Source organism: Pan paniscus, chromosome 2 (genome assembly GCF_029289425.2).
Source record: "Pan paniscus chromosome 2, NHGRI_mPanPan1-v2.0_pri, whole genome shotgun sequence".
In the NCBI taxonomy this organism is placed as follows: domain Eukaryota; kingdom Metazoa; phylum Chordata; class Mammalia; order Primates; family Hominidae; genus Pan; species Pan paniscus.
Genome location: NC_085926.1, coordinates 34,537,794 through 34,826,151, shown reverse-complemented (window position 1 = coordinate 34,826,151; position 288,358 = coordinate 34,537,794). Strand labels below are relative to the sequence as shown.

The window sequence follows — 288,358 nt, the reverse complement described above, 5'->3', positions numbered from 1 at the left end:
TGCTAGGATTACAGGCATGAACCACCATGCCTGGACTGCACTGATTCTTGAGTTGGGCAGGGCTGCCTCTGAAAATCTTGACTTTCACATTTGTGGGAAGGCAGACAGGGTAGGGAGGAAGGAAGAGGTGGAAAAGAGGAGTTAAAATGATATCATGGAAGGATCTAAAATATAAAAGAGAGGATTACTGAAGCAAATTAGTAAACTCTAGATTTCCATTATTATAAAAACAGGCAAAGTATCATCCATGGCACAACAATAGTATGGCAATTGCAAGCATGTTTAGGCAGATCACTAAAAGGATTAACATTCATGATTCTGTGATCTTATTTGCCATTGTATCCCCCTAGCCCAGTGCCTAGGACATGTTAGGCGGTCATTAAATCTGAATTGTAATTAGTCCCATGACATTTACGGAGCTTAATGGAAGCAACAAGGTGTGTTAGCTGTCAGAGTGTTTCTTAACCTAAGCATTGCATCACACTGTGATTTCACGTTAGGGATGTGGACAGGTCTCAGCTCCTGTAAGCTTTTTGAGCTTCCTTTTCAGTAAAATGGAGATCATATTATATGTCAGTATACACAGTTTGGTTTTTGGTTTGGGATTTTTTTTTTAAGCAATGCAACCAACAAATATCTAAGATGCTACACTAAGAAATCACTAAAACAACATGAAGGTATTTGTGAAATATTGCATCTCTAAAACGTCAGCCTTGATAAGTAGGAGACAGTTAAAGGCAATGAGGTAATTCAATTGAAGGAGAAAAGTCAGCACTGATAGACCAAATGATTTTCAGCAGCCTCAGTTATGTCACAGATTTTTTTTTTATATCATCCTGCACTTGTCCTCACTCGTAGCCATTTTCCACCTGCTTTGCCAGGCTCTATGCCCTTCGTTCTGACCCCTTACATCATCAGGGTCTCTTGGCCCTCTGGGTCCTGATCGGGTTCACTAATTTGCATCTATAACAGGAGTTTCTGACAGAGACAGGTCAATGCGCTTGTCTCCTAGCTGTCTCCATGTCTCAGTATCTCAGTTCTAGTAGAAACCATGCACCTCTACAATGACATTTATGTGTAGTGGTCTCAATTTTTCAGCTCCTGCACTTCCCAGGCTTCATTCCCTCTGCTTGTTCCTTCAGGCCCATGGGTGGTAACGGTTTTCCACTTTTGCCAGTACCTCAGAGTTTCAGCATTATTTGTGTTCCCCTACCTCATCTCTATAAAGAGTCACTTAATTATATTCCTTTACAAATTCAAGATTTCTCTTTCATTTAAAGATCCTGTCAGATATATGCAGATCTCAGATCACAAATAGTCCCACAGCTCACTTTTCAGTTTTGTCTCAGTACTAGGAATGAATGGTGCCAAATATTCTCTACCAGAAATGAGGATGGATGGAGAGGAAGTCACATGTATGCATATCTGTTTCTATCCAATGAGTGTGTAATAGGGCTGGAGGTCAGGGCAGTTTGACTCAGCACCAAAACAAGCGAAATGGATATGAAGACTATTAATCTAATTGTAGCCTTATATCCTGGGCTTAGTGAATACATTTTGGCTTGATTTATGAGCGAGATCCTAACCTTGATCCCTGGTATAAGCCCACCCCTTTACCACATATTTCTATGAACTGGCATATATCCCACTCCTATTTCCCATTACAAAGTTCTATCCACCCAATATTTGAGTAATATAGATACCCCTACTGAATTTCCCTAAGGTACTGAATGGGCATCTGCATGGCTTTGTGAGCCACGTTCTGCTGTCTGTTACTGGCCTTCTTCCATCACATTCGAAATCAACCTCAAACTGAAAAGTACATATGAGCCTATTCACACACCTAAACTTAAAAACAAACAAACAAAGAACCAAAAAAAACCTCCTTCAAATCCATCTAGGTCACAAGATGCCCTAGCTAGATGTCAAAATACACAATCAGCTACTTATTCTTTCCGACTTAATTTTTTGTACATCACCTAAGACAGCTGTCATTAATGGATTCCAGGAGGGTTTTCACTAATGTTTAAGACACAGAAACCGTATACAATGCTGTCCCCGAAAAGCAAGGAGGAAATCTGATCTGAGACTGAAGATAAAGGCAATCTTATACCTAAATAAAGCCTTCTTCCTCAAGTTGCAAATTCAGGCATTCAAAAAAAAAATGGGAACACACAGCAGCCCTCCGAAAGCAGCTATAACCTAACATTTTCTGACCAAAACTGAATTCTTCCTTCTGTTGAAATACTGCAGTTTAAAGGTACATTAAATGAACATTTGTATTCAGAACTTTCCAGAGAGTTTAAAACATTTTAATACTGAGTAGAATTTAATGAGTCTTTAGATATTAATAATGTCATTTGCTGATCTTTATTGTTCTGTGCATGAAGTGTTTCCTGGGAAATGGACCTTAAAAGTAGGAACAATAAGAATTTGGGTTCTCAAATGAAACAAACAACATCTGTGCCTACTGGAAAATAATTGCTTGTATAGTCTATTGTCATATGGTAGCATGTGGGGGCCTAAAATGAAGCTAAAACAGAGAATATAGAATTTTGTAATTGAGTTTCCCAACCTCACGAGGAGGTCCCCTTGAATATCAAAAAAAGAGAACATCTCTGAAATGGGAACACAAGAGAAATAGGAAAGGCAGAGCGAAAGAAGGATGAAGCTTGTTGTAGCCCTGGACAAGCTACATTTCCATCTTCTTGTCTGTGACTTTCACACACTTTTCTTCATTCAATTATCACAAAGACTCCATGTGGTAGGAATAACACAGTTTAACAAAAGAGGAAATTAAGGTTCAGATTATAAATAGATTGCCTAACTTGACACCATTAGTGTCAGACATAGAATTTCAAATGTGTCACATTGTCTCTGGTAGATTGCATGATTAACCGCGATTCTTTATCTGCACTGTACCTACACCTTTTGCCACTTAAATTTGTGGCACTTTCTCACTGTGGGGAGCAAGATATTTATCTTTTGGGTGCTATTGCATGACTTCACTTTTCGAATAGAGTTCAGTGGAAATAATAGTGTTTCACTAGACCTTGTGTGTTTCCACTTGTGCTCCGAACTCTCTTCTATCACCATGAAGGAGAAAATGGCTAGGTTAGTCCACTGAACCCAGGAAGAAGATGAGAGACACATGAATATAGTCTCCCTAATTCTAGATGGAGTCTAGAGCTCTAGACAGCTGCAGATATGTGAGTCTGCCCCAAACCTGACCCTAGTTCAGTTGAATTCCATAGTCATGTTTATTGTTGCATGTCACTGAATTTTTATGGTGGTTTGTTATGCATTAAAGACTGATATGCATGGTCTTGGAACTAGACAACTGATTTTCAAGAAGAGTCTTATAAATGGAGCCTATTCAACATATCAGTGTTACTAAGAATCTTAAGGTTGGAAGCAGATAAAAGTGATCATTCATACAGGTTGTTGCTATGGTTCTACCCAAAGGTGATTTCACTGCTAGTCATCCAGTGAAAGGTGTCCCACCACAATTCCTTCTCTCCATATGGATACAACAGACAGCATTAGGAACATTCAGCATAGGAGATGGCTGGAAAACAGGTCATCTCTACTTCCATATCCTAGGAATGAAGATGATTTCTGGAGATTGCATGACGCTATATTGGAAAGTCTTTTCCAGACAACTCTGCTCCAAGTAACTTTACTGCAAAAGTGTAGGTCCTGACTATATCGATCATGCTTTTGTTAAGAATCACATTGGTGAGACCCACCTAGGCTTGAGATATATTTATAGTTGTTTGAATGAAATAGTGGCTTGGTGGCTCAGCCACAGGCATTTTACAAAGCCTCTGCAATCTCTCATCCTAAAGAAAACCAATTAATTTACCTGTGAGAGAAAGAATGTAGAAGCGACAGAGATCATGGATATCAGAGCTGAGAACAAGTCCTAAAACTGTCCTGAGCTGTATGAGTTTAGGCAAAACGTTTACCAATGCTAGATTTCAGTTTTCTTATCTGTAAAATGATGGTAATGATACTATACCTCATATCACATAAAGATAACATAAGGAAAGCAATTAGTATGGTTTCTGGCATACAGCAAAGATTCAACGAGTATAGCAAAAAGGGAGGTAAAAACAGTATGACTGTTTCAGAGCACAGATCAGCCAAGAGAGTACCCACTGTCAGCAGTTTGGGCCTTCCACTATTGTGGGTTTCTGCTACCATCTGAGCAAAACGTCATTGATTTTTTTGCTCTGAAAATCCTTTATTCATATTAAATCTCAGCAGACTTCCCTCTATCACCCATGCCTTTGCCCATGTTACCATAGAAACAACTAAGCTTAGAATGTGCCAGCTCCATTAACTGTGGACTCAGCATATTTAGGAGATGTGAACATGCTGCTTTAATTTCTTAAAAATATGTTGTATAGCTGCACTTCACCAACAAATTAAAATTATATTTCGATTAGCTTCAGTGTCTAGTTGTGTGTGTGTGTGTGTGTGTGTGTGTGTGTGTGTGTGTGTGTGTGTGGCATTGCTTATATTGACTCCGATAAGAATTAAAACACCTGTTCAAATTCTCTTAGTTTCATTGTTCCTCTCTTATTTCCCACCCCACTCTTTTCTTTTGTCTCTCCCTCCCTTTCTTCTCTTTTTCTGTCATTACCATAATGTGTGACTGGGAATCTGAAATTAAATGAAATTGCTATCAAATTCCACTACTGGGTACAAGGAAAAAATGTCTCTGTGCATGTAGTGTTTTCCATTTAAAGCTAGAAGCTGAAATATAGCTTAATAACCAAGAAATTGACAGAACTCAGTGCTCAATACTTGCTCACATCACACAGCTAGCTCCTTCCTTATTTCTAGCCCTTCACATCAGGGAAGCAGTTAGACTTATAAGGAAAGAACACAAGAGTTAAGTGAAGAACAAGGTGAAAAGAGCTAATAAATTCATTTCATTTAGTGGATTTCCAGCTGGTGGGTCCTTTTTAATGGGCAGAGAGAAGTGTGAGAAAAGTCAGGCTGAGTGAGTCATCAGATCCCGCAACGTGGGAGAATTAGATTTAAGTGAAAAAGGATGTTTCCTAGGAAACTACATGATCTGCTTGTGGAACATCAAACAAGAGCAATTTCCTAACAACAACCATGACTAAATTGATCTACCTCAGACAGCTTTATCAACAGGGGGGAGATTAGACGCCTTTTGTGTTTTCTTAGTTACTATCATCAAATTGTCTATTATGTGATGGCTTCAGCTGCTGCATTTCTGACCTTCTGTAAGGACAGGAATGGTACCTGCTATTATGTAATTGGAAAGCAGTTTTCCCTATTTTCCATCTCTCCCCCATCTTCCCCCAAACCTTTGCAATATCTCTTCATCACCCTTTTCTAACTTGAATAGCAGCTTCTAATACTGTCTTTGAAGCAAGCCACAAGATCCAGTCATTAGAGTCACTAAAAATATCCTTCCAGCTTTAGTCATCCAGGAATCTAAATTAACTTACTCTCTTTTAACCATGACAGTGACAGTGAAGAATCTGTAATTCACACTAATAGGACAAGAGAGGTTGTCCTGAATTAGAAAATGATTTGAAAATGAATAAAAAACATCTTTTTCAAATATAGTTTATTACCACAAGCATATAGAATATTTAACTCAGATACTTTAACAATAGATGTTAGAAAGCTTTAGTTTAAAAAAGGTTTATAATTAGCCTACAAACTGGTGAGAAAGTTGACTTTTGTCATTCAGATAAGTTAGTTATTCATAAAATCCCAAAGGCTTTCTGGAGTCACAGATTCTGAGAGTCCTGTGGTTTGGAGAGTGAAGCCACTGTCTTTATCACCTCACTGCTGCTAGAAGCTACACCCACATACAGCTTTGCCAGTCGGCCTCTGGCTGACAACAGTTGTTACCGTGATAAAAACAGCAGCTGCAATTTAATCAATATATTCATTCAACTGAAATTTATTTAGCATCTAGTATATGTTGGACATTGTTCTAGTTAATGAATAAGAGGAATGATACCCCTCTTTGAGAAGATTACCCTCTAGTAAAAGGAGAAGGAAAAGATAAAAATTCAACAAATGTGTTAATTTTAATTAGTTATAATTTCTATAAGGAAAATAAAGTAGGATGATCTGATAGAGTGATTGAAGTAGGGACTCACTTTGGATCCACACTTTCCAAACTATTCATAGTCTAAGTGAGATGTGAACTGTTATTTTCTCCCAATCCATTACTGGACAAAACTTCTATAAAATATTATATGAATATATTACCAGAAAAATAATACAAAAATGCAAGTTTAGTTTTTACAGTTAGTAGATAAAAAAATGAAATTACTCCATGAAATAGTTGTAAAAATATCTAAATGTTTACTCTCAATTACTGTTCTAATTTCAACATAGATCAGTAACAAGAGAGACTGCAGAGGCCTCTGTGTTCAGACCATGCTTGGACAGTAACTTATACATAGGCTGGTCAAGGAAACATTCTCTGAAATCTGAAGCCTTTTTTTGCACTCCACACACATTGTCTTCTCTTGGACATTAGTTACTAGGTAAGTAGCAGGCTCTTAATAAATGTTAATTAATTAACAATGATGTCATTAGGGATTCGAATTTTATACTTCCAGTCATTTAAGGGTTAAATTTGTCCTTTGGCCCTCACCTAGATATCTAGCCATCTCTTTTAATATTATTTCTTAGAATTCCAGTTAAACCATCTTCGAAACACATTTTTGCAATGAACTCATTCAATGTATCTACTATTTATTGCATGCATTACCCTGGGCCAGGTATTATGGTGAGCATTTTACATACATAATTTCATTTCAATTTTCAAATAACCCTAAAAGCAGAAGCTTTTATTATCATTTTATATGTTAGGAAACAAATATTTTATGTATGTGCCTAGAGGTGTCATTTTCTATTTATATTTTTAAGCTATTGGATTATGCAATTCCATTACAAAGATGAAACTTTTACATTCTCAATTCTGTCAGTGATAAAGTTCATTAAAATTCCTTTAGTTATCTGGGAAATAGTGTCATAGAGTTTCTAGAGAATGGGAAGAAGAGATTTTGCTGTCTTCTCTTCATGGGTATAGTGGAGGATCCAGGATGAAGCTCAAGGCCAGGCACTGGGTAGGTCTCACAGGGCTTTTACCTAGAGTTGAAGGAAGTGAGAATAAGACAGAGTGCACTAGTCCTGTAAGAAGATCCTTCTCTGGTTTTATTTGCTCATTTGTTTTTTCCTTTTATTTCCACAGTTCTTTTCTACACCACTTACTGATGTGTTCTAACATGTTTAAAGTATATCTTTCTATTTATACATGTTCTTAACTTACATAAATAGTATAGGCTTTTAAATCTCATTGTTTCTCACTTTTTTCTACTCAGCACCTTCCTTATAAAATCTATGTTGCTATGTGTGCAGTTAGCAATGTACTGCTAACTGCTGCAGATCTACTTTGTTTTACTCAAGATGTAGCACAGACATGGACACCTTCATAAACTTCTACCTTCATAAACACTGCATAGATCAGCCTCATCTACATCTCCCTTCTAGTCTTTTGTGAAAACACCACAGAGATATATACCCAGGAGCAAAAGGGCTGGGTTACAGTTTGTACATCTGAATAAGTCCAGGCAGATTACTCCCCAGAATGATGCACACTGCCCTTACGCCCTCATCCAGATCCCAAAAGTCCCATAGCTCCACATCTCTCCATCTCTCTAGACCTGCTGCACAGCTCTCTATTTTGCAACTCCCTTATTAACATCACCCAACAATGTCTTTCTCTTTGGTCCTATGTTGCGGCCCTTTTCTCGGACTCCACATTTTCCTGTAGCTTGACTTATTCCATAATTTTGATGATACAAAATTATGACACATAATCCAGTATCTTCCTAATAAAAATGAGGTGATACATGTTTTGAGAACTTGCTTGTATAAAAATATCAATTGTTCTCTTATTTGATTCATAGTTTGAATAATTATAGATGTCTGGTGGATTTTTTTTTATCACTCAAAATTCTGAAGTAATTGCTTCCTGTGCTGCCGTTAATAAGTTCCAGGTCAACTGATTCCCAATTCTGTATATATTACTAATTTACTCCCTCTGTGGGAATTTGAGATCCTTTATTTCTCTAAAGTGTTCGGGAGAACAAATATACATTATGACAATGTTACTTAACATATGTGGCTTTTCATTCATTTGCCACAATTTAGGCACTTAAATTCTAAACAGTCTTATCCTTTCATTTGAGAATATTTTCTTGAATTAGTTCTTAGTTGTATCTTTTCTAAAACTCCTGTTTTTCAGATATTAAAGTCCATGAATTGCTCTCTACTTTTAAAAACTATTTTTTAGTTTTTAATTGGAGTGTTTTTTTCTCTTCTAGTCCTAATTTCTGCTATCATATTTTCAAGTTCATTGATCTGTTTTTATAAATCTGAATGCTCCTGTTTCTTTGCTTTTACTTTTGTTTCAGAGTAAAATAGCCTTTATATTTTCTGAGGATATTTATTGTTTTTATTTTTTAGGTTGCTGTCTGCTTTCCACATTATCTCCATTTCCTCTTTTTGATTATTTTTATTGGTTTTTGTTTGTTTCTGTTTTGGCCTCTGTCTGTGATGCTAGGGCTTTTCCTCAACTGTTTTGTGGTCCTTGCCTTAGTATTCATATGGTAAGAAGGAAGCTGTGGCCTTTCTAGGAGCGGCTTCCTGGATGATCCTTTGACTCCTTCATTTTGGGGGAGACTCCTCAACTTTCTGTAACTCTAAGTCTTTTTTCTTGTTTCTCCAGAGAAGAATCCTCTCTTGACTGAGGGTGTAAGTTGACTTGTCACCATTTTCTGACTTTCTCTTCATCTCTATGATTTCATGCTATGCTTTTACATTCACGGTTGTGTTGGATTCCTCATGCTCAGAGTCCCTCTGTTTCAAACTTGCCGGCAAATTAGCACGTTGCTCTGAGCTGAAATAAGGGAAGGGCATTTGCCCAGTTGAAAAGGATCAATGAAGCAATCTGGGACACCTATTTCTAATATACACTTTCACTCATTTCCCAAATTGTTAACTTCACCTGCTTCCCCATTTCAGCGCTCTTGCAGCCCCCAATCACTAAGATTTGTTTATGCATGTGGTGAGGGAGTCTCTGTTATAACTCTCCTGGCCTCTAGATTTCCCATACTGTTAATTAGGGGCCAGCTTTCCCAGGTGTGTTAAATCAGTTTTTAATTTGCCTGTCTGCTCTCCAGTTTTCTGAGTTTTGCAATTCTCATTGCCTTCCTTATATTCTTTACTCTGAACCGTTTCTATTTTGTGTCTTTGCTTCATTTTTGTGAGATTTCAGAAAAGTATAGAAATAAATGCCCAGGTTAATCCACTTATATCATTTAACAAGAAAGGGAATTACTATTGTTGTTGTTGCTGTCTTTTTTAACAGATTTTAGAACACATTCTTAGATACATAGTTAAAGGTACTATATACTTCCTTACACAGTTCAAGATACTGTACTTCCTTCTCCATAGATTTATAAACAGAAAAAAAAGTGATTTAAAAAATGTATTCTCTTCTCCAAAACTATTGAATTGTGTACCACCAAAAGATATGTTGAAATCTTAACTCCTAATAGTTTACAGTGTGACCTTATTTAGAACTAGGGTCGATGCAGATGTAACAAGTTAAGATGAAATTATACTGGGGTAGGGTGAGCCCCTAATCCAATTTGACAAAGAGCCTATAAGACCACCATGTGAGGACACAGAGACACAGGAGCAACTCTGGGAAGATGGAGGCAGAAATTGGAGTGATGCATCTATAAGTGATGCATCTATAAGCACTGATATGGTTTGGCTGTGTCTCCACCCAAATCTCTCTTGAATTGTAGCTCCCATAATTCCCCTGTATCATAGGAGGGACCTGGTGGGAAGTAATTGAATCATGGGGGGTGGGTCTTTCCCATATGCTTCTTGTGATAGTGAATAAGTCTCACGAGATCTGATGGTTTCATAAAGAAAAGTTCCCCTCCACTAGTTCCCTCTTGCCTGCCGCAGTATAACACTATGCCTTTCCCCTCCTGTGACTTCTGCCGTGATTGTGAGGCCTCCTCAGCCACATGAACTGTGAGTCTATTAAACCCTTTTTTTCTTTATAAATTACCCAGTAGAAGCATGAGAACTGACTGATACAAATACCAAGGATTGGCAGATAAGCAATGTAAACCTAAGCTAGGAGAGAAGCATGGAAAAATCCTCCCTCAGATCCTCCAGGAGGAACCAACCCTGACAACACTTTGATTTCAGGCTTCTAGCTTCCAGAACTGTGAGACAATACATTTCCGTTGTTTTAAGTGACAGTTTGTGGTACTTCATTACAGCAGTCCTAGGAAACTAATAGATTCTGGTACAAGGAAGTGGGGTGTTGTAAAACAACGGAACATGTAGAAGTAGCTGAGTCACAAACAGGAATATTAAACATATTTCCAAGCAAAGAGTGGAAGGTGTGGCCTGATTTCTCCTTTCTGCTAATAGTAAACTGTGAAAGGAAAGAGAAAAATCAAAGAAGAAACTACTAACAGAAAGGAACCAGCACTTTGATGAGTGAAAAAAAAAATTCTGCCAAAATATATTTAAAGAGATTTATTCTGAGCCAATATGAGCAACTGTGGCCCAGGTTTACACAATCTCAAGAGGTCCTGAGAAAGTGCACCTGACGCAACTAGGTTACAGTTTCATAGTCTACATATCAGGGAGACAGAAGTTGCCAGTAAAATTATAAATTGATACATGGAAGCTATACATTGGTTTGGCCAGAAAAGGTGGGGCATTTGGGGATAGGGGTGGGGCTTACAAGTCACAGGTGGATTTTAGGGATTTTTTTAGTTGATAATTGGTTGAGAGAGGTCAGCTATTGTCTAAAGACTTGAAGTCAGTAGAAAAGAATGTTTGAGTTAAGATAAGGGAGTGGGGACCAAACCCTTGTCCTGTAGTTGAAGACTTATTGGTGGCAGCCCTCAGAGAAAATAGATGCCAGATGTCTCTTTTCAAACTCTAAAGGTGTCAGGTTCTCAGTTAATCTGTCCTAGATCTGAGAAATGCCTAGAAGGGGAAGGCCTGTTTGCATTCATAAAGATTCTCTACAGGTGTACCTTTCTTCAACAAAAAGCTTTGCAGGGCCATTTCAATCTCGTGGCCCTATGGAACCCATTTCAAAATATGTCAAATAAATATATTTGGGGGTAAAATATTTTTATTTTCCTCAGGGTTTGCTATCGGTCATGAGATGCTATACCAGAGACAGGTTGGAAAGTAAGTCATATTATATAGCATTAATAAAAACCAGTCTAAATAGATTTTATGGTTTGTAGGGTCTGGCTCCTCAGATCCTTTAGGAATTGGGGCAGGAGAAATTCAAGGTCAGAATTTAGTCCTCAACTTGATAATTTGCAATATTCTCAACTATCCAGATAGCATGCTCTGGAAAAAGGGCCAAAACTATGGCTAGACAGACATTTATTAAAGAGATTGCTAAAGGCATGTGATTCATGGATTCAGTCAATCATCTCAGGAACAGCCAGGAATAGAGATGTGGTTATCCAGGAAGGATTTGTTGAGAACCCTGGTGTCTAGCTTTGTGAATACCTTCAACATCCACAGATGACCCACAAGGTTTTTGAGAATTTTATACCAGCAAAAACAGAACAACAATAACAAAAACGAAAAACACTGCATGCCTGTACTGAAAGAATAGATATGGGATGAAATGAAGGAAGAACAACTCCTAGAACAGTCATGGATACAGAGGCCTGGGCCAATGGGACTTCCTAGGTTCCAGAGCATGGGGCTGCCACCCAGGTCCAAGAGGGTGGAGCCACTGCCTGGGGCCAAATGAGTGCAGCCATCTCAGAAATCCCAGAGGAAAGAGCATTAAGGCACAGATAATTATCCTCATGTCTTGGAACCTAACAGAACTTGCCTCACTAAGTTCCAAACTTACTTTAGACCAGTGATGCTTTTTCCCTCTAACGTTTTCTATTTGGAATGGACATGTCTGTCCTATACCTGTCACATCATTTTATCTTAGAAGCAGATATTTTGTCTAGGTTTCTCAGGTTGAAAGATGGAAGGAATTTTGTTCCACGATGAACAGTATCAAGAGTGTCACCCAGACCAGATGTAGTTGTGTTTTAAAAATGGCATTTAGGGCTGGGCATGGTGGCTTACAACTGTAATGCCAGCAATTTGGGAGGTCGAGGTGGGTGGATCACTTAAGGTCAGGAGTTCAAGACCAGCCTGGCCAACGTGGTGAAACCCCATCTCTACCAAAAATACAAAAATTAGCCAGGCATAGTGGCAGGCACCTGTAATCCTAGTTACTCAGGAGGCTGAGGCAGGAGAATTGCTTGAACCTGGGAGGCGCAGGTTGCAGTGAGTCGAGATCATGCCACTGCACTCCAGCCAGGGAGACAGAGTGAGACTCCGTCTCAAAAAAAAAAAAAGACATTTTTTAGTTGCATTAAGACTTTGGGGGTTGTTTGGATGAGGTGAATGTATTTTCCATGTGAGAAGGACATGAATTCTTTGTGAGCCAGAGGAAAAGTCATTATGGGTTGAATTATGTTCCCTAGAAAAGGTATATTGAAGTCCTAACCGCCAGTACCTAAGAATATGACCTTATTTTGGAGTAGGGGCATTATGCATTATGGATGCATTAATTAAGATGATAGGTCATACTGGAGTGCAGTATGACTGGAGTCCTTATAAGAAAATAGTCATGTGAAGACACAGGGAGAATATCATCTTAAGAAAGAGGTGAGACCAGAGTGATGAATCTACAAGCCAAGGAATACCAAGAATTGCCAGACATCAAGAGCAGTTCTCTCTCAGAGCCCTCAGAAAGAACCAACTCTACAGACACTTTGATTCTAAAGATCTATCCTGAAAAAGTATGAAACAATATAGTTCTGTTGTTTTAAGACACATGGTTTGTATTTTTTGTTATGGCAGCCCCAGCCCATGTTTAATCATCTTGTGCCATTTGGCAAGAAAAGAAATTGCAGCATATTATTTATTTTAACTGTATTTAGAATACATTATTAGATATAGTTCAAGGTCAATGCACCTGAACTTTCTTCTCCATAGTTTTTACAAATTGAAAATAAAATGTGATAATAAAAACACATTCTCGTCTTATCCAAAACAGTACCCATGGAGAAGAGTATATTTTTTCCTATTATAATTCATAATATGATTAAAACAGGTACAAACATCAGATATGAAGGTGATAGAATTTGTTTTTTCAAAAGAAAATAAAACAAAGTAAGACATAGCAATGCAATAGAAGTGAGAAATTGTAATACAGCTCTCATCGTTTAATAGATCTTTTATATACAGTGCTTATAATAGAATTAGTAAATTAATAGGTATATCAAACTGTATGCATCAGTATTACTATTAGATTTGGGAAAGCAGGGCTTTGATTCAGATGACACACTCTGGAGACCTCTTCTTCTCTCCAGCCATACCAGCCTACAGAGATCACAGTCCGCAAAGTCAAGGAAACATACCCTCCTTCTAAACCATCCAGGTACCTAGGACCAATAAATTCCAAGCTCAAATAGCCCAAAGCCCACTTCAAGGGTCTGCATGGACCTCTTCCCTAGGACCATCACTCAGAGAGCAGACTATACATCAGTCTACACAAACTTAGTCCTAAAGTTTGGCTACAGTTGTGGCTGTTTACAGAGGATGTGGATAAAACAGGCTTCTCCATGATACTGATACTTTAATGTAGATTTCCTATAGACATCATTTTATTTTACAAAAGAACAGCTTTTCAGAGCTACTCCTGTGTATGCAATTTCTCAAAAATAACCAGCTCAAAATATTTCAAAAAAGTATGGTCTTGGGTTGGCATATTCTGGTTTCCTACAGTCATATTTTGGGGTAATGTGTCCTGAGCTCCAATCACTTCTATCTCCACTGGCAAAACAAGTTGTATGACTATACCCAAAATCAAGAGATAGGGAAACATATGATACTCCTTCACTAAAAGATACTGCAAAGTCACATGGCAAAGCATATGGCTGTGAAGAGGAGTAAGGAATGTAGGCTACTTGATAACAGTCTGCCATAGTTCACGATGGGATAAAAGACGTGACAAACAGCAATGTAATTTTACCAAACTCAGCAATATGATATGTTGTACCAGTACATCTATTTATTCATATACTTATATCAAATGATAGACACTTATCTAAATTCAATTAAAATTTAGCAAGAAGCAATACTTTTTACAAACTAGTAAAAGTTACTCTCATATTCTGACAAAAAATAACTGCTCAATAGCTTGCCTGATACAAGTCAAACCCTAGAAACATCTGATTATAATACATATACATTTTTATATTTTCAAAATTTCCCAAATGATCAAATAGCAATTTATTATTATTATTTATTTATTTATTTATCTTCTTTTGAGACAGAGTCTTACTCTGTTGCCCAGGCTGGAGTACAGTGGCATGATCTCGGCTCACTGCAAACTCTGCCTCCCAGGCTTAAGCGATTCTCCTCCCTCATCCTCCCAAGTAGCTGGATTACAGGCACACACCACCAGGCCCAGCTAATTTTTGTATTTTTATTAGAGATGGAGTTTTGCCATATTGGCCAGGCTGGTCTGGAACTCCTGACCTCAAGTGATCTGTCCGCCTTGGCCTCCCAAAGTGCAGGGATTACAGGCCAGAGCCACTGTGCCCAGCCCTGAAATAGTAATTTTAAAATCAGGAAACATGATAAATCAGAAGATATTTAAAATGTCTAAGAAATTTTTTTAAATGTGCTATTATTTTCAATAAAATAGAAAAAAAGCATAGCATAAAGATTTTTTCTTGTTTTGTACTATGTTTTCATTTTTGTAATGTTTTCTCTGATTTAAATTGATGATAAAATAACAGGAGGCGTTCCAGTGTATGGGCAATATAATCAAAGTGCTGTGAAGTAAGATTTTTTCAAACATGCTCTCATAATGTTTTCTATTAAGTATAAAAATAATTTTCCAATTGTTATAATACTCTGTATGTTCTTCCTGATAGTTTCTTTCCCCTGCTCTCTTTTAACATGTAGAAATAATTTTCACAAAGCTACCCATTCTAAGTGTGCCAATAAATGTGATTATATTTATTTTAGAACACATAGTTAAATTTATGGAAGCAAAACAACACTATTTTTATTTATAACCATGATAAATTTTAATAGTGAGTTTACTCTAGCAGTGCATAATGGAATGACTGATATATTTAACATGATTATGATTTAATGTAAACCCTCGGGAATTCCTCAAGAACTCTTTCCCCTCCAGTGGTTCTGTCTGTAGCTTAGTAAAGGAGAACTGAATTAGAAATCAAGAAAGGCAGGCAAATTCTCAGCCTGGAAGCAAAGCCTCCCCTGTGAATCCATTGTTCCTCAGTTGACCTTTAATGTAGCACTTCCCAGACTGTTCTGCATTCACTGATCTACTTCTCAATTCCCCACTGTGCAGTTAGCTCCTTAAGTTTAGGTCTTGGCTTATTTCTCCTTATAACAACAGTGCCTAGCAAGGTGCTTAGTAGCTCTTTGTTAAAATGAATGAGAAAACAATATGTGAGATGTTGAACAAATTATTTCAATGTTGTGAATATGTTTCCTCAAATGGGAAGGGAGCACCGCAGAACTGCTGGGTCAGCTGTATTGTTTTATATGCCATGGACAAAGTGATTATTCCATTTACCTGGCATGGCCCATTTACAATAACAATTTGTTATTTCAATCACTTTCTTGACATACAGAAGACACAGATAGATTCTCATTTATCTTGGTATCTCCAGCCCCTGAAAGAGTGTTCACCTTGCTACATGAATGACAGAATAAATGAATGGTTAGGAGTAATAGGTACTGTTGGTGTGTCACTCACATCCCCTTTATTTGGCAAGTGCACCCACTCCCCACCTGTTGTCAATGTTGGTTGCTAATTGGTCACAGCTGGCCTTTCCTGCAGGTAATTGCCCTTGGTATCTACACACCACCTTGCCAAAGAGGCAGTCATCCCCCAGATACAACCTGAATTTAATGAGTGACTGACCTGTCTCAAGATGGAGCCAATCTGTAGTGAAAAATTGTGTTCCATAATTCTTATGGGATCAGCCTGAAGCTGGGTTCCAGCTGAGACCACATCCTTGCTTAGTGGGTTTCCCTGCCCCTTCTCCTTTCCTCACTCCCCTTTTCCTAAAAGCCTCTCCCGAAAAATCACTTGCACAAAAATATCCTGTCTTGGAGATAATCTAAGACACTATTTCAGTTTTTTAAGTTATTTTCTTCTGAGATCAGGTAGATTGTAGTTGGAAGGAATAATAGAGAGGAGTTCCACTTCTGGCATGACACAGTGAGGATCTCTGCTGAGCCACTTGCCAGTGAAATTGATGAAAACTATCAAAACTAAATTAATGCTTTTTGAAATGATCCTAAGGGTATACAGCAAAAACAAAAAAAAATCAAGAAAATCTACAAAACTCTGTAAGAATTATGAGAGTTTGTGGTATTTGAACCAAAATCTATTCTTTTACTTCCCCTTCCCAACTCAGCAAGACAGGAATTCCACGCCAGAATGGCACAGCCAAGAATGTAGGAATCCCAATTTCCTCAGCTCCCAATATGAGGGCTATCTTCTGAGAACGGCAGAATGTCAGCAAATTCTTATCATGCCCCCACTGTCTGCCATTGAAAGTAAGTTTCAGATGAGTACAGTCAAGAGGTCAGGAATCCCTTCTCCTGCCCCTTACTCATCAGAACAGAACTCTACCTTGGATGAGGCACCACTAGGAATACTGGGGCCCTAATTGCCCTTAAAGGCTGGAGGTTCCACACAGGCAAACCAAGGAGACTTGGGGCTGCTGACTCCCTCATCCACCATGTCCTCAGTTCCTGAACTGAGGTTGTCACTCAGACACAAGCGTGCCATTTTCCCTACCCCCAGCACCAGAGTCTAGTTCAGAGATATTTTCTAAGTGAAATTACAGGCCATAGAACAGAGTTTCAAATACTTCCCCAAAGCAACTGACCTCATTTACAAAAGTGTAGAGAAGATCAAGCCTATGAGTACTCTCAAAAACAGTGGAATTCATGTTGAAAGGCAGTTGGGAGGAGATTTATAGATTCACTGGAGATACAGGCTAAACTGTAGAGTAGCCAGTTTGTCAGAAACAGAGAAAGAGACAGCTGCAGGAAGTCTTCCCGATGTTGGAAAAATCTCAAACACTGGTCTGCACTAGGGCAGGAGTTTCAGATTTCCTCATGGTCTCCCCTGACACTGGTATGTTTGGCCTCATTACCAAATGATATAAGTTCTGACTCTCTATTGAGCCTCCATTGACACAACCCCAGAGGAGAAGGAAGGAGCACCTCATTACAGTTGCATGGGTATGGAATACAGGACCCAGGGATGAGGGGAAAAGGGGAGCTTATTACCACTCTAAGAAGATGAACATCCATGGTCTCCACTTGGCATTCATTGATGTCAACACATCAGGGTTGTTGGGCACATCATTATAGCTTTATAAGGATACAAGTCCAAGATCCCTACCCAACTAATGGCATGGATGGAGGTCAGATCCATGAGTTTTCCTGTGGTATTTATATAGAGTATAACAGTTACTGTCTAAAAGTTTTCTGTCTTCCTAGACTGTTCCTTTCCTGGTCTATTGCCTAGAGACAATAGGCTTCCATTGGAGCTTTTTTCTTTTTCCTGTGCCTATTGGCATTTCTAGTTTGCTTGCTTCTTCAGCTCCAAGTCTGGGGTATATGAGGAAAAAAATGCAAAAAAAAAAAATTATCATTATGTTTTTCCTCACGCCCCAATTTCCCTGGTTGGTTTGTCATCTTCTCTCTACCTTTCAGTCTTCTGATATTTGCTTTGTTTACAATATCAAAGGTTTGTTGTTGTACTTAGAAGGAGGACTAGAGAAAAGTATATCTATTCCACCTTCCTGGAAGCAGAATGCCCTTGCTCAATGATTTTTACTAGCTGGACTTAAAACTGGACTAAGTTGAAGTCAACCTAACAATAGAAAAATGTTAAGATGATTTGTCTTCTCTAGTCCATGAAGGACAGTGCCACTTACTAAAATTTGCCTTTTTTGTCTTTGCTTTTCTAAGGTTATGAAATCCTCTTTAGAATGTTTGGCTATGACAATACAGTCCTTGCTGGGGATTTTGGCATTTCCTTTTTTGCTTCTCTAGTCCTACAAATTAGACGATATGAAAAGATTCCACAGGTTGAACAAATGAAAAATATGTATTGCATAGATACCAAGTGGCAGGCACTGTATTGAGTAGAATACTTGTCTAAAGAGGAATTTATTTCACAGGCAAAAGAAAAAATTCAGCTCACTGAATTTAGTTTTCTGCATTGTAGAGGGCAGAGTCTAGATTTGAACACAAGTCTAACTTATTGAAAAAACCAATTATGCTTCTTCCCTGAATAGTCTTGAAAAACTCACTTAGCCTCTCAGCTTTCTATTACTGTTTAATGGAAATATGAATAATACTTATTTTGCAAGATTATTAGAAAGATTTAACAAATTGTCATGTGGAAGAATTTTAGATTCCATGGAGATGCAACCATGAAAGATGGCTACCATTAGAAAGTCATTTCCCATCACCCATCAGCAGAACTTGCATCCGAAAATACTTGTTCAGTCGTGATGCCCAATATGTAGTAGAGCCCTGGAGTTTAAAAGTTTGGGAAGTGGAGCAGATGCCTAGATTCTAATTTGGGATTCTACTTACTAAATGTTTGCTCTTAGAGGAATTGCATAAATTTTTAGATTCTCAAATCCTGCATGTTGCCACTTATAAGTAGGAGCTAAACAATGGGTACACAGGTACATAAAGATGGAAATAATAAACACTGGGAACTCCAAAAGAGGGGTAGATGGAAGGGGGACAAGGATTGAAAATTGCCTGTCAGGTATAGTGTTTACTATTTGGGTAATGGATATACTAGAAGCCCTCTCTACCAGCACACAATATATCCATGTAGCAACATGCAAATGTACCCCTTGAATCTAAAAAAAAACAAATTTTAAAAAATCTTTGACTTTCAGTTTCCTCATCTGTAAATAAAGGCAATATATTACCTATACCATTTGTTTGTTGTGAAGATTAAATGAGCTAATAATGTAAAGGATCTAATATAGTACCTTCTTCGTGGTTAGCACTTATTATCATATACCTTTTTTGTCCATTGTCTTATCCAGAAATAACGACTCAGATTTATAAGTCGTTCTAGCAGGGTCAAGGTCCAACCATGGTCATAGAACAGATTAAAATGAATGAATTCCTGAAGACATCTCAGGTTTGCAAGAATGGAAAAAAATAACAAGAGAATTGGAGTCTAAGTTGAAATACTATATGGTGCAAAAGAGAGCATTAAGCCTTTGCATAATCCTTTAGCACTGCTTGCCTACATGGAGGTGCTGATTTAAATAGTGTGGGAAAAAAAATCTTTGGAACTATTTCACACAGACTTTCATTTGATTCATTGCTTCTGTCACATTAAGGTACAATGCAATTGGCTTCAAAATCAGCATATCTACCTTGTATGTCTATCTCCATGTTCTTTTATTAAGATGCTCTTGCAGGGTTAATAAGTGTTTATATTTAAATTGTTATATCTGTCAGTCAAATATAGTCTCCAGTCAATCATGTATCTAGGTTAAGATGGAGAAGAGGGAAAAGCAGTAAAAATGACTCGGCTGACACAATGTGTATGAAACCTATTCAGGGAACAGGTTAAAAATGTATTTGTAATACTCAGTTAAGTTTGGAACAGAAAGTTTGTCCTCTTAAAATAGCCACTAAATAACTCAGGTGATGCACGATTTTTTCCTCTTCCCTTTAAAACTTACATATAAATATATAGAGAGAGACATATTTCACACTCAGGTTAGTATAATTTTGACTGCAAATATCAACTTCATTATGAAATCATCATTTTAATATCATCAGAAACAATTATGTGGGTACACGATAGATAATTTTTAAAACTTCCAGGTAAAGGTAACCATATTAAAAATGTACTAGGGATCACGATTGTCTACGTCATGCCCCAATTTTAATAGTTTATGGCTTGGATATATCACAGCAGTTTTTTGACTCCCATTTTCTTTAAATTACAAATGGAGTGTGACTTCTCTTCCCCCAGGCTTCTCTCTGTCCACTTAAATACCCTTCACACAACCACCAGTGTGATTTTTGTAAATATGTATCAAATCCTGTTGCCTAAATGATTTAAAATCATTTAGAAACTCCTTATTGCCACTAAAATGAGGTTCAAATTCCCTAAGTGGAGCATAGAGTACCTTTTAATCTAGAATCCACTCACTTTTATGCCCAATCTTCTCCACATAGTCACATATGTAGATTGTATTTCAATCCTGTTGTAGCAATCAAAGTTGGCTAACATAACCATTCTTTTAATACACATGAATATTTGCAAACAAACTACCTTTCTTCTCAATGTCTCAATTGAAAATGTATTTTTCATCCTTTTTCTCCAAATCCTACCTACCCGGTTTCAGTGCTTTATTGAACATGCTTGCATGTGTTTTCATTTTGACATATGTCATTTGTATATAACCTAGGTATTACACTTCCTCACTAAATTCCAAGTCCCCCTCAGGGCAAAAACAATGCTCCATACACATAGATTTTACATGATGTCAGCAATAGTAGATTATTCATTATGTTATCAGTAATTAACGATTAAGAGATAGCTATCCAAAGCAGAGATAGTTGTCATAAGTTGAGTTCCAGTCACTGAGCTAAATGTTTCAAACAAAAAACCTTATTTGGCCTAAAAAGCCAGGAAAGGAGATATAAAATACTCAGTTAACCCAAAGGAGGACAGGAGTAGAACAGGAAAACAAAACAAAAAAGAGGCTAGTAAAACACAAAGAATGTAATAGTAGACATCTCTAACCATGCAATAATTACATTAAATATAAATAGTCTAAACACTCAAAATGTGAAGATTTTCAGAGTAGACAAAAAGCAACACCCAATTACATGCTATTTACAACAGACACTTTTTAAATACAAAGACATAAACAGATTGAAAATAAAAGGATAGGACATATATATACCATTCCAACTCTAAGCATAAGGAAGCAGGTGCTGCTATATTAACATCGAATATTGTAGTGCTCAAGACAAAAAATATGGATTAAGTATAATATATCTAAAATGTTTGGGACAAAAAGTATTTCAGATTTTGGATTTTTTAAAGATTTTGGAATGTTTGCATATACATAGTGAGATATCTTGGAAATGGGACCCAAGTCTAAACACAAAATTTTTTTATGTTTCATGTACACCTTATACACATGGCTTAAAGGTAATTTTATAAAATATTTTAAAATAATTTTCAACATGAAAGAGTTTTTACTGCATTTTTACTGCACCTTATTACATGAGGTGTGAAACTTTCTACTTGTGGAGCCATATCAGCACTCAAAAAGTTTTGGATTGTGGAACATTTTGAATTGGGGATTTTCAAAGGATGCTGAATGTGTATCACCATAAATAGGGTCATTTCATAACAAAATAATTTAATAAAATCTATTGTATAGATGGAAAACCTGAAGCTTATAGAGAATGAACAATATATCAGGAAGTAGAAGAGTTGGGTATAAAACATAGTCTGCATGAATCAAAAATTCACTCCATTCACTGTGCATGCTGCTCAATGATGACTGCACATTCTGATAAATGAAGCAATGGATGAATAAACATAATTTCTAGGGTCTTTTCATTTCCTAACTCTTGGTAGTTTATTTTCTCCTCTTCCTCTTCCAAAGTATGATGTACTATAGGATCTTCATTGTCAATGGGTCTTTGGGAGAAAAGACAGTTCTATATTTCACATATATGCAGATGATTCCTAGTGGTGTCAATCAGTCTAAGATAATTTGCGCTTTGTTGTTTGAATGATTTTCTTTCTCACAATTTTGATGTTCTCATAACTATAGCGGAACAGAGTTGTAAGGAATGTCTATTTTCATAGAGGTAGAGCTACGTTTCAGACATCCTACTGAGTTATTAATTTCAAACATGTTAGTATTTATTGGTTTAATAAAATATGTGATACTTAAGATGTCACAGGTTAAATGTATTTGCTCTAGTACTAGCTAAGCAGGATAAATTGATGAAAGGAAACAAGATTAAAGATTTTTATTTGTAAAGTATCTCTGAATCTAGTATCTCAAGACAGTATATTAGTGTTGGTTAATTTAAGCTCAGAATAAGAAAGCATTGCAGTATTTGTAAGAATCTAACACTACCTGCTAAACATGTTAATACAATTTTTCTCTCAAACTCTTCTTAAAACTTTATTATTAAAGTGGCTTGTTTGAGCATCCTTGGAGAAGTGTGAAGTCTTTCCATGTTCAACTTCAGCATCACAAATTTTGCTTTAACGCCAAAATTTCCAACAGTGGTGGCATCAATTCCCTCATTCCCAGGATTCTGGCCTCACTGTTATTGCCATTTGAGGTTTATTTGGGGAGACAATGTGACTTTATGGTCATGTGGCCATACCTTTGAACTAGAAAAAACTAAGTTTAATTTCTAATTTTGTTACTATCCGGGTGCCCTTCTGCTTGTCATTAACTCTTCTACATCTCAATTTTCTCTGTATAATGGTGATGATAATATTTACATCAAAGTAGGCAAATAAGATAATTTATGTAGAATATATAGCATAGTATCTAATACAAGGAAAGCTCTTAACACCTAATATGAAATAAGAAACAGAATGAAGTTGACTTCGCACTTTACAATCACATGTTGGTGTGTTATGGGTGCAGAGATGTTCTTTCATATGACTGTCTAGGCTACATTGTGGTAAGGTTGGTTACTTTTCACTTGGAGTGACTTTCCTCAGTTTCTGCAGAACTGCTTCTCTTGCACACTGAACTTAGAGCCAGTTTTTGAGAAATGAATGAATCAATAGAAAAGGAGTTTGAGGTTTTGGGGTTTAACAGCAATAATTTATTTTTATTATTTGTATGTTATGATTATTGTGTTCACTTATTGTAGGTTTTGCAATCAGTTGACATGAAGGTTAGATGACAGTAATAGTGAAAAATAGTCTGAATATGGAAGCTGCTTATGTTCATCCTATTTTTTGGATTTTTTAAAAAGAGATAACACATTTGCATGATTCCAAAGTCAAAGTTTTGTAATAAGTTATATTCAAAGAAGTCTTGCCTTCATTCTTATCCCTTCCCCTCCATCTCCCTCCTTCCCTGACCCAATATGTAACTATTTTTGTTTTTGGTTTCACTTTCCAATATTTATTTTTGCATATATAAGCAGATATCTATATCTGCTTTTGGAGAACAGGTGGTGATTAGTTACATGGATAAGTTCTTTAGTGGTGATTTCTGAGATTTTGGTGTACCCATCACCCAAGATGTGTACACTGTATCCAATGTTTAGTCTTTTATCCCTCGCCCCCCTTCCACCCTTCTCCCTGAGTCCCCAAAGTGCATTGTATCATTCTTATGCCTTTATGTCCTCATAGCTTAGCTCCCACTTATAAGTGAGAACATATCCTGAGTTACTTCACTTAGAATTATGGTCCCCAACTCCATCCAGGTGGCTGAGTAGTATTTCATTTTACATATATATCTCCTCTGTTTTCTTATCCATGTACTGATTGAGCATTGTGGTTTGTTTTTAGTGAGAAAGTTGCAAGAAATCTCAAACTTTAATTAAAACGAGAAAAGTTCCCTTGTCCCCCTCACAGGGTGTATGATGGGGTATGGCTCACTTCTTCAGTGCCCCGCTGCTCAAACCTCTAGGGGAGCATACAGATGGGCAGGCTGTGGAGTTCTGATGCCATGGCAGTGTCTAGGGGTGAATGTTTACAGCTCCTGAAGTCCCAGTGGATGTGTGTTACAGGGTTCTCTTAGTTTGCTGTCTATAGATGGCTTGTGTTAACCAGCTCAATTAGACCCTCTATCTTGTTGCAAGGACAGAGGGCTTTCTGAATCCCAGGTTCTTGCCTTGGTATACCGGAAGAATCAGATCACAGGTGAGCTTGAAGAATGAATGCAAAGTTTTATTGAGTGCAAGTAGCTCTTAGCCAGTGGGGGAGCCAGAAGGGAGATGGTCTTCCCCTGGAGTTGGGCCGCTCATAGGTTCTAGCTCTCCTCCAATGGCCCGGGCCAAACTCCATTTTCTCTCGCTGGTGGATGGCCTACTGGGGTGCCAGTGCCTGTCGGTGTGCTCTTCTGTGGGGATGCTCCTCTTGATGTTCTGTCGACAACCAGCTGCTTGTGTCTTCCTCCTCTGCCGGTGTGCTCCTCTTAATCTCCAGCTGTCTTTGTCTGCCCGCTAGGGTCTCTGGTTTTTAGAGGCCCAGGATGGGGGTGTGGCAGGCCAGGATGGTCTTGGAAAATGCAACATTTTGGCAGAAAACCAGGATGACCTGTCCTCACCTAGGTCGGTGAGGGTGGAGCCCTACCCAGGGACCACGTTCTCTTCTACCCAGCACTTCCCTTCCGCCCTTCCCCCCTTCCATATCATTTAAAAGGGACCATGTTCTTCCCTTCCCAGCACTCCCATATCATAATTACTCCCAGTCACTGATAGACATAACATGGGAGAACATGGATGTTCCATAAGTGGGGAAAAAAGTAGATCTCAGAAATATTAAAAAGTCAGAATTTATTCTAAAGTATGTAAAATTGATCCTTATTGCATTTCTTCTGCAACATTGGAAACAGGAAAACATTTTCATCACACCAGAGAATAAGAAACTAAAAGACCATAAGAGTGCCTTGGCCATACTATCTCTGCGTGCCAATGTTCTTTTTACCATCCATGTGAAATGATGTGTTTGTTCAATTTGACACTTTTACATTTTCAATTGCTTCTTCCACTTTCTTATTATTCACTTGTGTAATACTGCAGTTTTTACTGATTTTTTTTTCTCAACAATGGTGTTATTAATGGTTTCCCTTTTGATCTTTTCAACAGCTTTGTTGATCTCCACCCCCCCCCCATGCTTTCTCTATTTCTTTCTTTTTCTATTGATCTCTTTTGGTCCACATTTCTCTTCCTGCCTCCTCATCCTTCATTCATAAGACAGGTTTCAATAGGTTATAAAAATGGCTGGCAATTCTTCCCCTTCCTGTGTCTATACATTTGCAATGTGACTTCAAAGATTCTCCCATCAAGCATGTTGTCTGTTTCTCCACCACTTAGGATTGGTCTTGTAACTAGGTATGACTAGTGAGACAATAGCTACCTGACACAAGCAGAGAGTTTAAACGTACATATGGGACTATTGCTTACAGGAAGATGGAATGAATGTGCTTTTCCCTATCCCTCCCACCATGTACCAGTAAAAACCCTCAACATTATTTATTTAAAGAATTATAAGAAGACTCTGAAAGGTGGAAAGAAGTAGCAGTATTGGCTAAGAACTGCTGGGCATGGTGGCACATGCCTGTAATCCCAGCTACTTTGGAGGCTGAGGCAGGAGAATCGCTTGAACCTGGGAGGCAGAGATAGCGGTGTGCTGAGATCGTGCCATTGCACTCCAGCCTGGGCAACAAGAGTGAAACTCCATCTCAAAAAATAAAAATTAAAGAAGGAATTACACAGTGGTGAATTCCTTGGGTTATCTTTTTGCCTCAGATATCCTTAGACTTGAGGCTGAATAAACTAGAAACCGAGACATGCCAACAAGCCCAGACAAAAATTCTAACAACAAGTTGCCTTCTGTAGCCAAAGGACAAGGAAAGGGAACCCTAGCAAGGCAGAAAACTTGTAATCAACAACCACTCTTTTCCATCCAAGCACCACAGTAATAACTGTGATGCCAGCCCCACCCATGCCATCAAAGGACAAGTGGGCAGTCTAGACTCACAACTTTGACAGGCTGTAGACAAGTTGCCTGAGTGCCTCTGTTGGTATAGTGTTATAGAAGATGAGCAATGAGCTGGAAATTTTTATCGTCAACAGTAGCAATCACACCTTTACTGACACATCCACTCCTACACTGTCAGTGAAGACCATGTGGGGAGTCTGGACTTCTACCTTCTCACCTTCACCTGGCAGTAATAAGGTATTCTTCCCTCTCCCTGACTGGGAGGTTTCAAAGGAGGCCTTGTGATGAATCAGAAATTTTACCATTTCCTAGTGTTAATAAAATTAATGTCATGCCCAGTGGTATCAATGGAGGTCATGTGACGGGCAATAATAAAGCACTTCCCAGCCAGGGAGTTATAAATGGAGGACTCTTGGGGAGCCACAACTCCCATCCCTGCTAAGCAGTGACAAGAACTCTCGGCATTTGGATGCCAATGGAGGCTGAATAGAAAATACCATTCTATTCCACCTGGCAGTAACAAGAGGGTACCTTTCTTCCTGTGAGAGATGTATAAGAAGAAAAGAGATGAAACAGAAGTTTTAAATAAGATTGAGAGTTTCACAAATTTATATCTCAAATATCTGTGTTTTAATCACTCATTATATCAAGAAAAAGGAAGATCTCAAACTGAATACAAAAATACATCATGGCTGTCAACACTGACATGGCAGAGAAGATAGAACTATTTGACAGATTTTTAAACAGCTTCAACAAGCAATTGCACATATACATGAAACAATGGGAAAAAAACAAAGTTTTAGCAAAAAAATGGAAGATAGAAAGAAATCCCAATGCATATATTAGAACTAAAAAATAACAAATGCAATGGAGAAGCTTAATATCAGAATGGAAGATACAAAGCAGAGACTAAGTGTACTTGAAAATAGAACAACAGATATAACTCAATCTTAACAGAAGCAAAATAGACGAAAATATAAATGGGAAATTCAGGACCTATGAGAATTTTTTTAAAAATGAACATTTGCCAACATATTTCTGGAAGAAGAATGAGTACAGGGCTGAAAAAGTACTCAAATAACCACTAAAAAAAATCCTGTATTTGGCAAAAGGCATAAACCTACAGAATTTAAGGGGGTGATTAAACTTCAAATAGGATAAAAAAAAGAAGTTTATTCCAAAGCACATCATAGGCAAATGGCTGCAAACAAAAGACAAAACATTTTGAAAACAATGAGAGAACAATAACATCTTAAATATAATAAAAAGTAATTCAAAAGATAGCGAATATCTAATCAGAAAACACAGAGGCCAGATGGAAATGGTGTAACATTTTTCTAATTGCTTAAAAAAAAAAAGAATTGCTAACTCAGAATCCTATGTACAACAAAAATATACTTCAGGAAGAAAGGAGAAATAAAGACAGGATCTGATGAAGGAAAACTTAAAAACAGTTTCACCAACATACTACCCTAAAAAATGACTAGACATTTTTTAAAATAGAAATGAAACAAATAAGGAATTTTGGAACATCAGAAAGAGCATGGTAAGCAAAAATCAATAGACTTTTCTTCTCTCTTTGAGTTTTCTAAATTATGTTTGATGCTTAAAACAAAACTGAATGTTTGATATGGTCCTAAATGTATATAAAGGAATTATTTTTAGAAATATAAATAGGTAGGAGGTAGGATATAAAGATGTAAAGGGAAGAAAGCTTTCTACATTTCATGTGAATTGGTAAAATGATGACACCAGTAGGATGTCATAAGTTATATAAATATATAATTCCTAGAACAAACACACAATATTATTCAAAAAGCTATACTCTAAAACACTATAGGTAAATTAAAATGATATTCTAAAAATGTTCATTTTACGCACAGGAAGTTTAGAGAGAGAAAAGAAAAATAGAGAAATAAAAGCATGTAGTGGCCAAGGGGAAAGTTTCCCTTCATCCTCTGAAGGTCTGCTGAAAAATCAACTCACATAAGTCAGATTAATTGGAGAAAAGGCATACAAATTTATTTAATGTGTACACACAGCAACCTTCAGAATGAAGATTCAAAGATCTAGGGGAAATTGTTCATTTTTATGCTTAAGTTCAACAAACTGTGGATAACCATGTAGAAATATGATTGGAGAAAAAAGGTTATACTCTAATGCTAATAGACTAATTGGGGAAACTCAGCAAGGCCTGTCTATCTAGATTCTTCTTGGCCACTCTGAGTACAAATTTCTTCTTTCTAGTTATGGAACAGGACCCTCTGGAATGGCAGTCATAAGACCTATATTCAAACAAGGTATAGGTCAGATAATTTCTCAGTGGCCACTTTTTTACACAGAAAGTCAAAGGGAAAATTGGAGTAATATTTTTAGGTTTTATGGGTGGCTTTTGGGAAAAAAAGGTTCTAGTTTCTATGGCCCACCTTGGGGAAGAGGAATTTTAGTTTCTATCTCAGGGAGAGAATGGAACTGAGAGACAGGAAGGCAGGAGAAGGTCCAAGAAAAACTTTTGTTACTGAGGCTGCTTCTGAGGCCTTCATTTTGAGGTATTGTTTTCTGAGCCCCAACAACAGAAAAAGATGTCAGACTTAAGCCCTAACATATCAATAATTACACAAATGCAAAAGGTTTCAAAAACCAATAAAGAGACAAAAATTGGCAGAGTGGAATAGACATAAACCAGCTGTATACTGTCAAGAAAAAACTCAATTCAACTACAATAATACATTATGATTAAAATTATGTCTGAAGAAAGTCTGTCATGTGAATATTAACCAGAATAAAGCAAGAGTATTTCTATTAATAACAGATAAAGTAGCATTCAGAGAAGAAACATTACCAGGTACAAAGAGGGCCATTACATAATGATAAAAGGGTCAGTTCATTAAGAACAATCCTAAGTGTGTATGCACTGACAAACAGAGCTGCATAATATAAAGTAAAAACTGATATAAATTAAAGAATAAACAGACAAATCTACATTATACAGAGATTTCAATCTTTCAACAATTTATAGACAGAAAACTAGCAAGCATAATCAAACAATATAATCTAATACACGTGAATAAATAGTCCATCCAGTAACAGCAGAATGCACATTTTTTAACTGCCCATAGAACATGGAGTGGTATACTAGCTCATCAAACAATTTTCAACAAATTTAAAAGAAATGGAATGATGAAGAGTGACTTGTCTAACTACAATAGAATAAGAGCACTAGAAATAAATCACAGAAAAATAGCAGAACAATTTTTGTACACTTAGAAACTAAACAGCACAGAATAAGTCAGGAGATAAATTTTAAAAACATGAAGCTAAATGAACTAAAATACAATATATCAAAATCTGTGGGACACAGATACATTTTGGAGAGCAAAATTACAGTGATAAAAACATAAATTAGAAAAGAGCACACATGGATATAAATGGGGACAGTAGACACTGTGAACTACTAGAGGGGGAAGGGAGGGAAGTGGAAATGGGCTGAAAATTACCTTTGTGTACTATGCCCACTACCTGGGTAGCATGACCTGCACCCTCACCTCAGCATCATGCAGTTTACCCATGTAAAAAACTTGTACATGCACCCACTGTATCTAAAAAGTTAAAATTTTAAAAAAGAAACTAAAAAAATAAAGTCTCAGTCAAAAATCTAAACTTCGATGTTAAGAGCTTAGAAAAAGAAGAGAAAAATGAAGCAGAAGGAAGGATATTACAAAGGTAAGAACCAAAATAACACTGGAAAGATGTCAGTAGGATGACAGAATAATAGGTCCCCAGATTATAGCTTCCAACACACACAAAAATCTAGCAGCCATCTATGAACAGAAGTATTTTTGTGGAAGCTTTTGGGTGCCTGTAGGAGATTATGAAATTCTGCTGAAGCCCAAGATTGGAGAGAGCTTCCTTGAGAAGGCAGGCACACACTGGTGCCAGGGTTAGCAATGTCTCAGCTGCAAGGCCAAAGCAACAGTCACTCTGTGGAACTGGCCTCAGCTCCAGTTGGCCATGATCCTCCAACAAGCCCCATTCATCAAGGAACCCAGGAGGAACTATGCCCATCTGTGCCCCTGGTTATGGCATCACCCATAGTATACCTGACTGTGGATCTTGAAACCACCCTATGCCATGGCTCCAGCCCTAGTATACCACTGTTCCAGAGTCAGTCCTGCCTGCAGAGGGATCCAGTGAAAGACACAACTATCTGTGCTCCCAGTAACATGCCTGCCAATGTCAGTCCCAACTGTAGATCCTGAAGTAGCACTGTGACCTAGCAGTCTTGACTTGTTTCTTATCTTAGAGGAAAAGTTTTCAGCTTGTCATTGCTGCATACGATGTTATCTGTGGGCTTGTAACGTATGTTAAGGTACATTACTTCTATGCTTAATTTGTTGAGAATTTTTATCATGAAAGGGTGGTAAATTTTGTGAAATGCTTTTTCTGCCTCTATTGAGCTGATCGTATGATTTTTATCCTATATTTTGCTAATGTGGTATATAATATTGATTTGTATATGATGAAAAATCATTGCATCTTCAGGATAAATTTCACTTCATCCTGATGCATGATTCTTATAATGTGCTGTAAATTTGATTTGCTAGTATCTCACTGATAAGTTTTATATCTATGTTTATCATTAATGTTGGCCTGTAGTTTTCTTTTCTTGTAGTATCCTTGTCTGCCTTTTGTACCAAGGTAATGCTGAACTCTTACATGAGTTTAGAAATATTCCCTCCTCTTCAATTTATTTAGAGGAGTTTGAGAAGGATTGGTATTAATTCTTCTTTAAATGCTTGGTAGAATTCACCAGTGAAAATGTCTGACCCTGAACTCTTTTTAATTGGGTGACTTTTGATTACCGATTAAATCTCCTTAATCATCACTATGCTGTTCAAATTATTTTGTAGTTTTTTATGATTCAATCTTTGTAGATTGCATGTTACTAAGTATTATCCATTTCTTCTAGATTCTCCAACTTGCTGGCATATTATTGTTCATAGTAGTCTCTTATGATTCTTTATGTTTGTGTGATATCAGTTGTATTTTAATCTTTCATTTGTAATTCTATTTACTTTAGTCTTCTGTATTTCCTAAAGGTTCATCAAAGAAAACGCTAAAGGCTTCATTAAAAGATTGTTAAAACTAATGAAGAAATTCAGTAAAGTTGCAGGATATACAACCTACAAAAATAGTTGCATTCTTATACACTAACAATGAACTACCCAAAAATGAAATTAGGGAAACAATTCTACCAATATAAAAAAAATAATAAATAATTTAAAATATTTTATTAAAATTGTTATAAATATATAAAATATTATAAGTAATATAAGAAAGAAAAATAAGTTTAACCAAGGAAATAAAAGAGCTGTACACTAGAAATAATAAAATACTGGTGAAAGATATTGAAGAGAACAAAAATAAATGGAAATATACCCCATGTTCATGTATTGAAAGAATTAATATTATTAAAATATCCATTCTACCCAAAGTGATATATAGAGTCAACTTAATCCCTATCAAAATTCCAATGTCATTTTTCACAGAAATAAAAATTTCTAAAATTTGTATAGAATCTCAAAAGACCCTGACTAGCTTAAGCAATGTCAAGCAAGAAGAGCAAAGCTGAAGGCATCATGCGTTCTGATTTCAAATTATATTACAAAGCCATATTAATTAAAACAGTGTGGTACTGGAATTATAACAGACACATAGACCAATGGAACAGAATAGAGAGCCCAAAAATAAACTAAGGCATGGGTCAATACATTTTTGACAAAAGTTCCAAGAATACATAATGGAGAAAAGGTAGTCTTGTCAATAAGTGGTGTGGGAACTGGCTATTCACATACAAAATAGAGGAAATTGAACCCTTATCTTACACCATGCACAAAAATCCTCTCAAAAGGATTAAAGACCTACACCTAAGACCTGAATTTATAAAACCCCTGGAAGAAAACTTAGATGTCATGTTCCTTGATGCTGGTCTTGGCACTGATATTTTGGATATGACCCCAAAAATACAGGCAGGAAAAGCAAAAATAAAGTTTCTGTGCAGCAAATGAAACAACTGAGAAAATAAAAAGGCAATTTACAGAATGAGAGAAAACATTTGTAAGTCGTATACCTGGACAAGGGCATGATCACCAAAATATACAAGAAAGCCATACAATTTAATAGTTGAAAAAATTTTTTTAATGGGGAAAGGAACTGAATAGACATTTTTTCCCAAGAAGACATAAAAATGGCCAAAAGTTATATGAAAAGATACATTCACCATCACTATTAGGGAAGTGGAAATTAAAAAAATGAGATATCACTTCATATCTGCTAGGATAACTTATCAAAAAGTCAAAAGATAACAAGTGTTAATAAGAATGTGAAGAAAAGGAAGTTTGTATCCTGTTGTTGGAAATGTAAATTGGTACAACCACTATGGATCAGTATGGAAGTTGCTTAAAAAATTAAAAATAAAACCATGTGATTCATTAATCCCACTTGTGGGTATATATCCAAAGAAATAAAATCACTATGTCAAAGAGATATCTGTATTTCCATGTTTACTACAGCATTATTCACAATAGCCAATATATGAAAAAACCTAAGCTTCTATTGACAGATGAATTAAGATGATATCTATCTATGTATTATTCAGCCTTAAAAAAGCCCGTCACTTGTGATAACATGGAGGACATTAGGTTAATTGAAATAAGCCAGATATAGAAAGAAAATTAATGTGTGATATTGCCTATATGTTGTATTAGTCTCTTCTTGTGCTGCTATGAAGAAATACCTGAGACTGGGTAATTTTTAAAGGAAAGGGTTTTAGTTGACTCACAGTTCAGTGTCACTTGGGAGGCCTCAGGAAACTTACAATCACTGCAGAAGTTGGAAACAAGACACCTTCTTCACAAGGCAGCGGGAAGGAGAAGTGCAAGCAGGGGAAATACCAGATGCCTATAAAACCATCACACCTCCTGAGATTCATTATCACAAGAACAGTGTGGGGGAAACTGCCCCCGTGATTCTATTACCTCCACCTGGTCCTGTCCTTGACACATGGGGATTATGGGGATAATAATTCATGGTGAGATTTGGTTGGGGCCACAGAGCCAAACCACATCATATATGAAATCTAAAAGTTTCTAATACATAGAAACAGATAGCAGTAGAATAGAAGAGTGGTTCCCAGGGGCTAGGCATTGTAGAAATGGGGAAATGTTGGTCAAGGGTACAAATGTGCAGTTATAAGATGAATAAGTTCTAGAGACCAAATACAAAGTTCAATAAGTTTAGTTGGTAATTGTGTGTTACATACTTGAAATTTGCTCAAAAAAATTATCTTTTGTATTTCTTACCACACATATATAAAAAGGTAATGGTATGAAGTAATGGCTATGTTAATTAGCTCAATTGTGGTAATCATTTTACAAATGTGTATATATTAAAATATGTACACCCTATATACAATTTTTATTAATCATATCATAAAAGTTTAAAAAGGCATAAATGATATTGAAAACAAAAACAATAGACAACATCAATAAAGAGCTTGTTTTTTGAATGGTCAATAAAATTGACAAACCTCCAGCAAGACAAAGAAAAAATGAGGCACAAATTCCCAAAAGAAGGAATGAAACAGGAAATATAAAAACGGATCCTATAGACATCAAAGGATTAAAAAAAAGAATAGTGTGAACTACTGTACACCATAAAAATAACAACTTAGATAACATGAACCAATTCTTTGAAAACACAAAATACCATAGCTGAAGGAACATGAAATTGACAAATAGTGCTATACATATTAAAAAGCTTGAATTTGTAATTTTAAAACTCCCACAAAAGAAAACTACAGATCCAAGTGTGGGTGTGTCTGTGTGTGTGTTACCAATAAACTGTTTCATTTAAAAGTTAATACACCTTATTTTTTAGAGCAGTTTTAGATTTGTGGAAAAATTGAGCAGAAAATAGAGTTCTCATATGCCCCGTCTTGCCCCCTCCTCCAAACACTCCCTACACACAGCTTCCCTAATTAAAACCTTGCTTTATTTGATAGATATATAACAATTGACAAGCCAGTATTTTTATAATAAAATCCATGGTTTACATTAGAGTTTACTCTTAATGTTGTATGTTCATTGGGATTTGACAAACGTTTAATGACAAGCTACCACTATTACAGTATCATTCATAATAGTTCACTGCCCTAAAAATTCCACGTTTTACCTATTCATTCCTGTTGACCCCACCTCCACCCCCCAAAACACTGGTAACCATTAACATATTTTACTCTTTATAGTTCTGCTTTTTCTAGATTGTCATGCAGTTGAATCATATAGCATGTAGCCTTTTCAGATGACTCCTTTTAGTTAGAAATATGCTTTTAAAAGATCCTCCATGTCTTTCTGTGGCTTTATAATTCCATTATATAGATATGCCTTCATTTGTTTATCCATTCACCTATTGAAAGAAATCTTGGTTGTTTCTAAGATTTGACAACTATAAAGCTGCCATGAACATTGATGTGTAGGGCTTTGTGTAATATTTTCTTGTTTTAACTTGCAATTTCTTAATAACATGATATGAAGCAACTTTTTATAGGCATACTTTCAGTCTGTATACCTTCTTTGATGAGATGTCTGTTCAATATTTTTCCATTTATAAATTAAACCATTTTCAAATTCAGATGTTTTTACTGAAGAATTCTGCCAAATGTTAAACAAAAAAATTAACACCAATTCTACACAAACATTTTCAAAAATTCAAAGAGGAGAAAAGGATTTTCAGTATTTTATGAAACTAGTATTACTTTGTTACTAAAACCAAACAAAACTGTATAAAAAAAAGATCAACTTTTAAAATTAAAATAGACACAATTTTTAACCAAACATAAGAAATAGAAGGCAGAAATACACTCAAAATAATTGTAACCTATATGACAAAGTGAGGTAAATTCTGGTGATGAAATTTTGTTTCAATGGTCAAAAATTATTCTAAGTAATTCATTATGTTAATAGGCTAAAAAAAATCGTGTAATTTGATACAGAAAAGGCATTTGACAAAAATTCCACACAAATCTGTGATTTAAAAAACTATCAGGAAACTGAAATGGAGGGGCATATCCTCAACTTAATCAAAACATGTACAACCTAACATGACGCTTGATGGTAAAAGACTGTTTTTCCCCAAAGATGGAGCGCAGGGCAAGGATATGTGCTCTTACCACACTTATTCAACATAGTTTTAGATGGTTTTAGCCAGTGCAACAAGGCAAAAAAGGTAATGAAAGATAAATAAAAAAGGAAGAAATCAAACTCCATATTTTTAGATGACATCATTATCTGCATAGGAAGATTTAAAAAAAATCTACCAAAAAATATTTCTAGAACTAATTACTGAGTTCAGCAAGGTCACAAGATACATGAAAAATAATCAAATCAATTGTGTGTGTATATATAATACACACACATATGTATATATATATATATATATACACACACACTAGTAATTAACATTTGGACATTGAAATTAAAAGCACAATACCAATTACTCATAAAATACTTCTGTAAAACTCTAACAAAACGTGGTGTAGGTTTTGGTATGTTTAAAAGTATCAAATATTGACAAAATATTTAAATAAGCAGAAAAACATGCAGTGTTCATAGACCTGAAGACTCAAAGATGTCAATTGTCCCCAAATTGTTTTAAAGTTTTAACACAATTTCAATCAAAATCCCACAAAGATTTTTACATAGTTGTAGACATTATTCTAAAATGTATATGGAAATGCAAAGAAAATAGGATAATTAAAATAATTCTGAAAAAGAAAAAAGCTAGAAGAATCAGCCTACTCAATTTTAAGATAGTTACAATAATCAAGACAGTGTTGTAAAGTACCAGGTTTTGTGATTTTTTTTTTGAGGGAGGTGCAGCAAAAAGTATCTAATACAGAGCCTGAAACAGTTCCCTGATTTCCCAAGTTTTTGAGACCACCCTCTGGGCTGAATTCTCAGAATTACAGGGAATGGCTTGTGTGTCCAGAAAGCTGTAAGCTCTTTTGCTGTTCAGGGAAACTCAAGATTCTGATAACATCCTCCTCCTTGGATTATAGTTATAGATGTCTTCTGACCTGTGTTATGCTAAGCTCTGTGTCAAAGAGACAGCCAAATATCTCCTTTAATTAGAGCTAGTTCTTTAGACATTCGTGTCTGCTTCTGAATGCCTCCTGGAACTGAGAAAGACAAAAAACACTCCATTCTTTCTCATTTAATAAGTCCTCTGACACCTTGTCTCAGCCTCTCTTCACTTTATAAAAAGTAGAAAAAAAAATTCTAGGTTATTTCTTCTCTTCACCCTCTACTTTTTGGCAAGATAATGTTATAAAAGCCTGGCTTTGAAGTCAGAGATTTTTGTTCAGATATTGGCTCCATCATTAAATAACATGTTGCTTCGGGTAAGTCACTTAACCTCTCTGAGCCCTGTTTTTTTTTTTATCAGTAAATTATAAAGGCTGATTGTGTAAGATAAGGTATGTGAAAGAGCCTAAAGCTGTGCGTGATAGATGGTAGGTGCTTAAGAAAACTAAATTCCCTTCCTCATCAATTTATTTCTTCAATCATGTGCCTGTGTAACTCCAGTCATCAGAGATGAACCAACTGTCCCTAAATTCGCTTCAAATAAATCATGTTTGAAGATCTGCTCTTCTTCTCTCAGTAAGAATTTTTATCTTATAATATTTGGTATTGATATTATTGTCCATTGATGAACACTAAGATTTCCAGTGTTGATCATGGAGGGTCATCATACAGAGAAGAGGAGAGTACAGAACATCAGGGACTCTTCTTGCATAGCCCACCATTGCTAACTCCAAGAGGTTGGTTGCAAGAACTTGGTCAAAGATACAAATGCTTTTTGATTTAAATGAAAACTGGAGAGTTACCTTTGCAATTCTAGTGTGCTTTCTCCCTGGGAAAAAAAAAAAAAAGAAAGTGAAATTGCTTTGTTGCCCCTTGCTAACAATAGCTGTGCCCCCATCAGGCCCAGTGACCTGAGCCCTTACCACTGAAATGAGATGACAAAGAAACACAAATTAGTGACTTTTCCTGAATGTATGAAAAAAGGCAAGACCTGCATTCATCTTCTGGGTGACAGGAAATGCAAATTAAAAATTAGAGCTGGCATATTCACCACCACCTTACAGGTCAACACTGCAATAATCAGCAAAAAAACAGAACAGAACTTCTATTTATATAAAAGGGCACCAGAAATGATCTAATCTCCATTATAAGTTATATCTACTGTCATAGTTTTTTTTCTAGAAGCAAATGCTGAGACCACCATTGTCCAAAAAGTTTACTGAGAAAGTAAAAGTCACATTATGTATTAGTTTACTAGGGCTGCCACAACAAAATACTACAGACTGAGTCATTTAAACAATATAAATTTATTTTGTCACAATTATGGAGACTGGAAGTCCAAAATCAAGGCCCATCAGTTTTGGTGTCTTCTGAGGTCTCTCTTTGACTTGTAGATGACTACCTTCTCACTGTGTCCTTATGTGGTCTTTCCTGTGTGTGAATGTGCCCTTGGTGTCTCTTTGGATGTCCAAATTTTCTCTTCTTATAATGATACTAGTCAGATTAAATTAGGTTGAACCCTAATGGCCTCGTGTTAGCATAATCAACTCTTTAAAGACCTTATCTCCAAATATAGTCACATTCTGAGGTGTAAGGGTTAATGCTTCAACATACAAATTTTGAGGAAAAGAATTCAGCTCATAACACACTGGTAGGGAGATGAAAAAATGATAAAGGAAAGGCAGCCCATAAAGAGTGCATTATGAATCACATAGGGATATTAATTGTCATAGCTGGGGTGAGGGAGCTGCAATATCTATATTACACATCCAGAAGTCACTGCTTAAGGGCTGCCTCTGGAAAATATTATCTCCCTGGACTCTCTAACCTACCAAGTGCATGAGGGAAATAGGTTCTGAAAATCTAAAGGCAACACTCCAAAAATAAATACAGGAATGACCATTAGATAATGGATTGGTGTGCATGGATCAGAAAGGACGTGGATAGAGCACTGATTATGCCTGCTATCCCTACTAAACATTTTATAGGTGATTGTCCTTGGATTGCTTACGTTCTCAAAAGGTTTAGACCTAAAGCTTTAAATTGAAACTAGGATGTCTATTGTTTTAAGAATTTTATGTTGAAATACTTCACAATAAAATAACTGTAAAATTAAATGAAATAAAAGAACAAGACCTCTGTTGCTATAATCTTGCCAGTTTTAAGTTAGCTATTGCATAAGCATCAAGGTCTATTGGTAAAAGTATAGGGGTAAGTTGCAAACGAATTGGGTCTGGTCCTGCTCAGTGCTCTGAAAATAACTGTTGGAAATAAGCTTGGAGAATTGAAGTTAATGTCCTCTCTCAGTTTCCATCCTTTTAAAATTTCTAAGACTGTTTCAAACTCATGACTAACAGTCTGTCATTGTAAAATTGTCATATATCTTTTACAAAATGGGAAAATATTAACTGAAAACCTTACCAATTACAAACATGAATGACTCTCCACTGACCATAAAGTCCGAACTCATTAAGATTTGTCCACCCTAATATGATATAGCCCTAACCTTGCTTTTGAACTCACTCACTTTTGTAAAAAAAAAAAAAAAAAAAAGACAATCTTCCACCCCAGTCAAAGGAGCCTATTTATGGCTTAACAATCTAGCTACATCTTCTCTTGACTTCATGTCTTTACCCATGAACAATGTAGCAGAATAAAGACATCAAGAAAATGCAACCTTGAGCCATACTACCAAAGACAGGAATCACTTAACAACATGGATATGGACGAAGATATGCATCATTAGGCAATTTCATTTTTGTGTGAACATCACAGAATGTGCTTACACAAACCTAGATGGTATAGTCTACTACACACCTAGGTTATAGGTTGTAGCCTATTGCTGCTAAGGTACAAACCACATGCCATTGTACTGAATACTGCAGGCAACTGTAACACAATGGTAAGTATTTGTGTATTTAAACATATCCAAACATAAACATATAGTAAAAATATGGTATAAAAGATGAAAAATGGTATACCTGTATAGGACAGTTACTACAAATGGAGTTTGCAGGACTAGAAGTTGCTCTGGGTGAGTCAGTGAGTGAATAGTGAGTGAATGTGAAGGCCTGAGATATTATTCACTACTGTAGACTTTATAAACCCTCTCACTTAGGAAACATATGTATTTTAAAATCTTTTTTGTTGTTGTTTAAGAGACGAGGTTTTAAGGGTTTTATTCTGTTGCTTAGGCTGGAGTGCAGTGGTAATCATAGCTCACTGCAGCCTCCAACTTCTGGGTTTAGGGATCCTCCCTCCTCAGCCTTCTGGATAGGTAGGACTACAGGACTATGCACTACCATGCCTGGCAAATTTTTGAAAAAATATTTTTGTAGGAACAAGAATCTCACTATGTTGCCAAGACTGGTCTTGAATTCCTGGCCTCAAGTGATCCTCCTGCTTTGGCCTCACAAAGTGCTGAAATTACAGGTGTGAGCCATCATGCCTAGCCAAAAAATATTTTTCTTTCTTCAGTAATAAATTAGTGTAACTTTTGTACTCTATAAGCTTTTTAACATCTTTAAAATTTTTCTGACTGTTGTAATAACACTAGCTTAAAACACAAATACAGTGAACATTGTACAGCTGTGTAAAAATATTTTTTCTTTATATGCTCATTCTACAAGCTCTTTTTTCTATTTTAAAAATTTGAGGGGTTTTGGAGTTTTTTTTTTAAGCTTTTTGTTTGTTAAAAACTAAGACACATTAGCCTAGGTCTACATGGGGTCAGGATAATCAAGACAACACTAGGCAAATTTTCAGCTCCATTAAAATCTTATGGGACTACTATTGTATATGTGGTCTCTGGTTGGTTGAAATGGTGTTATGTGGGAAATGACTATACACAAAACTGTAATCTCAAACAAGGATTCCCTCCCACTGCCTCAAGTCTGTTTTCTCATCTGTAACAGGGGACAGTAACAGTACAGTTGACCCTTGAACAACATGGGGTTTAGGGGTACATTTGCATGCAGTTGAAACTTGGCTTATAACTTTTGACTTCCCCAGAACTTAAACTAACTTAAATTACTGTTGACCTGAAGCCTTGCAGATAACATATACATTCAATTAACACACATTTTTATGTTATATGTATTATATACTGCATTCTTACAATAAAGTAAGCTAGAGAAAATAAAATGTTACTAAGAAAATTATAGGATGAGAAAACACATTTACAATTGATTCAGTGGAAATGGATCACCATAAATGTCTTCATCCTCCTTGTCTTCACATTGAGGAGGAGGAGGAGGAAGCTCAGCGGTTGGTCTTGCTGTATCAGGGGTTGCAAAAGCACAAGAAAATCTGCATATAAATGGACCTGAGCAGCCCAAACCCCTGTTGTTCAAGGGGTATATAGCATAGGTTTATAAAAAGATTCAATTTTTTTGTTTGTTTTTATTTTATTTTATTTTTGAGACAGAGTCTTACTGTGTCTCCCAGGCTGGAGTTGAGTGGTGTGATCTCAGCTCACTGTAACATCTGGCTCCCGGGTTCAAGCAATTCTTGTGCCTCACCCTTTTGGAGTAGCTGGAATTACAGGCATGCATCACCACACCCAGCTAATTTTTGTACTTTTAGTAGAGATGAGGTTTCACCATGTTGGCCAGGCTGGTCTCAAACTACGGGCCTCAAGTGATCTGCCCACCTTGGCCCCCCAAAATGCTGGGATTAAGGATTCAATATTTAAATTAGTTAATAAACATACATATTTTTAGAATAGTATCTGGCACGTGGTAAGCACTTTTTTAAACATTTGTAATATACACTATCTCTTATATAAAATGTCTACCTCTCTCGCAATTACAGCTGTATTCTAAATAAGATCTTCATGAAGCTTCCTCCACTATATTCCAGCCTTAAAAAGAACTATTTCCTCTGAACTCCTGGGGTACGTGTGATCCATTCCAGGTATTTGGGTCACATGATGCACACACACACACACACACACACAATTCTTTGCCATTCTTTCCCTGGACTAAACACTTTGCTTGCATTCCTTGACATTGCTCTCTTTGTTGGCTTTGCCCTGCCTCCTAACCTCTTCTTTTTCATCTCCTTTGCTAATTTGTTTTTCTGTTTCCAATCTACATTGCCAGGCCTCAGTAATCATCATTGACTCATTCTTGACTCTACTAACCCAAACTTTGGACAATCTCATTCAACAGTTTTAAAAGAAAACGTCAGACAAATAAAATTTGACGGAATTTAATTGAGCAAAAACCGAAAAAAAAAAACGATTTGTGGATCAGGCAGCTTCCAGAATCACAGCAGATTTAGAGACACTCCAGGAGTGCCTTGTGGTCACAACAAATGTATAGACAAAAAAAAAGTAAAGTGACGTACAGGAATCAGAAGTGAGGTACAGAAACAGCTAGATGGGTTACATGTTGGCCTTTGCCTTATTTGAACACAATTTGAACACTCAGCAGTCTATGAGTGATTGAAGTATGACTGCTGGGATTGCCCATCACTCAGCTATTGTTACAGGCACATACTCCTAAGGAAGGTTTTCAATCCCATCTGCCTATTAGGTTAGGTTTCATCCATAAGACTCACATATGGAAGTATGGAGTCATTCTCAGACCATATTTAGTTTGCTTTAATAATTCCCCCCTTTTGGTCAGCCTCTCAATTTAGAGAGATTAACCAAAACTTTAGGAATTGATGCCACTCTCTGTCACCATCATAAAGACTTATTCAATCTCAGTGTGGAAGTCGCAAGTCTTCTTTAGTTTCAGTATGGAGTTTCACAAGTTTTTGGTGTCAATATGGAATTCACAAGTCACAGCTTTGTACCAGCTGAATGATTTTTATGTTCTTGCTGACCCAGTTGGAGTGAGACCATTCAACTCTCAATGGATGTCTGCCTACACAACATTTAAGACTTGAGAGGATATAGCGTGCCAAGGGGACTATTATTATGACTATCAAGAGAATAATATTATCCAAATGCCAACACGTGCTCCTTAACAGGAGTTCTTATGAAATGAACCAAACCCAATTGGCCAAGTTTAGGTTCAGACAATATAGGCAGTTCAACAGTATTAGGTTCTAATTGGTCATAGTCCTCCTTTGGAGTGTGATAGCGATTAAAGACCATAGTTCACTGTAAAGTAGCCTGACTCAAAGAGGTACTCATTTTCATTGTTACCCTGGTAATACAAGTCATAATAACCTGGAAATATATTAGAAGAAATATAAAGATTAGAAATGCTTGGAAAACCCAAGCTTGTCATCCACCACTTAGGATGCCTGCAAACCAACTGTTAGTTGATCCTGTAAACACATCATAGGTTCCTCTCTCTTGAGAAAGTTCTTTAATGTATTTGGTGGCAGTGTCTAAGGAAACAGCAGTATCAGCCACCTTTTTAATTAAGTTTTCTTTGGTAACAAAATCAGGGTAGAGATAAGTACATCGTTCAGTTCTGTTTAACACCAAACATAGGCTTCTAGCTTGAGCAAAAAGAAGATCTAAGGCTGCATGATGTTCCACCACGTGTTTTTGTTGAATATGTGTGTTGTCATCTACCTGAGAGAAGCTTCTACCTGTCTGAAACCCTGGGAGTTCTGATTGGCTACAAAATCCAAGATTTTTCCCAATTTATGAATTAGCTTTAAATTCCATATAACTGATACCCCATTACAACCAAAGGTGAGTCCCCAGGAACCCCACTCGAATCTGTCCTCAGTAGAAACCAGCTTATCCTCATCTATTTCAAGGCTAATGCTAATTTTAGTTATTGATCATTTTGGCCTCTGATGATAAGGGCTATCATAAGAATTTTTGTGGCCAGGCTTGGTGGCTCATGCCTGTATTCTCAGCACATTGGGAGGCTGAGGCAGGTGGATCACTTGAGGTCAGGAGTTCGAGACCAGTCAGTTAACGTGGTGAAATCCCGTCTCTACTAAAAACACAAAAATTACCTGGGTGTGGTAGTGCACACCTGTAATCCCAGCAACTAGGGTGGCTGAGGCAAGAGAATTGTTTGAACCCAGGGGGCAAAGGTTGCAGTGAGCTGAGATCATGCCACTACACTCCAGCCTGGGTGACAGAGCAAGACTCCATCTAAAAAAACAAGAATTTTTAGGTGAAAGCATTAGAAAGGCAGGAGAAAGCCAGGCCAAATAACAAGAACTGAGCCAACAAGGAGGCAGAACAATCGAATACACAGCTTCTCCACAGACCAAGTGTAGACCCTCAGAGGTTGGAAAGGACGGCCACCTAGTTGCATTTGAGCAGGGATCAGTCAGATTTGACTGCAAATCTGCATCACTCCTGAACAAAATCCAGTGAGAAATTTACCTTTTTGTGGCCCCTTTATGGCATGTTGTAAGGATATATAACCATATCTAGTAAAAAGAGACTCTACTGGATTTAATCTGGTTACATTATACCAGCAATTACTTGTATCAACATAAGTAATTCCCAAATCTTGAGTGCGTGATGCCTGGAAGCATACTATGCCTTTTTCAGGCATCACTTGGATTGGTTTTTTATGTTTGCTAATGACTGAGTTATCAGTTGAAAAAGTTAGAGAGTTGTTTTCAGTGAGTATAGAAAAGCAAGTAGCAGTGATGTTTAGAATATCAGGAACAGCTTTCCATTCTTCTCTTGGAGCTTCAAGGTGACTGTCACTGGGAACATGGAGAGGCATTGGCATCAGTGGAATCATTTCCTGATTTTTTGGCATTAGTCCAAAAACCCAACAATTACTCTGGTTTTGTGCTAGACCATAAGCTCAAGCTAACACCATCCACTGATTATGGTCCCATGGATTTTCCTGTGGGGAAAAGGAAAGAAATAGTACAAAAAATTAGCAAAACAGAAAAACACATGATACTTTCATGATGGTAAAGAAGTCTTGATCTGTGATCTTGGGAAAGCTATCCACAACTAGGACATCATCTGCTTCAGGGTCGAGAGATTTCCCTGGTCAGCTTTACCCTCAAGCCTCCAACAGTTGTACAGTTCCAGGAATCTGAAGGGGCTCATTTGAGTTGTGAGATGTCAATCCAAGGTTCAAGGCCCTGAAGCTTCTCTACAGTGTGGGTGGTGAGAAGAACTTAGTATGGTCTCTTCCATCAAGGTTCACGAGCAGTCTTCTTCTTATGTCATTTCCAGAAGGCCCAGTCTCCAGGTTCCAGACCATGAGGGTTTGATTATTCTCAGTTGGTGGATCTCCAAAAGCTTCCTTTACCTAGCAGAAGTACACTTTGGCATAATGTATTAAAGCCTTGAAGTATTTAGTCATGTCAGAGTTTAAGACAGCAGGAGAAGCATGAGGTGGTATTATTAGGGAGAGAGGCCTACCAGTGACTATTTCATGAGGGGTCAATTTACGCTTTCCAATGGGAGTGGATCTGATTGCCGTTAAAGCCAAAGGTAGTACCTTTGGCCAAGGCAACCCAATTGATGCAGTTAACTTTTTCAATTTCAATTTTAATGTGCCATTTGTTCTTTAAACCTTTCCTGAAGATTGAGGGTGATAGGGACAACGGTAGTGCCACTGTGTCATTAGCACCTTATTTAACTGCTTTATAATTTGCCCAACAAAATGAATTCCTCTATCACTGAAGATTTTTAGAGGGATCCCCATAAAGGAAAAATATTTTCTAATAATTTCTATGCTACCATCACAGCATCAGCTTTCCTACCTGGGAAGGCCTCTATCCAACCAGAAAACATGCAAACTATTACAAGAACATACTGATAACCCCATCATGGGTAGCAATTGAATGAAGTCCATTGTAAATGCTCAAATGGTCCATCAGGTGGTGGAAATACACCACCTGAAGTTTTGATTATCTTCCCAGGATTATGAGTTTGACAAGTCAAACATTGATTATAAATCATTTTAGCAATTTTGAAACAGTCACCCCACGAGTATTTTTTCATAATTTGAATCATTTTGTCTGTTCCATGATGAGTTGTGGAGTGCAGAACTTTCAACAATGGAAGCTTCAAAGACTCAGGAAGGACTAGGCGGCCATCCTGGCCCTCTGTAACGCTGCACTTCACATTAAATTTACATCCTTTTAGATACCAATTTTGTTTTTCCAAATCAGGTGCATTGCACTAGTTATTAAATAGGTCATCATAAGGAATTGGCTTGGATTAATCTTATGGGGTTCATTCAAATTGCATATCTTAAGAGTTTCATCACTAGCTAATTTAGCATAAAAATCTGACAAAGCATTTCCCTGTTATTTGGGTTCAGTTCTACAAGTATAAGCTTCAATTTTAATCACAGCAATCTGCAATGGTAACAAGATAGCAGAAAGGAGCCCATTCATTTAGAGTCTATTTTTGGTGGGTGTCCCACTAGAGGTGAGAAACCCTCTTAGTTTCCATATTATGCCAAAATTATGTACTACTCCAAAAGTATATTTACTATCTGTATAAATATTTAATGACTTGTCCTTAGCTATATGGCAAGCTCTGGTGAGGACAGAAAGCTCCACAGGTTGGGCTGACTTAAATTGAGGAAGAGTTCCCTTCTCTATTAACTCATTTTGAGTGGTAACAGCATATCCTACCTGATATTTTCCTTCTAAGATTTTTGCAGAGAACCCATTTAAAAAAGTATTAATTCAGGATTATCCAGTGGAGTATCTTATAAGTCAACATGAGGGGCCACCATTTCTGACACTACACCTACACAGTTGTGGTCTTCACCATCATCAGACAGAGGTAACAAGAGTAGCAGCATTCTGCTGATTACAGTATTTTAGATGAAGATTAGAAGGAGATAGGTGAAGTAATTAATAAGATGTTAATCTACTTCCTGAAAAGTGCTGGATTCGGTTGGAGTGTAATAGACTTTCCACAGTGTGTGGGAGTTGCAAATTAAGTTCATTTCCTAAAACCAAATCTTATGAAGCTTCTACCAGCTTGGCTGCCACTGCTACTGCTTTTAAACAAATTAGGATATGCCTTAGCGACTGGGTCTAATTGCAGGCTATAGTATACAATGGGCCTGTGTTCACCACCATGTTCTTGAGTAAGGACTCCTAATGCCTGATTTTTACACTCATGAACAGACAAAGTGAAAAGTTTAGTGTAATTTGGAAGTCCTAAACCTGGGTGCTGTTGTAAGGTCAACTTCATTAGGCTAAAAGCCTGCTCATGACTATCTCCCCAACGTAAAGGCTCTGGTATGGCATTTTTAGTGAGCTCATAAAATGGTGAAACTATTAAGAAAAAATTTGGAACCCAGGATCTGCAATATCCTGCAAGTCTAAGAAAGTCTCTTAACTGATTTTTGGTTGCTGCTTGAGGAAAACTTTGAATAGTTTTTTTCCTCTCAGGTGACTGGAAAATCCTGTCAGCAGTCAAACCATGTTCCAAATAGTGGACTTTTTCTCTTAAAAACTGAAGTTTTTCCATTGAAGCCTTGTGATTTTTATATGCAAGTTGCTATAAAAGGTAAATTGAATCAATTTTAGCACACTCCTTAGTGGGAGAGAGTAACAATAAGTCATCCATGTACTGAATGACAGTAAAATTTTGAGGAAACTGTAGTGTCATTAAGCCCTGATGCAATGCCTGAGAAAAATATAAAGGGACTTCAGTAAGCCTTCGTGGTATTACAGTCAAGGTGTACTGCTGATTTTTCCAAGAAAAGACAAACAAGTATTAACTTACTTTATGAATTGGAATGCTAAAGAAGGCTGAGCAGAGATCTGTCACTGTGAACCACTTGGAATTAGTTGGTATGTTAGATAATAAAGTATTAGGATTTGGGACTGCAGGAAATCTTGGTATTACAATTTTACTAATTGCCCATAAATCTTGAACAAATCTCCAGCCTCATCCATCTGGTTTTTAACTGGTAGGACTGGAGCATTACAAGGGCTGGTGTGTGGGATGATGAGTTCTTGTTTAATTAAATCTTCTACAATTGGTGAGAGCCCTTGAATTGCCTCAGTTTCTAGTGGATATTGGGGTAATTCAGGCCAAGATTTAGGATGATCTATTTGGACTTTTATAGGTTCCACACTTTTAATTCTTCCTATATCAGTTAGGGAAGTGGCCCATAAACATTTAGGTATTTTTGAAAGATCAGGGGTACTACAGGCCTGAGTTTCAATCTTATCAATTTCTACCTGTAGATAGTATAACAATTCTGGTTGAGGAGAATCAGGAAATTATAAGATTATTTTTCCTACTGAGGAAAATTTTATGTGCCCTTTTAGCTTTGAAAGTAGATCTCACCCTAAGAAGTTTACTGGAGTGATATCACATAGTAAAAGTGTTTTTCTGAAAACAGCCCCAAAGTTAATTGGATGGGTTCAGATATGAGAACCTCTTGAACTTGATTTGACAACTCTACCACAGAAATGACCTTTTTACTCCGAGGAGTTTGTTGGCTTATTAAAGTGAGGTTTATGGTAGATAGAGTAGCTCCAGTATCCACCAGGACCCTACATGACTCCCCATTACCTTAACCTCTGTTTCTCCATGTTCATTTAAAGTTATTTCGGGGAGCAATTTACTGGAGAATACTTGCTGGTCTCTTAGAATCCCTCTTGTGGTGAAACAGTTTGGCCTAAAGGGAGGCCTATTGGCAGATGGATATAAAAATGGGCAATCCCTTTTCCAGTGCCCTAGTTGTTTGCAACACAGCCAAACATATTGGGGTAAAGAACTTCTTGTTCTAGGACCTCTTGATTGTGATTTAAAATGAGAACAAGAAGGTTCCTTTGGTCCCTTTGGTCCTGGTCCCTGTAACTGTTCTAATTGAAGGGGCATAAGCTTGTTAGCCTTTTGAGTTTTTTCTTGCTGTAGAGTCCTGTCAAAATGTTCAGTTAAGGCCACCAATTCAGTCATATCTGTAACTTCCTATCCAAACTTGTGTTTTTAATTAAACTGCTAGGAGTTCATTTATAAATCGAGCAGTTAATGTCATTTCAGTTCCTATCAGGAAGTACTCCTTGCTGTACTTTAAGCCGACGAATGTTTCACAAACAAAATTTGAAGCAAGTTCTGTAATCTGAAACTGGTTCATCCTTTTTTGGTTTACACGATTGTATGAAGGACCAATCAATTTTTGGCAGAAAAAATTTAGGAATTGAATTTAAAATTTTCAGCAATTTTTCTAGCTACTTTTGGTCCTTCTCATAAGGAGCTTTTGGAGGGATCTTTAATATCTACCTCAGGTTTGTCCCAGTCTACTGCTGCCATCCATCTCTGAGCTTCACCAGGCTCCAATATCATGTGAATAAACTGGTAAAGGTCAGGAAGTCCTCAATCATAAGCTCCTATGAGGATTCTAAATCCTCAGTAAATTTTTGAGGGTCTTCCCTTGGATCAGAGAAGTCCTTCACAATGACTGTAAGCTTAGTTTTAGAACATGGAGTGAAAGTAGTTACAGCAGGCAGGTCTGCCTGATCAGGTCTCACTTTGTAAGGCATCTGTCTAACTTCCTTTATTTTATCATCTTCAGTGTGAAAGGGTAACTTGGCAAAAAGGTTAGTGGACTCAGAGCACGTAGGTAGAGACATATAAAGAGAAGGAATAGTCGAGGTTAATTCAGAGTACAGTCCTCTTTCATCATGTCTTTAGTCTCTTGCTTAAGCTTTTCATTTGCTTTTTGCAAAAATCTTTTAAGGAGGCAATTTTTGATTCATTTAGTCTTTTAGAGCCCTCTGCATACTAATGAAAGAACGCATCCTACTGTTTTTGTGGGCTTTTTGATCCCCCTTTTTCTAATATGCCTCGCAAATAAATAATTTTATCTAAATTAAAACTTCCCTATTTTGGCCATCTTCATTCTAAGTTTTCTTTAGTTAGGTTAACCCATTTTTCTAAAAATGCACACATTCTGGGCCCATAATTATTATACATAAAATTAGCTGGAGTCCCATATTGTGGAGTTCCAGACTCCTTGGATGGAGACGATCCCATTATTAAAATAAGTTACTTACTGGAGGTTCAAGGCCTCTAACTGAATCCAGTCCAGTTAATTATTGAATCCAATTCAACCTGAGACTCAGATCAGTCTAAGTATTTCTCAAGTAAACTGAGAGAGCTCCAAACACAAGTTAGTGGAGCTTGGAATCTGAGATAAAACTCACCCATGACCTCCAGTTATAATCAAGAGACCAGGGAGCATAACAGGCTTGGCAGGCACCTCTCCTGGTCACCTAGTGTTCCTGGGGTCACTGGAGTTTTACTTCAAATCCCACTACTGATGCCAGATCTGTTAAAACTTCAGACAAATTAAATTTGATGGAGTTTAATTGAGCAAAAAAAGAAGAAATGATTCACGAGTCAGGCAGCCTCTAAGATCACAGCAGATTCAGAGACTCCATGGGTGCCTCATGGTCAGAAAAAAATCTAGAAACAAAGAGAGTAAAGTAACGTACAGGAATCAGAAGTGAGATACAGAAACAGCTGGATTGGTTACTGGTTGGCCTTTGCCTTATTTGAACACAGTTTGAACACTCAGCAGTCTATGAGTGGTTGAAGTATGCCCACTGGGACTGGCTAACACTCAGCTATTGTTATAGGCTCATACTCCTAAGTTAGGTTTTCAATCTTGTCTGCCTATTAAGCTAGGTTACCATTTGTCCACAAGGACTCAAATATAGAAGTACTGAGTCCTTCTCAGGCCATATTTAGTTCTCTTAAATGATAGTAAGAATAAAAACAAAACAAAACACCTTTATGTCAATGTCTTCCAAATTTACGTCGGGAACACAGATCTTTCTCTTGAGCCCCAGACTAACATAGGATATCTGAAACTTATGTTAATAACTAAATTCATAATTTCACTCCTCATCTACACTCCTCACGTTTTCACTGGTTCCTAGATGGCAAATCCATACTTCTATTTATTCAGGCTTCCAAACCTTCGAGAGTCATTCTCAGTTTGTTTCTCTCAACCCCTATAGCAAATTCATAAACAATATTGTTTCTATCTTTAAAAATACATTCAAAATCCAACCTCTTCCCTTTTTATCACCCTGATCCTACCCACCTTCATCTCCTGTTTGGGTTATTGCAATAGTTACTTATCTAGTTTCCTTGCTTATCTGTCACTGTCCATTTATTCTTCAAGAGGACCCAGGATAATCTTTTTCAAACTTACCCAGATCACATCCCTCCTCTGCTGATTCCCTCCAATATGTCCCAAATTATTCAGAGCAACAGATATGGCCTTAGCAATACTACATGGTCCCTTTTGATGTGACTGCTCTCCTTCCTCTCTTTCATTGTATATAGCCCTCTGACCCATACTGACCTCCTTGCTGGTCCTTGACCCCTAGGACAAAGCACACTGTCCTCTCATTTCCTGTTCACCTGTTTTCTCTGCTTAAAACACCTCTTCCCTCATGTACACATTGCTTTCTCCATACTTTTTCCCCTAATTTCTCCAATGTCTTTTAATGAAGACTTTTCTAACCACTCTAATATAAAATGGCACTCCCAGCCCCAACCTCAATACTCTATATCCCTCTTTTACTCCTTTATTCTCCTTCATAGCATTTATCAGCTTCTTTTACAGTACGAATTTTATTTATCTGTTTACAGTCCAAAGTTCTTTCCTAAGAAATTGTGTAGCAATTGTCTATTTTAAGTTCAGTCTCGATCCCCACCTTCTAGAATACTAGTTGCTTAATAAATATTTGTTGAGTGACTGAAAAAATAAAAAATGCTTGCAATGTGTACATCATAAAAATTTCCAGTTAGGTTGCAAGACACCCAAGAAATGGAGAGTTTTCTCTTTCCTCATATTCATAGTTTTTGGCCCAAGTAGAAGCTTAACAAATGTTAGCATTGGGGGTTAGAATCAGAAATTGATACAGTTGCCCTGAGCTGAGCTAAATGATTTCTTCAAAAGGCTTGGCTCAGTAGCATGAACTTGTAGCAAGGCAAATGGATTATGCTTCCTACTGTGTATTTGCTTTGACATTATGCTTCAACATGGAGCGGTGTTTATTTTTCTTAATTAACACAAGCAAAAGCCACCATGTGAATGATAATAGAAAGTGTCAAAAGTGCTCAGCAGCCTTTCATTTGGCTGAACTGTTCTTATCAGTTTTAAATATTATTCTTAATCTTGCTTTAATTATAAAGCCACCTCATTTCTATTCCTGAACAACTTTCTAGGGTAATGGAAGGAGACATGAAGAACATAACAGATAATTTATGGTTTTGGATAAACAACACTGATCAGTCAGACAACCTGGGCAAGGGAAATCAGCCACGACTGTGGTTTTCTTTGAATTCAAAGCCTTTCTGCCTCCAGGAGCAATTTGTGGCAGAAAATGACATATTATAGCACATTTCCATTGGGGCAGCACCCAACCTTCCAAAGGAGGAACTAGGACATTTACTCTGCTACTCAGCTTATTCTACTGCCTGATAGGAGAAATCACCTTTTGCCAAACCAGAAAGCTGGATTTTTAGATTCAGTGCTCTTGTTTTCTCTGGAGAGAAGGAACTACATTTTGAACCTAACTAGGCATCAGAAAACTTGTTCCTAGATCATGAAGAAAGAAATCTGTTAGGAATCTGTGCTTTGCCATTAGGCCACAATAAAATAACTCTAATTAGGCTTGTGAAAAATATCCAGTGATGCTTTGGAAAACAAGGACTTGGTCGAATACTAGGTTCCCAAGGGGTCAACCCCAATGCTTTCATTTAGATTCTGAAACCAAAATTACTTGCTTTAGTGTTGATGGAAAAACAAAAACATGCAATGTAGCGAAAACACCTCTGTGCTTGGATTTTAAAAACCCGAATCTAGTTCCAGCTGTAGCACTAAATAAGTCACGTGCCTGAAGGAGGGGGAGGGCCAGCTCTGAACTCCTATGAACCTGAGTTTAATCCTAAATTTTAGGCAACTAATTCGATAAACTTCAGTAATTTCTTGACCTCTCCAGGCGTCAGTTTCCCCATTTGTTAAATAATTGCCTAAATTTGAACCTGATAGAAGTGTAAAGACTAAGCAATATGAAATTTTAAAGCACAAATTTCAGTAAAAGTGACTACTCAACTAATCTTGTTTCATGTACTTGATGAAAACCTTACCATCTTTTACACCTCTGTTCACATGTTACTTTTGATTAAGTGGATTTTATATGATGCATATCTTTTCACATTAAACAGCTTATTTTTCTACCCTTATTTATCCTTCCAGTCTAAATTAAGGGTTGGCTTTGCAGTCTTGGCAAAGCATTTTATACATAGCTTCATTCAACAACAACAGAACTCAACCAATATTTTTGTCTTCAATTTGATGTGGGTATTGATGAATAAGATGTAGTCCCCACATTCTGTGGGCTTGTAATATAGTAAAGAAAACAAACATATAACTAAGTAAGTAGAGTAAAATCTTTCCTGCATTCATTTATTATTTCTTTCAACAAGGGAGCAACCTAACTTGGTGTTAATGCCACTGATGTGGACATAAACAGAGTAGGACCTCTGTGCTCAAGGCATATTTGGGATTGCTGTTACAGGGTTTTAAATATCATGTAATATGTCCCATTCTGCCTGTGATCTGATCCATGCAGCTTGTCTTAGCCATTTCTCCTAAACAGGATTGTGAGCTACCTAAAGGAAGAGATTTTGTTATCTCCATTTTAGTATGTCCATTACTTTGCTTAATGAAATATTTAGCAGATAATAGATGTTTATTAAACAGCTGCAATTTTTAACTTTGTAGTTGGCAGAATAGTGAGTACATTTCTACAAGCAATCTCATTTCTTTTTCGCAATAACCCTGAAACATGGGCCTCATTGTATACTTTCTATCAATCAGAAAACAGGCTAAATTTACTTGCTTAAAACCTGACAACTAGTACTTGGGCTTAATAGCAGGATTCATACTCAGTCTTTTGTCTCTAAATCCAATATTCTCCTCATGGTATCAGAAGCCTGTGGACATTGGCATGGAGACTCAGGCTTGGAAAGGGGTTGAATCTGCCAGGTCCTGACACAGCATCTAACACCACGCCCACCACCCCCTCCCCCACCTCTGCAGCAACCTAGATGACTTGTAAGTCCTGAATGTTCCCTGTCCCATCCCCCAAGTTACTGGTTCTAGCTGCAGATCTGCACTGCATGGGTCTCAGACTAAGAACTATAGGTCTGGGAGAAAGACAGCATTATGCTCAGGAAATAATCTCTTTTTTATAATTGAGTAGAAGAGCAAGATCTCACTTCTCACAGATGCTGTGTGGACAAAAGCAGACTTTTTTTCATTTTGCATTGTTTCCCACATGAGAGATATGTTCTCTGAGTGTTTTTCCATACACTTACCAAACCTCTTCTTCTCTTGGTTTTTGGACCAGTTGCAGAAAGACTGTGTCTGAATCATAAGCTAGCTGAGGCTGAGTATGGCCTTTCCACGATGCTAGGGCTAATCCCTGTGCGTGTTGGATTCTTACAGGTTTATTTGCTTCTATCCATCATCGAGCCCTATCCTCTGCCTGAGAAGATGTTCCTGGGGTATCTTGGGCCTACCCATCACTTTTGATCCACCCATCAGACTCTTGATATGTGCCTAAAACTCTTTAGCTACTTTGGATCAAGGGCTTTTAGTTGGAGGCTCCTGGCCTAGATGTGAGAAGGAAGAGTAGCTACAAGTTCAGGACCTCCACTTTTGAGTCGAGGGAAGCTCCTTTGAGCCAGGTTTATTGTGTTTCCTCCTAGGTGCTTTCTCCACTACTCAGTACAGCAGACTTAGGTGTCCAGGTCTCAGCACAGATCTGCAGGCAGGCTTCCTGTGCTCCTCAGTGTGTACATACGCCTGCAAATGCTTTTGTATACAGGTGTCTCCCAGTCTGTGGAGGCTCCTCAGGGCACAATGATGCTCAAGGGGATGTGCCAGCTGTTGTTCAATGAGGCTTCAAAGCTCTTTGCTTTGGAATATATAGGGTCTAGCTCCCCCTCTGCAGTCTGTTCAACTAGTCCAGCTACAACATTTCTGCCCATGGCTCAGGCTTTCTCAGGCCTGGAAGCTTCTCCACGGGTGGTAACAAGGCAGCCTGGCACCTTGGCAATTTTATAACCGGCTCCATGATGGTATACCATCCTTGCTTTTTTAAATGGTTTGTTTATATGACTCAGCACAGAATTTAGCAACAATGCTTAAGTCATGAGGATGGCCTGGAGCCATCCCACTTCTCCAGTCTTGTCTGGGGAGACATTGTGTTCCCTTGATGGTCCCAGTGCCCTTCTATCATTACATCCACCTGTAAGACAGACTTCTAGAGACTTGAATTCCAGACAGACCTGATATTATGCCTGTTGATTCTGGACATTCTTGCCACCCTCAAACAGTGTGAAATAGGTGGTAAATGGAGAACTTGGTACCCTCAGTTGGCAGAAGGAGGTGGGGAGAAACTGCTACTCTTAGAAACAAAACCTCAAGTATGGAACTCTACCCTGCCGCATCCTCTCTAGGTAAAACAAGCTAGAAATTTTATGGGGCTCTCGATAAAAGTTAGAGCCAACTTTATGATACATTGTAATTTGTCTATAACATAAAGCAATGCAAATCACCATGTAAGCCTCAGTGAAGGAGAAACTGGATCAGCCCAGAGCTGAGGAGAAGAGTCAGGACAAGCAGGAAGTGTTCACTCAGAGAGTGACATAGAAGTGAGATCTAAAGCACGAGGCCAGGGTTCAGGAGGAGAAAGAAAGTTTAAGCACGGAGAATGGTTCAGTTCACTGAGCTCCTGCTGTGTTCTGGGTGGCCCATCACTAATGTTTGATGAGCAAAGTATCCCCCCATCCTTCTGGCTTAGTTGGGTTCCCTAGAAAAACAGCCTGAGATGGGGATCCTCATCCAAATGATTTCTTGAGGGAATGCTCTTTGGTGAAACGTGGAATGCAATAAAGGTAGCAGGATGAAGCAGGCGAAGAAGCTAAGTAAGGATGTGCTCTCAACATCCCGATCCCATGGGAAGCTCTGGAGCATGAATTGCCTCACAGAGTAAGTCCCACATTGAGGGAAAAGGGGTGGCGTTTTGTACCCTGTGTCAATCAATCATTGATCAAATCCTGACTCGAGCAGTGGGCAGCTTATCAAGCAAGATAGCTCCTTTTAGGCCAAGGGCAATTTTTTTGAGAAAGCAAGGATTCTAGGATGCTAACAGCCAATACTCTCAGTAGGTGGAGAGTGGACATATCTGCTGGTAAAGTGGATCTGAATGGGGCACTGACAGCATCTATGATGCTTTTTACCTCAGTAAGACACACAAGAGACTGGGAGGTACCCCGTGGTCCCTTTAAATCTGCCAGACTTACCTACATGCGTACATCTGCCCTCTGGAAGTGGAATAAAAATATGAGCCCTGTTTGAAACAATAGTCCAAGACTTACTTCTCAGCAGTTTGATTCCTTTCTGCTCTTTTACTCCTGCTCCTGCCATTGCTTTCATGTTTGTGGTTCTCATTTCTGAATAGATTCTAAGTTTGCTCCTCCAGGCTATGACTAGGTTCATTCCTTAAGCTTCCAGTGCCCCATGAGTTGAGACTAGAAGTCTTAAACTCAGGCTCTTAAAACCACCTCCCCAGTCCTGACTACTCATCAAGAGTGGCCTCTGTTGTCTTTCTCTCAGGCAAAAGTGACAGACCTGATTACTCATCTGAGTTTATAAGAAGAAAGTCTTATAAAAATCTTTACCATCATGCCTGTAAATTAGTATTTTACAGTCTTTTATTTCATGAAAAACAAACTGAAAGTGTTGTTTTTACATTAAAAAGAGAGACTATTTTTAGCTTGCAAAGGGAACAAGATGATATATGCTGCAGTTGTCAACTGTCTTTTAAAATGTATGTAGCACACGGAACTCATAAATATTTAAAAGGACTAAATAATTATCTGAAGCTCCCCAGTCTACTTTTAAAAATTATCATTTCCACAGGGATCCAGGGAGCATTTGTTCTTTGTCAACTGTCCAGGCTGAATTATCATATTTGAAAACTTATCCCTCCTGTTTGTTACTGTTTTTGTCATTTTTGAATCACTACTCAGGCCCTTTCTTTATCTCCTCACTAGTTTCAATGCCACAAATTTGGCAAGTGTGACAAAATAGCTCCATTACAGATGGAGGATCTGACCATCCTGGAACCTGCTACAGAGGGGTCATAAATGGGGGCCAAAGGATAGACATAGGGGACATGCTGCCTTTTTCTGGATTGTCAGGAAATCTCCTAGGCAAGGAAGTATGATAATGCCTTCACTGCCTGGGACATTCTGAGAATGTGTATACAGAGTAAGAGATTTTCCTGGATGGAAAGAATGGCAGTGCAGGAAAATAGAGCAGAGAAATTGTAATTCTGTCTAGGCCACTTACTAATTATGTATCATTAATGCACTTATTATAAAGCAAAGCTCATAATAGTTATCTTGCAGATTTATTGTATTAAGGCTAATGCTGTTCAAGCTAGTTAAAAGGTAGAGCACAGTACCTGACACCTATTAGAAGCTCAATAATTGGTTATCTTCTTATTATTCAGTCTTTTAAATAACAGCATTTACAATTATTTTTAAAAGTAGAATTAAATATACTTATGTAGTGTTCCTATCTTCAACATGGTGAATCTTTTTTAAATGTTGCATTTCCTTGATGACTCCATGTCAACATTATCAACAATAATAATAATTTAAGCCTACGACATGGATGACCCTCTGGTATACAGAAATACATAGTGCTGATTGTCCCTGCACTAACTCTTCTCAGACTGCAATGCATCCTACTTTTCCTCTACCTACTTTTTCTGTATTCTCTTTTTCCGTATTATTTATCAGGAAAGACATGTGCTTACTTGTAGAAAATTCCCCTCTTGATTATTGCTTAGAAGTTGATGTGCATTTATAGACCAGATCACCAAGCCTGGCAGAATTGCAAATACTTAGGGTTTCTGTTTCTGAGAATACAGAAGACAATATATCGTGAACATCCTACCAATAAAACACTTAGAAAAAATTGTATGAAGAAATGATAAACATGATTTTAAACGCACAGCAGGGCTCTAAAGAATGTAAGGGAAATATCAAGGAATGAAAAGTGAAGAATCTGAAATCAGACATGAGTAGACACTGAGGTTTCTGCTGCTTTAGAGGTGGCTGAAATATTTGAGAGTTAGAGTTTTACAAGCCACATATGTTTAGAAGGAAAAATGTTGGACCAATGCTAACATCCCCATGTAAACCTGTGATGCTGATAATGCTTCATCTTCAGTTATGAGATGGACCAGGCTTTTACAAAATGGCACCTCAGAGACAAAGAAAAAATAACTTGTTTATTTTGCCATAAATTCTACATAAGAAAAAGAAAAAAAAATCCCCTGAGAATGTATAACCGTAATACTCTGCTCGTAAGAGTTTAAGTTTAAATTGAAATTTGCAATGCCTGCATGGCCCAGGAAACCCTAAGCTGATAAATTTAGACAAAAGGTGGTCCTAGGCTGGTAATATCTCAAGAGGACTCTGCAGAGGCAGTTGTCTTAGCCTAGATTCCTTAGAAACCAAGTCTGTGGCAAAGGACTTGGGGCTACTATTTTACTAGGGTAAGTGAGAGACTAAGTGAGTTAAACTGGAAAGGAAGAAAAGCTGCCAGTATAAGGATGTGTTTTGGGGTAGTGCGACTTCTTATTGATCCCACAGGACTTTCTTCCAAGTAACCATATGACTTATCTTGGCAGTCTTCCCAGAAGAAGCAAGAGGACAGCTCTATCTTTTAATTTGTCAAAGGTTTTCCTCATAAGGTATTAACTACCCTACTGTGTCAGTGTTTACTGAGCCAGGTCTGTGATGTTCTCAACCCTGGCATCAAAAGGGAAGTTTCAGGCAACAGGCAAGAGACAAGTGGTATGAGTGTGATGGTGGGTGATATTGGGTGTGCCTACATGAAGTCGGTAGGACTCATAGGAGATCTGGTCACCACAATGGCAATAGAAACAAAAAGCAATTTAGGCTGAAAGGCTCTGAAATGGAACAGAAGTGATGTCTTCTATACCATAGTGCACATGATTACCACAGATAAGATTCCACTGACAGTACACTTGCACCGAAAATTTACACAACACACAAAAATGCAAAACACCATGAGGAAGAGCAAACAAACCAACATAAAACCCAAGAAAATGTATGTGACAAAAAAAAAATCAGGCATCATTTAAAAGGCATGTGTAAAATCACCACACATGATGAAAGGAGAAACAACCCTAACAGCAGATTTCCATCTAATTTATGGACATGCTTCTCCCTCCAGCTTAATGCACTCCTTCTGTCTTTAGCTACAGGTTCTGCTTAGTGACTTGCTTCAAAAGAGTACAGAGTGGAAAGGAGTGAAAAGTAATGTTATAGGACCAACAGGTTTGTATGCCCACTGTGCAGTAACAGACCCATTACACTGAGGCAACAGGGTCTGCAGCAAAGAATTTAATGATCACAGCGTGCTGAGTGACAGGAGACCCTCAAATCCATCTCCCCAGGGGACTCTGGGCTGGGGTTTTTAAAGGGCCCATGGATGGTGACGGGGTAGAAAACTGGGGATGCTGAATTATTGGGGAAAGGGGGATGCAGACATCAGGGTGTGGAAACTGCCTTTTTTGGTGAGTCAGCTTCCTGTGGGCTCCTTTGGACCAGTTGATGTCAGCAAGATCCATCAGACCAGCTGGTGTCAGTAGTTTTATCAGTAGGCAAGACCTGAAGGGATATCTCCAAGGGAAAGCTTAATGTTATGTAACGTTCACATTGTTATCTAAAGAGCAGCTAAAAAGAACTACAATCTTGTAACAGAGTCTGCATGATTCTGGGACAATAGGGGCACCAAATAACTATGAGGAAGGCGGTCAGAGAATAAGCTGACTTAATGATTAATGCTGATGTGCTGCAAGCTTGGTTTATTTTTGTTTCTCCTCCTCCCTTCTTCCTTGATTAATTGTATAAAGTTTGTAGGGGTGGTTTCAGTAACTTTACAATAGAGAAAATGGGCAAACACCACCCTGTTCAGTTGACCAAAGCTAACGTCATCTGTAATAAGTCATGTCAATAGAATGTACCCTTTATGTAACGTGATGAGAATGGCACTTTACCTATGTGATCCTCCTCCCCCAAACCAATAATTCCAGTCCAATCTTGAGAAAATCATCAGAGAAATTCAAAATGAAGGACATTCTAAAAAGTACCTGATCAGTACTCTTTAGAACTGTCAGTCATCAAAAACTGTCACAGTATAGAGAAGCCCAAGGAAATAAAATGAATAAATGTAATGTGATATGCTAAATGGAATTCTGGAACAGCAGAGGGACAGTGGGTGAAAAACTTGTGAAACGTAAATGAACCACAAGTTTAGTTAACAGTAATATACTAGCATTAGTTCCTTAGCTGTGATAAATATACTATGAATTGTAAGATAATAAAATGCAAGATGATAAGGTTAGGGAAAATAGGGTAAAGGAATGAGGTATGGTATACAGAAACTCTCCATATCAACATATAGCTTTTCTGTAAATATAAAATAACTACTCTAAAATAAAAACTTTATTTAAAAAAATGACTGGCACGTTGACTAATAAAATTCACAAAATCAAAATCTAAACTCATCATCATCAGATAGGTTGCCTTTCTTCTTTCCTGGCTGTACCGAGGAGGGAAATGGAGCAGGGCAGTAAGGCAGCCCACCAGGAGCTGAGGCATGTCCAAGAAAGTTGCCAGAGCTGGCTTGTGGTCCTGAAAGAGTCAGAACTTATGTGATGAAGTCCTCTAAGAGGGGAAGCAGTCCTGGAGGTTAGAAGATTTATTATATGTAGGGAAAATGAGCAGATAAATAAATACACTAAGGAAAATGAAAGCCAAGATTCTAATGCCAGAGAAGAAAATACAAATATGAAAATGTGGAAAGCTAGAATGAACACTGTGGTGTTGCATTAGTTAGAGGTATCAGTGTAAGCACACGGTCTTCAATAAATACATGTAGATATAGAAATATATATATATATACACATGTAAACACAAAAATGTATCATTGCACCATGCATAATACATATGCATCATATATGTATAGGTAATGTATGTGATATATATGTGCATATGCACATAATTACATATGTATAAGATACATGTAAAATGACTCCATACTGAAAGGTCTACAGGCTTTTGGTGAAATGGCTGATTTCAGGGCTGGGGCAAAGAAAGTTAAAAATGAATTTGGAATATGTTATGCTGGGAAGTAGGCACAAAGTATGATGGGGACACCTAAAAAGAACAGGAGTCAGCACAAAAATTACTGGCCAAATCTGAAGGAATGTATCAAAATAATTAATGGGAGTAATGAATTCTAACCCACTGAAGAAATTAAGAGTCTATCAATCCACATGGCTATAAATAGATAAATAGAAAATATTCTTTTTTACAGTAGAATTTCCAGCAATAGGCCGGGCGCGATGGCTCACGCCTGTAATCTCAACACTTTGGGAGGGCGAGGCAGACCGATCACGAGGTCAGGAGATCGAGATCATCCTGGCTAACACGGTGAAACCCCGTCTCTACTAAAAATACAAAAAATTAGCCAGGTGTGGTGTCAGGCGCCTGTAGTCCCAGCTACTCGGGAGGCTGAGGCAAGAGAATGACGTGAACCCGGGAGGCGGAGCTTGCAGTGAGCGGAGATCGCGCCACTGCACTTCAGCCTGGGTGACAGAGCGTCTCAAAAAAATAAATAAATAAAAGGAAAAAAAATTTCCAGCAATAAATATAGAAAGAATGATGGAATTATAAGATCAGCATTTAGTAACCACATAGTTATAATAAATGAAGACAAGAAATGTCAATAGTGAGTGATACTGACATAAGAAAGAAAAGTTTTACATAGTCTCAAGGTATCTCCTCTTACAATGTATACTAATTACAATGGGAAAAGAAGTAACTCTACAATGTTGAAATCTAGCAGGCACAACCTTAAGTAAGGCAGCAAGTTCACACCACCAGTTAGGGACAAATCAATATTGTGTACCACAGAAGAGAATGCAAGGAGAATATAGTATCAATTCTGTAATATTCTGTCCAAAAATGCATAACTAAAGGAACATTATAAATAAACATTAGACAAACCCAAGTTGAGAAACATTTTACAAAATGACTGGCATTAATCTTCAAAAACATCAAGGTTGTAAAGCTAAGAAAAAACACTGAGAAATCGTTCCAGATTAAAGGAGACTACATGGCAACTGGGTGCAAAATGTGATCCTTAATTGAATCAATTTGCCAAAAAAAGGTTATTGTGACTTCCACTCCGAGCCATGCTGGAGTAAGAAGGGCCAGATCTATATACTCCTACAATAAACAACTAGAAAACGAAACACATTATGTGAGTCAATCATTTTTAGTCATTGGGCAATAGCATCTCAGGACTGTAATCTCTGAAAGTCTTTCTCTGTGCAGATTGTTCTTCTTTGTTTTCTTCTTTGGAAAATCTAACAGTTTGGGCCCTTAATTCTGATCTCTCTAATCAACTCAGCAAGATGACCAGGCTTTGATTGTTCTTCCTTCCCTGTGCTGTAGCCTGGAAACTGCTTCATTTTCTTCTTTTTTCTATCTAGGATCAGAGGTGGGAGATAATTTGCACCCTCATAGCTAAATCAGTAGAACATCATGAAATGTGACATTAGGTAGTGTCTTCAGATGATGATTGGTTTAGTAGTGAGATTAAATTGGCCTTATGTGATAAAGATTAGATTCACAATAACAAAGCATGAAAACATGCATGGAAAAGAATACAGTGATCTTTAGTAACTGTAAGTCAGAAAAAATGTCCAGCCATATTTAAAGGAATACACCAAAATTTAGCACCAAACAATATAAAATTCGAAGTATCCAAAAGTCAGAAATTCCTGGGCATAACAAAACAGTAGTATGTGCCCATAACTAGGAAAAAAAAAATTAATAGAAACAGACCTAAAAATGACAGAGATTAGAGAATTAGAATATGAGTATAATCACACAGCTTTTGTAAATTGGAATCATATGTTCAAGAAGATAAAAGCATTAAAATAATGAGGAATGATTAGTTGAAATTGACTAATTCCTGAAAAAGTAAAACTTATCAAAATTAATATAAAATTATTGAAAAATACAATAGCTCTATGACTAGTGAGAAAAAATCAATCTATGACATTCAAAAAAAAAAAAACTTCTCACAAACTATACCAGGCACAGGTAGTTTTAATAGTAAATCTTCCTAATCTATGAGGGAGAATAAAACAACTGACTTAACAATATCTCTTCCAGTACAGCTACAAATAAATATTTCCTGGATATTTACATGAGGCCTCCATGACCTTCTTACCAAAGCCTTATAAGGGCATTATGAGAAAGGAAAATTGTTTTTTATAAATGTAAATACAAAGAATACTAATAACAGAAGCTATTGATAGCGAAAAATTTATAAATCTAAATCTATCCATATCCGTATCCATATCTGTATCTTTATATACCTTATAACTAAATTGAAAATATTCTAGTAATGAAAGTTTGGTTTAACATTCAAAAATATATTGTTTCCATATTTACAAAATAAAAGAAAAATATATGAATACTCAAGAGATGCAGATAAAGTATGACAAAGTCAACATCTATGATAGAAAGCTCTTAGCAAACTAGAAAAAGAAGAAAACTTGTAAAGCATATTTATAAACTAATAGGTGTGAAAATAAATTTTAGATGCAATGTAAAACATTTAATATCAGGGTTAAAGCCATTTGTGCCTACCCACAACACCTCCATTCAACATTCTATTGTATCAAAAAGAAGCAAGATATTACTGAAAAAGGACAAGGGGAACAATGAAGAAAATGAAAAAACATACCCTACTAATTTTCATAATTTATTTTATAGCTACAGTGATTAAGATATTGTGTTATTAGCATCAGGGTAGTAAAATAAACGCTGTAAACAGAATGACAGAACAGAAACAGACTTATGCATATATAACCACTTGATTATGATAACGGTAGTACTCAAGAACAATGAAGAAAATAACTGTTTTCAATAACTCTTCTTGGGAAATTGAATGTCCATGTGAATAAAAGTCTTACTCTCTATTTCACAACTCAGAAATAATAAATTTCAGATGAATCTTTAAATGGTAAAAAGTAAAATTGGGGAATTCAAAAGAATATAACATTGCAAAATAACAAAGGTTTAAATAAAACTAAGAATACCAGTCATAGGGGAAAGCTTTAAAATTGGACTACATTTAAATTGTCGACTTCTGTTTATCATGAGAATTCAGTAAAACAAAGTAGAAAAAGATTGTTTTCAATATATAGAAACAAAGGAGGGCTTCCATTAAGACATATAAAGAACACTTTCAAATTAATAAAAATTTTAACTTAAAAATTAATTACAAAGCAGTAAGATGATCTAACAAAAATTGTAAGAAATTAGGAATACTTCACAAAAGAATACAAAAGTGGAAAATAATGATATGAAGTTATTGTCAGTAAGATAAAAAATAAAACAATCATGAGATATCACTTCACATTCACCAAAATGTCTAAAAATAAGAATTTTGATAATTTGTAAGAACGTGGAACAGTAGGATACTTTTATTTTATTTTATTTTTATTTATTTTTAAGACAAGATCTTGCTCTGTTGTTCAGGCTGAAGTGCAGTGGCGCCATCATGGCTCACTGTAGCCTCAACCTCTTAGGTTCAAGCAATCCTTCCACCTCAGCCTCCCTAGGAGATGGGACATGCACCACCACACCCAGCTAATTTTTGTATTTTTTGCACAAACGGGTTTTTGCAATTTTGCCCAGGCTGGTCTTGAACTCCGGGGCTCAAGTGATCCACCCACCTCAGCCAAGGATACTGCTTAATACTGACTACTTCAAATATTTCAGAAAACATATTGTCATTAATCAATTTGAACATACAATGTATTCTGGCAATATCTTTCAGAAATGCATTCTTGTGTGTAAGAATATACAAGAATATTTATGGAATTATTAATCACCACAAACTAGTAACCACACAAATATCTATTCATTTCAAATGATAAAGTACTGTAAGAAAATGTTAAATTGCAACTACACATTGAAAGATAAATTTATCTAACAACATAATTTTTAGCCAAATAGTTCAAATGTAACATACTACTAACTAGATCATTCAATTTATGTAAAGTTTAAACATAGAAAAGCTAATAGACAATGTTGGAAGCCATGACACTTGTAAAGTTGAAGAGGAAAGAGAGAAGACTGTTTTGGAGGGGGTGTGAGGAAGGCTTCTGGGACTCTCAATGCTCTGTTATTTAAAATGTGTCTACCTAGTAAGAATGTATTGAGCTCCCTATGTGTACTTTTTTGTATGTGTGTTCTATACTGATGCAATAGAATTTTCAAAAGGGTGTTTCAAGCAGTTTAGAATAAGGAAAAATTGGAACAAATGTAAATGCCCTTCAATATGTTAGTGATGAATAGATTTATAGTGCATAATTAACATGGAATAATATCCAGTCTTTTAAGCACTGTGATACTAAGGTAAGACACTGAAGTGAAGTGGAGAATATAAAATGTTATAAAATATTCAAAACATGATTCTTTACCATCCCCCCAAAAATTTAAACTCATGACTCCTTTTCAGTTTACTTATAGATAAAGGCAACTTCTTTTTCTAGCTCAAGTGAACTCCTCAGAAATTACTCAGCTCCCTGAGACAGCTCAGAAATATTTTGTTTCTGTGTTTTCAGTAAATTGCTCAACTGAGATTACCTAATGACATTTGTAACCAGAAAAGTTCCCTTTTCTATATTTAAACTGGGAAAATGATCTGTGTTGAATAATAACTAAAATATTATCTAACATTCTTATGATTTGAAATACTTTAACACCTTATTTTCTTTATGTGAATTTATATTACTGGATAAAACACGAACCTAATAAAAGGCCTCATCTCAGCCTTACCCTAATTGTTGACTTTCTTGTACTATTACAGAAATTTTTCACAGACTAATTATCAGTATTTGCTGGTCAAGTCCCATTCCATTACAATGGAGATCACAGAGATTTCTCTCATATATTTTAAGATGAAAAAGAACATTTCAAAAAACAAAATATAATGACAATATTTAGGTAAAATAAAATTATATAGCTATGTGCATGTACTTTCATGCACATAAGTACAGATATGCAATGAAACCCCTCCAGATTCCTGTTTAGGCCAAGGGGAGGCACCACTTAGAGATTAGATGGAGGAGGAGGGGGAGCCTGGGGTATTTACTCCCCTGGCTCCCTTCCTGTTGCTCTGTGGTTTTTGGTAGCAGTGTTCCTCTACCACCAAAGGCTACAGATACAACTCTCCTTCTGGTAACCACTATTTCTTCTATTATTTCAGCCTAATGGCATGCTGAAGTAAAGCCCAGCCTGAGACCCAGTGAAAATTAGAAAGGCATTCTGTTTATAGAGAAGCAGGCAAAAAACTTCCCACATCAACTTCTCATCCTTGTGTGATCACAGCCACTTCACACCTCTTATGACCATGTTGAAAGAGAAATAGAAGTGGGCCAGCCACTTCATGTTCTCTATAAAATGTAAAGTATACAGAGTTTAAATAGAGACTGAAGATGATGTCCGTGTCAACCTAAGTGAGAATCATCCAATGCAGATGAATAAAGCTTTTAAAACACTCTGTGAGTCACTTTTGAGAGTACATGGAAGAAAGAGAGGAAAGGAGAGGATTAGCAGCTGCATGTGTGTGGGTAGGAAGGGGCTCCCAAGAGGCAGGCTCTTGGCTTTAGTCCTTCCAGAGAAAAGGAAGGTGGAGGACACGGATCAGTAAGGGAAGGCATTCCACATAACTTTGAACACCTGTGTTTCCATTTCTAAAGTCACAAAGCCACAGAATCAGAACCAACTGATCCATGGAAAGAAAGGACAGGGATCAATGTGAGGTGGGAGCAAAATCTGCCTCTTTGTTTTTCTTTTCCCACTAATGGCTTGTCTCATATAAAGAATGGGTCTTAAAATCAGACTTACCTATTTTACTTTTTGGCAAGGATCAAGGCAGGAAATTATCTTGTTAATTTCTTATTTAAATTTTCTGCTTTTATTATTGGCATCGATCAGTGTTGATTTGAGCCTTTTGTTTCCCCATTACTGTGAGTCCTAGTAAGATGAAGTGAGCCCAGAGCTCCCAAAGAAAATTTGCCAGAGCACCTCCATCTGTCCTGGTTTCTCAGGGACAGCAGATGTTGTGAGTTGTGGCTGCTCTGCATTACTAACAATTTTTCTTTGTATTTCAAGTAGTTTTAACAGTAAGTGTTACTCTAAATATTACCTCTTAGCCCCAGGCTTCCCAATGAGAATGGATCAGATTGCCTGTGAGGCTGCAACTCTCAGAGGGCCCTAGCCTGCCAATCATTCAGCAAAGAAAGCTCTAGACTGTTCTTTGTGGGGCTGCCTAGATCTGTCTTTGGATGCACAGAGAGCAGAACCAGGAAACCAAATGCTAATCTGTTCTCTGAAGGATTTCATAATGGTTTTTTTCTTCTATTTTTCAAAAACAAGTTTTTATAAAACATTTCAGTAACTTTTTCAAGTCTTAAAAGTATAACATGTTGATCATACATAATTGAGGAAATAAAGGTTTATATAAGAAAATAAACATAAGCCGTAAACCTAACACCCAGATATATTCACTGCTTAGACATTAAGATATTTCTTTCCATCCCTTCATCTAGTTTATCTATTTATGATTTTTAAGCTGCTACTATTTAAGAAGATTATTTAAAGAACCCCACCTTCCTTTTTTCCTCTCCATTTCTATCTTATGAGTACATGTGTGTATGCTTCTGACCTGTTCATGGCTCTGTTATTTTATCTTTCTGAATTTTTAGCTGCTGCTGCCACAGTTAGCTGTTTATCACTCTTTTATAAATGCCCCAAACCTTGCTATTATTTATTTACATATGTTCCAGAGTATTTCTCAAAATCCATACAGTAAACTATATAATTTGAAAATAAAACCAATTCCATTTTTGAACAACTTTCTTCTCCCTGATCCTCAGATTTAGTATCAGTTCTGGCAGAATTATTCATACCTTAAGGTCACACTAGGTAGGCCTCTGGATACTATTCCTATGTGTTCCCATAGTTTTCTGGTCTTTGTGTAGGTACATGAGGCTGCCCATGATGCTACCCTCTTCCAGTACTCATACCCATCTTGACTAGCCTTCTTAGAAGATCCTTACCTTGTTTCACAATCCTAATGTTACCATCATTCTCATTATTGTCTGAACCAGAAATCTGTGAGGCATCAATGACTCCTCCCTAGCCTTTATCCCCAGCATACAATCAAGATCCTCTGATTCAAACTCCTGAATTGTTCTGAATTAATATCTTTCTATCCTTTCCCTTCAATGTCACCCTAGTTTGAACTCTGCTCATGTCTCCCCTGAATTACAAATCCATACAGCCTCTTTGAAAACACAAGTTGGTTACACACTCACTGCCTCTAAAGCCTATCACACTGACATTTAGAAATTCTCAATAGTTTGTTCTTTCCCAGGCTTTGTTTTTCAACCTGCATTCCTTAAGTTCCTGAGAAGCACGCTAAAGCAGTAGTTCTCCAAGTGTGGTTCCAAGACCAGCAGCATCAGCATCACCCAGGAAGTGGTGATGCAAATTTAAGAGATGCAAATTTCCATGCCCCAGCTAACACCTCTCATAGTGGGACCTCGAAATTTGTTGTTGTTGTTGTTTGTTTTTGAAATGGAGTTTTGCTGTTGTTGCCCAGGCTGGAGTGCAATGGCATGATCTCGGCTCACTGCAATCTCTGCCTTCAGGGTTCAAGTGATTCTACTACCTCAGCCTCCTGCGTAGCTGGGATTACAGGCATACACCACCACGCCCAGCTAATTTTGTGTATGTTTAGTAGAGAAGGGGTTTCTCCATGTTGGTCAGGATGGCCTCGAACTCCTGACCTCAGGTGATCCACCTGCCTCAGCCTCCCAAAGTGCTGGGATGAAATTTGTTTTAAAAAACTTTCCTGGTGACTCATATGCATACTAAAATTTATACTGAAAGAATATGCTATTTAAATACCTATTTTATTGGCTTTGGGGATAGTGTAACTTTACATGTATAAAGATTTTTGGAGAACTCTCACTTTCTTCAATGAGGATACTAAGGTTCAAAAGTATATATGGCATGGCCAGGATAACCAACTAATTAACTGAAATGCTGGAACCAGCAGCTGCATCAGTGACAAGTGGTGTTTCCACCATTCCATGCTGTTGACAGGACAGTCATCATGCCTACAGCCGAGAGGAATACCTTTGAATTCACGGCAGAGGTTTTTAGTCATGTAGATCCCTGATGATGCAACTTACTTCGGCAGACTTTATCACCAAAGAATGAAAGCTTCAATCAATGTCAAAAAGTTGTGAAAAATGACCATTACCTTCCTTTTCTTTTTCTGGAAATTTCATTATTGTCATTATTTTTTTTTTTTCCTTTTGAGACAAGGTCTCCCTCTGTCACCCAGGCTGGAGTACAGTGGCATGATCAGAGCTAACTGCAGCCTCAACCTCCCAGGTTCATGTGATCCTCCTACCTCAGCTTCCCAAGTAACTGAGACCACAGGCATGTGCCACCACACTTGGCTAATTTTTTGTTGTTGTTTCTTGTAGAGACAGATTCTTGCTATGTTGCCCAGACAGGTTGGTCTTGAGCTCCTGGGTTCAAGTGATACTTCCACCTCAGCCTCCCAAAGTGCTCCAAGGTGGATCACAGGCATGAGCCACCACACCTGACCAGTCTTCTTTAACTTTCAATCACCTCCCTTGTTTTTCGGTCAGCCTCTGAGATGTTGACTGTAAGGTCTTGCAGGACAAAAAGTATGTCTTCTATGTGTTACTAAGCTAATAGTAATGTTTCTATTATTAGGGAAAACACAGACTCATGGGAAAATTATAAAAATAGGATATTTGTGAAATGTGCCAGGCACTTTTATGTGCTGCCTTGATATCTGCCAATGTCAAGCTTGGTTCAGCCATGTTTGAGGGAAATATTATATAAGAGATATATTACAATTGTAAATATAGTTTAGTAAATTCATTTCTTAGAATTGTTCCAAGAAAAATACATGTATGCATTCAGATGCATAGCACAAGGATATTCTGTGCAGATGTTTGTATAGTAACAAATAGGATAACTATTATAAAAACTAGAGACACATTGATGTTAAGAATGCTACTTAGCTATTACAATTGAATAGGTTTCATTTATATACAGTATTTTGATAGAAGAAACTCTCCAGGACCTATGCTGTTGCATGAAAAAAAAAAAAAAAGCTATGATACACTTAAAATTTGTAGTTAAAATAGCCATCAAAAATAATTGTATGTCTGTAATATCTATCATATGTAACATAACAAACAGCATCTGATGTATAGAATATTCTCACTCCAATCTTTTCTATTGTGTTTGATTTATTAAAGTTTAATGCACACACAGCAAAATGTACAATCTGAAGTGTAAAGCTCAATTACATTATATAAATGCATGTACTTATATGATTACCACCCAGATCAAGATATAGAACAGTTCCATCATCCCAGTGTGTTCCTTTATACTCATTTCCAATTAAGTCCCTGTATACCCAAAGAGTGAATCACTTTTCTGACTTCTATCCCCATAGGTTAATTTTGCCTAATTTTGAACTACATAGGAATGAAATCATACAGTATGTATGTTTTTGTGCCTAGCTTCTTTTACTCAACATAATGCATTTGAGATTCATTAGTGTTGTTGTATGTGTCAGTAATTTATATCTTTTTTCAGAAAATGGTATCACATTGGGTGAATATACTACCATTTGTTTAGTCAATGTCTTGTTGATGAACATTTGAGTACTTCCCAGTTTTTTGCTAAAGCTTCATTAATTTTTGCATATAAGCCATTCCACTTGTTTTACCCTCTTTCTTTTTCCCACCAGTTTCTTGCATATTTATCACCCTCAAGACTTTAGCCAAGCCAAGATGTATTTTCCAACCATGAAAACCCCATTGTGACCTTTCTCCATTTATTTCCCCACTGCCAATAACAACAGTGATTTCTGTTATCTGAAAATGTTATATCCCTAAGTCACGTGCTACTTTATTTTTTTCTTGGGACAGTGCTCCACAAACTAGGTGGAAAGTAAGAACAAAGCAAAGGGATCATCCCCTATTTCCTTGTATATACCATAGCTTCTAGCATTGTGCCATGTGCCATATTTGTTAAATATACAAAATGTTAACTTTAACCTTCGTAAGAGCTCAATAGGGTAAAAATATTTGCAAATTTCATCAACGCCGTTAATTGAGTGCTTGCTATGAGTCAGATGCTCACACTTGAATTCCTTTGTCAGCTTCACTTCTAACTAGCTACATTTACTTGACAAACTACACAGCTACTCAAAACCTCAGTTGCAGTATCTGTAAAATGACAGTATTAGCTCATGTTGATATGTTGATATGAGGTTTACTTAAGGCATAGTGATTTGCCTATTGTACCAGGAACCCAGAAACTTTTCATACATATTATTCATTATTACCTAATTTAACTTTCGTTAGAAATTTCTAAATTTCATTTAATTCTGCAGCATTTCCATTTCCATCATCATTCTGTACCCACTAATAGCACTGTTACATGACAAACAGTTATTAATTTGCTTGTTTCTGGTCTTTCCTCATTAAAATGCAAACTCCATGAGGGTAGACATTTTGTCTCTTTTAGGAAGCATTGCATTCTTATCCCTAGAAGAGTGCCTGGCATTCAGTAGAGTTTCAATTAACATTTATTAAATAAATGAATTAATTAATATTTTTAGTATCTGCTTTGTTATGGGTGAGACTGAGGCTTAATGTTGCAAGTTCTATTGCTGAGGCTAACCCTCCTTTCCTATTCCTAGCAAGCCACCCCTCTGCTTGAATCTGGCCGGTAGTGGAGACCCCACTACTCAGCAAAAGTCTACTTGGTATTGGTAGTTCTGATTTTTAGGAGTTCTTCCTTATTCTTAGCTGACAGCTTTCCCCCTGTGCAAAATTACAGTGTCTCTGAGTTGAAAAGAAACTTGGGTAAAAATCCCAATGCCTGAGTACCCAGCAGTTCCTGTTTGCCTGATATGTCATGCTGGAGGCAGCATTTAATTCAGATGAGAAGTGACACCCACGTCCTGATGCCTCAGCTGCCAGCAAAAGGCCAGTGACAACTTCCATTACACAGAAGGGTGAGCCAGGTGTCCTAGAAAAACTCCAGCTTCTCAAATCCCGTCTACCTAATTAGATTCTCTCTGCAGTTAGCTGGATCCCTTCCACTGTGTCAAGCCCCAAATTCTGCCTTTAAAAGTGTGCGACTTTAGTGCTGCAGTTTAGTAAAGAAAGAGCTGAAGTTGGGGATGTTAGGGACAGCAGAAGCTAGGTGACAGGAAGGACGAAGGGAAGAGGATGGGGAAAAGAGAGAAATGAATATCAAAATGCACCCACTTCTATATTTAGCAGAAGATGTTTTGTTTTAAGACATTGATTTGTGAGAAGTGTTTAACCTCATTAAGTTTACAGTTTTGGGATTTGGGAGAAAAAATTCTTTCCCTTCCTGGCTTCTGTAGGATGCTAAAATGGTTGGCTTTAGAAAACCTTTAAATGAAATGGTTATTATTAACTCTAATCATCTTGGTTTCTCTTTTTGGTTATGAGCTTTTAATGCCAAGAGTTGGAGACCTATGTCCCCTAGGTATGCACCTTAAATTACATACATAAATGCATTAAGGAAGGAACTACAGAAATGGTGATGGGAAGCAATGGCAGCAAAGGTAATTTGAGATAGTAAAATGAAACGGGTTTATTTCAAAGTCATTTTCAGCGACTACACCACTGACATCAAAATTGTGTTTGCGTGTGTGTGCATGTATGTGAGCTGGAGCAACCACAAGTCCAGTAAAATTTAGAAAAGGTAAAAACTGTTTCATGAATTCAGAGCAGAAATGATTCTCTCATATTAAGCAGTATGTTTCACATGAGAGAGATGAAATCCACTAATGTCACCATATTTTTAATCCAAAATCAAGACATATTATATGACACTAAAATATAATTTTTGAAATTGAGAAAAATCACAGAAAATTGGGTCTTTCTAAGAATGTCCTCTGTATGCAGAAGGCCACAATGTGGCCCTCACTAAGCACAAAGAGGAACTTTATTTCCTATTAATCATTTCCAATGTACAAATATTTCTTTAGCCATTTGCAAGGCCCTGGTAAAGAGGGGATGCCATTCAACATAAACCAAATAATGACATGCCTTCAAGAAACTTGCAGTACACTAGAGGAGAACCAATGTTTATGCCGGTTACCACAGCACATGGTCTACAGTGATAAATGCATTGCTGATCACCGCAGAGAAATTGAACTAGAGCATCCCAAGGGGAGATTATATATTACTGCTAAGTGGTGGCTGATGGCTCATGATGTAAATCTATAGAATCAATTTAATGTAATTACTTTTTTAAAAAAATGAAAGATGTCCTGAGGGTCCTTTGATTTACATGAGCGGAGGAGGCATGTCTATCCAGTTAGGTCTTGGGAGATTCTGCATAATGTTTGAGGGCAGAGGGTGGGGTTAGGATATCAGAAGAACAAGACACTAAAAGAACAGGACGCCTATCAGGAGAACACCCGAGTCAGATGCTGCAGGAGGCACTGGGGGCTTTTAACCAAGACATCGAAGAAAAAACCTTATGCTAGGAAGGTCGCTAAAAGCGTGCTTACAGAGAGCAGTTCCTGATGCCTTTTTCTTCTCCTGCCAGCTGAGGTGAGGGCCTATTGGAAGAGGTGGCATTTGAAATGGTACTGTGGTCGAGAGAAGAGCATATGAACGTGAGACTGAAGGGAACATAAGGGTAAGTAATGCCCAGACTCCATCCCATCCATGGTCTGTGAGCCAAGCCCAGTTTTACCCTCCAACCTCCATGCCTAGGCTATAGGAAGGTTGAAGCAGAAGCAGTTACTCATTAGACAAAAGCTGCCTCTAGCGTTTTAGGCCCTTGGCCCATGCAGATGCCTTTGCTACAGCTCCAAACAAACCTCTTTCCCTTGCTCTTGCCCTAAAGCCCTTTTGATGAGGGATGAAAGAGTGCCTTAAAATTCAAACAACTGCTACCACAGAATGTTAATGTAGGTTCAAATTAAAGCATCACTTTAATCCCGTGTATAGGTGCTCCTAATTTTACTATGATCCTGTGTAGGGCCACTGCCCCTTTCAAGACCCTGAGGTTGTAAAAGATTGATGGGAAAGGAGGCACACAGCATTAGAAATGTAGATGGTAGGATCATTTGACAGGGAAAAAAAAGGGGGGGGGTAGGCAGAACATAAAGATCAGAGGGCTATTGACCTCTCTACTCTGACTGAGATTAACCCTGTATTTCCATTTCTGGAATACAAAATTCTTCAAACCTTAAGGAAGCTACAATAGGCCATAATACAAGGTCTTCTCCTTACAGTTGTATCAGTATCAAGTGTCAAATTCATCTCCTGGCACTCATTCATAGCAAGTCATTACAAAGGAGGTATAACACACCTACACATGCTATAATAATAGATTATCATTTTTTATTGATACAGTGTCATCTCAGCATATTATATTCCATTTGTATTCATAGAGGAAGATTGAGCACTCACCCATATTTGAAATTAAAATATATTTTAACTTTGGAAATGTATTGTTTAAAGAAAATATACACATCTTGTCATAGTTGATAGGAAGAGAAAGATGTTGGAAGAAATACAATATGAGAATAAAATGTGCATTTTGAAATCCTTACTCCTCTTGCTACCTTGTGTGTGGCATTAGCAAGTCCTATTGACATCTCTGAGTCTCTGTAGCTTCACACGTAGAGTGGCTGTCTTGTGTGATTCGCATCATTGTGTCATAGATTTAAAAGAGAATGTATGAAAAACTGGCTCATGGTCACAGTAAGTTTTCAAGAAAGGTTAGAGCCTTCCAACCCTCTGTACACACTTAAAAGGCTCTTTAAACTTTACATAAAATAAAAAAGGCAAAAATGCCTGTGATCTCACAAAAAATATATCACACTCTGTGTGGATATATTTTATAAGAAAAACATTTTGGGGACAATTTTGGAAAACTCAAATAATATTAAAAAATATGGTGAAGCAGAGTGTCCTTCCCCACATTACAATTCCCCTGGTACAAAGTAACCAAGATAATAGGTTCGTATAATTCTTTCAAGATAAAGTTCATGTGGCTGAAGAGGCCTCATACACATGGTGGAAGGCAAAAGGCATGTCTTACATGGTGGTAGGCAAAGAGGAAATGAGAGACAAGTGAAAGGGGTTTCCTTTTATAAAACCATTAGATCTTGTGAGACTTACTCACTACCATGAGAACAGTATGGCGGAAACCACCCCCAGATTCAGTTATCTCCCACTGGGTCCCTCCCACAACATGTGGAAATTATGGGAGCTATAATTCAAGATGAGATTTGAGTGGGGACATGGTCAAACCATATCATTCTGCCCCTGGTCCCTCCCAAATCTCACATTATCACATTTCAAAACCAATCATGCCTTCCCAACAGTCCCCCAAAATCTTAACTCATTTCAGCATTAACTCAAAAGTCCAGTCCAAAGTCTCATCTGAGACAAGGCAAGTCCCTTCTGTCTATGAGCCTGTAAAATCGAAAGCAATTTAGTTACTTCCTAGATACAACGAGGGTACAGGAATTGGGTTAATACAGCCAGTCTAAATGGAAGAAATCAGTCAAAACAAAGAGGTTTACAGGCCCCATGTAAGCCTAAAATCCATCAGGGCAGTCAAATCTTAAGGCTGCAAAATGACCTCCTTTGACTCCATGTTTCACATCCAAGTCATGCTGATACAAGAGGTGGGTTCCCATAGTCTTGGGAAACTCCACCCCTGTGGCTTTGCATGGTACAGCCTCCCTCCTGGCTGCTTTCACAGGCTGGTATTAAGTGCCTGCAGCTTTTCGAGGTATACGGATCAAGCTGTCAGTGAATCTACCATTCTGGAATCTGGAGGATGGTAGCACTCTTCTCACAGCTTCACTAGGCAGTGCCCAGTGGGAACTCTGTGTGGGGACATCAACCCCACATTTTCCTTCTACACTGCCCTAGTGGAGGTTTACCATGAGGGTCCTGCCCCTGCCGTACACTTCTGCTTGAAAATCCAGGTATTTCTGTACACCCTCTGAAATCCAGTTGGATGTTCACAAACCTGAATTCTTGACTTCTGTGAACTCATAGGCTCAACATCATTTGGAAGCTGCCAAGGCTTGGGACTGGCACTCTCTGAGTCCCTGGCCTGAGCTGTACCTTGTACCTTGGCTCGTTTTAGCCATGGCTAGAGTGGCTGAGACTCAGAGCACCAAGTTCCTAGGCTGCACACAGCAGGAGGGCTCTGGCCCCAGCCCAAGAAACAATTTTTTTCTCATAGGCCTCTGTGCCTGTGATAGGAAGGGCTGCCACCAAGGTCTATGACATGCCCTGGAGACATTTTCCCCATTGTCTTGGTGATTAACATTTGGTTCTTCATTACTTATGCAAATTTATGCAGCTGGCTTGAATTTCTCTTCAGAAAAATTTTTTTTTCTATTGCATCATCAGGCTGCAAATTTTTCAAACTTTTATGCTCCGTATCTCTTTTAAAACTGAATGCTTTTAACAGCACCCAAGGCACATCTTGCATGCTTTGCTGCTTAGAAATTTTTTCTGCCAAGTGCCCTAAGTTATCTCCCCCAAGTTCAAAGTTTCACAAATCTCTAGAACAGGGATAAAATGCCGCCAGTCTCTTTGCTAAAACATGGTAAGAGTCACGTTTACTCCAGTTCCCAACAAGTTCCTCATCTCCACCTGAGACCGTCTCATCCTGAATTTTATTGTCCATATCATTATCAGCATTTTGGTCAAAGCCATTCAACAAGTCTCTAGGAAGTTCTAAACTTTCCCACATTTTCCTTTCTTTTTCTGAGCCCTCCTAACTGTTCCAACCTCTGCCTGTTACCCAGTTCCACAGTAGCTTCCACATTTTTGGGTATCTTTACAGTAGTGCCCCACTCTACCAGTACAATTTGCTGCTGATAAAGACATACCCAAGACTAGGTAATTTATAAAGAAAAAGAGATTTAATGGACTGACAGTTCCACATGGCTAGGGAGGCCTCATAATTGTGGTGGAAGGCAAAAGGCATGTCTTACATGGTGGCAGGCAAAGAGGAATAAAAGCAAAGTGAAAAGGGTTTCCCCTTATAAAACCATCACATCTGGTGAGACTTAATCACGATCACAAGAACAGTATGAGGGAAACCACCCTCATGATTCAATTGTCTCCCACTGGGTCCCTCCCACAACATGTGGGAAATATGGGAGCTACAATTCAAGATGAGATTTAGGTGGGGACACAGCCAAACCATAACACCATTATTATATGTTAATTTTTATAAAATAGTTTCCTGTAATATTTATTTTCATTTTTAAAAATATTTTATTTGACAAGTATCTAGTAAAGAATGCACTGCTTGGTTTTTGTTTGTTTGTTGTAACAATCAAAGCTCTGCTGTGCATTCAAGTTGAAATAACTTGGCCAATGTTTTTAGGTGCAAATCAAAAGATTGGTGTTGTTAAATCTAAGGACACTAACTTTTATTTTCCTCAGATAAGAAACAAAACTCTACAAATTTTTCCAGTACTAATATTATCAAATTTAAAATTTTGCCAATTAAATTGATAAATACAGTATCTGATTTTTTCTTTCACTTAAATGTCTTTAGGAGTATGCTTTAGCATATTTTATTTATTTTTTCATTATTTGTATTTGTTTAGCTGTGACACATTTAAGATGCTTTCTCATTTATTGTATTTTACTAGTTTTTTGGATTTTTATAGAATCCTGGTAAAATATATGTTAAGATATTTATTGTCCAGTTTCTCATTTGTGTTTTGATTGTGATGTTATTAATATAAGTTCAAAGTTTTTATGTGACTATAATTATTATTATTTTAATTTAGAGTTTGTAAATTCTGAGTCTTACATACAATGCTTTGTCTGCTTCAAGATGATATGTAAATTCAGTCATGCTTAATTTTAGTATTTTTGTGGCTTATTTTTTAGGTTAGAATTTGATCTAACTGAAAATTTTGAGGGCATAAGAAACAAGGTAAAACTCCAATCTAAAAAATGCTACTACAAACAATCAGAAAATTCAGGAGAACTTTTAGGTAATTAAATTAATAAACAATGATAAGTCTTCTGCAAGTATAATGGCTTTCTATTTATTTAAATCTTGTGTCTGTAAGTGTATCTGAGTGTGGATATATGTTTACTCCACTGGAATTTTAGAGGTGACTTTATAAAAATTCTGCCTATTGCTTAAGTGTACACAAAGATATAATATACTTGTTTGCTAAAGGTATGATTTTAAGAATTTTTATGGACAATAATTTTTTTATTAATATCTAGTCAGAATACCACTGCATATAGTCAAAACCGATATGATGATTTTAAGCAGAAAGGTCTTTAAAACCAGGAGTTCAGCTTCAGATTAGCTCTCCAGACTCTCCTAGAACAACTGTGCAGAACTGGCTCATCAAGGCAGCTGCTACCTTTAGCCATACCAGGAAGCCAGAGAATCAGGAAGCCTCTGTGACTGCTGCCAGTTTCAATATCACACCACCTTAGTGGAAATCTTGGAATCAGAGAGAGCTGTTTCCACACCTGATAGCTGAAGGAAATCACCATTTATGCTGAGGTCTGGATAAGAGAGAACCACCTCCATAATTGTTGGTCTTGTCAACCAAATCCACAATATCATATCTGCCTCTCTCTCCATGAGGAGTGTGAAAAATGTAGATTTTTAGCAGTTCATCCTCTTCAATATCAACAGGTTCATCCTAAGGAAGCTGGCATACATTTTGAATGAACCAAATAGTCTAACAATAAAACTCACTTGCACACTTACCACTTAGATCATGGTATATTTTATTTTAAACATACACTGAACTACATTTTCTTATATGTGATTTTTAAAGTTTTTTTTTTTTTCTTTTTAAAGTAGACTTTATTTTTTAGAGCAGCTTTAGGTTCACAACAAAATTTAGAGGAAGGTTTACACATTTCTGATACACAATTCTCCTCACACATGCATAGATATAGATTTCCCAATTACCAACACCCCCTACCAAAGCAGTACATTTGTTAATTTTGTTTGTTTGTTAATTTTTATTTTTATTTCAAGTTCCAGGGTACATATGCAGGATGTGCAGGTTTGTTACACAGGTAAAAGTGTGCCATCGGGGATTGCTGCACCTATTAACTCATTACCTAAGCATTAAGCCCAGCATGCATTAACTATTTTTTGTAATGCTCTCCCTAACCCCACCCCACCTCCGGCAGGCCCCAGTGTGTGTTTTTCCCCTCCCTGTGTCCATGTGTTCTCATTATTCAGTTCCCACTTATAAGTGAAAATATGTGTTGTTTGGTTTTCTATTCTTGCATTAGTTTGCTGAGAATAATGGCTTCCAGTTCCATCCATGTCCCTGCAAAGACATGATCTCATTCTTTTTTATGTCTGCATAGTATTCCATGGTGTATATGTACCAGTTTATTTATCCAGTCTATCACTGATGGACATTTGTGTTAATTCCATGTCTTTGCTATTGTGAATAGTGCTGCAATGAACGTACATGTGTATGTATCTTTGTAAAAGAATAATTTCTATTCCTTTAGGTATATTCTCAGTAACGGGATTGCTGGGTCAAATAGTATTTCTCGTGCTAGATCTTTGAGGAATCACCACACCGTCTTCCACATGGTTGAATACATTTACATTCCCACCAACAGTGTAAAAGCATTCCTGTTTCTCCACAACCTTGCCTGCATCTGTTGTTTCTTGACTTTTCAATAATTGCCATTCTGACTGTCATGAGATGGTATCTCACCGTGGTTTTGATTTGCATTTCTCTAATGATCAGTCATGTTGAGGTTTTCCTCATAGGTTATTTGGCCACACAAATATCTTTTGTTGAGAAGTGTCTGTTCTTGTCTTTTGCCCACTTATTAATGGGGTTGTTTGTTTTTTTCTTTTAAATTTAAGTTTCTTGTAGATTCCAGATATTAGACCTTTGTCAGATAAATAGATTGCAAAAATGTTCTCCCATTCTGTAGTTTGCCTGTTCACTCTGATAGTTTCTTTTGCTGTGCAAAGCTCAGCAGTTTAGTTGGATCCCATTTATCGATTTTTACTTTTGTTGCAATTGCTTTTGATTTTTTTTATTATACTTTAAGTTTTAGGGTACATGTGCACAACGTGCAGGCTAGTTACATATGTATACATGTGCCATGTTGGTGTGCTGCACCCATTAATTCGTCATTTAACATTAGGTATATCTCCAAATGCTATCCCTCCCCCCACCCCACAACAGTCCCTGGTGTGTGTGTTCCCCTTCCTGTGTCCATGTGTTCTCATTGTTCCATTCCCACCTATGAGTGAGAACATGTGGTGTTTGGTTTTTTGTCCTTGTGATAGTTTGCTGAGAATGATGGTTTCCAGCTTCACCCATGTCCCTACAAAGGACATGAACTCATCATTTTTTATGGCTGCATAGTATTCCATGGTGTATATGTGCCACATTCTATTAATCCAGTCTATCATTGTTGGACATTTGGCTTGGTTCCAAGTCTTTGCTATTGGGAATAGTGCCACAGTAAACATACGTATGCATGTGTCTTTATAGCAGCATGATTTATAATCCCTTGGGTATATACCCAGTAATGGGATGGCTGGGTCAAATGGTATTTCTAGTTCTAGATCCCTGAGGAATCGCCACACTGACTTCCACAATGGTCGAACTAGTTTACAGTCCCACCAACAACAGTGTAAAAATGTTCCTATTTCTCCACATCCTCTCCAGCACCTGTTGTTTCCTGACTTTTTAATGATTGCCATTCTAACTGGTGTGAGATGGTATCTTATTGTGGTTTTGATTTGCATTTCTCTGATGGCCAGTGATGATGAGCATTTTTTCACGTGTCTTTTGGCTGCATGAATGTCTTCTTTTGAGAAGTGTCTGTTCATATCCTTCGCCCACTTGTTGATGGGGTTGTTTGTTTTTTTCTTGTACATTTGTTTGAGTTCATTGTAGATTCTGGATATTAGCCCTTTGTCAGATGAGTAGATTGCAAAAATTTTCTCCTGTTCTGTAGGTTGCCTGTTCACTCTGATGGTAGTTTCTTTTGCTGTGCAGAAGCTTTTTAGTTTAATTAGATCCCATTTGTCAATTTTGGCTTTTGTTGCCATTGCTTTTGGTGTTTTAGTCATGAAGTCCTTGCCCATGCCTATGTCCTGAATGGTATTGCCTAGGTTTTCTTTTAGGGTTTTTATGGTTTTAGGTCTAACATGTAAGTCTTTAATCCATCTTGAATTAATTTTTGTATAAGGTGTAAGGAAGGGATCCAGTTTCAGCTTTCTACATATGGCTAGCCAGTTTTTCCAGCACCATTTATTAAATAGGGAATCCTTTCCCCATTTCTTGTTTTTGTCAGGTTTGTCAACGAGCAGATGGTTGTAGATGTGTGGTGTTATTTCTGAGGGCTCTGTTCTGTTCCATTGATCTATATCTCTGTTTTGGTACCAGTACCATGCTGTTTTGGTTACTGTAGCCTTGTAGTATAGTTTGAAGTCAGGTAGCATGATGCCTCCAGCTTTGTTCTTTTGGCTTAGGATTGCCTTGGCGATGCGGGCTCTTTTTTGGTTCCATAAGAACTTGTAGCTTGATGGGGATGGCATTGAATCTATAAATTACCTTGGGCAGTATGGCCATTTTCACGATATTGATTCTTCCTACCCATGAGCATGGAATGTTCTTCCATTTGTTTGTGTCCTCTTTTATTACATTGAGCAGTGTTTTGTAGTTCTCCTTGAAGAGGTCCTTCACATCCCTTGTAAGTTGGATTCCTAGGTATTTTATTCTCTTTGAAGCAATTGTGAATGGGAGTTCACTCATGATTTGGCTCTCTGTTTGTCTGTTATTGGTGTATAGGAATGCTTGTGATTTTTGTACATTGATTTTGTATCCTGAGACTTTGCTGAAGTTGCCTATCAGCTTAAGGAGATTTTGGGCTGAGAGGATGGGGTTTTCTAGATATACAATCATGTCATCTGCAAACAGGGACAATTTGACTTCCTCTTTTCCTACTTGAATACCCTTTATTTCCTTCTCCTGCCTAATTGCCCTGGCCAGAACTTCCAACACTATGTTGAATAGGAGTGGTGAGAGAGGGCATCCCTGTCTTGTGCCAGTTTTCAAAGGGAATGCTTCCAGTTTTTGCCCATTCAATATGATATTGGCTGTGGGTTTGTCATAGATAGCTCTTATTATTTTGAGATATGTCCCATCAATACCTAATTTATTGAGAGTTTTTAGCATGAAGGTTGTTGAATTTTGTCAAAGGCCTTTTCTGCATCCATTGAGATAATCATATGGTTTTTGTCGTTGGTTCTGTTTATATGCTGGATTACGTTTATTGATTTGTGTATGTTGAACCAGCCTTGCATACCAGGGATGAAGCCCACTTGATCATGGTGGTTAATCTTTTTGATGTGCTGCTGGATTCGGTTTGCCAGTATTTTATTGAGGATTTTTGCATCGATGTTCATCAGGAATATTGGTCTAAAATTCTCTTTTTTTGTTTTGTCTCTGCCAGGCTTTGGTATCAGGATGATGCTGGCCTCATAAAATGAGTTAGGGAGGATTCCCTCTTTTTCTATTGATTGGAATAGTTTCAGAAGGAATGGTACCAGCTCCTCCTTGTACCTCTGGTGGAATTTGGCTGTGAATCCACCTGGTCCTGGACTTTTTTTTGTTGGTAAGCTGTTAATTATTGCCTCAATTTCAGAGCCTGTTATTGGTCTATTCAGAGATTCAACTTCTTCCTGGTTTAGTCTTGGGAGAGTGTAGGCATCCAGGAATTTATCCATTTCTTCTAGATTTTCTAGTTTATTTGCATAGAGGTGTTTATAGTTTTCTCTGATGGTCGTTTATATTTCTGTGAGATCAGTGGTGATATCCCCTTTATCATTTTTTATTGCGTCTATTTGATTCTTCTCTCTTTTCTTCTTTATTAGTCTGGTTAGCGGTCTATCAATGTTGTTGATCTTTTAAAAAAACCAGCTCCTGGAGTCATTGATTTTTTGAAGGGTTTTTTGTGTCTCTATTTCCTTCAGTTCTGCTCTGATCTTAGTTATTTCTTGCCTTCTGCTAGCTTTTGAATGTATTTGCTCTTGCTTCTCTAGTTCTTTTAATTGTGATGTTAGGGTGTCAATTTTAGATCTTTCCTGCTTTCTCTTGTGGGCATTTAGTGCTATAAATTTCCCTCTACACACTGCTTTGAATGTGTCCCAGAGATTCTGGTATGTTGTGTCTTTGTTCTCATTGGTTTCAAACAACATCTTTATTTCTGCCTTCATTTCGTTATGTAACCAGTAGTCATTCAGGAGCAGGTTGTTCAGTTTCCATGTAGTAGAGTGGTTTTGAGTGAGTTTCTTAATCCTGAGTTCTAGTTTGATTGCACTGCAGTCTGAGAGACAGTTTGTTATAATTTCTGTTCTTTCACATTTGCTGAGGAGTGCTTTACTTCCAACACTGTGGTCAATTTTGGAATAAGTGTGGTGTGGTGCTGAGAAGAATGTATATTCTGTTGATTTGGGGTGGAGAGTTCTGTAGATGTCTATTAGGTCTGCTTGGTGCAGAGCTGAGTTCAATTCCTGGATATCCTTGTTAACTTTCTGTGTCGTTGATCTGTCTAATGTTGACAGTGGGGTGTTAAAGTCTCCCATTATTATTGTGTGGGAGTCTAAGTCTCTTTTTAGGTCTCTAAGGACTTGCTTTATGAATCTGGGTGCTCCTGTATTGGGTGCATATATATTTAGGATAGTTAGCTCTTCTTGTTGAATTGATCCCTTTACCACTATGTAATGGCCTTCTTTGTCTCTTTTGACCTTTGTTCATTTAAAGTCTGTTTTATCAGAGACTAGGATTGCAACCCCTGCCTTTTTTTGTTTTCCATTTGCTTGGTAGATCTTCCTCCATCTCTTTATTTTGAGCCTGTGTGTGTATCTGCATGTGAGATGGGTTTCCTGAATACAGCACACTGATGGGTCTTGACTTTTTATCCAATTTGCCAGTCTGTGTCTTTTAATTGGAGCATTTAGCCCATTTACATTTAAGGTTAATATCGTTATGTGTGAATTTGATTCTGTCATGATGTTAGCTGGTTATTTTGCTCGTTAGTTGATGCAGTTTCTTCCTAGCCTCAATGGTCTTTACAATTTGGCATGTTTTTGCAGTGGCTGGTACCAGTTGTTCCTTTCCATGTTTAGTGCTTCCTTCAGGAGCTCTTTTAGGGCAGGCCTGGTGGTGACATAATCTCTCAGCATTTGCTTATCTGTAAAGGATTTTATTTCTCCTTCAATTATGAAGCTTAGTTTGGCTGGATATGAATTTCTGGGTTGAAAATTCTTTTCTTTAAGAATGTTGAATATTGGCCCTCACTCTTTTCTGGCTTGTAGAGTTTCTGCTGAGAGATCCGCTGTTAGTCTGATGGGCTTTCCTTTGTGGGTAACCTGACCTTTCTCTCTGGCTGCCTTTAACATTTTTTCCTTCATTTCAACTTTGGTGAATCTGACAATTATGTGTCTTGGAGTTGCTCTTCTCGAGGAGTATCTTTGTGACGTTCTCTGTATTTCCTGAATTTGAATGTTGGCCTACCTTGCTAGATTGGGGAAGTTCTCCTGGATAATATCCTGCAGAGTGTTTTCCAACTTGGTTCCATTCTCCCCGTCACTTTCAGGTACACCAATCAGATGTAGATTTCATCTTTTCACATAGTTCCATATTTCTTGGAGGCTTTGTTCATTTCTTTTTATTCTTTTTTCTCTAAACTTCTCTTCTCACTTCATTTCATTCATTTGATCTTCCATCACTGATACCCTTTCTTCCAGTTGATCGCATCGGCTACTGAGGCTTGTACATTCGTCGCGTAGTTCTTGTGCCATAGTTTTCAGCTCCATCAGGCCCTTTAAGGACTTCTCTGCATTGGTTATTCTAGTTAGCCATTCATCTAATTTTTTTCAAGGTTTTTAACTTCTTTGCCATGGGTTTGAACTTCCTCCTGTAGCTCAGAGTAGTTTGATCATCTGAAGCCTTCTTCTCTCAACTTGTCAAAGTCATTCTCCATCCAGCTTTGTTCCATTGCTGGTGAGGAGCTGTGTTCCTTTGGAGGAGGAGAGGCTCTCTGATTTTTAGAGTTTCCAGTTTTTCTGCTCTGGTTTTTCCCGATCTTTGTGGTTTTATCTACCTTTGGTCTTTGATGATGGTGACGTACAGATGGGGTTTTGGTGTGGATATCCTTTCTGTTTGTTAGTTTTGCTTCTAACAATCAGGACCCTCAGCTGCAGGTCTGTTGGAGTTTGCTGGAGGTCCACTCCAGACCCTGTTTGCCTGGGTATCAGCAGCGGAGGCTGCATAACAGCAGATACTGGTGAGCAGCAAATTTTGTTGCCTGATCGTTCCTCTGGAAGTTTTATCTCAGAGGAGTACCTGGCCGTGTGAGGTGTCAGTCTGCCCCAACTGGGGGGTGCCTCCCAGTTAGGCTATTCGGGGGTCAGGGACCCACTTGAGGAGGCAGTCTGTCCATTCTCACATCTCCAGCTGCATGCTGGGAGAACCACTACTCTCTTCAAAACTCAGTTGGAAATGCAGAAATCAGCCATCTTCTGCATCACTCACACTGGGAGCTGTAGACTGGAGCTGTTCCTATTTGGCTATCTTGCAGGAAGCGCTTTTGATGTTTTTGTCAAAAAATCTTTGTACATGCCTATGTCCTGAATAGTATTGCTAGATTTTCTTCTAGTGTTTTTGTAATTTTAGGTTTTACCTTTAAGTCTTTAATCCATCTTGAGTTAATGTTGATATAAGGTATAAGGAAGGGGTCCAGTTTCAATTTTCTGCATATGGCTAGCCAGTTTTCCAAGCATCATTTATTAAATAGGGAATCCTTTCCCCATTGCTTGTTTTTGTCAAGTTTGTCAAAGATCAGATGGTTGCAAATGTGCAGTCTTATTTTTGAGATGTTCTGTTCTGTTCCATTGGTCTATATATATGTTTTAGTACCAATATCATGCTGTTTTTGTTATTGTAGCCTTATACTATAGTTTGAAGTCAGGTAGCGTGATGCCTCTAGCTTTGTTCCTTTTGCTTAGGATTGTCTTGGCAATATAGGCTTTTTAAAATTTTTGTTCTGTATGAATTTTCAAGCAGTTTTTTGTAATTCTCTGAAGAATGTCAATGGTAGTTTAATGGGAATAACATTGAAGTAATCTATAAATTACCTTGGGCACTATGACCATTTTCACGATATTGATTCTTCCTATCTGTGAGTATAGAATGTTTTTCCATTTGTTTGTGTCCCCTCTGACTTACTTGAGCAGTGGTTTGTAGTTCTCCTTGAAGAGGTCCTTCATTTCCCTTGTCAACTCTATTGCTAGGTATTTTACTCTCTTTGTAGAAATTGGGAATGGGAGTTCATTCATGATTTGGATCTCTGCTTGCCTGTTGTTGGTGTGTAGGAATGCTTGTGAGTTTTGCACATTGGTTTTGTATCCTTAGATTTTGCTGAAGTTGTGTATCAGCTTAAGAAGCTTTTGGCTGAAAAAGTGAGGTTTTCTAGATACAGGATCTTGTCATCTGCAAACAAAGATACTTTGATATTTTCTTTTCCTATTTGAATACCATGTATTTCTTTCTCTTGCCTGATTGTTCTGGCCAGAACTTCCAATACTGTGTTGAATAGGAGTGGTGAGAGAGGGCATTCTTGGCTTGTGCCAGTTTTCAAGGGAAATGCTTCCAGCTTTTGCCCATTCAGCATATTAGTTGTGGGTTTTTCACAAATGGCTCTTATTATTTTGTGGTATGTTCCTTCAATACTTAGTTTACTGAGAGTGTTTAAGGTTAAAGGATGTTGAATTTTATTGAAGACCTTTTCTGTGTCAATTGAGATAATCATATGGTTTTTGTCTTTGAATCTGTTTATGTGATAAGTTACGTTTATTGATTTGCATATGTTGAACCAGCCTTGCATCCCAGGGATGAAGCCAACTTGATTGTGGTTGATAAGCTCTTTGATGTGCTGCAGTATTTGGTTCACCAGTATTGTATTGAGGATTTTTGCGTCGATATTCATCAGAGATATTGGCCTGAAGTGTTCCATTTTTGTTATATCTCTGCCAGGTTTTGGTATCAGGATGATGCTGGCTTCATAGAGTGAGTTAGGGAGGAGTCCCTCCTTTTTAATTGTTTGGAATAGTTTCAGAAGAAAGGGTATCAACTCCTCTTTGTATTTCTGATAAAATTCAGGTTTAAATCTATCTTGTGCTCGGCTCTTGCGATTGGTAGGCTATTTATTACTGCCTCAGTTTCAGAACTTGTTATTGTTCTATTCAAAGATTCATCTTCTTCCTGGTTCAGTATTGAGAGGATATTAAGTGTACTGGAATTTAGTTTTGATGTTATTTTGTTGATCTGAGATCTTGCTAGCTTTTTGCTGTGGGCAGTTACTGCTATAAATGTCCCTCTTTAACACTCCTTTAGCTGTGTCTGAGAGATTTTGGTACATTGCATCTTTGTTCTTATTGGTTTCAAAGAACTTCTTGATTTCTGCCTTAATTTCATTATTTACCCAGGAGTCATTCAAGAGCAGGTTGTTCAGTTTCGATGTAGTTGTGTGGTTTTGAGTGAGTTTGTTAATCTTGAGTTCTAATTTGATTATGCTGTGGTCTGAGAGACTGTTGGTTATGATTTCAGTTATTTTGCATTTGCTGAGGAGAAATTTACTTCCAATTATGTGACTGATTTTAGAGCAAGTGCCAATTGCACTGAGAGAAATATATATATTCTGTTGTTTGGTAGTGGAGGGTTCTGTAGGTATCTCTCAGGTCCACTTGATCAAGAGCTGAGTTCAAGTCTTGAATATCCTTTTAAATTTTCTGTCCCAGTGATTTGTCTCATATTGACAATGGGGTGTTATAGTCTCCTGCTATTATCGTATGGGAGTCTAAGTCTCTTTATAGGTCTCTAAGAACTTGTTTTATAAACCTGGGTGCTTCTGTATTGGGTGCCTATGTATTTAGGATAGTTAGTTCTTCTTGTTGAATTGATCCCTTTAGCATTATGTACTGTCTTTCTTTGTCTTTTTTATCTTCGTTGGTTTAAAGTCTGTTTTGTCAGAAACTAGGATTGCAGCACCTACTTTTTTCTGTTTTTCATTTGCTTGGTAATTTTCCTCCACCCTTTTATTTTGAGTCTATATGTGTCTGTGTATGTGAGATAGGTCTCTTGAATACAGTACACCAATGGATCTTGACTCTTTATCCAGCTTGCTATTCTGTGTGTTTTAATTGGGGCATTTAGCCCACTTACATTTAAGGTTATTATTGTTATGTGTGAATTTGATCCTGTCATCATGATGCTGCTTGTTTTGCAGACTTGTTTATGTAGTGGCTTCATAGTGTCACTAGTCTGTGTACTTCAGGGTGCTTTTTTAGTGGCTGGTATGGGTTTTTCCTTTACATATTTAGTGCTCCCTTCAGGAGGTCTTGCAAGGCAGGCCCAGTGGTGATGAATTCCCTCAGCATTTGCTTGTCTGAAAAAGATTGTAATCTATGAAGCTTAGTCTGCTGGGATATAAAATTCTACATTGGAAATTCTTTTCTTCAAGAATGTTGAATATTGTCCCACAATCTCTCTGGCTTGTGCTGGTTTCTGCTGAGAGATCTGCTGTTAGTCTAATGGGCTTCCCTTTGTAAGTGACCTGTCCTTTCTCTCTCACTGCCTTTAACATTTTTTTTTTTCTTTTCAACCTTGATGAATTATGTGTCTTGGGGTTGATCTTCTTGTAGAGTATCTTATTGGGGTTCTCTTAACTTCCTGAATTTGAATGTTGGCCTATCTTGCTAGGTTGAGGAAGTTCTCCTGGATGATATTTTCAAGTGTGTTTTCCAACTTGGTTCTGTTTTTCCTGTCTTTTTCAGGGACCCCATCAGTCACAGGTTCAGTCTTTTAACATAATCCTATAGTTCTCAGAGGTTTTGTTCATTCCTTCATTCTTTTTTCTCTAATGTTGTTTGCCTGCCTTATTTCAGAAAGATAGTCTTCAAGCTCTGATATCTCTTCTGCTTGGTCTGTTCGGCTATTGCTACTTGTGTTTGCATTTTGAAGTTTTCATGTTGTGTTTTTCAGCTCCATCATGTTATTTATGTTCCTCTCTAAATTTGTTATTCTGTTTAACAACTCCTGTAATGTTTTATCATGGTTCTTAGCTTCTTTGCGATGAGTTAGAATATATTCCTTTAGCTTAGCAAAGTTCGTTATTACCCTTCTTCTGAAGTTCATCCATCTCAACCTCTGCTCAGTTCTGTTCCCTTGCTAGGGATGTGTTGTGATCATTTAAAGGAAAAGAGGTACTCTGGCTTTTTGAGTTTTCAGTGTTTTTGCATTAATTCTTTCTCATCTTCATGGGTTTATCTACCTTTGATCTTTGAGGCTGCTGAACTTTGGATGGGGTTTTTGGGGATCTTTGTTGTTGATGTTGTTGCTTTCTGTTTGTTTTTTTGTTACCAGTCAGGCCCCTCTTCTGTAGGGCTGCTGTGGTTTGTTTGGGGTCCACTCCAGACCCTATTTGCCTGGTTCCCTCCTGCCCCTGAAGCACTTTGCTTGTCTGCACCAGTGGAGGCTGCAGACAAGCAAAGATGGCAGCCTGCTCCTTCCTCTGGGAGCTCTGTCCTGGAGGGGCACTGACCTGATGCTGGCCTGAATGCTTATGTATGAGGTGTCTGGAGACTTCTGTTGGGAAGTCTTACCCAGTCAGGAGGAGCAGGAGCAGGAGCAGGGACACACTTAAATAAGAGTCTGGCTGCCCCTTGGCAGAGTGGGTGTGCTGCACTGGGGGGAATCCCACTTGTCTGGGCTTCCCTGACTCTCCAGAGCCAGCAGGCAGAAAAGACTGAAACCATTCGTTGATCCATGATACCACAGCCGCCCCTTCTCCTAGGGGATCCTCTCAGGGATATCATAGTTCTTTTCATAAACCCATGGCTAGGGATGCTGAAATTTTCACAGGGAGGCCCTGGTGCATGAGGAAGAGTGGATTGGGGTTCCGCTTAAAGAAGCAGTCTGGCCACAAACTGACCCAGCCACTGTGCTGCACTGTGGGTCACTGCTCCCAGTCCAAACTGCCCAGTCTTACTGGCACTGGTGGCAGGGGAAAAAGGCCTACTGGAGCTGCAGTAATGGCAGCCACCCCTCCCCGCCGCCAAACTCGCTCTTGTTAGGCAGTCTCCAGCCTGCTGTGCTGGCCAGCAGGGATTCCAAGCCAGTGGGTTTTAGCTTGTGGGGTTCCATGAGAGTGAGGCCGCTTGGCTCCCTGGCTTTAGCCCCCTTCCCACAGAAGTGGATGGATTTCATGCCTCACCAGAGTTCCCAGAGCTGGAGTATGCAAATACTCCTGTGTCTCAGTGCCTGCTCAAGTGGCCACCCACCCAAGCAGCTGCTGTGAGTCTGCACAGCTGTGTGCTTGGGACCCAAGGCCCTGGTGGCATGAGGTCATGAGGAGACCTCTTGATCTGTGGATTGAAGGCATCTGTGGGAAAAGTGTGGTTTTCAGAGAGGGGTAACACAATCTCTCACTGCCTTCCTTGGCTGGAGGAGGGAGCTCCCTTTGCTCCATGCAGCTCTTGTTTGAGCCCTCGCTCCACCCTGCTTTTCCTCACTCTCCATGGGTCACGCCAACCATCTAGTCAGTCCCAGTGAGAGAACCTTGGTATCTCAATTGAACCTTGGTATCTTCACTTGCCATTTTCATCCTTCTTGGTAGGAGCTGAAGAGCAGAGCTGTTTCTATTTGGCCATCTTGGCTGCTGTGGTCGATTTTTGAAGTTTCACCTTAATATTCACAAGCAAAGTTGGCTCATACTTTTCCATATTGTTGCACTCTTTATAACGTTTTGAGTGTCAGTTAAAATAATTTTGAAAGTATCATCTAACAGGGATGCATCATAAAGTCTCCCCCTTATACTTAGGTTTATATTAATGTCTCTTTATCTTTCACTTATTTTTGCTGCGAAGATATTGCAGATACTTGTCTGTCATTTTACATTTAAAATTTTTGGTTCACATTATTTTAAATATGTTTCTTGTATATGATGCATACTGGAATTTTTTGTGAAATCTGAGCCTTTAATCTTTTCAATAGATTAAAATTTATATCATTTTTCTAAATTAACAGAATTGGCCTCTCCAGTGTCTTCTTATTTAGCTTTTGTTTTTAATGTTTTCTGTCTTTTGCTATGTGTGTATGTATTATTTTAGGCTATATGAGGTATGTTTGTGTATAATTTCCTTCTTATATTTTAGAATATCTACTGTCTCTATTTTTTTTAAGTGCATAAGATTACTTTTTGTAGTATATTTAACTCTCTGTGTCATCTTTGAACAACATATCTATAAAGTTCCTGTTATTGCAGGAGAAAAAATAACATCTATCACCTTCCCTACTCCTTTTAGATCATTATGTTTATTAATATATTTGTATTATTGCTTCTTCTATTGATTTACTCTATAATTTTGTTTTTCCTATTGTAGACTTATCTAAATTCAGCAGAAGAAATTGGCTGACTTTTTGAGAAGCTGTAAGAAAATATGCAAATCTTTCCTTACAACTTCCTTTATCATCCACCTCCAGGTTTTGTTTTTGTCATTTTCACTTTTATATTGTCAGAGTTCCTAATATTTACTTCCTGGAACTATATTCCTGACAGAAATTTAGTCTTTGTTCTATATTTAAATGAATTCAATACTCACAATCAATTTAGTTTTCATGCTTTCACCGTTCATATCCAGTTTAAGTATCTTTTGTTGTCAAGGTCTTTTCACGAGAATATCTCATATTCCTTCCCAATGAATAAATGGCCAAAAATATGCATGAGCAATATGCAGAATAACTTCAAAAGTCCACCAAATACAAAAATAAACTTCTATCACTGATAATCAAAAGCCTACTAACTAATACACTGTGATAACATTATATTTTTCTCTTGTAGTGAAGTCTGTTAGTTGTCTACCCCAATATCTGTTCTCTTCTTCCTCTCTACCAATAAAATTTTGCTTTTTACTTGACAATATTGCCATCAAGAAAAAATCAGTATTTCATAATCTCACTCGTATCTGAGTATAGTCATGTGGTATTCCGGTCAATAAAATGTAACTGGAGGCTTAGTATGAAATTTCTGGGAGCAGTCCTAAAAGAAATTTAAGTCACTTGAAAGGGCCTCTTTTCTGTCCCCTCGTTTTTCCTCCTTCCACTTTGTGATGCAGAAGTGATGGCGGGAGCTCTAGCAGATGTTTGTACCAAGGTTTACCTTGAAGTATTAGAGTCATGCTCTAGAATTGTGAAGATGATGACAGAAATCAGAGACCCTTAACATGTAGTGGATTGTATAGTTCCAAATTTCTGATACTTTAGAGAGAAATACAGTTTTACAGTGTTTTAACCAATAAATTTGGGCATTTTTGCTGTGTGCAACTGAACCTCATTTTATTGACAAGACTTTTTAAAGGTGTTGATAAGAGTGTGGGAAAATAGGCCACCAGCTCTATATATGGTTAGTAAAAGTTAAAACTCAGTGAGAAATTTTGTGTTGTATATTAAAAATCCGTTGATGCACTAATTTTACTTTTAGCAAAATTGTATTTGTTATGATATATCCATACAATTCAATATTCTGAGTGCAAGTTATTATTTTAAATGCCCTGGAGTGCATATTTCAAACTATTTTGTATAGTAAAAAATAACCCTGTGTTTTTAAAAGAAAAAAAACATAATAATGAGATAAGAATGAGAGAGATAGAGAGATAGAGAGAAAGAGAGGACACATAGGGTAGAATATAAGAAAAAAATAAATGAAAGCCTAAAGGAGAAATCACCAAAGCCATGATTGGCTAAATATAGAAAATAGTGATGAATACTGAGGACAAATTGAATACATTCACAATAGAGGTACTAAGAGAGAAGAGCCGGAAAATATTTGATCTAATTCAGCTCCAGAACAATACTTTAAAATGGAGGAGTGGTTTTGCGAGCAAGCCTTAGAAGCTGGGGTCCTCCTTCACAGTACTCTTCAGTGTGACAGTTGTATGAGGAGAAGAAACATCTGTCCAGGACTTCAAGATCCAAAATGTAGGCCACAGAAGAGGCTTTCATTTTTGAAGAATGAACATTAGGAGAATGGCCACCTGAAATCATAGAAAAAATCCAATTCTGTGACTTACAGCCTCAATTATCTCCATGAAGAAAAAGAGCTATTCACAACTAAAGAGTTAAATTCCAAACACAGGACAGGAACCAAAATATTTTGTTGAGACCTGTGAGGCACAGATTACACAGAAAAACAGAGAGTTAAGTTTTTCTATCATGGGAAAGGGCAAAAAGAACCAGGAAGGGAATTGATCACTCTTCTTTGGTAGTTAACAGTGAGGAAGAATCTATTACATCCTTATTGACTTCATTTATGCATTAATTTATTTTTTATTTACATATATATCATATTTTACCATGAACAAAACAAAGTCAAATTGAATACTATCCCATGCATAAAACCACAGGCGAGTTTTTACATTGCACATTCTAGCAGTCATTCAACGATCAATTTCCTTCTTTCCCTGCTACTCTGTACTCACTCTTACTCTCCCTTTCATAGATGTGTGATTTCAACTTGTTTGATTCCCTTCTTGTCTGCTAACACCTAGTTATCTATTTGAGGCCATTTTCTGGATGCTTCATTGAAACAAAAACAGATGAATGTCATCTTCCTCACAGTAAGCACTAATCCACAAAGATATACTTTCAGTGCCTTCCTATTAATATGAAGTAAATGAATAAAAAGACACTTGATGTATTTCCTCAAATTACTATCTAGAAATACTGTGCAGATTTACATTCCCACTGGCTCTATATAAATATGTAAATTTTCTTTCATCAATAGAGGTCGTGATTTTTAACCTCTGTTAAAATTAAGATTTATAAAGTCTTTTCTAGTGTGACAGGATAAGAGCACTATGATCTGCATTTATTTGATTAAACGTAGGAATTATAATTTTGTTATTGACCATTTATAGTTTTTCTCTTGTGATTTTTCTCTTCTTGTCTTCAAACATTTTTTTTTCATTTTTGTATTTATCTCCATCCCCTCCCTCTTTTTTTTTTTTCTTTTTTTGAGACAGAGTCTCACCCTGTCACCCAGGCTAGAGTACAGTGACACAATCATGGTTCACTGTAACCTCAAACTCCTGGTTTCAAGCAATTCTTCTGCCAAAGCCTCATGAGTAGCTGGGATTACAGGCATGCACCACTATGCCCAGTTAATTTTTAAATTTTATTTTGTAGAGATGAGATCTCACTATGTTGCCCAGGCTGGGGTCAAACTCCTAGCTTCAAGTAATCCTCCCTCCTTAGCCTCCCAAAGCATTAGGATTAGAGGTGTGACCCACCATGTCCAGCCCTATCTCCCTCTTTAATTAATTTGCAATTACACTTAGTATATGAAGAATATTGACTCAAGGTCATAGTTGATAATAAAAGGTAATTTCTCAGGTTTTTAAAAGAAGTTCTTTCTATGTTGTTTGCAATTAAACTTCAGAATGTCCCCAATGTCATCCAGTTTAAGCAATCTGGTGGACTGTCTCTTGGTAAATAATTCCCTATTCTAGGCATCTTATAGCAAACCATGGTTTGGGAGGAGGCAGCTGGAGACAATCTTTGTAGTTAAAGTCAGTTAGCAATTCTGACCCTTCCACAAATGAAAATTTGAGATAAAATTGTTTGTATTTGTGTGTTTGCTTGCAACTTATGTGTTTATTGTGAAAGACAAGAATCAAGTCCTTGTTATCTCTTGCATTCAAAATTTTCACTCATTCTTTGACATTGCTTTGTGGTAAAATATGATGAAATATGAAATGTGAAAATATTTTCAGGTAAGACTTAGAGGATAGAAATCAAGTGGAAGCCATTTTTGTTTTTGACACTCAGAAACTCAGAAGACCCAGACTGGTACATGAAGTGAGAGAAGTGTGTGAGGTAACCTATTTCATTATCACTTGCTTTATCACTATTCCTGAAGTCATCCAGGGGTGGCTAAGTTTTAGGAATTTCCAGCCTTGGTTTTATATTCTAGAATTGCAAAATTTTAAGCCTAGTGTTGAACTTGGGACACAAATCCAGGGTCTGTCTTCCTTCTGGTGAATCTCCTTTTCTATTTTTATTTTTTTGTAAATTTCAACTTTTATTTTAGATTCAGGGGGTCTGTGTGCACATTTGTTATATGGATATATTGTACCCAATAATGAGCATAGTACCCAATAAGTAGTTTTTCAACATACACTTCCCTCCCTACTTTCCCCCTCTAGTAGTCCACAGTGGCAGTTGTTCCCATGTTTATGCCCATGTGTTCTCAATGTTTAGCTTCCACTTATAAATGAGAATATGTGGCTTTCTTTTTCTATTCCTGCATTAATTCACTTAGGATACATTATTTGTTATGGCTGTGTAGTATTCCATGGTGTATATGTACCATGTTTTCTTTATCCAGTTCACCAATGATGGTCACCTAGATTAATTTCATGTCTTTGCTATTGGGAATAGCATGGCGATGAATATACAAGTGTGTGTCTCTTTTTGGTATAATGATCCATTGTCCTTTGGGTATATAACCAATAATGGGATTGCTGTGTCAAATGAGAGCTGTTTTAAATTCTTTGAGAAATCTCCAAACTACTTTCCACAATGACTAATTTCCCACCAATAGTGTATGTGCTCCATTTTATCCCCTGTATCACCAGCATCTGGTTTTTTTGTTTGTTTGTTTGTTTGACTTTTTATAATATAGCCATTCTGACTTGTGTGAGATAGTATCTCATGTGGTTATAATTTGCATTTCTCTGATGATTTGCAATGATGAGCATTTTTCCATGTCTGTCAGATGCTCATATGTCTTTTTTTGAAAAGTATCTGTTCATATTCTTTGCCCATTTTTAATGGAGCTATTTGTTTTTTGCTTCTTGATTTCTTTAAGTTCCTTGTAGATTCTTGATATTAGACATTTGTCAGATACATAGTTTGCAAATATTTTCTCCCATTCTATAGTTGTCTGTTTACTCTGTTGATAGTTTCTTTTGTTGTGCAGAAGCTCTTTAGTTTAACTAGATTCCACTTCTCAGTTTTTGTTTTTGTTGTAATTGCTTTTGGGTACTTAGTAAAAAAAAAAAAAAAAAAGAAAAGAAAAGAAAAACCTTACCAATGTCAAGAAGGGTATTTCCTAGATTTTTCTCCTAGGATTTTTATAGTTTGAGGGCTTACATTTAAATATTTAATCCAATTTAAGTTGATTTTTGTAAATGGTGAAATGTGAGGGTCCCATTTCATTCTTCTGCATATGGCTAGCCAGTTGTTACAGCACCATTTATTGAATGGGGAGTCCTTTCCCCATTGCTTGTTTTTGTTGGTCTGTCAAAGATCAGATAGTTGTAGGTATGCAGTTTTATTTCTGAGTGTTTTATTCTGATCCATTAGCCTATGTGTCTGTTTTGAACCAATACCATGCTATTTTGCTTACTGTAGGCTTATAGTATAGTTTGAAGTTGGGTAGTATGATGCCTCAAGCTTTGTTCTTTTTGCTTAGGATTGCTTGTCTATTTGGGCTCTTTTTTGGTTACATATTAACGTTAGAATAGTTTTTTTTTTTTCTAATTCTGTGAAGAAAAAAAATTGGCAGTTTAATAGGAATAGTGTTAAGTCTGTAAATTGCTTTGAGAAGTATGACCATTTCAATGATATTCATTATTCCAATCCATAAGCATGGAATATTTTTTCCATTTATTTATGTAGTATCTGATCTTTTCCAGCAGTGTTTTGTAGTTCTCCTTGTAGAGATCTTTCACCTCCTCAGTTAGCTATATTCCTCAGTGCTTCATTTACTTTGTGGCTATTGTAAATGGAATTGTGCTCTTGATTTGATCCTCAGCCTAGAAGTTATTGGAGCATAGAATACTACTGATTTTGTATCCTGAAACCTTGCTAAAGTTATTTATCAGTTCTAGTGGCCTTGTGCAGAGCCTTTAAGATTTTCTATGTATAGAATCATATCACCAGCAAAGAAATATAATTTGACTTTTTCTTTTCCTATTTGGACGCACTTTATTTCTTTCTCTTGTCTGATTGCTCTGGCTAGGATTTCCCATACTATTATGAATAGGAGTGCTGAGAGTGGGCATCCTTGTCATGTTTCCATCCTCAACGGTAATGCTTCCAGGTTTTACCCAGATGTTGGCTGTGGGTTTTTCATAGATGGCTCTTCAGGGAATGTTCCTTTAATGCCTAGTTTGTTAAGAGTTTTTATGATGAAGGTATGTTGGAATTTATCTAGAGATTTTTCTGCATCTATTGAGATGATCATATGATGTTTGTTTTAATTCTGTTTATGTGCTGCTGGATTTGATTTGCTAGTATTCTGTTGAAGATTTTTGCATCTATGTTCACCAGAGATATTGGCCTGAAATTTTGTTCTTGTTGTGTTTTTCCCAGATTTTGGTATCAGGATGATGCTGGCTTCAGAAAATGAGTTGGGGAAGAGCCCCACCTTAATTTTCTGGAACAGTTTCAGCAAGGTTGGTACCAGTTCTTCTTTGTACATCTAGTAGAATTCAGCTGTGAATCTAACTCGTTCAGGGATTTTTGTTGATTGGTAGGTTTTGTATTACTGATTCAATTTTGGAGCTTATAATTGCCCTATTCAGGTTTTCACTGTCTTCATGGTTCAGTCTTAGGAGGTTGTGTGTTTCCAGGAATTTATCTATTTCCTCTAGATTTTCTAATTTGTGTGCATAGTGGTGTTCATATTAGTCTCTGAAGGCCTTTTTGTTTCTGTAGAATTGGCTGTAAGGTCATCTTTGTCATTTTTGCTTGTGTTTTTTGGATCTTCTATTTTTTTTCCTTTCTTAATCTAGCTAGTAGTGGTCTATGAATCTTGTTTATTCTTTCAAATAACCAATTCTTGATTTCATTCATCTTTTGTTTGGACTTTTAAATTTCATTTGTTCAGTTCTTTTCTGATTTTGGTTATTTCTTTTCTTGTGCTAGCTTGGGTGTTGCTTTGTTCCTTTTTCTCTAGTTACTCTAGGTGCACTTTTAGACAGCTAATTCAAGATCTTTCTAACTTCTTGATGAAGACATTTAGTATAAACTTCAGTTTATACTAAAGGAAAGTTTAATATATACTAAACATTAGTTTATACTGGAGGGAAAGTTTAGTATAAACTTTCCTCTTAATACTGCTTTAGCAGCATCCTAAGGATTTTGGTTTTATCTCTATTTTCAATAATTTCAAAGAATTTTTCAAGAAACAATTTCATTGTTCACTCAAGAGTTATTTAGAAGCAAGTTGTTCAATTTATATGTTTTTATGTGGTTTTGAGAGATCTTCTTGGTAGTGATTTCTGTTTTTATCACATTATTGTTCAAGAGTGTGCTTGGTATGATTTTAATTTTTTTAAATTTATTGAAACTGACTTTATGACTGAGAATGTGATCAACCTTAGAATATGCTCCATGTGTGGATAAGAAGAATGTATCTTCTGTGGTTCTCAGGTGGAGTATTCTGTAGATGTCTATTAGGTCAGTTTGATCAAGTGTTGAGTTTAAGTCCAGAACTTCTTCATTAGTTTTCTGCCTTGATGACCTGTCTAACGCTGTCAGTGGAGTGTTGAAGTCCCCCACTATTACTGTGTAGCTGCCCTAGTCTTTTAGTAGGTCAAAAAGAACTTGTTTTATAAATCTGGATGTCTCAATGTTGGGTGCATATATATTTAATATAGTTAAGTCTTCTTGTTGAATGGAATCCTTTATCATTAGGTAATGCCCTTCTTTGTCCTTCCTGACTGTTGTTGGTTTACAGTCTGTTTTATCTGATATAAGAATAGCTATTCTTGCTCTTTTTTTTGTTTGTTTTCTGTTTGCATGGTGGATCTTTCTCCATCCCTTTACTTTGAGCCTATAGGTGTCATTATATGTGAAATGGGTCTCCTGAAAACAGCAGAGAGTTGGGTCTTGTCTTTTTATCCAGGTTGCCACTCTATGTCTTTTAAGTGGGGTGTTTAGACTATTTGCATTCAGGGTTAATATTGACATGTGAGATTTTGATCATGCCAGAAGGTTGTTAGCTGCTTGTTTTGTAGACTTGATGGTGTAATTGCTTTATATTGTCTCTGGGCTATGTGCTTGAGTGTGTTTTTGTGGTAGTCTAACTGGTAACTTCTAAGGAAATGTGATAAATTCCTGTCCTGGCTCTCTTTGCCTTCTTCTATGACAGAAAATTTTAATTCTGCATTTTTCTGTTTAATCTGTGCCTCAGAAGTCTCAATAAAATTTTTGGATTCTGGAAAGATTTGAGTCAAAAACCTCACTTTTCTGAGAAATGTCTTAGGATGATTGTATTTATTCTGTTGTTTATCACTTACTAAGTTTGCATAACGTGAATAAACAGTAATTTGCTTATATTTTCTAGCTCTAAAATGCAAACTAAAATAATGATTCCCTTATAAAATAGAAATAAAATTATCTTATTAGTATAAATTTTACCACTGGATAATTTTAAATTTCAATTTTCATAAATGTAGCATACATGGGATCACTGGGAGAAAAAAGACATTTCTAGGTACCCAGGTGGACAGGGCTAGGGCAGACTCATAACACGTGATAGACTCAGGATGAGACATCCAGAAGGAATACGCTTGGCAGAGATGAGCTGGTGTCTAGAATCTGAGCAACTCTAAATATTCCAGAATACTCCTCACGGGCCAAACTGTCACAAATAAAAATGAGGGCTGATGGCAAGAAACGTCAACAATGAAGAGCATGTCACTACTACAGGGCTGAAGATTATTGAAGTATGGGAAGGTTAGTATAGGGACAGTGAAAAAGCATAGACTTTGCACTTAGATATATGCATTACAATCCTAGCTATATAAAACTCCGGGTGGCCATATGTATCCTCTAGGATACTTTTTGTTAGATTGTAATAATGAAGCCAATCTCAAAGGATTGTTGAAAAGTCAAATGAGACACCTATGTAAAGGACTGGAAGGGACACCTCTTCCCCTAATTTATATAATTTCTAACATTTACTGTAACCATTACTACAACATCCAACATTACACAATTGTTTAATGGAGCACATTGCCTTAGCTGTATGTATATCACTGACTTTCTTGCTAAGTGATCCCTGACATACAGAGTAAAGGAATCCTTGCTGCAACTTTCTAGGTGCTTGTATATACACAACCTAGAAGTTCTACTGGAAAGCCTTAACCAATAGGTAGTGGAAATTAGTGGGTGAATGCTCTTATGTCCCTTGGAGATAAAAAAATTTGTGCCGGGCGTGGTGGCTCACACCTGTAATCCCAGCACTTTGGGAGGTTGAGGCGGGTTGGATCATGAGGTCAGGAGATCGAGACCATCCTAGCTAACACAGTGAAACCCTGTCTCTACTAAAAATACAAAAAATTAGCCGGGCGTGGTGGCAGGCGCCTGTAGTCCCAGCTACTCGGGAGGCTGAGGCAGGAGAATGGCGTGAACCCGGGAGGTGGAGTTTGCAGTGAGCCCAGATCGCGCCACTGCACTCCAGCATGGGCAACAGAGCAAGACTCCATCTCAAAAAAAAAAAAAAAAAAAAATTTGGAGGCCCATGCCATCTTTTGGAGGTTTCAACCTGATCATTTATCCCTGACCTTCTCTCCTCCTGTTTCACTCTCTCAGTCTCATTCCCGCTTCCTGGGATCGCTTCCCAGACTATATTACCTGCATAGCAGTCCCTGCTTCCCGAGTTCAAGCTCTACATCCTCAAGGAACTTAGGCTAAAACAAGTATCTAGTCAAGCATATACTAAGTACTTTGAATATTCATACTCTAATTTTGGATCGCTGCATTTTTTGACAATAAATCTCATATCCCACAAAGGCTACTTACTATCTTCTCCCTTGAATTGATGATCCATGAAATGTGGGATGAGAACCACTAAATATGCTTTTCAGCTTTAGTGCCTTGAGAACTAAGTGCAATATACAGAGTCAGAAAGAGAGAGGGTAGGGGATTAGTGGTTACAGTGGGATTGTGTACAACAATTGTATACAGACTTTATGCTCTAGGACAAGGTGATGGCAGGTAGATAAAGAAAAATTTAGTTTTAATGGGCATTGTAGAGAAGGATTGGTAGAAGACAGAATTTGAGTTGAAAATGGCTGGTAGAAGGACAAAAGATGCTAAATTGGACCAAGATAATTCTAAGTACATGATTGAGATTACTTTACACATTCTGCAAGTATGAGTGTTTACCATGTGTAATGGTAATTCTAAGAACCTAGGATATCAAAATGTTGAGATATAGCTCATAGTATTGAGAAGACCTTTGCTTTTGCAGAGCCACATTTGTCTGCTTATGTGCTAGATGATTCCTATGCATTGATTCATTTCAAGTTAACAGCCATACTATGAGTTAGGTAATGTTAGTTTGATCTTTCTTCATGAGCTTTCCTTCAAGGAGTTTAGTTTTAAATGTCAGAGTAATCTCCTACGATCATTCAAAATAAGAGATGTAATCAAAGCAACGGATTCCTGGCAATGATCCACAGTGGTGGTTTTGCACACTTTCTAGCCTTCTTCCAAAATGTCCTACACCTATATAGCACACCTTCTAGGAAAATCTTCCTCCAGTGTTTCTCTGCATATTATTCTAGATCAGTGGTTCTCAAAATGTAGTGCATTAGCACCACCTGGGAACTTATGGAAAATTTAAATTCTGAGTCAAAAACTGGGAGTCAAAAATCAGATGATTTTGACACATAATAAAGGTTGAGAACCGCTGCTCTAGATCTTGTTCCATTCCTCTAGGTCCTGTCATTATTTTCTCTGCCTATTACCTTAAGCCATAATATCAGGACCTCTAATGAAAGGCCTGTCCCCATTTAATATGACCTTTCTTCATCCTTTTATATTATCATCGCATGTTAGTATCCGCACATGGCTACTAGACAGTTCCTTTTTTGGTGCATAAAGATAATTTGGAGATAAACGGCAAGCACTGAGGCTGAAAAGGCATTAAAAAGGCCATATAAAAAAAGATCTCATTATTCATGTCAGGGAGCTTTAATTTTATCATAAAGAAAATTATGTGAACCCATTGAAGAGTTTTAAGCAGGAAAATAATCATGATTAGGTATACATTTTAGAAAGCTCATCCTAGATGCTATGTGAACCATTGAAAGGGAGAATGGAGATCGTCTCTGCCTTTCAGGGCTTATCTCAGTCCCACGACTTCTATACAGCCTCTCCTAATCCCTGGCCACCAAAGAAACAGTCTCCTCTTTCTGAAGTTCCCTAGTTCGTGTGTCTCTTGCATCCTTTAGATTACTCAACCATGGCTATTTATAAATGTGCCTATCCCTCTGATAGTTAATAAATTCCTAAGAAGAGCTCTTTACCTCCCTCAGAACTTGACTTTGCATCTTGCATAAAGAAAGTGTCCAGACAATATGTGATAAAATGGAATTGATCTTTTCCACAATAAACTATTGAAGACGTGGCAGCATTTATTCATCAATTTGATTTGTTTGTTTAACTGCACTAGATAATAAAGATTCTGGTATTTTCCCAAGAAGTACACATTTCAGTGAGAGAAAATGATACTGTATGAATTTTAACAATTAGCAGTTTTCTCAGCTCACAATGTTAATTTAGATTATTTAAAAGGTGAAATTATTAAGTCTCATGTTAATTTGGATTATTAAGAGGGTACAATTATTTTTCCAGCCAGTAGCACATCACACATTTGGAAACCTGGATGGTACTATGTTCCTTATTCTCACAAGTGCATTTTGAAAATGTTTCATAGACTCTGATAGAATGTCAAAATGTTCAAAGGATTAGCACATGTTTAGTAGTTGTGACCCAATCTATTTCACTGCCTTCACTTTATTTTCAAGGATAAAAAGATTTTTGAGATGGTAAGAAAAAATAATGCTCTGTTCAAAGACTACTTTTGACCTACAGAGTAGCATTTTCTTTGAACCATTTTAGGGCTATTTTTATTAGCCAGCCACTCAGCAGAACATACTCTGTAGCTGAACTTAATAGTGTAGTACAGAACACCTTCCTTCTTTTTAATTTTTCAGTGTAAATTACTGCAAGGAAATGACATAGCAAGTAGTACCAGTACTAAGGAAGATTAATTTTATGATATTAAAAAGTTTGGTTGTCAAAAAAGCCCTCTCCACACCCTGAAGCAGACACTATAGTCTGTACTGACATCTCCCTGCCACCAGCCCTTCTACACAACCTGGTAGGGTCTTAACCAATGCCCATCTGTGGCAATAGGATGGTGATCATTAAATAACCCATATACCTGTGACACAAAAGCACATATTTTCCTTATTCTCCCATATACTTTCATCATTCTTCCTTCTCAAACCCTTTTTTACTTTTTTTCTCACCTTCCAATTCTCAACCTAATTTTTCTTATTTTTTCCCACCTCTTACTCTATGTCTGTATCCATATGTAAATTCCACTATCCATCTTTCCATCCATTTAACTTTTCATCAAATCTTTCTTTCACTCATGGGATGTTCATAGCCTAATAAATGTGATTGCAACAAGCTCATACTTGGGGAGAATTGCCACCTCTGTGGCTTGCAGACTGATTTCTGCCTGAGGGCATGGGCTAGGCAGCACTATCTCTGTATTTCCAAAGTAGACTGGCAAGGAAAAAATCAAGAAGGTTTCAAGACAATACACAATGATTAGGTTTATCCCCTGAGTGCCAGATAAACCAGTGAACGTTGTTAAACAAGCTGGTGGCATGATCAAATTTATATTTAGAAGTTGCATTATGTTAGCAGTATTCAAATAAGTTAGGGGTATTTTATTGATAATAGAAAGGTATAGGAACACTTTTTAAAAGATCTTTGTATTAAAGACAGAAGTGTCAAGTTTCTGAAATGAGCAATTGTCAGAATGAGGAGATGGGAGGCAAGACTTGTTGGTTTAGGTAGGTGGGAATAAAAGTGCAGGAGGCTCACTGAGGTAACTTTGTAAATGAAATTGCTGGAGAAACAAGGATAGGGGCTTTTGAGGTTCCCATGGAATCAGATGCGAAAGTGGCCCTAGGTCATGATTTCCCAACCAAGTATAAACTATGTTTATGCCAAGTAAATAATAATCAGACAAGGCCACTCCAGGACCATATCTAAAAGAAGATAGAGTCAAGGTTACCCTATAAACCCCAAAATAGCTAAATGTCTCCTTATCCAACTGACAGGAGCGGTCACTCTTCTTTATTAATGGTGACTTAGGCCTCACATTAATCATCATGTTTCCTAGGTAAAAATCACCAGGATACACAATTATCAACTTGTCTTTGACAGCACACAATTTAGATTTAATTCTGATGGTGTCTGTGGTGTGCATTTCCTGAGCCACAGCAAGCTAAATAAATATTGTAGCTTGTAAATAAATCTGTAGCTTATTTGGCTACAGGTGTATTTCTTATTGCCTGGTCTTTGTTGACTAGACAACAAGAACAACCAGTTAGAGCTCTGTGGTAAGTTGCAGAATATGTGGGCAAAGAGCTCATCAGAGAGGGCCCAAGTGAAGATAGAGCTCTTGAAATTATAAATATATAAGTAATCTACACACCAAAGAATATAATGAGATTTTGTACAGAGAGAAGGGGCCTGACTAGATCCCCCAAGCCACAGATATCAGGGATGGGCAGAGGAGAGGTAATAAAAAGAATTTTTAAGTATTCTCAATGTCAGACACATAAGAAAAGAGGATGTTCTAAAAAAGAGGTAGCTCTCCACAAAATGTCCAATGATATGGAAATAGTTGAGGAAAATAATCAATAAATCAATCAAGAAATCAGTTCAGCAATGTGTAGAAAATAATTATGGTCAAATGGATCATTTAAAGGTTTTGTTGGACTGTTGTTAACACTGAGAGTGAGAAGTAAATTTGAATGTTCTTATTATACAAATGAAGCATAAAATCTGTGCATAGGGCTGACTAATGTAGCTATGATTTCATTGATATTCCAGATTTCAAACTCAAAGTCTTGTAAGGGGTGCAGTGTTTACAGTGCTTGATTCTTCTGTCACATCCACTGTGACTTCGTATGGTGATTAAGAGCAAGCAGATTATTTGTCACTAGTTAACCTCTTAACTCTCTACTATAATAATAGGAGTAGGTTCAAGGCAGATCCAGTAACATTTTATAAGAGCAAAAGTATTACAATAATAGTGAGAGCCCCTGAAATGTGCCAAGAGCTTAGACTATAGCTTTGTATAGATTGTCTTTAATCTTCAAAACATCCAGCAAAGTAGGGCTTGTTTTTTCAGGTCTCAGAGTAGGACACTGATGACTGCAGAAGTTCAGTAACTTGCCTAAGTTCACATTTTAGGAAATCAGGACTTGACTCCAGAGCCTATGGTTTTTCCTCTGTGCTTTGCTATATGGGGAAGGAAGATGTTGGTGGATACTGCAGTGAAGATATTTGTCTTCCAGTGTGAGGACCTTGGCTAGCATGGAGAATGTTGTCCCTTAAGAAATGAGATCAAGTAGCAAAATGACAACAGAAGAAGACACTATACAGTAACATTGTAAATGCCCCAAGTGCATGGCCTATGTCTTATTTTTAATTTTTTTTTAATTTTTATATATTTAGGGGATACAAGTACAGTTTGATTACATGGATATACTGTGTTGTGATGAAGTCTGTGTTTTTAGTGTACCCATCACCCAAATATGTCTTATCCATTCCTATTTTATCACCAGCAAGCACAGTGTCTGGTGCAGAGCAGGTGCTCATTCTATATATTAACTTAGCGTCCGACCTGGTTGCAGCACTAGGAAACAACCTCTCATTCTGATCCAATTTTTGCCAAGTGCATACAATGAAAAAATTAGATTCTCTTCTCCTCCCTCTGGAGTTGGCTAGTGCCAAATTACAATTAAATCCAAATGATGGTTTCAGTTAAAGGTCAACAGCGTTGGTAGCACGGATCGTTGAGCTGGGCTGAGCCCTCTGTGAATATTGATTATTGAGTTCAGGCGCTCACCTTGAAGAAACAGGCCCAGAGATGGGCTCCCAGGTGCTCCAGGCAGAGTAGGAAGGGGACCAGGTGTCAGAACAATGGGTCTGCTTTTTCCTTCTCTCTGGGCTGCCTCTAAGGTAGGCTCTTTGCCAGGAACGGGATGTGTTACATCTTGTTTCAGAAAGTTTTCCAGAAGGTCTGTGGGGGGCATTTTGTTCCTGTAAAATTTCACTTGGGCGTCTCCTCTTCTTTTCTAATTCCACAAGCTGGTATCTAGGATCAGTTGATGTGATGGAAAATATTTCAAGAACTTTAACCTTCTTCCAGAATGAAGTCATTATTTCAAGGGTAATGATCAGACATGGAAAGTGTTTGACCCTTCTCGGGGATCCCAAGATTGTGTGGATTCAAGGTATCAAAGGAAAATGCTGTGTGTGGCAGCATTGGGAAGGCTCCTTTCAGACTCTGACTCTGGGGAGTGTCTTGATCAAAAGTCTCAGCTGCTATGTGCTGAAATCCATCATGCCATTTGTACCAAAGACACTCTTCCCACAGGTGGCTCCCAGCCAAAAACTGAGCACAAGGATGCTATGGTGGCAACTCACTCTGAAAGGCAAAATGACCAAACAGTGTGCCTCTTTGAAATAATTACATCTTCATTGCACAAATATTTACTGAGAACCAAGCTATATGCTAAGTTCATTTCAGTGCTTTGGAAGTCCAAAAATGAACCAACCAAACAAAAATCCTTGCTCTCTTCAAGCTTACATTTATGGCTGTGGAGGGCAGGAAACAGATGATAAATAAAATTATCAAAATATGCATGTAACTTAGACAATGTTAAGTACTAAGGAGAAAAACAAATCAAGCAATGGGAAAAGTTCATGTCAAGGATTGGAGATTTGCAGATTATGAAGGTGTCTGGGAGATGTTCATTGATATAGGGACATTATTGCTGTGAAGAAACAAGGATGAAAGAAAATATCAGAGACTAAACATTCACAGATTTTCACCTTTCCTACTCTCCAAGGAGTGAAGGAGCAGGGTAGCTACTAGAACCACATAATCGATAAGGAAAGGGCACACAAGTCTCTGAGGAAATGGGAGGCAGGCAACAATGGAGGCAGGCAGGGGAAAGAGGGAGCGAGACTGAGCGAGAGACACAGAGAGTCAGTGAAAAGTAGAGCACCTGCTTTAAATTACAGAGCTCTGATGGAAGAAATGGATGAGAAAGGAATACAGAAGTTTTCCAGTGTGATGTGCTGTGAACTCCATGTTTTGTGTTCCCACAAACACTTGATTGAAAGCTGTTGAAAGTTAAATTTATTTCTTCTGGTTGAATCATATAACTATGCTGAGAGGGTTTTAAGATGAAAACAAAAAGGCTTTTTTGAAGTTTTGTTTTTCAGGTTTTTAGGTTTTTATAAAGTTTTCAGTTTACCCTAACAGCATTCCTAGTGCTCAATCTTAAAGCCACCCCATTAAATCTTAAAGCCACATCATCCCATCTAGACTCAATAAATCTGATATTTTGATCTGCAGCTACCTGATTGCTGTGTCTTTTTCAACTGACTGTATTATCAGTTTTGGAACACTGGTGTCTTTATCAGACTTCCTCAAATCTGCATGCCACTAAAAAGTTCAAGGGGTGGCATCCCTCAGAGATGGAAGAATGTCGGAGCTCAAGTGAGAGTGTATGTCTCTGGCTCTGGTAGTTGTGTGTCGAATTAAAGTTGTTTCTGTAGCTTTAGTGGCTGCTTTAGAAGCCAGGTCAAAATTTAGTTGGAGGGCAACTTGTGTTGTGCATGTGAATTCAGGCTCTATGGGCTCTCACTGGGCCATCCTCTGATGAGCAGGCAATGTTTATCTTAATCCCTCATGGAACCAGGAATCCTCAGAGCTAAAATCAGTGCATGTTTGACCAGAAGCCACCAAGGCCACTGCTGCTGGGTTTAGCTGCAATTCTCAAGAGCCATCAGGCTCTAGTCATCAGTGTAGGCATGTATCTTTGAGCCAATAACCAGGATCCAGCCAGTCACTATACATTTAGGTTACCAGACAATGAGTTACAAATAAGTGAGGAAAAGCAAAAAAAGCTAGACCACGTAATTATAACAAAAGGGCTTCAGATCTTAGCATCTTCATCACTTTGCGTAGTGAAACCTCTGCCAGGTACCCCATCCAAGCCTGATTAGCCCATGACATAGTACATCTGATTTTTAGACAGGACTCAGGTTTTGCTTGATATTATGGCCATGAATCAAAATCTTTTTTTAAGTAAGTTTATTAAGATACAATTTATATACAATAAACTGAACATATTTTAAATATATAATTTATTTCCATGTGTGAAACTCTCATCACAATCAACAGAGTGAACACAGTCTTTACCTCTAGAAACTTCTTCCTACCTGAAGTTCCTCTCTTCCTTATCCTCCAGGCAACCACTGATTGGCTTTCTGACACTAAGGAATGGTTTACATTTTTCAGAGTTTAATATGAATGGAGTCACATGATATATACTCTTTTGTGTGGCTTTTTTTTCCATCAGCATAGCTATTTTGAAATTCATCCATGTTATGAATAGTTCATTACTTTTTATTACTGGATAATATTTCATTGTATGGATACATCTCAGTTTGTTTATACAGTTACATTTTGATGGATATTGGTTTTGGCTATTACAAATAAAGCTGTTCTGAGTTCCTACACAAGTCTTTTTTATAGACATAAGCTTTTATTTCTCTTGGGTTAATTCTTAAAAATAGGATTACTGGCTCATATAGTAGATGTATGTTTAACTTTTTAGAAAACTACAAAACTATTTTCCTAAGTAGTCAGACCATCATACAGGTCCACCAGCATAGACTGAGAGTCCCAGTTCTTTTACATTTCTCACCAAAATTTTCTATGATCAGTCTTTTAAATTTTAGCATTTCTAATAGGTGTGCACAATGTCATTGCAGTTTTAACTTACACTTTCCTCAAGACTATGTTGAGCATCTTTTTATGTTATCTCTTATATGAATATTTTCTTTAGAGAAATATCTGTTTAATCCTTTGAATATTTTTCAAGAATCTTTTTTATTTGTTTGTTTTGTGTTTTTGGTTTTTTTTTTTTTTGTGACAAGGTCTTGCTCTCTCATCCTGGCTGGATCCAGGGGCGTGATCGTTTAACTCCTGTAGCCTCAAACTCCTGGGTTCAAGCAATCCTTCTGGTTCAGCCTCCCAAGTAGCTAAGACTACAGGCACATGTCACCATGCCCAGCTCCCTTTGAAATATTTTATTGGGTCTTTGTGTTCCTATTATTGAATTTTAGGAGTTCTTTATATAATCTGATTACAAATTCTTGATGACACATGAAATAATTTTTACATTTTTGGCTTGCCTTTTTATTTTCTTAGTAGTGTTTTACAAACAGCAGAAGTTTAATGTTGAGAAAGTCCCATTGGTAAAGATTTTACTTTATATATAGTGCTTTTGGTGTAATATCTTAAGAAACCTATGTCTAACCAATAGCCACAAACATTTTTTATTTTCTTCTTGAAGTTTTATATTTTTGGTTTAATATTTAGGTATATTATCAATTTAGTGTTAATTTTTAAATGCAATTTGTGGCATACATCAAATATCTTTTTATCTTTTGCATATTGATATCCAATCATAGTACTAACATTGTTATAAAAAAAAAAAGACTATCATTTTTCCACTGACTTGTCTTTGCATCTTTGTCCAATATCAGTTGTCCACATATTTGTGGCTCCATTTCTTGATTCTCAATTCTTTTATATTGATCTATTTGTTTTCATTGATGGCTCTCTTGATTACTACAGCTTTAATATAAGTTTTGAAATTTGGTAATGTTAGTCTGCCAAATTTATACTTTTTTATAACTTTTAGGTTCGGGGTGCCTGTGCAAGTTTGTTATATAGATAAATTGTGTGTCATGGGGATTTTCTGTACAGAATATTTCATCACTCAGGTAATAAGCGTAGTAACCGATAGGTAGTTTTTGAACTATCATCTCCCTCCTTCCACCCTCCATCTTCAAGTAGGCCCTGGTGTCTGTTGTTCCCTTCTTTGTGTCCATGTGTTCTCAATATGTAGCTCCTACTTATGAGTGAGAACATTTGGTATTTGGTTTTCTATTTCTTTGTTAGTTCGCTTAGGATAATGGTCTCAAGCTGTATCCATGTTGCTGCAAGAAACATGATCTTGTTCTTTTTTATAGCTGCATAGTATTTCATGGTGTATACGTACCGCATTTTTTTTTATCCAGTCTGCTATTGATGGTCATTTAGGTTGATTCTACATCTTTGTTCTTGTGAATACTGCTACAATGAACATACATGTGCATGTGTCTTTATGGTAGAATAACGTATTTTCCTTTGGGTATATACCCAAAATAATGGGATTGCTGGGTCAAGTGGTAGCTCTGTTTTAAGTTCTTTGAGAAATTTCCAAATTGCTTTCCACAGTGATTGAACTAATTTACATTCCCACCAACAGTGTATGTGTTCTGTTTTCTGCTAGCCTCACCAGGATCTGTTGTTTTTTCACTTTTTATAATAACCATTCTGACTGGTATGAGGTGGTATCTCAATGTGGTTTTGATTTACCTTTCTCTAATGATTAGTGATGGTAAGCATTTTTTCATTTACTTCTTGGCCCTGTGTATGTCTTCTATTAGAAAGTATTCATGTCCTTTGCCCGTTTTTTTTTTGTTATTTTTTGTTTGTTTGTTTTTTGTTTTTTGTTTTTTGTTTTTGTTTTTTTTTGCTTATTTATTTATTTAAGTTGCTTTTAGATTCTGGCTATTAGACCTTTGTTGAATGCAGGTTTGCAAAGTTTGCAAATATTTTCTCCCATTCTGTAGGTTGTCTGTTTACTCTGTTGATAGTTTCTTTTTTACTTTATTTTATTTTATTTTATTTTATTTTATTTTATTTTATTTTATTTTATTTCCACCTGCAGGATGTGCAGGTTGGTTACATAAGTAAATTTGTGCCATGATGGTTTGCTGCAACTATCGATACATCACCTAAGTATTAAGCCCAGCATGAATTAGCTATGTATCCTGATGCTCTCCACACCACCAACAAGCCCCAGGGTGTGTTCTTCCCCTCCGTGTGTCCATGTGTTTTCATTGTTCAGCTCCCACTTATAAGTGAGCACATGTGGTGTTTGGTTTTTGTTCCTGTGTTAGTGTGATGAGAATAATGGCTTCCAGCTCCATCCATGTCCCTGCAAAGGACATGATTTCATTCCACTTTATGGCTGCATAGTATTTCATGGTACATATGTACCACATTTTCTTTATCCAGTCTATCATTGATGGGCATTTGGGTTGATTCCATGTATTTGCTCTTTTGAATAGTGCTGAAATGAACATACACGTGCATAAATATTTATAATAGAATGATTTATATTCCTTTGTGTATATACCCAGTAATGGGATTGCTGGGTCAAATGGTATTTCTGGTTCTAGGTCATTGAGGATTCCACACTGTCTTCCACAATGGTTGAAATAATTTACCTTCCCACCAACAGTGTAAAAGCATTCCTATTTCTCTACAGCTATGCCAGCATGTGTCATTTCTTGAATTTTTAGTAATCGCCATTCTGACTGGCATGAGATGGTATCTCATTGTGGTTTTGATTTACATTTCTCTAATGATCAGTGATGTCGAGCTTTTTTTCATATGTTTGCTAGCCGCATAAACGTCTTCTTTTGAGAAGTGTCTATTCATGTTCTTTGCCCACTTTTTAATGGGTTGTTTGTTTTCTTGTAAATTTATGTAACTTCCTTGTACATTTTGGATATCACACCTTGGTCAGTTAAATAGATTTATCCCATTCTGTATGTTGTCTGTTTGCTCTGATGATAGTTTATTTTTCTGTGCAGAAGCTCTTTAGTTTAATTAGATTAATTTGTCAATTTTTGCTTTTGTTGTAATTGCTTTTGGCAATTTCATCATGATAGCTTTGCTCATGCCTATGTCCTGAATGGTATTGCCTAGATTTTCTTCTGGGTTTTTATAGTTTTGGCTTTTACATTTAAGTCTTTAATCCACCTTTAGTTATTTTTGTATAAGGTGTAAGGAAGAGGTCCAGTTTCATTTTTCTGCATATGGCTAGCCAGTATTCCCAGCGCCATTTGTTAAATAGGGAATCCTTTCCCCATTGCTTGTTTTTATCAGGTTGGTCAAAGATTAGAGGGTTGTAGATGTGCAGTCTTATTTCTAAGGTCTCTATTCTGTTCCATTGGTCTATGTGTTTGTTTTTGTACCAGTACCATGCTGTTTGAGTTACTGTAGCTTTTTAGTATAGTTTGAAGTCAGGTAGCATGATGCCTCCAGTTTTGTTCTTTTTGCTTAGGATTGTCTTGGCTATACAAGCTCTTTTCTGGTTCCATATGAATTTTAAAACAGTTTCTTCTAATTCTGTGAAGAATGTCAATGATAATTTAATATAGTATTGAATCTATAAATTACTTTGGGCAATAGGGCCATTTTCATGATATTGATTCTTCTTATCCATGAGAATGGAATGTTTTTCCATTTTTCTGTGTCTTCTCTGATTTCCTTGAGTGGTGGTTTATAGTTCTCCTTGAAGAGGTTCTTTGCTTCCCTTGTTAGCTGTATTCCTAGGCATTTTATTCTATTTTTAGCAACTGTAAATTGCTCTCTGCTTGATTTGGCTCTCTGCTTGTCTGTTGTTGGTGTATAGGAATGCTGTGACTTTTGCACATTGATTTTGTATCCTAAGACTTTGTTGAAGTTCCGTATCAGCTTAAGCAGCTTTGGGGCTGAGACGTTGGGGTTTTCTAGATATAGAATCATGTCATCAGCAAAGACAATTTGACTTCTCTTCCTATTTGAACATGCTTTATTTCTTTCTCTTGCCTGACTGCCCTGGCCAGAGCTTCCAATACTGTGTTGTTGAGTAAGAGTGTTGAGAGAGGGCATCCAGTTTTAGTTTTCAAGGGGAATGCCAGTTTTCAAGGGGACTGCTTCCAGCTTTTGTCTATTCAGTATGTTATTGGCTGTGGGTTTGTCATAAATGGCTATTATTATTTTGTAGTATGTTTCTTCAATACCTAGTTTATTGAGAGTTTTTAACATGAAGGGATGTTCAATTTTATTGAAGGCCTTTTCTGTGTTTATTGAGATAATAATGTGGTTTTTGTCTTTAGTTCTGTTTATGTGATCAATTACATTAACCGATTTGCATATTTTGAACCAGCCTTGCATCCCGGAGATGAAGCCCACTTGTTCATGGTGGATAAGCTTTTTGATGTGCCGCTGGATTCAGTTTGCTGGTATTTTATTGAGGATTGTTCATCAGGGATACTGGCCCAAAGTTTCCTTTTTTTGTTGTATCTTTGCCAGGTTTTGGTGTCAGGATGATGCTGGACTCATAGAATGGGTTAAGGAGAAGTCCCTCCTTTTAATTGTTTGAAATAGTTTCAGAAGAAAAATGGTACCAGCTCCCCTTTGTACCTCTGGTAGTATTCAGCTACAAATCCCTCTGTTCCAGGGCTGCTGGGTTTTTTTTTTGTTTTGTTTTTTTTTTTTTTTTTTTTTTTGGTTAATAGGCTATTTATTGCTTCCTCAATTTCAGAACTTGTTAGTGGTCTATTCAGGGATGCAACTTCTTCCTGTTTAGCCTTAGGGGAGAGTATATGTGTCTAGGAATTTATCCATTTCTTCTAGATTTTCTAGTTTATTTGCACAGAGGTGTTTATAGCATTCTTTGTTGGTTGTTTGTGTTTCTCTGGGGTCAATGGTGATATCCCCTTTATTATTTTTTATTGTGTCTATTTGATCCTTCTCTCTTTTTTTCTTTACTAGTTTAGTTAGCCATCTATTTGATTTTTTTCAAAAAAAAAAAAAAACCAGCTCCTGAATTCATTGATTTTTTTTTTTTTTTTTTTGACCAGTTTTTCATGTCTCCATCTCCTTCAGTTCTGCTCTGATCTTGGTTACTTCTTGTCTTCTTCTAGCTTTTGGGTTTGTTTGCTCTTGGTTCTCTAGTTCTTTTAGTTGTGATGTTAAGGTGTTGATTTGAGATCTTTCTAGCTTTTTGATGAGGGCATTTAGTGCTATAAATATCCCCCTTAACAGTACTTTAACTGCATCCTAGAGATTCTGGAATGTTGTTGTCTCTTTGTTCTCACTGGTTTCAAAGAACTTGTTGATTTTTGCCTTAATTTCATTATTTACCCAGGAGTCATTCAGGAATAGGTTGTTCAATTTCCATGTAGTTGTGTGGTTTTGAGTGAGTTTCTTAATCTTGAGTTCTAATTTGATTGCACTGTGGTCTGAGAGACTGTTATGATTTCAGTTCTTTTGCTGAGTAGTGTTTTAATTCTGATTACATTATTGATTTTAGGGTAAGTGCCATATGGCACCAAGAAAAATGTATATTCCGTTGTTTTAGTGTGGAGAGTTCTGTAGATGTCTGTCAGGTCCATTTGATCTAGAGGTGAGTTCAAGTCCTGAATATTTGTGTTATTTTTCTGTTTCAATGATCTGTCTAATATTGACAGTGGGATGTTAAAGTCTCCCACTATTATTATGTGGTACTCTAAGTCGCTTTGCAGGTCTCTAAAAACTTATTTTATAAATCTTGATGCTCCAGTATTGGGTGCATATATATTTAGAATAGTTAGTTCTTCTCATTGAATTGATTCCTTTACCGTTATGTTGTACACTTCTTTGTCTTTTTTGATCTTTGTTAGCTTAAAGTCTGTTTTGTCAGAAACTAGGACTGCAACCCCTGCTTTTATTCTGCTTTCCATTTGCTTGGTAAATTTTTCTCATCCCTTTATTTTGAGCCTATGTGTGTCTTTGCATGTGAGATGGGTGTCTTGAATATAGTACACCAATGGATCTTGACTTTTTATCCAGCTTCCCATTCTGTGTCTTTCAATTAGGACATTTAGCCCATTTACACTTAAGGTTAATATTGTTATGTGTGAATTTGATCCTGATGCCAGCTGTCATCATGATGCTACCTGGTTATTTTGCAGACTTGTTTATGTAGTTCCTTCATAGTATCATTGGTCTTTGTACTTCAGTGTGTTTTTTGCAGTGGCTGGTAATGGTTTTTCCTTTTCATATTTAGTGTTTCCTTCAGGAGCTCTTGAAAGGCAGGCCTGGTGGTGACAAATTTCCTCAGCATTTGCTTGTTTGAAAAGGACTTTAGTTCTCCTTTCCTTATGAAGCTTAGTTTGGCCAGATATGGAATTCTGGTTTGAAAATTATTTTCTTTAAGAACATTGAGCTGGGCGCAGTGGCTCATGCCTGTAATCCCAGCACTTTGGGAGGTTGAGGTGGACAGATCACTTGAGGCCAGGAGTTTGAGACCAGCCTGGCCAATTTGGTGAAACCCCGTCTCTACTGAAAATACAAAAAAGTTAGCCTGGCATGGTGGCAGATGCCAGTAATCCCAGCTACTCAGGAGGCTGAGGCGGAGAATCACTTGAACCCAGGAGCTGGAGGTTGCAGTAAGCTGAGATTGCACCACTGCACTCCAGCCTGGATGAAAGAGTGAAATTCCATCTTAAAAAATAAATAAATAAAAGCATGTTGAATATTGGCCCCCAATCTCTTCTAGCTTGTAGGGTTTCTGCTGACAGGTCCTCTGTTAGTCTTATGGGCTTCTCTTTGTAGGTGACCTGGCCTTTCTCTCTGGCTGCCCTTAACATTTTTTCCTTCATTTCAACATTGGAGAATCTGATGATTTTGTGTTTTTGGGTTGATCTTCTCATGGAGTTTCTTAGTAAGGTTCTCTAGATTTCCTGAATTTGAATGTTGGCCTGTCTTATTAGGTTGGGAAGTTCTACTGAATGACATCCTGAAGTATGTTTTCCAACTTGGTTCCGTTCTCCCTGACTCTTTCAGGTAAGGTCTTTTTTTACATAATCCAATTGTTCTCAGAGGTTTTGTTTATTCCTTTTCATTCTTTTTTTTTTTTCTCTAATCTTGTCTGCCTGTCTTATTTCAGCAAGACAATCTTCAAGCTCTAAAATTCTTTTCTCTGCTTAGTCTATTTGATTATTGATATTTGTGGTTGCCTTGTGAAGTACTTCTGTTGTGTTTCTCAGTTCCATCAGGTCATTTATGTTCCTCTCTAAACTCGTTATTCTGGTTAACAGCTCCCGTAGTGTTTTACCATGGTTCTTAGCTACTTTGCATTGGGTTACAACACGCTTCTTTAGCTCAGCAAAGTTTATTACCCACCTTCTGAAGCCCGCTTGTGTCAATTCATCCATCTCAGCCTCTGTTCAGTTCTGTGCAGTTGCTGGAGAGGTGTTGCAAATATTTGAAGAAGAGGCACTCTGGCTTTTTGAGTTTTCAGCATTTTTGCGTTCACTCTTATCTTTCTGGGTTTGTCTACCTTCGATCTTCGAGGCTACTGACCTTTGGATGGGGTTTTTATAGGGACTTTTTGTTGATGCTATTGTTATTGTTGCTTTCTATTTGTTTGTTTTTCTTTTTGAAAGTCAGGTCTGTCTTCCACAGGGCTGCTATGGTTTTTTGGCTGTCCACTCCAGACTCTATTCACCTGGTTCCCTCCTGCATCAGAAGGTGTCACCTGTGGAGGCTATTGAATAGCAAAGATGGCTGCTTGCTCCTTCCTCTGGGATCTCTGTCCCCAGGGGAACTGATCTGATGCCAGAGGGAATGCTCATGTATAAGGTGTCTGTCAACCTCTGCTGAGGGGTCTCATCTCACCCAGTTAGGAGGCACAGGATCCAGGATCCGCTTAATGAAGCACTCTTGCTATCCCTTGGAGGAGGGTGTGTGCTGCACTGGGGGAATCCCACTCATCTGGGCTTCCCAAATTCCTCAGAGTCAGCAGGGGGAATGACTAAGTCTGCTGATCCATGGAGACCTTGGCCGCCCCTCCTCCAAGGGGCTCAGTCCCAGAGAAATCAGAGTTCTGTCCCTAAACCCTTGGCTGGAGTTGCTGAAATTTTTGCAGGGAGGCCCCACCCAGTGAGGAGGGATGGGTAAGGGTCTGGCCCAAGGAGGCAGTCTGGCCACGACCTGTCATAGCTGCTGTGCTGCACTATGAGGGAATTCCTCCTGGATCCAAACTGTCCAATCTCCCTGGCACCAGTAGGAGAAAAAAGGCAGACTGTAGCTGCAGTGATGGCTGCCGCCCCTCCCCCAGGGAGCTCAGTTTTCTTAGGCAACAGGCAGCCACAGTGATGATGGCCACCCCCCGCCCCTGCCCCATCCCAGGAACTCGGTAGTCTTAGACAGTCTCCAGCCGAGTAACCACTGAGAATCTGCACAACTCTGTGCTGGAGACCCAAGGCTCTGGTGGCGTGGGCTCACAATGGACATCTGATCTGTGGGTTCCGCAGATCTGTGGGAAAAGCGTGGTTTCCCAGGCAGGGTAGCACAATCACTCACCGCCTCCCTTGGCTGGGGGTAGGAGCTCCCCTTGCCCCATGTGGCTCCCAGGTGGGCCATCACACCACCCTGCTTTTCCTCACTCTCCATGAATCACACCAACCTAGTCAGTCCGAATGAGAGAACCTGTGTGCCTCAGTTGCCAGTGCAGGATTCACTTGCCACTTTGGTTCTTTTCGTTGGGAGCCTCTGACCACACCTCATTAGTTTCTTTTGCTGTGCAGAACCTCTTTAGTTTAATTTGGTCCCACTTGTCAATTTTCATTTTTTGTTGCAATTCCTTTGGTCTCTTTGTCATGAAATCTTTGCCAGGGTCTATGTCCAGAATGATATTTCCTAGCTTTTCTTACAGGGTTTTTATAGTTTTAGGTTTTACATTAAGTCTTTAATCAATCTTAAATTGATTTTTGTACATGTCCATTTTCAATCTTCTGCATATGACTAGCCAGTTATCCCAATACTATTTATTGAACAGGGAGTCCTTTCCCCTTGCTTGTTTTTATCAACTTTTTCAAAGAGCAGATGGTTGTAGGTGTGTAGTAGTATTTCTGAGCTCTGCATTCCATTTCATTGGTCTATATATCTCATTTTGTACCAATACCATGCTGTTTTGTTTACTGTAGCCTTGTAGTATAGTGTGAAGTTAGGTAACATGATGTCTCCAGGTTTGGGTTCTTTTTTTGTTTGTTTGTTTGTTTGGCTTAGGATTGGCTTGGCTGTTCAGGCTCTTTTTTGGTTCCATATGAATTTTAAAATAGTTTTTTTCTAGTTCTATGAAGAATGTCATTAGTAATTTGATAGCAATAGCATTGTATATGTAAGTTGCTTTTGGCAGTATGGCCATTTTAAAAATATTGATTCTTCTTATCCATGAGCATGGTATGTTTTTCCATTTGTTTGTGTCATCTCTGATTCCTTTGAGTAGTGTTTTGTAATTTTTGTTGTAGAGATCTTTCATCTTCCTATCTAGCTGTATTCTGAGCCATTTTATTCTTTTAGTGGCTATTATGAATGGAGTTGCATTCTTGATCTGGCTCTCAGTGTAAATGTTGTTGGTGTATAGGAATGCTACTGATTTTTGTACATTGATTTTGTATCCTGAAACTTTGCTTAAGTTAATCAGAACAAGGACCTTTTTGGCAAAGATTATGGGGTTTTCTAGATACAGAATCATTTTGTCTGCAAGCAAGAAGAGTTTGACTTCTTCTCTTCCTAGTTGGATGCCTTTTATTTCTTTCTCTTGGCCTGATTGTTCTGGGTAGGATGTCCAGTACTATGTTGAATAAGAGTGGTGAGAGAGGGCATCCTTGTCCTATTACAGTTTTCAAGGAGAATGCTTAAACCTTTTGCCTATTCAGTATGATGTTGGCTGTGGGTTTCTCACAGATGGCTCTTATTATTTTGAATTATGTTCCTTCAATTCCTAGTTTGTTGATGGTTTTTTTAACATTGAAGGGATGTTGAATTTTATAAAAAACATTTCCTGAAACTATTGTGATGATCATGTGGGTTTTCTTTTAATTCTGTTTATGTGATGTACCACATTTGTTGATTTGTGTACATTGAACCAATCTTGCATCACAGGGATAAAGCCTACTTGGTTGTGGTAGATTAGCTTTTTGCTGTGCTGCTGAATTCGGTGTGCCAATATTTTTTTTGAAGAGTTTTTCAGCTGTATTCATCAAGGATATTCGCTTGAAGTTTTTGTTGTTGTTTTTGGGTCTCTGCCAGGTTTTGGTATGAGGATGATACTGTACTGACCTCATAGAATGACTTAGGGAGGAGTCCTTCCTCCTCAATTTTTTGGAACAGTATGTTGCTGGGGTTATTTGCATTTGTTCAATTTAAATATTGGTCTCTCTAGTGAGGTTGGGGAAGTGTTTATGGATGATGTCATGAAATATGTTTCTCAACTTGCTTGCTTTCTCTCTCTCTCAGGTACATCAAGGAGTCAGTCATACATTTGGTCTCTTTACATAACCTCAAATTTCTTGGAGGTTTTATTCATTCTTTTTTATTGTTTTTTCTTCTTTTTGTATGACCGAGTTAGTCCAGAAAGCTCTGTGCCACTCCCAGGTGGGCTGCTGTCCTGTCTTGCTCTTCTTCATTCTCTGTGGGTCACTTTGTTTCCTTGATGAATCCCAGTGTGTCTACTTGAAGGTTCCAGTCACCACTCTTCTCTTAATGGAAGTGGTGCATATTAGCTGCTTCTAGTCAGCCGTTCAACCATCATGACTGGACCCTTCATGCTTTTCTTTTTTTTTTTTTTTAGATGGAGTTTCATTCTGTTGTCAGGCTGGAGTGGAGTGGCGCGATCTTGGCTCACTGCAACCTCTGCCTCTTGGGTTCCAGTGATTCTCCTGCCTCAGCCTCTAAAGTAGCTGGGACTACAGGCGTGTGCCATCATGCCCAGCTATTTTTTGTATTTTTTTTTAGTAGAGACGGGGTTTCACCATGTTGGCCAGGATGGTCTTGATCTCCTGACCTCATGATCCGCCCGCCTCAGCCTCCCAAAGTGCTGGGATTACAGGCCTGAGCCACCACGCCTGGCTGCTTTTTCTTTTTCCAAAATTTTTCAGCTACTCTAAGATCTTTGTATTTCCATATATATTTTTAAATTAACTTGTCAATTTATATAAACAAACAAAACAAGCCTACTTAAATTTTTACTAGGATTCTGTTTGGTCTGTAGACCAATTTGGGAAGAATTGATATCTTTACAATCTTGAGTCTTTTATCCCATGAACATTGTATATTTCTTCATTTTTTAAGATTTTCTATAATTTCTTTCAGTACTGTTTTATAGCTTTCAGTGTATAAGTCTTTCACATCCTTTGTCAGATTTATGTTTAAGTACTTCATATTTTTGAAAGATAAGTACTTCATATTTGAATGATATTAAGTACTTCATATTCATAAATGGTATTATTTATATTTTAATTTCTGATTATTAATGACTGGTGCATATAAATATATTTTATATGAGTCTTGTTTTCTTGCAGTATTACTAAATTTACTTATTACTTACAATAGTTTTTCTGTATATTTTGTTGGATTTTCTATGTAGAAATTCTGTTATCTGCAAATAAAAACAGCTTTACTTCTTCATTTTCCATTGAAATGACTTTTATTCTTTTTCTTACCATATTACACTGGCTAGAACCTCCAGTAAAATACTTAATAAAATGTTAAGAGCAGATGGTCTGGTGTAAGTCCTGACCTGTCTTTAAGTGTGTTGACCGCTGTGGGTTTTTGTAGGTTCCCTTTCTTAAATTGAGGAAGTTCCCTTCTATTTTTAGTGTGCTGAATGTTTTCATTTTGTCTCTCAGAGATCAATTTCCTTGCCTAATATTCAGTATCTTAAAAATATATATTTTTTTTATTGGTTGTTGCAGGCAGGAGAGTAAATCCAGTCCCATTATTCCATCTTTGCCAAAAGCAGAAATCTAAAGCTCCTTTTGAAAACAAGCAAAGTAACATGAAATTCAACTTATACATTGGATATGATTTATGATTATCATTGATGTCAGTTTTTCTTCTAGTTCACACAAGTTCAAAGTTTCTAAGCATGGTTGCAGAGGTGGTTTGATATGACAGTGAGTGATCTTGAGGCATTCTGCTAATGAGTCATAGTGTTCATCTCTGCCACTTTCTATTTACATAACCTTGGAAGTTTACCTAATCACTGTAAGCTGTAGGATTCTTATCTGTTAAATGGGGAGGTGCATAAGAAAAAAGTAAGATTATTAACATAAGTAATCTAAGAAAATATATGTCATTTAATGGGTATTCAATAATTGATAACTTGTATGATTGGGGAAAAGAGCCCTGAATAGGAGTCAGATTTTAATACCTATGTTGACTGAGTCAGTTTTTCACTTTTTATCCAGGATCAGTCAATTGGTTTGGTTTTCTTTTCTTTTCTTTTTTTTTTTTTTTTTTTTTGAGACAGAGTTTCACTCTGTCACCCAGGATGAAGGACAATGGTGTGGTCTCAGCTCACTGCAACCTCCATCTCCTGGGTTCAAGCAATTCTCCTGCCTCAGCCTCCCGAGTAGCTGGGAATACAGGCACGCACCACCACACCCAGCTAATTTTTGTATTTTTATTAGAAACGGGGTTTCACTATGTTGGCCAGGCTGGTCTTGAACTCCTGACCTCATGATCCACCCTCCTCGGCCTCCCAAAGTGCTGGAATTACAGGCATGAGCCACCGTTTGGTTTTCTATGTTGTCATATATGTGTATAGATATATCTAAAATGTATATCTATCTTTCTATACATATTTAAAAGGCATTATTAAACTAGATTTTTACATTGATGACCCAGAAATCTCTAGAAAATTTGTCTGGAGTATAGATAATACACTAACACAATAGAATTTAGATAACACCCTTCATAGGTATGACATTCAAGTCCTCCTTCTCTTCTCAAGTTCTATCACTGGCCAAATCCACTGAATATGAAGCCAACTTCACTTTTCTATTTTTCTTGCACAGATATTCCTGTTGTAGTAGGAAATCACACAGTAATAGCACCCAGAAAATCTGAGTTATAATTCCAATTGCTCTCTGATATGTGGTCTCTGTTTTCTTGTCTCTAAAATGAAGGTGTTGAATTAGGTTCTTTTAAGTACTCAAACATTCATTCATTGTGTTTCTACTACGAGCAGAGCCCTATATTATCTCCTGGAGATTCAGAGCCAAAAAATGGCATTCCTCCTCTCAGGATATTCACAATCCAGTATGAAAGGCAGGCATGCAAATAAAGAGTAAAATGATAATAATTATAAAAATAACATTACAGTAATAATAGCCACTAAAATGTATTGAGCATTTATTGTATCCTAGACAGTCTTAAAGGAACTACATACATGTGTTATCTCATTTAATTTTTGCACCACAACCCCATGAGGTAGAGATTACATTTACCTCCACTTTATTAATAAGTGAACTAAAGTACAGAGTGGTAAAGTAGCTGGTTCAAGACAATACAGCTGGTAAATGGCAGACCTGACATCCTCTCCTGAACAACTTGATACCAGAGGCTGCCTTCCTGGCCACCACTCCGCCGTACCTCCCACAACAACAAGAGCTATGACACAGAGAACGTGGAGGTGTCTTCAAAGGCACAAGAACACCACCTACATCAGACTGGCAATGGCACAAATGGAAGGTAGACAGTAAGGGAAGCATTAAGATGCTCCCCTAATATTCCTGTACAAATTAAAGGCCATGCATGGTTTCTTATAACACTAAAAATTTCCCAATATTGAAGAACTTGGCTTGGTTGATTTTTCTTGTTTAAATGACAGGTCAAAACCTTTCCATTCTAGCTAATGGTTGCAGATTCATCCAACCCAAGGATTTCTGGGAGGATAATGATGAGGCGCTGGACTTAGTCTGCCCGAGGCACTGCCTGGGGGGTTTAACTGCCAGACCCTCGTTTAATAACTGGGACAGCAGGGGCATTTCAGTTATTTTTAGCCTTCCATCTTGACTCATTTTTAAACCTTTTAATCAGGAGAAGCTCCCCTAAGTGTTATGGCATTCTAAAAATGCAGGCAGAAAGGCAGGAGTGGCGGTGTCTGGGATCAGTAGACAGGCTGTTCTCAGCAGAGAGGTGAACTCTGACCCACATGTGGGCAACAGCTAATTAGAACTTGCAGGTTTAAAAGAGGAAAAAATTAAATGCCAGGCAAGTGCTGTTTAACTTCCCCATCATTTTTGCAGGTTTTAATGAGAAACTGAAAAAGAGGACAATACAAATGTTTGCAGGTGAATGTCAGGATTGTCAGGGTGTGATTACATTTCTGAATTCTTCCTGATTAATCCTTTTATATCTTCCACTTCTCTTAGTGGAGAAAGGCTGGGCTCAGTATTCCTTGAATTTAGAGCTTTTGTCTCCCATCAGTCCTGAGTAACAGGTGAACCACTGTTCTATACACAGAATACAAAGATTATGTAGAACAGTCTCTACCACCTAGAGGGATAAACTCTAGAAAGAGGTATATATAAAACAATAAGAGAAAAATTCCTCCCTCAGTGATTTAGTCATTTTTTCACTCACTAACTACTTCAAATATTTAGTGAATATCTACATTGTATAAGGCATTGCATCACAGGAATCCATAAACCATCAATCCTGCTTTCAGGAAGCTGACAGTCAAATGGGGAAGAATAATGTGTAAATCGATTATTACAAGACAGTGTGGAAAGTAGAAAGCACAGAGGACATGAGAACAGAAAAGAGGTAATTAACCCAGGCTTGGAGCATTTGGGTTGCTTCCCAGAAGAAAGGGGAAAATGAATAATCTCTCTGAAGAGAGAGAGAAAACTATCCCAGAAAGAGAAAGCAGCTTACAGTAAGGTACTTTCAGTGGACTTCCAAATAGCTTGGTAAAATTCAGGGGTGAAAGATGGGAGATGGATTTTCTCCTATGAAGATTTACAGCAATGAGAAGTTAATGTAAATGATTTAACTCGTTATCATTCACTTCACGTTTGGTGGCTTTCATGAACCTATTCTGCTGCTGCTTGCAATGGAATTTGTTGTACTTAGTTGTCCTAAAGTAAGCATTTGTCAAGGGTATTTTCCTGGCTTTTCCACAACATTAAAAAAATTACGGCACTGACATTGAGAAAGGAGAAAAGGGGAGGACATAGGGAGACTAACCTTGGGCACCTAATATGGACTGTGATCATGACTGTTTACATAACTGATCCTATCAAATGCTCATGACTTCATTCATTCATTCATTCATTCATGTCCTAAACCTCACACTGTTCTAGACTCAGTACACAAGGATTATATGGATAGTCTCTTCCATTTAGAAGATATACTCTAAAAAGGGGTATATATAAAACAAATCCTATATAGTTCAATAAATGTAATAATACAAGTTTGTTCAAATAATAAAGATTATTCAAAGGAGGAAGAAGGGTTGAGAAGAAATGTTTAAGCTATGCTTCAGTAGATAAATAGTAAACAGTAAAGCTACTGGACAAGTAAAGCAACGCCTTGTAGAGTGACTCCATAGCCCTAGGGACAAGCCTGCACAAAGGAATTCAATAGCTGGCTCAACAAGGTTAATTAAGTGTTATAGAGATAAATAAAGAAACAATTAGAGTTTCAGGCTACAGCCAGACTGTGGGAAAGGTCACATATCATTAAAAGCCATCTAGACTTTACTGTCACTTTTTTGGTTACAATGAATGGCCAGGAATTGAATAAGATATGGAACTGGAAAGAATATTATCTTGAATAAGTGAGAAATAAATTGGAAAAGGGTGTCAGACTAGAGGAAGAAAAACCAACTAGAAGGTCATTTCAATAGTCCAAATCAGATGTGGAGAAGTTCTGGTCTACAGAAAAATTAGCAGGTGATAATCTCAAAAGATATTTTGTAGATAGTGTTGGAGAAGGCTTACTGGTCAATTAGATGTGAGGGATGGAAAACAGGGTCAAATCAAAGATGACTTCTAAGTTTCTGACTTCAGAGACAATGTGAAACTTTGTAGAGTAATCACCTATCACCCTCTCCTCTCCTTTCTTACATGAGAACAATGAGCTGCAGATAAGTCAAGTATTTTGCCCAATGTCATATAACTATTAAATGGCCAATTTGAGATTCAATCTAGATCTTGCTAACTAAAAGCATGCTCTCTCCCAGGTGTTTGGTGAGATTGCTGTTTTAAAGTTAGAGAGTAGGATTAGCATGTGGAAAAAGTCCTAAACCATCAGCCTCATCATCTGAAAAATATAGGGCAAGATAAAAAAATGTTTTTAAAGTGGAATGGAAAGTAAAGAGGCACCTGGAGCTGGTCCATTAGTTTTATTATCCATGTTTACTGTTTGGTTTCCTCTGAATTACCCACTGGTGGTCTAACAAATCTTTTCTGTTTTGATCCTCCTCATCCTAAGTTGCTCATCACAGCATTAATCAATGTTGCCTGGAAAATAAAATATAATTAGAAGTAACTCACACTAATTATGACTTCATTGAGTGCATTGAATAATGAGAATGGTAACATCTTTTTCCTGGCATCCGAAGCATCTGTCGTCTCGTATTCTCCCTCCCCCTCCCATGGCCAGGAATTTTTAACCCATAAAAGAAACCGTATTGCTCAGCTAAATGTCATTTGAGAGATCTTTTTCTCAAAATAAGAAAATGAAATAAGGGGAAACTGTAAGTTATAACATGAACACCCTTTAGAGCTCACACATATTTCTAGGCAGCAAAATGAAATCATTAATCCATGAGGACTTCATCTATTTATCTCTCTTCTATTTTCATCTTATAAACACAAATTTTCTGCTACATTCCCAATACATTTGTTGGAAGAAGGGGATGAAAGATGAATTAATGAACACCCACTCGATAATTCCTGACCTTTCCTCTAGCATGACAGTTTTATCAGTCAAGCAGAGAGATAATATGATGAGGATAAAAAGCTAATATTCTCTCCTGGTGAAAAAGAATCAATGACACTTTCACCCACAACTTTATTGAAAAATGGATGATAATGGCTCGAGCACACCTACCAGAGTGAGCTGCTTGAAGCTACATTTAGCAAACTTCTAAGAAGATGAAATATAACTGAAATTGTAGGAAGGCCCACAAAAGAGGTGAAGGAATATTTCTTAAAATGAATGCAATAAACCCATTTCCCTCCAGCCTATTGAGGAGCAATGAAGTGCCATTTATGGAAAGAGAATGAAAGCTGTAAATTGTTTGAGCTCACTGCATTTCACATTGAACATTCTTGTTTGGTGATCCTAACGGTTTTAGCCCTTAGGGAAACTTCCTCCAACTTCTGGACTACAGCTACTAGACTACAGAGAGAAAAGAAATGCAGTCACCTATAAAATTTTTATTATCGGTAACAACTGGAGTTTTTAAAAATTATGTATATTTCAAAAGTATATTTCTGACCTTCAGGGGAAAGAACATTCTTTCTTCCCTCAAATTACCTAATTAATCCATCTTCAAGAAGGAGTATTATTCTTATTGGTCAGAATACAAAGCTCACATTCTTGAGTTATCAATAAAATTATATGATAAATTTTCTCCTGATGCTGAGGAATGTAGAGATCTTTCAAACTGGGGCACTTTGCTGTTGAGTCTGAGTTTGGGGGAGAGTTTTCCATAGGTACTAGTCTAGATTGCTGGAGTTCTATATTGGAGTTTGGATTTAAAGACTGAGCACTAGTAAACATTTAGGCTAATTTAATTGTGATTTTTGGGCGTACGTTAGGGACTTGGCTGAATAATTCAGATAATCTTACCTCATCATTTCAAAAGGATGTCTGTTCTCATTTCCCAATATTGTAAGGCTAATTTTTCCTATTCCTCTTCCTCAGCTTTTCTTCCCTTTCTAATGGATTTTTCTATCAATAATTAGGGGTCCCTGGCCTCTCTTATCACCTCAAATTCATGATCTACAATAAGCAATATCCAAAAAGAAGGCTCAAAGAAGACTCAAGAGCTTCCAAAATCCCTAGGCACACAGAAATGTGCAAGTGTTACACTATGGTCAGGACTGACTACGTAATTTTCAGGGCTCAATGCAAAATAATGATGCAGGAACCCCTCATTTGAAAATGATGAAGAATTTCAATATGGCAACAGCAGGGCATTAAACCAAGTATGGGTTCTTCTAGGTATGGGTCCTAGGTGACTGCATAGATTATATGCCCATGAAGCATAAATCAGCAACAACTCTGACCTTGACCTTCACCAACTCTCCTCCGTGGAATGTGGGCTGAGGAGATGAAAGAGCTGTTGCTTACATCCCACTGCTATGGGTTCTTTTTCCTAGTAACCTAGAACTATTCCAATGATTAGCCAGGATTGGGGCTATTCTGGCTAATAGATTAATTAGGTAATTTGAGGGAAGAAAGAATGTTCTTTCCCCTGAAGGTCAGAGTGGGGAATATCAACATGTTATAAAAGGCAAGTATGTCTTTATCAAAATGATTCTCACATCCTTTTCCATGCTCCTGTGTATTTACCTGGGACCAATGAGACACACTGCAAGTCCTCAATCACATGACAAACATCACTTTGATGTTGACTCCAAACACTCCTGAAATGAATGAGATCATGTCTTCTGCTGGACTTAGTGCATGGCCACACTCTACACTAGTTCAACAAATCACTTTTTATTCCATTTTGAAATCTGATTTATGTTATTCAGTTAAGTTGTTTATGTTATTTGTGAACCCAATAATTATGCACAGTATTATTATAATAAAAAGGAATAGATTTGCCATCACCTTATAATCGTTAACCTAATAAAGATCATTATGTTATTAATATCAAATAAATTCACTATTCTGACAGAGAAAATCATATTGCACTCTATGTAAAGACTACCTTCATGCTACTCACTTTATCCAAGCCAGTTCTACACTCACATGCTTGATAGGATCATATCTTTAGAAAGTGCAGTTGGTCTTCCACTGAAACCAGTGCTGCTTCTTTGGCCTCACCCAAAATAGGCTACTCCAGCCCCACATGCTTTCAATGATTCAGTGAGTTATCATAGTGCTAATCCCTTTATCACCCATCTATATATTAAATCAAGGCCCACACAGAACAAATGCTATTACTGTAAGACTTTATCTAAACATAGATTTTTAAAAATATAACTGACACTTTCTGAGCCCTGGCAGTGTTTCCAGGACACAAATTATAATCTAGATGAATATTTACCAAAACATTCAACAGAATGGTAGCAGTCTTCCATGAGAAAAAAAGTTACTTGTGAGAGCTAAAAAAAAATTAAAACAATTGAATTCATGGAGATAATAGAAGGATGGATACCAAAGGATGGAAAAGGTAGCAAGAGGGGAGTGAAAATAGTTAATGGGTACCAAAAAAAAAGTTAGATAAAATAAAGAAGATCTAGTATTTGATAGCACAACTGGGTGACTACAGTAAACAATAATTTATTGTGTACTTTAAAATAACCAAAGGAGTACAATTGAATCACTTGTAATGCAAAGGATAAATGCTGGACGTGGTGGATGCTCCATTTACCCTGATGTGATTAGTACCCGTTACATCCCTGTATCAAAATGTCTCATGTACCTCATGAATATATATGCCTACTATGTACCCAAAAAATTAAAATTAAAAACTGTTTGTGACACTCTTTGTCAAGCAGACCATCTTATGTGTTGAAGTAGGACATCTGAACAATTCTTGTCTTTTTTCAAATTATGAGTATTTGCAATGGTGGCATGCCTATCCTTCCTGGAAGTTTCAATCTACCCTTAATGTCCATTTCTATTAATGCCTTTCCGTTTCCACTGGCCATGCTTCTTCACCACCCCATTCTTATCATCATGGTCCAGCAGCAAGCACCTGGGCCTGCTATCTGATGGTCAAAACAGGCTCCTGTACAAGCTCCACAGGCTTTCTCTCCTCACAACACCAAGTTATCTCTTCTGTTTTTCCCCAACCCAAGAATAACCCCAAATAACTTTTAGCCTTTTTCTTTTTTTTTCATGTTTCCAAAGTGATCCCTTCAGAGGCCCACACTGAAGAAAAATGCCCTTTGCCTGGTGCCTTTTCCAACTTTGCTTTTCTCAGCTTTTTACCCATCTGAGTAGCAGCTGCGAATGACTCCATTAGTGATAGCCATTTCCATCACTTGTTCTTCTGTTGACTCTATTTAGGAAACTTCTATTTAAAATGATACAGAAATATTACACTTTTATGAATCTCTGCTGTTCAAAATACATGACATTCATGAGTGTTTTTCTGCGCTTTGTTTACAACCAATGTCTATGTTTTAAGTAAACGATTTGTTTTTCACAGTAAATTTTAGAAGTTCTTACAAAATCAAGGATACTAAATTTATGTGTTTTGATTATATGTGGCTGCAAAGCTTTTGTGTAGTTCGCGACTTTCTGCTTAACCATATTTTATGATATTGTTTTAAGACAAATGTAAGGTAATAGGATACCTCAATCATTTTCTTCATGGTGGTAGTGTGTGTGCACATGTGTGTGTCCAGTTAGAAAAAACTTTTCTACTTCAGGATCATAATATCTCCTGTAGTTTCTCCAAACAATTAAATCCTCATTTCAGTGGCATTTATTCTGGTATATGGCATAAGGTGAGGATGAATGTATGGATTATATAAATAGTCAATGCTCTTACATAATTTATGGAATGGTATACAACATCTACTGTGTATTAAACTTCCATATATTACTGGGTCTCTTTCTGGGTGCTCTGTTATATTCTATTATGCAAATACCACACTCTGTTAATTAAAATACAATTAGAACATGTCTTGATATCTAGCAGAAATAAGTCCTATCTTCCCAAGTTTTAGGTCAAAATGTAAATGCTACTAATTGTTTTTTTCTTTCATATTTTAAATATCATTTTGTCAAGCAACCTCCACCAAATAAAAACCCTTCAGATTTTTAGATGAAAGTGCATCAAATGTGTGAATATATCTGGAGAGCTGATATATTGTACATATTAAGGCTTCACATGCATAAATATTACTTAGAGCTCTATATACTCGAGCTCTTCAGTAAAGCCTTATTTTTCCTAAAGTCATTGGGTAAAGTTCTAAGTATCATATATTTTTTCTTGTTACTTGTTAAAAATGATGCTTCTTTTTTCACTGTAATTTTTACCTGGTTATATGTATGTAAATGCTTAAAAGTTTTTGATGTAAATATTGTACCAATAGTACTGAACACTTATCAGTTTTGAATGCTTTATGAAGTTTATTGATTAATATTACCAATGAAAATTCTGAAAAACTATTATTTTTCTGGATTGTGAATGAGTTGATAGAGGAACTCAGAAAAAAATCAACATTGAGTGACAATGAAAACAAACAAAAAAACCCTGTAAGACTCTTTAAAAGAGCCTGGAAATAAAAATTACAAAATGCACTTAAAGTACACTAAAAACAAGAACAAAACATTACTAATCTAAACATAAATTTATTTTGTATGCAGTTACTTTTATTGAAATATCTGAAAAAGACATTAATGAAAAATATATTTTGTGCACTTAAAGTAAAGAAATGGCTTTGATTAGAAGATAAATAATCGGAATATACAGGGTAATATAAAAAAGACAATACAGAAGTTAGATGTGAAATATATTATTAGAGAAAACATAAAATCCTCAATATAAAAAATATCTTGCCAGGAATCAACTAAAACTAGCTCATCAGAGTGAAAGATAAAACTAAGAAATGGGCACAAAATGTATCACAGGAAGACCAAGGGATTAAAAATTATAAAAGTAGAGTGAAGAAATATGATAGATAAGCTAGGAAGCTTCAACATACATACAACTGCAATCCTAGAAAAACAGAAAAAAAGAGAAGATTAAAAAAAGCTAATAAGTTCCTATAATTGAGGAAAGCCTTAAGTCCTTTTAAATAAAAAGTGTCATATAAATACAGATTAAAATAAAAATAAATCTACATCCCAAAACATCTTAGTGAAACTGCATGGCATCATGTTACAGTGAAAATCTTTTTCTTAACTTTTACTTTAAGTTCTGAGGTACAAGTGCAGGTTTGTTACATAGGTAAACTTGTGTCATGGAGGTTTGTTGTATAGATTATTTTGGGATCAGAAAAAAATAACTAATGGGTACTAGGCTTAATACCTAGGTGAGAAAAATCTTAATATTTAAAGAGAGAAGGGAGAGATTAAGAGCAAATAAACAATAATTAGAATGAAAGCAGACTACCCGCCAGCAACAATATATATCAAAAGAAACTGTCTTATGGGAAAATAACTCAACCCAAAATTTTACAGTCAGCTAAACTATTCTTCAATATAAGCACAAAATAGACACATTATAAAAGAGAAAGAGATGTTACCATTTGCAGACTTCAAGTGAAAAAAATTGAAGAATATATTTTAGCAAGAAGATTAAAATATTAATAGAAAATGTGGCAAACATTGAGGTGATGGTGACAAATATGACCTTCACCCAAGTCCTTGATTTTAAGTTTTCCTTCTGATCCTGATTCTGACATATTTGGTTGCCACAAAACTAATGATACTACACTAAAAAGAGACTAGCAGTTAATCATCAAATCCATAGAACATTTTTCCCCTCTCTCCTTTTTAGTGTTTTCTTTTTTTAACCTCACTTCAGCATTTTTACATATTTGGTCATCCTCTCTTAATTAAAACTTCCTCCTGTCTTGGCATAGAAATATCTAAGGTGACAATGTGGCATAATAGAAAAGCCACACATTTTGAACTCAAACAAATCTGGCTTCAAATAAATGTTAAGACAACAGTTACAAGTATGTGATGACAAAGTTATTTAGACATCTTTAGATTCAGTTTCTCTATCTGGCGTGAAGCAAAAATAGTATGTACTTAATAAAATAGTTCTCATAGAAATTCATTACTTCATTAAAACATATATATTTATTTTTGCTTGTTCTGTGCCAGGCACATTTAATGTTTTAATATATAAATTTCAAGTCCAATGCTTGGTACATACTAAGTATTCAATAACTTTTATATATTATGTTCCTTCCCTGCCTCTTTCAATTGTGGGTTTTTCCAACGTCCAAACTAATTTTGATGATGCTTTCTCTCTACTTTTTATCTAGAAAATCTCATCCATGCCCGGGGCTTTAACTGTCACTTCTATGCTGAATGATTCTGAGCCATATCCAGTTTTTGCGCCACATTTCTATTTATCTGCTATAAATATCCACACGGATAGCTTCTCCATACTTAGATTCTCTCCCCTCACCCCAGCTTTGGGACAGGGCTGTCTGGGAAGGAGCCCTCCTAACAATGGTGGACTAAGCTCCTGAACATAAAATAAGCCAAAACCCTTTAGGTTCATCTACAATGCTTTCTTCAAAAGATCTTGGCAAAAAGGGGGAAATGAGAACAGAAAAATAGTCCAGAGCAGTCTGAGCTCTGTGGGGTATGCCAAACTGTTATCAAGCCCAGAGAGACAGGAGTATGGGACGACAGTCATGCCTCCACTTCCTCCCCTATTCCCCATGCTCAGAGGCAGTTGTTAAAGACATTTGGTTGCTCACTAGCTGTCTCACTCGTTATCTTCATGTTCCTGGAAGTTATGTTACAAAGAACAATGTATAGCCAGTTAATAGCTTATGTTATTTTAATGTAAATTATTGGTAACAACTTAGGAACTCTTCTTTTTTCCATAAAAACACACTTGTAACTACTGCTAATGGAAGGGTATATTCAGGACAACTTGAATCTGTGCTCCCAGGTGGCCATCCTCAAGCTTTGAGCTTGAATAAACTCTACACTTACTTGTAAAAATTTGAAATTCAAAATTTCAGAAATACAAATATCTTGTAGAAGAAAGTATATTCTGTAAACTGTCTACCCCAGTGCTTACAATGGGCAACAGAAGCATGTTAGTTCACTTTTTGTCTTCTATACCAAAACTCTCTTCACCCACTGACTTCCGTATTTCTGTCATCAGCACTATGTTCTCAGGGGTAAAACTTTGATGCTATAAATGAGGCTTTTTCTTCTTTGCCATAAGTGATCAGTCACTAGCTCCTATTACTACTTCTATTGCCACAGTGTCCCCTGTGTGATCTTCTCTGTGATATATACTGGAGCTTCATGTGCGACCTACTGTATTAATTAACTCCCTAATTTGTCCTTCATCTTTCAGTTTCTTCCCCTATCACACTGCCCTGCATACTGCAATCACTTTAGTCTTGCCAAATATCTACATTTTTACCATGTCTATCCCTTGGAATGATTCATTTTTTCCTTAACTTATCAGATACATCTTCGACTCCTTACTCTAACTGATATTCATGTCTCTGTTATTTTCCCACAGTCACCCTTCCCAATATTATATCCATTAGTTCACAAGAACGTTGTTTCTTCCAAATGTGCCTATTCCTCAATTCTTATATATGCCACCCTGAGCCCTTCCCTTGTAGCACTGACTCTGCCTCCTTCCATATACTAATTTCCAGGGACTTACAGATACATAAATCACTTAATGAATTCACATACTTTTGTAGAAGACAGAAAACTGATTAGATAAATCAGAATAATGAGTGATAAATACTAACACCAATATGTAACTCAAGTGCTATGAAACCATACAGCACAATTAAAGAGGCAAAGTCTACATAGAAAAATAACTTTTTAATGCAATGTGTTTTTTAATCCTCCCAATTGTAAGAGGATCAAACAGACATATCCAAGTAGAAATATTGTAATAGAAGATAATTAACAGGTCAGTATTATTTAAGGAAATTCTCAGTCAGAGAATGTTCTTAAGAACAGGTTGAAATTCCTCAGTTATGTGAAAATTTATATAAACATAGGAAGTTACACAGTGGACACAGTATTCCACAGCACAGCTGCATAATATACAGAATAATTTTTATATGTTTTTCCTACATTTATTTTAAAAGAGTCAAGAGCAAAGCAGTAACAGGTACTTTTTGCTGAATACTCACTTCATTTCATTTCTCATATATTGTCATCCTTCAGAGCAAGCAGTATAATCTTCCACTCTGATAAAACTGAGACTCAGAAAAAAGTAAGTTTCCCAAGATCACAGTGCTGGTAAATGATAGACTACATTCAAGCATTGGATGTTACACATAATTTTATTCCTATTCTAGGTAATCATTTATCAACCATAGCACTATTGATAAGTGTGTTGTGGGGGTCTGTTCAGGGCATTGTAAGACATTTCACAGCACACCTGTAGATGCCAGTAGCATGCTCTGGCTTGTGACAACCAAAAATGTTTCTAGGCACTGTACATCTCCTGAGGAGACAAAATTTCCCTCAGTAAAGAACTACTGTTCTGGGGGGAGAAACTGTTCATCAGATGTGATTTATAACCTAACAGTAATATATGATCTTGAAACATATCTAAAGATACATATCAAATACAACAGAATTGATAATCAGAGTGGGAGTGAGAATGAGAAATGAGGAAAAAAACCATGAAGTAAAATAAAATTAAAAGGGGGGCATTTACTGGACAAATAACATTAATGTGCTATGAACTAAGGAGAAGGAGAAACACCACTTTGTACTTAAGTTCAAAAATAGAGAAATATAACAAAAATGAATGTGCTCAATGCAGGATAAATGCCCAGTTTGTCCCAGATTCTAGGCCTGTAGTCCTTTCCACATTAACAAGTCAATGTGCTAAAACAATTACTATACCGTGGCTTCTAAAGTTGTCATCAGTTAGCATTATTTTTTGGCTTATGAGATTATTATTCCATGCATCTACAATATCTATATGTAGCTATATGTATAAGACAATATAAAGAAGGTCAGGATGCTACCTTAGAAAAAAAGCACTGTTCTTGGAGTGGAAAGTCCTACTTATAACTGTCTTTTACGGCTTTGAGCAAGTCACTTAACATCTGGAAAGTGATTGGCTTTGAGGAGATTCTCTCTCAGTTTTTCTTTTCTAAAATATCTTTATATCCAGAGAGAAACCTGTGAAAATCTTGTAAACCCACCCTTAGCATTTACACACACATTGACTAACACACAAACACACATAAGTTGAACAAGAGCCAGGGAGCTTTTTAGGACATAAAAATATATGTGTTTTCATCCTAAGAAGTTAAGAGGTCCAGAACAAGAGAATGACTGCAGAAATTTTTTTAAATATAAATAAGATTAATCTTGAATCATTGTCAAAGTGACTCTTATTGTGTAAAATAATTTCAGAGTCACAAAAATATTTTTGTTATTAAACTCTTTAGTCAGGTATTCATTGATTTGCTAATTTAACAATGAGTAACTATCAACTTCCAGGCCCTATTGTAGATGCTAGGGAATCCAACATTTCATAGAGCCTGCCTTCATGGATTTGATAGTCTAACAGAAAAAGACTAACCCAGTTATTACACAAATAACAAACATAGTTAATTACATTATAATACATGCTGTGGACAGGTTGTTATAATATAAAACAGGAGATTCTTTATTAGCTTGAATGACATGCGGGAAGATTTTCCATATGGATATGCCATTTAATTTGAGACAAGAAGGGTAAATATAAATTGGCTGGCAGAATTGCATTAAAAAAAGAAAAATGGCCCAGGGCAGTGGCTCATGCCTGTAATCCCAGCACTTTGGGAGGCTGAGGCAGGCGGATCACCTGAAGTCAGGAGTTTGAGACTAGTCCAGCTAACATGGTGAAACCCCGTCTCTACTAAAACTACAAAAATTAGCCAGGGGTCATAGCGGGAGCCTGAGGCAGGAGAATTGCTGGAACCTGGGGGGCGGAGGCTGCAATGAGCTGAGATCAGGCCACTGCACTCCAGCCTGGGCAAAGGAGCAAGACTCCGTTTCTAAATAAATAAATATATAAATGAAATAAAATGTTCCAGAGACGGACAGAATACAGAAAGAAGAAGGCCATGTAGTAAAGATGTTAGAAAGCATTTGTATTAGTCAGGGTCCTCCAGAGGGACAGAACTAATAGGATATATGGATATATGAAAGGGAGTTTATTAAGGAGAATTGATTCAAACGATCACAACGTCAAGTGCTACACAGGCTGTCTGCAAGTTGAGGAGCAAGGGAGCCAGTAATGGTTCATTCCGACTCCCAAAACCTCAAAAGTGGGGATGCCGACAGTGTAGCCTTCAGTCTGTGGCCAAAGGCCCAGGAGCCCCTGGCAAAACACTGATTTAAGTCCAAGAGTCTGAAAGGCAAAGAATTTGGAGTCTGATGTTTGAGGGCAGGAAGCATCCAGCATGGGAGAAAGATGAAGGCCAGAAGACTCAGCAAGTCAGCTTCTCTCATCTTATTCTGCCTGCTGACAGCTGATAGGATGGTGCCCACCCAGACTGAGAGTCTACCTTTCCCAGTCCACTGACTCAAATGTTAATGTCCTTTGGCAACACCTTCACAGACAGAACTTTGGATGCTTCAATCAAGTTGACAATATTAACCATCACAGCATTGTAAAGAAAATGGGAAACAAATGGCTTTAAGAAGGGATTTGGCCGGGTGCGGTGGCTCACCCCTGTAATCCCAGCACTTTGGGAGGCCGAGGCGGGCAGATCACGAGGTCAAGAGGTTGAGACCATCCTGGCCAACGTGGTGAAACCCCGTCTCTACTAAAAATACAAAAATTAGCTGGGCGTGGTGGCATGCACCTGTAATCCCAGCTACTCGGGAGGCTGAGGCAGGAGAATCAGTTGAACCCAGGAGGGGGAGGTTGCAGCGAGCCAAGATCATGCCATTGCACTCCAGCCCAGGTAACAGAGTGAGACTACGTCTCAAAAAAAATAAAAAATAAATAAAAGAAGGGAGTTAACATGATTAGATTTTTATTGTTCAGACATTAGAGCAAATGCTATTTAGAGAGTATATGGTAGAAGATAAGAATAAATGTGAAAAGATAGTTACAGAAGTCCAGTTAAGAGATGATAGGACATAGAATAGCATCATAACAATGGAGATGGTTAGAAGTGCATGTATTTCAAATACTTATAGGAAACAATTTACTTAACTTGGGCATTGGTTAGATATAAAAGAACAAGGAAGAGAGAAATTAAGAATGATTCCCAAGTTTTTGTTTGTTTGTTTGTTTGTTTGTTTGTTTGTTTGTTGAGACTCACTCTGTCACCAGGCTGGAGTGCAGTGGCGCGATCTCTGCTCACTGCAACCTCCGCCTCCTGGATTCAAATGATTCCCCTGCCTCAGCCTCCTGAGTAGCTGGGACTACTGGCCTGCACCACCACGCCCGGCTAATGTTTTTTATTTTGGTAGAGATGGGGTTTCACCACTTTGGCCAGGATGGTCTCGATCTCCTGAGCTCGTGATCCACTGGCCTCGCCCTCCCAAAGTGCTGGGATTACAGGGGTGAGCCACCGCATCCGGCCTCCCAGGTTTCTTTCTTGGAATCTGGGTGGTTCTTTCACTCAACAAGATGGACAAGATTGGGAGAAAACAAGTTTAATGGGAACACCAAGTTAGTGCCCAGGAGAAACATATCAAATCTAGCTTAAGTGCAAGTTCTAGAAATAAAGGATTCATAAGCTTGCTACAGTCCCACAGTAAAGTCTGATATTAAGTACAGCTCCATTCTGTTCCCAGTGAATATGGTGCTCCACTCCAACATCTTGCAATCTTACCTCTAGCTCCTCTAAATACAGGCAGGCCTGATTGCTCTTCGTGTTTTTCCCAAAGACTCCGTTTGTCTACTTATCTCAGCATAACCAAGCCTGCTACCCTCTCTCGTATGTTAACTTGTATATTCCTGTCCACTTAAGACAAACGTTTTCTTTCTATCCAATGCTATTTAATGTTAGTTTTGCTAAGACCCTACTTCCTTTCTCCAAGTTTCACTCATCTCCATGAGGAAATACATAACTGTTTTCCAACAAGTCTAAATTTACAGAGACCTGGGGGAAAAAATAAGTTAGCAAAGTACAATACAAATATTGCTTGGCTGTTAAAGTAGATGAGTCAGATAGTTCTTAAACTAAAATATTTTTTAATATGGCAGTCTCATAGTGAGAATGAGAGATGATCTTTTATATAGAATGTTACTACTTTGGGAAAATCACAATTACCACTGACATCTCTCTGAAAAATGGCTTCTCTTGGGCCGAATATTAACTCTAGTGGAACAGATCTTCAACAGCAGTAAGTTCCTTTTTATAATGAGATCTCAACTTCAACTTTACAGCTAAGTCTCCTGGATTGCTATTATACATGAACCACTGAGCTTGTGCCTGCTTTGCCCATAAGCCTGTCACCAATTCTAGCAGCATTACCTTTTCAAACTTAAAAAAAAATCTTATTTGTTTTAAAACAGTTTCATTTTCTTCCATGAGAGAAGGATATCTTTCATTAAAAAATGGTTCTTTATGCAATAAAGTTCTTTGCTAAACAAAATATTTAATTAGAGATGCATGATTGAATGATACTGAAGGTTGCATTTCCTCATGTTTCTAAGCAGATAAGAATCCTAATTGCGGTTATTCTGACTTTATCTTACCAGTTCTAATTCTGACCTTTTCTTCATATGTAGTACAGTTAATACTGATTATTTAGTAACATATTGTGGATAAATTATTCTTTACTTCTATATTGCAAATTTTGGATATTTACAGACTTCTGAGGTCATTAACATATAGCCAAATATCAAATAGTGATTACAATCCCCAAAAGAGAAGAAATAAAAATATTTGATAATAAATAGGCTTCTGGTTATACTCTAGGTATTAAATAAGTAGTGTTGGCTTCATAGTCCATGATTTGATTAAAAGGTTTCATTTTTAAGGGAATATCACTCATAATGTAGGCCTAAAACCTGTTATATCTGTGATCCTGAGTGGCAAAAAGGAGAACCAATGATTAACAAAGGAGATAAAAAAATTGATATTTAATTCATATTGCCTTATTTAGAATTAAATCTAAGAAACTTTCTTTATTACCAAGAAATCTGTTTCTCTCTGTAGTTATTTTCCTCCTCTTGGCACAAAATATGCTCAGGTTTCCTTTGAGTACAAAAATAACAAATAAAAATCCCCCCATCAAGTCTTCAACTAACCTTCTCAATTCTTTCTTTTTCTTCGCAGTAACGTGTATTTCTTCCTTCTCACTTTCTCATCCATTAACTTCTCAACCTGCAGCAAACCCATTCCATCACTAGTGAAACTATTTTTACCAAAGAGTCTCATGATTAAAGTGAATATATTTCTTATCACCTAAACCAGAATACTTTTGAGAGTGAAAGGAGCACTGTTAATAATTAAGCATAAACTGCAACTATTCTAAACAAATAGGACATATGGCCATAACACACATAATAAATAATAAACTGATTACTCCCTGACCTTTCTGCAAATATTTACTTTATTGGCTGTTACTTTCTTTGCACAACTCTGTCCTTCTGTGTATTATAGATGCTCCTTTATCCTGGGTTTCCTTTGTTGTTGCACCTCTCAACTCCACTTCCAGCGTCCTTTGGAGGTTATTTTTTCTCTGTTTATTTCTTCAGTGTTTATATTCATAAGGTATTGGTCCTGGACAATGTCTCTTCTCATAGCATAAAAACTCTTGGGTATTATCATTCACTGTCATAATTTCAATTTCAATTTTAATCTATGCTAATAACTCTCATTACTAAGTGTCCAGCCTTATCTTTTCTTCTGAGCTCCAGAATCATATCCAGACCTTCAATTGGCATGCACTTTTTCAGAAACCATAGGCATATCAAAATTAGTTGATTAATCTGAAGTCATCTTCCTCTCCAAAAACTTACACCATATTCCAGAGTTCAGTGAAAGGTATTATTCATCTGTTCATAATATCAAGCAAGAAATATAAATGATAGCTGTGCTAGTCAGTGTATCTCTAGCTTCTGTTAAAAAGATACAACTCAAAGCCAGGTGCAGTGTCTCACGCCTGTAATCCCAACACTTTGGGAGGCCAAGGCTGGTGGACCACAAAAGATCAGGAGTTCAAGACCAGCCTGGACAACATGGTGAAACCCTGTCTCTACTAAAAATACAAACATTTGCCAGGCATTGTGGTGCACACCTGCAATCCCAGCTACATGGGAGGATGAGGCAAGAGAATCACTTGAACCTGGGAGGCAGAGGTTGAAGCGAGCCAAGATTGCACCACCGCACTCCAGCCTGGGTGACAGAGTGAGAGTCCATCTCCAAAAAAAAAAAAAACCTCAAAATCTTAAAGCATTAGTGTGCACAAAACACACACACACCCCTCCATTTATTTCTCATTCACATTTGAGCCAAATGTGGATCAGTGGGGTGGGGTTTGTACCCATGCAATCATTCAGGGATGCAAGATACTTTAATTTAATGAATCTGCCGTCTTCAAAATGTGGTACCAAGTCATTTTGACATCATCCACCTCAATAACTGGGAGATCAGAGATCTTGGAAAAGACATGTACTTTAACTCTCTTACCCACAAATCATTTACGTTTATATTCCACTGGCAAAAGTGTTTCATGTGGCTTCACCCAACTGCAAGGTACATAAAATAAATATCAATTAACTTTGTTCAAAGAGAGAGAAAATGACTTGATGATCATCTAGCTAATGTTCACTGTATCATCTTACTCTCCCTCTTCTTCCTTAACTCTTATTTAATCACTTACTTAGTCTCGCTTATTCTTCTTCTTGAACACCCTATAGTGCTATTTCCTATTCTACATTGCCAGTTCTTTATATGAGATTCTCAAAATTCTTACCATGCTTTTGCAGTTGCCCATGCTTTTCACAGATCTTTTAAATAAGTGAAATGATCAGACACTGGTATTCTTTTTTCTTCAAATTTAAGTTCTGGGGTGCAGTGTGTACAGGTTTGTTACATAGGTAAACATATGCCATGGTAGTTTTCTGCACAAATCAACCCATCACCTGGGTATTAAGTGCAGCATCCAATAACTAATCTTCTGATGCTCTCCTTCAGTGTGTGTTTTTCCCCTCCCTCTGTCCATGTGTTCTCAGCATTCAGCTCTCATAAGTGAGAACATGCAGTATTTGGTTTTCTGTTCCTGGATTGGTTTGCTAACAATGATAGCCTCCAGCTCCATCCATGTTCCTGCAAAGAACATGATCTTGTTCTTTTTAATGGCTGCAAAGTATTCCCTGGTGTGTATGTACCACATTTTCTTTATCCAGTCTACCACTGATGGACATTTAGGTTGATTCCATGGTTTTGCTATTGTGAATAGTGCTGTGATGCACATACCTGTGCTTATATCTTTAAGTTTGAATGATTTATATTCTTTTGTGTACATACCCGGTAATTAAATTGCTGAGTCAAATAGTAATTCTGTTTCAGGAATCACCACAGTGCTTTCCACAATGGTTGAAGTAATTTACACTTCCACCAACAGTGTATAAGCATTCCCTTTCCTCTACATCCTTGCCAGCATCTCTTATTTTTTAAGTTTTTAATAATAGCCATTCTGATGGTGTGAGATGGTATCTCATAGTGGTTTTGATTTGTATTTCTCTAGTGATCAGTGATATTGAGTTTCTTTTCATATGCTTGGCCGCATGTATGTCTTCTTTTGAAAAGTGTCTGTTCATGTCCTTTGCCCACTTTTTTTTTTCTTACAAATTTATGTTTCTGATAAATGCTGGCTATTAGGGCTTTGTAAAATGCATAGTTTTCACATATTTTCTCCCATTCTGTAGGTTGTCCGTTTACTGTTTTGCTAGTTTCTTTTGCAGTGCAGAAGCTCTTGAGTTGTATTAGATCCCATTTGTCAATATTTGCTCTTGTTGTGATTGCTTTTGGTGTCTTTCTCATAAAATATTTGCAGTTCCCTATGTCCAGAATGGTATTTCCTAGGTTGTCTTCCAGAATTTTTATAATTTTTGGTTTTACATTTAAGTCTTTAATCCATCTTGAGTTGATTATTGTATATGGTGTAAGGAAAGGGTCTAGTTTCAATCTTCTGCATTTGCCAGCCTATGTTTTAATCCCAGTTACGACTCTTCACTATTCCACTTCAACCTAGTGACTAACATTTCTGAAGCACTATTCTTTCATCTGTTGAGTAAAGACCATTGTAGACAAATGACAGGACTCTAGCAATGATTAGAAACAATATAATAAAAGTAGCTGCCACATGATAGTCACTCAAATCATATTTTAAGTATTTAGGAAGTGGGAATGAAAACAATGTAAAGGAGTATATGGTAAATGTAAGGAATAATAAGAAGTGCAGATTAGGAGGATCGGTTGTTGTGTACTGTAAATGAAAGAAAAAATATATATGAATAAATTGCTTTAATTCCTATTTTTCTTTTGGGCAAAATTCCATTTGTATTTTTAAAAGAATTTTTATATAATAATAGCCTCATGAATGTAGAAGGGGAGAGAGAAATGTCTACTTCTCAAATTTGAAAGAGAGCATTACTTAATACAATGGCTTCACTGTACGCAGAAATCTTCCCAGAAGGAATTGGATTCTTTAGTTTAGAGAAATAACTGAAGATCTTCCCTAAAGTTATTCTGGGAAGTGTGGCAGATGAATGAGTGCTAAGAGATGATAAGATTTTTTTTCAGACTGAAAAGACTAAGGTACAGAACATAGGGACACTTCATTATTTAAAAGGTCGCAGAAGGAACTCAATTCCCTTTACTTCTAATTTGAATTCCATAGAGTGTACAGGGTAATATTAAGAGAATCAAAGAATAAGCCCAGAAGTAAAGGCTCAGGAATAAACATTCCCCTCAAACCATAAGTGTTCTCTCACGAATGATAATGAGAAAAAAAAAGAGTGAAAAGAAGTGATATAAACTGTTTAATTCAGTCCTCAGTTACATAGATAAAGCAAGTCTGTTGTATAAGTCACTGATTCCAGTGTCTTTCTTTAAAAAAATGAAATAATAAGGACCCTTCTCCCCACTCCTAAATATGTCTAGCTTTATAATAATTATAACCTTAATCGAAAATAATTTATTTTTATTATGGTTACTCTAAAACTGTTTTAATCATGATTAAGTCCTCTGTGGCTTTATATCTCTCTCATTCATTTAGCTGATAACTGTACTAATTCTAACCAGGTATCCTGAACAACTTTTCTTCCTGTCTGCCTCTTACTGTTATGAGAACATTTGATATCCAGTTGTTGTAGCTAATGATCAACATTAAATAGAGCATTAGCCAGAGAGGACATTTAAAACACAGTTGAACATTTGGCAGAGAGGCCATGTAAATCCTAGAAAACCAAAAATGGAAATTATTCTCTACTCTTTAAGTGCACACCATATGATCTGAGCTGATTAGTAAAGCTAATCAAAAATTTATATATATATTTATATATATATTTATATATTATATATAATATGTATTATAAAATATATATTATATATAATATAAATTATATCATATATATTACATAAGATATAATATATAAATTATATATAATTTTATGTATAATATATATTATATTTTAGATATAATATAGAAAAACATATTTATATACAATTGATATATAATATAAATATATACTATAAATATATTATACATAAATATAATATATACAAATATTATATAATATTTATAATATATCATATATAATATACTATATATAATAATATATATTATATATAATATATATACAATATATATAATACATATAATATGATACATAATATATATAATATATAATATATTATGTATGATATAATGATATATAATATATATTGTATAATATATTATATATATCATATTTATATGTTATATATGATATATTATATTATATATTATGTATATTATTATTATATTATATATATTATTATATTATTATATAATATATACTATATATCTTATATATTATTAATTATATTAATTACATATATAATATATATTTATATATTTTATATATATTTATATATTTTTATGTATTTTATATATTTATATAATTATATATTTATGTATAATATAATATATAGAGTATAATATATATTATATATAATATAATATATAATCTACATAATATCTAATATAATATATAATATAATAATATAATCATATATACTATATATAATATATAATATATAGTATATAGACTATATATAATATATAATATATAGTCTATATACTATATATTATATATTATATATAGTCTATATATTATATTATATATAATACATGTAATATATATATTATATATATTTATATATATTTATATATATTTTTATATATTTATATTTATGTATTTCATAAATATATACTTATATATAAATTATATATAAATATTTATATATTTTATATATTTATATTTATATAAATATATTTATATATTATATATTCTATCTATATTATATAAATATATTTATATCAATATGAATTTATATAAATATAATTTATATAAAATATAATAATAAATTTATGACTTTAAATTTATAAATTTATATGATTTATAAATTTATATAAATATAAACTTATAAATATATTTATATATTTATATATATTATATATTTGTAATATATAATATATATAATATATGATTAATAATATATATTATTTTAATAATATATACTATTACATAATATATAATACATTATTATATTATTTTATATATAATATACAGTTATATACATTATATATTATATTATATTATTATATTATATATAATATATCTCATATATTATATATAATATATAATATATACATTATTATATACATTATATATTATATATTATATTATATTATATATTATATTATATATATTATGTATTCTATATTATATATATTAAATATATAATACAAAATACATATATTATATAATATATAAATATAAATATATATAAATATAAATATATTATATAAAAATAAATATAAATATACATACATAATTTAAAAATATACAATTTAAAAATATAAATATGTAATAAACATAAATATAAATATAAATATATATTATATATAATTATATATGATATATAATTATATATAATTTTTATATATATAAATTATATGTATATTTATATATAAATGTATATATAATATAAATATATAAATATATATTTATATAATATAAATACCACATAAATATATAATAGAAATATACATTTATATTAATTATATATAAATATACATAATATATAATATATAGATATATTATATATAAATATATAATAGATATATAAATATATCTATTCTATATAAATATATATAATAAATATATCTATATATATCTATTCTATGTAAATATATATAATAAATGTATCTATATATCTATTCTATATAAATATATATATTAAATATATCTATATACATCTATTCTATATAAATATATCTATATATCTATTCTATATAAATATATATGATAAATATATCTATATATCTATTCTATATAAATATATATAATAAAGATATCTATATATCTATTCTATATAAATATATAATAAAGATATCTATATATCTATTCTATATAAATATATATAATAAAGACATCTATATGTCTATTCTGTATAAATATATATAATAAATATATCTATATATCTATTCTATATCAATATATATAATATATATCTATTCTATATCAATATATATAATAAATATATAAATATATCTATTCTATATAAATATATATAATAGATACATAAATATATCTATTCTATAGAAATATAGAAATATATAAATATATCTATTATATATAAATACGTATAATAAATATATCAATATATAATATATCTATTATATATAAATACATATAATAAATATATCAATATATAATATATCTATTATATATAAATATATATAATAAATGTATCAAAATATATCTATTATATATATAATAAACATATCAATATATAATATACATTATATATAATAAATATATCAATATATAATATCTCTATTATATATGATAAATAACTATATATCTATTATATAAATATATAATAAATATATAAATATAAATTTATATTTTAATGTATAAATTTAAATTTATATTTTAATATATAAATGTAAATATAAATATATATATTTTATATTAAATATAAATATATATTTTATATATAATATATGTATATATTATATGTAAAATATATATTTTTGTATATAAATATATATACAATTTTTATATATAAATATATAAATATAATTTATATATGTGTTTTATATATTTATATATAAATTTGTATTTCTATATATTATATAGAAATATATGTAAATTTATATATCTATATATTATATATAAATATACATAAATTTATATTTCTGTATAATATATAAATATATATAAATTCATATTTATTTATATATTATACATACTTATATATAATTTATATATGTATATATAATATATAATATATAATATTATGAAATTTATACATTATATATTATAAAATTTATATATATATAAAATTTGTATATATTTATATGTAATATATATGATATATATTTATATATTTATATATATTTATATTTTATATATTTATATATTACATATATTTTTATATATTATATTTATATATAATATACATATATAAATTTATATTTATATATAATTATATATAATTTTTATAAATAAAAATTTTATATATTTATATACATTAAAAATATATATATACACACACACATATAGATATGAAAAATTTTCAAAGGAAGAGATATTCACATGAAATTAGGAGTCTGTTGGCCATGAGAATAACTTATGCAATGAGTTCCTTATTTGGTCATCTGTATCCAATATCAAATTTTTCTGCTGCTGATTTCTAATGTAACTTTATTATGGTCAGAAAACATACTTTATGTAATTATTTTATTTCAGATTGTTTTAAATTTTTTTAGGCTTCCTTCATGGCCTAGCATATGTACTATCCTGCAGAATGTTTCATGTGCACTTGAAAGAATGAGCCACTGACCATATCTTTTCTCACACAGAAGAGTATGTATTTTGTTATTGTTCAGTGGAGTGTTCTATAGATATCTGATATGGTTTGACTTTATCACCACCCAAATCTCATCTGGAATGTTAGCTCCCATAATTCCCACGTTTTGGGAGGGAACTTGTGGGAGATAATTGAAACATAGGGGCAGTTTCTCTCATACTGTTCTGGGGGAGTAAGTAGTGGTCAATAAGTCTCAAGAGATCTGATGGTTTATAAGGGGTTTCCCTTTTCCCTTGGCTCTCATTCTCTCTTTTCTGATGTCAGGTAAGACTTCCCTTGCTATTCCACCATGTCCGTGAGGCCTCCCCAGCTACACGGAACTGTGAGTCCATTAAACCTCTTTTTCTTTATGAATTATCCAGTCTTGGGTATTTCTTTATCAGCAACATGAAAATGGACTAATAGAGTAAATTGGTACTGGGAGTGGGGTGCTGCTGTAAAGATACCTGAAAATGTGGATGTGGCTTTGGAATGAGATAACAGGCAGAGGTTGGAACAGTTTGGAGGGCTTAGAAGAAGACAGGAAAATGTGGGAAAGTTTGGAACTTCCTAGAGACTTGTTGAATGGCTTTTACCAAAATGCTGGTAATGATATGGACAATGAAATCCAGGCTGAGATGGCCTCAGATGGAGATGAGGAACTTGTTGGGAACTGGAGTAAAGGTGGTTCTTGCTATGTTTTATCAAAGAGACTGGTGGCATTTTGCCCCTTTTCAAGAGATTTGTGGAACTTTGAACTTGAGGGAGATAATTTAGGGTATCTGGCAGAATAAATTTCTAAGCAGCAATGCATTCAAGAGATGACATGGGTGCTGTTAAAAGCATTCAGTTTTAAAAGAGAAACAGAGGCCGGGTGTGGTGGCTCATGCCTGTAATCCCAACAGTTTTGGAAGCTGAGGTGGGTGAATCACCTGAGGCCAGGAGTTCGAAACAAGCCTGACCAACATGGAGAAACCCTGTCTCTACTAAAAATATAAAAAATTACCCAGGCATGATGGTGCATGCCGGTAATCCCAGCTACTCGGGAGGCTGAGGCAGGAGAATCACTTGAACCCAGGAGACGGAGGTTGTGGTGAGCCAAAGTTGTGCCATTGCACTCCAGCCTGAGCAACAAGAGTGAAACTCTGTCTCAAAAAATAAATAAATAAATAAAAATAAAAGGGAAACAGAGCATAAAAGTTTGGAAAATTTGCAGCCTGATGATGCAGTAGGAAAGAAAAACCCATTTTCTGAGGAGAAATTCAAGCCAGCTACAGAAATTTGCATAAGTAACAAGGAGCCAAATGTTGATCACCAAGACAATAGGGAAAATGTCTCCAGAGCATGTCAAAGACCTTTGTGGCAGCCCCTCCCATCACAGACCTAGAGGTTTAAGAGGAAAAAATGGTTTCCTGAGCAAGACCCAGGGACCCCCTGCTCTGTGCAGCCTAGAACTTGGTGCCCTCCATTCGCAGCCATGGCTAAATGGGGCCAATGTAGAGCTCAGGCCATAGCTTCAGATGATGCAAGCCCCAAGCCTTGGTGGCTTACAAGTGGTTTTGGCCCTGCAGGTGCACAGAAGTAAAGAATTGAGGTTTGGGAACCTCCACTTAGATTTCAGTGGATGTATGGAAACACCTGGATGTCCAGGCAGAGGTGTGCTGCAGGGGTGGAGCCCTCAGGAGAACCACTGATAGGGCAGTGCAGAAGGGGATATGTGGGGTGTGAGCCCCCATAACAGAGTCCCCACTTGGTCACTGCCTAGTGGAGCTGTGAAAAGAGGGCCACCATCCTCCAGATCCCAGAAAGCTAGATCCACTGACAGATTGCACAGTGCACCTAGAAAAGCCAGACACTCAACAGCAGCCTGTGAAAGTAGCCAGGAGTGGGGCTGTACCCTGCAAAGCCACAGGGGTGGAGCTGCCCAAGACCATGGGACCTACCTCTTGCAGAAGTGTGACCTGGATGTGAGACATGGAGCCAGATGAGATCATTTTAGAGCTTTAAGATTTGATTGCCCTGCTGGGTTTTGGACTTGCATGGGGCCTTTAGTCCCTTCATTTTGGCCAATTTATCCCGTTTAAAATGGGTGTATTTACTCAATGCCTGTACCCCATTATATCTAAGAAGTAACTATCTTGCTTCTGATTTTATAGGCTCATAGGCAGAATGGACTTACCTTGTGTCAGATGAGACTTTGGACTGTAGACTTTTGCATTACTGCTGAAATGAGTTAAGACTTTGAGGGACTGTTGGGAAGGCAAGATTGGTTTTGAAGGCAGCTATATTCTCCACTATACCACCAATGCCCCAGCATTGATTGGTTTTGAAATGTGAAGACATGAGATTTGGGAGGGGCCAGGCTTGGAATAATATGGTTTAGCTCTGTCCCCATCCAAATCTCATCTTGAATTGTAGCTCCCATAATTCCCTCATATTATGGAAGGGATCCATCCAGTGGGAGATCATTGAATCATAGGGGCAGTTTCTCCAATACTGTTCTCATGGTAGTGAATAAGTCTCAAAAGATATGATGGTTTTATAACGGCATTTCCCCTTTCCCTTAGCTCTCATTCACTCTTGCCTGCCACCATGTAAGACACACGTTTCACTCTCCACCATGATTTTGAGGCCTCTCCAGCCACATGGAACTGTGAGTCCATTAAACTTCTTTTTCTGTATAAGTTATCCAGTCTCAAGTATGTCTTTATGAGCAGCATGAAAATAGATTAATACAATATCTGTTAGGTCTAGTTGATTTATAGTGCTATTCAAGTCTTCTATTTCCCTGTTGAATATTTTTTTAGATTGTGTGCAAAATATTTACTTTTTTTAACCTTTATTTTAGGTTCATGGGTACATGTGCAGGTATGTGTCATGGAGTTTTGTTGTGTAGACTATCACATCACCCAGGTACTCAGCCTAGTACCCGTTACTTATTTTTTTCTGATCCTCTCCCTCTTTCCACCCTCCACCCTCAAGTAGGCACCAGTGTCTGTTCCCTCTTTGTGTCCGTCATTTAGCTCCCACTTATAAGTGAGAATATGCAGTATTTGGTTTTCTGTTCCTGGGTGAGTTTGCTAAGGATGGTAGACTTCAGCTCCATTCATGTTCCTGCAAAAGAACATGATGTCATTCTTTTTTATGGCTGCATGGTATTCCATGGTGTATATGTACCACATTTTCTTTATCCAGTCTCCCATTGATGAGCATTTAGGTTGATTCGATGTCTTTGCTATTGTGAACAGTGCTCCAATGAACATACATGTGCATGTGTCTTTATGGTAGAATTATTTACATTTTGGGGGGTATATATCCATAATGGGATTGTTAGGTCAAATGGTATTTCTGACTCCAGATCTTTGAGAAATTGCCACACTGTCTTCCACGTTTGTTGCTCTAATTTTCATTCCCATCAACAGTTTATAAGCATTTCCTTTTCCCTGCAACCTTGCCAGCATCTGATATTTTTTTATTTTTTAATAATAGTCCTTCTGACTGGTATGAGATCGTATCTTATTGTGGCTTTGATTTGCATTTCTCTAATGAGCAGTGCTACTGAGCTTTTTTTTTATATACTTGTTATAAGTGGGCAAAGGACATAAATGGACACTTTTCAAAAAAATATATACATCCCTGTTAAATTTTTCCTAATTATTCTACCTATTGTTGAAAGTGAAGTATTGAAATATCCAGCTATTATTATTAAATTGTCTTTTCCTCCGCTCAATTCTTTCAGGTTTTGCTCCTTGTATTTGGGGCTCTATTTGTAGGTGCATAGATGTTTATAATTTTCAAATCTTTCTTTTTGCTTGATCCTTTTATCATCCTAAATATCCCTTTTTCTTCTAATACTATTTTTGTCTTAAAGTTGATTTTTTCTGACATTAGTATAGTGATTCCAGTTCTCTCTAGGTTGCTGTCTTCATGGTATATCTTTTTCAGGCTTTTAATATCAACCTATTTGTGTCTTGGAATATAATGTGTGTCTGTTATAAGAAGCATAATTTGGATCATTGTTTTGTATCCATTTTGCCAATTTCTACATTTTGATGGAATGTTTGATCACTTTACATTTAATATAATTACTTATAAGATAGTACTTATATCTGCCATTTTGCTTTTTATTCTCTATATATCTTATGCCTTTGTTCCTCTATCCCTCAAATTTTATCCTTGTCTCTGTAAAATAATTTCTAGAATCCCATTTTAATTTCCTTACTTTTTCTTGTACTATATATTTTTACTTATTTTATTAGCAGTTTCCCTGGGCATAACAATTAGCATCTTATTTTAAGACAATGTGGTTTAGATGAATACTACCTCATTTTCAAGCATGTACAAAAATTTGGTTCAATGTATTGATAAACTTTGTTAGTTTCCAGGTAAAGTCTTACACATTTTTTATACCTAGGCATATGATATATGTATTTCTAAACTGCATAGATGATTTTCTTAAAATCCACCCACAAGTTAGAGCCACTGATCTCATCTAAGCAAACTAGAAGGGTAGAGGCCATATAGAGGAATTTATTCCCCCAATATGGGGGAATTTTAATATGCTGTTAAAATCAGTGCCAGGACATCCTTAGGCCAGTGCCCTTTCAATCTTATGGGATAATAGTCTTTTCTTTTGGGTATTTTAGCTCCAGAATTCATTTTTAGAGAGATGCATCATTGATGATCTCAAAATTCTATTGACTAAGACACACAAGACATTTAAATGGGTCTCTAACTCTCCATAGGTTACTTTCTTTATTTAAACATTATCTAAGTCACTATGGATAGCAGGATCTAATCTGCAAGGAATGACAATTTTTAATTTTTTCTTTTCATTCAATACACAAATCCAAGCATCAAAATACACATAACAAAATAAAATATTAAACTGAAAATTTGAGTCCCCTCATCTCCCACATCTCTTCAGGCAGGGCAGGTCACTAACTAATAACCTACTTTATTCCTAACTCTTCAATCACTTATTGTGTATTCATACTTGTCATTACTCCCCTATTTTAACTGCAAAATGTAAAAGTAGTATTGAAATTGTAGGACAAATACCCTAGAAATAAGAAGAGAGAAACCTCTCCCTTGCAGACACCAGAGAAGTTATTAGTATAAATGGAGTCACTCGACTGCAGAAAGCACATTTAGCACAGAGAGCTCTTCATCTGAGGACTATTCACACCCTAGGGATAAAACCACTCAGATTCTGGGCACTTGATAATAGAATGAAATCCAAAAATACTAGCTCTCGTCCTATTACATGGTTTTACCAATTCACCCGGAGGCATAGCTTTTGTTCTCTGGATGATATGTGAACTTGATAGGCAACTGTGTTTTCTGTATGGTTTATTACTGTTACATTGGCTTGGAGCCCAGCCCTGTACAAAATATCACTGATGAAAAACACTTAGTATCCCTGTTTTCATCTCTAGAATACTGAAAAGTGTCCATATTTGTATCAGTCAGCTTATGTCAAGTTATCATGTGATAATAAATGATACATAAAGTAGTAATTGTAACAATAAAGGGTTATTTTCTTCCACATTAAATATTAATTATGGATGTGTTCCAATCTGTTTAGTGCCACTTTAATTCAGGGACTCAGAAGAAACTCTATTTTCAAACAGTGTTGTTCTCACGACAGAGGGAAAAGATATTGTGGCGAAGTATACACTGGCCACTAAAGCTTTCTCTTATCAGTTACACACATCACTAGTGCTTATAATTCATTGGACAAAGCAAGCCATTATTCAAGTTTGATGACAATGGGGCAAAGGTATATACAATCCTTTTGCAAGGAATGGCATCATATTCAGGGAACTCCATGGAGAGACATACAATGGAGGTACAAGATATATCATGAAAATTAATGCAATCTACTGCAATATTCATTAAGAGATATCTTTTTTAGGAAATCAAAGCTCTAAAGCTAACAACTAGAACTTTTAGAAATAAAATAAATATATTTGCAATGTTCAATATTGCAGCAACAAGCCACATAAGGCTATTGTACACATTAAACATGGCTAGTAAACTGAGACACTGAATTTTTTGTTTTATATAATTTAAATTAATTTAAATTTAAATTTACTATATTGGACAGCCCTACTCTAAGGTTCGGATATAGAGAAGAAAAAAAAGATAACTACTAGATCCTAAATAAAATACTCATGATAATGATGCTTGAGAAAGAATAGAATGGGAGAAGTAGTGGGAAATCACCCAATAAAGTATCTGCATGGGTGACAAGAATTTAGTGACAAAACAGAACTTCCTCTTGACAAATACCTCCATAAAGAGAGCTGGTTGCTTAAAAAATATTTTTAAAATGTTGATGTGACATTGCAGAATGTTAACGTGACCCTGTAAAACATTTTTAAATAATGAAAAATGACTATGTGCTTCTGGAATGAATACAAAGAACATTTCTCCCCAAAAGCAAGAATGAGGACAAGGTCTGTGTTTTGAAATTTCTGATGACTACCTAGAATGACAAAATGGATTTCTCAGATTTCAAGAGTTAGCATGGCCCTATGACTTTACCAGTCTGGAGGTTGCGTCTATGCGCCTATAAAAACAGTCTTCCCAATTGACATTCATTGCACACAAAGTGAAAATAAGTGTAAAAACTTTCCTTTACTGTGGTGCATACACTACCATAAAGACTGTATGCTGAAGGTCTTCCTCTTTTGCTTGTTTAGTAGAAAGACAACACCAGGGAGGCACGGTGACTCACGTCTGTAATCCCAACACTTTGGGAGGCCGAGGTAGGCAGATAACCTGAGGTCAGGAGTTCAAGACCAGCCTGGCCAACATGGTGAAACCCCATCTGTACTAAAAATACAAAAAAAAAAAAAAAATGCGGGGTGTGGCAGCATGCACCTGTAATCCCAGCTATGCTGGAGCCTGAGGCAGGAGAATTGCTTGAACTCGGGAGGTGGAGGCTGCAGTGAGCTGAGATCACGCCACTGCACTCCAGCCTGGGCAACAGAGCGAGACTCTGTACCAAAGAAAAAAGAAACACAACACTGTCTCAGCCCTACTTCCAGCCTCAGTCCTTTCATTCCCAGGGCTGATCTTAGGCTCTGATAAAACTGTAAAAAAACAGTTTTTAAGTGGATTCTGAGCTTGTGTTACAGAAAAGGGTGGTGGTTAAGGACGTGGCTCTGGTTTGAGCCCCAACTTTGCCACTTAAAGTTGTGTAACCTGGAGCAAGTTGATAAACTTCTCTGAGTTGCACTTATTTCATCTGTCAAATACAAATAAAAGCACCTACGTAATTTCTTCTGAGGATCACATGAACTAATGCATGTAAAGTGCTTAACCCATTTTTCCAGGCACACCAAAAGAAGTACTCAGTGAATAGCAAGGTTATGACAATAATTCATTACAACTTCTTTTTTTAAATGGAACTTTGCAAAGTGGGGGCTAAATTCATCATAAATCTAAACCTTATGACACCTAATATATTAGTGACACCTCACTGTATCCCCATGAAATACTTCTTTTATGTATTTAGACTGAAAAGGATGCCAGACAGATCTGGATATTGATCCCAGCTCTAGCATTTCCAACCTGGGTGACCATGTGCATAGTCCTCACAGTCTTTTATCTGGAAAATGGAGATACTCATGCTCAACTTCCTGTGTGGGTATGAGGATTAAATTGTTTCCCATATATAAAGAAACTACTGTAGTTCCTGGAAAAGGTGTTCTGTAAAAGAGATTATTTTATTAGGGTTCTTACCCTATTGTTGAATTCAGAGAAAGAAATTCCAGATAGGCAAAAAACATTAAATATTTAATCCCATAATCAGCATCTCCTTTATTAAGGATTTATAAAGGAGTTCAACTGAAACAGAAGTAAAAAGAGTATATCTTTATTGTATGGAGGGGAGCTCTACACAAGCCTAAGCATTAATTCCACTGGAGAAAAAAACATGCAAAGATTAATTGTTCATTACAGTTACATTATAAAGAGTAAAACAAGAGATTGATTCATGTTGATGCCCTAGTCCTAATTTGCAACTAACATCGCAATGCTGTTCTTGTTGCATAAAACTTAATCGTTTTGATAGCATCTTGAGAATTTTCTTTTTAAGAGAAAAAGAGAGAGAGACAGATGACAGATAAATAGATGGAGAAAAAGAGAAGACCTTAGAAATGATATTTATTTGGGGTACCACACAATTCTATAAATCTTTTAGGGGGAACATGGGACCTTGACTGACATAGACTTTACTTGGCAGGCTAATGTGTTTGACCTAAGGTCAAGTATTAATGAAATAACAATTTAGTATTTGAACATGAATAAAGTATACCTAAATTATGTAGCTTTTGGCAAGCTAATTTTCAGGGCTTTTTTAGTCATGGCCTTTTCATAATAAACATTGAAAATAGTAGGATTCACATCAAGAGTCATAACATTGTCATGGTGGTCCCACCAAATTATTCAAGTTCATCATACTCTGTTGCATTGTTAGACCTGTTTCATGCAGGTCACATACTTTGAAATCTCTCCAGCAGATTTAACTGGAGTATGATTTATTTATTTATTCATTTTGTTATTCAACTATGTATTAGAAAGCTCCTCTGGACAGGCACAGTGGCTCATGCCTGTAATCCCAGCACTTGGGGAGGTCGAGACGGGTGGATCACCTGAGGTTGGGAGTTTGAGACCAGCCTGATCAACATGGAGAAACCTCATCTCTACTAAAAATACAAAATTAACTGGGTGTGGTGGTGCATGCCTGTAATCCCAGCTACTAGGGAGGCTGAGGCAGAAGAATCGCTTGAACCCGGGAAGTGGAGGTTGTGGTGAGCTGAGATCGCACCATTGCACTCCAGCCTGGGCAACAAGAGCGAAACTCTGTCTCAAAAAAAAAAGAAAAGAAAAGAAGAGGAAGAAAGAAAGGAAAAGGCAAGGCAGAAAGAAAAAGAAAGGAAGGGAAGGGAGGGGAGGGGGAAGGGAGAAGGAGGGAGGGAGGAAGGAAGGAAAGGATGGAAGGAGGAAGGGAGGGAGGGAGGGGAAGGGAAAGGGGAAGAAGGAAGGTAGGGAAAGGAAAGGAAGGAAAAGAAGAAAAGAACAAAATTCTGGCCCTAAAAGGGTTTTAAGTGTATGTGAATGTGTGTGTGGTCTTTGTCTGTGGTGTCTGTGTATCTTGGAGGGGAGAGATACATTAGCAAATATGTCAAAAATTATTCCAATGTGAAAATTAGTTAAATATGTTAATAAACAATATGAATATTCATATATGTATAATGTATATAAGCTGACTATACCACATACATTCTGACTATAAATTATAATTAGCTCCCTATACATGATGGGGCAGAAGGATAAGAAATATTTCAGCCCAAGAGAAAACCTTACAATCAGACTTTTGTGCAACCACAGCAGTCTGTAGGTATCTTCTTGTGTAGTAAATACTCTAGCTTATTGTATAGTAAATACAAGCCAGAGTTTAAGAACAAGCTTATTTTCTTAGTCATTTTCTTTCCATCTCCACTTGCTTTTACTCTCAACTTTTCACAACAGTTGCTTTCAAAAGAAAGAAGAGTCATTCTAAAATTAATAAAATGTGGAAAGTAGGCATATTCATCTGCTAGGGCTGTCATAACAAAACAGGCTGGGAGTTTTACACAACAGAAATGTATGCCTCACAGTTTTAGATGCTAGATGTCCAAGATCAGAATGAGAATGCTGTCCAGTTGGTTTTTGGTGAAGCCTCTCTTTCTTGCTTATAGACAGCCACCTTCTCTGTTTTCTCACTTGGCTTTTCCTCTGTGCATGCACAAAAGGAGAGAGATCACTGGTATCTATTTCTCTTCTTGAAGGACACCAGTACTATCAGACTAGGCCCTACCTCATGGCCTAATGTAACCTTAATTGCCTCATTAAAGGCCCTAAATTCAAATACAGTCACATTGAGGGTTAGGGCTTCAACATATGCAGGGTAGAGGCATGATGTAATCAATAACAATGAAGCTGTTAAAAAATGAAATTTTGAAATTGCATTGTGCATGGACCAGGAAAGAGCAGAATACTAACTGGGTGATCATTTCAGATCCTGTAACCACTAAAGATGTTTGTCATCATTAAACTAAAACATAACTTACTTTTTAAACAAGTTGTAAGTAATACCTTCCTTACTAGAATTCTGAAGGTAACATTTGCTTTCCATTACCACAGTTCACATTTGATTGTACTGGCAGGAAGTCAAGATTCACAGAGCCCCCTTCTGTATAACCAAAATTAATATACACTAAGAATAGGAGGGTCCCCTGGCACACAACATTAAATGATGCCAGTTAGAAGCAAATATTATGCTGAGTTCAATGTGTATATTTCAGAAGAAAGCTGGAGAAAGCAATTTCAATCCATACACTGGGTGGCTTAAATAACAGAAAGTTATTTCTCACAGTTATGGAGGCTGGGAGTTCATTATCAGTGTGCAGGCGTGGTCCAATTCTTGCGAGGTATCTCTTTCTGGTTTCTGTTGAGATGGCTGATTAGGTTTATAGTTCATACCCACAGAAATTTTTTTATCAAATAGTTGTTCAGCTACACACTTGAGGTTATCTTCCAAACAAGTTTTCTCAATTTTTGCAATGTGCATAGGCTCAGAATTTTACAAATATTTTTTGGCCATTCCTTCTTCAATCTATTTTTAACTTCTCACATTTTATTATGAACAATCATGAGGAATCAAGTCACTCCTTCAATGCTTTGGTTAGAAATGTCCTCAGCTAAATATCCAATTTCATTGCTTGAAAGTTCTATCTCTTATAAAACTTTAGAACATGAATACAATTCAGCCAAGTTCCTTGCCATTTTATGAAAAGGATTGCCTTTTCTTCATTGTCTAATAACATGTTCCTCACACCTGTATAAGATATCACTAGAATGGGCTTTATTGTCCACATTTCTATCATTATTCTGTCTATGACTACTTATATATAAGATGTAAACTTTCTCTACAACTCCTTTCTTCTGAGCTCTCATCATAATTGTCCTCATTGTGTACATTTCTATAATGTACCTCAAAACTATTCCAAGCTCTACCCATTACCTAGTTCCAAAGCTGCTTCCACATTTTTAGGTATTTGTTAAATAAGCATCCCACTTGTGGTACCAATTTCTGTGTTAGTCAGCTAAAACTGCTACAGCAAAATACCATAGATTCCACAACTCAAAACAAAAGACATTTATTTCTCACAGATTGAGACACTGGAATTTCAACATCAAGATGGCACCAGATTTGGTTCTTGATAAGGGTCCTCTTCTTAGCTTGAAAACTGCTGCCTTCTCACTGTATTGTCACATGGCAGAGAGAGAGAGAGAGAGAGGGAAGAAGGGAGACAGAGATCAATTTTTTCTTCTTCTTATAGGAACACTAATCCCATCAGGGGGGCCCCACCATCATGATTTTATCTAAACCTAATTACCTCTCAAAGCCACCCCCCAATATGATCATATTGGGGTTAAGACTTCAAAATATAGTTATTATGATTAAAATTATGAGTTATATATAGATATGAGTTAAATATATATATAATTATACATATATGAGTTAAAATATCAGTTAACTATAATAACTAGTGAGTTAAAATGTCAGTTATTTCCATTTTTATTCTTCATTATTGAGATAAATGTCAAAAGAGTTGATGATGCATATCAATAACTATTTATTTCAAAAGATATTACTTATATACAATGAAACCTATATTTCTTTGCCTAATAGCATATTAACTCAATAAATTTTTGAGTTTTAATGACAAATAACTAAAATGTTAGGAATATCTTCTTATATAATAATTACAACACGAAAGCTAGGATGTTCACTATTAAATAGTAATGTTTTGTATTTCTGCTAGAATATCTGACATTATTCATTTTTCAATAACTTTCACATCTTCCTCTAAATTCATCATTATATATATAAATATATATAAAATATATATCTAAATATATAAAAATATATATCTAAATATATATAAATATATATAAATATATATCTATATATATACACACCTTTTTTTAAAGTAACCTTTTTAAAATTGTAGAATTGTATGTCAGGTTTTCATTAAGTGCAGCCCAATTATATTGGAAATAAACAGAAAGTGACTTCTGGTTTCGTTGAAGAGGACTGGCAACATAGAATGGTGCTGGAGATAGCACCAGGAAATGCTATTAAACCCACTCAGATTGACAAAATAGTTTCACTTGGGTCAGGAAAGATAAAAGTCTTTCAAGTATAACTTAAGCAAATAAGATGAGGGCAAAATGTACAGTAGCTGCAAGTACATCAATGAGATGAGTGTGAGCCAAGTAGAAGAAACAGGTCTGCACCAGAGAATGCTAGGAAGTCGATAAAAGTATGAAGAAGCAGATAATCTAGCCTTTTGGAACTCAAAATGCAATCAGTAGACCAGCAGCAGCCATGTCACCTGAATTCGTAGGCACCACTCCAGAGCTACTGATTCAGAATCCACATGTAAACAAAACAAAATCCCCAAGTGACACATATGTAAAGTTTTAGTTTGTTGTTTGGTTCCTGCTCAGTGTTACCTGACAGGCTGCCTCCGTTCTCTGCTATTACAGTATTCATGACCTTGGATACTCATGTCTTTTGTCTACTCTATATTTTTTGTCCAAACAACTTCTTTTTGTTCACCCTAATTATACCTATTTCTTCTTTTATCAATAGGTATATTAAAATCTCATTGAAAACTTAAGATTGACACTCTAAATAAAGGTGAATTAATAAAATGATAAAATAATCCAAAGCTACAGTGACCAAAATATGAAGCCAACATATTAAAAGATTAAAAATAATTTTGTATATATACACATACATAGGGAATATATATATATTCCCAATGTGACCCAGTGAGCCTCGAGTACATATTGAAAAATGCATTTTTGAAATTATTGAACAAGAAAGTAACAATAGTTGTATTACCTTGTTGGAGCTGTAACAAAGTACCACAGACTGGTCAGCTTAAACAACAGAAATGTATTATAGTTCTGGAGATCAAGGGTGTCTGCAGGGCTGGTTTCTTCTGAAGCATCTGTCCTTAGCTTGCAGATGTTTATCTTCTATGTCTTTACATGGTCTTCCCTCGCTGTATCTGTATCTTAATCTCCTCATAAAGATGCAAGTCATATTGAATTAGGACCCACCTAATGGGTCCTGATGCCATTTTAAGAAGACCTTTAGTCAAATTGGGTTCAGTGTATACTGCTCGGGTGATGGGTGCACTAAAATCTCACAAATCACCACTAAATAACTTACTCATGTAAACAAATACTACCTGTTCCCCAAAAACCTATGGAAATAAAAATAATAAATAATACAAATAAATAAATTAATATAATCTGTAAATTCAAAAAAAAAGTCTTTCACAACCCAAAATGCAATCCATAGACCAGCAGGAGCAGTTCTAAAAGAACATCAGAACTTATTTCTCCTAATTGTAACTTTATACCAATTGACTATCCTCTTCCCATTCCCTCTTCCCCCTCCTCTCCTTAGCTGATTTGATATTAGAGAATGAATATATGTACCAAAATATCACACTGTACTCCTTCAATACGTATAGTTATATGTCAATTTAAAAATAAAAAACAAAAAGAAAATATATATATAAATGTCAAAAATAATTAAGCACACTACACGATATCAAGGCTCATTATATAGTTACAGCAATTATGACAATGATATTGGCATAAGGAGATACAAAAGGACTCTGAAACAGAATAGAGTGCAGAGAACCACACTTACATGGCTCTCTGTCAATTGACTTATGACAAAGGGAATATTACAGAGCAGTGGCATAAGTGTGGCCTTTCCAATATGGTACTGGATGAACTGAATATCCTTGTTGAATAAAAAAAAAAAAATCTTGGTTCCCTACCTCAAACCATTAAAAAAAAAAAAAGCTATTACAGATGGGTTGCAGATCTAAATGTGAAATATAAAGAAATTATTTTAGGAGAAAGCATAGGAGAATATCTTTATGTCTTTGGAATAAGCAAAGATTTTTCAAACAGAAAAAAGATGTGCAAATCATGAAAACTGATACACTGGATTTTATTAATATAGTTCAATTTTCAATAGATACCATTAAGAGAGGAAAAACATAAGCCACATATATAACATAATTGCAATATATCTATCTGAAAAAGGGCTCTTATCTAAAATATATAAAAAATGTTAGAAGTCAGTCCAAATAGGTAATTAAACAGGAAAAAAAAAACAAAAAGTTTGAATAGCAACTTTATAAAAGAGGATATCCAAATGGTCAGTAAGCATGTGAAAATGTGCTGAACTTTATTAGTCATCAAGATAAAGCAAATTAAAACCACAGTGAGGTATCATTAGCCTCCCATCCAAAAGCCTAAAATAGTAAGAACAGAAAAAAACAGTGTTTAATATTTCTAAGATTCTCCAAGTTTTTTTTTTAGTATACTTTAAAATCATGAACCCAAAGAATGGGAAAATAAGGTTGCATTAAAATCTTCACATTACAGAAATCATGTCCAATATTTCTAATTCATAATGTTAGATTTAAAGTAGCACTGTCAAACTCATGTCCAAATTGATTTTATCCATGGAACTAATTAAAATCTGATTAAAATCCAATTCTTAGCATCAAAGTAAGATAATAGAGCCACCTGTTTGGCTGCTAAGTTATTGATCAAGTCAGCAGAAGATCAACTCCATGTCAAATGCAAGTTACTGTAGACTACACTTCTCAGTATAACTGGCATAGTAATTTAGATTATCAGCCTCAATTAGCTTTTTAAAAGTATGTGACTGTACTGTCATAAAATCATTTTCATTTGAAAAGGAATAGGTTTCTCAGACTTTTCTCAAACATGTTGTCATTAAATGGTTATTTTTAAAATTTAGCCCAGAAATTAAACGGTATCTTAAAGTCAAGTGAGTTATCTTAGGCAGGAAATTTTATACCCAAATCACTCTGAGGATGCTAGAAAGATATTGCGTTATTGTCTGTCCTCACATCAACCTGGGTATAGCAATCAAAGATACCTGCAAGTAAGGGTGGTCTGCTCTTAGAAGACCAGAGGCTAGTTTCTCTGAGGTGTTTTGGTTCTGTTGAGCATAGGACAACCAAAGAATTGAGTGCTGGTGATCTAGATGAAGAGAAATGGCTTAAATGCCTAAGACATTTACCAAGTGGAAATTATGGAGGATTCTCAGACACATATGTAATATGAACAAAATGTGAGGTAAAATTGAGTCAGCTATCAAGAGCCACGAGACTTTGAGAAAGCTGAAAAACTGGAAAAACATTTTCATTCAAGTGTTTTATTGCTGTGTAAGAAACCATGCCAAAACTTACCAGCTTATTTTCTCACAATTTTGTGTGTTAGGAATTCAGGAAGGGTAAAATGGAGCATCTCATCTCTATTCCAAGCTGCCTGGGACCTCTCCTGAGGTAGCTTACACTGACAGCTGCTAGCTGGGATTGCTAATTTTAGGTCATATGTCTGAGGTCTCATTCTAGCTCTCAACTATGTTTCTCAGTTCTCTTCCATATGGCTTCTTCATGTGACTTTGGCTTCCTCATAGCATGGTAGTTACAAGGTTCCAAAGAGGACGATCTCCATTGTGCAAGGCTTAACAAAAATCTGCTGACATGATACTTGCTAATGTCAAACTGGTCAAAGCAAGTTATACAAGCCCACAGTGGAAATGGAAGAGGACAATACACAGAGTGAATTCCACTTCATCTGGAGGGAGTGGTATGTTTGTAAATATTTAACAATCAACTCTTCAAGAGAAACAGCATTTGCCAATTTCCAGGTTATAAATACTCCAAGCATGGCCCTTTAAAACTACCAAGTGACAAGCCAAAATGACAAAATATAGAGTTGGGACAAGATGTACACAACTGGCTTTCATAAGCTAGTACAAGTTGGCTCTAGCATACCACTGTCTGGAAACTTAAGCTGTGTAAGCACATAATGGGGACCAATACCTAGAAGACTAGCAAGATCAGAAACACCACTGATGAGATCAGAACACCTAGAATAAAAAGTCTAGATACTTTAATTTCACCCACCTCATCTATAGGCCCCAATACCACATTTTGGAGGAGGGAAGTAGAAAGAATTTTAATTTTGAAGGCATGAACATTAACATATTTGACCTATTGCATCTAACTCAGCTCAATGGGTTCAACTAAAATATAGTATTCCCTGTGCCCTAAAAAGTAATATAGATCGAATCAATTAGAGAAAAGTATAACAATTTTTTTAGATTGGCTCTCACTATGTTGTCCAGACTGGCCTTGAACTCCTGAGCTCAAGGGATCCTCTTGCCTCAGCCTCCCAAATAGCTGAGACTACAGGCACATGCCACCACACCCAACTACAAAATTATAATTTAAATGAGGAATTTTATTAGAATATAGTGTTGTGGGACAATCAAAGAATGGAGAGACCAAAAAACGTTCAGGAGGGTTTATTAAATTAAGGTGATCACTGACTCAGCCAGACATATGTCCAGAAAGTCTGAGCCTCAAACAAAGTGCTTTTCCTACTTTTAAACATCTTAAGGTGGGAACTACATGAGGCAAGAAGCAAGTTACAGAAGCAAGAAACATAGGCAGCATTACAACATTTCTTACATCTTGAGAGAAACATGTCTTGCAACCTAAACTTATCGGTCTTGTGACCCTGCAACAGTGCAGGAACTCGCTGGGCCTGTAATAAACATTGAGGAATGTGGAGCTGGGGAGTATAAATAAGGTCCACTGTCCACAGAGAGAAGACAGGCTGTTAGTATTCTCTTTTAACTTGAGTGTAAGTGGGGGTCACATTTGCAGCAACTTTAAGAGGATTTTAAAATTTCTATTACTACTACTATTATGTTATAGTTGATTTCATTAATTCCTTCTTCATTACTCCTTTTTGGTGCTCAACACAAATGTAAATTAGTAAAGAGTACAATAGTTAGCTACTTCTTCTTGAGTGGGTACATACTCATCTTGGGATACTGGTTGGTACTTTTGCAGAGCCATTATTCGGATGGAGGTATGTCTGTCCTTGGCGGCTCTGGTGCTGACTGTCTTGTCCTAGAATTTTACAGATGGTCCCAATATTATTTAGTTTACTGAGATGTACAGCTTGGTGGGCATCAAAATATACAGAGGCAGGCCCTTTATGTGAGTAAGGGAATACGTCTGTTTTGTTTACAAGTTTACAGACCCCGGTTTCTGTGGGGTTTCTATATGATGGCATTAGGGGTTCGCCAATTTGGACTTCAAACCAGAAGTCACAGGGCAAGAACTCTGGGTCATAACATACTTGGGGCTGCCCATTTCCAGGATCACAGACCAGGTAACTAGTCTGGTTATAGACACCAGTTCCTGTGGGAGTCCCTGTACACTCATAGTAGGTCTGGTATAACAGAGTTTTAGAAGCTGGTCTGGAAAAGGTGTGACTATCATACAGTGATGACAGGCATCCTGGTCCCCTTTTATAACCATAGGTGAAAGTGTCAGTGGCTTCAGTATTACTAATATAATTAAACTTACTTATACTATGCATGGGCACCCTTCTGGATAACAAGTTTGGCAGCATTTGCAAAGATAACATGACAGCAAAATAATCAGTACAAGTAAGAATATAACTATGTTTGTAAATTTAATCCACATTTTCTTGTCCATTGTTGACTTCCTCAGGCTTTGGCTGTGCATAGACTAGTCAGCTTCATGTTGTGTGACTAGAACAAGGCTCCATGTTTCCTCAAGCTTCAGCCATGCATGGACCGACCAGCCTCCAGTGTGGTCAGAGCAGGGCAGTTGTCCTTGTCAGCAGCGGCTTGGTTTCACTGCAGGATCAGCCGTGTCGGGTGGTCTGGGTTTTGTTGACTGGTCCACTGGTCCTGGGAGGTGGCTACTGCTGGTTTCAGCCAGCTATGATGAACCCAAGGTGTGATATCTGAAACTTTAACAGCAGTGGGGGTAGACAAGATCACAATATGGGGACCATCTCATAAAGGCCTTAAAGTGGATGGGTTCCATCATTTGATCTAGACAGAGTCTCCAGGTTGGAAGTGATGTACTGCATCTGTGAGGCTAACAGGTATCCTTTCTCTTACCCACCCTTGTATTTCCTGCACGGCCTCACCTAAGGCTTGCATTTGCCTTCTTAAGGTTAATCCCCCAATTTCTTTTAAATCCCCTTTTATCTGAGTTATGATAGGGGGTGGTCGGCTGAACACTCTCATAGAGTGAATACCCAGTTAATTTAGTAGGGGTGCACCTGATTCGGAGAAGGACCTTGGGCAGCACCTGATCCCACCTTAGATGAGTTTCTTGGCAAAACTTCTTTAACAGCTGTTTGAGTGTCTGGTTCATTCTTTCAACTTTTGAGAACTCTGTGGGCGATAGATAAGCTGTTGGCAGTTTCCATTTGATTTTTAACATCTGCGTTAGCTGTTGTACTATTTTTGCCACAAATGCTGGGCCATTGTCTGGTCCTAAAGTTAGAGGCAGTCAAAATCTAGGAATAAAGTCCTTTAATAAGATTCTGGTTACTTCCCGAACTTTCTCTGTCCTGGTGCGAAATGCCTCGGCCCACCCTGAGAAAGTGCAGACAAACATTAGCATGTACCGGTAACCTCTGGCTCGAGGCAGCTAGGTAAAGTCCACAAGCAGGTTTTCACAGGGTGTAGCTCCAGTTTCTTGAATCCCTGGGGGCCGTGTTGGCCCCTGCTGTGGATTGTTTTGGGCACAAGTTAAACATTGCTCACAAACAGCTCGAGTGATGGCAGTTAGGCACGGCACATAGAAATGCCATCCTACACGAGTTTCTAATGCGGTTTTTCCCATATGCGTTTCTTGATGAAATTGCTTTATGAACTGGGGAGCTATTGTTTCTGGGATGGCAAGTCTCCCATCTGAGAACTTCCACAAACTTCCTTTCTGGTAACTTCTGCTCTCCTGCTCAAACCAAGACTTTTCATTAGAGGAGTAGTTAGGGGGTTCTGTAAGGGGAAGCTCCAGTAAGGGCGTGGTAAGGGTTTCCTCTTCCTTCTTAGTTACGTCTGTCATTGCAGCTCTTTTGGCTTCTCTGTCCACCTTTCTTTTTCCTCTAGCCTCATCACCTCCTCCTGTTTGATGCCCTTTGCAATGGATGACTGCTACTTCTTTTGGAGCCCATACGGCTTCTAAGAGCTGCTCTATTTCCTTTTTATTTTTGACTTCCTTTCCTTCAGTTGTTAATAATCCTCTTTCCTTAGATATGGCTTCATGGGCATGCAGAGTGGCAAAAGCATACCTTGAGTCAGTATAGATGTATACCGACTTTCCTTTGGCCAAGAGCAATGTTTTATTGAGAGCTATTAGCTCAGCTCTTTGGGCCAAAGTTCCAACCGGCAGAGGGCAGGCTTTGGCTACTGAATTCAGTGTTACCACTGCATATCCAGCCAGTCTTCCTTCAGATACGAAGCTGCTTCCATCAGTAAAGTATTCAATATCTGGGTCCTTTAAGGGCTGGTTCTTTAAGTCTTTTCAGCTTCATCCACTGTTTCCACAAAACAGTGATACCCTGGGCCACACAACGGGACTTTCTATGCTCCACCCATTCTATTGGCAGCAGTGTGGCTGGATTTAGAGCATTCACAGTCTCCAAGGTTATATACAGGTTTTCACACAAAAACCCTTGATATCTTAACATCCTAGTGTTAGAAAGCCAGCCATGACCCTTCTGCTCCATCAGGGTGACGACTGCATGGGGCACCCAAATTATTAAACTTTGTTTAAATGTGAGCTTGTTAGCATCTTCCACTAACAGGACAGTGGCTGCCAATGCCTTGAAACAGGGTGGCCATCCCAGAGCCACCAAGTCTAGTCGCTTGGACAAATATGCCATGGGCCGATACCATGACCCTAGTGTTTGTACTAAGACTCCTGTAACTATTCCTTTTCTTTCATGGACATATAGGTAAAAAGGCTTTATCATATCTGGCAGTCCTAATGCTGGGATCTGGATCAAAACCTTCTTGATTTCTTTGAGGGCCATGTCCTGTTCTTTCCTCCACAGGAGGGGTTCCTTTTCCCCCACTTTGGTAGCCTCATACAATGTTTTTGCCAAGAGCGAGTAATTTGGAATCCAAATGCAACAGAAACCAGCTGCCCCTATAAACTCCCACACTTGTTGTCTAGTGTCAGGTCAAGGAATGCCGCACACAGTCTCTTTTTGCTCAAGTCCAAGCTCATACTGCCCTTGAGAGATGTTAAAGCCAAGATACGTTGCTCTTTGGCCACAGATTTGTGCCTTTTCCTTAGATACCTTATAGCCAGCCTTCCACAGAACACGAAGGAGGCTTTCTGTGCCTTGAAAGCACTCTTCTTTTGTGGGTGCAGCCAACAATAAATCATCCATGTACTGAAACAGGACACAGCGGTCACTTGGTGGCATGAAAGCCTTCAGGTCTGAGGCTAGTGCTTCCTCAAAAAAATGGTTGGGGAGCATTTAAATCCTTGGGAGGCCTGGTTCAAGTATACTGTGATGAGCTCCACTCAAAGGCAAAGATGCCCTGGCTTTCAAGAGCTAGTCAGATGCAGAATAATGCATCCTTTATGTATAAGCACATAAACCCAGCAGCATCAGCAGGAATTTGCCCAAGCATTGTATATGGGTTGGGCACAATGGCATATAATGTAGCTGCAACCTTATTTACTGCCTGCAAATCCTGTAGTGGCCGGTAATCCCCAGAGGGCTTTAACACCAGTAGCAATGGAGTGTTCCAAAAAGAGGCACATCTTTCTATTATCCAAATTTAAGGAGCCAGTCTATATGCTTTATAATCCCATGGGTGGCTTCTACTGGCATGTGATACTGACAGATTCACACTGGGTAATTGCCCCGCAGCAGTTCCACCACTACGGACGCCTGATTTATGGCTAGCCCCAGGGGATTGTCTTCTGCCCAGACCCCTGGCAGCTTGAGAAATAATTCCTCACATATTGCCTCATTTTCCCACTGTCAAAATGCATCTTTACAAATTTTGCATCTCTCATAGAGTCTCCATTCCTCTGTTGTTGGGACAGTAAGGGTCATTATCATGGCTTTTCTTTGACCTAGGTTTAGAGTCATGTCCCCTTCTGGTGTAAAGATTTGTCCTTACAATTTCTGGAGCAAGTCTTTTCCTAATGAGGGCACTGGACAATTTTGCAAATATGAAAATTCATGTTGGACTTCTTGTCCTCCAATGACACACCTTCTGGATTGACAGAAAGGCCTTTTCTCTGATAGTCTGGTTGCCCCAACTATAGTAGCATAGTTTTTAAAAAGCAGCCCAATGGGCCATGTCACCACCGAGTGTTCAGCACCTGTATCTACCATAAAGTCCATCTGTTGGCCTCCCACTTTCATGGAGACCAGGGGTTCCTGGAGGCCTAGAGAGATGGATCCCAGTCTGTCTCTGTCCTTATATTCCTCAACTCCTGCTAAGCCAACCAGATCAGCGTCTGGCTTTAGAACAATGGCTAGAGGCTGCAGTCTTTGGCTGGGCATCAGGTCCCTGGCTGCTGCTTTCTTCCTTTTCTCTTTCTGGACATTTATCCTTCCAATGCCCTTTCTGTTTGCATCTCACACATTGATGCCTCTCAAGCCTAGGCCAGCCTTCAAACCCTGGCCTAGCTTGTCCTCTCCCATGACCACATCCATGACCATGTCCACGTCCTCTCACAAAACCAGTCTCTCTTTCAACCAGATCAGCAGCCAACAAATCAGCCTTTCCCTTGGCTTATGCACTTTGCCCCTTTCTTGATTTCCTCCTCTTGATTAACAAACACCTTAGTAGCTACTTGAATGAGCTGGATAATATTCATACCCTCAAAACCTTCCAACTTCTGAAGCTTCCATCTAATGTCACCTTGTGCCTGGCCCACAAATGCCACATTAACCATGCATTGATTCCCTACAGCCTCCAGATCAAATGGTGTATAAAGCTGGAATGTTTCACAGAGTCTTTCATAAAATTCACTGGGACTCTCATCAGCCTTTTGGCATATGTCTGAGACCTTTCCCATATTCATTGCCTTTTTCCCTCCAGCCTTTATTCCATTAAGAAGTGTCTCCAAATACCTCTGCAGGTTTTGCAGTTCTGCCTGGTTGGATCCCAATTTGGATCTGCTTCTGGGAACCTCTCCTGTGCATACCACTTGACATAATTTTTGCCTTCAGATGCATTGCTTTCTAACCACTGTAAGGCTCTCTGAGCAACTCTCCCGCATTCTTCTGTATTGAACAATGTTAAAAGTAGTTGCTGACAATCAGGCCAGGTAGGGTTAAGAGTCACAAAGATGGACCGCATCAAGTCCATGAGGGCCTGGGGCTTCTCTGCGTAGGAGGGTGTATGCTGTTTCCAGTTAAGAAGGTTAGTGGTGGAGAAAGACTTGTAAACCAAAAGGCATTGCCCTCCTTGTACTTGACCTTATTTAGCATGATAAATTTGGCTTTTTGTCTCCTGGAGAAACATCTGCATGGCTTGAGTGCAGCCGGATCTGAGACAGCCTGCCCCGTCACCTTGAAGTGCTTCTTTAGTCTTTATAGGTAGGGGGCTCTGACTCTTCCCTGCGGGGTGATGCCTGAGGCTCACTCTCCTCTGAACTTGATTCCTCAGGGGCCGCTTGTGCAGCATCTTACCTTGGCCTTGCTAGAGATGGATAGATTGGGACATAGCGAGGTGGAAACTCCCTCTTCTCGGGCAAGGCCTGCAGAACAGGTTTTTTATGTTTTCCTTAAGGCTTTTCCTTTCTTTCCACCATCCCTTTAGGTTCTTTTGCTACCTCAGATCTGGCACGAGCTACCAGGGTCTTACAGGAAGTCTCAAAACAGGCTTGTAACCACTTGGGGTGAGTTTGAATGATGCTCAGCCAGGAGTCAATGTATGGGAACGGGTCCAGGTACCCAGGCTGTTTTTTGACTCTGGTTATGACCCTAAACACAAGGCCAATTATCTCTCTGTCTATCGTTACTTAGGCTAGCCACCCAACATTAAAAGAAGGCCAATCTATTTCAGAGAGAGTTCTCAATCTCTGAGGGGTTAATTTAACTCCATAATATCCATTAAAACCTTTCTTGAAATTCTCTAACATCCACTCCAATGGAGTAGGCTTTGATGCTTTTCCTCCCATTCCACCCTTTGTGATGCACTTTCACTCTCACTTTCACTCCTGAACAGACCAGACCAGGTCCTATTATAGCAGGTTCAGACTCTGCTTAGCCAGGAGCATGCCTGTCACAGCTAGCTGCAGCTGTGGAGCTGGTCCTATGGGCCGTATGCAGTGTCATAGGTCTGGTTTTTCCCACACTTGCCTTGGAGCACACAGTACACACTAAGAGATCTGTGTCTCCCCACATCACGCCCCACATTGGTCTCTCCCAGGACCATCTCTTTCACTCACTTCCACACACCTCCCCATCCCTGAAACAGTTTTTCTTTCTGACCGACTCACGAGCCCCACCCACATCTGGTGTCGGTTAGGGTGTGAGTTTCATCCAAATCAATGGCCTTCTCCAATTGTCCCAACCCCCTCAGGTCAGACTAGTCCTCATACCCTGACAGGTGATCAGGCTCCCCTTCCATCTTTATGGGACAGGTCTTGCCTTAGGGCCAAAACCTTACCACGGTTCAGATGTCTATGTGCTGCTCCCGTGACTGTCCTGCAACCCTTTCTACCAGTTCCATTTGTGCTGTCGGGGGAGGGCTCTGGAACGAGGGAGGGACATTCTCCTTCCAGGCTGAAACTCTCCTGGTGGCACCAAGGACCCCAGGTCTCCTGCATCCTGGGGCTCTAGCCCACAGGCAAAGAAGATAGAAAATAGGCCATCTCCAATCCCAAATGGGCCCGCAGAAATATTATGGGACAATCAAAGACTGGAGAAACTGAAAAAGGTTCAGGAGAGTTTATCAAATCAAGGTGATCACTGACTCAGCCAGACATACATCCAGAAAGTCTGAACCCCGAACAAAGGACTTTTCCTATTTTTAAACATCTTAAGGCAGGAACTACGTGAGGTGGGATGCAAGTTATAGAAGCAAGGAAAAAAGGCAGCATTACAACATTTCTTACATCTTGAGAGAAACATGTCTTGCAACCTAAACTTATCATCAGTCTTGTGACCCTGCAGCCAGGCAGGAACTCACTGGGCCCATAATAAATGCTGAGGAATGTGGAGGTGGAGAGTATAGATAAGGTCCACTGTCCACAGAGAGAAGACAGGCTGTTTGTTAGTATTCTCTTTTAACTTGAGTGTAAGGAGGGGTCACCCTTTGCAGCAACTTTAAGAGGATTTTAAAGTTTCTATTACTACTACTATTAGGTTATAGTTGTTGATTTCACTAATTCCTTCTTCAATAGAGTACTTCTTTTGTGAAACCAAGGGCCAGTCTTTAAATAAAAATAATTTCTATTTGAGCGGGTTGGGAGGAGCAGCAGAAAAAAGATCAATTACCTCTCTAAGTAATGGTAATTAATAATTCTAAGGAAAGGAGAAAGTACTGTACTTACAGTAAGACAGTAATATAACCCTTTTCTTACTCATTTTGGATTTAGCTAGGATTTATGTCTCAAACCCTAAGGCCTGGAACACCAGAAGAGGTGTTAGGCACACACTTGGCAATGCCTGACATTTACCACTTAGCCTTAGGGCCTGGGAGATAAAAGGAACCAGTGAAGAATGTGACACAATAGTGATCATATGCCCAAACTAGGGAAATGGCCACTTCTCTACTTGTTTTTTGCCTAATGGAATGTGTGCTTGTGTTGTTTGATATTCTGTGTTTCAAGAGAACCTGGACACACAGATGTTTAAGTGAAATCTCTAGAGCTTCCACATATGTTCAAGATCTCTCCCTCCTTTCTCCTTTCCTGCCTTCCTTCCTTTTATGTACCTTCCTTCTTTTTATTCTTTTTTTATTATTTAACATCAAATAGGTCAAAGTTAAATGCTGAAACCAAGCAATTATGCAAATTTAAGTCAACTGGTTTGTGATTTCTGGTTGAGATAAAACTGTGCCTGAGAATCCACCTCCAGGGTTCTAAGAGTTGCATCTATTGTTGGACTAATGTCTATGAAAGTTAACAAACACACATGCCCATAATCTCATTGAACTGGTAGGAATTAAAAATTAAACCCAGGTCCATGCAACTTCATGTCCAGTATTATTTCTACTATGCATTTTGGATCTTAGGCTATAGAAATAAGATCTACCTACTGTCATCCAAAGGAAGCATAAAAACATGATGTTTTATATGAATACAAAATTTTATATATATATAGTTATGATCACACATGTTTAGTTAATGTATTAGGCACCCTGAATAGAAGAATTTTCATAATAAGATTGATAAGATATATTCTGCATCAATCCTATATTCTTTGTTAAATAGAACCACACAAAATTCAACAATGACACCCCTCTGGAATCTTGGGACCCCCAGAAGCCCTGTAGCTGAATGGCAAACAGAATGAGGCTGGTAATGAGTTGCATTGGGTGAAGTCCCTGCCCCAATATTTACTAAAAATAAAATGTTCAAAGGTGTCTCAGCCTTCTTAAGCTTCATTTCCTTTATAAGATAAAGAAATAATAACATTACCTATCTCAGAGTGTTATTTAGAGAAAAACAGAATTATAAATGTAGAGACGGCAACAGAGGATCTAGTGTATACTATGCACTCAAAAAATAAATAACATAGTTATTGACATTATTTTATTCTAGGACTTGTGGGTCAGCTTGTGACAAAACCCTCAAAATTTTGATTAAAAACTTACTTAGAAAATTATCTTTGGCACTCAAATCACAGGCAGAAGGTGATAAAACGTTTTACTGCTGCTGCTTTCTATTCTGATTTACTGCTGCAAACACCCCTCCTCCCCCAAAAGAAAAAAAAAAGTCTATGAGGAACCTCTGTGAGGAGGTAATTGTGTGAATTTGTGTGTGTGTGTATGCATGATAGATACCTATACTATATTTTAGACTAAATTCAGAAGTTTTCTCATTTGCATATAGAGTATATTTCTATCTGCAGGAGGCCAGTTGGACCCTGTCTGTATTTGGAAACCATTTAGGGAAACTCTAAGTCAGCTTAAAATGTCAAACAATTCTTTGTGGCTCAATGGGATTATAGGCTTTTTTTCAAAAATTTCTTCTTTGCACTTTTTTTTTGCATTTTTCTTTCTTAATGAATATGTAATATATTTAAAACTAAAAAGTTTTAATTTAAAAGGAAAATAGTTAGCTCAAGAATTATAATATTCGTAAGTATTTAGTGATTTTTGATATGACTAATAAAATCAAATAAAATATATTAATATTTGCAAGTACTTTTGAGACATTATTGGCTTTGAGAATTTGATCAGAATGACCTTGAAATACAGACTGTAATTTCTCTTGAGTAGAGTGGAAAGATAATTTAGGCCAGCACATTTACCTTAAGTTATATAACAACAAACCTGTATTTTTTATTGAAAATGTGACTTACATTGACTTCTACTCAGAGCAAGTTGTTCAACTATTCTTCTTCATAACAAGATAGTTTAAACCCTATGCCATTTATCACTCATTAAGTCACTTAGTGATTTAAAACAAAAGGGACATATTTAACTCATGAATCTGTGGGTCAGCTGAGTCATTCTTTTGGTGCCAGCCATATTTAGCTGATCTGAGCAGAGCTCACTCATGTATCTGCAGTCATCAGGTCAGTGGCTGGCCTAGGATGTCCTCACTCCCGTCTAATGATTAGCTGGCTGTTAGTCAGGGTGAAGATGGTGATGGTTCACGTGTCTCCCTCCAGCAGGCCATCCTGGATTTGCACACATCGTTGTTTGCAAGAATCTCAAGAGAGTAAAGCCTGGACTTGGAATTGGCACACCATCACTTCTGCTGCATTCTTTCATTCAGTGTCACTTACCAGGCACAGTCATATTCAAATAGCGAGGAAAGAGATTTCACGTCTTAATGGTAAGAGCGCAAATCACACTGCACAGGACATGGATACAAGAAGTAAACAATTGGGGGGTCATTATTGAAATTGATTAATTATAAACCTTGCTTGCTGGTATTTGCACGCTTGCTGGTATTTGCAAGTGTGCAAATACCACACTTGCTGGTATTTGCAAGTGTGCAATCAAATATCCCACAGGATCAAACTCCTGGTGTTCAAACATTGATGGTATTAAAATAAATGGGTCGGTATGGCAGTATGTAGAGACACAGTGTACTGTATGAACATTTTAGGTATAAAACTAATAGCCTAATGAAGTCTCATTCCTTTTGTTCCCACTTTTCCATTTTAATGGAAATGTAACACATTTGGTTCTTTCACAAAAAAGAAAAGGCAGCTGTGTTCCAAAGAGCCCCAGTCCTTTTGCACTTCTGCCTGCCTTTAATGTAAAACATCCCAACCAGGACCAGCAATCTCTTTCCTCTTCTCTAAGTAAAGTTAGACTTGGTTCATAAGTCTTCTACATGCTCTTTATAATTTTACTCAGTAACTTCAATACCAGTTCCAAACAGTAGTTGTGGTTTGAAGGAGAAAACCAGTGGTATGCTATGAATTCATGTAAATGAAGTAATTGACTATGGTTAAGAATTGAGCAAGAACTTTTTTGTTACGGAGAAGTAAGTTTCACTTACTGAGTAGAACAGTAAACAATTAGAAAATGGATTTTCTCTAGGTGAAATTAAAACTATATAGTACACAGTATGTTTTGTTTATGTGCTGGGGGTGGGAGAAGAGGGCTAAGGAACAATATATCTGGCACTATTTTCTCCTTACCTAACATACAATCCCCTTTATCTTCCTAGTTAATAGAATTACAACTTGAGAGAATGAGATCATGGATGGCACCAAAGTGCCCAGCACCCAGTGATGACAAATCATGACTTGTCTAAGCCAATATTGTTAAACCTGCCCTCAGCTTGTCTAGATTCCCTTATAGACAAAGGTGGCTATGTAATCAGTTATTGACCAAAGAGTCACAAGAAAACATCTAGTAAGGGTAGGGATTTGGGGAAAATAATGTAAGTTTTAAAGACAGTATAAATGCACATTTCTATTTTTCTTTTTAAAATTTTTGTGGGTATATAGTAGGTGTATATATTTATGGGGTACATGAGATGTTTTAATACAGGCATGTAATGTGAAATAAGCACATCACGGGGAATGAGGTATTCATCCCCTCAAGCCTTTATCCTTTAGTTATAAACAGCCCAATTACACTTTTAAAGTTATTTTAAAATGTACAATTAAGTTACTATTCACTATTGTTACCTTATTGTGCCATGAACTAGTGGGTCTTATTCGTTCTTCTTATTTTTTTGGTAGCTATTAACCATCCACCTCTCTGCCCTCCACTACCCTTCCCAAACTCTGGTAACCATCCTTTTACTCTCTATGCCCATGAGTTTAATTGTTTTGATTTTTAGATCCCACAAATAAGTGGGAACATATAATGTCTGTCCTTCTGTTCCTGGCTTATTTCACTTAACATAATGATCTCCAGTTCCATCTACGTTGTTGCAAATGACAGGATCTCATTCTTTTTTATAGCTGAATAGTACTCCACTGTGTATATGTACCACATTTTCTTTAACCATGCATCTGTTGATGGACACTTTTGCTTCCAAATCTTAGCTATTGTAAACAGTGCTACAACAAACATAGGAGTCCCTACTGATTTCCTTTCTTCAGGTCTATACTCAGCCAGTGGGATTGCTGGATCACAGAGTAGCCCTACTTTAAGTTTGCTGAGGAACCTCCAAACTGTTCTCCATAGTGATTGTATTAATTTACATTCCCACCAACAGTGTATAAGCGTTCCTTTTTCTCCACATCCTTGCCAGCATTTGTTATTGCCTGTCTTTTAGCTATAAACCATTTTAACTGGGATACGATGATATCATATTGTAGGTTTTTTGTTGTTGTTGTTGTTGTTGTTTGTTTGTTTTTTTGAGATGGAGTCTTCCTCTGTCACCCAGGCTGGAGTGCAGTGGTGCAATCTCAGCTCACTGCAAGCTCTGCCTCCCGGGTTCATGCCATTCTCCTGCCTCAGCCTCCTGAGTAGCTGGGACTACAGGCATCTGCCACCACACCCAACTAGTTTTTTGTATTTTTACTAGAGACGGTGTTTCAACCTGTTAGCCAGGATGGTCTCGATCACCTGACCTCGTGATCCGCCCACCTCGGCCTCCCTAAGTGCTGGGATTACAGGTGTGAGCCACCACTCCCAGCCATCTCATTGTAGTTTTTTTTTTCTGATAATCAATGATATTGAATAATTTTTCATATGCCTCTTTGCCATTTGCATGTCTTTTGAGAAATGTCTGCTGAAATCTTTTGCCCATTTTTGATTGGATTACTAGACTTTTGTCTATAGAGTTGTTTGAGTTCCTTATATAGTCTGGTTATTAATCCCTTGTCAGATGGGTAGTTTGCAAATATTTGTTCCCATCCTGTAGGTTGTCCCTTCACTTTGTTGATTGTATTCTATGCTGTGCAGCAGCTTTTTAACTTGATGTGATCCCATTTGTCCATTTTTGTTATGGTTGTTTGTGCTTGTAAGGTATTTCTCAAGAAATCTTTGCCCAGAAAAATGTCCTAGAGATTTTACCCAAAGTTTTCTTGAAGGAGTATCATAGTTAGAGGTCTTGGATTTAAGTCTTTAATCAATTTTGATCTGATTTTTCTATATGGAAGAGCTAGCAGTCTTTCTATTTTTATTCTAGTTTTATTCTTCTGCATATGGATATCATTTTTCCAGAACCATTTATTGAAAAGACAGTCTTTTCCTTATTTGGGTCTTCTATTTTTCTTGGCACTTTTGTCAAAAATGAGTTTACTGCATGTGTGTAGATTTGTTTCTAGATTTTCTATTCCATTCCATTGGTCTGTTTTTTTTTTTTTTTTTTTTTAATGCAAGTACCATGCTGTTTTGGTTATTATAGCTCTGTAGTATAATTTGAAGTCAGGTAATGTGATTCCTCCAGTTTTGTTCTTTTTGCTTAAGATAACTTTGGCTATTCTGTGTCTTTTGTGGTTCCATATAAATTTTAGAATTGTTTTCTCTATTTCTGTGAAGAATGTCATTGAAATGTTGATAGGGATTGCACTGAATCTGTAGATTGCTTTGGGTAGTATGGATAGTTTAGTTTAACAATATTGATTCTTCCAATTCATAGACATGGAATATTTTTCTATTTTTTGGTGTCCTCTTCAATTTCTTTCAGCAGTGTTTTAGTTTTCATTAGATCTTTTACTTATTTGGTTAATTCATAGATATTTAATTTTATGTGTGGCTACTGTAAATGGGTTAACTTTTTAAATTTCTTTTTCACATTGTTCACTGTTGGCATATAGAAATACCACTGATTTTTGCATGTTGCTTTTGTATCCTGCAACTTTACTAAATTTGCTTATCAGTTTTTAATAGTTTTTCTGTGGAGTCTTAGGTTTATATAAATAAAATATTATATCATCTGCAAATAAGGATAATTTGACTTTTTTGTTTCCAATTTGGATGCCTTTTATATCCTTCTCTTGTCTGATTGCTCTAGCTAGGACTTCCAGTACTATGTTGAATAACAGGGGTGACAGTGGGTATCCTTATCATGTTCCAGATCTTAGAGAAAAGACTTTCAGGTTTTCCCCATTCAGTTTAATACTAGTTGTGGGGTCTGTCATACATGAATTTTATTATCTTGAGCTATGTTACTCCTATCCCCAGTTTCTGGAGGGTTTTTATTACAAAGGGATATTAAATTTTATCAAGTGCTTTTTCAGCATTAACTGAAATGATCATTTTTTTATCCTTCATTCTATGTGTGTAATGTATCACATCGATTGATTTGCATATGTTGAACAATGTTTGCATCCCTGAGATGAATCCCGCTTGGTCATGAGAAATAATATTTTTAATGTATTGTTGAATTCAGTTTGCTAGTATTTTATTGAGGATTTTTGAACCAATATTTATCAAGGATATTGGTCTGTAGTTTTCTGTTTCTTGATATGTCCTTCTCTGGTTTTGTTATCGGGGTAATACTGGCCTTATACAATGAGTTTGGATGTATTCCATTCTTCTCTCCCTTTCAGAATATTTTTAGTAGGATTGGTATTAATCTGCCTTTAAATGTTTGGTAAAATTCAGCAGTAAAGCCACAAGATCCCAGGCTTTTCTTTCCTGAGAGACTTTCCATTATGATTTCAATCTCATTACTTGTTATACTTGTTATTAGTCTGTTTAGATTTCTTCATAATTCAATCTTGGTAGGTTGTATGTGTCTAGAATTTTATCCATTTCTTCCACATTTTCCAATTTATTGGCATATAGTTGCTTATAGTAGCCAGTAATGATCCTTTGATTTTCTGCAGTATTGGTTGCAATGTCTGCTTTTTATCTCTAATTCTATTTATGTGGGTCTTCTATTTTTCTTGGTTAGTCAGGCTAAAGGTTTATATTTTTTGGTATCTTTTCATAAAACCAAGTTTTCATTTCGTTGATCTATTTTTGTTTTCTTCATTTCAATCATTTTTACTTTCTACTAATTGTGGATTTGGTTTGCTCTTGCTTTTCTAGTTCTTTAAGATGCATCATCGTGGTATTTATTTGAAGTTTTTTTTTTTTTTTATGTAGGTACTTATTGCTATAACCTTCCCTCTCAGTACTGCTTTCTCTGTATCCCTGATGTGTTTCCATTCTCATTTGTTTCAAGATATTTTTCATTTTCCTTCTTATTTTCTTCATTCACCCACTGGTCATTTAGGAACATATTGTTTAATTTCCACGGGTTTCTTTAGTTTCCAAAATTCCTCTTGCTATTGATTTCTAGTTTTATTCCATTGTTATCAGAGAAGATACTTGATATTATTTCAATTACTTTGAATGTTTTGAAACTTGTTTTGTCTATCCTTGAGAATTATTCATGTGCTGAGGAAAAGATTGTGTATTCTGCAGCCATTGGATGAAATGTTTTGTAAATATCTATTAAGTCCATTTGTTCTACACTTCAGATTAAGTCTGCTGTTTCTGTATTAATTTTCTTTCTGGAAGATCTGTCCAATGCTGAAAGCACTATGTTGAAGTCTCCAGCTTTTTTGAATTACGGTCTCTCTCTTTAGCTCTAGTAATACTTGCTCTATATATCTGAGTGATCCAGAATTGAATGCATATAGACTTACAATTGTTATATTCTCTTGATGAATTGACCCCTTTATCATTCTATAATGACCTTCTTTGTCTCCTCTTTTTATTTTATTTTTTTGAGATGGAGTTTTGCTCTTGTTGCCCAGGCTGGAGTGCAATGGTGTGATCTTCGCTTGCTGCAACCCCTTTCTCCCAGGTTCTAGCAATTGTCCTGCCTCAGCCTTCTGAGAAGCTAGGATTACAGGCACCCACCACCATGCCTGGCTAATTTTTGTATTTTTATTAGAGACAGGGTTTCACCATGTTGGCCAGGCTAGTCTTGAACTCCTGACCTCAGGTGATCTACCTGCCTTGGCCTCCCAAAGTGCTGGGATTACAGCCATGAGCCACCAGGTGCTTCTTATAGTTGTGGTCTTGAAATCTCTTTTGTCTGATATAAGTACAGCAACTCCTGCTCTCTTTTGGTTTCCATTAACATGGAATATCATTTTCCATCTCTTTATTTTCAGATTATGTGTATTTTTATAGGTGAAGTGTGTTTCTTCTAGGCAACAGATCATTGGGTCCTGTTTTCTCATCCATTCACCCACTCTATGTCTTTTGATTGGAGAGTTTAGTCTATTTATATTAAATGTTATTATTGATGAGTTAAGGACTGATTCCTGTCATTTTGTTATTTGTTTTTTGGTTGTTTTGTGATATTCTTTCCTTTCTTCCTGTCTTCCATATAATGAAGGTAATTTTATCTGGTGATGTACTTTACTTTCTTGCTCTTTTTTTTGTGCGTATCCATTGTATGTTTTTAGATTTGTGGTTACCATGAAGCTTTGCAAATAGTATCTCATATCTTATTATTTTAAACTGATGACTCCTTAACACTGATTGCATGAGCAAACAAGCAAATAATAAAAACTAAAAGCAAAAAGAAACTAAAAAATCTAAAAAAAGAAACAAAAAGAAAACTAATAGAAACGCTACTCTTTAACTTCATCTCCCTGCTTTATAACTTTTGTTGTCTCTATCTTATTTTACTGTCTATGTCTTGAAAAGTTGTTGTAGTTATTATTTTTTATGTTTGTCTTTTCATATTTCTACTTAAGAGTGGTTCACACACCACAGTTACAATGTTATAATAGTCTGTGATTTTCTGTTTTGTACATTCAAATGATTTTTTTTGATGCTCATTACAAACTTTTTCTTGCATACTGAAGTACTCCCTTTAGCATTTATTGTCAGACAGGTCTGATGTTGATGAAATCCCTCAGCTTTTGTCTGTCAAAGTCTTTACTTCTTCACGTTTGAAGAATATTTTCACCTGATAAACTATTCAAGGGTAGAAGTTTTTTTTCTTTAGGACTTTAAGTATGTTATGCCACTCTTCCCTTGCCTATAAGGTTTCCACTGAAAAGTCTACTGCCAGATGTATTGCAGCCCCATTGCTTGTTATTTATTTTCTCTCACTACTTCTAGGATTCTTTACCTATCCTTGACCTTTGAAAGTTTGATTTTTTTTTTTTTTTGAGGTGGAGTCTCACTCTGTCACCCAGGCTGGAGTGCAGTGGCACGATCTCGGCTCACTACAACCTCTGCCTGCTGGGTTCAAACAATTCTCTGCCTCAGCCTCAGCCTCCTGAGTAGCTGGGATTAGAAGCACCATGCCCGGCTAATTTTTGTATTTTTGATAGAGATGGAGTTTCATCATCTTGGCCAGGCTGGTCTTGAACTCCTGACCTTGTGATCCACCCACCTCGGCCTCCCAAAGTGCTGGGATTACAGGCGCGAGCCACTGTGCCCAGCTGCAAGTTTGATTATTAAATGCCTCAGGGTAGTCTTCTTTGTGTTAAATCTGCTTGGTGTTCTATAACCTTCTTGTACTTTCTCTAGGTTTGGAAAGTTATCTATTTTTATCCCTTCAAATGAACTTTCTACTTTTATCTCTTCTTCTACCTCCTCTTTAAGGCCAATAACTCTTAGATTTGCTCTTTTGAGGCTATTTTCTAGATCCTGTAGTCATGTTCATTGTTTTTTATTATTTTTTTCTTTTTGTCTCCTCTGTGTATTTTCAAATAGCCTCTATTCAAGCTCACTAATTCTGCTTTATCCATTCTGCTATTAAGAGACTCTGATGCTTTACTCAGTATGTCAAATACATTTTTCTATTGCAGAATTTGTGCTGCTTTTTTAAATTTTCAATCCCTTTGTTATATTTATCTTATAGAATTCTGAATTTCTTCTCTGTGTTATCTTGAATTTCTTTCTTCGAGTTTCTTCAAAACAGCTATTTTGAATTCTCTGTCTGAAAGGTTACATATCTTTGTTTCTCCAGGATTTTTTCCTGGTGCCTTATTTAGTTTATTTGGTGAGGTGTTTGTTTTCTGGATGATGTTGATGGTTATTGATGTTTGTCAGTGTCCAGGCATTGAACAGTTGGGTATTTATCATAGTCTTCACAGTCTGGGCTTGTTTGTAGCCATCTTTCTTCAAATGGCTTTCTATGCACTTGAAGTGACTTAGGTGTTGTAAGCTAAGCCAAACTGCATTAGAGGGCACACCCAGCCCAGTAACACTGTGGTTCTTGCAGACTTGTAGAGATACTGCATTGGTGGTTTTAGATAAGATCTAGAAGAATTATCTGCATTACCAGGCAGAGACTCTTATTCTCTTTCCTTACTTTTCCACATAGATGATGTCTGTCTCTCTGTCCTGATTCAGGTGACACAAGCCCCCACTGTGGCCACCATCACTAGGACTGCACTGAGTCAGACCTGAAGCCAGCACAGTACTTAGTTATTGCTCAAGGCCTGCTGTAACCACTATGTACCTGCCACCTATGTTTGCTAAGTGCCTAGGGCTCTGCAGTCAGCAGGTGGCAAAGCCAGCCGGACTTATGTTCTTCCCTTCAGGGCAGTGAGTTCTCCCAGGCCCTCCTGCATCCAGAGATGCTATCTGGGAGCCAGAAACTGGAGTCAAAAACCTTAGAAATCTACCTGGTGCTCTATACTACCATGGCTAAGGCCACTCTTTCCTGCCCTTCCCACAAACCAAGGAGTCTCTCCCTGTGGCTACCACTACCACAGGCCCACAGTGAGTACTATCAGGCTACCACTGATGTTCACTTAAGACCCCAAATCTCTTCAGTCAGCTTGTGGTAGTTACTGCTAGGCCTGACACTTACCCTTCGGGAAAGTGTGCTCCCCTGTGGCCCAGGGCAGGTCCAGAAAGGCCATCCAAGAATCAAGGCCTGGAACTGGGGACACCAAGAGCTTGGTGCTTTACCCCGCTGTGGCTGAGCTGGTACCTAAGGTACAAGACAAAGTCTCTTTTACTTTATACTCTGCCTTTCTCAATTAGAAGGAGTCTTTCCCTATAGACAACACAGCTAGGAACATGCTGAGTCAGACCTGAAGCCAGCATGTCTGTCTCACCCATAGCCTAGGGTATGTATTACCTGGGTATCAGTGCTCATTATTCAGGGTTCAAGTGCTCTTTCTTTAGTCGGCAAATGATGAATCCTGCCATGACTGCTTCCTTCCCTTTAGGCCCAGAGTGTGTCTAGAAGTGTCATTCAGGAGCTAGGGGCTGGGATGGGGAACTTCAAGTCTCTTCCCAGTGCTCTATTATACTGTGACTGAGCTGGTATTCAAGATGCAAAACAAAGTGCTCTTTACTCTTCCCACTTCTCTCCTCAAGAAGGAAGAAGTCAGTTTTGTTCCTGCGAACTCTGCTGCTTGGTGTTGGAGGAGGGGTGGTGCAAGCACTCTCTTAGCTGCCCCAACTGGTGTCTCATTAGGATATGTGACCCCAACATCCACTGTCTTCATGCCCAGGACAGTGCTAGGACTTACCTTAGAACTGTAGTCCGTGTAACCTACACTGCCTTCCAAGTTTGTTTAGAACCCCAGAGCACTTTAGCCCCTGGTGGTGAGGCTTGCTGGAGCTCAATTGCTGACTGCTGGGATTGGCAGTTCTACTCTGGCTGGGGCTGGTCTAAATGCTCTCTCCATGAGTGGGCATCCACTGAGTTCAGGCTGGGTTTGCTTTCCACTGTGACAGGGCAGCAAGTTCAATGCACTGTCTCACAGGCACCGAGACTTCCCTTCCTCAAATACACATATTCTCCATGCCACACAGTCATAGTAGCGCGGATGGAAGAGGGGTGGCATTAGTGATTCAAAATTGTTTTTTCTATCCTCTTCAGTGCTTCTTTCAGTGATATGAATAAGTTAATACCAGGTACTGTGATTGCTCACCTGAGTTTTGGTTCTTATGAAAGTGCTTTTTTATGCAGATAGTTGTTAAATTTGGTGTTCCTGCAGGGGGGATGATCAATAGAGGCTTCTATTTGGCCATCTTGCTCAGCCTCCCCCATCTGTTGAAATAATTTAAAGTGGACTAAATAAATGGAAAGATATTCCATGGTCATGTATCAGATGACTTAATATTGTTCAGATGGTAATATACCCCCAAATTAACATACACATTCAATGCAAATCCCAGCAGGCTTCTTTGCAGGAATAGGCAAGCTGATTCTAAATTCATTTTGAAATTTAAGAGATCCAAAATAGCCAAAATAATGTTGAAAAAAGAACAAAGTTGGAAGACTCATACTTTCTGATATTAAAACAGATTACAAACCTGTAGCAATTAAGAAAGCATAGTGCTGGCATAAGGATAGACATATAGATGAATGGTATAGTAGTGAGAGCCCAGAGACAAACCTTGGTTTTACATTAAATTGATTTTCAGAAAGATCGCCATGATAATTCAATGGGGAAAGAATAATCTTTTCAACAAATAGTGCTGGGAAAGTTTATTCACATTCAAAACAGTGAACTGAACTCCCTCTCCACATCATACAAAAAAAATTAACTCATGATCATTGATCTAAATGTAAATCCAAAACTCTAAAGCTCTCAGAAGAAAATACAGGAGAAAACTTTCATGACTGTTAGTTAGGCATACGCTTTTATATAACAGAATAAAGCCAAGCAACAATTTTAAAAAATAGGTAAACTGGACTTCATCAAAATTAAAAATATTTGTGTTTCAAATGATACATCAAAAAGTAAAAAGATAAATCATAGAATGGTGAAAATAGTTGTAAATTATATATGTGATGCGACTTGTATCTAGAATATATAAGAATATTACAACTCAATAATAAAAAGACAATTTAAAAATTTCAAAAGATTTGAATAAACATTTCTCCAAAGCAGATACATAAATGGCCAATAGACAAATGAAAAGGTGCTCAACATTGTTGACCATCAAGAAACTAATCGTGCTGTAGCATTTTAATTTACTTAATTTACATTTATCTTAAGCAGAAGGAAAGTCATAACCTCTTGGCTCTTCCTGAGAGTCATGAGATCCCCCATCCCAGTCCGTAGCTCCTGGATGACATTTCTAGACACACCCTGGGCCAGAAGGGAACCTGCTGCCTTGAAAGGAAGGAACCAGTCATGGCAGGATTCATCATGTGCCAACTAAAGAACACTTGGACCTTAAGCATAAAAGAAATGTAAATTAAAATGCTATAGCTTAAAAACACGAGGATAGGGTTATACATCAACCCCACCTTTCCTTTCATGTTCTAGGATAGAACTAATGCTTTATTCTTGTTAGGAGAAAGTATACTTACACATTTGATGCTTTTTTAAATTTAAGGTTAACAACTAAAGACACACACACACACACACTCCACATCATTAGAGAAAAATTTTACAAAAATCAACTTAAAAGAAGCTGGAGAATTAAACAAAAAAACATCATCTGTTACTGATGGTGTAAGTCCAAATATATCTGTGGTTATAATTCATACAAATGGATTAAAATCACCAAATAAAAATTAGGGGTTTTCATATTATAAAAAATGATAGAAACAATAAACCAATGGGCCAGAGTAGTACTGAGTCAAGGTATATGCTACTTCCTGGAGAAACATCTGTAAGAAATCTAAGAGGAGAGTTTAAAATACAATAATGAAAAAGATACATCTTATAAATGAGGCATCCCCAACCCTGGGAGCATGGACTGGTACCTGTCCATGGCCTGTTAGGTACCAGGCAGCACAGCAGGAGGTGAGCAGCTGATGAGAGTGCATTACCACCTGGCTCCGCCTCTCAGATCAGCAGGGCATTAGATTATCATAGGAGTGCAAACTCTATTGTGAACTGTGCGTGCAAAGGATCTAGGTGGCATGCTGCTTATGAGAATCTAATGCCTGATGATCTAAGGTGGAACAGTTTGATCCTGAAACCATCCCCACCCCCACAATGCCCCATCCCCCCTCCCCATGGAAAAATTGACTCCTAAAAAACCAGTCCCTGGTGCCAAAAAGGTTGGGGACCACTGCTGCAGAGAGTGAAAGAAAGTGAATAGAAATAAAGAGCATAACTTTCTGAAAATAAAAAAAGATGAATAAAATCAGATATGTTTGTTTGAATATATTTCTATGTATGAAAAATCATTTAGAGATAGTTACAAAATGTCATTACAGCAAACTCGAATAAAATAATAAATATACTATTTAAAATAATAAATATACTATTTTGTGGATGGGAAGACATAATGTGATAAAAACATAAAATTTCTAAATGTTAAATAATATAATCTCAATATAATTCCATTCAAAATTACACAGGGGTTTTCATGAAACTTAATAAACTCAACCTAAAATTCATAGAGAAGAAAAGCCTCAAGAATAACTAAGATATTACATGATCTCACTCATGTGTGCAATCTAAAATCTCGGCCAGGCATGGTGGCTCATGCCTGTAATCCCAGCACTTTAGGATGCCGAGGTGGGTGGATCACCTGAGGTCAGGAGTCCTGAGGTCAGGAGTTCAAGACCAGCATGGCCAACATGGCGAAACTCCATCTCTACTAAAAATACAAAATTAGCCAGGCATCATGATGGGCACCTGTAGTCCCAGCTACTCAGGAGGGCAAGGCAGGAGAATTGCTTGAACCCAGGAGGTGGAGGTTGCAGTGAGCCGAGATTGCACTACTGCACTCCAGCCTGGGCAACAGAGCGAGACTCTGTCTCAATCAATCAATAAACAAATAAATAAGTTGATCTTACAAAGGTTGAGAGTAAAACTGTGATTACCACAGCCTGAGAAGGGTAGAGAGGAGGGGAACATTGTTAGAGGTTGCTCAATGGGTACAATATTAGATAACTAGTTAGGAGGAATAAGTTCTAGTACTCTATGGCACAGGAAGATGACTACAGCCAACAAGAATGCATTGTATGTTTCAAAGAGCTAGAGGAGAGGATTTTCAATGTCCTCAGAACAAAAAAAATAAGGTGATGGGTATGCTAATTACCATGACTTGATCATTACACAATGTATGCATGGATCAAAACAACATATTGTACCCCATCAATATGTATTATTCAATTATTGTGTGTCAATTAAGAGAATAGGAACTAAGATGTATTTGAAGAAGGATAAGGCAGGGGGAAACTTATCCCAGCTATAAAACCTTTTTGCAAAGTTTTGCAAAGTATAACAAAAATCCAGAATAATGAAAGCACAAAAATAAATTGATTGGTAGAATAGAACAGAAAATTCAAACTAAGACCTATCATAACTAGATAGATGAGAATTGACTTTATAAATTATGGATAAAGTATATACTCTTCAGTATATTGTGCTTACATAATTCTATCCACATCGAAGAAAAGTAAAATAACTACTTCACGCAGTACAAGGAATTAAATTACAGAGAGAATAAATTCCATAATTTAAAAGTTTAAAACTTTCAGAAGGGAATGTAGGACAATATCTTTATAAGCTTCACGTCCTGTAGGAATATTTTAACAAAACACAGTAAGTAATCATAAAGAAATAAAATAATACAATTAATCTCAATTAAATTATTTTTTTGAATAATATGAAACACCATAAAGCAACTGAAATGGAAAGTCACTGATTGTGGCTATTCACATAAAAGACAAATGTTTATTCTAGTATAAACCCTTTTGGAGCCAGCTGAGCTGGTTAGAAATTGTGCATTACTTAAACCTGAGCTTGAGCAAGTAGCTTACTTTTTTAGTACTTCAGTTTTCTTATCTGTAAAATGGAGTTATTACCTACCTTAAAAGGTTGAGACAATTTATCTCACTCATATATCTAAAATGCTCAGAAAGTACCAGGAACGAAGCTCAATAAGGGTTAGCTATTACTGTTATTATCCAGAATATATAAATTCCTACAGATCAATTAGAAAAATATAAGCAGTCTCAGTTTTAATATAGACAAAATGACAAATACACACACGAATATGCTCAACCCTCCATAATCAGATGCATACAAGGTGAAAGAACACTGAATTCCCAGTTCACAAATCTTTAATTGAATTAAAAAATCAGGCCTGAAAATACCAAGTGCAGGATCACAATTTATAAAATATAGAACTCTGATATATTGGCAGAAGAAGTATAAATTGACACAATATCTTTGGAGAGCACTCTGAGAACATGTAATAAAGTTGGAAATGTGCATTAATAACCCATAAATTCCACATCTATAGCCATAACTTAGAAAAATTCATAATTTACTAAAGAAGATATATTAACCAATACCAATCAGACTTGAGACCACCTAACTGTCCATCAGTGAAAGAACAGATAAATAAATTTTGAAATATTTACATAATAGATTTCTAAGCCATGATGAACATGAATTAAATATGGTAAATCAATTTTGAAGACAGTTTGGCAGTTTCTTACAAAACCAAATATACTCTTACATTAAAATCCAGAAATCATGCTCACTGGTATTTACCCAAATGATTTGAACTTGTGTTGATACAAACAACTGTACATGAATATTTATAACAGCTTTATTTGTAATTGCCAAAACTTGTAAACAACCAAGATATCCTTCAGGAGGTGAATAGATATAGTGTGTGCATTCAGAAAATGAAATATTATGCAGCACCAAAAAGAAATGAGCTATCAAGCTGTGAAAAGACATGGAAAACCTTAAATGCATGTTACTAAGTGAAAGAAGCCAGTTGTAAAAACCTACATACTATGATATTTCCACTATATGACATTCTGGAAAAGACAAAACAATAGAGGCTGGAAAAGGAGCAATGGTTGCCGGGGATTTGAGGGGCAAGAGGAAGAGATACACAGGCCCAGCATAAGGGATGTTTATGTCACTGAAACTATTCTTTATGATACTGTAATGGTGGATGCATAACATTATGCACTTGTCAAAACCACAGAACTGCAGATCACAAAGAATGAATCTAATATAAACTACAGACTTTAGTTAATAATAATGTATTAACACTGGTTCATCAATTGTAAAAAATGTACCACTCTGGTGCAGGATTCTGATGAGAGGGCTTATGAAAACCTTCTCTAGTTTCTGCTTAATTTGGCTGTGAAGTTAAAACTGCTATAAAAAATATTTAAAGGGGAAAAAATAATAGAATGTATAGAATTCATGTATGGATTTGAATAAATCTCAAAATGTAAGTGAAAATAAACTGCAGAAATCTACACTAGAGTAAAATTAGTATTAGAAAAATTGAAAATATGCTATTTGTTGTTTGAATGTATACTTATTAAGTGTAATAATATAAAATCATGCAAGGCCTAAAGAAGTATCAGGTTTCAAGATGATACTTTTTTCTGGAAAAGAAGAAATATGGAATTAAGGAGTGGTACTTAGGGGTCTTCAATTAAAATATGTAGTATTCTCATTCTTTAAAAAATCAGAAGGACATATAGAATCATAAAATATTCCTTAAATTGTTGTTAAGAAGATGAAATAAGACAATGAAAGTGGGAATTCTCAAATTGTGCCTGACACAAATTGACACCTTATTAAATGCTCTTCCATGATTCTTGGTCCGGTACTATTTCTTTCAGGTCATGCTTCCTCTCTCTGAGGCCTCTCTGCCTCTGCCTCTCTGCTTAAGGCAAAGTGAAAAGTTGGTTTAATGGAAGCAGCAGGGACCTTGGAGGCAGCCAATCTGGACTTGAACATCAGGTTTGCCACCGACTATCTCCATACCCTTGAGCAAGCCACTTAATCCCACAAGTCATTCTAAGATGAGAAGGTTGAATCAGGTCATGGGCAACATCCCTTCCATCTTTAATAGTCTATAGCTCTGAGTTAAAACAGTTGCACAACTGAGCTTAGGGGTTCCCCATTTTAGTAGGTTACAGTCATTCAAAGGACATTGATTACCTTTCAAAATAGTTTCTATAACTTATACAGTATCTTGTGGTATTCTCTACAATAAATTAAACATCTCTGTATTTCAGGTCAGTGCTGTGAGGAAGATAAGGCATCTGCATTGACATGGGAATCAACATGTTTGAGGAGTGTGCTGTGTCTATTGAACATGATCAATTGAGTGATGCATCCACACCATCCATCACCAGCACCAACATCCCCCTTTCCTCCTTATCCATTTTTTCTTTTTAGCTCTTCACATCTTCTAATATACCATATTGTTAGGTTTTTATCACGTTATGTTGGTTTTTCTCTTAGTAGAATAATGTAAACACCATGGAAAGGGGCTATTTTTGTCATTATATTCTCCCCAGGTACATAGAAAACTATCTGGCATAGTACATGCTCATTAAATATTTGTCAAAGGAACGATTATTTGTAGCCAACTTCAGATTAAGAGAGGTCCCAGGTCCATCTACATTTATCTACATTTTAAAGATCCCTTTAACTTCTATCCATGATCTCTGCCCTGCTCTTATCCCATAAGCAAAGCTTTAATTCTTGCTAAATTGTATTCTCAAAACGTCATGTATTTACCTTTTATGGCATTTATCACATCCTGCATTATATTATAGTTGTGTCATCTTTTCTGTAGTAGAGACTAAGCGGAACTGGGCCTAAGTAATCTTATTTTCTACCCAGCATATATGTCACAATATATGTTTTTAACTATGGTATTGCCATTGGCATCCTGTCCTTCCGCACTCTTTCTTCCTTTCTCTCTCTTCTGACATGTACTCAAATGGTCCCATTCTAGATGAATCCAATCACCCTCTCCACTATCCCAAATTTTAAGTTGTACTAAACAAAATATCATAAGCATATAGACAGTGGCCATTAAAAAGTCTTCCCTGTAATCAAGTGGCAATTTATTTACAATCCCCTGGCCTTGACCCTTCTCATCTTAAAAGTGCCTTTCAAGTTTTCGTGCTTTTCATCAAGGTTCCTAGCCCATCCAATCTTTTGTTTCTCAGTAAGTGACCTTGCCTCCTACTCAGCACAGGAAATTGATTCTCATGGAAGAATATTTGTCCAGTACAAATTCCATTTGCTTCCCATCCCTATCCGTGAAATCTTATTAATGTCTGCATTCACTTTCCTTCCCTTCTCTAGAATGCCTTCTCTCTTTTCCAAGTAACCTGAGGTCTTTGAATAAACCCTTCCTAAGCCTAGGATATTATTCCATCCATTATTTCTTTTTTTAAATTATCTATTTTATTAATTTTTTATAGAGATGGGGTCTTGTCATTTTGTCCAGGCTGATCTTGAACTTGTGGGCTCAAGCAATCCACCAACCTCCATGGGCCCTTCACTGGAGCCCACAAATGTGATCCAACTTCTCTCAAATTGAAAAATAATGCCTTCTCTAAATGTTCCAAAATAGAGCATTATTAGGAACAAATAAATATCTCTTATTACTGAGAAAAAAATGTAAAATGCCAACAAATAAAAAATAAATACCAACAAATTATCCAAAATACAAAATGTCAACTTCTCATCTTTTACATGTTTATTTTTTTCTCATTGTTAAAACAATGCAGCTGGGTGTAGTGGCTCACGCCTGTAATCCCAGCACTTCGGGAGGCCCAGGCGGCAGATCACTAGGTCAGGAGATCGAGACCATCCTGGCTGATATGGTGAAACTCCATCTCTACTAAAAATACAAAAAATTAGTCGGGTGTGGTGGCGGTCGCCTGTAGTCCCAGCTACTCGGGAGGCTGAGGCAGGAGAACAGCGTGAACTGGGAGGCAGAGCTTGCATTGAGCCGAGATTGTGCCACTGCATTCCAGCCTGAGCGACAGAGCGAGACTCCGTCTAAAAAAAAAAAAAAAAAAAAAAAAGTATCCATTCTAACTAATGTCAGGAACAAGACAAGAATTCCTGCTCTGGAAATGGTAGCTAGATACTTATATACAAGATGGGAACAAGAGGTATTAAAACAAAAAGTGAGATGCAAAATAATCAACTTGCATATGAAATTATTATATAACTGGAAAATGCAAATAAATCAACTATAATACTATTAGAACAATGAGAAACTTATAAAATGGCTTATATAGATTTAATATAACAAAATGAAAAACTTTCCTAAAATAATGGCCAGGTAGAAATTATAAGAAAGAAAAAAACCTGATTTACAATAACTTTTTTAAAAAGATACCTTTGCCAGACGCAGTGATTCACGCCTGTAATCCCAGCACCTTGGGAGCCTGAGCAGGCAGATCACCTGAGGTCAGGAGTTCAAGATCAGCGTGGCCAACATGGTGAAACCTCATCTCTACTAAATGTACAAAAAATTAGCTAGTCGTGGTGGTGCATGCCTGTAATCTCAGCTAATCAGGAGGCTGAGGCAAGAGAATTGCTTGAACCTGGGAGGCAGAGTCTTCAGTGAGCTGAGATTGAGCCACTGCATTCTGCCTGGGCAACAGAGTTAGACTTTGTCTCAAATAATAAATAAATAAAATGGTACATTTTCTGAACATAAATATAGCAAGAAATCTATTGTATCTATAGAAAGATAGAAAGTAAGCTTCAAAATATTATAGAAGAACATAAAAGAAGAAAAATAAATGCAAAGCTATTTGAGTAGGAATGCAAAATTTTCTACAAATTAATCTGTATATTCAGATGTAACAGAAAGGTTTTGAAATGACAAAGTGTTAAAATTTATCTGATAAAATCATCACTTCAAAACATCCAAGAAATTCTGGAAAAAAATTATAAATATTAAATGGGAGTGAGAAGCTGTAAGAGTAATAGAATTTGATGCTAGAATAGAACAAAGAGATCAATAGAGTAGAAAATTCAGAAATAGACTCAAATACACATGGAGAATTTAATGTACATTGAAGGATTTGTTGCAAATTAGTAGGAGGGATTATTTAGTAAATATTATTTGAGAATAAAATTGGCTAATCATTTGCAAAAGAGCAGTGCATTCCTATCTCACTCTTGGAGCAAATGCAAAAAGCCCCAAAGAGTACATAGAATAATAGTGAGCACTCATGTACCCATCTTCTGGCCTAAATCATCATAACCTTGGTGGAAGCTTTCTGTGCCCCTCCCAAATCACATTCTCCCATGGCTTCTGAGAAGTAAGCATTATCTTAATGCTGGTGTTTAACATTCTCATGAATCCTTTTATAATTCCACAATATAAGTATGTACAGTATTCCCCCTTATCTCTGGTTTGCCTTCACAGTTTCAGTTACCCAAGGTACAGTACAATAAGACATTTTGAGAGAGAGAGAGGCTACATTCATCTAAGTTTTATTACAATACATTTTATAATTGTTCTATTTTATTATGTTTGTTAATCTCTTACTGTGCCTAATTTGTACATTAAACTTTACCATATAGTTGTTTGTATAGGAAAAATATATAGTATGTACAGGATTCAGTACTATACATGATTTTAGGCATACACTGGGGGTCTTAGAATGTATCCTCCACAGATAAGAAGGAGCTATTGTATTCCTAAACATTTTTTACTTTTATTTTTCATGATTAAAACCATATAAACATCACATTACATTCAACTTACTTTTTCATTTAATATAGTATCTGTAAGTAATACTCTGATTCATTGATTTTCACAGGTTTATAGTATTTAATTTTATGGCTACACCATAATTAAACCACTTTTGTGCTTATGGACACTTAGATTTCTTCTATTTTTAAATAATGTTTTTAAAAAATCATCAAACTTGTCTCATAGTACGTAAATGGAGCTTAATAAGTAATGTTCCTAGAAATGGAATTGCTGTGTCATACGGTGCATTCCTATGTGCCATAGGGTATGCAAAAATTTAAATACATTAGATATTATCAAATTACATCCTCATATTGCTTTTCAAAATTTATTACATGCAAATAAAAATCACATTGACCAAAAATGTAAATATAAAATATCAAAACTAAAGATGACACACAGGTAAACATGTTTATGGTAAAATGGGGATGGTGTTTTAAACTGTAAGTAAAAACTCAGAGCCCATCAAAGAATAGTGCATGTAATTATTAATAATAGAATAAATAAACTGGATAATATTTGCAGCATAGAAATCTAATTTACTATTCTAATAGCTTAAGAATAAAAAAGAAAATGTAATAAAAATGGTAAAAGAACAGAACTACCATTCAACACAGAAATCCTGTTACTTGGTATATACCCAAAGAAATATAAATTGGTCTACCATAAAGACACATGCACTCATGTGTTCATTGCAACACTATTCACTATAGCAAAGACATGGAAGCAACCTAAATACCCATCAGCAAAAGACCGGATAAAGAAAATGTGGTACATTTACACCATGAGATACTATGTAGCCATAAAAAAAAAAAAAAAACAAAGAAACAAAGAAACAAGATCTTGTCCTTTGCAGGAACAAGGATGGAGTCGGAGACCATTATCTTAAGCAAACTAATGCAGGAAGAGAAAACCAAATACCACATGTTCTCACTTATAAGTGGGAACTAAATAATGAGAACACATAGACAGAAAGGGAGGAACAACAGACACTGGGGCCTACTTGAGGGAGAAGCGTGGGAGAAGAGACCGAATCAGAAAAAATAACTATCGAGTACTATGCTTAGTACCCGGATGATGAAATAATCTATACACCACACCTCTGTGACACAAGTTTACCTATATAACAAACCTACGCATGTAACCCTGAACCTAAAATGAAAGTTTAAAAAATCATAAAAATCATAAAAGGCAATCTATGTAAAATGAAATCATTCAACAAATACCCATAAAATGTGCAGCCCAATGCAAAATTAGTTAAAACAACAAACAGATACCATTTTCATCTGTTAGGTTGGCAAAAGGTAAACATTGAATTGTAGACATTGTCGGTGATGAAAATGGTAAAAGATTCTCATGATTTGTTTCTAATGATTAAGAACTAGTATTTATTAAATGTTTATTATGTGATAAGCAGGGTCCAAAGTACATTATTATATTAATTTCTTATGTAATCATAACACAACCCTGAGGTAATTATTGTTATTGCCACTTTACCAATGAGGAAAATGAGGCATAACAAAGTAACTTTTCTATCATCAGATAGGATGAGAGCGAGCCAGGATCTGTAATGGAGCTATCAAATCTATGCATTTAGTGTATGTGTAAACATATTTGTGAGTATATATGCATATAATAATATATATAAAACGTATATTCTTGCACATATATTCCTATTTTAGTATATATCATATACATATTTATATGCAAATATATGTATAACATATGTATATTCTATTAAATATATTGTATAAATACAAACATTCATGCCCATTCTCTTATATGTATTTAGACAGTGCTCAGAGCCATACACAATAACTTGTTGACTTTTGTAACCTCTATGGATTGGGATTGGAATGTTTAGAATGGAGAAAAAGACTGTTATTATTTAACATTTTAATACTTATGGGCATGTATTACTTTCTAAAAGTTATTTTATTTATAAAAGCCTGATGCATTTAATAACATAATAAGGAGAAAAATATAGCTGAGAAAACATAAGCCTAGAAAGATAGAATTTCAGTTATCAAAGATAATTAATTTTTACATTTTAATGTATATTCTCATATATTGAACAAAATTTAAACAATTTAAACAGATATATCTTTAAAAGTTATATGTATAAATTTATATATATTTATATCTACATATATCTAAACATATATGTATATATGCTTACCTATGGAACATTTATAATGTGAATATGATTTATATATAAATAGATCACATTTGTGTATACAAATTCTTACCATTGTTACTGCTTTATGATCTATCCTAATTTATTTAATCATCGAGTGAATGAGTGGACATTCAGGTTGTTGAAATTCCCTTTCAACAGATATTTAGACTATTCCACCTCTACACAATAAAACAATACAGAGTAATGACAGCTACAAATAAGTTAAAAATGAAAGAGAAACCTCTACAAATAAGACAAAAGTAATTAAAAACTTAGAAAGTATTAACCAATTATCCCACATGTTACTTAATTTCAGTTGTTAGAAAATATGGCTTTGGAACCAGCAAGGTGTAAATGACCCTGTTAGCCCTATCAGTTCCTTGAAGCATTTCCCTTCAGGGGAAGGATGAGCGGGACGGGGAGGAGGAGGAAGAAAGAAGGAAGAAGACAGAAGAAGATCCAAAAATGGGCAAGCAGAAAGAAAACACTGGATAAACTTCAATTGTAAAGGTACATTTTACAACTTTTCATGCACATATTGCTTCACCTCAAAATTGCAATGCAAAATTTCTTAATAGAATTGGAACTAATTTCCTCTTCTCTCCTTTCAAAGTTCGGGAAGAAGATGGAGGGGCATCCAGTATTACCTGCAGTTCAATATTAAGCTTAGTGAAGCTTTTTCTATAGTACCTTTACAGAGTTCAGCAGCCTACTCAGAAAAAAATCTCCAGTTTTGTAAAATCCCTAAGTTTAGGACTAGTGGAAGCACTAAGAAGAAGCACTGTTTTCTTTTTTCTCCCGCAAAATAATCAGAGCGTCACTCTTTAGAACCTTATCTAGGAGAACCCCAGATAACCCAAAGCCTTTTATCTTTTGTCCTATCCTAATACTGTTCTAGATTTCTATCACAAATAGGAAATAGAATACAGAAATTTGGGGTATGCCTGGCTAACTGTACATTTGGACATTTCCACAAAGCCAGATTTGGGGCAAGTCAACGCCATTTAAATTATTTCAGCAAATTTAATCTCACTTTTCAAATTCTGATTTTTACAGAGTTATGAAGTCCACAGGAATCAGGAAATATGAGTTCTATAAAAAGTCACTTTGCCTCATCTCTCTGGACATTAATTTTCTCTTATTCAGGTGATAGAAAGCCCTGTCATAGACTAAAATATGTGTTATTGTTACTGCCTTAGCAAAACATGTGTCAAAGAGATATTCTGATTATCTTTGGGAGAAAGAATAACTGTGAGCCACAAAAAGATCAAATACTAAGAAGAGGCTTGTGTGAGTTTTATTTTAATAACAGAGTACTAGATTATTTGGACTGATTTTCTCATTGCAGACAATTTAAAAACTGGACCAGTAACATCTCTTTGAAGACATCTGAGCACTTTCACTTGGTGGTGAGGAATTGTTTACTTTAGATGGGGGCCTGACTTCCTTTTGACGGCATTTGCTAGTTTTGAAAGAGGCAATTTAAACAGTAAAACTGTGATTATGAAGAGTACTGAGAGGCCTTCTGGGGTACAGAAAATATTCTGTTATTTTGAACTCTGTCATGATACATGAGTGTTTGATATATAATAATTCATTAATATATATGTATGTTTTATGCATTTTTCTCTTTGTGCTATAGTGTAAAATAAAATATATTTTTAGAAAATTCTTTGGTATTTCTTTGATAAGAACCTCGTCAAGGCAATTGAGCTCCATGGGAGACAGAATAGGAAATAATTAGCTTCTGTGTTAAGCTGAGAAACAGAGAAAATGTCAAGTGAGCTACCAGCCAATCTCCCTCCCCCAAACTTTTGGGGTCATGGATATTGAGTTCTTCAAAAGGGAATTTTGTTTGTTTTTTCTTTTTTGAGAAGGAACATGATAGTTTAGCATCAATTATTTAAAAGTAGAGATAGTGGAACCCTAAAGGGGGAACTTGAAAGAAAGGAAACTAGGGTTGAATTCAATTGTACAGTAGGAAAATTATAGTTAATACCAATTTATTATATAATTCAAAATAGCTAGAAGAGATTTGTAATGTTGCCATCACAAAGAAAAGATAAATGTTTGAAGTGATGAAAATACCAATTAACCTGATTTTATCATTACACATTGTATACAGGTGTTAAATATTATTTGACCCCCAAAATATGAACAACTATTGTAAACCAATAAAAAATTTAAATAAATACAAGGTAATTTTGTCTTTTCATTTGTGCTTTCTAAGAAAGAAGATGATATTTTGCCATCAGGTACTTAAGAGTAGAGATGGCGGAACCCTAAAAGGAGAAGTTAGTTAGAAAAAGGAAACTAGGCTGGATTTTGCATCCGCAGAGGAATAATGCCTGAACTCATCACCATTCTGTCTCTATATCAGATTGAGCTAGCCCAGAAACTGGCTGCCAAAATGGGCACTGTGCCCTATTCCAGCTCCTGGAATAGACGATCCAGCCAGCACCAATCCAGATGCAGACTGCTTTGGCCAGTTGCCAATCTGTTATCATTATTCCACAATCTCTGTGTCTGGTCATCTGGGCCACCTTCTGAGAGGGAGCCTCATTCATTCCAAATTTCAGAACTGCCTTCTGTCAGTTCTCCTAGCTGTTATGGATGGAGACTTGAGTTTTAAACTCTGAAGACAGACAGTACATCCTGATGGACTCTAAGTTGGGGATTTCCAGGTGAAAGGAGATGAAAGAGGACTGGACATCCCTAACATTGTAGGGATGAACTAGATGCTGTCCAAGTTCTCTTATTCTTTATAACTTTATGATTCTGGCTTCTTCCTATCACCTTTCCTTCCTTATCATCACTTCTTTTTCTTCTCAACGTTTTTTAACTTTGTGTGAGGTTAAAGTTGGAGATACTCAGAACTGATGTGCTGATTCATTAACATAGATTTGGTATTTTACCACACTTCAGTTTGTTACTCTAAAGGTTAGGGACCTCTTGCCAGCAATACTCAGAAGGCCAACTTCATCCTTGAGAAGTCAATTTAACAAGCTGACTTAGTCCCTTAATCAAATGATCTATTTTCATGTGCTAAAACCTTTCAAAATAAGAAAACTTATTGAACTGTAATGACCAGAGATGGATAATTTGTAGTTTTTGTTAATTTAAGTTTAACCTTAAAAGTAGCAAATACTTTGGGGATTAGCGAGCATTACATAATATTGGCTGCTGCAAGTAATTCTAAATTATCCAACTTTCTTGCCTTGATCAGGATTATACTCTGAATTTCATTGGTCTTTCTTTGATGATTAATGGTAACTTTATGAGTCAATCTGAGTTTAATGATAACTGTGTAGTTATGGAAAATGAAGTTCAGCAAATATTCGTCTTGAACCTAGTATGGCTCAAGCACTATGCTAGGCATTGCCACAATGATAAGCAATGCAAAGCTCCTTTCCTTACTGAAGGAGGGAAACATATACAAAATTAACAATAAAATGAAGTGATAAGCATCTGCTGTAATAGCTATGTGAACAAATTATTAAGAAAACCTAAAGAAAGGGGATATTGAGACTTACTTTGTGTGGATGTGCAGAAGTCATGGATCAGCCTCAAAGTTGGTTTCAATATATATTTATTAAAAGGGAAACTGATATTCTGATTTAATGAATACTAAATATGAGACAACCATATTTTAATTAAAGGAGCACTGAATTAAGAGTCAAAACAACAGGGGCTGAGGTCTCTAGTTATATGACTTGGGGACAAATCAATTTTCCTGACGTTCAGTTTTCTCTTGAGAAAACAGAAATAATATGTGTAATGACCCAGAATTGCTGTTAAAATAAGATTTAATAATGTTACTTGAAACTATCTAGTAAATTAAACCTTGAAATGTAAGTTGCTGTTTCATAAATTTAAAAAATATCTAATATCAATGTCTTCTAATCACATTCCTCTGGTTACTAAAATCCAGATTAGAATTTAAAATTTCCTAGCTGAGATTCTAATCTGAAAAAACCTGGCTTCTCAAATTCTTACGTGTGAAATCAGAGCTATTAACTTCTAATTTATCTATAATGTCCCTGTGGTTCTCTTTAAGCTGAACTCTTCTTTTTTGAATGGGGTACGTTCTTCAGTTTCAACTGAAATATTCAGACAATACCAAGTTATTATGCTTTCCATCTTCTCTAAGTTCATGTACCAAAGCTTCTATCATTGATCAATTAACATAAAGACTCTAATTTGTTCCTGCCTTCCATATCCATGCCTTTAGAAGTGCCCCACCTCTTCCATTTATTCTGAGTATGGCATGGAACTTGCTTTGGCCAATGAAGGGTACACTTGAAAGTCTCTTGTACATTACAGTTTGCCCTCTTTTCTGCAATTGGAACTCTGTGACCACCTTGTGAACAAGCCTGTACTGGTCTAATGAAAGATAAAAAAACCTACGAAGACAGGCCAATCATCCCAACCATCTTAAACTGATGTCATTGAAAAGCAGTGGACCCACCTGTTGAGCATATTTCTATTAACAAGTCCAGCAGAAATTAGATGTGCCCAGTCAAGACTACAAGAACTGCCCAGCTGAGCCCACTCCTAATCACCAACCTACAGAATCACAAACTAAATAGCTGTCACCTTAAGCCACTATGTTTTGGATGGTTTGTTAGCCAGCAATTCCATAATTTTGCAGCTACTAATAGGAAGCAAAGAAATCCATTTTGAGTTATACTTCAGAGCTATTTAATGGTCAGAAGGCATCTTAAGGATGGAAGAAAGAAGAAAGTAATTAGTATGAATAATTCCCAAACTTAATAAACAAAGCTTAGCAGATTATAAGTTTTTATTTTCCTTGTCTTTACGTTAGCCTTCAGGCTGCCTTACCAAATTATGTTTTGCTCGGTTGATGTGTAGTTAAGAGAAAGGAAATGAGCACTAGAATAAGCAAAGGATGCCAGCAGAGGAAGACACTTTGAAGTCTGTTCCTGGAGTACAACTTCTTTTGTCTTTGAACATTACTATAGTTTGATCACCATCTAGATGAAAGTTAGTGTCACATATTCAAAGTTAACGTGTTAATCCCTGAGATAAACAACTACATGGGAACCAAATTTCAAAGGAAACTGGTAGATTGATTGAATTACCTTACTGCCCTGTTTTTTTCCAGCCCTCATAAGTGAAATCTACCTAAAGAGTGATGTTTAGCAACAACAAAGAAAGAATGAGGGGAAAAAATCATTATATATTTTAAAATAGCCAGCAAACATTTATATATGTGAAATAGTACTCCTTAAACACTTTAAATTGACTAATTATATTTATGAATAAAGTATGGTTTTTGTTTTGCAAATTGCACAGTAATTAAGGCTGTAAAATTTGCTAGGGTGAGCAAGCAGCAGGTCAATGCTTTCTACTAATGGTCATTGTTTTGTTTTATTTCCTAAGTCCTCTTGTTTGTTATCTAATCTATTTGTCTTTTGAATTTATGCAAATTCCTCTTAGGACAATAACAAATTGGCTCTATCTCCAGAAAAATCTCTCCCCATCTTCTTTTTATCTTTTTTACCTTTAGGCACCTTTAAAAATTCTTTAATTCTAGAGAGATATTATGAAATCTATTTCAGATTGCTGAATCTGATATACTTTCTGGCACTTCTTCAGGTTAATGTTAAACGCAATAAAATAAAAATAATTTAAAAGCATTAATTCCAAACCGCAACTTAAAAATGTTTAGAATTATAAATTTTGTTATATAATCATAATTAAAAATTTAAAAATAAAATGAATATATAAAAAATAATTCTACTTAATATATGTGAGTGTTATTGTAGAAATTTACAGATTTCTTGAAGGAATATTTTATGTATCTAAACTTATTTCTATTTGTATAATTAAATGAAACCATAGATGTACTATATCATATCTAATTGCCATCTACTTGTAACAGGTGTGCAAATGTGAATGTCTGTATATGAAACTGCAGGCACTCACATTACTATTAATAGATAAAAGAACACATGGTGGGGTGGGGTGACTCATGCCTGTAATCCCAAAGCTTTGGGAGACCAAGTGAGGGAATCACTTGAGCCCAAGAGTTTGAGATCAGCCTAGGCAACAAAGTGAGACCTAGTCTCTACAAAAAATAAAAAAGTTAGCCAAGCATGGTGGTGCATGCTTGTAGCTGTAGCTACTCGGAAGGCTGATGTGGGAGGGTTGCTTGAGCCCAGGATGTTGAGACTGCAGTGAGCTATAGTTGAGCCACTGCACTCCAGTCTCGGTGACAGGGCAAGACTCTGTATTTTAAAAAAAAAAAAACTCCTTATGACACGATATAACTATAAGCTTAGCAAAGGCTAGGAATTTTGTTCACACAAACGCATGCAAACAAATATTTACCTATGAGATGTAGAATGTTAACATTTAAATGTTAAAACTAAAAATAATGTTTCTTACTAGTTACTCATCTTTAGAATATCCAGTTTCAACTTACTTGAAACACTGATATTAACTCTTTGAAGAAGACTCTTATGAAACAGTTACTAAACAAACTGAAACACTTTAAAATTATTTTGAAGTTATTATGATTCACAGGCAGTTACAAAGATGGTTGAGAGGCTCTATGTACCTTTCCTTCATTTTACAAATAGTTCCATCTTATATAATTATACTAATATTAAAAACTAGAAATTTTACATTGGCATGTGTGTGTATAGTACTATGTCATTTTATGTGTGTATATTCATGTAATCACCACCACAATCCAGATTCAGAGCTGTCCCATCACCAAAAACACCGCCCATATGTTCCCCTTTATAATCACACCCACAACCACCTCCCTACCATCCTTAACTGCTGAAAACCCCTAATCTTTTCCATCTCTGAAATGTTGTCATTTCCAGAATATTATATAAATAAAACAATACAGTCTGAGACCTTTTGAGATCTATTTGTTTTGTATGTACCAAGAGTTTATTCCTTTACATTGCTAAGCAGTATTCCATGTTACAGATGTAACAGATGAGTGTTTGTTTAAACACTCATCTATTGAGGGATGTTTGTATTGTTTTCAGTTTGGGGCTATTAATACAGCTGATGTGAATAAACATATATACATCTTTATGCAAGCATAAGTGTTTATTTCTTTGGCATAAATGCCCAGGAGTGCAATCATGCTGGTCATATGGTATGTTTGCATGTTTAGCTTTGTTATTGTTGTTATTGTCATTTTAATCTGCTTTATTGAAGTATAATTGTATGCCAAAAAGCTACACAGGTTTAATGTATATAATTTGATAAGTTTGGACATATGCAAATATGCCTGATACCATCACCACAACCCAATAAATAAACATATCCATCATTTCCAAAAGTTTCCTTGTGTTTGTATGTGTTTTATTTTTCTGCTATTTAGTTTTATAAAAAACTGCCAAACTATTTTTCAGAGTGGCTGTATCATTTTAAATTACCACCAGAAATGTATGAATAATCCATTTCCTCAGCAACTTTCTTACATTTACTATTGTTACTACTTTTTAGTTGTTTTAGTAAGTGTATAGCAATATCTCATTACAGTTTTAGTTTGCATTTTCCTAATGGCCAGTGATGCTGAACCTTTCTTCATGTGCTAATTTGCCGTCCGTATATCCCTATAAGTTTATTGTTTGCTCCTGCATTTTGCCCATTTTCTAGATGGATTGTTTTGTTTTTTAATGTTGAGTTATTAGACTTCTTTATGTATTCTAGATATGAGTCCTTTATCAGATATCTGAATTGCAAATTTTTATCCTAGTCTTAAATAGTTTGTCTTTTCCTCCTCTTATAAAATCTTTTTCAGAGTGAAATATTTTAATTATAATGTGGTCCAACTTATCAGTTTTTCCTTGTATAGACTGTGCTTGGATTTTATGTATAAGAACTCTTCCTCATGCCTAGGTCTTTAAGATTTCCTCCTACGTTATCTTCTAAAATTTTATACTTTTATATTTTGAGTCTATGATAAATTTTTAGTTAATGTTTGTATAACGTGAAGTTTAGATCAAGGTTTGTTTGTTGTTGTTGTTGTTGTTGTTGCCATTAAATATCCAATTACTCCAGCACCATTTGTTGAAAAGACTATCCTTCCTTCATTGAATGACCTTTGCAACTTTGTCAAAAATCAGTTAACTGTATATGTATGGAGATATTTCTGGCTTCTCTTTTCTGCTTCATTGATCTACTTCCCTATTGTTCAAATAACACCATAAGATTTTGATTACCAGAGTTATATAATAATGTCTTAAAATTGAATAGAGTGATTTGTATTGGTCTTTTTCAGAATTGTTTTAGCTTTTCTAGTTTCATTGCCTTTTCAGATAAATTTTAACAATAATCTGTCTATATCTACAAAATGGCTTCCTGAGATTTTGCCTGCATTACACTTCTATAACAATTTAGGGAGAATTGACATTTTTAAAATGTTGAGTTTTCAATCACAAACATGGTAGAGCTTTCCATTTATTTAGATAATCATCTTTTATTTCTTTCATTAGTATTTTGTAGTTTTCATTATGCAAGTGCTGTACAGTCAGTCCTTTATATCTGCAGCTTTTACATCTACTGATTCAACCAACTGTGGTTCAAAAATAATTGAAAAAATAATTTAATACAAAAATAAAATAGAATACAAATATAAAAATACACTATAGCAAGTATTTCCATAGCATTTAGATTATAGGAGGTATTACAAATAATGTAGAGATAGTTAAAAGCATAGAAGAGCATGTATATAGATTATATGCAAATATTACATAATTTTATATAAGTGACATGGGCATTCATGGATTTGGGTATCTACTCAGGAGTCCTGGAACTAATACCCCAGGTATAATGAAGTATTATTATGCTTGTTTTGTTAAATTTGCATCTAAGTGTGCATTTCTTGAGATAATATAAATCATATTATAATTTTAATTTAATTCTTCTTTCCAGATGCTCATTACTAATATATAACAGTGCAATTGATTTTGTAGGTTGATTTTATATCCTGCAACTTTGCTATAATCATTTATTATTTCTAGAAGTTTTTATTTTTTAAGATTATTTAGGATTTTCTAAGTTGACTATCATACCAATTTCACAAAGAAATAATTTAATTTCTTTCATTCCAATTTGCATCTCTTTATTTCCTTGTCTTATTGCATTGGCTAGAACTCAGTACTATGTTGGAGAGCAGTGGTGACAGTACACCTCCTTGCCTTGTTCTTAGTGTCAGTGAGTAAACATTTACTCTTTGATCCTTAAGTATAATGTGTTAGCTGTAGGTATTTGTAAATATTCTTTTTAAAATTTTGAGAAAATTCCATTCTAGTCATAGTTTTCAAAGAGTTTTCAATCATGAATTGGTACTGAATTTTATAAAATGCTTTTCCTACATAAACTGATATGATCATGTGAGTTTTCTGCCAATCCCTATCTCTTAATTAACATATTTAGGCCATTCACATTTGATGTAATTATAGATACATTAGGGCTGTCTGTTTTTTGTTGTTGTTCTGTTTCTTCTTCTTTGCTTTCTTTTTCTAGAAGAGATTGTAGACAATTTGTATCATTGCTTTTTAAAATATTTAATAGAAATCTCCAATAAAACCATCTTGACCTGGTTCTTCTTTTAAAAGATTACTAATTATTGATTTAATTTCTTTTATAAATATAGGCCTATCAAGATTGCCTGTTTTTCCTTATATGAGTTTTGGTAGTTTGTGTCTTGGAAGAATTGGTACATTGTATCTAAATTGTCAAGTTTGTGGTCAGAGTGATGTTCATAATATTCATAATATTCCTTTATTACCCTTTTAGTATCCATGGAATCAATAGTGATGAGCCCTCTTTATTTCTGATAAGAATTTGGATGTTCTTTCTTTTTCTCTTGATTAATCTGACTAGCAGTTTTCCAAATGTATTGATATTTTTAAAACAGCAGTTTTGGATTTTACTGACATTTGTTATTGTTAGCAAAGCCTCTATTTTCTGACCTATAAAGTAGAAATAAGCTTCATATTATTTTTATGATTTTATAAGAAGATGTAAGAAAAATAATTAGATAATTTCTAAAATGTAATTTTTATATATTATTTTTATCATTCTAGGTAGCTAAGTATCAATATGCTCAAACAAATGCATCCCACTTTTAGGAAAGCCATTCAAATATACATAATTGAAAGTTAAAAAGCAAACCAAAAATATCCATTTGAAAACATGCCTCTAAATAAGCAATGCTTTGTGCAATTTCTTTTTCAAAACTGTTTGTTTGACAAAAACCAAAACAAACAAAAACAGAAGTTGACTAAATCTGAGAACTGACAGTTGATACTTAACTCTCAATACATATATTAAGTCCCCAGTGTTCCATGGACTTTATTATTTCTGTGGTGCTTCCACAGTAAACAATAATTTTTAAAAAAAACAAGGCCTTTCCTTCCCCTAGAGCTCTTGTCTACTGGAAAGTAAGAAAATGAACAGATACATAAGCAAGAAAAAAGCATAATAGTAATTGATACGTAGAGATTAAAATATACTGATATTAGAGTATAATTAAGTTGCTACTTTAGACTGGAGACAAGGACATTCTTTAAAGGTATGATATTTATGATGAAATTTAAAAAAAGAAAGTTTTGTAGAAACTAACTCAGTTATCTTAGTCTGGGTCCCTCTAGAAGCAGACCCCAAGAAAAGGACTGAGTACAAGCACCCTACCTAGTAGACAATCTGATCTGTGCCTTATCAACCAAATTGTTTTGCCTATACACCCCGTGGTGCCAAACCCATATACTCTGCTATCTTCAATACCTGCCTCTACAACCCATTATTCTGTTCTAGATCTCAAACATGCTTTCTTTACTATTCCTTTGCACCCTTAATCCCAGCCTCTCTTCGCTTTCACTTGGACTGACCCTGACACCCGTCAAGCTCAGCAAATTACCTAGGCTGTACTGCCACAAAGCTTCACAGACAGCCCCCATTACTTCAATCAAGCCCAAATTTCTTCCTCATCTGTTACCTATCTCGGCATAATTCTCATAAAAACACACGTGCTCTCCCTGCCAATTGTGTCCGACTGATCTCTCAAACCCAACACCTTCTACAAAACAACTCCTTTCCTTCCTAGGCATGGTTAGCGCGGTCAGAATTTTTACACAAGAGCCAGGACCACACCCTGTAGCCTTTCTGTCCAAACAACTTGACCTTACTGTTTTAGCCTAGCCCTCATGTCTGCGTGCAGTGGCTACCGCTGCTTTAATACTTTTAGAGGCCCTCAAAGTAAGTAGAGGCCTTTCCTACAGGGTCTGAGAAGGCCACCGCAGTCATTTCTTCCGTTCTGTCAGACATAATTCTTCAGTTTAGCCTTCCCACCTCAATACAGTCTGATAACAGATGAGCCTTTATTAGTCAAATCAGCCAATCAGTTTTTCAGGCTCTTAATATTCAGTGAAAGCTTTATATCCCTTATATATCCCTTATGGTCCTCCATCTTCAAGAAAAGTAGAATGGACTAAAGGTCTTTTAAAAACACACCTCACCAAGCTCAGCCACCAACTTAGAAAGGACTGGACAATACTTTTACCACTTTCCCTTCTCAGAATTCAGGCCTGTCCTCAGAATGCTACAGGGTACAGCCCATTTAAGGTCCTGTATGGACGCTCCTTTTTATTAGGCCCCAGTCTCATTCCAGACATCAGACCAACTTAGACTGTGCCAAAAAAAAAAAAAAAAAATTGTCATCCCTACTATTTTCTGTCTAGTCATACTCCTATTCACCATTCTCAACTACTCATACATGCCCTGCTCTTGTTTACACTGCCAGTCTACACTGTTTTTCCAAGCCATCACAGCTGATATCTCCTGATGCTATCCCCAAACTGCCACTCTTAACTCTTGAAGTAAATAAATAATCTTTGCTGGCAGGACTATGCCAAATCACCTTAAGCACTCTCTAATCAGACATCCTGAGTCGTCCCAATTCTTAGACCTTTTATACCTGTTTTTCTCCTTCTGTTATTCCATTTAGTTTCTCAATTCATCCAAAACCGTATCCAGGCCATCACCAATCATTCTATAAGACAAATGTTTCTTCTAACATCCCCACAATATCACCCCTTACCACAAGACCTCCCTTCAGCTTAATCTCTCCCACTCTAGGTTCCCACGCCGCCCCTAATCCCGCTTGAAGCAGCCCTGAGAAACATCGCCCATTCTCTCTCCATACCACCCCCCAAAAAATTTTCACCGCCCCAACACTTCAACACTATTTTGTTTTATTTTTCTTATTAATATAAGAAGGCAGGAATGTCAGGCCTCTGAGCCCAAGCCAAGCCATCGCATCCCCTGTGACTTGCACGTATACGCCCACATGGCCTGAAGTAACTGAAGAATCACAAAAGAAGTGAATATGCCTTGCCCCACCTTAACTGATGACATTCCACCACAAAAGAAGTGTAAATGGCCGGTTCTTGCCTTAACTGATGACATTACCTTGTGAAAGTCCTTTTCCTGGCTCATCCTGGATCAAAAAGCACCCCCACTGAGCACATTGTGACCCCCACTCCTGCCCACTGAGCACCTTGCGACCCCCACTCCTACCCGCCAGAGAACAAACCCCCTTTGACTATAATTTTCCTTTACCTACCCAAATCCTATAAAACAGCCCCACCCTTATCTCCCTTCGCTGACTCTCTTTTCGGACTCAGCCCGCCTGCACCCAGGTGAAATAAACAGCTTTATTGCTCACACAAAGCCTGTTTGGTGGTCTCTTCACAGGGACGCGCATGAAAGAGAGGTGATGCAGTGAAGGTAAAGATGTCAGTAAAGGTTTTATAACTCAGCAAGTTACTACAGTGGTCAATGACAACTTCGTCCTGCTGTGCAACTCTGGGAGGCAGTGTAAAATACACATCTACCCCACCTGAAGGATAAAGAAGTTAGGTGTATTTATATACTCACTTTGGTCAGTTCTTGATTGAGGGTTATTTCTAAGAGGTATTAATTCCCTATAACTTCCAGACTGCCTCTTTTGCAGACTTAGCAGCCTCCTGTAGCAAAGAAAGATTTCAGGCAAATAAATGCACAGGCTGATAATTCGAAGTCCAGCTGGGATGTATACAAATGTAAGTGTCAGAGAGTATGGATGTGACACTGACAGCATCTGCTGAGATGTGTTTGAGGTTGAATTACAGATGGTGAGCAAAGGGAAAACTAGTAAAGATTAAGTCTAAGAGGAAAGAAGAGTTCAAATCCTAAGGAGCCATAGGCCATGATAAGTATGAATTTTATTTTAAGCACAATGATGAGCTTCTGGGCACTTTTAAAGAGGAAGTTGGCTTAATTGACATATTTGTAAAAGATCACCTTGGTTGCTAGGTAGAAAACAACATGTAAGGAGGAGAATAGCAATGGGGAAATAAATTTGTAAGCTATCATAGCAATTATGGCAATACTGATGACACAAACTTGAGCGTGATAATATATTATATGGATCATTAATTCTTAATTCCCCACCCTCTCCACCTATACATACAGGAAACACACTCAGAAATGATGCTTAAAATCTAACCAATGTCTTCTAATAGGTGTTCTGCAATGTATCTTTAAATCTTCGCAACACCCATAATTCCAATCCTTTCTCTCCCACTCAAGAAAGCATATGGAGGTGTGTGAGTGAAAGTGATTCTATTATAGGAAACAACCAGAATCTGCTTTAATATTTTTTGCAAAGTATTTTGTCATCAGTCAATGATGACACACTTTACAATTGATTCAGATAAGCTAATGTTTCTTAACATTATGATTAATCATTGAGAGAAAAATGATGGACCACGTTATCTCAGCATCTGATCAGGCAGTATATGATTTTTCAGATATAAGGATATCATCAAATACACATATTTCTAATAAGGCCACATAATCACAATCAACATGAATTCTTCTTCTACCTGACTTACAAAAAGATTTTGATGCATTAATCAGGGTTCCAGAGAATAAAAAAGACTTGCTGAGGAATAATTGACTTCTCAAGAAATATTAAAAGAAATAAAAATGGTTACATTAGCCAAATGATGTCTGGAGTAAAAGAATGACAATATTACTCTACAAATATTTGAAGCACCTAAACACTTAGCAAAATATTATTTTTGACTTAAAAAGGTATTAGATACCAATTGAAATACAGCCAAGAATAATATTCCTTATATATATGGAACAAATATCTGTAAGTGTTGTCATGAAACATAGCACATTAGAGCAAAAGAAAACTTAGAGTTAAGCCCAACCAAACTTTTGTGTTTCATGAAGAGGATGTGAATTTCCAGAAAGAACAAGCAAGAGGCACAGGGATTCAGTTACATAGAGGAGAGAATAGATATTTTTTAAATTATGTAAAATTAGATCAAGGTGGTTTTTTCCACTTTATTCCTATTGAATTACTGATAACAATTTTCCAAATGTTGTATCTACCAGCATAAAAAGGTGCTTGTAATGACATTTCTTTGAAGAAATATCACAGATGAGCAATAAAGTATTCATGTTGGTATCTATAATTCCAAATATCTATTGCAGAAAAATATGTATTGTTAACTTTTGCATTCAGAATCAGATAATTAGCATAAGAGTCACAAAAACCCTAAGCAAAACATTATATACACATTAGTAGCTTCCTACAATTTTGTAAAAAAGACAAGTGAATGAGAGGAGCAGGGAACTTCCAGTTACCAACCTAAATACCAAGAGAAATAATGTCTATGTTTTGCTTTGCATATAATTCTGCTGTTACTAAGGTAGGAGGCAGGACTTGACTCTGGAGGTGGGAACTTGAACTCAAGACTAGACGGAAGACTAGCTGAAACAGGGAAGAGGCGAAAGTACCTCTCCCTAAGACATGCTCACCAGTGCCATGTCAGTTTACCATTGCCATGGCAACACTCAGAAGTTACTTCCCCTTTCCATGGCAGTGACACAATGACCAAGAAGTTACCACCCTTTTTCTAGAAATTTCTACATAATCTGCTCCTTAATTTGCATGTAGTTAAAAGTGGGTATAAATATGACTACAGAACTGCTCCTGAGCTGCTACTCTGGGCACACTACCTATGAGTTAGCTCTGCTCCACAAGGAGCACTTCCTCGGTTGCTGCTATACATTGCTGCTTCAATAAAAATTCCTAACACTACCAGCTTGCCCTTGAATTCTTTCCTGGATGAAGCAAAGAACCCTCCCATGCTAAGCACAGTATGGGGGCTTGCCTGCCCTGCATCATTACCAGATAAAATTTTGATTGCCAGTACTCTATTAGCACTAGATTTTTTTTTGGTAGTTTTATCTCATAACTCTGAAAATGAGCCTCAACAACCTCTTTCTCTAATGTTGTTCCCCATTTATACATCTGGTGGAGTACTACACTGTCCCAGGTCCTCTGCGAAATACTGATAATTTTTTTAAAGTGTGTGAGACCAAGTACCAGGTATATCCAGGACTCTCCAAAATGGTTTTAACATTACCTCTATCTACAAAATAAACTTTCCATGAATAAGCCCATACACCCAATTCATGTTTATTATACCAACATTTGCTAGTATATTAACATAACACATGCATTATTAAAAAAGATAACAATAGAAATTTTAGACATTAGATAAAAATAAGTACCAATAGAAATTTAATATTATCTTACTACATCCCTCTAAAGAATATTACAATCCCCTAAGGAATAAGCCTTTCCTTCTGGTACCAGCTATTAGAAGTTAGATGAACTAACTTTTCAACTAGCTTGCAAGTCTCTTAGGTGATGAGGCCTCATTCTATCTTGATCTACTCTGCATCTCCTAGAAATATCTAGCACAGATGCTTGCACCTCATGAGCACTCAGTTTAATTAATAGGAGACTTTTAAGCACATGCTTACTTCCACTGATAGACAAGAGAGTGGATTGCAGAGAAAAGGCTTTAAACTCTTGAAGGGTTAGGTCATGCCTGGCTTCTTAGACAAAAGACATAGAAGTAGATGTGTGAGGCCAGGTGACCGAATGATTTCATTTTCAGAACTCTGCAGATATGTATTGACTTTCTATGATTAAAATTTGCCTTAGCCAGAAAAGTTTCAACCAAACTTAATTTTTAATTTGCATTACCTCCAAAATCCAGGGAATTATGTTTTAGAAAACACCATTAGCCCCATAGATAAAGACGGCTGTTTAATATGCTATATTCTTTTTACTCTCTTGCTCTCTCAAAAGCAGGGAAGGGGTAATACAGTAAAGACACTTCAATTTAACAATAATTTATAAGGTCTTTCTTCACCAGGAAATAATTTTGTAGCTTATAGATTATTTTTAGCCATATAAATAATTTCTCTTTTTATTAAGGCAGACATTTATTTTAGTCATCTGTGACAAACTATGGGATGTCTACTTCATCAGCCCATAAAAACAGGCTTCTTTGTTCAGTCCTACAGGCAACAAAGCTGGACAGATCTCTTTCAAGGAGTTAAAAGCCCAAATCTAACATGCATTGTTCCTGCACTGGTAATTCATCCACGTACATGCCAATGCATACATTTTGAGCACTTACGATGTGTCAAACCTTGGGCTACTTTCCAGTTAACTATTAACTTTTGATAATAAGGATACATACAGCCTGGCTCTAATAGAAACAATTCACTTAAACAGGAAAAAATCATATAGTAAGTTAGACCTCTAATATAACTTTCTTTCTGTAAGTGCCAGATATATTTCATTTTTGTCTTTGATCATAAAGGAAATCTTGCAGGAATTGCACACTCTTCAGCTACTGCCCTCTTGGCCAAGAACACATTTAAAAACTGGAGAAACAGAATGGAGTAAATTTGAGAAGATTATCAAGTAGAGCCTCAATTTTTTTATATCCTAGGCAATCTTATTCTTTCATCTGTGAATGGAGCTCCTGGGAGGATTTTCTCTCCAGGATCAGTTGGCAGAAGACAGTTCCCTCTATGCAATTAGCTTTTCTCCTCTTTTCATTTATTTCATATCTCAACAATTCTTTCTTATTTTGAGGAGTCATTTTTTTCTAAAACTTATTAGAAAATTATAGGAGCAAACAGTATATTTAAACTCTAACTTATTCATTAAACAAATACTGAGTGCATAATGTTTATGACCTAACCATATGCTGCTGTCCTAAATATGTACATTCTTATATGGAGGGTATGTACATCACTGCAATTCATGGAAGAAGAATGATGTATATTATTTATATATTTTAGAAATACACATTAGGTTTTTCTTATGTTATAAAGCAGAAAACACTCAAAGCAAAAGTCAAAAATGTAAAAGAATCTACAAAAACCAAAACAAAACAACTTCCTGGAACTAAGAAATTAGAGCAAAGTTGCAGCATATAAGGTCTATTAGTTTGCTAGTACTTCCATAACAAAATACCCCAGATTGTGCTTCTTAAACAACAAGGACGTGCTGGGAAAGGAAGGGTGTAGTCTCTGGCTAGGGCTCCACCCCCCGCAGCCTGTCCCCATGGACCTAGGTGATGACAGGCATTTCTGTTTTCCTGCCCAAATGCTGTCTTTCCCAAGACCATCCTGGCCCACCACACCCCCATCCTGTGCCTATAAAAACCCTGAGACCCTAGCAGGCAGGCACACAAGTAGCTGGAGGTGGAGAGGAACTCACCGGCGCAGGACCAGACCAACAGACACCGGCAGGTCGGCAGGCCATCAACCGGCGGATTGATGTGGAGTTTGGCCAGGGCAGTCAAAGGAGAGCCCAGGCCACTAAGTGGTCCGACTTCAGAAAGGAAAACTACCTTCCCATTCCATCTCCCTTCTGGCTCCTCCATCTGCTGAGAGCTACTTCTAATCAATAAAACCTTGCACTCATTCTCCAAGCCCATGTGTGATCCAATTCTTCCAGTACACCAAGGCAGGAAACCCCAGGATACAGAAAGCCCTCTGTCATTGTGATAAGGCAAAGGGTCTAATTGAGCTGACTAACACAAGCTGCCTACGGATGGAAAAACTAAAAGAGCACACTGTAACACATGCCCACTGGGGCTTCAGGAACTGTAAACATATACCCCCAGATGCTGCCGTCGAGTCGGAGCTCCACAACCTGCCTATCTGCCTGCTCCCCCTGGGGATTTGAGTAGCGAGGCACTGAAGAAGTGAGCCACACCCCCACTGCACAGCCTGCTAGGGAGACAAGGGAACTTTCCCTGTTTCAGCTGGAATTTATTTTCTCACAGTCCTGGGGGCTAGAAGTCTAAAATGAAGTGTCATTAGGATTGCCTCTCTCCTTGGCTTGCACAGAGATGCCTTCTCACCATGTTCTCACATGGTCTTTCCCCTGTGCACACACATTTCTGGTGTCTCTCAATGTTTCCAAATCTCCTTAGGCCAGGCACAGTGGCTAACACCTGTAATCACAGCACTTTGGGAGGCTGATGCAGACTGATCACTTGAGGCCAGGAGTTCGAAACCAGCCTGGCCACTATGGCGAAACCCTGTCTCTACTAAAAATACAAAAATTAGCTGGGCATAGTGGTGCATACCTATGATCCCAGCTACTCGGGAGGCTGAGGCAGGAGAATCACTTGAACCTGGGAGGGGGATGATGCAGTGAGTGGAGATCGCACCACGCCACTCCATCCTGGATGACAGAGTGAGACTGTTAAAAAAAAAAAAAAAAAAAAAAAAAAAAAAACTCCTCTCATGAGGACACTGGTCAGATTGGATTATAGCCCACCCTAATAGCCTCATTTTAACTTAATTATCCATTTAAGAGCCCTATATCCAAATATAATCACATTCTAAGGTGCTAGGAGTTAAGGTTTCAAAATACAAATTTTGGGGGGTGAGGAGCACAATTCATCCCATAACACAAGGTTAATATACAAATCTCAGTTGTTTTCCTAGAGAACAGCAATGAATAATTGGAACTTGAAATTAAAAACATAATACCATTTACATCACACCCCCCAAAACAGAATATATAGATGTAAATCTAACAAAATAAGTGTAAGATCTATATGGGGGCAATTCCAAAACTCTGATAGAAATCAAAGAAAAACTAAATCATGGAGAAATACTCTATGCTTACGGATAGGAAGACTCAGTATTCTCAAGATGTCAGTCTTTTCCCACCAGATCTATACATTCTACATAATATCAATTTTTAAAACCCATCATGTTACTTTGTAGATACTGACAAACTATTGTTGACCCTTGAGCAACAAAGCAGTTAGGGCACCACCCACCCACATACCTGAAAATCCATGTATAATTTTTGATTCTCCCAACATTCATTCATTCATTTACTTATTTATTTAGACAGAGTCTCGCTCTGTCCCCCAGGCTAGAATGCAGTGGTACGATCTTGGCTCACTGCAACCTCTATCTCCCTTCAAGCAACTCTCGTGCCTCAGCTTCCTGAGATGCTGGGGCTACAGGCACATGCCACCATGCCTGGCTGATTTTTGTATTTTTAGTAGACTGGGTTTCACCATGTTGGCCAGGCTGGTCTCGAACTCCTGGTCTCAAATGATCCATCTGCCTCAGCCTCCCAAAGTGCTGGGATTATAGGCGTGAGCCACCACGCCCAGCCTGATTCTCCCAAAATTTAACTACTAGTAGCCTACTATTGACCACAGAAACCTTACCAATAACATAAATAGTGAATTAACACATATTTTGTATCTTATTATATGCTGTATTTTTACAATAAAGTAAGCTAAAGAACAGAAAATGTTATTAAGAAACTCATAAGGAAGAGAAAATATATTTTCTATTTATTAAGTGGAAGTGAATCATCATAAAGGTCTTCATCCTCATCATCTTCATATTTAATAGGATGAGGAAGAGGAGTAGGAGATGGTCCTGCTGTCTCATGGGTAGCAGAGGCAAAAGAAAATATGCATAGAAGTGGACCTACACAGTTCAAACTCATGTTGTTTAAGGGTCAACTGTAATTCTAAAGTTTAGATGGAGAGGCAAAAGATCCAGAATAGCTGTTGTGAACTGAAGTGTCCTCCCCTAAAATTCATATATTGGAGTCGTAATCTCCAATAGCTCAGATTGTGACTATACCTGTACATAGAGGCCTTAAAGAGGTAGACAAGTTAAAATGAGATCTTAGAGTAGGTCCAAATCCAGTCTGACTAGTGTCATTATAAGTAGAGGAGATTAGGACATACTAGAGATACCAGGGATGTCTTTGTACAGACAAAAGTCCATGTGAAGAGGCAATAAGAAGGTGGTCATCGACAAGCCTAAGAGAGGCCTCAGAGGAAACCAACCCTGCCAGCACCTTGATTTTGGACTTTCAGCCTCCAAGAACTGTAAGAGAATAATTTTCTTTTGTTTAAGCCACCTAGTCTATGGTACTTTGTTATGGCAACCCCAGCAAATCAGTACAATAGCCAACATGATACTGAAGAAAAATATCAAAGGACTGACATTACCTAATCTCAAGACAGAGTGTAAAACTATAGTAATTAAGACAGGGTGGTATTAGAGAAAAAAATAGAAACATAGATAAATGAAACAAAATGGAGGGCTCAAAAATAGACACAGACAGACTCAACTGATCTTTGACAAAAGAGTAAAGCTAATTCAATAGAAAAAAAATACAGTCTTTCTAACAAATAGAACTGGAACAACTGGATATCCACAGGCAAAATGAGTGAATCTAGATACAGACCTTACACCCTTCACAAAAATTAACTCTAAATAAATCATAGACCTAAATGTAAAATCCAAAACTATAAAAATTCTAGAATATACTATAGGAGAAATTCTAGATGACCTTAGTAATGACTTCTCAGAAACAGCATCAAAGATATATGTTCCATGAAACAAAAAGTTGACAAATTTAACTTCATTAAAATTAAAAACCTTTGCTCTGTTAAAGACACTGCCAAGAGAGTGAGAAAACAAGCCACAGACTGGGAAAAAATATTTTTAAAAAAACATAAGATAAATGACTATCTAAAATAAACAAGAATTTATCTAAATTATATCTGAAATAAACAAGAATTCTTAAACTCAACAATAACAAAATTAACAATCTGATTTTAAAATGGGATAAAGATCTGAAGACACCTCACCAAAAAAATGTGTTGATGACAAACATATGAAAAGATGCTCAACATTTTACATCATTAAGGAATTGTAAATGTAAAGAACAAGTTACTACTATATACCTATTAGAATGGTTAAAATTGAAAAAACAAACAATACCAAATGCTAGCAAGGAGATAGAGCAACAAAAACTGTTCTTCAATCCTGGTAAGAATACAAAATGGTACAGCCAACATTGGATACAGTTTGGCAATTTCTTATACAACTAAAAATATACTTACTATATGGTTGAGCAATTTGCACATCTTAGTATTTACCCAAACAAGTTAGAAATTTATGTTCAGACAAAAACCTGCACACAGGTATTTATAGCAAATTTACTCATAATTGCCAAAATTTGGAAGCAACCAAGTTGTTCTTTAATAGATGGATATATACATAAACTATGGGAATTCCACACAATGAATTATTATTCAGTGCAAAAAGAAAAGAGATGTCGACAACAAAAGACATGAAGGAACCTTAAATGCATATTGCTAAGTGAAAGAAGGCAGTGTTCAAAGCTTTATATATTATTATTCCAACTATATGACATTCTGGAAAATGCAAAACAATGAAAAAAAAAATCAATGATTGCCAGGGAATAAGGGGAAGGCAGAGATGAACAGCCAGAGCACAGAGGATTTTTCAGAGCAGTGAAACTACTCTGTATGATATCACAATGGTGGACACATGTCATTATACTTTGTTCAAACCCACAGAACATACACACCAAGAGTACATCCTAATGTAAACTATGAACTTTGAGTGATAATGATGTTTCAATGTAGGTTTATTGATTGTGACAAATGTAACGTTCTGGTACAGGAGGATGATGGTGAGAAGGCTCGTCAGGTTTTGGGGCAGTGGGTATGTGGAACATTTCTGTTCTACCCACTTAATTTCACTATTAACCCAAAATTGCTCTAAAAAATAAAGTTTGTATTTAAAAAATAGTTTCTCATTATCCAATCCCCAATAACATTAGAAACATAACAAAAAAGTACCAAAATATTCTTAACTCTTAGTTAAAATATGCAAGTAATATAATATGCACACATGTGCAAACACACACACACAGTTTACCTATGCAAAAAAGATCACCAGATCACCCAGTGTAACTATACCTTGCTTTTACAGTTTTATAATATATTTTGAAGATCTATTGATAACAGTAAATACCAATGTAGCACACTTTTTAAACTGTGTAGAATTTTGTTGCTTGACTATACAGTGTTATATTTTATTTAATGCATCATAACTTATATAGTTTTTTTTTAACTGTTAGAAAACTATCTTCCATATTATTGTGTAGTTTTAAAAAAGTGTCCCTAGGTCAACCCCTGGTAATGAAATTGTTGGGTGAAATGGTGTGCACATTTAAAATTGTGTTGGATATTGATAAATTACTTCCAAAGTGGAATCAGTTTGGACTTCAATCAAAGGAGAATGTCCATATTCCAAGACCTTCTTAAAATTGGTATTATTTATGGTATTCACTTTTGCCAATTAAATAGACATAAATACTATCTCATTTTATTTCTATTCACTTAAATATAAGTGAAAACTAGAATTTTTATGTTTATTTATATTTTGTCTCATTTTCTGTAAAATAATTGCCCATTTTATGGGTGCAATATTTATTTATTAATAATTTTTCAAAACCAGTGTATATATTGCAAGAATTTTGTGAAGTTTTATTTTTATTTTTCATACTACCATGCTGTGGCCATACTCTAGTTTTTCATTTTTAATTAACTACTTCATTAATATTTCATATAAATTAAATGACTCATTTGTCATTGCTTTGTTGTAATATTGCTAAGGTTTTATTTTTTGTATTTACATGATTAGTAGATCTCGAATTCATTTTGAAACTGAAGTAACCATAGCCATCCAAGTTTATTTTTTTCCACAAATGTCAATTCAACTTTCACAACACTATTTTTCATTTAACCCGTCTTTCCTACTGAATGCAATTCCATATTTATTATAGATAACACTTCCATATATTTCTGGATGAATATTTTCTAGAATCTAAACTTTATTCCACTGACCCTATTTTTTCTTTTTTTCAGAATTGTAGCAATTATATAAATATATTTCTCAGAAAATATTTTGTAAAGTTTTCCCTAAAACATCTCATTGGTATTCTATTTTAGATGGCATAGGCTTCATAAATTAATTTTGCAAGATAACATCTTTATGATATTGAGGCTTTCTATCTAAGAATAAGTTATGTCTATTTTCCAAGTCTTCTTTTATATATCTCAGAAGAGTTTTAAAGTTTCCTTCACATAAACCCTGAATATTTCTTCTTACGAGCTTTTTAAGTCTTTTCTTTCCTGGTATTATAAATGGGATATTTTCTTTATTAAATTTTCTGTTTATAGTTGACATATAGAAAAACCAATGATTTTAATACAAATTTTGCAAACAGGGAACTTTCTGAACTCTGTTTTTTATTTCTAATAGTTTTCAGACAATTCTCCTGAGTTTTAATAGTACACAATCATATCGTCTGCAAATAAAAATAATTTTATGTGTTTCATTCTCACTTTTATAGTTCTTTTTTTCTCATATAACTATACTAGCTAAGACATTCAAAACAATAATACTGATGATAATCAACCTCTTTGACATCCTCTGGACCGAACCTACTTTTTACTTTAGTATATAGACAAGATTTATCAGAATTTGTCCACCCATCTACTTTTCTTTTTGCATTCTTTATGGGGTGGAAATATTATTAGGAGCATTGACAAACCATGCAAAGTCTTGGATATTATTGTACTCCTCTTTCTCTGGCTTACACATTTTAAAGACTGCTATGTAAAACAGTACCATTCTATGTGTTTGATGGTGGCCAGTGCAGCAATAGGACATCTATTTTTGTTCATACTATGGTACATAGATGGAGGTTGTGATCTAACTTCTCTCTCTCTTATCTTACCACACATGGGCCATCCTGCAGTTGACTGTGTGTCTATAAGGTGCCAGACATTTCTCTGTGGAATTTACATTCAGTAGCATATTTAACTCTCACACCAAGCCAAAGAAATAGTCGTTATTATCCCTACTCTACTGATGAACAACTTGTTTTAAGTTACATGGTTAATTAGTGGCAGAGACAGTACTTGAAACCGCATCTCTCTGTCTCTAAAGCCCACAGTCTGCTGTATCTCTAAATCTCAGGAAGGCTAAAATAAGAAGTATACAAAATTTTGGTTGGATGTAGAAGAAGGATCAATCAATTTGGCTCAGGGAGGATCAAAAAGTGTTGATTATACTCTTAGGGATCTGCACTGAAAAGAATGAAAAAATTGATCTCCCACTATGATTCAGGAAGTACCCTCCACACCCCACAAGAGAAATAAGTACATCACAACCTTACAATAGTCCTCGATTGATTTTCCTCTGGGGGTTAGACAGTTCCTCAAGTTACAGCTTGGTCAATTATTACCAAGTCCAGGCTACTTTCCTTAAGAGTGAGCACATGCTCATACGGTTCTTCAGGGAGGAAAAAAATTTGTTCTTATCTGAGGAAACTTAATTCAAGTTTTAAACTCATTTCTTCTTTCAAGCAGTTTCTACTGTAAACTCAATTCTGTGGTGGGATTTATTGAAGCACAGAACAGAAAAGACATTTGCTCAGAAGTAACTCTGGGATATGATGTGGATTAGACCTGGAAAAAATAATAAATCATAAAGCTACTGAGTCCTGAAAACACTGAGCCATACTTGAAAGTAGTCTAAGACTTGAACAGGGTGAGCTACTGTTAAATGAACATGAATATGTCAAGAATGATATCTGAATTACTTCCCATTTCAAAAGTTTCATTTGCCTCCAATTTTTCTCTTAAATCTTTTTAACACTATTAAAAAATATTAGAATTTCCTTTCACTCCCTTTCATAGAAGAATAAATAAAAGAATAATTGAATTTCCAGGGGTTATTCAGGAAATAACTAAAGATCTATAATTAGAATCTATAATTCCTGATCAAAAAATCCTTTAATTCCTTGGGTGATGCTTGCATTTTATTATGCCGTACTATTAATAAAAGGATGCTGTGAATCAGAGGTTCATCATAGATTATCTTTTTTTATTCTCTCTATATCATCCAGCCCTCTGGAGCTTCTGTCCAACTAAGTTCTGTTGCTTTCACAAAAAGGCCAAGTCAAAAAGCCCTAGGGCAAAGATAGGCAGCTGGAGAACCTTACCATAATGCTCACAAAAGATTACATAATCAACTCTTCATTTCTGTCAAGAAAATTCAGTGGTTGTTTATCACTTCCTTAGTACTGGCATTATTATATTGTGGTTCAGAATACTTGAAGAAAAGTCTGGCATACGACCTGCTCTCACAGAATGTGTAAGCTAACGTATAATCAGTTCTCTCTGAGATGCCCGGCTGCCAATGATTCTGTCTTGGTGGAATAAAATCCTGAACATAATCAGAACTACCACTTTTCCATTCTAGTGGAAGATTTACAATTTGGAAACTCTGGCTGAACACCTTTCTATCCACTAGGTTCTAGAGACTGTGCAAAACCAATCCTAGGAAATTTATTTCTGGGCAAGTCAAAGGTGAGTTTCCCAGTATACACTTAGCTTTACCATCTCTCATCAGGACTAAGCTCCAAGCCTGCCAAAGGTCTAAATTCCTACAAGTACCAGACTAATTTCTTGCTGTTTTCTTTCCATTTTTACTTATTCGTATCTTCTCATTCCCTCAAGTATTTTATTATATTTTACCAAATGTGTTCTTTCAAAGAGCCTCAAATCCTATTATAAAAATGTGTGATAAGAACAAAAAGATACATAGAAAATTAGATCAAGATATTAGTCTGAGAACAAATGCTTAGATCTTTTGCTTCCCTAGAGAAGACATAAAAAATGTAATAGACCAAACAAAATTATAATACTAGCAACAAACAAAAAAGATTATCTTCAGTGAATCAAATTGGTTAAAGAATCTATGAGAGTAAAATGCAGAAACAATCAGCTTGACAAGGAAGACCACAGATTGAAGGACATAAAGAGAAAGAGACAGCTTCCAAGGGCAGGAACACTATTAGAAATTCTCCAAATCAAAGGTAAAGGATGCAATAAGCATATATATTGAGAAATATCTGTATATAAATATATATCTATTTCAAATATATATGCATATAATATATAAATTTACTTCCACCAAAATTCATCATAATTCTCAATAAATATATATTGATTTAATGTAAATTAATTAATTTAAATGTAATTAATTTAAATGAATATATATTGAGAATTATCATGATGAATTTTGGTGGAACTAAGTTTACACCAGTTTTTCTTTCATACTTTGGTGACACAAACTTTAGGGCAGAGATGTGAATACTTGTATGAAAGAGGCTAAGAAGTGTCAAGGTGAGTGGTGACATCCAGAAGGAACAAGATCATGCTCCCTCCAAACACAAGCCACTGGTGAATGACCCAGATAAGCTTGTTCCATGCCATTCTCTAAGTAGTGGAAATAGGCTACAGCATGCAAGAAAAGTGAAATCTCAGAAAGAATGTTGAAACAAAGTCAAAAGCAGTTGAAAAAAATCAAAATAAAAAGGCATTTGCAAAAAATTTAGAGTACAACATAATGGAATCAAAAATGTAAATAAATTTTTATTTATTCAAGTATTTTAATAAATATTTTATTATTTAAATAATATTTAAAAAGATAATACATAAAAATTAGATTTGCTCTAGAAAATATTTTTAGGAAAGACCTTGTTAAGCAAGGCATAAAACTCAAAAGCCATAAAGGAAAATATTATTGAGCTTAACTATATAAAAATTATAAAAATTTTTTAGTGTGGGCATCATAAACAGTATTAAAATAAAATGGAAGGGAGAAGAAAATAATTACAACATATATAACAAAGAATTCATATGAAGACTATCTAAAGAAATTCTGCAAACCAGTAAGAAACAAAAAACCTAAATTCTCAGCAAAGTGCCTAAGAAACTTATGAAGAGGGATACAACCTAACAAATTATCGGAGAAATAACAATAGAAACAATGAGATACTATTTTTTGCCTCTGTAGACGAGCAGTAATTACAAAAATACATGGGAAAACTCTACTGCTCCCATGGTAAATGAGCAAAATATCAGAGTAAGCAACTTTAAGCTTCTTCCTTTCCACAGAAACATTGAGAACCAAGCGGAAACTGTCAGAACTAACTTTGCTAGAACTACAGAAAACAGTCAAAGATTTGTAGCAACTCAGTAAGTACTAAATCAAGTAAAGGCAACTATTAAATGGTAGAAAAGCTTTGTGGCATTTAACTTACTTCATTCTCTCCCAAGCTCAGCAGCAGTCTTGAAGATTGCAGGCCAAATTCCTAGTGTGGAACCTAGTCTGTGTTTCCAGGGAAAGCAGAAAATACCTTATTCACAGATTATTCAATATGTCTGTCCTAACTTGCCTGGGGGATACCTGAAGGATTGACCAAAGGTGTCATCTCTGTTTTGCCTAACATGGAACTTATTCAGGAAGGAAAGTTGGTGAACAATATTTGAAAACATTGTAAGGCTAATGAAAAACCAACAGTGGCCTGTGACAAAAGATACAATTGAGACATTCAATAAACTATCAAAAGCATGGGAAGAAAAGCTAGGGAGAGTTTATTTGGAAAGTTAGGGCATTCAAAAGCACCCACATACACTAGAGAATTTAGAAAGCCACGAACATGTCCAGGGCAAGACCTCATAATTAAAAAAAAGAACTGAAAAGAGGCTAAGCTTTCATATCTATCATTTATTTAGGCTCAGTGCAGTACCAGCTGAGTGTTGAAGGAGTGTTCCAATACAAAGCCGATATGCAAAGACTGGGAGAGATGTTTTTGCTCTTATGGCTCATCATGTTAAATATATATATATATATATATATATACATATCTGTCAAAGCACTTTCTAAACACAAGCTAAAATAAAAGAGGCATAAGGGACCCCCAAACGACAAAAAAAAAAACAGACTTTGCACAAATACTGTAGTTTGGGAAAGCCAATCAACAAATGGATGACCACAACTATCAACAATCCAAAAAAAGCAAACTCTAGAGGAGAGGGAGCTGATTTACACAATATGATATTTACAATACAATATTACCACAATATGATACTCAAATGCCCAATTGTAAACAAACAAAAAAAAACACAAAGTATACAAAGAAACAGGAAGCATGACCCATTCAAGGGAACAAAATAAATTGACAGAGACTGCCCTTGAGGAAACCTAGACATTGGAATTAGTACACGAAGATTTTGTCAAATATCAATATATTCAAAGAACTAAATTGGAGATAGAGATGGACAAAAGCCAAAGGAAATAAGAAAAAAAGATATGTGAACAAAATGAGAATGCTAAAAAGAAGATTGAATATCTCTCTCTCTATATATATCTACTGATATATCTGTATCTACTGATATAGATATATATGATATATATATGATATATATTATATAGATATAGTATATATAGATATACTGCTATATCTATATCTATATCTATATGTACTGATATAGATATAGATATGCTGGAACTGAAGAGTTCCAAGAGTACCATAACTAAAATAAGAGAGGTTAAGCAGGTAGATTTGAAGAGTCAAAAGAAAGAATCATGAATTTGAAGATAGCAAAGTTGACATCATCCAATCTGAAGAGCAAAAAGAATAAAGTAAAAAACCTATGGAACCTATAGAACACTATCAAGTACACTAACATGTGCATAATGGGAAACCCAGAAACAAAGAGAGAGAAATGTGCATAAACAATATTTGAAGGAATGGCTACAAACTTCCCAAACCTGATAAAAGGTTTAAATCTATAAATTCAAGAAACTTAGTCCCTCCACTCTGATAAACCTAAAAAGATCCATCCTGAGATGTATTCTAATCAAAAACAAAAACTACAAGAAATTCTTGAAAGCAGCAACAGAGCAGTAACATGATCACATATGACAGACTTCATAAAATTAAAAGCCAGTTTCTCAACAGAAACCATGGCAGTAGAGACAGTGGGATGGCATATTTAAGGTGCTAAAAGAAAGAAAAACCTGTCAACCAATAATTTTATATCTAACAAAACTATGCTTCATATGGAGAGAAATGAAGACATTCCCAGAATAACAAGAGCTGAGGAAGAAATGGCAAATGAGGAACTCTAAGAATGTAATTTGATTCTTTATGAATAAATAAAGAATTTCAATAAAAGCAACTAAATGGGCAAATACAAAAACTAGTATTCTTATATTTTTGGTTTGCAATTCAACTTTATTATTTTCTAAATAATTTAAAAGTCAAATGTATAATAATAATAAATATATATTATTATGTATACAATCTATAAGATGTAATTTTTGACAACTACAACACAACAAGGGGGAGAACAAATATGTATAGGAGCAGAGTTTTTGTCTGCTATTGAAGTTATGTTGGTATTAATTCAAACTATATCCTATAAACATAGGATATTAAAGACAGCCCCCATGGTTACTACAAAAGTAAATGTGTATTTTAAAATAGACACAAAAAGAACAGAGAATGATTCAAAATACTTTACTACAATCAACTAAATACAAAGAAAATGACAATAGAGGATATGAAGGACAACAAAGGTAAAAACCATAGAGAAAATAAATGGCAAAATGGCAGTTTTTCCTTACCAGTAATTAATTTAAATGTAAGTGGATTAAGCACTCTAATCAAAAGGCAAAGATTTGTAGAGTGGACTTTTAAAAAGGATCCAACTATATGAGATCTATAAGACATTCACTTTAGATCCAAAGACGCAAATAGGTTGGAAGTGAAAGGATTGAAAATATGTTTATGCAAATTATAACCAAAAGAGTGCTAGAGTAGCTATACTAAATTCAGAAAAATAGACATAAGCAAAACTTCTACAAGAGAGAACTACACTGCATGTTGGTAAAAGGGTCAATTTTTCAAGAAGATATAACAATTGTAAATATATATGCATCAAATAATGAAGCCCCAATACACATGAAGCAAATGTTGACAAAACCAGAGGAAGAGATAGGCTTTTCTAAAATAATATGTAGAGACTTTATATACCCACTTTAAAAAATAGACAGAAGATCTAGATGGGTCAATATAGATCAAAAATACTACACTATACTATACTATTAATATATATCACCAGACCTAAAAGACATATATAAAACATTCTTCTCACCAGTAGAAGAATACACATAAGTGCATATGGAACATTCTCCAGGATAGTCTGTATGTTAATCCACAAAACAAGTCTCAATAAATTTTAAAACATTGAAATTATACAGATCATCTTTTACAAATACAACGAACTAAAGTTAAAATTATTAACAGAAGGAAAACAGGAAAATCCACAAATATCTGGAAATTAGATAACATAGCCTTAAATACCCAATGAGTTAAAGAAATTCAAGAGAAATTAGGAAAAAATTGAGGTAAATAAAAATGAAGCACAACAGAACAAAACTTGTAACATGTATAGAAAGCAATGCTTAAAGAAAAATGTATAGCTGTAAGTGCTCACATTAAAAATCATCTCAATAGTTTGACTTTACAACTTAACAATTTTGAAAAAATTTTCCTGTAAGCCAAAGCTAGCAAGGAAAAAAATAATAATAAGGTAACAGTGGAAATAAATGAAATAGGTAATAGAAAAACAACAGAGAAAATCAATAATAGCAAATGCTGGTTCTTTGAAAAAAAAATCAACAATTTGACAAACCCCTAGCTGGATTGAAAATAAAAAGAGAGGTAGTTTATGCAAACAAATAAAATAAGAATGTAAGTGGGGACATTTTACTGACTTTACAGAAATTTTTAAAAATCATGAGGAAAAAAGATGAACAATTATATACCAACAAATCAGATAAACTAGATGAAATGAGAATGGTCCTAGAAATGTACAAATTAATTTAAATGACTAAAAAAGAAATTGAAAGTATCGGCAGACCTGTAACAAATAAGTAGATTTAATCAATAATAATAAAATAACCCTCTGAACAAAAACAGTCAAGGACCCAAAGTCTTCACTAGTAAATTCTAGCAAACATTTTAAAAAGCATTAAGACCAATTCTTTTCAAACTATTTAAAAAAATGAAAAAAGAGAAAATACTTAACTCATTGTATGAGGTCAGCATTACCAGAATATCAAAGCCAGATAAAGACATCACAAAAAAGGAAAATTACAGATAAACATTCTTTATGAATATACATGCAAAAATTCTCAATAACATACCAGAAAACAAAATTAAACTGCATATTGAAAGAATATGAACAAGTGGAATTTTCCCCAGGAATGCAAAGTTTGTTCAACATGAGACAATCAATCAATCCAACGCACCACAAAAATAGAACAAAGCAGAAGAAAAATCATAATCACTTCAATCGATGCAGAAAAAGGCATTCGGCAAAATTCAACACCGTTTCATGATCAAAACATTCAGAAAATTAAGAATATAAGGGGTTAGCCTTAACATATGAAAGGACATTTCCATTTACAATAGCATCCAAAAGAATAAAATTCCTAGGAATAAATGTAACCAAGGATGTGAAAGATCTGTACACTAAAAACTGCAAAACATTGCTGAAAGAAATTAAAGATCTGAGCAAATGAAGAGACATTTTGTATTCACAAATTCAACAATCTGATACTGCTAATATGCCAATACTGCACAAAATGATCTACAGAGTTGATGAAGTCCTCAAATTTATTTGAAATTGCAAGGAGACCTGAATAACCAAAACAGTCTTTTAAAAAAGAACAAAGTTGGAAGATTCATACTCCCCAATTTCAAATTACTGCAAAGCTCTAGCAATCAAATCAGTGTTTTAGTGGCATAAGGAGAGATATACAGGCCAAACGAAAAAAAATCAAGAGTCCATAAATAGACTCATACATCTATAGCCAATTGATTTTCAGCAAGAGTGCCAAGACCGTTCAATGGTAAAAGGAGAATCTCTTCCACAAATTGTGCTGGGACAGCAGAGTTAAAGAATAAAGTTGAATTTCTATCTCACACCATATATAACAATTAACTCAAAATGATTCAACAACCTAAATTTAAGTGTTAAAACTGTAAGCCCTTAAAAGAAAACATAGGGTTAAATCATCATAATCTTATATTAGTTTAAGATTCTTAAAATACGACACCAAAAGCCCAAGCATCAAAACAAAATATAGATAAATTGAAGGCTGCATCAAAGTTACTTTTTTCATAAAAGGACATTTTCAAGAAAGTGAAAAGACTGGCTTCTGGTTCCATAATGGCAAAATAGAAGCAAGTTGGTTTCACTACCCACCACGGAAAACCAAAAACTAACATACAGCACCAAAATCATCACTAGCAATATTAGACAATTCAAATATGAAGATGAGACACTTCCCAGGGCCACGGAGAAGTGAGAAAACTCCAGGTAGACAGTAAAAGAATGTAACCTGCATATCTGTGATGCCCCTCCCCCTATTCTGCCAAGCACCAAGCACCAGGAAAATTTTCGTCCAACTCACAATTTTTAAAAAGCACAAAATGTATTGAGGTGGACGGCCACCTCAAGATGGTGTTGTCCCACCATCTTGAGTTTGCTGGCAGGAAATCTGCTCATGCCTTAACCCACAGGAAGCATCATGAGTCCCTTAAGCATCACTGAGGACAGGGGAGACAAAAAGAGAAGATGGGACTACCATCCCCAGTCCTAGAACTTCTGCTCTATAACTCAGTCAAAGGACATGCCCAGTCAGAATGGCTGTTCAGCATCACCATGCTGTAGATTTATTCCACAAGTCCTCTGGACACAAGCCCCTTTCCAGTTTTCCCACATTGCTGGGTATCCCCTTCCTGAGCTTCCGCAATGAGGAAGGCCAGTGCTCCTATCCTTTACTAGAGCTGAAGTGAACCTGGGCTTAAGATGCCACCTAGAGCCAAAAAGGAGGCAATGATCTAGTGGCAAACAACATCTAAGCAAACATATTTAATAAAAAACAAAATCAGCCAGACAGAAGACTGGAATAAATAATTAATCCTTCAATGCAAAGACATAGATATATGTCCACAAGAAACACCAGCAAACAGGGAATCATAATCTCCCCAATTAACAAAGCAAAGAATCAGTGACTGACCCTAAAGAGACAGTGATATGTGGGCTCTCTGACCAAGAATTCAAAACTGCAGTTTTAAGAAAACAGTGATCTCCAAGATAACACAGAAAAATAATTCTGAAATTAATCACAGAAATTTAACAAAGAGATTGAAGTATTTTAAGAAGGCAAACAGAAATTTTGGAAGTTAGAAAATACATTTGCTAGACTGAAAAATTCATTAAAGGATCTCAACAGCAAAGTGGATCAAGCAGAGGAAAGAATCAGTGATCTTGAAGACAGCCCATTTAAAAATACACAGTGAGAGGAGAAAAAGAAAAATTGAAAAGCAACAAAGATCATCTACAAGATACAGAAAATTAGATCAAAATACCAAATATAAGAATTAGTGGTGTTCAAAAAGGAGTTGAGCAAGAGCACAAAGTGGAAAGCTTATTCAAATAAATAATAAGAGTACACTTCTCAAAATTCAATAAAGATTTAAATATCCAGGTACAGGAAGGGCAGAGAATACCAACAGATTAGACCCAAATGAGACCGCCCCAAGCCATAAATTAATCAAATTCTTAAAAGTCAACAACAAACAGAAGATACTAAAAGCAACAAGAGAAAAGAAGCAAATAACATATAAAGGAGCTCCAATTCATCTGGCAACAGAATTTTCAACAAAAAGCATATAGGCCAAGAGGGAGCAGAATGATATTCTTGACATTTTCGAAGTGCTGAAAGAAAAGAACTGCCATTCAAGAATACTGTATCCAGCACACTTATCCTGCTAATATTAAAGTGATATAAAGTCTTTCCCAAACAAATAAAAACTGAGGGTATTCACCATCACCAGATTTGTCTCACAAGAAGTGCTAAATGCTAAAGGAAATTCTTCGATCTTAAAGAAAAAAATAAATGAACTTTAAAAAATTGAAGATATAAAACCCACTGGTAAAATTAAACATATGGACAAACTAAAATACTCTGATATTTGAATTGTAGTGTGTAATCCACTTATAATTCTAGTATGACGCCCAAAATGCAAATATATCATTTTGCTATAGTTATAGAAACCTATTAAGAGATACATAATAAAAAATAAGTTGAAACAACTAAGAATCAAAATGTGGGGGTATGATGTTAAAGTGTAGAATATTTTTCTTTTTTATTTCTATTATTTTCTGTGTGATCTAAGATAAGTACTCATCTCTTTAAGACAACTTGTTGTGTTTATATTTTTTATAAGTCACATGGTAACCACAATGCAAAACCTATAATATACTCACAAAAAATAAATAGCAATGAATTAAAACATACTACCAGAGAAAACCACTAATCACAAAAGACAGGAAGAAAAAAGAAAGGAAGAGAGAAGTTACAAAACAACCAGAAAACAATCCAGAAATGGCAGTAGTAATTCTTAATAATAACACTGAATGTTAATGGACTAAATTCTCCAATAAAAAGCTATAGAGAAGCTGAATGAATAAGGAAAGAAAACCCAACTATACGCTACCTTCACAAAATCTACTTCACCAATAAAGGTACACATAAAATGAAAATGAAGGGGTGCAAAAAAATGTATTCAAGGCAACTGGAAACCACTAAAGAGCAGGAATAGCTATACTTAGATAAAATGATGATTACAAATAAAAGTCTATAAAAACAGACAAAGAAGGTCACTATATAATGATAAAAGGGTCAGTTCAGTAACAATTATAAGTATCTATGCACCCAACATATGAGCTCCTAAGTATATAAAGCATGCATTAATAAATTTAAAAGGAGAGATAGGCTGCAATATAATAATGATAGGGGACTTTAACACCCTTGATATAGTTTGGCTGTGTTCCCACACAAATCTCAATTTGAACCGTATTTCGCAGAATTCCCACATCTTGTGGGAGGGACCCAGGAGAATGTAATTGAATCATGTGGGCTGGTCTTTCCCATGCTATTCTCATGATAATGAATAAGTTTCATAAGAGCTGATGGTTTTATCAGGGGTTTCCACCTTTGCTTCTTCCTCATTTTTTTCTTGCTTCCAATGTGAGAAGTGCCTTTTGCCTCCCATTTTGATTCTGAGGCTTCCTCAGCTATGTGGAACTGTAAGTACATTTAAACCTCTTTTTGTTCCCAGTTTCAGGTGTCTTTATCAGCAGCATGAAAACAGACTAATATAACCCTATGTTCAGAAATGGCCAGAATAGCCAAAGTTGTGCTGAGCTAAAAGAACAAACCTAGAGGCATCACACTACCTGATTTCAGAATTTATTACAAAGCTATAGTAACTAAATCAGCATCATACTGTCATAAAAACAGATACATAGACCAATGAAACAGAATAGAGAACTCAGATATAAATCCACACATTTATGCCAACTCATCTTTGTCAAACAATGATGAAATGGGGAAAAACAGTTTCTTTAATAAATTGTGCTAGGAAAACTGAATATCTATATGCAGAGAATTAAACTGAAACACAATCTTTTATTAGACACACAAAAAAATCAAATGAAAATGGTCTATACATTTAAATCTAAGATCTAAAATTATAAAACTACTAGAAGAAAACATTTGGAAACATTACAGGCCATTGGTCTGGGCAAAGATTTTCTGTATAAGATCTCAAAGCACAGGTAACTAAAGCAAAAAAATAGACAAATAGGATTATATGAGGCTAAAAAGCTCCCATATAGCAAAGGAAACAATCAACAAAGTGAAGAGACAACCCACAGAATGGGAGAAAATATTTGCAAATTACCCTCCTGACAAGGAATTAGCATCCTGATTATAAAAGGAGCACAGATATCTCAATAGCACGTGCACACACACACACACACACCTATTAAAAATGGGCAAAAGTTTGCTGAGGATGATGGCTTCCAGCTTCATCCATGTCCCTGAAAAGGACATGATCTCATTCTTTTTTATGGTGGCATAGTATTCCATGGTGTATATGTACCACATTTTCTTTATCCAGACTATCATTGATGGGCATTTGGGTTGGTTCCATGTCTTTGCTATTGTAAACAGTGCTGCAATAAACATATCTGTGCATGTGTCTTTATAGTAGAATGATTTATATTCCTTTGGGTATATACTCAGTAATGGGATTGCTGGGTCAAATGGTATTTCGGGTTCTAGATCTTTGAGAAATTGCCACACTGTCTTCCATGTTGGTTGCTCTAATTTATATTTCCAGCAACAGTATAAAAGCATTCCTATTTCTCCATAGCCTCACCAGCCTCTATAGTTTCTTGACTTTTTAACAATTGCCATTATGAGATGGTATGCGATGGTATCTCATTGTGGTTTTGATTTGCATTTCTCTAGTGATAGTGATGTTTAGCTTTTTTTCATTTGTTCGTTGGCCACATAAATGTCTTCTTTTGAGAAGTTTCTCAAAGGAAGTGTCTGTTCATATCATTTGCCCACTTTTTATGGGGTTGTCAAAACACAGATACTTTAAACAACAACCATTCATTTAGTTCATTACTCAGTGGATTAGCAATTTGGGCAGGACTCAGCTGAATGGTTTATCTGGTCTTCTCTGCATTCATGCATGCATCTCTGCACAGCTGTTAGGTTAGCTTAGGCTGACTGGACTCAGATGGTCCCAGCTGAGATGGCTTGTTTCTAGTCTATATGGTCTCGCAACTTCTAGTAGGCTAGCTTAAGATGTTTCACCTGATAGCTGAGCAAATTCCTAAGAGAGGAAGCAGAAGAATTCAAGGTCTTCTGAAGTGTAGGCTTGGGACTCGCACAGCATGACTTATGCATTTCATTGTTGAAGCAAGTTCCAAGGTCATCCCAGGTTCACAGAGTAGGGACATAGATGTCACCTTTTGTTGATAGAAGCTAGAAAATCACATTACAAAGGGGGTGTTGATATAGGAAAGGAATAATTATAGCCATTTTTGCAATCACTCCACTAACCCATTCTTCAAATTAAGCAAGAATCAGAAATTGAATTTCTATCCTGTATCTGAGATGTCCTAAGAGGTGTGATTAAAATGCATCTTTTTATTCTTACTTAGTGTCTACATGTTCTTTGTGCAAATTTTTCTCTATGCACCTATGTAAAATACATTCTGAGATTTATGGAAGGTGCCAGTACTCCAAATTCTTTTAATTCAGTCCAGCAGCTATGATCTCAGAGCTAAAAATACAGAAATAATAGTTCAGTTTTTACCTATTAGTGGCTCAGAGTCTATCCAGAAACCTCCGTGTAAAATGCATCCGAGAAACACATATGAAGAAAGGATTCATTTTTCTTTGGTAAAAAGATAATTTGATTAGGAGTTTAAAGATTAGCTAAAACTTGGCAGACCATGAAAGACAGGAAAGGTAGTCCAGGTAAACAGAATAGGATGGTAAAGGATAAGAAACTGCAGCAATACGAAGCATACTCAGCAAAGAGTGAGTATTTAGTGTGGAAAGCTAAGTTGGAAGAGTACAAGGAGTTGTGGGAATGGCTGTAGATTCATTCTCACCTAGGGCGGAGCACAGGAATCCTCCCACCATATGCAAAAATGTCTGAGTAGTCTCCCACACCTCACTCTGATCACTTGTTTTATTAATGAAATAATTCATAGCTAAGACTATACAGTATTTAAAATTCACAATTTTAGAATAATACTCTCATATTTCTATGAAGTCAGAAATGCTTTTTGTCACATTTTTCATCGTTTTTCATTGCCTTCTGCAGCAGAATAAAAATATTGTTTTCCTTATATTTGCTTTTCAATATTGGACACCCTGAAATTAAATTATCGGCTTCAAGTTAGAATGATACTTTTTTATAGCACTTCCTGCACTCATTTCATGCCATAGAATTTATTTTTCTCCAGAGACTCGTTTTTTGGTGTAAAATTGAATTCTGGCACAGTCTTGATTCTTATTGACGAGCTTCTTTGTTAACTGTTGTTCATCCTTAAGATATTACCTCATTAAATACTGAAAGGTTAACAACTGAATCTTGTTTGCCTTGAGTAAATCATACTCAATTTTCTGGAGCTCATTGCAAACAATCTGCTCCAAAAGAGCTAATTAGGGCTGAGAATACAAATGTGAGTCTGGATGGCACTGTCTGCATAGTCTCAATTACAGACTTCTTTTTCCCCTTCAAATCAACAGAATCATTGTGTAAGTCAATCTCCTTTTTTTTCTCAGAAAGGAAATGTATGCTGAAGGTGAGAATCCATGCACTGTGGCATTCTGATGGCAATGATGGCTGCAGTGGCAGAATGTGAGCCATAAAATATATGAAAAAAAAATTCAGCTTCCTAGAGCTGTACTAATGGTTACTGGCAAGTTCATAAAGGTGCTGGAACTGCCATTCATTTGATTGAGAACTGCAGTGTAGAGTTTCTAAGTGCAGCTCAGTTAGAAACATTCTTCTGCCTCCCCCACCACCACACACAACTCTGTGTGTGTGTGTGTGTGTGTGTTTGTGTGTGTGTGTGTGGTGTTTGGGAAGAAAGGTAGAGACTTGTCAATAGATAAAAGTAGTTCTTGTCTCATGTATCGGTTGTATCTTGCTGCATAATGAGCACCCAAAATGCATGGCTTCATACAACATTTTATTAGTGCTCTTGTATCTGTGGAGTAACTGGGTAATTCTACAGAACTTGGCCTGGCTCAGATCACCTAATCTGGGCCCATTCATAAGTCTGCAGTCACATCCTTGGTTGAACAGAGGCCAGACTCAGCTTGGGTAGGGGAGGGTTCATCTCTAGTCCATGTGGTCTTTCATCCTTTTATAGGCTAGCCTGAGCTTATTAGCATGGTAGCTCAGCTGAGTTCCAAGGAGGTGAACAAAAGCATGCAAGTCCTAGGCCAGGCGCAGTGGCTCACGCCTGTAATCCCAGCACTTTGGGAGGCCAAGGCAGGCAGATCACAAGGTCAAGAAATCAAGACCATCTGGCCAACATGGTGAAACCCCATCTCTACTAAAAACACAAAAATTAGCTGGGCGTGGTGGCACATGCCTGTAGTCCCAGCTACTCAGGAGGCTGAGGCAGGAGAACTGCTTGAACCCAGGAGGCGGAGGTTGCAGTGAGCTGAGACAGTGCCAATGCACTCCAGCCTGGGTGACAGTGCGAGACTCCATCTCAAAAATAAATAAATAAATAAGTAAATAAAAGGAAGCATGCAAGTCTTCTTGGCCTAGAGTTGGAACTGGCACAGCCTCCCGTCTACCACATCTTATTGACCAAAGCAAGTCCCAGAAATAGCCCAGATTTAAACAGTGGAAAACAGACTTAATCTCTTAGATGCATTTTTAATTAGGTAGTTCTTTTGCTTACTGATTTCTTGGAACTCTTTCTATACTAGAAGATTTAGCCCTTTGTCATAATGTAAGTTGCAACTATATTTTCTAATTTGGCATTTAACTTTTGACCTTGTATGGTATGTTTTCTTTTTTTTACTCGAGTTAGTTAGTTATTTTTCTATTGACTTTTGATTTATGAGTAATAGTTAAGAACTTCTTCAATGTCAAGTTTTAAAATAATTCTATGTTCACATCTAATAAATTTATGGTATCATTTTTATGTTTTTTTAAGTTTGTATTTAAGTATAAAATACATACATAAATGTAGGTAAACCATAAGTGTAAAACTGACTGAACTTTCACAAACTGAATATACCCATGTAATCAGTACCCAGATCAAGAAGGAGAACATTTACAAGATACTAGAAGTCCCCTTGAACACTCTTTTCAGTCACAAGCATCCATTTCCCCAAGGTTAAACACTGTCTTGACTTCTGAGACCACATCCACATGAACTTCTTACACTTCACATTCTCAGAGTGTCTAGAAAATTTCCAAAGCTGCATAATTGCTTACTGAACAGATTCACCTACAATAATCAGAATAATTATCCATATTGCCAATGGAATTGACTGTGCTCAGAAAGGACAATGTAGTGTATGCTGGGAATTTATAGATGATTCAGACATCGACAATAATGTCTGAGACATTGTGAAGGAAAAGACTATTTCAAATTAAAGATTAAAATAAAATTCTAAAGAACCTGCATTTTTAACACCAACAAAATAATTTTCATTCATTGAGTCTGCCATTTCTGGATCCTTCTAATAAATAATAAGCTTCCTTACCCTCATTACTCGACACCAAAAATGAATCAAAACATTTACCAATGTATTTTGTTGGATTTTTGTTGTTGTAGTTGTTGTTTGTTTTTTGAGACACAGTTTCACTTTGTCACCCAGGCTGGAGTGCAGTGGCATGATCTCGGCTCACTATAACCTCCACCTCCTGAGTTCAAGTGATTCTCCTGCCTCAGCCTCCTGAGTAGCTGGGATTACAGGCACACGCCACTACACCTGACTAATTCTTGTATTTTTAGTAGAGACAGAGTTTTACCATGTTGGCCAGGCTGATCTCGAACTCCTGACCTCAAGTGATCCGTCCGCCTTAGCCTCCCAAAGTACTGGGATTACAGGCATAAGCCACCACACTCAGCCTGTATTTTGTTTCAATATTCTTCTAACATGCATAGCAAACTCCAGAATTTAGAGAAGCTTAATGGTAAGACTTTTTTAAAAAAGGATGATTTACATATTCAAAAAAAAGCAAGAAAACCAATTTTGATTATGAAGGAATCAAGTCATTGTCAGTCATGTAAAATCAGAGGAATCAAACAATTAGAGGGTCACAGGTAAGTGAAAAAAGGAGGCAGAAAGTATAGGCTAAGGTGAGAGAAGTGGAATGGCTCAACTCCAAAGGAAGTGGGTGTTTGGGCTGTCAAAAAATAAATGCAAAATAAATTTGTGGAGACAAAAGGGATAGGGTTAACTCGTATGTTTCAACATAGATTATTTATTTGGGTAGATTGGAAGTGTTAAAATTTATAGCCTGGAGGTTCAGGAAGATGAGAAAGTTTGTAGCTCAAAACCAGAGAAATGAAGACTTTGAAAAAATTCAACAATAGAAAAAAAATCTACTTTCTTTATTGCATTGACAGCTCTATTCCAAGATTGCCTTAAACCTTCCAATTGTTAAATGTGATTCTTTTCCATTCTCATCTTTGTTTGTTTTGTTTGAGACAGGGTCTTACTCTGTCACCCAGGCTGGAGTGCAATGGTGCAATCATGGCTCACTGCAGCCTTGACTTTCCAGGCTCAAGTGATTCTCCTACCTCAGCCACCATAGTAGCTGGGACTACAGATGCATGCCAGCATGCCTGGCTAATTTTTGTAGTTTTTGTGGAGCTGGGGTTTCACCAAGTTACCCAAGCTCGTCTCAAACCCCTGCACTAAAGCAATCCTCTCTGCTCCAAAATTCTGGAATTTCAGGCATGAGCCACCACCCCAGGGCTAGTTCTCATCTCATTTAACCTCTCTATAGCTTTTGATGTTACTAATTACTGTTTTTGAAATTTGTCTATCCTTTGACTTATATGAAACTACCAGCTCCATTTCTCTTATCACTCCTGCTCAGTCCCTAAGTTTGGGTTTCCACCAATAGCAGACCCCGAGTAAGAACTCGTGTCCAATATTGACTCAGGAGGTGATCCGAGGAGGAGGAGTGAGAACAGGAGAGAATGAAGGAAGGAGGAAAAGACAATAAGTCATGTTCCTTAGTCCACTGCTGTGGGCAGCTGGGCTCAATTTCATTGTGAGCATTTGATTTCTAAAGTCACTCCTGACACTAACTATCTTAATTTGGGTTCTCCTGAAAAGCAGTCAGTGACAAGGATTTGTGGGCAGATATTTATTCTTGGATGCAGGAGTAAAGTTGCTGAGAGACTGAGGGAGAAAGAAAGCTTCAGTAGAAAGTTACACTCTTGATCACTTACTGAGAGTAGTGGGCAAGATCCTCTACTGCAGACTTTGAGGAACATATAGTTTGCCTCACAGAATTTTCCACCAGAGAGCTGACCAGAAGTTTTAAATCATCAGCTCCCACCCCATTACACATTTGTTGAGGGCTGTCCTGGGTCATTCACTCCCTGCACTTCCAGACTTAAACTAATGTACATGTACTTAAACCAATGAGCTCCTGACAGTGTCCAACATGTTAGAGAAACCTAGGACATAAAGGGGAACACATGTGGCATATGCTGAAGGTGAAACATCCAAATGCAGTACATGAAGCCCACAAGGAACTAGCCACTGGAGAACAGTTGAAATCAGAGGTGACTTTGAGAGGATAGGAGTCAGGAAGGGTCCCAGAGGTGTGTGATACTGTTCCATATATATGCTCTCCTTTCTTTACTCACTAGACTATCAAGGCTAGTGTGTCTAAGAAATCTATGGTCCTGACCCACCTTCACCCACACAGAAACATTATTTAATTAAGCACCTCTGTGCTTGTGTAATGAGAGCATATGATTAATAATTCTATAGTTTAATTGTTTCTCTGGACTATCACCTCAATATCTATTGATCTTCAAAAAGTTGACGTGATTAGACTAAATCTTCTTGGGAGTGTAAAGAAAATATTTCTTTCAAAATCATTGTGAAGAGTTGACAACCACAAAAACATACCTAAAAGCCCATGATCTTCATGCCTTCGAAGGGTGAATGCTAAAAGTAGTCTAGATAGCATGTTAGCAATTAGAAAAACAAAATCTGAAAGAAAGTATTTATTTAATTTTTTTGTAGATGGAGTTTCACTCTTGTTGCTCAGGCTGGAGTGCAATGGTGCAATCTCAGCTCACTGCAACCTCCGCCTCCCAGGTTCAAATAATTCTCCTGCCTCAGCCTCCCAAGTAGCTGGGATTATAGGCGCGTGCCACCACACCCAGCTAATTTTGTATTTTTTTTAGTAGAGATGGGGTTTCACCATGTTGGTCAGGCTGGTCTCGAACTCCTGAACTCAAATGATCCACCTGCCTCGGCCTCCCAAAGTGCTGGAATTACAGGTGTGAGCCATCTCGTCAGACCAGAATGTATTTGTTTTTAATTCTTAGGTATTGCTTACTTGGTCAATGAATGGTTTAGGTCTTCACATTTCCTGCTTGCTGGCCTGTCACTCTGAACTTCTGCCTTCTTCTCCCAACCCCGTACATTTACTGTCTTCCAGAAATGGCATCTTTTCTTGATGCATTTTTACCCTGGGCTTTCTATCACCTGCTTTCTAGTATGAAGGGTAGCATAAAAATAGGTATATGAATTCTGGTCTAATTGATGTCTCTTACACACGTGTATGGTTTATTAATTAAGTTCTCCAATGAACTGTCAAGCTATAATTAGCACAAAAGCTTTTGAATACTTGCCAATACAACACATTCAGGAAAGTCTAGACAAATGCAGGGGGTAGGAATTGTAGGACTCAAATAATATTTTAGGAATGGATTAAAATGCAATAACCAAAATACAAAGGATAAAACCGAGCATCTTTTTTTGAAGCAAAGAAAGAGGAAGGAGAGTGATCAATAAAGATATAATAGGGAATATCTGTCTAGCTAGAAAGAGCTGTAGTGATTTGTGGAGATTTGAAGGATTCACAATAAATAACAACCTAAGACATTATTACATTGCTGTGCCTTATGTAAAATGAATATCATACATAATTCTACCAGTAAGAGATTATGCATCTTTCTCTCCTATAAAGAGCATTTCTCTAGAAATATTTTGGGCTCTTGTTTTCTCAGAATTGACACATTCCAGAACAGCTCCTAGTTGCACTGATTGTTCTCTAGTTTATGAACAAAGATGTATATCATTTCCTATCTTTTTTTGCCCCTCACCTTTTGCCTAAACAGTTCCATGTGATCTCTGTATATCATATTGTGGGTGAGTTTGAGTTAGTCTGATGCCTCCTAAAGGGACTAGATCTGACTCAGATTAAAGACAGCCATACACACCACAACTCCAAGACTACCTCCAGGACTAAAGAGATGTTGAACAAGATAAGGGTGGCTACTCTCATCACTCCAATTCAACACAGTACTGGAACTCCTAGCTAAAACAATCAGATAGGAGAAAAAAATAAAAAGCATCCAAATTGGAAAATAGATGTCAAACTACCTCTCTTCACTGATGATATGATTCTATGCCTAGAAAACCCTAAAGACTCTGCTAAAAGACTCCTGGAACAGCTAAATGACTTCAGTAAAGTTTCAGGATACACAATCAATGTACAAAAATCAGCTGTATTTCTATTAACCAATAACATTCAAGCTGAAAGCTAAATCAAGAATGCAATCTCCGGCCAGGTGCAGTGGCTCACAGCTGTAATCCCAGCACTTTGGGAGGCCAAGGTGGGAGGATCACTTGAGGTCAGAAGTTCAAGACCAGCCTGGCCAACATGGCAAAACGCTGTCTCTACTAAAAATGTAATAATTAGCTGGGCATGATGGCATGCGCCTGTAGTCCAGCTATTCAGGAGGCTGAGGCCGGTGAATCATTTGAACCTGAGTGGTGGAGGTTGCAGTGAGCTGAGAGATCGTACCACTGCATTCCAGCCTGGGTGACAGAGCAAGATTCTGTTCCTACCACCCACCCCCAGCCAAAACAACAACAAAAAAAGAACATAATCTCATTTACAATAGCCACAAAAAAATACATCTGACCAAGGAGGTAAAAGATATCTACAAGAACTATAAAATATTGCTGAAAGAAATCATAGATGATGCAAACAAATGGAAAAACATGCCACGCTCATGGATTAGAAGAATCAATATTGTTATAATGGCCATATTGGCCAAAGCAATCTACAGATTCAACACTATTCTTATCAGACTACCAGTGTCATTTTCCACAGAATTAGAAAAAAACTGTTCTAAAATTCATATGGAACCAAAAAAGAGCCTGAATAGTGAAAGAAATCCTAAGCAAAAAAGACAAAGCTAGAGGCATCACACTGCCTGACTTCAAACTATGTTAAAAGGCTACAGTAATCAAAACAATATAGTATTAGCAAAGAATCAGACACATAGACCAATGGAACAGAATATATAACCCAAAAATAAAGTTGCACACCTACAGCCAGCTGATCTTCAATAAAGTTGACAAAAATAAGCAAAAGAAAAGGAGATACTATTCAATAAATGGTCTTGGGATAACTGACTAAGAAGCATGAAACTGGATCCCTACATTTTACCATATACAAAAATTAACTCAAGTTGAATACAAGATTTAAATGTTAAGATCTCAAACTATAAGAATCCTAGAAGAAAACCTAGAAGACACCATTATGGACATTGGCCTAGGAAAAGAATTTATGACTAACTCCTCAAAAGCAATTGCAACAAAAACAAAAATTGTCAATGATACCTAATTAAAGAGATTCTGCACAGCAAAAGAAACAAACAGCAGAGTAAACAACTAACAAAATGGGAGAAAATATTCTCAAACTACACATCTGACAAAGGTCTAATATCTAGAATTGGTAAGGAACTCAAATCAACAATCAAAAAACAACCCCATTAAAAAGCAAACGAAAGACATGAATAGACACGTCCCAAAAGAAGATATACAAACAGCCAATAAACATCAAAATATACTCAACATCACTAATCATTAGGGACATGTAAATCAAAATCACAATGAAATACCATCTCACACCAATCAGAATGACTATTAAAAAGTTGAAAACCACAGATTCTGATGAGGCTGCAGAGAAAAAGAAACACTTGTACACTGTTGGTAGGAACGTAGACTAGTTCAGCCACTATGGAGAGCAGTTTGAAGGTTTCGCGAATAACTTAAAATGGAATACCACTCAACCCTCCAATCCCACTTCTAGGTATATATGCAAAAGAAAATAAATCATTCTACCAATAATATACATTAATGTGTATGTTCATCATAGCACTATTTGCGATAGCAAAGAAATGGAATTAACCTAGATGTCTATCAACTTTGGATTGGATAAAGAAATTGTGTTACATATATACCATGGAATAATAAATACACACAGCCATAAATAAAAGAATGAAATTATGTTCTTTGCAACAACATGTATGCAGCTGGAGGCCATTATCCTAAGTGAATTAATGCAGGAACAGAAAACTAAATACCTCATGTTCTCACTTATAAGTGGGAGCTAAATATTTGGTATTCATGAACACAAAGGTGGGAACAACTGACACTGGGGACTACTAGTCAGGGGAGGGAAACAGGAGGGGAAGGATTGGAAAACTAACTGTTGGGTACTATGCTCACTACTTGGGTGACAAGATCATTTATATCCCAAATATAAGCATCACACAGTATATCGATTTAACAAACCTGCAAATGTATCCCTTGAATCTAAAATAAGTTGACAGTATAAAACTAAATAATTTAAAAAAGACAATACCTCTTCATTACAAAGAAAACAGGGACATATATACCTAAAACACAAAGAAAATGTAAACATCTACAATCTAACCACTTTTATTATTGTTATACATCCTGAGTGTTTGTTTCCCTTTAATAGTGAATAAATGTTGATGTGTTTAATAAAATTGAGGAGCTGCTATGCAAACGAGAGAGAGAGAGAGAGAGGCTAACAGAGAGACTGAGAAATGTTCAAAAAAGACTAAGAGAGACTGAGAAATGTTCAAAACTGTGCCAGAAGGTAAGAGGTGAGAAACAAAGCCAGGTAAGATAGATGTTGCCAATAACTCTAAGGAATTGGTGGCTAGGGAAAGTTCCTCAGAAAGCAGAGCTTGAGATAACAATTTGGGTGCACAGGATTTACTGAGGGAGTGTCCTTCAGGACAATCCTATAAGAGAAGAGAAAAGAAGAATTGTACGGGGAAAAGGCTAAACTTACATTAGTCAGGGTTCTATGGAAAAAGAGAACAAATTGTGTGTGAGTGTGTGTGTGTGCGTGTATGTATGTGCAGAGAGAGAGATAGATTAGAATTAGATAAAGTTATATAAAGATATAAAGTTATCTGTAGATAAATATAAATGTTTATATCTCTATAAAGACGTTTTTAGACGCTATTGGCTCATGTGACCATGGAGGCTGAGGGGTCCCATAATCTGCCATCTGCAAACTGGAGATCCTGGAAAGCCAGTAGTATATTTTAAGACCTGAGAGCTGAAAGCCAATGTTATAGATTCCAATCTGAGCCTAAAGGCCTGAGAACCAGGAGTACCAAGGGTAAGAAGAGATCAGTATCTTAGCTCAATAGTCATATGGAGAGAGTGGGTTCACCTTTTCTCTGCCTTTTTCTTCTATTTAGGACCTCAAGAGATTAAATAATATCTATCCACATTGGATAGAGTTTTACTCAGTTTACAAACTTAAATATTAATCTGTTCTGGAAACACTCTCACAGAAACATATAGAAATAATGCTTCACCAAATATCTGAGCATCCTAGAACCCAGTCAAGGTGACACATAAAATTAACCATCACACTTGTGGTCTCAGGTAAAGTCTTATCCACAGGGGCTCTGGAACATAAATCTCAACACAGAGATATTCCCAGTTGAGACAAGTGGGCTTGAATTATGCTCCCTGATATCACTTAGTCATTGCCACAGTTGCCCCTGAGTTGGACAGCAGCACATAACCTCTGGTAGTAAACCGGTTTCCTATCAGCCAAGGGCAATTCTCCCATAGGAGGGCAGCTGTAAGTCATCAGCAGCCAACATTCACAGAGCTGGAGAACAGATGCACCAGTCTGCTTAGGGGATCTGGTGCTTTGTCAGATGTATTTCCATAAGAGACGTTGAAATTCCCTCTACTAAGGGCCTCAGAAGTCCCTGATGATGCTCTCAATGCAACCCTGAGGTCAATGAAATGGCATATGGAGCTATGTTAAGCTTAGTACTATAACTCAGATTTCATCTCTCTCTCTCTCTTCATCCTCAAAAGAATATTTACACAGATTCTTCAAGTTCCCCAAACAGCACGCTACCTACAGCCAAACCCTCTACTCAGTTTTATGTGAGCTAACTGCACTGGAAACCAGATAAACCATTATTCCTGAAAAACACAACTTGTATCTAGACAGAGTAGAAAAAGTCTTGCTGTATATGAGCAAAAAATGATTCTGAGATCATCTTGCCTAGAACTGGTGATATCTAGGCATCAGAAGAAGGCAGAAGGTACATAGTGGGGTTCTGCCCCATTTCCATCACAAAATGGATGGAAACCAGAAGCCAATGAAAGAGAAGGACAGCCATATTGAATACCCTATTAATAAAGAGTATATTTCCGGTCTGGTCAATTTTAGTGGCAGCAAAGGCTCTGCCATACTTTTAGAATGAAGCAGAGCCAGCATTCCAAAGACACGATTGCAGCACAAGCCTGAGCTTATCAAGCCTTCTCTTCTGTTAGGACTGCTCACCAAAAATAAATAGGTGGTCACAGGTAATGATTCATGGAAATAATCCCTGTACTGGCCAGTCTAAGGGAGGGTTTATCACTTCTGTTTGTAGTCAATGCCCTTTTAAGGGAGAGGAGTCAGAGGAGGGTGGGAGAGTAAGATGGAAATAATAGCTTACTTTGATACCTCAAGCAACCAGGCTTCCCTCAGGTTTTTCATTCCATACTATTCCAATTAATCTGAATTATAGTCTTGGACTTCCTAGTTACTATTAGGGAGGCCAAGAATTATTCCGTGGCAAAAGGACCTGAGCTGGTAAACAACTTTTAATCATTTTCAATGCCTCTAATGAGAAAGGCCTTGAAATCCAGCAAGGCAATAATATATATAGCTTTGGGGTTAAATATGCTGATAGCTTCAGAAAAAAATACACCAATCTCCAGTGATGTAGCTAATAGCCCCCAGCAGGTCTGAAAAACTTGAATTGATAGCCCCAACACTCTCCTGCCAGCAGCTCCTAAACGCCCAGTTACCACCAATATTCCTTGAATGTTCTGATTATGGCATTCTTGGGGGCCTAGGGCATGATTCTATCATTTAATTGATCTGTCAGTATGGATTATCATCTTCCTGATAAACTGTGCTTGCAGCCTAAAAGTGAAGTTTATGGTCATTCTGGGGGTTCTTCTGAGACAGGATAGTTCCCTTGACCCCTTCACATGAGGAGTGGCTTTCTTACTCAGCCTGCAGTGCTCAAACACCTTGCAGGAGGGAGAGCATATAGGTAAGCAGGTGCAGGAGCCAGGGCGAGTGCCTTTGGGTGCCAACAGGCGCAAACCCTATACTGACCTGTGGTAACATCTAGGGGTTGCCTGCAAACCCTGGAGCCCCAGAGGGCGTGTGTTACAGTGTACTCCTTTAGCTTTGCCATCTATGGATGGCTTAAGTGTTAAACAGCTCAGTGGAGAGTCATTGTGACAGCCTTTTGCACCCACACCCAGGTCCTTGTCTGGTGTCCAGGAGGAATGAGGTAGTGCAAACAAATTAGAGGATGGTGAATGTGAGGGATTTTATTGAGTGATGGAAGTGGCTCTCAGCAGGAAGGGGATCTGGAAGGGGGATGGAGTGGGAAGACAATCATCCCCTGGACTTTGGCCATTCCTCTAAAGTCAGGCTGCTTTTCTCCAATGTCTGGCTGCTGCTTCTCTTCTCTCCCTCTTTGCTGCTCCACTCTGCTCCTCTGCCAGTGGAGCTTGGGGTTTTTATGGGTACAAGGTCAGGGGAGTGGCAGGCCAGGGTGGTTTTGGAAAAGGCAACATTCAGGAAAGAAAACAGGAATGCATGTTCTCATTTAGGGCTGCGGGTCCAGGTTTGAGGGTGGAGCCCTTGCCAGGGACCCCACCCTTTTCTATCTAGTATTTCCCTGCATCCTGTCCATATCACTTCTCTGACAAAAATGCATCTATTTTTTCTAATAATCACATTGATGGGTCTTATCTACATATAAGGGAAACTAGAGTGTAACCATTCATAACTCCAGAAATAATATACAGCTTACCTTGTAAATGTTCTAACATCTCACAAATTGGGGGCTTGCTCTCTTTTTTCAAAAAAAGACAATATTATTTTTCAAGAGATCTTTTGACAAGATCTCTTTAAAAATATTTTAATATTTAAAATTACAAACTAGAAAGTTTATTTTGTTGTGGTGGTTGTATAGTATTATGAGTTTTAGTAAATATGTAGAGTTATGTAACCACCATAACAATCAGGATACAGAATAGTTCTCTCGAAGCAAAAAAAAAATCCCTCATGATACTCAGTTGAAGTCACACCCCTCTCTCCACCCCAATCTCTGGCAATTACTGACTGTTTTCTCTGTTTTGTCTCTTCCAGATATCATATAAATAGAATCCTACCACATGTAACTTTTTGAGTACAGCTACTTTCAGTTAGCACAATACATTTGAGCTTAATTTATGTTGTGATATACATTACCCTGACAGAGCTGAATAGTTTTCATTGTATGGATGTATCACAGAGTGTTTAGAATTCACCCACTGAATGAAATATGGGTTATTTTCAGTTTTGGAATTACGAAACATAATGTTATAAACATTCGTTTATATAATATGAACTCATGTACTAGTTTTTGCACAAACACAAATATTTATTTCTTTATGGTAAATACCTAAAAGTGGGATTAGTGGATTATAATGGTAAACATGTTTTACTTTCAAAAAACTGTAAAATATTTTTTGTCACTCTCTCATTTTGCATTCTCATCTGAAATGTAGAAAAGTTCCAGTTGTTCTGAATTTTCAACAACTCTCTATTTTTTCAGTTTTCATTTTATTACTTGGTTGCTTCTTTTTTTTTGCATTAAGTAATGTGTTAGTATCACATTATAGTTGCAATTTGCAATTTCTAATGACGAACAATGAAGAGTATCTTTTCATGTGTTTATTAGCCATTTTTATATTCTCTTTGTTGAAGTGCCTGTAAAAATGATTGCCTGTTATTTTCATTATGTTCTATACTTTCTTATTATGGAGTTTTGAGAGTTGGTTACATAATATGTCCTTTTTGAGAAAACTGACTTGTGAGTATTCTCTTTTCACACCTATAACTTGTATTTTTATCCCTTTATCAATTTCTTTCACAGAGCAACTATTTTTTATTTTGACAAGGTCCCATTTATTACTTTTTTATACATTGAGGGGTTTTTTGCATCAGATTTTTTTTTTTTTGGCCTAACCACAGATCATAAAGAGTTTTTTTCTAAAAGTTTTATACTTTTAGAATTTACATTCAGTCTAGGATCTATTTTGAGTTAATTTTTGCCTAAGATATTAGGGATATATTAAGAATCATTAATTTGTATAAGGACATCTACTTGTTCCAGCATTATTTGTTACAATTTTATCTTTCCTTCATTGATTTTCTTTTACATCTTAGTCAAAAATCAATGAACCATATATGTGTCAGTCAATATCTAAATTTGATATTCTGTTCTCTTGAGCTATGTGTCTAGCTTTTTACCAATAACATACTGATTTAATTAAAGTAGCATTAAGTATTGATATCAGATAAGGTGAGTCCTCAAACTTTGTTCTTCTCTTACAAAATCATTTTGGCTATTCTTTTTTTACATTCCATATACGTGTTAGAATCATTTTGTCAATACCTGCAAAAGAAATCCTGCTGAAATTTTTAAAGGGATCATGTTAAATCTATAAATCAATTTCAGGAGGATTAACACTTGGAGTATATTAAATTTTACAATCCATGAACACATGGTACATTGTATATCTTTCTATTGATTTACCATCTTATTTGATCTTTTCCCTCAGCATTTTGTACTATTCAGCATATAGATCCCATACATATTTTGTGAAGTTTAAAATTGTAGGAAAAGCTATTATAAATAGTACTTCTTAAAAAACTTGTTTCCACATGTTCATTGCTATTATATAGAAGTATGATTGAATTTTGTGTACTGATTATGTACCTTGTGCCCTTGCTAAATTCAATCATTAGTTCTACAAACTTTTCTGTAGATTCTTTGATCTTTGTTACAAAGAAAATCATGGCTGAAAATAAAGACAGTTTTATTTACTAACTTGGAAATATATTGTTAATTCTTTTTCTTGACTTATTGCACTGGCTAGAACTTTCAGTAGCATGTTGAACAGTAGTGGTGAGAGAAGGCATTAAGTATGATGCTAAGTGTAATGAAATATGATGTTAGCTTTTTGTAGATGCCCTTTATCAGAATAAGGATATCCCCTTCTCTTCTTAGTTTGTTGAGAGGTTTTATCATGTTAAGAGTGTAACTTTTGTTGAAAGCCTTTTCTAAATCTATTAATATGACTGTGTAGTTATTGTTTAGACAATTTATATAGTTTATTAGTTGTCAAATATTAAACAAAGTTTTTTCACAATAAACCCTACCTGATTGTCCTATATTTTCCCTTCATAAATTGCTTGATTCAATTTGATATGTTGCTGAAGACTTTTATATCTGTGTTTACAATAAATATTAGTCTATAGTTTTTTTCTGTATATTTATTTCTCTGGTTTGCTATCAAGGTAATTCTAGTCTCTTAAAGTGAGCTAAGTGTTTTCTTCAATTTCCTAGGAGAAATTTTGTAAAACTGATAAAGTTTCTTTATTAAATATTGGGTAGAAATTTCCAGTGAAACCACCTGGATCTGTAGTATTCTTTGTTAGGAGATTTTGAACTATGAGCTCATTTACATTAAAATGTATAGCGCTACTCAGGTTATCTATTTTGTCATGTATGACTTTCAGTAGGTTGTGTGTTTCAAGGACTTGAGCTAGGTTGTTGACTAACACGGGCATAGAGTTGTCATTTACAAGGAAATACTATAAGCAACAATTATTTTAAATGTGTTAAAGTTTGTTTAATGACCCAAGATATATCCTGTCTTAAATGTTCCATATGCACTTTTGAAAAACATGTTTTGCTCTTCTTGGAGAGAATATTCTATAAATGTCAATTTGGTTAAGTTTGTTTTTTAGTTTTCACATATTCTTACTGATTTTCTGTCTAGTTTTGTCAATTATTGAGAGAAGCATGTTGAAATCTTCAGTTATGACTGAGGATTTGTCTATTTCTTTTCTCAGGTCAATCAGTTTCTATTTTACATTATTTAAGCTCTGTTGTTAGATGCATGCACATTTAAGACTGTTATGTTTCTTCATTAATTAATCCTTTTATCATTAAATATCATCTCCCTTTATCATTGACTAAAAGAGTTCATACTGTACTATTTATATACAATATTAGAAAATGTAAACTAATCAATAATGACAGAAAATACATCAGTGATTGCTCAGAGATGGGAAGTTAAGAAGGAGCTTTAGGGAGGCATTATTTAAAAACATGAGGAAACTTTTGGGAGCTATGAATATACTCAGTGTCCTGAATGTGGTCATGACGTCATGGGTGTATACATATGTTAAATCTAATTAAATATTCAACTCAAACATAACCAATTTATTGTATGTCGATTACACCTCAATAAGTCAGTTTTAAAAGCACTATAATTATTTTAATCAACAGAACAAAAATCATCAGGAGTCAAGCAAAATGTAACTCAGATCACAGGTGTTGTCCAAGCTTTGTTCAACAGAGAAGTAAAGGAGTGAGAGATGTGCACTGATGTAGATGAATGGTGAAGGAGAGACGCAGGGACATGAGCATGCTCTGGGATGATGCCTGTTATATGGTCCTTGAAGTGGCTATCCTGACAAGATTGAAAGGAAGTATGAACAATGGGAAGAAAAACTTGAGGAGAAAAGTGCAGTTTTGGAGAAACAGCCACAGGGAAAGAAAAAGTGAGGAAAGTGTCATGAATGCTGGATAATGATAACTAACATTGACAAGTTGAGGATTTGGGGCTTATCTGTGGTTTGTAACTTCTATCTATAGGGAATTCTGACATGGAAGAACTGAAGACAGTGAGTAATTAAAAGCTTGAGTTTAGGAATCAGACAGACACAGGTTTCAAAGTTTGCTTGGCATAATAACAGTGCCCAAATCATTGGGTTAATGTGAGGTCTGAACGAATGCATGTAAAGACTGGTGCTCAATACAAACTGACTAGTGTATGCATGCACACATACACTAAAACCCATTGTGTCAGACAGCGGTAGTAACACCAGCAGCTCATACAAGTTGCCTGCTTCCATGATGTTTAGTTTTAGCTGATGCTAAAAACCTTCATGTGTTTTAGGCACAAAGTCATTCTGAGCTAAGTCTCAGAACTATTTCAAAAGGGGATGGGAGTCAACCATGAGACTTCATACTTACCTTCAACTTCAACCTTTAAAAAATTGTGGTAAAATACACATAATATCAAAATTACCATCTCAACAATTTTTAGTATACAGCTCAGTAGTGTTAAGTACATTCACGTTGTTGTCCAACCAATCTCCAGAACTATTTTCATCTTGCAAAACTGAAATTTTATACCCATTAAATAACAATTCCCCCATTATGCCTTTTCCCCATCCCTTGGCAACTACCATTCTACTTCTTGTCCCTATGAATTTGACTACTTTAAATAACTCATAGAAGAGGAATGTAACAGAATTTGTCTTTTTGTGACTGGCTTATTTCACTTAGCATAATGTCCTCAAGGCTTACAGATGTAGTAACATGTGTCAGAATTTCCTTCCTTTTTAAGGCTAATTTTCCATTGTGCACATGAGGGTATTTGTGTGTGTAAATATATATACCACCTTTTTTATACATTTATCTGTCAATGGGCACTTACGTTGCTTTCTCCTTTTGTCTGTTGTGAACAATGCTGCTATGAACTTGGCTGTACAGATATCTCTTTGAGACCCTTGCTTTTAGTTTTTTGGGCATTATACCCAAAAATGGAATTGCTATATAATATAGTGTATTAGTCTGTCCTCGCATTGCTATAAAGAACTACATGAGACTGGATAATTTATAAGGAAAAATGGTTTAATTGGCTCACAGTTCTGCAGGCGGTACAGGAAGCATAGCGGCTTCTAGGGAGGCCTCAGAATACTTTGAATTATGGCATAGAACAGAGGGGAATCAGGCATGTCTTACATGGCCAGAGCAGGAGAAAAAGAAAGAGTGGGAAGGTGCCACACACTGAACAACCAGATCTCATGAGAACTCTATTACAAGAACAGCACCCAAGGGGGAAATCCACCTCCATGATCCAATCACCTCCTATCAGGCCCCTCCGCCAACACTGGGGATTACCATTTGACATGAGGTTTGGGCAGGGACACAAATCAAAACCATATGGTAACTCTATTTTTAATATTTTGATAAACTGTTATACTTATTTTTCATAGTGGCTGCCCTGTTTTACATTCCCACCAACAGTGCGCAACTGTCACAATTTCAATTTCTCCACATTCTTGCTAACAAATTACTTATTGATTTTTTTATAGTAGCCATCTTAATGGGTGTGCGATGGTATCTCATTGTGATTTTGATTTGTACCAACTGCAGTTCTCGATGTAGGATTTTCTCTAAATAACCAAAGCTAATTTTTAAAGAAGTAAAAATAATAATAGTTCTATCTCTCTAGAAATAGGCTAGTCTTTAACATGCCTATTTAACACAAGTATTTAACACAAGTTTCAGTGATATGTAAGTTGCTAAAGAGAGAGCTGTTTAGTCTAAATCTTTCTAATTTCTCCTCAATTTCTCTCCCTCATCTCCCTTTTCTTGCTTATTATTTTTTGACTTTGAAAAAAATCAGAAAATAAATTTTCAACAATAAAGTAATTTGGGGAGCAAGGATGCTTGATCTGGACTCATTGACTCCAGAGCCCTTTTGTCTAGCCTCTTCTGATTAAATCCTAAAGATTTACGCATCAGGAGTAACTGAGAACACAGGACAGGCCACCAAGAGAACCATGTTGGTTGTAACCTTATGAGACTCTCACATCATGTGGTCCTTCACATACCAATGAGACCACAGAAATATTGGCTTCTATAAGAAGAAAACTTGCTTCCAGTCCCCACTGTGCTATGTATTCTTTTAGAAATCTTTAAACTTATGAACATGTTTCCTGATCTCCTCATTAAGAGAGTTAAACTACATGTTTTCTTAGTTTTTGAAAATTCAAGAATTCCATGTCACTTGGTAATTTGTATCTCAGTAAGAGATTATCATGCTGAAGTTGCCCAAAATTGGGCCTATTCTAAATGAGATTATGCACATCATTAAAAATAATGACACATTGTGTTATATGCCACGTCATTTTAGATGATAATATGATAATACCACAAAAATATAATACTTCGAGATGCTAATAGCAATTTTTTAAATGTTGAACAGCCCCCCATACCCTCCTCATACACACAATGCCTTATCTGTTCAAAGTATTTATTCTAAGTATGAATATAGTGGCAATACTAGTGTCATCTTGGATTATTCTCCATCACACTGCATGGGATCATGGCAGATGACAGGCCATATTCTGTCTGATCTAACCTAGCTAAACATATGTGTCCTTTTACATGATGAGTTAAAATAAAGCAGGGCTTTTTCACAGTTTATAGAGCCTCAGGAAAAATCTGTTCCATACTTAGTCCACTTTGTCCATCTGCCATCTCTTCTTTGTGTTAGGGTAACCTTGTCCATTGCAAGTCCTTGCTAGAAGTGCATTTCCCATGATTAAAATTAGAGAATATTTAAATAATTCCAATTAAATTTCAAAACAAAAAACCCATTAAATTGCACACTCATTGAACTGCTATTATCTCCGGGTTCTATATTAAACTAAGTGGCAGATAAACGTGAGTAAAACTCTCACCCTGCCTTGACAGAGCTAGTGAACTGACATAAAATATGGATATGTTGTGGACAAGATGGGTTATCTCTTCACCAAATCTGGTTCCTTTTCCTCCTAGGCATAGAAGAGGATTCCATTTTAACTTCTAATTTTCAGTTACATGTGGCCATAGGACCAAATGTGGTGAGTGGGAGTGGGTTAAAGCCAGGTGTGCCACTTTCAGATATAACTCATAAAAATCTCCTGCATTAACATGTAGTTTATTTCTTTTATTCCATCTGCCTACTGAATGCTAAGGCCCAGGGTGATCTTGGAATCTGCATGTTAAAGATGGCAGAATGACCATGAGAAGCCAAGCTCCCCTCCCCTGGCCATTCCCCTTGCTTCCCATTGCCAACTGAATTTAACATGAGCAAGAAATAAACACCTATAATACTAAGTCATCAAGATTTTAGGGTTTGTCTCTGAGAGCAACTTCCCTTAAATGTTATCAGCTTACATAAAATAATTTTAATATTGACCAATGAAATAGCTGCAATAAAAATTCAAAGTGCTATTTGAAGAACAGGAATTAAATAGCTTAGTATGGTGGCAGTTTAATTTGTAATTTCCTAGTTTTCCTCCTCCTATTGAGTTCAGAATACAATACCCCAAAGTGTGGCACCTTGGCATGCTGAGTACTTTGAATTGAAGAATATAAGAAGGATCACAGCAGCAAGATTATCCTGATCCCCTTCCTGTTCTTCTATCTCCCATCCCTCTTTCTCCCCTGAACCAAATCATACAAACAATCCTGCTGGAACTACAGGGCAGGTAGTTGGGGTAATCCTAGAGTCATTTGGAGCCTCTAATCTGGATACCACGTTCACCTGGCACAAAAAAACTGAAGATTATTCACAGCCTGCCTAAGGCAGGTCTACATGTGCAAGGAAGTGGCTATACTTTGGAATTTGTTTTCTTCTAAGTAACAGTGGGCATTTGCAAAGGCAGTAATACTGCAGGGAGTTATAGGATTTCAAAGCAGACCAGAGGTAGCCATTAGACAGTTGAACTGCCTCTCTGTAAATGCAGCTATCTTCCTGAGTCTTTAAGGCATCGATAAAAAAATTACAATAAATCTGAAGTTCTCATAAATGAAAAGTAAATCTCCTCAATAACAAGCTAAAAACTTCTGGTGCTAGAATTCAGACTTAGCTCTACCTGACTTTAAAGCCCATATTCTTTCCAATATTCTTCATTTTAAGCATCCCCCCATCCTCCAATTTTGTTGTTGTTGTTTTTGTTTATTCTTATGCTCACATCCTAGGTAAGAACACTGGGGCAAAAAAGAAGAAAAACGGAGATGAGATGAGAAAAGGCAAGGAGAGAAAAGAGACACTGGTATATTCTGGAATAAACTGTATCTGATCCTAGTTCATGACAGTCATTGTCATTCTTCCCCTACTCAGGTGGAAAGACCAAACAGAAAAATCACCAAACATGTGAAAAGACTCACCACAAAAAAAAAAAAAGATTAGTGTGAACGATGAGATTTTTCTCTGAAAGAGTCATCCTTTGATTTCACTGTTGCAAAGGGAGTCCTCGACTTTGGGAGTAGTCAGTGAGGTAACTTGTTTGTTCACATAAAAGGAAATAGTGGAGGCAGAGGAGAGGGAAGCAGGAATAAACTGGCATTCAGGTTACATCATTAACTGACTAGCCTTGGACAAATGATTTAATTTAATTGAGCCTCAGTTTTATCAAATTAAAAAGGAGAATAACACTTGGTATTATTTTTAGTTTTTGCTAATGCAAACAAAAATTGACAGTTGGTGGAAGCATATTACTAATTTACAGAATTAACAAAGGAACATGGAATCAATACGACAACACTGTGGGCAAGTTAGCAGGAACACTATAGCCTCATCTAGGATTTCCACAAAGCAAATAAGTTGAACAATATTCAGTAATCTTAAAGCTCAGGTCAAGATTTATCTACTCAGGATTGACTCTAAGTGGTCTGATTGTTTCACATTTCTACCGTGGCTAGGGTATCTTAACTTACTGTCTAACTGGACACTATCAGATGGGAAAAAGGTAATTTCCTAAAAGAACATCAAGGTGATATTGCCAAAAAATAGTTGAGTGGATGTTTAGTAGACCAAAATAAGAAGCGTCTAACGATACGTCCTCATAAGTTTGTTATGGGGATTAAATTAGAGACTGTCAGTAGAACACTTAATAAATGAAGGCTAAAATCAGACAGGGGAAGGATAAGGGTTTTATGGTCTGGTAAATTAGAGGACTTGGCCATCCTGACTTTGTAAAGCATAAACATGACCCATCCTGTTTTGTTATCAATTAAGAAACTTCTGAGGGACCAGAGTCAATTTAAGAGTCATTTCAGTCATTTTCCTTAAACTAGCCTGAAGAAAGTCAAAATAATCTGCTTTAGAGCTCTTTATTCTTTATCCTTTTCTTCTAACCTTTATTTAGAAAAAAAAAAAAAAAACTTTCCCTCTGGCCCTTCTTCTTCCATTGTCTTATTTTAATGTCCCTTGAATTTTTTTTTTTAAATTGGCAGATGACACTTCTAACTATGGCTGTATCCTTGGAAACTACAGAAATTGGCTATTTTGGGCTAATCTGTTATTGTGAATTTTCATGACAACAGCCAAGGGTATATTTTAACTACTGTTTTTACTCTAATTCAATTGGAAAATAAAAAGTGTTTAAAGCCAAACAGCCCTTAGACACTCTAAGGCTGTTTCTGTTTCTTTATATGCCTCAGTGGTGAGTATAATAGGACCCAGGAGACAGTCAGTACATATGCAGCTTGCCTTCCTGGGTTTACTGCAAAAGGATGTCTACGTTATGTGGTAAGACTAAGGTGGTTTACGGCCAATAATATGTTCAAATTCCATGTAGTTGGTTCATGACCATTGATCTCAGACTTGCCCTGGCCAGTTACCTTTCTTTGGGGGACGTAGATAAGGAAAAGCAAAAGCATTTCTTCTCAAGGCTTAAGTTTGAAGTCAGTACTATCACTTTCTTCCAGGCAGGAGATATGTAGCTCTTGCCAAACACTAGGTGAAACCCACCCTCCTAGATCTAAGACTGCACCATGACCTGGATTTCAGAGCTGAAGACCTCATATGCTCCCAGGGCTCACATTTATGCTACAGTGCAAAGCAGAGGGAGAAATAGCCATAAACCCTTATTAATTTTTCTTCACATTTCCACCTGGCCAGAAGGGAAACTGGATTTGACTACACCAGTCTGAAAAAGACAAAAGAAATACCATTACTTTCTTACTGTGAACATACATAATTATTGCTTCCTAGCCAATACTTCAAGATAAGTTTCAGGCAGGGTCCTTCCATCCATGATGTAAGTTTCAGGAAATGCAGACATCTCCTTCACCACCCCCTAGCACATGATATGTGGACTCATGCTCTAAACCTGGTATGTTGAGTGCTGTAACCTGCGACCCTGCATTTCTAGAGTAGGATGTAAAAGCACAGGTTGAGTTACAGATTAGTCACCTAGACTGCTGTATGACTGAAAGCCAAATAAATGGCAAAGTAGCAATTATTCATGATTAGCAGAACTCAGTAGCACATGTAGTCAGTGTCCATAATTCCTGTGGTGGTTCTGTCCCTGGTACATATCTCCAAGGGTATGTGCCCCAGCATGGCTTACTAAAGAGAGTGTTCCAATAGGGAGATGGTGATAGTGCTTTGCCACCAGGACTTTCATTTTTAGACTGCTTCACCAGCCTTCTCACTGATCCTGAAAGGAGAAGGAGTAAAGAGCATGACTGGCACAAGCACATGTAGGAACACTGCAGTCCCACTACAGTCAGTCCCTCACCCCAGCCAATGCTTATGCACCTGGCCACACTTCCACAGCTGCTGGCATGCATGAGTAAGCATGGATCTCACTGCCACCACCCATCAAAGTGTTATGGCCAGTGGACTGGGAACAACACAGCCCCTTTAGTACAGCATGTTCCTAACCTAAAGGGGCCAGAGAACAAAGCCTGGGGCCCAGTACCAGCACCCTAGAGCTACAGCACATAACCCAGGATTTCTGAGCTGAGCCTTGGCCCCCTAAAATCATCCAGAAACAAAGCCACTTGACCAAACCCACCTTACACCACAATCAAACCCCCAAGAGCATCAAAGAAGAGCAAAAAAAAAAAAAAAAAAAAAAAAAATTCCATCCAAAGGATAGCAACTTCAAAGACTGAAGGAACATTATCCCATACAGATGAGAAAGAACCAGTTCAATAACTCTACAAATGCAAAAAGTCATAGTGTCATCTCACCTCCAAATGACTGCACCAGTTTCCCAGCAATGGTTTTTAACCAGGATTAAATGGATGAAATGGCAGAAATAGAATTCAAAATATGGAAAGGAATAAAGATGATCAAGATTCAGGAGAAAGTCAAAACCAATCCAAGGAATCTAATAAGTACAATATAATGATACAGAAGATGAAAACAAAATTGTCATTTTAAGAAGGATCCAAACTGATCTGATACAGCTAAAAACTTACCTCAAGAATTTCATAATATAATTGCTAGTATTAACAGCAGAATTGACTAAGCTGAGGAAAGAATCTCAGAGCTTGAGGACCAGTTCTCTGAAATAACTCAGTCAGAAAAAAATAAAGAAAATCAATTTAAAAGAATGAGCAAAGCCTCTGAAAAATATAAGATTATGTAAAGAGACCAAATCTATGTCTTATTTGTATCAGTGAAAGAGAGTAAGAGAAAGCAAGCAACTTGGAAAACATATTTGAAAATACAGTTCATGAACCTTTCCCCAATCTCACTAGAGAGGCCAACATTCAAATTCAAGATGAAGAGAACCCCTGTGAGATATTATATAAAATGACCATCCCCAAGATACATAGGCATCAGATTGTCCAAGGTTGAAATGGAAAAGAAAATGTTAAAGGCAGGTAGAAAGAAGGAGCAGATCACCCATAAAAAAAACCCCATCAGGCTAACAGTATAACTTTCAGCACAAATCCTACAAGCCAGAAGAGACTGGAAGCCTGTGTTCAGCATTACTAAAGAAAAGAAATTCAAACTAAAAATCTTATATCCAAACAAACTAAGCTTCATAAGTGAAGGAGAAATAAAATCCTTTTCAGACAAGCAAATGCTAAGGGAATTTGTTACCATCGTGCCTGCCTTATAAGATATCCTTAAGGGAGTGTTAAATATGGAAAGGAAAGACTGTAACCAGCCACCACAAAAAAAACACAGAAGAATATAGACTACTGACACTCTTAAGCAATCACACAATCAAGTCTGCATAGTAACTAGCTAATAACATGATGGTAGGATCAAGTCTGCACATATCAATACTAACCTTGAATGAAAATGGGCCAAATGTCCCAATTATAAAGCACAGTGGCAAGCTGAATAAAAAAGCAAGACCCAAGGTTATGCTGTCTTCAAGAGACCCATCTCAAATGCAGTGATACCCATAGGCTCAAACTAAAGAGATGGAGAAAAATCTACCATGCAAATGGAAAACAGAAATAAGCAGGGGTTGATATTCTAATTTCAGACAAAACAGACATAAAATAAAAAAAGATCAAAAAAGACAAAGAAGGGACTATAATGGTGAAGTGTTCAGTTCCATAAGAAGACTTAACTATCCTAAATATATGTACATCCAATACAGGAGCACCCATATTCATAAAGCAAGTTCTTAGACACCTATGAAGAGACTTAGATAACCACACAATAACACTGGGAGAGTTAAATGCCCCAATGAAAGTATAAGCTAGATCATCTTATCTATCTATTACAAAACAAACCAAGATATTTGGGCCCTGAACTCAATAACTGACCAAATAGACCTAACAGATATCTACAGAATTATCCACCCAAAAACCACAGAATATACATTCTTCTCATTACTCCATGGTATATACCCCAAAATCAACCACACAACTGGCCATAAAGTAATCCTAAAACAAGCTCAAGAAAAGCCAAAATTATAACAACACTCTTGGATCACAGTGCAATAAAAATTGAAATCAATACTAAGAAAATCATTTAAAATCATACAATTACATGAAAATTAAACAACTTGCTACTGAGTGACTTTTGGGTAAACAACAAAATTAAGGCAGAAATCAAGAAATTATTTGAAACTAACGAGACCAGAGATACAATATACCACAATGTCTAGGACACAGCTAAAGCAATGTTAAGAGGGGAAGTTTATAGTGCAGAACACCCACAACAAAAAGTTAGAAAGATCTCAAATTAACAACCTAACAGTCCACCTAGAGGAACTAGTGAAACAATAGCAAACAAATCTCAAAGTTACCAGAAGACAATAAATAACCAAAATCAGAGCTGAACTAAAGGAAATTATGATCTGAAAAAGCAAATACAAAATATCAATGAATCAAGGAAATGGTTCCTTGAAAGAATAAATAAGAATGATAGAACACTAGCTAACCTAATAAAGAAAAAAAGAGAGAAGATCTAAATAAACACAATTAGCAATGACAAAGGATATTACCACTGACCCCAGAGAAATACAAGAAACCTTCAGAGACAACTATGAACAACTCTCTGCACACAAGCTAGAAAACCTAGAAGAAAAGGATAAATTCCTGGAAATATACAACCTCCCAAGATTGAAACAGGAAGAAATTCAATCCCTGAAGAGAACATTAACAAGCTCCAAAACTGAATCAGTAATAAAAAGCCTACCAACCAGAAAAAGCCCAGGACCAGGGGAATTCACAGTCAATTTTTACCAGATGTACAAAGAATAGCTGGTACCATTCCTACTGAAATTATTTTTAAAAACTAGGAGGAGGGATTTCTCCCTACCTCATTCTATGGGGCCAGCATCATCCTGATACCTAAACCTGGCAGAGACACAACAACAACAACAAAAACACTTGAGGCCAATATATTTGATGAACACATATGCAAAAATCCCCAATAAAGTACTAGCAAACAAAATCCAACATCATATCAAAAAGCTAATCAACTACAATCAAGCAGGCAGGATGCAAGTTTGGTTCAACATATGGAAATCGATAAACATAAACAGAACTAAAAACATAAACCACATGATTATCTTAATAGATGTAGATAAAATTCAACATCTCTTCATGTTAAAAATCCTCAACAAACTAGGCACTGAAGGAACATACTTCAAAATAATATGCCATCTATGACAAACACACAGCAAACATCATATTGAATGGGCAAAAGCTGGAAGCAATCCTCTTGAAAACAAGTACAAGGCAAGAATTCGCACTCTCACCACTCCTATTCAAAATAGCACTAGAGGTCTTAGCCAGACCAATCAGGCAAGAAAAAGAAATCAAAGGCATATAAATAGAAAGAGAGGAAGTCAAACTATCTCTGTTTGCAGATGATATTATTCTATGCCTAGAAATCACCATGGTCTCTACCTAAAGGCTGCCTGTTCTGATAAACAACTCCTGCAAAGTTTCAGGATACAAAATCAATGTGCAAAAATCAATAGCATTTATATACATCAATAACATCCAAGCTGAAAGCCAGATCAAAATACAATTCCATTCATAATAGCCACAGAAGAATAAATTATCTGGGAATACAGCTAACTAGAAGGGTGAAAGATCTCTAAAATGAGAATTACAAAACACTGCTGAAAGAAATCAGAGATGACACAAACACCCCATGCTCATATTTAGGGAGAATCAATATTGGTTAAATGGCTATACTGCCCCAAGAAATTTATACATTTAATGCTATGCCTATCAAACTACCAGTAACATTCTTCACAGAATTAGAAACAAATTTTTTTAATTCATATGGAATGAAAAAAATAGCTCAAATAGCCAAGGCAATTATAAGCAAAAAGAACAAAGCTGAAGGCATCACACTGCCTGACTTCAAACTATACTACATGGCTACAATAATTGAAACAGCATAGTACTGGTACAAAAACAGACACATAGACTAATGGAGCAAAAATAATGTGACACACCTACAACCATCTGATCTTCTACAAAGTTAACAAAAACAAGCAGTGGGGAAAGGACTCTCTGTTCACTAACTTGTGCTGGGATAACTGGCTAGCCATATGCAGAAAATTGAAACTGGACCCCTTTCTTATACTATTTACAAAAACCAACTCTAGAAGGATTACATAATTAAATGTAAAACCTAAAAATATAAAAACCTTGGAAGATAATCTAGAAAATACCATTCTGGACATAGGCCCTGGAAAAGATTTCATGACAAAGATGCCAGAAGCGATTGCAACAAAAACAAAAATTGACAAGTGCTACCTAATTCAACTATTAATAACGAGCTTCTGCACAGAAAAAGAAACTACCAACAGAGTAAACAACCTACAGAATGAGAGAAAATATTTGAAAACTGTATCTGACAAAGGTGTAATATCCAGAATCTATAAATATTTAAACAAATTATTAAGTAAAAAAGAAACAACCCCATTAAAAAGTGGACAAAGGACATGAACAGACACTTTTCAAAAGAAGATGCAAGCACAGCCAAAAAGCATATTAAGAAATGTTCAACATCACTAATCATTAGAGAAATACAAATAAAACCACAATGAGACACCATCTCACACTAGTCAGAATGGCTGTTATTAAAAAGTCAAAAAATAACAGATACAGGTGAGGTTGTGGAGAAAAGGGAATGTTTATACACTGCTAGTGTGAATGTAAATTAGTTCAACCATTATGGAAAGCAGATTGGGGATTCCTCAAAGAACTTAAAACAATTACCACTTGACCCAGCAATCTCATCATTGGGTATAATCCAAAGGAATATAAATTGTTCTACCAAAAAGACATGTGCACGCATGCATTCATTGCAGTACTGTTCACAATAGCAGAGACATGGAATCAACCTAACTGCCCATCAGTGGTAGACTGGATAAAGAAAATGTGGTATATGTACACCATGGAATACTATGCAATCATAAAAAAGAACAAGATCATGTCTTTTGCAGCAACATGGCTGGAGCTGGAGGCCATTATCCTAAGCAAATTAATGCAGGAACAGAAAACCAAATACCACATGTTCTCACTTATTAGTGGGATGTAAACATTACATACACATGGTCACAAAGAAGGGAACAATAGACACCAGAGCCTACTTGAGGGTGGAGAGTAGAAGGAGGGGGAAGATAAAAAAACTACCTATTGGGTACTGTGTTACTACCTAAGTGAAAAAATAATCCGTACACCAACCCCTGGACACACAATTTACCTATATAATAAACCTGCACATTTACTTCTGAACCTAAAATTTAAAGAGAGAGAGAGAGAGAATGGAAGGTGATGCAGAGAACAACTAATTATTTCATAAGTTTTGTTTTGCTATTTGGATACTAAATGTTTTGTACATACATCTCACAGGAATATATGGTTATGGCTAATTAAAAATGGAGTTCTACGTGACAGGAATGGATGAGCAGTCTACTAAAATTCTGCTTGACATTTATAGCCCTCAAAATTTTGTGCTTAGCACAGGCAATATCTAAGCCTTCACGATAGGACCCTTTCACACTTGAGTTACTTCCCAGATTCAGACCCTTTTTAACTAAGAGAAAGCTGGATACCCTAGAGGGAGGACTCTGCAATAACATCACGGGTACTTATCATAGATCTTCCTTCCAGCATTCCCCAGATGGCTTTGTGGCCATTTACCAAGCTAAGTGGGAATTGGGTAAAGAGATGTATTTAGACATTTGGAGGTTAAAGTTGAATTTAAATGAAAGCTAATCCCTAGGGACACAGAATGTCATTGTGATGTACAGAAAATAATAAAGTCTTTATAGAGGTCAAATATTCAATAGATTGTAACTCCAGTCTATCTCACAGTCCAAGTTGTTTCTTGAACCTATATCACATATATTTCCTTGATTCCCAAGTATATTTTAGACTATATATCCTCAGCAACTGGCATAATCAAAATTGTAATCTGACCCATGGAGCAAGGTTTATTTTGGTAGAAAGGTGAATGAAAGGATCTAGAACTCCCTTTATATACCAAAATTCTGAACCAAAAGCACAATGGCATCCCTGGGGAAGTCTCAGAACGATTCAGGACTCAAGAGATGCAACGTGTTGATTCTTCTCACATTTCTATTTAACTCACCAATTCAGCTAATACAGAAGATGAAGACCTTGAGAATAACAATGAACGGTCATTTGTTTAATCAAGTAATGAATCCATATGAAGCTGTTTTGCTAGATGTGGTCTGCTTGCTGGAAGAAATTGATTAATCTGCAATAGTCAGTATGCTGCTATTTATTTATCTAACAACTGTTTTTTCTTATCTTAAAAAGAAGAGTTACCAGAACCCATTGTTTTCACCTAGCAGAAATAACTATACAGCTTTGCCCTTCATAATTAGCATATTTCAGTGTTCGGTATCACAATTTGGTTTGCAAGAACCTTGAACTTCTATCTCAGAATATACCATACTGATTCATCATATTAGTGGATCTATGGAGCTGAAAATAGCAAATACAAAGAATGCCTTGGAAACACTTGCAAGATAGTGGTTAGGAGGTGAATCCCTTGCAAATATAGACATCAATTTTAAGGTAACCAGTAATCTTGAGCATGTTGGCATATACTTTAAGTGAAAGACAGATTCCTAAATCTTTCATTTCCTATGACTGAGGAAGATGCCAAGTGGACTTTAGGAATTTTACAGGCAACCTATACCATACTTAAGTACGTTTTTCCAATCTATTTAATGGATTATCAAAAATGTTTTGATCTTTGAATGAGTTCAAGAGTAAAGGAAGTTATTTAGCTGGTCCAGGTTGCAATGTCAGAAGTTCTGCCACTTGGTTCTCACAACCCAGCTGACTCCATGATGCTTGAAATCTGTGGCAGTGGGATGCTGCCTGGAGCCCGTGACAATACTGATAGAAAAAAAAAAATCACAATTCCTAGGATTTATGGATTAAAATCCTGTGCAAGGAAAAAAAAAGCCTGTACACTGTTTACAAAGTAACTATTATTTTGAAGAATCCTCTTGCTTCATTTTCTTTCTTAGTTGATGCTAATCCATGTGCCCATTCAAACTGAGCTAGACATCATGAATTGTGTATTATCTAGAAACTCCAAACAATGAAGTCAGATGCACACAGCAGCACACCTTTATCAAAAGGAAGAGGTGTATATGAGACTGGGCCCAAGCAGTTCCTAAAGCATAAGAAGGTTACATGAGCAGATGGCTCACACACACAGCATGTCTTCTCTTGGCACACAATCTCCCCTCTATCAACCCACACTTTTGATCTCAGGGAGAGTCCCTTCTGACTACAGTAACTGTAATTATCATAAACAGGGACATTTTTGAGCTAAAAAGTAGGCCAGGAAAACAGGCCTAAAATGGGACTGTCCTAGCCAAATCATTAGGCATTTTCACCCTACCTATAACTCAGTACTTTCCAACTAGGAATTATTCTTACCCATCCATTAAAACATTTGACAGTATCTAGAGACATTTTTGGTTGTAACAAATTGGGAGAGGGTATGCTATGCATCTAGTGGGTAAAGGTCTGGGATGCTACCAAACATTCTATAATGTACCTAAACAGCTCCCCCAAAACAAAGAATTATTAAACTTAAAATATCAACAGTGCTGAGATTGAGAACACCTTTTTATAACTACTTGGTTTAAAAGAGAACAAAAATCAATTTATAAAAAATTCCGCATGATAAGCTAACACCAGGTAAAAGTGTATGGCTGGACCATTGCAACCACACTCAGAGATGGATTGGATGTGAAAGAGTTTAGAATAGGGATATATCCCCAGTAGGTATAAGTTTAAGTGTTACAACTCATTTCCTACTTGGATTAGAAGACAAGGTATGCTGAAGTAATGATCCACATAGACATGATTACAAGGTCATGTCCTTGGAAGGAGCAAGTTTGGAAGACTGATGACAAGGAGATTTGGGGAAAGTATATGTGAATGTACCACTTTCAATGGACCTCAGGATCTCATTGCAGAAGAGGTTGGATCCCATTGCAGAAGAGGCTGTTAAATAACAAGATAGTCTTCTCTGAGTCTGCCAACTGGCTTCCTCTCCCCAGTCCCCCAGTGAGATTCTTAAAATGTGGCCATAGTAACTGAGCTGGTGATTGTAAATAGCCTTTTTTAAAAGGTTGTTCTTTAGTTCTACTATATCTCCTGAAGAAAAACAAAAAAAAAGGTTGGTTTTTGTTTTTGCTTTGCTAATTCTCATCTGAATCCCACCCTTGCTTAGTGGTAATTCACTAAGAGTAGTGACCTACCAGGAGCCCCAAATATGGTAACAGATTCTAAAAATGATCAGTTCATCTCCTGGTGGCAAAGTGATTACCTGGGATCCTTTCAATTATGGAAGAGCCAGTAATTTGTCCTCATGCTAAATGACACTTGTATTGGACTCAAATTCTCTTTACTTGCTAAACATATTTCTGTTAATGTCATACAAATCCTTATAACATTAATATGGTAGCATGCACAATGATGATTTCCATCAAAAAACTTATAATACAATGGATATTTAAAAAACTAATGCCAATGGGTTTTTTTTTCATGTACCTCCTCTTCTAGAAGTAGCTTGCCTCATAGAATGGTAAAGTGGCCTATCGAAAAGTCACTTGTAACACCAGCTGGGAAAAAACACCTTGTAAATTCAGGGTACTGCTACAGAGGAAATGATATTTGGAACTAAAAATAAACATATGGTGATTTTTTTTATAATGCCAGAATAAACAAGTCTGAGTCAGGAAGCTCAAGAAGAAATGGAAATTTGAAATATTATGTCTAATATTATATTATTTTTGCAGATCTGTTTTGCACAAACCAATCCTTGCTCCCATATTATAGTTGGTCCTTTCTTATTATATGTACCATATATGATGTATCCTATACCATTCTATAAATGACTTTATATTAGGCAGTATATTTTATTTCTCTTTGATTTACCAGTGCTTAGTAGAATATGAGACACTGTGTAAATATGTATTTAATAAATGCATGAATAAGGGAACCACTAAGTCAATAAATAATAAATGAAGCTAAGTCAGATAGGCCTATTTTTTCAAGTGACCTCATAGGAAATTTGCCTTCATTTGCAAATGTTCTTTACAAAGCCAGGCATGACTTAATGCTAGAAGCATTATTAAGTAAAGGATATAGTCACTTGCTTTCATTGATTTTACTATCCACTTTAAGAGAAAAAAAATGAAAAATAGAAATGCACTGCTAAGGCTTTTATCACATCACTTTCCACTGTGATTTGCTGTTGGATAAAAATCTAAGTTATTTTGGTACAATGAGAATGTCCATAATTGTATAACTACATGATTCTAGTACAATTAAAATGCACTGTTTTATCCATCTATCTGTCATCTGTCTATCTATCTATCTATCTATCTATCTATCTATCTAATCTTTGGCAGCAACCAGCACAAACATGCAGTAAGCACATGTCACTACCAAACACATTCTTCTGTGACACTTGAGGCACGGTTTACTCCATGGCCTCTCTGCCTTCGAGGAATCTTTTTGCCACTATAACTGGACTTTGCTGGCAAATCAAAATAGAAGAAGTGACTCTATGTAGGCTTTAGCTTAGCAGAGTTTTAAATTTCTTAAAAAGACAAAACTTAGACATCCCCCTGCTTCAAAATTGTTTTCAATGAGATGCTTTCAACATACATCCGAAGTGGGATCAAATTTTAAAGGATCTCTCTGAAAGAACAGAAATCCTTCAGTGATCATAGTTAAAGATGGAAGAATCAGACATAGAGGTATCAAGAAAACCAAGGCACATGATAAACCACCCCCAAAACTTAGTGGCTTAAATATATAACCCTTTATTTAGCTCATATTTCTGCAGGTCTGCAATTTGGGCTCAGTTCATCTGTGTGGTTCTTCTAGTCTTGGTTGGACTCAGTCATGCATATGCAACCAGCTATACAGTTGGTTGACTAGTTACTAGCTGCTCTAGGATGCCCTGTCTTGGAAAGTCCTGCAGCAGACTATCCCATACTCATTTACATGGCAACTGGGAAGAGCTCCAAGAAGAGGGATCTCAAGAATGCGAGCCCTCTTGAGGCCTGGGTTTGCAACTGTCACATCATTTTGCTGTGTTGTATCTATCAAAGCAAGTCTTATGTTCAGTACAGATTCAAGAGGTGGAGAAATAGATTTCATCTCTTGATGGGAGAAGCTGCAAAGTCATTTGCAAAGGACATGGCTGCAAGCAGGGGTGGGGGATTGTGGTCTTCTGCAACCTACTACCCTAGAGTTCAGAGAGAAAGCTGACTAATTTACACAGCACAGCTGTCAATAAATGACTAATAACATATAGAGCTTGTCATCTTAATGAATTAGTGGACAGAATCTGGAATTTACGGTAAGAAGATTCTTGTGTCACCACATGTTTGACCTAAGACAAATTGCTTAACCTCCCAGAGCTTTCATGTCCTCATGAAATTTAAGTGAGGATATTATTTAGTTCACATGATCACTACGAAGATAAGTAAGTTATCTGTGAGTTAATTTATGAGAAAGTATGTTAAAGTCTGTAAAACATCAAGTAAAATATTAGCATAAGCAGTAAATTGTAGGAGTTGAGAGCATTGGCCCTGGAGCCAGACTGTCTAGGTTAGAATGCGGTGCCTACCACTGATTAGTTTCTTAACCTTGGGTGAGTTCTTATACTTTCTATGACTTATTTTCACTTGTATAAATTATAAGCATTATGATTTTTATGGTTATAATCAGGGAGGCACTCTGCCAAAATTTGAGGACAAAAATTTCTAGAACCTGGTATAATACTGTACATTCAGGCCTATGTTTATTGTAAATAAAGGGCATTATGTAGATTTAGGCAAGTCACTTAAACTTTCTGTTTCTTCACGTGTTAAATAAGAATATTTCAACTTGGCTACTCACTGAAGCATAGTGAGAAGTAATTAACACATGATAGTTACAAATACTGAGTGCTGAGAACTTCCTCCTTTTGATAAATTTAGGTCTAGAAAGACTATTCACAGGAACATAGGCTACTCTAGGACCACTGTTGGCCACCAAATTAAGAAGCTCAAGTTCTGAAAATTTCTCATTTTAATGGTACAACCTTGGTCTGAACAGATCCTCACCATTTTAGTAAAGGCAGTAAGCATTATTAGCCCATTTTATGTATGATCAAACTGAGGATCCCAGAATTAAAGTAAATTTCACAAGATCACATAACTAATTAATGACATTAGTGATTCCAGATATAGCCACTCAGCTTCACTGCCAAGGTTTCTGCAACTATAAAACATGTTGTTCATTTTATTATTTACTTATTAATCCCTTTATTTAATAATTGTTGAAGAATTGCATTAGCATGGAAAGAGTATGTTCATGTTGTACAGACTTGAATTTTACCATTATTTCATTCGTGTATATGCCCATACACATTCATGTAATGTTTCTTCATCTATTTATTCAGGATATATATATTGACCCCATATGATGTTCCCATGAAGGGGACTGAACCTACTAACTGTTTAATGTCAGCTAAATTCCTTACTATCTCTGGCTTTGTAAAATGATATGATAATCACTATTTGGATTAATAGAGCTAACAGATACCAACCATTTAGCACAGTTTACTATACACAGTAGAAACTCGACAAATTGTTTTGTGGAAGATGTTAGAGTGGTCTTTACTTATTCCACAAACATGTATGAGCAAGGAGCTGCCAATATGTTCCCTGCCAGCACATAGTCCTGATGCTGGCTTCATGGCAGAATGAAGTGAGTACAATTAGTCTCTCTGTGGTCAAGCTAAAACCTGAATTGGAAGGATAGGGTGAATTAAAAATATATATATGGCCCAGGACTTCTGATCATACTGAGGCAGAGAGAAGCTCAAAAGTTGAAACAGAGCCAAGCTTATTGTTATATTGATAGAGTCAAATGTATTACTTCAGATGCAGTCTGAATTTCTATCTTTTAGTGACTCTTCTCTAATGGTTTTGATTATTAGACTACCTTAGTATTCTACTTTCTTTTATTTAACCTATTTCAATATAGATGACTTAATCTTCCAACCATAAAGGCTGACTACAACTGAAACATTATCAGTGCCTCTATCTTACTAACTCTCATTCCCCAAATCCAACTGCACAGTCCAGCCCATAGATCGCACCTCTGCCTTGTCTCATACTTCCAGCTTCTCTTCTCCACCTTAATTGCGATAACCTAATCAAAACCCTCACTGCCTCTGCCTGGACTTGCGCACTATAAACATATCATCCTCCTGTCTCCAGCAACTCCCCTGCACCTCCACACCATCCTTTATGTTAGCCCTCATCTTTCTTCAAAACCCAGGTTATAAATTCTCCATATTATCTTCTGTTTTCCTGGCAGGCTTCCTATAATTTTAATCAAAATGTCCCCAGTGGTAGGAAAGGAATTATGGTTAGCATTTCTCAGACTAAAGCTTGAATTAGCTTACAACAGCTGCAACAGTACTTTGACATTTCACACATACTGTAATACAAAAATTTTTTAATTGTATTTTTCTACAAAATATTATTTTTCATTTGAAAGTAATGTTTTAAATTGCTTATCATGACATAAAATTGCTTCTTCAAGAGAATGTGCCAGGTATGTACCATGGTTTTGCAAATTATCTGGCATATTGCCGGTGGTCCAGATTGAGAGGCACAGACCCACAGCTCTAACTCTTTATTATAAGACTCTCTATGAAGCAGACCCAGCTTCCATATCACTGTCAAACCACCTCAAATCATCCACCTGTCCATCTTCTTTCATCTATGTACCCTGAGCGTATTAGAAACTTTCCTAGCCAATGTCTCTGTTCAAACTGAATCCCTAATCAGAAAAACCCATGTCTCCAGCAATGAGTTCTAATTTTTCTTCAAAGAGGAATTGTAATGCCAGCTACTGTGTTAGAGTAATTGCATTTTCCTAATTTAGAGGGGCACTAGATTTTACTCACTCTTGTCTTCCAGTTTTCTGCATAGAGTAGGTACTTATTGAATTTTTATTGATATAAATGGTTATTACCACAAATATTGGCACTTTGGCAGTCAATAATGTTATTAATGATGTAATAAATACCATATTTACCACACTTTTCCTTTCCCAAGTCACTTTTCAGGATCATAGAAAATCAGGCATCAGCAATAACATTTTGAATGTATTATTTTTGCAGATAAAGAAATTAAATCTAAGAGCAGTCAAATATCTTAGCCAAGATTGCACAGCTATAACGATATCTGGAGTTGTTTTCCCTGTCCTAGTGAGGAAGAAACCAGGTCCAGGATATGACAATGGAAACCTGAGTAGCATTGAAGAGGGAATGACTGACAGGATCATAAACATGACTATGGTCAAGGACTATGGGAGAGAAACGTACAGTGGTAAAATCTGTATCATGCTTCAAAGAGGATGTCAATTCTCCTCCCAACTTAGTCTCTGATGTAAAGTAAAACTCAGATAAGTTATTTATAGCTTCTTCTAGATATCCATTTCTTCCACTATAAAATGGGAAGAGCGATGCCCATATACTATACTACACACGTAAGTTACAAAGATGAATAATAGAATTAAAGTTGAAGAGAAGACATTGAGAAATCACAATGAATTATTTCTCTAAAAGAAAGAATGTTTCACAAGAGTAAAGGCACTACCTGGTTTTAGTGGCTTCTCAATCCAACTGCACTGAGTCTAAAAGTAATATTAGACACTTGTCTCTTTTTTCACATTTTTCCAACTTTCTCCAACTCTACTTCTAATAAGAAATATTCCTTAAATTAATGAAGAGGCTGGAATCTCTCTAATTTCCAACTAACAGTTCTGTTCTTGGGTGACTTGATACTGTACTTGTGTCTGAGCTATTCAATTGTTATGGACTGAAAGTTTGTGTCCCCATTCCCCAAATTTATATGTTGAAGCCCTAACCTCTAATGTTATGTTATTTGGATGTGGGGCCATTGGGAGTTAATTAAGTTTAAATGAGGTCATAATGGTGGGGTCATCACCAGAAATTTGGATTTGTTAAGTTTGAAATATCTGTCAGCTATTCAAATGCAAATAAAATTAAAAACTGACTATGAGACTGAAACTGAGACAATCAGCTCTACCTTGAGATATATATTTGGGAATTCATAACAATCAGATGGTTTTCACATCTAGCGAATGAATAAATCACCTGAAGAGAGATTGCTCAGAGAGCCCTGAAACTGGGAGATTAGTGAAGGATTAATGGAGCTCAAATGAGAGAAAGTGTGATGTGTAGCCCAAGAAAGAAAACTGTTTCAACAAAGTTCTGGTAAATTATATTAACTACAACCTAAATGCTAAATAGGATACGGATCAAGAAGTGTGCTTTGGGTTTGGAAACAACTCAAAACCAATTTCAGGTGAGTGGTGACAAGATATCAAATTGGAATGAGCTGGTAACTGAAAGGGGTAGGCTTCTGAGCATATTGAGTAATCAGAGAATTGGAGGCAGAAACTCCTTATTTCTAGACATTTGTCTATGAAGAATGGCAGAGAAAATGATGGAGATAGCTTGGAAAGTGAGATAGGGTCAAACAAGGTTTTTAGGAACACCTTACTTGTGTCATCCTCCTCATCTGATCTTAACACTAAGCTTGTCAAGAACTGAGAAGGACAAAAAAGGGAGCACCTTATTTGAGCCTGATTTTAGGAACTTTGTCAGGAGTGCATCTCTTTAATGTTTCTACCTGTGAGGCAGTCAAAAAATCTGGGCTGAATATCTGATTCCCCTACAGATCATTTGTCTGCACTTCATCCTACTTCCTACTCCCCAGATTTCACTCTTCTAATTTGACTTCTGGGACTCTGCATGTTTATTTAGGCTCCCTGCCCATTCCCACCTTTTCTAATACCCCTAGCTTCTTCAGCAGGTCCTATGCCCCACAACATGATCAGTTTTCAACTTGTAGTTTGAACTTCTTAAAAAAGAATATGCCACAAAGACCTACTAAATGTCAGCCTCTCAGACAGATGATATAGCTCTCTTGGCAAGGGCTCGCCTAATAAATGGTTTTGTGGTTCACAAGAAAGAAGGTTGATGTGAGTGCTGATGTGACTAAAGCTCAATTGAAATATTAATGACTAAACTCCATTAGATCTCCACCCAACCTGAGCTACTTCCCAATGAGTTAGTCTCAAGAGCCATTTTTTGTTAACTTATGACTTAATCAAATGTCATGTCTCTTTCAAATTTTCCCATCTCCAATCCCTTCAAAATCTATTCTTCATGCCTCCTACAACACAGAGGCCTGTGACTCAACTTCCCTAACAAATCTGAAAGTCATCAGAGGCACTGAATGAACCTAAATATCCTACAGCAGCCCATAATAAACCTTATCGTGTTTTCTTACATTGCTGCTTGAGTCAACTGAACCACACTTAAGGGAGCACCAGGCTGGTTAGAAATAGCCTTCTAAAATTTTTGTTCCCTTCATGTCCTCTAAAGCATAAAATCTTCTTGCCTCAGAGTCCTGGTTTGTTATCTTCTGCCTATGGCCAGGGAGTTTAAAGAAATAGATTCAGAATCAAATTTTGCCATATGTGGAAATGCTGTAGAAGTATGATGATATCACATGATTATTTACCTTTATTCACAGGACTTTGATCCTGATAAAGATGAAGTTTATGAATAATAAAGATACAATTGAAGATACAGTGGGGTGGATATAGAACAAACTCTACATATGCTATGTTAAAAGGCAGCAATAAATCCAGCCATACTTAATTGTCATTATCTCTTTAGTAGAACTGTCATGTCCAATCTCCTTTGCACAAGCTCTTGATTCCTTGTTCCTAACTGTCCACAGTTTGCTTTTCTCAATAATTATATTAAGTTAGATAAATTAAAGTCTAACCAAAACGAATTTTACATAATATCCCAGTCCATTTGTGCAGAGTCTCTAAAAACCTCTAAACTATTTCTCTAGGCAGTAGGGTAGCTAATTATTTACCCTCGCAGCTGCCTCCAAGGCACTTCTGATCCTATGTTTAGAACAGAGGATGATTCCATTTGATTAGGAGAAAAAAATGCCCACAACTTTCCTAAAACAACATGAAAATTCCATCTATCCAAGGGGACTAAGTAATTTACTCTCTGCAGATTCCTTTGGATCCTGAAATAATGTGCAGTGATGCATAGGCACATGGTCATTATGCCCCAGATTTCCTCATTTAGGAAATCAATTCTTAAACGTTGGGGATATGCAAATTCAATTATTCCTGAACTGCAGAATGATAATCATGCACTGAAATATGTATTAGCATATTCACGCAGAGCAGGTTTCTCCTCCCCCAGGGTTCTCTGCCACCTGTTGAATTAATTTGGTCTCATCCCTTGACATCCATCAGGTTCCACATATGACAGGGGCAGACTAACTTAACCTGTTGTCAGAGGAAACTGCAAAGTAACAAGAGAGTGTCACATCTCAGCAGAATACTACAGAGAAGAGGCAAAAACTAGAACAAATGCTTAGCTAGCCAGTCACCAGATATCCCCGAACAGTGTACCTTGGCAAACAAGGACCATTTAAATCTAATTAAGAAGTTTCTCTTCTGGTCCACTGGGGATCTGCACAACGACACAAGAACAGTGCTTAACTGGCATCATGCTTGCCAAGCAAGCACTTGGGAATTAAATTCTTTCTTATTGTTCTTTTCAAATATTTCTGAACCACAGAGAAACTCTGCTGTCATGATTCTAGAGAAGCAGAAATAAATTTCATTCTCGATCTGATTTTAATCTATACACAGAGAAAAATATCTTTTATTGTTTTAGGACTCCCTTGCTGACTCAAATCTTCCAAAGGCTTGGGACACTTGTTATATATCGAATATATATAAAACATTCATATAAAATATTATATATATAAATATTTTATGTGTATCACATAACATTTTCTGTCCCAAAGAGTTATCTCATGAATACTTCCTAGCTTCTAACTTTACTCATTTTGATGAGAAAATTTAGTTATTCAATATTCATTTCCAAATGAAGTATCATGTTTCCCCCGACAAAACAAGTTTTTCTCTCATCACCTTCTTCCTTAGCTTCTCTACTGCAAAGTATCTCCCTTTGACCAATGATGAAACCCACCTAAATAGCTACTTCTAGATTCAAATTATTGAGTGATTATAGGAACAGGAGAGCTATGCATCCCAAACGCACTTGGGGAGAAACTTGACAAATTCACATGTATTAGTTACTACTCAATTTAATCATACCCTACTCTGGAAATCTGCTCTAATAACCTATAAATGTATTTATCACACCTCTTTGTACAGTAATTTACTTTTGCCCAGTTGTGTAGCAGGGTTCTTCGATTTTCAGTTAAGAAACAATGTTTTAAAATCACTCTATATTTCATGGGTCTAGCACTTATACGATGAAAGTAAATGCACAAGTATTTCTGGAATAAATGAGTTAAAGAAACTGAAATTTTATTTGATGAAAATAATAAAATATATTATCCATGACCATCATTTTAGCTTCTTAGTATATAAATAGCATTATATTGTGTTATAGCACTACACTGCTTTCTGGAGGTATAATCAAAATATAATATCTATTTTTGTATATCAGAAAACTGATATATAGAAATATAGAAATACACAGAAAAATGTGAAAACTTCAGTTAGATTGGTTTTAGAGAAGAAGTAAGGTTCCTGGCTTCTACCTTGTTCCAATATTTTTTTTCTATCTCACAATTACACTACCCTCCTAATTCTAGTCTTAAATTATTTTTCTATTACTATCCATCAGTGCTGATTTTCTGTTCTCCTTCTTTCCAGTACAGCTGTAATTATTCCAGCTGTAGCTCTACTTCCACCATGGAGTTTCTATTCATCATGCTATTTTTATATTCTACTATCCTTTAGTATGTGCAGCTAGATTCTCATACACTCCTTCAGATATCTTCATTTATGAAGAATTATTTCATTATACAAATGCTGGGGAACTTCTGTGTAACAGGGGTTGTATTGTATAAAAATATAAATTTTTTCTCTTTTAAATTTTGTCTAATTGCCTTCTCCTTGAGCAAGGGACAGCCTGAGCAAGAGGCATATCTTAAAAGATAGTTTTAAAATAGCTTTTCTTATCTAAAACAAGCAAAAAGCTTTATAGGAAGATAATAGATGTAACAGCCAGGTTTTATTACAAAGGAGAAGGAATTTTTCTAAGTTCATTTATCTCTCTTGTAAACATATCCAGAGAGCATCTTGGTGGATAAAATCATAAAGAATTTTACACAATGCCTGAAGTAAAGACAAAGAATACCTTGAAGAGGAAGAAGAAGAAGAAGTAGGAAGCCCTAAACCTGGACTTCCTAGATTAAAGAATTATGGAAACATAGAGGAAGGGAATGGATCATGGACCCAGATATAAATACTAAAACTATAAACTCCTACAATGAAACAAGAGAATATCTTCTCAACCCTTGGGTAGGAAAATATTTCTATAATAGAATTCAAATAGTGTTCACTAGAATACAAAAAATAGACATTGATAACATAGTCACACAGAAAGAAGCCTTGTTAGGTCTTCAAGCCTCTCTTGGCTTTCACATAGCTTGGATACCTAGAGAAGTTCCTGTGTGACCCTTGATAAAGCAAACAATAACATGGCTGAAAGCCAGTGGCTTTTTGTTGTGAAATAACCTGACATTAGAGATGAGCCCAGAGCAAGCTGTTAGACACAGCCAATATCAGAGACCTTTGCAACATCCAAGAGTGCTGTGGGGATTAGTTTATAAGAGAAAATTACTGATCTCTGATTGAGCTAAGAAGGCAAACCTCCAGATCCAGCAAAGACTTCAGCAGCAAACACCAGAATAGCCAGGAATGGGACTAGCCATACTTTAAAAGCCACAAGTCCAATGAGCAACCTAATACCTCTTCAGATAATACCATGCAGATCCCTTAGGCTATGCATCTCACATATATGCAAACAACGTACTAGAGAAGTATAGAGAGAAACCATGGAACTCAGAAAATACAAACAAAAAAAAATTCCTGACACATCTAATCAGAGGCTAAGAAAGCTACGGAGAGAAAGTTAAATTGTGAGCTTGGATTGACACTACCAGAAAAGTAACAATGTCATTTTTACCCCCTTACCTCCTCAAATAGCTTGATGTTTAAAAGCAAGAGCTCTGAGATCAGAGTGCTTGGGTTCAAGCCACCCATCTTCAGTTCACCAGCAGCATTACTTGAGTCAACTGTATCACTTTTCTGAGCCTCAGTTCCCTCGTCAAATCAGCAGGGACTATATCAGTATCTATACCAAAGCACTACACAATAAACAGCCTCTGATACAAACTATGTGTTCAATGCATAAACATCATTAAATGTTCCACTATAGTATGGTAAGTTCACAAGGAGGAAAATTAAAATCAGATTGGATAGTATGGGAGGTTTCCCAAAGAAGGTGGCATAACTCAAATACTGAAAGGCATATTGAGATTGATGAGAGGAAGGGGCTTTGTAGAAAACTGTATCAAACAGATCAGGCAAGCTGGAAGAAATGGTACAGCTAAGGACTGCAAGGGGGATGAAGCCATATCATAGAAAGCCTTGTATACGGAATGATTCTGACTTTACAATATGTGCAGTGATTGGGAAGAATGAGATTAAAAATGGAAGGTTTTAATTCAGAGCTGATATAATCAACCCTTTGACATTTGGAAAAGACAACTGGCTAGTATATAGAGCAGTGTTTTCCAGACAGCAGGTCTGAACCTGCTTCAGATCAATGTAGTAAGTCCAGGCCAGCATAATTTTTAAATGAAATAGAATAAATAAAATGAGATCACCTATATCAAATTGGATCATATATTGGAGGACTAAATATCACTTTGTGAAATTTTGATTCTATATATATTACGAGTGTGTGTGCCTGCATGTTAATGACTCAGATGCAAAATTTCTGAATGTAAACCATAGCAACTGGGAAAAAATGAATTGGCGAGACAAAGTGCGGTGATAGGAAGACTAGGAACAAAGTGCTTACCATATTGGAATCTGAAAGAGTAGTTTTATCTTGGTTTGTTTCTAATTAAACTAGAGGGACCATTTTACTTTGAGTTTTTGGTGTGTGTGTGTGTGTTTGTTTGTTTTTTTGGGGTTTTTTTGTTTTTTCTTGCAGTCTATCACCAGTTTTCAAGTGCTTGAATTTGCACTTCAATATTGCGAAATCAATCAATATTTCCCAAGACATGAAACTTCAGTCCACATGTAAATGTGATTTTCCCTTTGATGTTTACACATTGTCACTACATACCTAAAATATTTTGAAAACACAACATAAGAAGGCTAAGCCTCAGATTCTTGTTCCTGCTTCTATCCTACTGGCTATGTGACTTTAGCCTGTGTGAAACTTCAGTGAAAGAACTGAATAGTATAATCTGTTAAGTTTCTTACAACCCTTCATAGTATATAATTCTACTTGGCTGGCTTGTTCATGAACACAGAATATTCTGTGAGATTTGGGATTCAAATTCAGGGTGTTCGTGTTGCTAACCTATGACATCAATTGAGCTAGGCAACCATTGTTTTTCAGCACGCAAAGAAGTATAGTTGTAAAAATCATGTGTCCTAACAAGTGTTCCCAGCAGGGTGACTCAATCCTGTAATCTCTGATTGCAATGCTATTTTGCACGTAATGCATTTTATTGTGTTTCTTATACCCCTACTGCATAACAACTTTCTTGGGAAGGGGAAAATTCCTTAGTCTTTGAATATTCACTGTATCTAACACAGAGGTGAATTTACAGTAGAAGCATATATAATTCTCAATTAAATAAAATGGTAGAATTTGCTTCTAGCACTAAACCTTCAGAAAATTGAAAAAACTGCATTTTAAAAAGTCTACTGAAGGGATCTAAAAGTAACAAAGGCAGTTAAAAATGGACGAGTCAAGATCCCAGAGGTGGGAACTACATTGCTACGAGCCTAAAATTCTTTTCAGTGTTTCCTCTAGAAATTCCCCTTTTGTGATTTCTACCTGATGATAAGACAAGAATCTAAGCAGCCCAGAAGGGAGTTGCAGCTAAATGGCTAAGACACCATGTACAGCTTTCAATGGTCTCAAAATATGAACTAACATGAAAGAATTGAGTCAGAGTCTTTAATATATTGTACCACAAAAGTGAAAGCAAACTGAAAAGAGACAAGCCCTTATCAAGGAAAAAAAAAATCAAAAAAGCAGATTTTCAAGTAGTCCTCATTAGAACATCTTAACAGGTTAGCAATTCAAGAGAATAAAATTCTTTAATATAATAAAGAATATATACAAAAACAAATAAAATTTAAAAACTAAAACATGTTTAATGGTTAAATATTTAAAGATTCCTTCTGATCAAGAAGGAATGCCATTCAGTATTGTTCTAGAGGTTCAGGTCAATACTATAAAGCAAAAAGTGTGTGTGTGTGTGCAAGACAGAGAGATTGCAAAAGAAAGAAATGAAATCACCACTATTTTAATACAGCATGGTTATATAGAGAGGAAAATGTTTACATGTATATAAATTTAAAAATACATACATGCATGTACACAGGTCAATGTTTGCAAAGTGTATATTTATATATACTAGCAATAGACAACTAGAGAATGAAAATAATAAAATACTATTATCTATACTATCAGAAACGCCAAATACCTAGGACTCAATCTATAAAAAGGCATTTAACATCTCTCTGTAGACAACTAAAAACTTTTATGGCAAAGTCAAAACCTTAAAAATAATGGAGGGTCATGCCATATTTATGAAATTGAAGGTGAAATATTTAAAAATATGTCTCCCAAATTGACCTGTAGATTCAATGTAATCTCAATTAAAACCTCAGCTAATGTGTGTTTGCATAAGTTTACATGCTGATTCTAAAATGTATATGGAAAAGCAAAAGGCCAAGAACAGCCAAGACCATTTGGGGTGAAGGAACAAATTTAGAACAATTACACTAACAGATATAATATCTTATAAAGTTCCAAGAATTAAGAATAGAATGGCTTTGGTATATGGCAAGAAAACAAGCTATACAGAATAGAGGAGTTCAGAACCAGATCATGTATACATATGGTCACGATTTATGTAAAAATGTGACTTTGTAATTTAGTGAGAGAAATACTCATATCAAACAAGGATACAAATTCAGGTAGTCATAACACCTACAAATAATTTTTAAAAATTTAAAAATACAGTAGAAAAATGGGAAAAAGTCTCAAACAGGAACTTCACAAATAAAAGAGTATCCAATTATTCAATAAATAAGCATAAACACGTTCAATCTGTTGAGTAATATCAAAGAAAAATTGCACCTAATGGAGTCACACAGGAAAGGAAGACTCTATTCAAGACTTGCAAGAGGGGCGAGAGATGAAACTCAACTCCTCTGAAACTAAAGGCTGCACACTTTTCAAGCACTGAGGTGAGCTAGGGGAAAAGTGCTGGAGGACATTAGTGGGGAGAGGAGTCCATGTGATTAGGTCATCTGTGTTTGCTAATTAGCACTTTACCTTCCCTCAGAGATTGGGAGATAGAGGCCTCATTGTTCCTCACTGTTCTTAATGATTACATTTTAAAGAGATGGCTCCCAGATCCTTGAGAAAGACATTTCTAGGTTTTAAGACTGGTAAGAGACAGGAAGAAGTTGTACATCTTAAAGAGGGAGAAAAATGTTCCAAGAAAAAGCAGTTCTGGGGCCTAAAACCAGGAAGAAATCTGTCAAAAGTTTAAGTCAGCTCAGGGGAATGAAAAAGCTATCTTGGTCAGTCATTAAGGAAATGAAAAATTAAAACTACAGTGATGTTTTATTACTACTTCATTAGAAAGATTAGAATTTATTTTAATAAAGGGCTGGAAACATCAAGTGTCAGTAAGAATATGAAGCAACTGAAATGCTTCAAAACTGTTGATCAAAGTATGAAACAACAAAAGCATTTTGGGAAAGTATTTAGAAGTATCTACTAAAACTGAACATCCCTATATACTATGACTCAGCTGTGTATTTTTAAATATATTTTAGGTGTATACTAAGTAAATATATGTATGTGTCAGAAGCATTTGAACAAAAGCAATTCCATCTTGAATAGGGGCTGGGTAAAATAAAGCTGACACCTACTGGGCTGCATTCCCAGGAGGGTAAGTGTTCTTAGTCACAGGATGAGATAGGAGGTCGGCACAAGATACAGGTCACAAAGGTTTTGCTGATAAAACAAGACAGAGCAAAAAGCCGGCCAAAACCCACCAAAACCATGATGGCAACAAAAGTGACCACTGGTTGTCTTCACTGCTCATTATATATTAACTATAATTCATTAGCATGCTAAAAGACACTCCCACCAGCACCACGACAGTTTACAAATGCCACGGTAATGTCCAGAAGTTACCCTATATCATCTAAAGTGGGAAGGAACCCTTGTTTCTGGGAAATCCCTGCCCCTTTCCCAGAAAATTCACGAATAATCCACCCCTCATTTAGCATATAATGAAGAAATAACTAAACATACTTAGTTGAGCATCCCATGCCCTGCTCTGCCTATGGAGTAGCCATTCTTTTATTCCTTTACTTTCCTAATAAACTTGCTTTCCCTTTACTGTATGGGCTCACCTTGAATTCTTTCTTGCATGAGGTTCAAGAACCCTCTCTTGAGGTCTGCATTGGGACCCCCTTTCCAGTAACTTATGTATGTACACATTTTTTTTTTTTTTTTTTTTTTTTTTTGGAGACAGAGTTTTGCTCTTGTCCCCCAGGCTGGAGCGCAATGGCGCAATCTCGGCTCACGCAACCTCCGCCTCCCAGGTTTAAGCGATTCTCCTGCCTCAGCCTCCAGAGTACCTGGAATTACAGGCATGTGCCACCAGGCCCAGCTAATTTTTGTATTTTTAGTAGAGAAGGGGTTTCACCATGTTGGCCAGAATAGTCTCGATCTTCTGATCTGCCTGCCTCAGCCTCCCAAAGTGCTGGGATTACGCATGAGCCACCGCACTCGGCCATATATATGGTTTTATACATATATATATATATATATATATATATGTTTATAACAGGTTTTGTTCATAATAGCCAAAAACTTGAAACAACTTATATATTTATCAATAGTTGAATGGTAGCTAAATTGTGGATTTCTGTAAGAAAATATAATACAGTAAATAAGTGAATTACCTAAACATAATATTGAATGAAATAAAGCAAGACACAAGAGAGTATATGCTGTGATTCCATTTATGTGAAGTTAATAAAGAGTCAAAACTAATGTATGGTATAATAAACACACTTTAATAAGGATGAAGGGTCATGACCAAAATGGGCCTAAGAGAGGCCATTATGTTCTTCTAATATTCTATTCTTGATCTGGCTTTTTAAAAAAATCACTAAATGTGTTTACAATTTGTGAAAATTTACCCTTATGAATTGTGCACTTTTCTGTATATATGTGATAGCACAAAAATGAAGCTAGAGAAGTATAAGAGAGCTCCAAATGATTGGTAGAAGTTGGTGAGTCTTAAGGAATTCCTACTCCTACACTGGAAAAAAAAATGCACGTAAACTAAAAGTAGGGAGGCCTGTTGTTAACTAGGGACATTCTGGACCCAAATGTTATGTGAAAACAGCCAAAGGCTGTCAGCTCATTTTTATCACAGACAGGCAGGCAGGCCATTTGTGCATAAAAAAGCACAGTCCTTGAATAATCATCACATTTCCTTGTTTTACAAATGTAGAACTATCACTCCAACAGTGAAGGTGATGACAGCAGTCACTTTTGTTACTGTTGTTGTTTTATTGTAGGCAATCTAAAATTAGAGGCAAATAACTTGCTGGAGTTGGCGGTTATTGAATTTTCCCACTTTATTTTAAGCTATAACATTACAGGGGACATTGAGTACTTCCTAATTTTCCTTGCAAATGCCCCCAGCAAAACAGAACTGAAGATTTTTTTTCTATCTACAAAGAAAGAATATTAGCCTGGAGTCAGACAGTTATGGGTTCAAATACACATATTTAACCTTGTTACATGATGTGTAGTAAGAAAAATAATATTTTGAGCAATGATTTTCTTAATAGGGGGATAAAACCACCTCTTTTCCAGATTAATGTCAGTTTTAAAGTAATATTATATTTTAACAATCTCGGCCATGACCCTAACTACACCTCAGCAGTGGTAGAGTAAATGTTGAAAGCAAGAAGGTGGGAATGTCTTTTGTTATCCTTCAATAGATAAGATGTCAATTCTTAAATATGTCTTGTGTGTGTGCTTTTCATTACTCCAATTAGTATTTATAATGTGAGTGAAGCTGCATTCTTGAGACCTGAAGTGGCAGTTACAACTAAATCATGACCTTCCTTCAGTTTTATACTCCAATTACACTTTATATGGAGGATATAATTTCACATTTGGTAACACTTGGGAGATTAACCAACACACTCATTTATGATACTTTACTCATCCAAACTCACATCCTGCTATTAAGTTGTATGTACAAATTCACCAGGAACCCAATTCTTATCCAACCATTCGTTCACTTATTTAACACACATGCTATGTAGACAATATACTGTGTTGGGCACTTTGGCATGTATTATTTCATTTAGATTTCTACCGCCAACTTCAGAACTTCATTAGTAGCATTAGAGTAAAATAATAATAAGCTAAAGATTACTGAATAATTTGAAAATGATCAAGATGAACTAACATTCCCTTCAACTTGATTAAACTTTAGACAAGTTTCTTCCTGGTTTTAGGTCCCAGAACCACTTTTTCTTTAGGCCCCAGAACATTTCTCCTTCTTTAAGAATACATTTTCTTCCTGTCTTTTGCCAGTTTTAAAACCCAGAAATGTCTTTCTCAAGGACCTGGGAGCCATCCCTTTGAAATGCAATCATCAAGAAAGATGGAGCCTCTATCTCCTATAGTTTCTGTGGGAGGGTAGAATCCTAACTCCCCTAAGTGCCCATTAGCAAATACAGATGACCTAATCATATAGACCACGCTCCCCACTAATGTCTTCCAGCACTTTTCCACTAGCTCACCCCAGTGCTTGAAAACTGTCCAGCCTTTAGTTTCAGAGGAGTTGAATTTCATCTCTCTCCCCTATTGCAATAGTCTTGAATAAAGTCTTCTTGCCTGTTTGACTCCATTAGATGCAATTTTTCTTTGGCATTACTAAAGAGATTGAACATGTTTATGTTTATTTATTAAACACTGATACTCTTATTTGTGAAGTTTCTGTTTAAGACTTTTTCCCACTTTTCTAATGTATTTTTCTTTTTTGTTATGATTTATAGGCATTATTATTGCCTGGATTTGAGTCCTTTGATAAATGTATTTTTCCAGGCATTGTGAAGTAAAATGAAGGCCTTTCTAGGATCAGTAGCAGCCATTTGTCTCTGGTTGTTAGGCGTCTCTTACAGGAATGGGCAGCTGCCAAACCTCATGGGACCTGGCAGTTTTGAACCTATTCTACGAGGGTCTGAGTTGAGTCTTTGATCCCGCAGCTAATATCTACTCTCCCACTTTCCTTGTGTCATGAGATCATTCTCATTTTCTCAATGTGGATTTTCATAACATCTTAACTCGGCAACCATTCACCCAGTCTACAATCACTGTCGATTGCATTATTCTTGATTTATATGAGTCCTAGCACATCAGCTCAGGCCCAAAACTCTATCGCTGAAGTAAGTATTTGTTTGTTGCAGGGAAACTGTTTTTCATCTGAGCCATAGTGACCAAGAGTAATTACAACATATATTTATTTTAGTGCATGGAGCCAGACTCAAATCATGACTTCTCATATAGATGTAATTAATGAAGAATAAGGTCATTTACCTAAAATCTGGTGGGAAGGTAAGTAAAAAACAGAAGTATTCATTATATAAAAAAGAAGTATTAATATAAACTGTCCTTTAACATACAAAAAGTTGTTCAACTTATAATAAAAAGGAATACAAACCAAAACTACGTTGGGAAATCACTTCTCACCTATTAACTTGGCAAAAAGTCAAGTGATTAACAAGCACAATTCACTCAGTTGGTGAGGCTGTGGAGAAACAGGAATATTCATACATGGCTGGTGGTAGTAAAAAAAAAAAAATGGAAGGACCCCCATGGAGGAACAATTGGAAATGTCTGCTAAGATTACACACGCATTGACCCTTTGAGACAGTTTTCTCAATCCTGAAAATTTTACGTTGAAGTCTCACCTCCACCATAAAAAATGATATATGCAAGATTATTCACAGTAACAGTGAAATATTAGAAACAAACAAAAATCCAACCCTGTCTTTAGTAGAATGGTTGGATAAATCATGATACATCCAAACAGTGGAGTACTTTGCAGCCATGAAAAATGAAAAAGATTTTTTTATAAATTTCTATCCATAAGTATATTTTTAAGTGAAAAGGTCAAGGTATAAAGGGGTACATATAATATGTTACATCTTGTATAAGAAAGATGACATAAAAATAAATGTATATACAAAAATACATAGCAGATTATATATTAATTATATATTAATTTGTACACTGATTTAAAATATAGAAATATATAGTCAATATGTTTGTATATATGTTTCTATATGTGTGTGTATATATACTCATTTATCATTTTTACAAAAGTAAACAGAAGGCTAAATCTAATTAAAACAGTTGTATGTAGGGGTGGATAATAGGGTAGAAAGAATATTTCTGGGGATGGATAAGATTAGTCTAAGTTTAGCTTGATACATTATTTCAATGTTTGAATCATATAAATATTTTATAATATTCAAATATAAATTAATTTAAAAGTATGAAAAAGGAATACCCAAAAATTGAATACAAAAAGAAACTAATTAACCTAATGCATACTACACTGATAGAAAAAAGCACAGAGAATAATTAATTGACCTACTTTTAAACACAGTAACCTGACTGTACAGTCTTAATGGCATATAAGAACAACAACAAATAAGTAAATAAATCTTGAACTTGAATTAGTAGATTCGTTGTTAGTGATGGTATTGATGTATTTCTGAAACTGGAACGCATTATAGGAAAGAGAAAATATATTGCTGTTGTTGAAATTCTGCTAATAGTTGGTATTGATGTTGTATTTCTGAAACTGGAACACATTATAGGAAAGAGAAAATATATTGCTGTTGTTGAAATTCTGCTGATAATTGGGAGAAGGAAATTAATAATACAGAATGTGAGAAGGATAGGAAAAAGTTGTGATGTTAGAATTGAAGTTGAGGTATTATAAACTCAATATTTTTTAAAGTGGCCACAATTTATGCAAACTTATGTGTAACAGGTTTTTTAAAATATATTTTTAACTTTTATTTTAAATTTAGGGGGTATGTGTACAGGTTTGTTACCTGGGTATATTGCATGAACGCTGACATTTGGGATACAAATGATCCTGTCCATCACCCAGATAGTGAGCATAGTACCGAACAGATAGTTTTTCAATCCTTGCTCTCCTCCCTTCCTCCCCATTTTTAGAGTCACCAGCATTTACTGTTCCCATTTTTATGTCCATGTGTACACAGTGTTTAGCTTCCACTTATAACTGAGAACATGCAGTATTTGGTTTTCTGTTCCTGCCTTAATTCACTTAGGATAATGGCCTCCAGCTACATCCATGTTGCCTCAAAGGACCTAATTTTGCTCTTTCTTACGGCTGTGTAGTATTCCATTATATAGATATACCACATTTTCTTTATCCAATCCACTGTTGATGGACACCTACATTGATACTACGTCTTTGCTATTGTGAATAGTGCTATCATGAACATACAAGCACAGGTGTCTTTTTGGTAGAATGATTTCTTTTGGATGTGTACACTGTAATAGTATTGCTGGATCAAATGGTAGTTCTCCTTTAAGTTCTTTATAAACTCAGTATTATTTATGAAATAATTTTTCCTAGCTCTGTATACTGAAAATAGAACCAAGATTGATAAAGTTTTTCTATAAAGGGATACACAGTAAATACTTTAGGCTTTCTGGGCAGTATACGGTCTCTGTTTCATAGATTTCTTGGTCATTCTGGTCTTTAAGAAACTGTTTATTTGTGGGTTTATTTGTTGATTTGTTTGTTGTTGTTGACTTTTTCCCATTTACAATTTTTAAAATAATTCTTAGTTCTTAGGATGTACAAAAACAGGCCACAGACAGGATATAGTTTACAGGCCATTGTTTGCTTATTCCTGGGTCTAGAAACACACTCCAATGGCCATGAGCACACCTAGCATCCATACTTTGGTTTCTAAATACATTTCGTATCTTAAAGGGATCCAGACTTTTGAAGAAGCAAATGATTCCACGTCTAGGACCTGGACAGCATGAAGTAATCCTGGAACATCTTCTCTAGAAAGCAAGAAAAAAGTATCAGAGCATAGGATACAGACAAAAGATAGTGCCTCCACAAGCAAAGTTAGTACACTTTGAGCACAGTGATGGATTACAATATACTGGGATAGGGGAGGGAAATCTATAAGTGGTACCCAATGAAAAAATGGTAGAATTACAAAATCACCATTTTAATATTGGAATCTGATCATTAATTCATGCAGTGTTCATCAATAGAAGAACAAAAAGCTGGGTAAATGTTGGGGAATAGAACAGTCATACAACTTCAAAGTAACCATACATTACTTATTAAAAATAAACATGTTAATATAATGCATAATTAGAAACTCCTATGGAGAGATCTGGAGAGAGACAACCTTAACTAAGTGATTATCTGAGCATCACCCATTATCCAACAAACTGAAATCTCATTGCTTTCTGATGGAATGCAATGGGAAGTACACAACATTATCTGCGCAATATTTTTTTGCAACAAATCTTTAACCTGAATCTAATCATGAGGGGACAAAAAGACAAGTCCAGATGTGGGGTACTCTGTAAAATAATGACCCAAATATTTCAAACAAGTCAATGTCACAACAGCAACAACATGAAATGCCAAGATAACTGTGCTAGATTGAAGGAGATAGAATTAAAGACTTAACAACCAAATGCAGTGAATGGCATTTGCCTGGATCTGATATTCACAACAGTTATAACATCTATAAAAATGTTTTTGAAAAAATATGAGAAAGCTTGAGTATACTAGATAACATTATTGGGTGAATTTTATTTCCTGCATGTGCCAATGGTATTATAGCTATGTAGGAAAGTGGCCTAGTTACTAGGTGATACGTGCTGAATTATTTAGGAATGATATGTCATTATATCTTCAATTTACATTCAAATGATTCTGCAATATATAAAAATATCAATATATATGCAGAGAAAGAGGAGAGAGTGCAAGTAAAAGTGGTAAAGGATGAATCACCATTAGTGACTCTAGGTAAAGGAAATCTGAGCATTTTTTTAATTATACTTTAATTTCTAGGGTACATGTGCACAATGTGCAGGTTTGTTACATATGTATACATGTGCCACATTGGTGCACTGCACCCATTAACTCATCATTTACATTAGGTATATCTCCTAATGCTATCCCTCCCCCCTTCCCCTACCCCTCAACAGACCCCGGTGTGTGATGTTCTCCTTCTTGTGTCCAAATGTTCTCATTGTTCAATTCCCACCTATGGGTGAGAACATGCGGTGTTTGGTTTTTTGTCCTTGCCATAGATTGCTGAGAATGATGGTTTCCAGCTTCATCCATGTCCCTACAACGGACATGAACTCATCCTTTTTTATGGCTGCATAGCATTCCATGGTGTATATGTACCACATTTTCTTAATCCAGTCTATCATTGATGGACATTTGGGTTGGTTCCAAGTCTTTGCTATTGTGAATAGTGCCACAATAAACATACGTGTGCATGTGTCTTTATAGCAACATGATTTATAATCCTTTGGGTATATACCTAGTAATAGGATGGCTGGGTCAAATGGTATTTCTAGTTCTAGATCCCTGAGGAATTGCCACACTGTCTTCCACAATGGTTGAACTAGTTTACAGTCCCACCAACAGTGTAAAAGTGTTCCTATTTCTCCACATCCTCTCCAGCACCTGTTGTTTCCTGACTTTTTAATGATTGCCATTCTAACTGGTGTGAGATGGTATCTCATTGTGGTTCTGATTTCCATTTCTCTGATGGCCAGTGATGATGAGCATTTTTTCATGTGTCTGTTGGCTGCATAAATGTCTTCTTTTGAGAAGTGTCTGTTCATATACTTCGCCCACTTTTTGATGGGGTTGTTTGTTTTTTTCTTGTAAATTTGTTTGAGTTCTTTGTAGATTCTGGATCTTAGCCCTGTGTCAGATGAGTAGATTGCAAAAATTTTCTCCCATTCTGTAGGTTGCCTGTTCACCCTGATGGTAATTTGTTTTGCTGTGCAGAAGCTCTTTAGTTTAATTAGATCCCATTTGTCAATTTTGGCTTTTGTTGCCATTGCTTTTGGTGTTTTACACATGAAGTCCTTGCCCATGCCTATGTCCTGAATGGTATTGCCTAGGTTTTCTTCTAGGGTTTTTTAAGGTTTTAGGTCTAACATGTAAGTCTTTAATCCATCTTGAATTAATTTTTGTACAAGGTGTAAGGAAGGGATTCAGTTTCAGCTTTCTACATATGGCTAGCCAGTTTTCCCAGCACCATTTATTAAATAGGGACTCCTTTCCCCATTTCTTGTTTTTGTCAGGTTTGTCAAAGATCGGATGGTTGTAGATGTGTAGTATTATTTCTGAGGGCTCTGTTCTTTTCCATTGGTCTATATATCTGTTTTGGTAATCTGAGCATTCTTGATGCTTTTTTTCAACTTTACTGTAGGTTTGGAAATGTCTTAATAAAAAATTAGGGCAAAAGAAAGTAAGGCTTTTACCCAAATTGCAAAATCATATAAATTTTGTGTTTAAGGGTATTTACAGAACTGTTTTTAGTAACAAAGAAACAAAAGAGAACTTTAAAAAATCTAAATGTACTTTGACAGGGATATGATTGAAGAATTATGTCACATCCATGTAATGTCATTAAAATAGGAAGTACATTTACATGTACTGATATAGTTTGTATATTTGTCCGTGCTCAAATCTCATGTTGAAATATAATCCTCAATCTTAGAGGTGGGGCCTGATGGGAGGTGTTTGGGTCATAGGAAGGGATTCCTCATGGCTTGGTGCTGTTTTTGAGATAGTGAGTTCTCACAAAACGTGGATGTTTACAAGTGTGTGGCACCTCTCCCCACCTGCTCCCTCTTGCTCCTCTTGCCCTGTGAGACACCTGTTCCTCCTTCACCTTCCACCATAAGTAAAAGTTTCCTGAGGCCTCACCAGAAACAGATGCTGGCATTATGCTTCCTGTACAGCCTGTAGAACCATAGCCAAGTAAACTTTTATTATAAATTATCCAGTCTCAGGTATTTATTTATAGCAATGCAAGAATGGTCTAATACATGTACAGATAGAAGAAAATGTCCTATATGATATAGATGAAAAAAAATAGGAAGGAAGGGAGTGAGGAAGGGAAGAAGGGAGGAGAAAGAAGCAGAAGGGTATGAATGGGTGTTTACTCCTAGCAAAATATACAGGTTCTGGAGAATATATATATAAAAAAAAAAACCTGTTAACAGTGATTATCAATAGAGAATGAGAGGGTGATCAGGGATAGGATTTTAATTTTTACATTACACATTTTATTACTGTTATAGTTTATCATGGGAATGTTATCACTTTTATAATAAAAATAAGAAGTGTCTATCCCATCCCACCTCACATTGTATAAAATTCTTAGAACAGTAAACCAAAATATATCTATTACTTACCAGTACTTCTTGAATTAGGCAGTCTTTGCTCTTTGGCTAAGTTCTCTGAGGTCAGTACCACAGCTACAAGTACATTTGGCAAATGCTGATATAAGTAGGCTCACAGGTGTAGGCCATGACTTAGAGCGATATCTACTGTCTGACTAGGTTAAATGCCATAAACATATTATATGTCCAGATTCTGAATGGTGCTGAAAATCAGAAGGAAAGTCATTGGTTTCAGCTTCACCAATTATTGAATGGCCTTTGCAAACTATAAATCAGAGTACACATGTGCAGTATTCTCATTTCCTTAGAGACTTAGTATAATCCTGTAGTCAGAGCAATCATGCTCTCTTACTGGTTACAAATTGGGAACAGGAGTTCAGA

The 288,358-nt window shown here is 36.4% G+C and overlaps 2 long non-coding RNA genes across 2 annotated transcripts; one reads left to right on the top strand and one right to left on the bottom strand.

Annotated features, from left to right (window-relative positions):
• The first annotated feature begins 72,899 nt into the window (after positions 1-72,899).
• LOC134729886 (uncharacterized) lies at positions 72,900-196,447 on the top strand. The gene is made up of 3 exons (XR_010111413.1): positions 72,900-72,979; positions 194,673-194,866; positions 195,705-196,447. It is a non-coding gene; the product is annotated as an uncharacterized LOC134729886 (long non-coding RNA).
• On the bottom strand, positions 153,975-182,752 carry LOC134729885 (uncharacterized). Its single transcript, XR_010111412.1, has 3 exons — positions 182,634-182,752; positions 181,559-181,681; positions 153,975-157,497 (listed from the first exon to the last, which is right to left on the bottom strand). It is a non-coding gene; the product is annotated as an uncharacterized LOC134729885 (long non-coding RNA).
• Positions 196,448-288,358: the final 91,911 nt, after the last annotated feature.